Below are 252073 nucleotides of genomic sequence, written 5' to 3' on the forward strand. Positions count from 1 at the left end.
TATCCTCCATTACAGCTGGAATTAGAACAGAGCATTCCAGCACAGTCCTGGCCCTTTGGCCCACAATGTTGTGCCGACCCTTAATAAACCCACTCAACAAACTAACCCTTCCCTCCCTCACACCCATAACCCTCTAATATTCTTGCATCTAAAAGAGTCTCCTAAATGTCCCTATTGCCACCATCCCTGGCAATGCATTCCAGGCCCCCACCACTCTCTGTGTAAAATAAAACATGTCCCCCTGATGTCTATCCTAAACTTCACCTTAAATCAGTGGTTACCCACCCACCTACCACCTTAGGGAATCCCTTACTAACCATAGAGCACCGCTGGCATCCTGTGGTGCCACCAGCCGCACAGACTCCTGTTCGATCCATCGGCGACCCAAGCTCCAGATCCAAACCTCAGGAAGCCTCCAGCACCCAAGACTAACCGGGATCCCTTCTTGCCCACAACACCCTCTTGAATCCAGTCTCCGATACTTGGCTCCCGTGAACCAGCGTCCAGTGGCCTGTGTGGGTCCCCCCACCACCCCCCATGACCGCAAGTTGCCCACAGCCTGTGTGGGTCCCTCAGCAACTGAGCCACGTTTTCCAATCCAGGCAACATCCTGGTAAATCTTCTGTGTGACAAAGCTCCCTCATCCTCCTGTAATGCCCTCTGCCTGCCTGGACAACATCCAAGACAACTCAAGACAAAGCTGCCTCCCTGTCCCTAAATACCACCCCCATGGTTACCCTGACAGCCCCTCCCATCAAGGACAAGGGCAGCAGGTTCCCCATTAATTTAATTTAAAATTTGGACACATAGCACGGTAACAGGCCCTTCCAGCCCTAATGCCCAAATTAACCTACAACCCCCGGTACGTTTTGAAGGGAGGAAACTGGAGCCCCTGGGAAAACCCACACAGACATGGGGAGAACATGCAAACTCCTTACAGACAGCGTGGGATTCGAACCTGGGTTGCTGGTGCTGCGATGGCATTGCACTAACCGTGCCACACTACCCTGACAACAACCATCATTCCCCTTCACTGGGTCGAAACCCTGGAACGCCCTGTCCACCAGCCCCCATGGGAGCACCTCCCTATCTTGAGCAGCTAGTGACAGACAAGGCATGGAAGATTTCGCTGCAAGTCCTGCTTCAACAGGTTCACGAGGTGTGTTTTTATCACTGCCTTCAGGAGTCACTTATGGCAGGAACTCCTGTGCCGGGTACAGGCAACTGGTGGCGCAGTGGCACTGAATGGAATAATCCAACTGGAGGGGGCAGGGCTGGTGGAGGATTGCAACTCCAGTGACCCAGGTAAATTCCTGGCCTCCGATGCTGTCTATGTGGAGTTTGCATGTTCTCCCTGTGACCTCATGAGATGCCCCAGTGTGCTCTGGTTACATAGAACATAAAACATGGAATAATACAGATCAGTAGAGGCCCTTTGGCCCCGATACTGTGCTGATCAATATTTTCCTTAAAAAAATACTAAACCCTCCCTATCCCGTAACCTTCTATTTTTCTTCCATCTATGTGCCTGTCTAAGAGTCTCTTAAATTCCCCTAATGTTTCAGTTTCCACACCATTCCAGGCACCCATGGCTCTCTAAGTAAAAACTTCCCCCTGATGTCTCCCCTAAACTTCCCTCCCTTCACTTTGTACACATGCCCTCTGGTGTTTGCTATTCCTGCCCTGGGCAATGGGCACTGGCTGTCCACCTTATCCATGCTTCACAGAATCTTGTAGCCCTCTATCAAGTCTCCTCTCATCCTTCTTCGCTCCAAAGAGAAAAGTCCCAGTTCTGCTGACTTTGCCTCCGAAGACTTGTTTCGCAATCCAGGCAACATCCTGGTAAATCTCCTCTGTCCCCTCTCCACAGCTTCCACATCCTTTCTGTAATGAGGTGACCAGAACTGAACAAAATACTCCAAGTGTGGACTCACCAGAGATTTGTAGAGTGTAACATGGCCTCTTGACCTCTCAACTTGACCTCTTGCATGAGGGACAGTGGGAAGAGTAGGTTATAAAGGAATGAGTGGGAACGTGGGATTGCTTTGTGATGAGCCAAATGGCCTACTTCTGTGTCAGAAGAAAATGGGGAATGTCTATGTGGTGCAGTGAGGTAGAAGCAAGTGAGGACAAAACTCGAAAGACTGTACAACAGGCTTTATTCCAGTAAACGTCTGAACACCAGTTCATGCTTTGGTGGCTCCTGTGTGACTGGCTCAGGAGGGGCCGGCTCAGGTCTACATTCGGGTCGGCTGATTGACAGATGGCCAGGGGGAGTCAGCCCTTAGGTGGTCTTCCTGCAGGTACAGAGATCGCCCCCTGCAGTCGGCTGGTGGTCGCATCACCACAGTCTGTTCATGATGTTGATGCTCTGCCTTGTCACCACACCTTCCTGGAAAGCTGGGTTCTTCAACTTCTGAATCATTCTCAAGAATATTATCCTAGTGGTTCAGAACCTGGTTCACGTGTTTATTCGTCCCAGCCTCAAGGACCTACTCCAGCTCCTATTGTCCTGCCCATAGACATGAACCCTCTGACTTGCCTTGGAGCTGAGAGCTTATCATTAGTGAACAGCTTTGGGCTTATCACCAAATGCTCCATCCTTTGATGTTTTGCTGCCATCTAGTGGATCTCTGTCCACCACCACAGCACCCTGTACAGTGTGTGTGTGTGTGTGTGTGCGTGTGTGTGTGTGTGACTGTGTATGCATGAGCCTATGTGCAGGCGGATGTGTGTGTGTGTGTATGGGTGTGCACCCGCGAGTGTGCGTGCGCCCATGTACCAATGTGCATGTTTGTGCATGCGCAATAGTGTATGTGCTTCTTTGTGTGTGTGTGTGCGCGCACATGCATGTATGTGTGCATGGGTATGTGTGTGTTTGCGTGCTCTCTGACGCCAGCGTTCTCTGTAGATGTTCTCAATAGTGGGCTTTTGCCTGTCATGTCCTGGGCTGGGTCCACTACCTTTTGGAGGGCTTTACGCTCAGGGGTATTGATATCCCGATACCAGACCGCGATGCAGCTGGTCAGCAGGAACTCCGCCCAGATTCTCCTGCTCATTCATACACTGTGGGGTGGGGGGGGGCAATTAACCCACCTTCCTGCCTGTTTGTGGAACATGGGAGGAAATTGGAGCTCCCGGGGGAAACTCAGTCACACACAAGAACATGCAAACTCCACACAGACAGCGCCAGAGGTCTATGTCTAACCCAGTGTCCCGGGCGATGTAAGTCAGCGGCACTATCCACTGCCCCGGCTGGGTTACCAACTGTTCTGTGACTGGAGCAGGGACATTCAGATACGTAGTCTGTCAGGCAATTAATAAACAACTGGGCAGACCTTTGTTCCTGTGTGACACTGAGGTCTCCATCAGAAACTTGATTCGTGCAGACACGTGCTCACAGATTCAGGGAAATGCGGGGGTATTATTTTTGTTTCAACAATTTGCAGTCATTGTACCCAATATACCATGGTGGGAGAGTCGAGGACAAGAGGGCACAACTTCAGGATTGAAGGGCATCCACATAGAACAGATACGGAGCAATTTCTTCAGCCAGAGGAGGGTGGGGAATCTGTGGAATTTGCTGTCACAGGCAGTTGTGGAGGCCGGGTCATTGGGAGTATTTAAGGCAGAGATTGATAGGTTCTTGATTAGCCAGGACATTAAAGGTTATGGGGAGAAGGCCGAGCAGTGGGGCTGAGTGGTTGTTTACATGTGTATGTTGTGCACATTTTTTGTTGCACTACCGTTAAGTGGTTAAATCCTGCCTGGCCCACAGGAAAAAGAATCTCAGGGCTGTATGTGATGGCATTTTTGTTGTCTGACAATAAATCAGATTTCAGATCTGAATCTGAGGTTTGTTGTTTTGCACTATCATTCGGAACAAAAATTTATGCAAAAATTACAATTTTATAAACCCTAGATTTTAAAAAAATAACTAGTGCAAAGAAAAAGAAAAAGTGGAGTAGGGTCTGTGTTCATTGACCATTCAGAAACCTGATGGTGGAGGGGAGGAAGCTGGTTTTGTCCTGTTGGGTGTTTGTCTTTGTGTTCCTAAACCTCCTTCCTGATGAGAAGAGGGCACGGTAAGAATTTTGATGATACTTATTCACACTATCAACGTAAGACACCAACTCACTGGCCCTCCACTGTGCGTTAGATCTCCTGGACTACAGGAACACCTAACACCTACATCAGACTGTTATGCATTGACTACAGTTCAGCATTCAACTTAATCACACCAGAAAAACTCGTGAGCAAAAAGATTTGGGGCTCCATCCATCCCTAACTAGATACCCGACTTCCTCATCAGCAGATGCCAGTGAGGATCGGCAACATCACCGCCTCTCTGCTGACCATCAACACGGGTACCCCACAGCTGTGTGCTTAGTCCCCTGCTCCACTCCCTGCACACCCATGACTGTGTAGCCAAGTTCAGCTCCAACACAATCTACAAATTCACTGACACCACCACCGTTGGCTGAGAATTGATGAGAACCTGGTTTGAGTGGTGCCACAATATAGTAGCCTTGTCACCGAGACCAAATTACAAAAGGATATGGACAGGATGAAGAGTTGGGCAGAAAAGTGGCAGATGGAGTTTAATCTGGGTAAGTGTGAGGTGATGCATTGGCTGAGTATAGGGTTAATGGTCGGTCACTTAAGAGTGTGGATGAACAGAGGGACCTTGAGGTTCAAATCCATTCAAGGTCACCGCACAGGTTGATAGGACAGTTTAGAAGGTCTATGGGATGCTGGGATTCATTAATAGGGGGGGGGGTTGAGTTCAGAAGTTGAGAGGTCATGTTACAACTCTACAAATCACTGCTGAGACCACACTGAGAGTGTCATGTTCAGTTCTGGTCACCTCATTACAGGAAGGATGTGGAAGCTATGGAGAGGGAGTAGAGGAGATTTACCAGGATATTACCTGGATTGGGAAATAAATTTAATGAGGCAAGGTTGGCAGAGCTGGGACTTTTCACTTTAGAGTGTAAGATGAGAGAGACTTGATAGAAGTCTACAAGATTATGAGGCATTGAGAGGGTGGACGGCCAGCACTTCTTTCCCAGGGCAAGATCAGCAAACACCAGAGGACATGTGTACAAAGTGAAGGGAGGAAAGTTTAGGGAAGACGTCAGGGGTTAAGTTTGTTTTTACACAGTGAGTTGTGGGGGCCTGGAGTGCCTTGCCATGGATGGTGGTGGAGGATGAAGCATTGGGGGAATTTAAGAGACTCTTAAACAGGCACATGCATGGAGAAAAATAGGTTACAGGGTAGGGAGGGTTTAGTACTATTTTTTAAGGTATATATCGGTTAGCACAACATCAAGGGCCGAAGGGTCTGTACTGTGCTGTAGTGTTCCATGTTCTAAGACCAAGGAAGTGATTGTTGATTTTAGAAAGGGAAGGCTGAGGGGCCACACACCTGTCCCCATCGAAGAGACAGAGCTAGATAAGAGTCAGAACCTTCAAGTTCCTGGGTGGGTACACTATATCTCAGAAGGCCTTTCCTGGAGCCAGCACATTGAGGCAACCATGAAGAAGGCATCTCAACACCTTAACTTTGCAAGAAATTTGAGATTTGGCAATGTTGTGAGATTATCAAACTTCAATAGGTACATTGTGGAAAATATACCGACTGGGTGTATCACAACCTGGTTTGGGAATCTGACTGTCCACAAACGCACATGGCCGCAGAAGGTGGCAAACAGTCAGCTCAATCAGAGGGCTCCAACCTCCCACCCATTGCAGACTTCTACGTGGGTGCCTCAAGATGGCAGTCAACATCATGTATTCCATCACCCTGGTCACAACCTCTTCTCACTGCTCCCTTCACACAGAAGGTACAGATGTTTGAAGACCAGCACCTCGAGGTTCAAAAACAGTTTCTTCACAACTCTCAGACCATAAAATAAAACCTTAGGATACAGGAGCAGAAGTAGGCCATTTGTCCTATCATGAGCTGATACATTCTCCCACTCAGCCCCATTCCTCTGCCTTGATTCCATAACCTTTGATTCCCTAAATACACCCAATGACCCGGCCTCCACAGCCGCCTGTGGTAACAAATTCCAGAAGTTCACCGCCCTGTGGCTGAAGAAATTTCTCCATATCTCTGTTTTGAATGGGCGCCCTTCAATCTTAGACTCCCCCACCATGGGAAACAACTTTGCCACTACTCTGTCCAGGCCTTTCAACATTCAAAATGTTTCTGAGGTCCCCCCTCAGTCATCTGAACGCCAAGGAGTACAGTACAAGAGCTGTCAAATCTTCCTCATATGCTAACCCAGACCTTCCCTTGGAACATTAATCATGGACTGTATGCACCTCACTTATTTGCACGAGGATTCATTATCCATCTTACGTATTTGCTGTCTCCTTTAATTAGTTTACCAGAATCACTTTTTTTAAATGTAGATATGTAGCATGGTAACAGGCCTTCTGGTCCACACAATTACACCCAATTAACCTACTCAATACGTTTTGAATAGTGGGATAAAACTGGAGGCCCTGGGGAAAAACCCATTCAGACATGGGGAGAACGTTCAAACTGCTCACAGACAGCAGAATTTGGACCCCGGTCCCGATCACTGGCGCTGTAACAGCGTTGCGCCAGTGATCGAAGAGACAGAGCTAGATAAGAGTCCATCTTACACCCATCGTGCTGCCCACATAAGAATTTTTCTTTATAAGTACCCGTTTGGTCGCATCAAGTAAGAATTTCAGCATGAATGTACATTGTACAATGTGTATGACAATAAACTTGTTATCATTAATACATTAATCTTTTTTTTAATTCTCCCATCTATTTCTTCCAGATTCTACCCCCCACATACAATTTACAATTAACCCATCTCTGGGATGTGGGAGGAAACTAGAGCCTCTAGGTAAAACCCCCCTGCAGACATGAGGAGAAAGTACAAACTCCTTACAGACGGCACCAGATTCTAACACGGGCAGCTGGCGCTGTAACGGCATTGCGCTAACTGTGCCATCCTTATGAGGGCCAGAGATAGGCTGGACATCCAGCACTTTTCCCCAGGGTGGCAATGGCTAATACCACAGCATATCTATTTAAGGTGAGTGGAGGAAAGTTGAGGGGAGGTTTTTTTTATATACACAGTGAGTGGTGGGTGCCAGGAATGCAATTCCGGGGGTGGAGGCTGGTACAATAGGGACATTCAAAACTATCTTAGATGGGCACATGGATGCAAGAATATGAAGGGGGTTATATTGGTGGAATTGGTTTACGTGGTGAGCCAAAGGGCCTGTACTATGCGGTAACATTCTATATTCATTCAGTTCTCATCTACCTACAGTGTTCACTCAAGAGAAGCCTCCGCACATCTTCAACCCCAGTAAAACCTCCCATTCCTTTCTCAATTTTAAATGAAAATATCGTTGCTCCAACCCCTCTCAGATGGCTCCACACTCCAGCCACTCCTGTGTAGAGATTTTACTGATTCCGTGCCACGTTTTTAGTGACACTGACATGGCAGAAACCAGTTCTCATCTGCCTTGACTCTACATTTTGCTCTTTGAGCAGTGCTGAATCACACCATTTACATTCATGTGACGATACAGAATCAAAGGATGTTGGAACAGATGACAGAACAATCCGACTCAGGTTACATGTTCAAAGTTTAGTACCATAATAAAGTTTTTATCAGAGAAACACGTGAAGACAGCTGTAAAACGCCAGGATCGTAAGGTGCCAGTTTGAAAGGCAAAACAGATTGCAGTGGTGCTCCTTGACTGCGCCATGCCTGGACAACGCCGTATAGTATTTCTATAAATAACGACATGAAGTCTGCAGAGAAATATTTGCTCTCCTGGGGCATGGTGGAAGAAGAGGGTCTCTCTTCTGCCCATCTGAACGAATCAGTATAACTTTACTGGATGCTTCTGTTCCATGCTGGATGCACATTGCCCACCTTACGCTAGATGCACATTGCCCACCATGGCATGACCTGCGTCTGTGGTTGATAGAGGACGGCAGGAAGCTTGAGTTTCGGGCAGAGACACCATCCAAACGCATATTTCATTCTTTGAAGCAAAACTCCTGCCTGAGGATTCGCTTTTCCTCTTCAACAAAACTTTTCTCCCTGTTGGCTTGCCCCTCATTCCTCTTTCTCTTCTCCTTCTGCTGGAAGGTCTCCATCTTACGTTTTTTTGCTGAAGATTCCTCTGTGTTCTCGTCGTCTGAAAAGCAGAAATAAAATGCTCAACACTCAGGAGCTTTGTGTGACCGAGTTCACAGGCACCACGATGAAGTGACAGAGGGTGGCCATCTATACATGGTGCAAGGCACAGGTCAGTGCAGAGCAAGGACAACATCATTTTACTACTTCAGGGTTCACTCAGGACTTTGATAATGGTAGGAAGGAAACTGGGGGCCGTGTGATCTCACACTTGTGAATCTTCTTCCTGATGGAAAGGGAGTATGGCCAGGGTGGGATGAGTCTTTTAATGTACTGGCTCCTTTTCACAGCTGGTGGGAGTTGTACACGGAGTTGATGGAGGGAAGGAGAGTGTGTGATGGAGTCGATGGAGGGGAGGGAGGTGTGTGATGGATTTGATGGAGGAGAGGGGGTTGTGACCGAGTGGATGGAGTGGAGGGTGTGTATGATGGAGTCACTGGAGAGGGTGGGGTGTGTTTAATGGAGTTGGTGGAGGGGAGGGGGTGTGTGTGACACAGTGGATGGAGAGGAGGGGGTATATGTGATGAAAGGGGAGTGTGTGAGGGAGTTGATGGAGGGGAGGGGGTGTGTGTGACAGTGGATGGAGAGGATGGGGTGTATGTGATGGAAGGGGAGGGGAGTATGTCAGGGCCTGAGCCACTTTCACAACTCTCTGCAGTTCTTTGTGGTCTTGGATGGAGCAGGTCCAGTCCCACACAGGATGGTTTCAGTGGGGCAGCTGCCAAGGGAGACACAGGGGACAACCCGAATTCCCTCAGCCTTCGGAGGAAGACATGCTGATTCATTTACTTGGCCATTGCTTTGATCTGATTGTGGTGAATGGTGGAACGGGCTGACAGAGGCAGAGATAATCGTAGCGTTTCAATGAAATTTAGATGGTTATGTGGAGAGGAAAGGTTGATGGGGATATGGGCCAAAAAAAGGCAAATGGGACGAGCTCAGCTCAACAACTTGGTTTCCCAAGTCCTTACTGCACGCAAGCACTCCGGCACTCTCTGAGGAGCTGAGAAAGGAATTAATAATCCTACAACATCCCCCTTCAGGCCTTATGATCAATAAACATTATTCAATGTGACTAATATTCAGAAACCCTCTGCCCTCTCCCCATCACCTCACCTGAATCCTGCTCCTCCCCTTTCCCCTCCCTTATTCAGTCATCGACCAGACTTTCCGGATTCCTGACGAAGGGTCCAGCCACAGAACATCGACTGCTCTTTACCTTCCGCAGATGCTACATGACCTGCTGAGTTTTGTGCATTGACTAATTATCCCAAAATAAGACCGAGTGCATACAGATTTCCAAATGCTTTGTGTTCCAATAAAGACAATGTTAGGACCACAAGGTATAGTCAAAGTCAGAAATCCGGACCACCCAAGAATATGGACATTTTGAAAACTCTCAAGCTTTTTAAATTTAGCGGGCTTCTGTGTGCATGTGAGCGTGTGCAAGTGCCACACATGCATAGCGGCAACCATATGAAGCAAACCCATGATAATGGTCCCTGAGGTAGATAAACTGCGATGTGAATGGAAAAAGGAACTCGTTGAAAATGAGTGACAAACTTGAAGTAATTAAGAAACTAAAATGAGATGTGAGCAATACTGTTCTAATTTAAACGACATTGGAAAGTCGACAATTTATAATATAAGAGAAAAAGTCCATGGAAACGGTTATTACATTTGTAGAACAGAACCTTGGCTCCAGTCTTTGAGACGTCAGAATAATCTTACCACAACTAAATTACAAAGTTGTAAACGAGGTACAGTAAGATCCCTGGTATCCGGCTCTCAATCAACCAAAAACTCAGGAGATAACTGGCAAAAAAAAAACTGAAGGAAATAAATAAATATTTTTAAAAATAAATGAGAATAAAGTTTTAAATAAAAGTTCAAAATTATAAAAGGTTCTCTGAAGCAACGCACAACCCCTTGGTGAAGATGGGAGCAAACATTCAGCCAGTGGAGGGCCCCGGTCGGGCCTTGCCCGCAGCAGCTGTTCATGTTTGAATAAAATGGTGTCACCCAGAAGAGCCGGCCAATGCCTCTCTCTGCTGGGGTGACTTTCCCAAAGTATTTCCCTACCCCTGCCTAGTCTTTATTAGTATTAAGTATATTAGTAAGGCTTTATTTGTAAAGTGGGGGTTGGGTAGTTAATTATGATGGTGGCCCGGTTAGTGTAGCAACTAGTGCAACGCGGTACAAATTTAAATCTTGTAAGTTATGGGGATTACTTGATTAAAGTGAACTTTACATAATTAAAGACTACAATCCTGACTTTTATTCAAATTACTTTACATTTTGCATTGTCTTTCAAAGGTCCTTCCTTAATGCAGGTTTATTAGTAAGAGTGAACCTCAATCAATTCGCGATCCCCGTAGGTGCCGGATACCGGGGATTTTACTGAAATGTACAGCAGATGCAGGAGAAGCTGTGAGTGTCCCATCCTTCAGTGGCACAGCTTTTTTCTGTCTTAAATGCGAATTTTAAAAGAACAGCCCTAGAATCTGTAAAATCTGAGTAGTCCGGATTTTTGAATTTCTGCTGAAACATGTCATTATGCTATTCCCTGCAGCCCATTGTGCCCTAATTGGGGAACTGGGGCTAGTACATGGAAGGGAAACGCACCCGACTCAAAGACCTCCACTGTTTCAGGGGACAAGGCTGATGTGTGTTGGGGGGCATCATCACCGTTGTCCTGGTACATGCTGGACCACTTCACTGCCATGTCCACCCCCGATGGGGCCTTTCTCTCCTCCGCTGTGTAGGTTTCTGGTGGAGGGACTGCAGTTGTCTTCCAGGCCTTGAACTCTTTTGGTGGCTGTCAATGTGCAGAAACTCAGATTAATGCAGCCCTGAGCACTCGTGGGATTAAGGACTGCTTCCCTTTGAATTTCCACACATACCATACAACATAGGAGCGGAAATAGGCTATTCAGCCCATCAAGTCTGCCCCACTATTTAATCATGAGCTGACCCATTTTCCCACTCAGCCCCACTGCCAGGACTTCTCCCCATAACCTTTGATCCCCTCGCTAATCAAAAACCTATGAATTTCTGCCTTAAATATACCCAATGACCCGCACTCCACAATGGCCTGTGGCAACAAATTCCACAGATTCACCCTCCTCTGGTCCAAAAAAGTTCTCGGCCTTCAATCCTGAAGTAGAGCACTCTTTCTTTTCTTTTTTCCTTTTTATATAAAAAAAAATATTTTTCACAATATGTATCTTTTTTCCACTGTATGTAATAACCTTGTTGAACGAATAAATAAAGTTGTGGGGAAAAAAAAAAGTCGAACACTCTTGTCCTAGACTCTCCCACCATGGGTGTTTTATTAATGACCTGCCTGTAAAAATGACTCCAAATCTCAAGACAGGTTTTCTGAAGTGCTATTCCCATGATTGAAACTTGCAAGCCAGCAAACTCCCAGACACAGCAACATGGATGAATGAAAAATATTGGGCAAGTCTTTCCAATAACTATATTTTCCAAGCACCCATCATGTGGCTTCAGCCTAAGGCCTCCTTTCCAACCCTGCCCTGTTTCCATGACACTGTACATGCAAATCTGAGATTCTTTTTCCACGAGAGAGGCAGAGTTATCACTTAATGGTAGTGCAATACAAAAAACTGTACTGTGCTGACCGGCTGCATCAAGGTCTGAGTGAAAAGCCCTCTAAAAAGTAGTGGACACAACCCAGGACATCACAGGCAAAACCCTCTCCACTTTCAAGAACATCTACGGGGAACGGTTCCGTCAGAGAGCAGCAGCGGTCATCCCACACCGCCCAGAACATGCTCTGTTCTCGCTGCTACCGCCAGTGGGTGGCACGTTTGGCATAGCGGTTAGCGCAACACTATTACTGCACCAGTGACCAGGACCGGGGTTCGAAACCCACATTGTCTATAAGGAGTTTGTACGTTCTCCTCGTGTCTGCATGGGTTTACCCCGGGGGGGGGGGGGGGGGGGGGGGCAGGCTCCAGTTTCCTCCCACCATTCAAAAACATACCAGGGGTGTAGGTTAATTAGGTGTAAGTTGGATGGCACAGACTTGTGGGCCAAAATGGCCTGTTACCGTGATGTATGATTAAATTGTTTTTTAAATTAAATTTGAATTTTAAAAAAATTAAATATATTTATAAAATTACAATTTTAATTTAAAATCAGGAAAGAGACCCGCACCATCCGGTTCAGGAACAGCTGCTCCCCCTCCACCATCAGACTCCTCAACAACAGATTCAATCAGGGACTCATTTAAGGTCTTGGGCACTTTAATGATTTTTTAAATTCAGTTTGTTGAGAGTTCTTTATTTATTTACAGGTGTACTTTGAAGAGTTTCTTTTGCATTACCAATAAGTGTAATCGGCCGACTAAACGTGCCTACTCGGGTAGTAACATGGCAACTTGGATCCAAGGCTGTTCAAATGATCCAGAGACGCCTGCATTAAATAATGTGGAATCGAGAGACATTGACCTACCAGGAGCATGATGCCCTCAAACAGGGCCCCGCCTCACCCCACCCCCAGCTCCTGGCCCCCCCCCACTACTCCTGCCCCCCCCCCATCAATTCTGATGCTACCCTCAACCTCTGCTGCTTCTGCACCTGGCCCCGGCCTCAATCCCTGCCCAACCCCCACTCCTGGCCCTGCCCTCAATTCTGGCCCCACCTTCAACCCCCTGCTCTCAATCCTGTCCACACCCCTGCTCCTGACCCCACCTCCTTCCCTCTGGCCCCGCCCCCTCCACAGGAGCTCAATAGTCCCTGCCCCTCCCTTCCCTCTGGCCCCGCCCCCTCCCTAGGATCTTCACTGGCCCCGCCCCCTCATCTCCCCTGCCCTCCACTGGGATCTCCCCTGGCCCCGCCCCTCCCTTGGATCTCCCTAGCTCCGCCCCCTGGGAATATCCCCTGGCCGCGCCCCTCCCTTGGATCTTCCCTGGCTCCGCCCCATCCCTTGGATCTCCCCTGGCCCCGCCCCCTGGGATCTCCCCTGGCCCCGCCCTCGGATCTACTCCTGCCCCTTCACTGGGATCTCCCCCTGGCCCCGCCCCTCGGATCTTCTCTGGCCCCGCCCCTCCCTTGGATCTCCCTGGCCCCGCCCCTCCCTTGGATCTCCCTAGCTCCGCCCCCTGGGAATATCCCCTGGCCGCGCCCCTCCCTTGGATCTTCCCTGGCTCCGCCCCATCCCTTGGATCTCCCCAGGGCCCCGCCCCCTGGGATCTCCCCTGGCCCCGCCCTCGGATCTACTCCTGCCCCTTCAGTGGGATCTCCCCCTGGCCCCGCCCCTCGGATCTTCTCTGGCTCCGCCTCTCCCTTGGATCTCCCTGGCCCCGCCCCTCCCTTGGATGCTTCTAGCCCCGCCCCCTGGGAATCTCCCCTGGCCCCGCCCCCTCCCTTGGATCTCCCCTGGCCCCGCCCCCTCCCTTGGATCTCCCTGGCCCCGCCCCCTGTCCTTCACCTCGGCCGGGGGCCGCACCAGCCGCCGGGCCCAGTCGATGCGGCCGTCCCTCGGGTCGGACAGGAAGCCGGGCCGGGCCACGCGGCCGAACAGCTCGTCCGGCGCCGGGAGAGCTCCTTGTCGCTCCGCGGCCTGGGGCTGGGCCCCGCGCTGATCCGCCGCCTTCGGGGGCTCCGCGTCCGGCTCCGAGTCCGAGTCTGAATCCGAGCTCCCGTAGGCGGCGAAGTAGGACAGCGGATCCGTCGGGCCATCCGCCATGGCGCCGCCGCCGGGAGGGAACGGGTGGTCCTCCAGCGGCAGCGCCTCCTGCCGACAGGCGGGCCCCACTCCATGCGGGCCTCCTGCCACGGCGCCCCCGACAGGCCGGCGGCCACCACTCCAGGTGCCATCCCTCCACTGGCAGGCGGGCACGACTCTCGGTAGCGCCTCCTACCGGCCATCGGCTGGTACTCCGAATAGACCTCCTGCTACCGCCCCCCCCCCCCTACAGGCTGGTTGGTGTCACTGCAGCCCAGACCTCCCACCACAGCGGCCCCTATTGGAAATGGGTGAGAAATAAAACGTGATGAGTGGGCAGACGAACTCAGTGGGCCGAAGGGCCAACTTCGTGCTGATAGACTGTCACTCAGTTCAGGAGGTTTTGGCGTGATCGTCCAAATGATCTGGATGATAGTGTGGGAAATTGGATCAGCAAGTTTGCAGATGACATTAATATTGGAGACTTTATGGACGGTGAAGAAGGTTTTCAAAGCTGCGGAGGGATCTGGACCAGCTGGAAAAATGGGCTGAAAAATAGGAGATGGAATTTAATGCAGACAAGTGTGAGGTGTTGCATTTTGGAAGGACAAACCAAGAAAGGACGTACACGGTAAATGGTTGGGCACTGAGGAGTGCAGGAGAACAGAGGGATCTGGGAATACAGATACATAATATCCTGAAAGTGGTGTCACAGGTGGAGAGGGTTGTAAAGAGAGCTTTTGGCATCTTGGCCTTCATAAATCACAGTATTGAGTCCAGGAGTTGGGATGTTCTGGTAAAGTTGTATAAGACATTAATGAGGCAACATTTGGAGGATTGTGTGCAGGTTTGGTCACTTAACTACAGGAAAAATATCAATAAGATAGAAAGAGTGCAGAGAAGATTTACTAGGATGTTGCCCAGACTTCAGGACTGAGTTACAGGGAAAGGTTCAACAGATTAGGACTTTATTCCCTGGAGCGTAGAAGAATGAGGGGAGATTTGGTCGAGGTATTTAAAATGATGAGGGGAACAGACAGAGTAAATGTAGACAGGCTTTTTCCACTGAGGGTGGGTGAGATACAAACCAGAGGTCATGGGTTAAGGGTGAAAGGGGAAATCTACCAATCTGTATCCAAGCAGGAGAAGCATGCTTTGGAAACACCAAATGCACAAAGTGGAAATGAGTTGTTTTTCACCTGGAAAGATGGTTTAGAACCTTATAATGATAGGAATGGCAGAGGTGAATGGACAAGTGCTGTATCTCCCATTGAAAGGGCAGCTGAGCCACAACTCAAACTATTAACCAGAGAGAGGTGAACTGTGTTCAATTGTAGACTACTCCAAGATTACCTCCATAACAGTGGTTCTCAACCTTCCCCCTCACATCCCACTGTAAGTGATCCCTCTGCCATCGTGCTCTGTGATTAGTAAGGGATTGCTTAAGGTGGGATGTGAGTGGAAAGGGAAGGTTGAGAATCACAGCTCTAGACCCAATTGTTACTGAAATATTTTGCTTGAGAAAAATGGTCATTGGCCCATTTCTTTTAGAGTTATGAAACCATGCATATAACGAGTCAATGAAGGACGATTAAAACAGTGGTTTTCAAACTTTATTTAATCACTGAGCACCAATGGCATAGGATTACTCAAATTGGTATGTAAGTAAAAAGAAAATGGTTGAGAACCACTGATGTACACGGTAAATGGTTGGGCACTAAGGAGTGCAGTAGAACAGAGGGATCGGGGAATACAGATACATAATTCCCTGAAAGTGACGTCACGTGGATAGGGTTGTAAGTTTATTGTCATCTAATTGTATAAGTCCAACCCAACGAAATAGCATTCTCCGATCCTTGACATAAAACACGCAGACACACAACCAGATATAGCATACTTACAGTTAAACACGACAAGTATTTTACCTATACAAATAAATCAATCAATATTGTTTCATGAATATGAGTCTCGGAGGGTCAGTGTGAACAGTTCCTTTGGTCATTCAGCATTCTCACTGCCCGTGGGAAGAAGCTGTTCCTCAGCCTGGTGGGGCTGGCTCTGATCCTCCTGTATCTCTTCCCTGACGAGAGCAGCTGAAAGATGCCGTGTGCAGGGTGGAAGGGGTCCTCAAAAATTTTGTGCACACTCTTCGGTCGATGATCCTGGTAGATCACATCAATGGGGAGGAGGGAGACCCCAGTGATCTTCTCTGCCACTCTGTGGATTGTCCTCCAATCTATTTCTCTGCAGCAACCCTACCCACACTGATGCAACCGACCAGGAGGTGGACAGGTAGAAGTATAGAGGGCTATAAACTGGGTGCAGGTCAGTGGGACTAGGCAGAATAATGGTTTGGTACAGACTAGAAGGGCCGAAGGGGCCTATTTCTGCAATGTCTATGGAAAGGAGAAAAGCCGAGTTGTTTAAGGGGGAAAATTCAGAACCATGTGGGAAAACGGTTAGTGTTAGAACGATCACAACCAGGGCAGTCTGAGTTGCAGGGATTGTAGAACAAGGGTCCTGATACAAGGGCAACTTCAATATCTGAAGGAGATGATGGCCTTTCCTCAAAGATCAGGGCACTCAACAGTTCGACCAGTGGTTCTCAACCTTTTTCTTTCCACTCACATCCCACTTTAAGTAATCCCTAGGCCATCGATGCTCTGTGATTAGTAAGGGGTTGCTTAAGCTGGGATGTGAGTGGGAAGGGAAAGGTTGAGAATCACTGGTTTAAAAGTTTAATTTTCCACTAGATGAACAGAACCCGTTCGTTCTGGAGAAATACAATCAGAACAAGGAACAATGAAAGAGATTTTTATTGCAACCAATCAAATCCCCACCACCATTTGACACCAGCTACATATTAAGATTGTGTACAAGGCACAGAATTGTTCATCGATACTTTACAAATCGGTGCAGCTCAAACACAGAAATGAGTAGTGATCATTGCAAATCAATACATTCCCAGACTTGGAAACCAGAGTTAACTGTTACAACATAGAACACGACAGCCCAATACTGGCTCTTCAGCCCTCGATGTTGTGCGAACCCATATATTCTTTCCTTAAAAAAAGTACTAACCCCCTCCCTATCCCGTAGTCCTTTATGTTTGTTCCATCCATGTGCCTGTGTAAGAGTCTCTTAAATGCCCCTAATGTTCCAGTCTCCACCACCATATCCCGGCAAGGCATTTCAGGCCCCCACAACTCTAGGAAAATGAAAGGGGGGATGTGGGGGAAATGGGATTTGGTGTGTGAAGAATTTTAAATGAATGGTACAGGGAAGTTGGCCGAGACTATGTCAACGGGACTGGGGCAGCACGGTTGGTGAAGTGGTGAACCAAACGCCATTACAGCGCCAGCAATCGGGACTGGGGTTTGAGTACCGCAATGTCTGTAAGGAGTTTGTACGTTCTCCCTGTGTCTGCGTGGGTTTTCCCCCAGAGGCTCTGGTTTCCTCCCTCTGTTCGAAACATACGGGGGAGTGTAGATTAATTGGGTGTAATTGGGCAGCACGGGATTGTGGGGCAGAAGGGCCAGTATGTCTAAATCTTTAGAACATTTTAAATATTATAAAACTCATCCCACCCCGGCCACACTCTCTTCAGTTCATTCCCATCGGGAAGAAGATTCACGAGTGCGAAATCTCGCAGCCATAGATTCAAAGGCAGTTTCGTTCCTGCTGTTATCAGACTCCTGCATGACCCCAAAATAGTAAAATTATGCTGCCTTTGCTGTGCCACCACGGACCTCTTTCTGTAACTCTGTCCTTAGCTTTCCTTGTAGCACGTATGAGATGTCTAACTGGGCCGCTCACCTCTGACACTGTATCTCGGTACAGGAACTTGGTATTTGCTAAAATTTAATGTAGATGAATCATATCACCTTCAGCTTTTGAACCAGAAGGTTTGAACAATAGCCTTGGATTTACCGTTGAGTAACAATATCTTCAAACATGTTCCCCAAAAGCACAGAGCTCATTCATATAGACCAGTGGTTCTCAACCTTTTTCTTTCCACTCACATCCCACTTTAAGTAATCCCTCGGTGCTCAGTGATTAGTAAGGGGTTACTTAAGGTGGGATGTGGATGGGAAGGGAAGTTGAGAACCACTGCTCTAGACCCAATTGTTACTGAAATATTTGGCTTGAGAAAAATGGTCATTGGCCCATTTCCTTTGGAGTTCTGAAACTGTCCACATGACGAGTCAATGAGGGACGATTAAAACAAGTGGTTTTCAAATTTTTTCTTTCCACCCACATCCTACCTTAAACAATCCCTTACTAATCACAGAGAACCGATGGCATAGGGAATACTTAAAGTGGGATGTGAGTGGAAAGAAAAAGTTTGAAAACCACTGTTTTAATCGTCCCTCATTGACTCGTTATGTGCACGGTTTCAGAACTCCAAAGGAAATGGGCCAATGACCATTTTTCTCAAGCCAAATATTTCAGTGACAATTGGGTCTAGAGCAGTGATTCTCCACCTTCCCTTCCCACTCACATCCCAGCTGAAGCAATCCCTTACTAATCACAGAACACCGACGGCAGAGGGACAGGAGGCAGGTAGCTGGGTGCTGCCAGGAGAAGGAAGGGAAGAGAACCCCCGTGGCTGTTCCCATCAATAACACGTATACTGATTTGGATACTGTTGATGGGGGCCTACAAGTGACAAGTCGAGGTGGTTATGTCTCCGGTGCAGAGGCTGCCACCACCCCCCTGCCCCCCCCCCCCACTTTGGCTCAGAAGGGAGAAGAGGAGAGCGACAATGCAATGATTGGGGACTCTGTGGCGAGACAAGTGGGTAGGAGGTTTGCTGAACGAGACTGAGGCTCCCAGGAACTGGCCTGTTTCTGTGCTGTAATTGTTGTAAGGTTATATTTCCCAGTCAAGGTGGTGTGGAAAGCCCAAGGAGGTGTCGTGGCCCTGTAAATGAAACCTGCACCCTCCCTGATGTTGGGTTTGAACTGCGCCCGGCACTCGTCGAGCGTGAATTCCAAACAATCAGTCTGACTTGATTTTTACCTCATGTAAAACCTTCCCAAGATCCAAATGACCATGGGAGTTCATGGAAATTTGCATCAACCACTCACCTCCAAAATATGCATACCATGTGAGTTAACATAACTGGTCTGGACCTGCCTGAGCACAGACCAGTTGTCAAGCAACTCAAGTTACTGTGATAAAAGCTACAGGGAAGGATTTTGGAATGGGGTGGCACAGTTAGCTCAAAGCTGTTACAGCGCCAGCGAACAGGGCCGGGGTACAAATCCCACGCTATCTGTAAGGAGTGTATATGTTCTTCCCGTGTCTGCACCGCTTTTCCCTGGGGGCTCAGGGTTCCTCCCACTGTTCGAAACGTACCGAGTACGTAGGTTAATTGTGTGTAATTGAGCAGCATGGGCTTGTGGACTGAAAGGGCCTGTTACTGTGATGTGTGTCAAAATGTTTTTAAAAATTTAAATTTAAACCAACCCACTGTGGAAGCTGCAAAGTGCGAAGCATTCCAGGTAGAGTGCAAGTGACAACCGCCAGCTCACCAATTCCCCCGTTCCAGAGCATCTGGTTATATGGTTAACCATATAACCATATAACCACACAGCACAGAACAGGCCAGTTCGGCCCCACTAGTCCATGCCGTAGCAAATCCCCACCCTCCTAGTCCCACTGACCAGCACCCGGTCCATACCCCTCCAGTCCTCTCCTATCCATGTAACTATCTAGTCTTTCCTTAAATGTAACCAATGATCCCGCCTCGACCACGTCTGTCGGAAGCTCATTCCACATCCCCACCACCCTTTGCGTAAAGAAATTTCCACTCATGTTCCCCTTATAATTTTCCCCCTTCAATCTTAAACCATGTCCTCTCGTTTGAATCTCCCCCTTTCTTCATTGAAAAAGCCTATCCACGTTTACTCTGTCTGTCCCTTTTAAAATCTTAAACACCTCTATCAAGTCCCCTCTCAATCTTCTACGCTCCAGAAAAAAAAGCCCCAGTCTGCACAACCTTTCCCTGTAACTCAGACCCTGAAATCCTGTCAACATTCTCGTGAACCTTCTCTGCACTCTCTCTATTTTCTTTATATCTTTCCTATAATTTGGTGACCAAAACTGTACACAGTACTCCAAATTTGGCCTCACCAATGCCTTGTACAATGTCATCATAACCTCCCTACTCTTGAATTCAATACTCCGATTTATGAAGGCCAACATTCCAAATGCCTTCTTCACCACACCATCTACCTGAGTATCAGCCTTGAGGGTACTATTTACCACAACTCCTTGAAAAACCAAATCACTTCCACATCAGAATGCAAGGTCTGCAGACGCCGTGAGTGTATTTAAAAAAAAGACAGAGTTGCCGGAGGAACTCGGCTGGTCTCACAGTGTCCATGGGAGATAAGGAAATATTACCGAGTTTTCAAGCCTGAGCCCTTCCTCAGGGCACGAGCATAAAGCAGGCAGGCCTCGACAAAGGGCTCAGACCCAAAACGTCAGGGTCACATCTTTACCCATGGACACTGTGAGACCGGCCGAGTTCCTTCAGCATTTCAGTGGTTTTACTAAACCAGATAATAGAACGTAAAACATTCCAAATGTTGGGAGGAACTCAGCCGGTCTTTTCAGCATTCATAAGAGACAAAGATACATTGCCGACATTTTGGGCCTGAGCCCTTCTTCAAGGAATAAGCAGACGTTCCTGCAGCATTTCACTAGGTTTTTACTACAATCACAGCATCTGCAAACCTTTGTGCTTCACATGGAACATTCCAGCACAGTTCAGGCCCTTCAGCCCACAATGTTTTGCTGACCCATATAAACCTAAACAATCTAAACCAGTGATTCTCAACCTTTTTCCCCCATTCACATACCACCTTAAGAAATCCCTTATTAACTACAGAACACCTATGGCAAAGGATGCTCTGTGGTTACTAAGGGATTATTTAAGGTGGTAGGTGAGTGGAAAAAATTAGGTTGAAAACCTCTGATTCTAAATCTCCCTCACATCCAGAAGCTTCTATTTTTCTGACATCCATGTGCCTGGAATGCCTAATACAGCAAGTGTTAGAATAATGTCATCACACCCCCTCAAGATCTGCACGATTCCAACACAAAATCTGCAGCCGGGTTGAGAAACCTCCTCCCTTGTCGATCGGTCGGGATAAGGAGAAGATCAGTAAGAGCGTGACCTCAAGGGTAAAATCTCGGAGTCACTGGGGCTGCTGCAGGCAGCAGCCGATTCAGTCTGGAGCTGGGGAGGGAGAGGGGGAGCTCCAAGTTCTCCCGGCCTGGGAAGGGTCAACGTAGAGGGCATGGTTTCTGCGACGCTGGTCACCGACGTCTTCACCAGTGGCGAGGTGGATTGTAGATCTAGAGGAGACAGAATCGGCGATGCTGACGGCTCAGGGCTGAACTCTCCCTCAGGGTGGAACAGAATGTTAGCCTCCATCCCCTTTGAGCCATTGGACTCCGTTGAGGAGAACCTGGACAGGTTGTTTGTCTGGGCCACATCTTCCAGATCACCGCAGCTGCTTGAGAAAGCTCCTGGAAGGAGAGAAAATCACGAAATTAAGAGACCAGTCGGTGTGTGAACAGCACCAACATCGGTAGATTGTAGGCAGCGAGGAAGGTTGGCAAAAGACATAGCGGGGCTTAGGCCTGTGGGAGACATGGGCAGAGAAATGGCAGATGGGGCTTGAGGCAGACAAGTGGGAGGTGTGGCACTTTGGGAGGTCAAATGTATGGGGAACGTGTACAGTTACAGAAGCCCCGTACAGAGGGATCTTGAGGCACAAATTCTTAGTTCCCTGAAAGTAACAGTGATCGGTAGTATCTGAGAAGGTAAGTTATTGGAAGGTGTTTGAGACTTTTGTGTTTTGTGACTTGATCATGACCATTAGTTCTGATTCTGAAGAGATCAGATATACAATTATTTGGATAGCCGAGGACTGAGTAGAGATAATCAACAAGGCTTTGTGTGTGGTAGGTCAAGTTTATAGAGTTTTTCAAAGAGGTTATCAGGAGGGTTGATTAAGGAAAGGCCGCACATGTTGTCTACATGGACTTTAGTAAGGCGTTTGACAAGGACTCACATGGGAGGTTAGTCAGGAAGGTTCAGACGCTGGGTATTCATGGTGAAGGGATGAACTGGATTTGACAATAGCTGGATGGGAGAAGCCAGAGAGTGGTGGTGGATGATGCTTCTCAGACTGGAGGCCTGTGTCTAGTGGTGCCTCAGGGATCAGTGTTGGGACCATTGTCGTTTGTCATCTATATCAATGATCTGGATGAAAACGTGGTAAATTAGATCAAGTTTGCAGATGACACTAAGATTGGACGTGTTGTGGACAATGTCGAAGGTTTTCAAAGCTGCGGAGGGATCTGGACCAGCTGGAAAATGGACTGAAAAATGGCAGATGGAATTTAATGCAGACAAGTGTGAGGTGTTGCATTTTGGAAGGACAAACCAAGAAAGGACGTATATCAGTGGTTCTCAACCTTTTTCTTTACACTCACATCACACTTTAAGTAATCCCTATGCCATTGGTGCTCTATAATTAGTAAGGGATGTGGGTGGGAAGGGAAGGTTGAGAATCACAGCTCTAGACCCAATTGTTACTGAAATATTTTGCTTGAGAGAAATGGTCATTGGCCCATTTCCTTTGGAGTTCTGAAACCATGCACATGACAAGTCAATGAGGGACAATTAAAACAGTGCTTTTCAAACTTTATCTAATCACTGAGCAGCGACAGTATAGGATTACTCAAATTGGTATGTAAGTGGAAAAAGAAAGGTTGAGAACCACTAACGTACACGATGAATGGTCAGGCACTGAGGAGTGTGGTAGAACAGGGGAATCTGGGAATACAGATACATAATTCTCTGAAAGTGGCATCACAGGTCGATAGGGTAAAGAGAGCTTTTGCCATCTTGGCCTTCATAAGTCAAAGTATTGAGTCCAGGAGTTGGGATGTTATGGTAAAGTTGTATTAAACATTGATGAGGCCAAATTTGGAGAATTGTGTGCAGTTTTGGTCACTGAACTACAGGAAGGATATCAATAAGGTAGAAAGAGTGCAGAGAAGATTTACTAGGATGTTGCCTGGACTTCAGGAACTGAGTTCCAGGGAAAGGTTATACAGGTTAGGACTTTATTCTCTGGAGTGTTGGAGACTGAGAAGAGATTTGATCGAGGTGTTTAAAATTATGAGGGGGACAGACAGAGTAAATGTAGGTCGGCTTTTTCCACTGAGGGTGGGTGAGATACAAACCAGAGGACATAGGTTAAGGGTGAAAGGGGAAAGTTTAGGAGGAACTTCTTCACACAGAGGGTGGTGGGGGTGTGGAACGAGCTGCCAGCTGAAGTGGTGAATGGGGGCTCAATAACATTTAAGAAGAATTTGGACAGGTCTATGGATAGGAGGAGTATGGAGGGATATGGACTGGGTGCAGGTCAGTGGGACTAGGCAAAAAATAAGTTCAGCACAGAGTAGAAGGGCCAAACGAGCCTGTTTTTGTGCTGTAATGTTTTATGCTTTGAAGAAATGGATCGGGGGTAAAGAAGGGGTATTTTATCGGTCAGAGTGTTGAGTGTGAAAGTCAGGAAGTGTGTGGCAGCTGTATAAAATGTTGGTTCAGCCACACGTGGAGTACTGTGTGTAGAGCTGGTTGGCCCATTACAGGAAGGATGTGGAGGCTTTAGAGAAGGTGCAGAAGAGGTTCAGCTGGATGCTGCCAGAATTAGAGGGTATGAGATATGGGGACAACTGGGGTTGTTTTCTCTGGAGACTGAGGGGAGATCTAGAAATTTATAAAATTATCAGAGACACGATAGGGTAGACCGAGTCTTTCTCCCAGGATGGAAACGCACATAATATGTGCTTTATGCTTGGCTTTAAGGTACAGGGAGGGGGTCGGGTTGTTTAAAAGAGATTTACGGGGCTTTTATTTTACACACAGAGAGTGGTGGGTGTCTGGAACACCCTGCCAAATGGGGCAATGGAAGGAGATCCAATAACATCGTTAAAAAGAAAGGCTGTGGCAGGTACATTTGCATAACAGTCAGCCCAAACATCATGGGCCGAATAGCCTGCTCCTCTGCTGAACTGTTCTGAGGCCATTCAGCCCCTCCTGTCCATGGTAATAGCATGGATACAAGCAACTCATGGGTTTCAGAAGAATGAGAGGGGATCTTAAAGGTCTCACGATTGGCGTAGCAGTTACAGCACCACTGATCAGGACCGGGGTTCAAGTCCCACGCTGTCTGTAAGGAGTTTGTACATTTTCCCCACGTCTGTGTGGGTTTTCCCCGGGTGAGGGGGAGCTCCGGTTTCCTCCCACTGTTCAAAACATATGGGAGGTTTTGTGTCAATTGGGCGGCATGGACTCGTGGGCCGAAAGGGCCTGTTACTGTGCTGCATGTCCAAATTAAAATCTTTTAGAAATGTATAAAATAATGACATGCACAGATAAAATAGTGGAAGGCATGATGTTTCCACTGGGAGGCGAGATGAAAACCAGTCGACAGTTCTGGTCTCCTGACTTGAGGATGGACTGGCTTTGGAGGGGATGTCATGGAGGTTCACCAAGTTGATTCCAGGGATGAGGGGGTCGGCCTATGAGGAGAGATTAAGTCGTCTGGGACTGTACTTGCTGGTATAAAACCAGTCTCAGAAAACAGGGACACAGAGTATATGCACTTGTTAGTAGTCCCCGAAAACTGGGAAAGGGAGTCCAAAGCTTGGGTAGATTTCTACAGGGTAGAGGAATTAAGGGATCTGGGGAAAAGGTGGAGATGAGCCAATCATCAGATCAGCCATGATCTCATTGAATGGCAGAGCAAGCTCGACTGGCCGAACAGCCGACTCCTGCTCCTGTTACATGGCCAATCCCCAGCGAGACAGATTTACCTTTTTGGAACAGTTTCTCATTTTTAATTTTCTGAACTTCATCGGTTATCTTCTGGACCAGGAAGTTCTGGGTTCCTTCTCGTCGGATGGAACTGATGAGAGTGTCAAGGCCTTTGGGGTTTTCCGTCAGATGATCCAAGAGCTTTCCCGCCTTGCGCCTGCTCGAAACCTGGTGGGAAATTTCTTCCGTGTCTTCCTTGGACAGGATGCGTTTGGCTCGCAGGTAATCAAAGTGCCTCTCAGCGATCACTTTGTCACAGAGATAAGGCCGCAGCTTCTCCAGAGCCTGAGGGAACAACAGACGCCCGTGAATGGAGGCAGGCATCCCCCCCACCGCCAGCTCGGACACAAGACACGCATCATTTAGCAGTGCACTTCTTTATAGAATCAGGTATCTCCGCCTGTGGCTACAATACAAGGAAACTGGCGAAGGAGACCACTCAGCCCATTAACCCTGATCCACCATGCACTGTGAACATGGAGGATCTGCCCTAGGCCTTGAATCTTCTTCTCTGCTAATTCTCCCTCATCATCAATCCCCTGATCTTTCAAACATTCATTTCCCCTCCTCTTTAAACCCCCAGTGATCCAGTCTCCACACCCCTCCTCTTAAAACCCCCTGTGATCCAGTCTCCACACCCTCCTCTTTAAATTCCCCAGTGATCCAATCTGCACACCCCTCCTCTTTAAATCCCCAGTGATACAGTCTCCACACCCCTCCTCTTTAAACCCCCAGTGATCCAGTCTCCACACACACCTCTTTAAATCCCCAGTGATCCAGTCTCCACACCACTCCTCTTTAAACCCCAAGTGATCCAGTCTCCACACCCCTCCTCTTTAAATCCCCAGCGATCCAGTCTCCACACCCCTCCTCTTTAAACCCCCCAATGATCCAATCTGCACACCCCTCCTCTTTAAATCCCCAGTGATACAGTCTCCACACCCCTCCTCTTTAAACCCCCAGTGATCCAGTCTCCACACACACCTCTTTAAATCCCCAGTGATCCAGTCTCCACACCACTCCTCTTTAAACCCCAAGTGATCCAGTCTCCACACCCCTCCTCTTTAAATCCCCAGTGATCCAGTCTCCACACCCCTCCTCTTTAAACCCCCCAATGATCCAGTCTCAACACCCCTCCTCTTTAAACCCCCAGTGATCCAGTCTCCACACCCCTTCTCTTTAAACCCCCAGTGATCCAGTCACCACACCCCTCCTCTTTAAACCCCCAGTGATCCAGTCTCCACACCCCTCCTCTTTAAACCCCAAGTGATCCAGTCTCCACACCCCTCCTCTTTAAATCCCCAGTGATCCAGTCTCCACACCCCTCCTCTTTAAACCCCCCAATGATCCAGTCTCAACACCCCTCCTCTTTAAACCTCCAGTGATCCAGTCACCACACCCCTCCTCTTTAAACCCCCAGTGATCCAATCTCCACACCCCTCCTCTTTGAACCCCCAGTGATCCAGTCTCCACACCCCTCCTCTTTAAACCCCCAGTGATCCAGTCTCCACACCCCTCCTCTTTAAACCCCCAGTGATCCAGTCTCCACACCCCTCCTCTTTAAACCCCCAGTGCTCCAGTCTCCACACCCCTCCTCTTTAAACCCCCAGTGATCCAGACTCCACACCCCTCCTCTTTAAACCCCCAGTGATCCAGTCTCCACACCCCTCCTCTTTAAATTCCCAGTGATTCACTCTACACACCGCTCCTCTTTAAACCCCCAGTGATCCAGTCTCCACACCCCTCCTCTTTAAACCCCCAGTGATTCAGTCACCACACCCTCCTCTTTAAACCCCCAGTGATCCAGTCACCACACCCCTCCTCTTTAAACCCCCAGTGATCCAGTCTCCACACCCCTCCTCTTTAAACCCCCAGTGATCCAGTCACCACACCCCTCCTCTTTAAACCCCCAGTGATCCAGTCACCACACCCCTCCTCTTTAAATCCCCAGTGATCCAGTCTCCACACCCCTCCTCTTTAATCCCCACTGATCTAGTCTTCACACCCCTCCTCTTTAATCCCCACTGATCTAGTCTTCACACCCCTCCTCTTTAATCCCCACTGATCCAGTCTCCACACCCCTCCTCTTTAAACCCCCAGTGATCCAGTCACCACACCCCTCCTCTTTAAATCCCCAGTGATCCAGTCTCCACACCCCTCCTCTTTAATCCCCACTGATCTAGTCTTCACACCCCTCCTCTTTAATCCCCACTGATCTAGTCTTCACACCCCTCCTCTTTAATCCCCACTGATCCAGTCTCCACACCCCTCCTCTTTAAACCCCCAGTGATCCAGTCTCCACACCCCTCCTCTTTAAACCCTCATTGATCCAGTCTCCACACCCCTCCTCTTTAAACCCCCAGTGATCCAGTCTCCACACCCCTCCTCTTTAAACCCCCAGTGATCCAGTCACCACACCCCTCCTCTTTAAACCCCCAGTGATCCAGTCTCCACACCCCTCCTCTTTAAACCCCCCAATGATCCAGTCTCCACACCCCTCCTCTTTAAACCCCCAGTGCTCCAGTCTCCACACCCCTCCTCTTTAAACCCTCATTGATCCAGTCTCCACACCCCTCCTCTTTAAACCCCCAGTGATCCAGTCTCCACACCCCTCCTCTTTAAACCCCCAGTGATCCAGTCTCCACACCCCTCCTCTTTAAACCCCCAGTGATCCAGTCACCACACCCCTCCTCTTTAAACCCCCAGTGATCCAGTCACCACACCCCTCCTCTTTAAACCCCCAGTGATCCAGTCTCCACACCCCTCCTCTTTAAACCCCCAGTGATCCAGTCACCACACCCCTCCTCTTTAAACCCCCAGTGATCCAGTCACCACACCCCTCCTCTTTAAATCCCCAGTGATCCAGTCTCCACACCCCTCCTCTTTAATCCCCACTGATCTAGTCTTCACACCCCTCCTCTTTAATCCCCACTGATCTAGTCTTCACACCCCTCCTCTTTAATCCCCACTGATCCAGTCTCCACACCCCTCCTCTTTAAACCCCGAGTGATCCAGTCACCACACCCCTCCTCTTTAAATCCCCAGTGATCCAGTCTCCACACCCCTCCTCTTTAATCCCCACTGATCTAGTCTTCACACCCCTCCTCTTTAATCCCCACTGATCTAGTCTTCACACCCCTCCTCTTTAATCCCCACTGATCCAGTCTCCACACCCCTCCTCTTTAAACCCCCAGTGATCCAGTCTCTACACCCTCCTCTTTAAAGTCCTACCAGACCAGTACTGAAGTGGTGGTGACAGCAATGGGAACATGACCTTGGTAATATCTGAAAATACGGACAGAAACAGACATATTCCTCGAGCATCCTCAACATACGAACATTAGAAATAGAAGCAGGAGTCGGAGCGAGCCTACTCTGCTATTCAATGTGATCATGGCTGATCTGATGATGAGCCAATCTTCATCTCCCTGCCTTTTCCCCATATCTCTTATTTCCCCAACTAGGTAAAAAATGACCCAACCTTGTCTTCAATGAGCAGTGAATTGCACAGATTCAACCCCCTCCGGGAAAAGCAGTTTCTCCTCATCTTTGTCCTCAATCTTGAGGCTCTGTCTGGAAACAACTCACCTAACCTCAATCTTATCTATGTCTTTCATAATTTTATCTGTTTCTATAAGATTTCCTCTTATCCTTCTAAATTCCAGCGAGTACAGTCCCAGACGACTCAATCTCTCCTCATAGACCGACCCCCTCATCTCTGGAATGAACCTCCTTGCACCACCTCCAAAGCCAGTACATCCTTCCTCAAGTAGGGAGACCAGAACCGCACGCAGTTATCCAGATGCGGCCTCATCAGTACCTTGTACAGTTGCAGCATAACCTTCCTGCTTAACCTTCCTGCTCCTAAATGTCATCCCTCCAGCAATGAAGGCCAACGTTCCATTTGCCTTCTTGATAGCCTGCTGCACCTGTAAACCAATATCCTGTGTGTGGTGCAGATAGCTCACAGGCACCAGCGTGAGTTTGAGGTCCGGCCACAGGCATGACGAAGATGGAAGGATCTGCACCCAGAGCACAAAGACAGAGGGGCAGGAATAGGCCACTCGACCCAAGATGAGATGAGCAACGTGTCATGGGCAAGAAACTCTCGGACCACTGCAAATAAACGCACAGTAATTCCCATCTCAATGAATGCAGCCTCCACAACCCTCGGAGGTCGAGAATGCCAGAGATTCACCTCCTTTAGAGATGAATTTCCTTCCAACTTCCTTCCCTTAACACCAGCTCTTCTATTTACAGGATGACAACATTAAAGACAAAAGATCTGCTAATCCGGCATGTTGGGGTGTCAGACTGACAGGGTTTCCAGACTAAATTTTTAAATGTTTAATTTAAATTTAGGCATATAGCTCGGTAACAGGCCATTTCAGCCCACGAGTCTGTGCCACCTAATTTACACCCAATTAGCCAACAACCCCCAGTACATTTTAAAGGATGGGAGGAAACTGGACCTTCTGGGGAAAACCCATGCAGGCACAGGGAGAATGAACAAACTTCTTACAGAGAGGAGTCACGTGATGGAGTAATGGCCGGTCGGGGAACTCCAGCCCTCTCCGGAAAAGTTTAAAAAAAACAGAAAACACAAAGGCACAAACACGAAAATTAAAATAAAGTGAAAGTAAAGGTGGGAAGAAAATGGCAGCGAAGAAAGAAAAGTCGAAAGCAATGGGAAGAAGAGAAGAAGAAAAGACATCGGAAGAAGAAGGTGAAGGCCTTACCTGTCCGAGGAGGCCCGCCATGGAGAGAGAAGCCCGCTCCCTCAGGTCAGTCGAAGTCCCGAGCTCGGGACTACAAAAATGGCTCGCGGAGCCCAGCAAAAGTGCGCCACCGCGCATGCGCGAGGAGTCGCACATTCGTGATGCGCATGACAAAAAAAACACTGACGGGAGGGGGGACCAGCTGAGGAGTCGGTCTCCACAGCTGAGAATGACAGCTACAGCACAACAAGAGAACATAGAAAACAACGAGAACAAGAAAGAAGAGAGTAAAAAGACATCAAGGAAATAACAGATGACCAACCCAGAGGAAGAAGAAGAAGAAGAAGAAGAACACAGAGAAATGGAAGAAGAAGGGAAAGGCAAGACAATGGAAATTTTTTTTTTAAAGAATATATGGAATCTGTAAAAGAATGGCAATCACAAGAATTTAGTGAAATAAAAAGAATTAAAAGTACAGAAGAAAAAATGAATAGATTAGAGATGGTCATGTCAGATATAGGAAAAAGAATGGACAAGGTGGAAGAACGAGAAACAGCCATAGAAATGGAAGTAGAGGACTTAAAAAAGAAATTAGAAGAATCTAATAAAAAAAGTTAAAGAGACACAAGAGCTGTTAGCTCAGAAGATAGATATAATGGAAAATTATAATAGAAGAAATAATATAAAGATAGTGGGCCTTAAGGAAGATGAAGAAGGCAAGAATATGAGAGAATTTGTAAAAGATTGGATCCCCAGGGTCCTAGGAAGACCAGAATTACAGGAAGAAATAGAAATAGAAAGGGCACATAGAACATTAGCCCCTAAACCACAGCCACAACAAAAACCAAGATCCATTTTAGTAAAATTCCTAAGATATACAACAAGAGAAAATATATTGGAGAAAGCAATGAAGAAAATAAGAGAAGACAAAAAGCCACTGGAATACAAAGGTCAAAAAAATTTTTTCTATCCAGACATAAGTTCTGAACTCCTGAAGAAGAGAAAGGAGTTTAATACAACAAAAGCGATCCTATGCAAAAAAGGATATAAATTTATGCTAAAGTATCCAGCGGTACTTAAAATAGTTATTCCAGGGCAGCAAAACAGACTATTCTCGGATCCGGAGGAAGCACGAAAATTTGTAGATCAACTACAAGACAGACAGAGAGATGAAGACATGTAAGGAGAGCAAAAATGACCACGAACTATATGTATGTGTGTATATGGGTGTATATATATATATATATATATATATATATATGTGTGTGTGTATGTATATATGTGTGTACATGAGTGTATGCGTATTTAAAGGAAAATATATAGAGTATAGATAAGAATTAATAAGCGAAAGAAAGGGAAGAGGAAGTAAGGAGGTAATTAAGAGAGTGACCTTTGTTATATATGAAAATTGGAATCTTTTCTGGGGGGGCTGGGTGGGGAGGAGTTACGGTCACTGCGAAATCAGTTGACGCTTGCGAGTGAATTCGCAAATCCAAATGGAGAGGGGAGATGTGGTTGCCCGACAAGGGATAAAGGGCAACTCAGGAAGGTGAGGGGATAGTGGGGTTAAAGAAATTTTAGATAAGAGAATAAGGGAAATGTTTGATGTTTTAGAAATGTTGTCTTATAGTGTTCAAAAAAAGAAAGCAGAAATGGATAAGAAGGAAAGGTGATGATGAGGAAACGGAAAGGGAAGATAAACAAAGTATGAAATGGCTATGTTGAACTATATGACTTTAAATATTAACGGAATACATAACCAAATCAAAAGGAAGAAACTGCTAAATTTACTGAAAAAAGAAAAAAATGATATAGCATTTGTGCAAGAATCACATTTAACTGAAATGGAGCACAAGAAATTAAAGAGAGACTGGGTAGGACATATAACAGCAGCGTCATATAATTCAAAAGCAAGAGGAGTAGCTATATTAATCAATAAAAATGTGCCAATTAAAATAGAAGAGGAAATAATAGATCCAGCAGGGAGATATGTAATGATAAAATGTCAAATATATTCGGAGTTTTGGAATTTACTCAATGTATTGGAATTTACTCAACCTAACGAAGAAAATAAAAAATTTATGCAAGATATTTTTTTGAAGATAGCAGACACGCAAGGGAACATACTAATAGGAGGGGATTTCAACCTTAATTTGGATTCAAACATGGATAAAACTGGAAAAAAAACTAAAAAAAAGAACAAAGTAACCAAATTTATAATTAAATCAATGCAAGAAATGCAACTTTTGGATATGGAGGAAACAACACCCAAAGGAAAAGGAATATTCATATTATTCGGGTAGACATAAAATATACTCAAGAATAGACCTATTCCTGTTATCAGCTCATATGCAAGACAGAGTTAGGAAAACAGAATATAAAGCTAGAATATTATCGGACCACTCACCCCTCATATTGACAATAGAGTTAGAGGACATCCCTCCAAGAATGTATAGATGGAGATTAAACTCCATGCTACTTAAAAGACAGGATTTTAGAGAATTAATTGAAAGATAAATTAAAATGTACTTTGAAATAAATACGGAATCAGTGAAAGACAAGTTTATACTATGGGACGCAATGAAAGCGTTCATCAGAGGGCAAATAATAAGTTATGTAACCAAGATGAAGAAGGACTACAATCAGGAAACAGAGCAGTTGGAAAGGGAAATAGTAAATATAGAAAAAGAATTAGCAATGAAGGAAGATACAACTAAAAGAAGAGAATTGGCAGATAAAAAATAAAATATGAAACACTACAAACATATAAGGTGGAGAAGAACATAATGAAGACAAAACAGAAATATTATGAACTCGGGGAAAAAACGCACAAAATTCTAGCATGGCAGCTTAAGACAGAACAAGCTAAGAAAATGGTATTGGCATCAAGGAAAAAAGACAAACAAATCACATATAATCCAACGGAGATTAATGAAAACTTCAGAGAATTCTACAAACAATTATACCAAACTGAAAACGAAGGGAAAGAAGGGAAAATAGATGAATTTTTAACTAAAATTGAACTACCAAAATTACAAATAGAGGAACAAAATAAATTAACAGAACCATTTGAAATAGTAGAAATACAAGAGATAATAAAAAAACTACCAAATAATAAAACACCAGGAGAGGATGGATTCCCAATAGAATTCTATAAAACATTTAAAGACTTATTAATTCCTCCCCTCCTGGAAGTAATCAACCAGATTGATAAAACACAAAGCTTACCAGATTCATGCAAAACAGCAATAATTACAGTAATACCAAAGACAGGGAAAGATCCACTCACACCAGCGTCATATAGACCAATATCTTTACTTAGCACAGATTATAAGATAATAGCTAAACTATTAGCAAACAGATTAGCTGACTATGTACCAAAAATAGTAAATCTAGACCAAACTGGATTTATTAAAAAAAGACGAACAACAGACAATATTTGTAAATTTATTAACTTAATTCATGCAGTAGAAGGAAATAAAGCTCCAACAGTAGCGGTTGCTTTAGACGCAGAGAAGGCCTTTGACAGAGTAGAATGGAATTATTTATTCAAAGTACTACAAAAATTCAGTTTGCCAGAGAAATATATTAATTGGATTAAAGCATTATATAAGGGGCCATTGGCGAAAGTGACAGTAAATGGATATATCAAAACAATTTAACTTAAGCAGATCAACAAGGCAGGGATGCCCACTATTGCCCTTATTGTTCGCGTTAGCCATAGAACCACTAGCAGAACTGATAAGAACAGAAAATAAAATAAAAGGGATAAAAATAAAAGACAAGGAATATAAAATCAGTTTATTTGCAGATGACGTTATAATATACTTAATAGAACCAGAAATATCAATAAAAGAATTACATAAGAAATTGAAGGAATATGAAGAAGTGTCAGGATACAAGATTAATGCAAAGAAAAGTGAAGCAATGCCAATGAATAATGCGGATTTCTCAAAATTTAACAAAGAATCACCATTCAGATGGCAAATGCAAGCAATACGATACCTAGATATACAAATAAATAAAAACCTCGGCCATCTATATAAACTCAATTATTATCCACTAATGAAAAAAATTACAGGACGACTTAGAGCATTGGAAAGACTTACCACTAACACTAATAGGAAGGATAAGCTGTATTAAAATGAACATTTTCCCAAGGTTACAATACCTATTTCAGGCATTGCCAATACACTTTGCGGAGAAATTCTTCAAGGAGTTAAAGAAAATAATAAGGAAATTTTTATGGAAAGGAGGGAAACCGAGGATAGCACTAGATAAATTAACAGAATGGTATAAACAAGGAGGCTTACAACTGCCAAACTTTAAAAATTATTATAGAGCCGCACAATTAAGATACCTATCAGATTTTTATCAAACAAGGGAAAAGCCAGATTGGACTAGATTAGAACTAGATAAAATAGGGGAGAAGATACCCGAACATATATTATATAAATGGGATGAAAAATTGGTACAACGTAGGAATTCTCCAGTATTACATCATCTGCTCAATATTTGGAAGAAGATTCATGTAGAAAGGAATAAAACAAATCACCAACTACCAAAACTAATACTGACGCAAAATCAGTTACTCCCTTTTACAATAGATAACCTTTCCTTTAGAGAATGGGAGAAAAAAGGGATCAAAAGAATAGAAAATTGCTTTTCAGGAAATAAATTACTATCCTTTGAACAAATGAAGAATAAATATAATATAACTCACGATACAGTGTTGGCACATTACCAACTGAAATCCTACTTGAAGGACAAATTGGGAAGCAGTCTGAGGTTACTAGAGGGAAGTAACTTTGAATATGTGATTACAGATACAATGATAATCAAAAGATTTATAACAAATATGTATATTAAATTACAAGTAAAGGAGAATGAGGAAACAAATAGTAAAACTAAACAAAAATGGGAACAAGATCTAAACATAAAGATAAAGAAGGAAACATGGGAGAAGTTATGCTCCGGAACTATGAGAAATACAATAAATACGAGGTTACGTATGATACAATATAACTGGATACACAGGCTATACATTACACCTTAAAAGTTAAATAAATGGGACCCAACAGTATCTGACAGATGTTTTCGCTGTAAAAAGGAAATGGGAACAACAACCCGGGGCCATGGTTTGAGGATAATAGGCAAACCATTTAGGACCGAGATGAGGAGGAATTTCTTTACCCAGAGGGTGGTGAATCTGTGGAATTCATTGCCACAGAGGGCAGTAGAGGCAGGTTCATTAAATATATTTAAGAGGGAATTAGATCTATTTCTTCAGTATAAGGGTATTAAAGGTTACGGAGAGAAGGCGGGGACGGGGTACTGAACTTTAAGATCAGCCATGATCTCGTTGAATGGCGGAGCAGGCTTGAAGGGTCGAATGACCTACTCCTGCTCCTATCTTTTATGTTTCTATATTTAATTCATGCAATCTGGACATGTGAGAAAGTGAAAAAATTTTGGGAAGATCTAAACCAGATATTAAATAAAATTACAGAAAGCAATATACCAAAAAACCCAGAGATCTTCCTCCTAAGTAACATAAAAAACAAAGAATTTGGACTTGATTTGGATGGAGCACAAAAAAGATTTGTTAGGATAGCCTTAGCTGTAGCAAAAAAATGTATTATGTCAGCCTGGAAATTAGAAGATAACTTGAGAATACAACAATGGTATATAGAAATGAATAAATGTATTCCATTAGAAAAAATAACATATAACTTAAGAAATAATATTACAATATTTGAACAAATATGGGAGCCATACATGAAGCACAATGGAGAAAACCTACCGGGGACATCTACCACCTAAAATGACAGAAGGAGAAGGGAATGAAAAGAATTGACTCAGTGGAATTTCTTGTTTGTTTTTATTGAGTGACAACATTGTTTGAGGGGTTTAATGTATCTTAGATTCTGAACTTTAAATGAATGGGAGGGGAGATAGGGAGGGTGGGATGGGAAGAGGGAGGGGGGGAGAAAACGACACTGTATATATTTGAAAAGGAAAATGTATGTATCTTGATCAATGTGGTTTATAGTGTGAAAAATAAATTTTTTTAAAAAAAAAACAAACTTCTTACAGACAGCACGGGATTTGAAACCCGGTTCCGATCGCTTGCATGGTAACAGCGTTTTGCTAACCGCTACGCCAACCGCGCCAACAATTAGAAGTTATTATGATCAATCCAGCACTTTGTCCCCAGGTTCCCCAACATTTTGATCAACTTTCCAGTGAGGATATGTGGAGTTTGGCAAACACAATCAGTTTGGTTTAAAGGGAGAGCAGGAAAAACAAAATGGCAGAGCTGCTGTAACAGGGAGAGGGGGAAGCAGAGACACAGTGCTGCTTCGCAGGGTTCTACTGCCCGGTCATGATGCTGATGGCTCCATTCAGGCTTTAAACGGCCTATTAATGGAACAAACTGCACTTCTTTTAAAATCTTGCGACCGCAGGGTCTGTGTCCGAGACAGCGGTGCCCCCGCTGGGCAGCGCACCGTGAGGTGTTGCAGACTCCAGGGGAACAGTGGACCGGCGCAGAGCACCAGAAACAAAAAGCCGAAGAGATGTCCTGATAGGACAAAGACCATGGTAGAGGACCAGTGAGGGGCTCAGTGGCAGAAAGACTCATACTGGGCTGCGAGCAACTGGCTCATGGGAACCAGGTATTGGAACTGAGATTCGAGAGGTGCTGAAGGCAAGAAGGGCTCCCAATGGGCCTCGGGCGCTGAAGGCTTTCAGAGTGTTCGGATCTGGAGCCCGGGCAGCCGATGGATCGAACAGGAGTCTGTGTAGCTGCAGAAGCTGTGGGAGGTGAATCCACGGACACTCAGTGTCTCTGAAGGGACTCTCGCTTGCTTCTCTTTCTACTATTGTTCGGGGCACCGGGCAATGCTCACAGCGACTCTTTGTTTGCCTTACAGCAGAGAAAAGCTGAAGTACATCATGTGTGTTACATTTTTATGTATTGTTATGTGACAATAAAGGGAACCCTGAACCTTCAAACAAACCCCAGCAAGTCAGATGCCAAACATCGGAATTTTAATACTATCGCCAAGCAGGTTATTCGAGCTTTACTGAAGAAATTATCGTGCCTTTTCATGCGAACCTTGTCCCTGTTCCACGGAGACTGATCCTCTCCCCACATATCCTGCCCGACCTGCTGAGCATTTCCAGCATTCTCTAGTGTGAGTTCAAGTTTATTGTCACAAGCACCACGGTACAGTGGGGAAACTTGTTTTGCGGGGAGTCCAGCTAGACATCCCATACCTAGTACATTTTATTTCCTTTCTATTTCAAATTTTCTGGCATCTGTGGGTTATTTTAATTTTTATTATTTCTTCATTTCGGTCCTTATCCATTCTTGGGACGTGAATTCCATAGCCTATTCTTGATTATCTGGATTTAAGTAACACGTCGCGCACCCACCTTACTGCTAGATCCGAGAGAAGGCAGCAGCTTTCTTTCTCTGAAGACCGGTGAAAGACTAGAGCGGAGTGCTGGAGGAGCTCAGCAGGTCAGGCAGCATCACAGGATGTACGAGCAGAAGTAGGCCCATCAGCCCATCAAGTCTGCTTTGCCATTCTATCATGAGCTGGACTATCACTCAGCCCCACTCCCCGGCCTTCTCCCCTCAACCCTTGATGCCCTGACTAATTGAATCCTTGTCAATCTCTGCCTTAAATACACCCAACGATCTCTCCTCTGCAGCCGCCCATGGCAACAAGTTCCATGATCCTCTGGTCAAAGAAACTTCTCCGCATCTCTGATTTTAAGTTCATGTCCTTTTATCCTGAAGTATCTGTGGAGGCGTTGTCTGGATCTGGAGATTAGGTCGCCAGGAGCTTGAATAGAAGTCTGGGTGGCAACAGAGGCTGCGAGAGCACGGAGGCGAATCTACGGGGACTCGGTGGATTCAGGTCGTAACCCATCATCAGAGAGAGCGAGGAAGAGGGCAAAAGCCAAAATAAAGGGGTGCGGGGAAGGGGGGAGGCTGGTAGATGACAGGTGAATACAGGTGGGTGAGGAAGGAAATGAGGAAACAGTCAGATTTAAGGAGAAAGGGGCAGAGGAGAGGGGCATCACGTTTCGAAATGCTGCAAGTCCTGGACAGAATAGATGGGGCCAAGATGTTTCGCATGGTCGGGGAGTCTGGGACAAGAGGCCACAACTTCAGGATTAAAGGGCACCCATTTAAAAAGGAGATGCGGAGGAATTTCTTTTGCCAGTGAGTCGTGAGTCTGTGGAACTTGTGGCCACGGGTGGCTGTGGAGGCCAGGTCGTGGGTGTAATTAAGGCAGAGATTAGTTGGGCCATCATGGGTTACGGGGTAAAAACCAGGGAGTGGGTGGGGGGGGATGGATCAGCGCATAGTTAGAAAGGCAGGGCAGACTCGATGGGCCAAATTCTCCTCCTATATCTTGTGACTGAGGAAGATGCACCCTGATTGGAGGAGAGTGGGATGGCTTGGTAACCCTGCCCCTTCCCTCATTCAGCTCATAGTGTCCAAGAGCTTCTCAGAGCAATCCCCTCACCCGCCAAACTTACTTCCTGTAACCTTTCCCCATTAACCTGCTACTCCCTACACACTGAAGACAGTTTCTCCCTTCCTGCCCTCCCCGTAGCCATCAGGCTCTCTTGCCTCGTGCTGCTTGATCTTTTCCCCCATTGTAAGGCTAGACTCTGTTAATGTGGTCATGTTCTTCTGCCTGACCTGGCTGTACAAATGTTGGAGATGACATGACAGACTGCTCGCAGAAGAACCCTTCCCGCTGCACCAGGTATTACGTGGGAAATCAACCTTTAAAAAAGATTGGACAATTTACAGTGACTAATCAACCCACTGACCTGCATGTCACTGGACGTGGGTGCCCCATTTAGTGTAGTGGTAGCGCAACGCTGTTACAGCACTAGCGATCGGGACCAGGGTTCGAATCCCGCGCTGTCTGTGAGGAGTTTGTATGTTCTCCCCATGTCTGCGTAGGTTTTCCCTGGGGCCTCCAGTTTCCTCCCAGCGTTCAAAACGTACTGGGGTAGTAGGTTAATTGGCGGCACAGGCTCGTGGGCCGAAAAGGCCTGTTATCGTGCTGTATGCTTTTCGAAAACCAGAGCCCATAAGGGAAACCTACGCGGTAAAATGGGAATGCGCAAACTCCGCACAGACAGTGCCTGAGGTGGGGACTGCACTGGGGTCTCTGGAGTAACCTGCCGCCTCACCTTGTTTCGGCCCCATCACCATCACAAATACCAGCTGTTTGTACCATGATTTTTTTCATTTACTGTGATTAAATTCGGGCCTATTAATCCTGGCCTCAGGTTTAATAGATCACTACACTACCACAGAACATAAGAAATAGGAGCAGAAACAGTTCATTTTCATCTAGGTCCCACCAAGACCTGTAGGAGTTTCCCACCTGCAGCCAAAAAGTTTTTCTCCCAAGTAGAATAGAAAATCGAACCAACTTCCTGATCACATCTAAAGCTTGAATCTGATAATCCGGGGTTCCATTTAAAAAATGTTTGAGTTTATATCTAATTGACGTCGAAAATTATATTGAACCAGTCTATACCCAACAATAATAATTCTCATCATATTTTCCTTCCATAATTGCATCCAGTCATTTTCAATTGTTTAAATCAACCTCCTGTTTATGAATTCCTAACTAAGGAGCTGCTTTTTACAACTGGCTTTAGCTATTTCTAGGAAATGCATTGCCATTACTTGGAAATCAGATCCGGATTTAGGGATGGAGAGGTGACCTGCTGAACTACGCTCTTGTATTCCACTTGAGAAAAATTACTTGTAATTTACATAATTTTTTCTTGAAAATATGGAGCCCATATTTACAACACATTGGTTTGAAAATCTGAAGGACTCTCTGAGAGCCCGTCCCGTTGGTAGCCCCCAACTCTATTACTATTAGAATTGAGACTTTCTATTTCTTTTTGACATTCTCCCAACGTTTTTCTTTTCTTTTCCTTTACTTTAGGGTTGGGTGGGTGGGGAGGGAGAGAGGATGGGACCAACGAGGGTTTTATACACCTTTTTTTTTGTTTTATTGAATACATGGATGTGGTTTTAAATTCTTAAATAAAACATTCAAATAAAAATAGCAGTCAGCCATTCGGCCCGTCGAGCCTACTCCTCCATTTGATGAGATCATGGCTGATCTGATGATCGATCCTTCTCATGCCCATCCTAAATCTACTTACCCTGGTCTCCCCCACCAATGGGAACAACTGACCTACCTCTATGGTATCTATGCCTTTCACAAAGTGTTTCTCTAAGACCTACTCTCATTCTTCCGGTGGAATACAGTCCCAACTCTCCTCAAAGGCCAACCCCCATCATCCTTGGAATCTTGTCATCATGAAGGGATGAATGTTCAGTAGTTTCTTTCTTTCTGCAACTTGCTTGTCAAGTGGTTGTTGTTGCACACTCCTCCACTCCTAACCATGTTAACACTGGCTATTTTTAACACAGAGAAAAAGACCTGGTGTGACACCATTACAATGTGTTGGAAGGGTTTTTGTCTGAATTGAACAGCATAACAACAACAGGAGATGAAGAGATGAACACAAGCCAACGGAGATGGGGTTGGCAGGTTCAGCAAGGGCCTGGAGGAGGGCCTGCTTGGTGCAGGAGCCGTTTAAAGGGTTGGGGGCTTCTGATCTGTGACTGGGGACTCTCGACTCCAACAACCTGCCCTGGGTATGCCACTCTCTTCCCTGGAGCGGAAGGTCCGCCGTGGGTTCCAAGGTGGATCAGCTGTGCCCAGGGCCGGGGTCCTTCCTGATCCCGGGGGGGGTCTCTTCCAGTCCCGGAAGTGGTCTCTCTCCCAGTCCTGGGGGGTGGTCTCACTCTCCCCCTGTCACGTGGGGTGGTCCCTCTCCCCCCCTGACCGGTGGGGTGGTCTCTCTCTCCCCTGTCCCGTGGGGTGGTCTCTCTCTCCCCTGTCCCGTGGTGTGGTCTCTCTCTCCCCTGTCCCGTGGGGTGGTCTCTCTCTCCCCTGTCCCGTGGGGTGGTCTCTCTCTTTCCCCTGTCCCATAGGGTGGTCTCTCTCTCTCCCCTGTCACGTGGGGTGGTCTCTCTCTCCCCTGTCCCATTGGGTGGTCTCTCTCTCCCCCTGACCCAATGGGTGGTCTCTCTCTCCTCCCGTCTCTTCGGGTGGTCTCTCACTCCCCCTGACCCATCGGGTGGTCTCTCACTCTCTCTCCACCTGTCCCGTGGGGTGGTGTCTCTCTCCCGCTGTCCCGCGGTGTGGTCTCTCTCTCCCCCCCGTACGATTGGGTGGTCTCTCTCTCCCCCCCTGTCCCATCGGGTGGTCTCTCTCTCCCCCCTGTCCCATCGGGTGGTCACTCTCTCCCCCCTGTCCCATCGGGTGGTCTCTCATCCCCTGTCCAATCAGGTGGTCTCTCTCTCTGCCCTATCCCATCGGATGGTCTCACTCTACCCCCTGCCCCATCGGGTGGTCTCTCTCTCCCCCCACCCGTCCCTTCGGGTGGTCTCTCACTTCCCCTGACACATCGGGTGGTCTCTCTCCCCCCTGTCCCATTGGGTGGTCTCTCTCTCCCCCTGTCCCATCGGGTGGTCTCTCTCTCCCCCCTGTCCCATCGGGTGGTCTCTCTCGCCCCTGTCCCATCGGTGGTCTCTCTCTCCCCCCTGTCCCATCGGGTGGTCTCTCTCCCCACACTGCCCCATCGGGTGGTCTCTCTCTCACCCCTGTCCCATCGGGTGGTCTCTCTCCCCCCTGTCCCATCGGGTGGTCTCTCTCTCCCCCCTGTCCCATCGGGTGGTCTCTCTCCCCCCCCGTCCCATCGGATGGTCTCTCTCCCCCACTGCCCCATCGGGTGGTCTCTCTCTCCCCTGTCCCATCGGGTGGTCTCTCTCTCCCCCCTGTCCCATCGGGTGGTCTCTCTCTCCCCCCTGTCCCATCGGGTGGTCTCTCTCTCCCCCCTGTCCCATCGGGTGGTCTCTCTCTCCCCCCTGTCCCATCGGATGGTCTCTCTCTCTCCTCCCTGTCCCATCAGGTGGTCTCTCTCCCCCCCCTGTCCCATCGGGTGACCACCTCTCTCCCCCTGTCACGTGGGGTGGTCCCTCTCCCCCCTGACCGGTGGGGTGATCTCTCTCTCCCCTGTCCCGTGGGGTGGTCTCTCTCCCCCTTGTCCCATCGGGTGGTCTCTCTCCCCCCCCTGTCCCATCGGGTGGTCTCTCTCCCCCCACTGTCCCATCGGGTGGTCTCTCTCCCCCCCCACTGTCCCATCGCATGGTCTCTCTCTCCCCCCTGTCCCATCGGGTGGTCTCTCTCCCCCCCCGTCCCATCGGGTGGTCTCTCTCCCACCACTGTCCCATCGGGTGGTCTCTCTCCCCCCCCCGTCCCATCGGGTGGTCTCTCTCTCCCCCCTGTCCCATCGGGTGGTCTCTCTCTCCCCCCTGTCCCATCGGATGGTCTCTCTCTCTCCTCCCTGTCCCATCGGGTGGTCTCTCTCCCCCCCCCGTCCATCGGGTGACCACCTCTCTCTCCCCTGTCCCGTGGGGTGGTCTCCCTCCCCCCTGTCCCATCGGGTGGTCTCTCTCCCCCCCCTGTCCCGTGGGGTGGTCTCTCCCCCCACCCCCGTCCCATCGGGTGGTCTCTCTCTCCCCTGACCCATCGGGTGATCTCTCTCTCCCCTGTCCCATCGGGTGGTCTCTCTCTCCCCTGTCCCATCGGTGGTCTCTCTCCCCCCTGTCCCATTGGGTGGTCTCTCTCTCCCTTCTGTCCATCGGGTGGTCTCTCTCCCCCCTGTCCCATTGGGTGGTCTCTCTCTCCCCCCTGTCCCATCGGGTGGTCTCTCTCCCCCCCTGTCCCATCGGGTGGTCTCTCTCCCCCCCTGTCCCATCGGGTGGTCTCTCTCGCCCCCTGACCCATCGATTGGTCTCTCTCCCCCCCCCTCTGTCCCATCGGGTGGTCTCTCTCTCTCCTGTCCCATCGGGTGGTCTCTCTCTCCCCTGTCTCATCGGGTGGTCTCTCTCTCCCCTGTTCCATCGGGTGGTCTCTCTCTCCCCTGTCCCATCGGGTGGTCTCTCTCTCCCCCTGTCCCATCGGGTGTTCTCTCTCTCCCCTGTCCCATCGGGTGGTCTCTCTCTCCCCCCTTTCCCATCGGGTGGTCTCTCTCCCCCCTGTCCCATTGGGTGGTCTCTCTCTCCCCCCTGTCCCATCGGGTGGTCTCTCTCCCTCCCTGTCCCATCAGGTGGTCTCTCTCTCCCCCCTGTCCCATCGGGTGGTCTCTCTCCCCCCTCTGTCCCATCGGGTGGTCTCTCTCCCCCCCACTGTCCCATCGGGTGGTCTCTCTCTCCCCTGTCCCATAGGGTGCTCTCTCTCTCCCCTGTCCCATCGGGTGGTCTCTCTCTCCCCTGTCCCATCGGGTGGTCTCTCTCTCCCCCTGTCCCATCGGGTGGTCCCTCTCCCCCCTGTCCCATTGGGTGGTCTCTCTCTCCCCCCGGTCCCATCGGGTGGTCTCTCTCTCCCCTGTCCCATCGGGTGGTCTCTCTCTCTCCTGTCCCATCGGGTGGTCTCTCTCTCCCTGTCCCATCGGGTGGTCTCTCTCTCCCCCCTGTCCCATCGGGTGGTCTCTCTCTCCCCCCTGTCCCATCGGGTGGTCTCTCTCTCCCCATGTCCCATCGGGTGGTCTCTCTCCCCCACTGTCCCATCGTGTGGTCTCTCTCTCCCCACTGTCCCATCGGGTGGTCTCTCTCCCCCCCTGTCCCATCGGGTGGTCTCTCTCTCCCCCCTGTCCCATCGGGTGGTCTCTCTCCCCCCCTGTCCCATTGGGTGGTCTTTATCCCCCCTGTCCCATCGGGTGGTCTCTCTCTCCCCCCTGTCCCATCGGGTGGTCTCTCTCTCCCCCCTATCCCATCGGGTGGTCTCTCTCTCCCCCCTGTCCCATCGGGTGGTCTCTCTCCCCCCCTGTCCCATCGGGTGGTCTCTCTCCCCCCACTGTCCAATCGGGTGGTCTCTCTCCCCCCCCTGTCCCATCGGGTGGTCTCTCTCTCCCCTGTCCCATCGGGTGGTCTCTCTTTCCCCTGTCCCATCGGGTGGTCTCTCTCTCCCATGTCCCATCGCGTGGTCTCTCTCTCCCCCCTGTCCCATCGGGTGGTCTCTCTCCCACCACTGTCCCATCGGGTGGTCTCTCTCCCCCACTGTCCCATCGGGTGGTCTCTCTCTCCCCCCTGTCCCATCGGGTGGTCTCTCTCCCCCCCTGTCCCATCGGGTGGTCTCTCTCTCCCCCCTGTCCCATCGGGTGGTCTCTCTCCCCCCCTGTCCCATTGGGTGGTCTTTATCCCCCCTGTCCCATCAGGTGGTCTCTCTCTCCCCCCTGTCCCATCGGGTGGTCTCTCTCTCCCCCCTGTCCCATCGGGTGGTCTCTCTCCCCCCCTGTCCCATCGGGTGGTCTCTCTCCCCCCACTGTCCAATCGGGTGGTCTCTCTCCCCCCCCCCCTGTCCCATCGGGTGGTCTCTCTCTCCCCTGTCCCATCGGTTGGTCTCTCTTTCCCCTGTCCCATCGGGTGGTCTCTCTCTCCCATGTCCCATCGCGTGGTCTCACTCTCCCCCCTGTCCCATCGGGTGGTCTCTCTCCCACCACTGCACCATCGGGTGGTCTCTCTCTCCCCCCTGTCCCATCGGGTGGTCTCTCTCTCCCCTGTCCCATCGGGTGGTCTCTCTCTCCCCTGTCCCATCGGGTGGTCTCTCTCCCCCCTGTCCCATCGGGTGGTCTCTCTCTCCCCCCTGTCCCATTGGGTGGTCTCTCTCTCCCCCCTGTCCCATCGGGTGGTCTCTCTCTCCCCCCTGTCCCATCGGGTGGTCTCTCTCCCCCCCCTGTCCCATCGGGTGGTCTCTCTCCCCCCTGTCCCATCGGGTGGTCTCTCTCTCCCCCCTGTCCCATCGGGTGGTCTCTCTCTCCCCCCTGTCCCATCGGGTGGTCTCTCTCTCCCCCCCTGTCCCATCGGGTGGTCTCTCTCTCCCCCCCTGTCCCATCGGGTGGTCTCTCTCTCCCCCCTGTCCCATCGGGTGGTCTCTCTCCCCCCACTGTCCCATCGGGTGGTCTCTCTCCCCCCTGTCCCATCGGGTGGTCTCTCTCTCCCCCCTGTCCCATCGGGTGGTCTTTCTCCCCCCTGTCTCATCGGGTGGTCTCTCTCTCCCCCCCTGTCCCATCGGGTGGTCTCTCTCTCCCCCCTGTCCCATCGGGTGGTCTCTCTCCCCCCACTGTCCCATCGGGTGGTCTCTCTCCCCCCCCCTGTCCCATCGGGTGGTCTCTCTCTCCCCCCTGTCCCATCAGGTGGTCTCTCTCCCCCCTGTCCCATCGGGTGGTCTCTCTACCCCCCTGTCCCATCGGGTGGTCTCTCTCACCCCCCTGTCCCATCGGGTGGTCTCTCTCCCTCCTGTCCCATCGGGTGGTCTCTCTCCCCCCTGTCCCATCGGGTGGTCTCTCTCCCCCCTGTCCCATCGGGTGGTCTCTCTCCCCCCTGTCCCATCGGGTGGTCTCTCTCTCCCCCCTGTCCCATCGGGTGGTCTCTCTCCCCCCCGTCCCATTGGGTGGTCTCTCTCCCCCCTGTCCCATCGGGTGGTCTCTCTCCCCTATGTCCCATCGGGTGGTCTCTCTCCCCCCCTGTCCCATCGGGTGGTCTCTCTCCCCCCCTGTCCCATCGGGTGGTCTCTCTCCCCCCCTGTCCTATCGGGTGTTCTCTCTCTCCCCCCTGTCCCATCGGGTGGTCTCTCTCCCCCCCTGTCCATTCGGGTGGTCTCTCTCCCCCCCTGTCCCATCGGGTGGTCTCTCTCCCCCCTGTCCCATCGGGTGGTCTCTCTCTCCCCCCTGTCCCATCGGGTGGTCTCTCTCTCCCCCCTGTCCCATCGGATGGTCTCTCTCCCCCCCCTGTCCCATCGGGTGGTCTCTCTCCCCCCCTGTCCCATCGGGTGGTCTCTCTCCCCCCCCTGTCCCATCGGGTGGTCTCTCTCTCCCCCCTGTCCCATCGGGTGGTCTCTCTCCCCCCCCTGTCCCATCGGGTGGTCTCTCTCTCCCCCCCTGTCCCATCGGGTGGTCTCTCTCCCCCCCCCACTGTCCCATCGGGTGGTCTATCTCTCCCCTGTCCCATCGGGTGGTCTCTCTCTCCCCTGTCCCATCGGGTGGTCTCTCTCTCCCCTGTCCCATCGTGTGGTCTCTCTTTCCCCCCTGTCCCATCGGGTGGTCTCTCTCTCCCCCCTGTCCCATCGGGTGTTCTCTCTCTCCCTGGGTGGTCTCTCTCCCCCACCTGTCCCATCGGGTGGTCTCTCTCTCCCCCCCTGTCCCATCGGGTGGTCTCTCTCCCCCCTGTCTCATCGGGTGGTCTCTCTCCCCCCCCCTGTCCCATCGGGTGGTCTCTCTCTCCCCCCCTGTCCCATCGGGTGGTCTCTCTCTCCCCCCCCTGTCCCATCGTGTGGTCTCTCTCTCCCCCCCTGTCCCATCGTGTGGTCTCTCTCCCCCCCTGTCCCATCGGGTGGTCTCTCTCCCCCCCTGTCCCATCGGGTGGTCTCTCTCTCCCCCCTGTCCCATCGGGTGGTCTCTCTCCCCCCTGTCCCATCGGGTGGTCTCTCTCTCCCCCCTGTCCCATCGGGTGGTCTCTCTCCCCCCCTGTCCCATCGGGTGGTCTCTCTCCCCCCCTGTCCCATCGGGTGGTCTCTCTCCCCACTGTCCCATCAGGTGGTCTCTCTCTCCCCCCTGTCCCATCGGGTGGTCTCTCTCCCCCCACTATCCCAGCGGGTGGTCTCTCTCCCCCCTGTCCCATCGGGTGGTCTCTCTCCCCCCCCTGTCCCATCGGGTGGTCTCTCTCCCCCCCCCTGTCCCATCGGGTGGTCTCTCTCTCCCCCCTGTCCCATCGGGTGGTCTCTCTCTCCCCCCTGTCCCATCGGGTGGTCTCTCTCCCCCCTGTCCCATCGGGTGGTCTCTCTCTCCCCCCTGTCCCATCGTGTGGTCTCTCTCCCCCCTGTCCCATCGGGTGGTCTCTCTCTCCCCCCTGTCCCATCGGGTGGTCTCTCTCCCCCCCTGTCCCATCGGGTGGTCTCTCTCCCCCCTGTCCCATCGGGTGGTCTCTCTCTCTCCCCCCTGTCCCATCGGGTGGTCTCTCTCCCCCCTGTCCCATCGGGTGGTCTCTCTCCCCCCCTGTCCCATCGGGTGGTCTCTCTCCCCCCCTGTCCCATCGGGTGGTCTCTCTCCCCCCCTGTCCCATCGGGTGGTCTCTCTCCCCCCTGTCCCATCGGGTGGTCTCTCTCTCCCCCTGTCCCATCGGGTGGTCTCTCTCTCCCCCCTGTCCCATCGGGTGGTCTCTCTCTCCCCCCTGTCCCATCGGGTGGTCTCTCTCTCCCCCCTGTCCCATCGGGTGGTCTCTCTCTCCCCCCTGTCCCATCGGGTGGTCTCTCTCCCCCCTGTCCCATCGGGTGGTCTCTCTCTCTCCCCCCTGTCCCATCGGGTGGTCTCTCTCCCCCCTGTCCCATCGGGTGGTCTCTCTCCCCCCCTGTCCCATCGGGTGGTCTCTCTCCCCCCCTGTCCCATCGGGTGGTCTCTCTCCCCCCCTGTCCCATCGGGTGGTCTCTCTCCCCCCTGTCCCATCGGGTGGTCTCTCTCTCCCCCCTGTCCCATCGGGTGGTCTCTCTCTCCCCCCTGTCCCATCGGGTGGTCTCTCTCTCCCCCCTGTCCCATCGGGTGGTCTCTCTCTCCCCCCTGTCCCATCGGGTGGTCTCTCTCTCCCCCCTGTCCCATCGGGTGGTCTCTCTCCCCCCTGTCCCATCGGGTGGTCTCTCTCTCCCCCCTGTCCCATCGGGTGGTCTCTCTCCCCCCTGTCCCATCGGGTGGTCTCTCTCTCCCCCCTGTCCCATCGGGTGGTCTCTCTCTCCCCCCTGTCCCATCGGGTGGTCTCTCTCCCCCCCTGTCCCATCGGGTGGTCTCTCTCTCCCCCCCCCCCCCCCCCCTGTCCCTGGTCCAGCCCCGAGCCCCGGCAGCACGGACGCCACTCACTTCTTTCTTGATGTCGGCCATGTCGTCCTCGGTGAGTCGGTCCCGATCCATCGGGCGCTGCTGGGGAGCCGGTCCCGTCCCGCTCCGACCGACCGACCCAGCCCCGCTCGGCCCCGTGCCGCCGCTCGCTGCCGGCCGCTTCCTTCCTGGGCGTGGAGATCTCGTTCCATCCCCGCCCCGCCCCTCCCGGCCCCGCCCCTCCCCTCCCGGTCCCGCCCCCTCCCCTCCCGGCCCCTCCCCTCCCCTCCCGGCCCCGCCCCCTCCCCTCCCGGCCCCGCCCCCTCCCCTCCCGGCCCCGCCTCCTCCCCGCCAGGCTCACCCGGGACAGGTTGCACAGTCCTCCCCCCACCCTCTCTCTTCTCTCTCTCACCCCTTCTCTCTCTCCTCCCTTCACACTCTCTCTCTCTCCCTCTCTTTCCCCTCTCCACATTCTCTCTCTCTCCCCTTCTCTCTTTCCCCCTTCTCTCTCTCCTCCCTTCACGCTTTCTCTCTCTCCCTCTCTCTCCCCCCTTCTCTCTCTCCTCCCTTCACGCTCTTTCTCCCTCCCTCTCTCTCTCCCCTCTCCCCCATTCTCTCTCTCCCCTTCTCTCTCTTTCCCCTTCTCTCTCTCCTCCCTTCACGCTTTCTCTCCCTCCCTCTCTCTCCCTTATCCTCCATTCTCTCTCTCACCCCTTCTCTCTCTCCACCCTTCACGCTCTCTCTCCCTCTCCCCTCTCCCCATTCTCTCTCCCCATTCTCTCTCTCTCCCCTTCTCTCTCCTCCCTTCACACTCTCTCCCTCCCTCTCTCTCTCCTCTCCCCATTCTCTCTCCCCTTCTCTCTTTCCCCCTTCTCTCTCTCCTCCCTTCACACTCTCTCTCTGTCTCTCTCTCCCTCTCTCTCTCTCTCCCCTTCTCTCTCTCTCCCCTTTACGCTCTCTCTCTCTCCCCTTCACGCTCTCTCTCCCTCTCCCCTCTCCCCATTCTCTCTCCCCTTCTCTCTCTTTCCCCCTTCTCTCTCTCCTACCTTCATGCTCTCTTTCCCCCTTCTCTCTCTCCTACCTTCATGCTCTCTCTCCCTCCCTCTCTCTCTCCCCTCTCCCCATTCTCTCTCTCTCCCCCTTCTCTCTTTCCTCCCTTCATGCTCTCTCTCTCCCTCCCTCTCTCCCTCTCCCCTCTCCCCATTCTCTCTCTCTCCCCTTCTCTCTCTTTCTCCCTTCTCTCTCTCCTCCCTTCACACTCTCTCTCCCTCCCTCTCTCTCTCCCCTCTCCCCATTCTCTCTCTCCCCTTCTCTCTCTCCCCTTCACTCTCTCCCTTCCTCTTCTCTCTCTCCCCTCTCCCCCATTCTCTCTCTCCCCTTCTCTCTTTCCCCTTCTCTCTTCTCCCTTCACGCTCTCTCTCCCTCCCTCTCTCTCTCCGCTCTCCCCCATTCTCTCTCTCTCCCCTTCTCTCTCCTCCCTTCACACTCTCTCCCTCCCTCTCTCTCTCCTCTCCCCATTCTCTCTCCCCTTCTCTCTTTCCCCCTTCTCTCTCTCCTCCCTTCACGCTCTCTCTCTGTCTCTCTCTCTCCCTCTCTCTCTCTCTCTCCCCTTCTCTCTCTCTCCCCTTCTCTCTCTCTCCCCTTTACGCTCTCTCTCTCTCCCCTTCAGTCTCTCTCTCCCTCCCTCTTCTCTCTCCCCCTCCCTTCCTCCTTCTACAATTCAGTTGCAGCAAAAATGCAAAGTTGTTGTTTTGCATTTCAGAAAAAAACTGAAAGGTTCAAAGATTCCTTTTATTGTCGCATAATAAACCATTAAAACTGCAATATACAGAATCTACCTCAACTTGCATCTGCTGCAAGGCAAACAGAGAGCTACAGATTCCCCAGCTCTTCTAACAACTGGGGAAAAAGAAGCCAAAGAGAGAAAGGAGTAGAAAGGAAATATGTGCTTGTAAGGGAAGCACTAGTATGGGGTGATTGAGCTGAAGGGCCTGTTCCCATTCAAGATGTGCACACTTGCTGAGAGTTGGCAACTCTTCATTTGTACCAGACGTGGACAAGACTGCAGGTGTGGAACGTTGTGTCCAGTTCTGCTCAATCGGCACAAGGTCCAGCCTTAGACGGGGGGCTAGGCTGTTGCAGGCGATGACCGGGATTCAGGGGCAGTACACCAGGTTGTGGTGCAGCCCATGTGGAGTTGACACAATCTCCCAGAGTTTGTCCTGGGTGCTCTGTTCTCCTCCCACAAGGAAGTTACCAGGACTGGATGGTTTGAATTATAGGGAGAGGCTGGAACACTGGAATTTTCCTCCCTGGGAAGTAAGTTTCTGGATTGTTAGAGGTTATTCCCATGAATCAACCTGTAATTTGTTCGTGTGGATTTTACACAGTATGGCAGTTACGAGCCCAAGGGATCCCAAAAATCCGGCAGCAATAGACATTCACCAAGACAAGTAATTTTTAAAACAAAAGTTGTTTTTAATCAACTTTAAACATGAAAATAGAATCAAACTTTAACTTATCTCTATACTTAACTGACCCAAATGAACCCCCTTCTAATTCTAAGCGCACGTGTATGATGTGTGTGTAAATTTAAGAAAAGTTTTTTGATTCACAGTTCAATCTCACTTCTCCTTCTTCCAAGTTCTCTGGTTGCAGGCAATTCTTATACTGTGCACAGAAGTTAACATGTATTAAGTTCACCAGGCTTTGGTGCTCGAAAAGTAAATGTTTACTGCTCAGGAAGGTTCTTGTAGGGTTTGCAGAGAGAGATTTGTTGTTCCAGGATTTCCACAACTGAGGTACCACCATTAGTCACCTCAATGTCTCGCTGATGAAACTTGCCTCATCAAGGTTCTCCAGATGGTAAGCTCTTTCTTTCCAGCCACCACAGAGTTCCTTTTTGATCCACTTATTCCAAGAAAAATATCAGATAGCACTTCCAGCCATCCGCCACTCTGGAGTTTGTTTCCCACCAGCTTTCCCTGGCTTGTTGTGTCACACACACTAGCTGGGATAGCTTCTTGAACGTGTCTTCTCTCTCTCTCTCTCTCTCTCTCTCTCCAACTGAGACTGTCAGAAAGCCCATGTGACTCTCTCCCTTGCAAAAAACCCCGCCTTCTTCAGCAAACCACGGGAGTTCTCTCTTGGTCAAGCTGTTGTCTTGGATAAACAAAACCCAGAGGTGACCTTTCTGTGAACACCCTGTAGGTACTTGTAAGCAGCCAGTTTGTCTCATCCAAAACAATGGCTATTCATTTCATGACATCATTTCAATTAGCACCTACTTGTGTTCTCCAGAGTTTCTGCAATGTCACTGAATATGAATTCTTCAGTATTTCAAATAAGATCTATTTTAAAATGTGTGTATGTATGTAACATACTGTCTTACCAAATTCCTCCCAATATTTATCCATTACACAGTGATAAATACTCCAAGGCAGTTTGAAGGGACTGCAGGAACTGGAGCCCCGATGAGTGAACAGGGTGTGGGTATCAGGGTCCGTGTTGAGAACACTGTTCAACAACACCAGAAGAATCAGAAGCCGAACCATGAAATTTCAAATTGTAGGATGAAACGTGTTTATTGACAGACACCATAGAACATTACAGCACAGAAACAGGCCTCTTCAGCCCTTCTAGTCTGTGTTGAACCATTATTCTGCCTAGTCCCACTGACCTGCAACCAGTCTATTTCCCTCCTATCCATGGACCTGTCCAAATTTTTCTTAACTGTTAAAATTGAGGCCACATTCACCACCTCAGCTGGCAGCTCGTTCCACACTCCCACCTCTCTCTGTGTGAAGAAGTTCCTTTTCTTTTGAAAATTGTATTTATTAATCATGATAAATCATACAGTAAAAATACAAACAAATAAAACATAATCCATATATTTTTACCCCTTACAACCCCTCACCCCCTAACCTAACCCACCCACTCCTCTCAACCCCCCTCTAAACTTTCTTTCACGGTTAAGGATATCAAGGATTTAGACACATCATTTACTGTTAAAGTGATGGATGCTCTTCGATCTATGCCTAGTGGGAAGTCTCCAGGAGATGATGGTTTTACTTCTGAATTTTATAAAGAATTTCAGGAATTATTAATATCTTTATTGAAGGATGTATTGAAACAAGCAGATTCTTTTTCTAAAGCAATTATTAGTTATTTTTAAGAAGGGTAGGGATCCATTAAAAGCAGGATCTTATAGACCTATTTCTTTATTGAATGTAGATTATAAAATTGTTGCCAAGGTTCCAGCTAATAGATTAGCTAAATATTTACCAGATTTAATTCATGTAGATCAAGCAGGTTTTATTAAAAATCGATATTCAGCAGACAATCTTGTAAAGTTGATTTCTTTAATTAATGTTTCCTTGGAGCAATCTGACCAACCAATGGTAATTTCTGTCGATGCAGAGAAGGCTTTTGATAGAGTTGAATGGAGTTTTTTTTAATTTAAAGTTTTGGAGAAATTTAATTTTGGGCCCTTTTTTATTGGTTGGATTAAGGCTTTATATAGAAGACCTACTGCTAGAGTTGTGACAAATGGACAGGTATCTTCACCTTTTATGTTATCCAGATCGACTAGGCAAAATTGCCCTTTGTCACCAGCTCTATTTGCATTGGTTATTGAACCTGTGGCTCAGATGATTAAATAAGATAATAATATCAAAGTTATTAAGGTGAAAGCTGATGAATATGAAATAAATTTGTTTGCAGATGATTTTTAATATATTTAATACAACCTTTGAAATCTTTGGGCTGTCTGCATGATAGATTGGAGCAGGACGGTGAAGTATTGGGTTATGAAATTAACAGCCTTTCGTTGAAATGGATTATTCTCTGCAGGCATATTGTCAAGTTTAAGTGGTCAGATCAGATTAAGTATTTAGGTATTAAGATAGATAGTAATTATAATCATTTATAGGAACTAAATTGCCTACTTTACTGTCTAAAATTAAATACAATTTGAATCGGTGAAAAGATTTACCTATAACATTAAAAGGACATGTTCATTGTACTAAAATGAATATCTTTCCTTGAATTCAATTATCTTTTTCAATCTATTCCTTGCAAGATTCCTCAAAAATCTTTTAAAGATCTGAATGCTCTGGTGAGGTTTTTGTGCAAAGATAAAATGGAAGTTTGCATTGGGAGGTTTGCAACTTCCTAATTTTCAGAATTATTATGAATCAGCACAGTTGAAATTTATTAATAGGATGTTTGAAGTGGATAAACCTTTGACATGGGCTAATATTGAATGATCTCAGCTTGGTGAGAAGAAGATGGAACAATTTATTGATAAATGCAATCCTCAATTAAATGTGTTGAAACATTTAATGGATTTATGGAATAAAAAAATGAAATTATAGGTACTCAAGGTAAAATTTCAGGTAAAACTTTATTTCAAAATGAGCTTTTTCCTTTTACATTTAAGGATCAACTTTTGAAGTTGTTGGATCAGAAAGGTATTAAATTAGGGGAAGATTGCTGTGAAGCAGGATATTTTATTTCAGTCTAAAGAATGAAAGAGAATAATGAAATATCTTCAAATACTCTTTTTTCTTATTATCAAATTAAAGCCCTATTGTTGCATAATTTTGGGCTTATGTTACGGCTACCTAGGTAGTCTAAATTTGAAATTTTACTTATTGATGGTGGCAAGAAAGGATTTATATCTGAGATGTATGCTTTCTTTGGCTTGGTTCGCGGACAAAGATTTACGGAGGGGTATGTCCACGTTTGCTGCAGGCTCATTGGTGACTGACAAGTCCGATGTGGGACAGGCAGGCACGGTTGCAGCGGTTGCAAGGGAAAATTGGTTGGTTGGGGTTGGGTGTTGGGTTTTTCCTCCTAGATCAGAAAGACAAGTTTGTCCCCTATCCCTTGTGTTGTTTGTCTTAGCAACTGAGCCAATAGCACAATGGATAAAACAGGAGGAAAAATTAAGGGAATATTGGTAAATAAAGAATACAAAATAAGCCTTTTTTAAAGATAAGGTTTTAATTTATGTGACAGAACCACAGAATTTGTTAGCTGTATTATACAAAAAGTTATAGGAATAAGGTATGATATCAGGGTATAAAATTAATTGTGACAAGAATGAAGTGATGCCATTGGTTGAAGGGAACTATGAGCAATGTAAAGCAGTTGCTCGATTGAGATGGACTAAAAATCCGATTAAATATCTAGGTATTAAAATTGAATTTTAAAAAATTTAGGAAATTTATATAAATTAAACTATATTCCATTATTTGAGAAAATTAAAAAAAGATTTAGAAAGATGGAATGATTTACCTAATACTTTGATAGGAAGAGTGAATTGTATTAAAATGAACATTTTTCCAAGAATACAATACCTATTTCAGTCTATTCCTTGTTTTATACCTCAAACAATTTTTTAAGGATTTAAATATAACTATAGAAACATAGAAACATAGAAGATAGGAGCAGGAGTAGGTCATTCGACCCTTTGAGCCTGCTCCGCCATTCAATGAGATCATGGCTGATCTTAAAGTTCAGTACCCCGTCCCCGCCTTCTCTCCGTAACCTTTAATACCCTTATACTGAAGAAATATATCTAACTCCCTCTTAAATATATTTAATGAACCTGCCTCTACTGCCCTCTGTGGCAATGAATTCCACAGATTCACCACCCTCTGGGTCGAAATTCCTCCTCATCTCGGTCCTAAATGATTTGCCTATTATCCTCAAACCATGGCCCCGGGTTCTGGATTTTCCCATCCTTGGAAACATCCCATCTGCATCCATTCTGTCCAGTCCTGCCAGAATTTTATAGGTCTCTATGAGATCCCCTCTCAATCTTCTAAACTCCAGCGAGTACAATCCCAATTTCCGCAATCTTTCCTCATAAGTCATTCCTGCCATTCCAGGTATCAGCCTGGTGAATCGCCTCTGCACTCCCTCCATTGCAAGAACATCCTTCCTTAGATAAGGTGACCAAAACTGCACACAATACTCCAGGTGGGGTCTCACCAAGGCCCTGTACAGCTGCAGTAAGGTATCCTTGTTCCTATACTCAAATCCTCTTGATATGAAGGCCAACATACCATTTGCCTTTTTAACCGCCTGCTGTACCTGCATGCTCGCCTTCAGAGACTGGTGTACAAGTACCCCTAGGTCTCTCTGCACTTCCCCAACTCTTAATCAAATAGTAATCTACCCTACGGTTTGTATTACCAAAGTGGATAACCTCACATTGATCCACATTGTAGTGCATTTGCCATGTATCTGCCCAGTCCCTCAATTGATCCAAATCACACTGGAGCTTCCTGACCCCCTCTTCCGTGCACACAACCCCTCCTAGCTTAGTGTCATCTGCAAATTTTGAGATATTACATCCAATCCCCTCATCCAGATCATTAATGTAAATTGTGAACAGATGGGATCCCAGTACAGATCCCCGTGGCAGCCCACTGGTCACCGCCTGCCACTCAGAAAATGAGCCATTTATCCCAACTCTCTGTCTTCTACCTACCAGCCAGTTCTCAATCCACATCAATACTTTGCCCCCAATCCCATGAGCCTTGATTTTGTAAGCCAGTCGTTTATGCGGGACCTTATCGAAGGTAAATTTTTGTGGAAAGGTAAGATGAATAGGGCATCTCTAGAAAAATTAACAAGGAAATAGAAACATCATCCTCATTTTCAGAATTATTATAAAGTGGTACAATTGAAATTTATTAATGCAATGTTTGATACAAAAAAAATCTAATGCTTGGGCTAAAATAGAACTGGATAAGATTGGTGAAAAATCTATGATGGAATTTATTTACAAATGGAACTCAAAGTTATTAATTGGAATAGATCCACCAATCTTAAAACATTTAGTTGGATTATGGAATAAAATTGATTATCAGACAAAAAAAGGCTAAAATTTCAATGAAAACACCTTTGATCAAACCACCCACTTTGATTCTGTTCCACCTGCTTTGATCCAGTTCCACCCACTTTAATCAACCTGCTTTGATCCTGTTCCACCCACTTTAATCCTGTTCCACCCCCTTTGATCTTGTTCCACCTGCTTTGATCCACCCCATTGGATCCTGTTCCACCCTCTTTGATTCTGTTCCACCTGCTTTGATCCATCTCATTTGATCCTGTTCACCCCCCTTTGATCCTTTTCCACCAGCTTTGGTCCAGTTCCTCCCACTTTGATCCAGTTCCTCCCACTTTGATCCAGTTCAACCTGGCTTTGATTCACCTGCTTTGATACTGTTCCACCAGTTTTGATCATGTTCGATCCGCTTTGGTCCAGTTCCTCCCACTTTGATCCAGTTCAACTCGGCTTTGATCCACCCACTTTGATTCTGTTCCACCCCCTTTGATCCTGTTCCACTTGCTTTGATCCACCCCGTTTGATCCTGTTCCACCTGCTTTGATCCACCCCATTTGATCCTGTTCTACCCCCTTTGATCCTGTTCCACCTGCTTTGATCCACCCCTTTGATCCTGTTCTACCTGCTTTGATCCACCCCCTTTGATCCTGTTCCACCTGCTTTGATTCACCCCGTTTGATCCTGTTCCACCAGCTTTGATCATGTTCCACCAGCTTTGATCCAGTTCCTTCGGCTTTGATCCACCCAGTTTGATCCTGTTCCACCCGCTTTGATCCTCTTCCACCCCTTTTAATCCTGTTCCACCCCCTTTGATCCTGTCTGGAGCTGATTGGCTTGAGCTCTTGCTATTTCCTTTTGGACACCTCCCACTGTGGAGATGTGAATTTATTTATAAGTCAATGAACCCAATCTACTTTTGTCACGACCCCATTTATTAATGAAATTGACCTTGTCCCCAAGACCCCAATTACTGGATCTTCCCCATTCTTTTGCACAACCACTGAAATACATGGAGTTTGAACGACAGAACATTACAGCACAGAAACAAGACTTTTGGCCCTTCTAGTCTGTGCCAAATGATTATTCTGCCCAGTCCCACTGACCTGACCCCAGTCCATATCCCTCCATACTCCTCCCATCCACGGATCTGTCCAAATTCCTCTTGAATGTTAAAATTGAGCCCGCATTCACCACTTCAGCTGGCAGCTAATTCCACACACCCTCCACCCCCCACGCTCTATGTGAAGAAGTTCCCCCTTAAACTTTTCCCCTTTCACCTTTAACCCATATCCTCTGGTTTGCATCTCACCCACCCTCAGTGGAGAAAGCTGACCTACATTTACTGTCTTTCCCCCTCATATGGTCTCTATCTTCAAGACGTTCCCTACTGACTCTCCCTCTTGATCGTTGTTACATCCCCATTTTTACTCTTTCCCTTGTGGGTCTATCAGCACCTGTTGTCAGGAAGTTCACCTGGACACATCTCGAATATCACAGCCCCTTTCTGCTAAGCCAATCCTAGTTAATATTCAGAACATCCAAAACCCCTAGTAAATTTTTTTTAAAATTTGGACATACAGTTCCTGGCCCACGAGCCCATGCCATCCAATTAAACTACAACCCCTGGTACATGGGAGGAAACTGAACCCTGGGGGTAAACCCACGCAGACACAGGGAGAACGTACAAACTCCTTACAGACGGCGTGGGATTCGAACCCTGGTCCTGATCACTGCTGCTGTAATGCCAGCCGCGCTGCCCAACTATAACAGTATAGGATTTTTTCATCACATCTCCATTATTTTCCAATGTACCTTGAAGAACCTGAAGCTAAGACAAAACATTTAAAAGTGTCAAGAATGGATGATGAATAGAGGTAATGGGAAGATATGTACAAAAGCAAGAAAATCAGGAAAGTTACTCGTCTCCTGTGACATTGGATTGTAAGGATATTTAACTTTGAATCATAGTGTTTTGTGGCATGGAAAGGGCCATTCGGCCCATCTAGACCAGGCTAGTCCCATTTCTCTGTTTGACCCATATACGTCTAAACCTATCCTTTCCTCGTACATGTCTAAATATCCTTTAAACAATTGAATTTGTCCCAACCTCCACTACTTCCCCCGGCTGCTAGTTCCATGCAGTCACCACCCTCTGTGTGAAGAAGGTGCCGCTCAGTTTGGCGTAGCGGTTAGTGCAATGCCTTTACAGCACCAGCGCGCGCTGTATGTGTTTGCATGTTCTCCCATAGGTTTTCCTGGGGGGGGTCTGGTTTCCTTCCACCTTTTGAAATGTTCCGGGCCTTGTAGGTTAATTGGGTGTAAATTGGGCGGCATGGACTCGTGGGCTGAAATGTCTGTATGTTTACATTTAAAAATTTTTTTAAAAACTTTCCCTCTCACCTTAAAATTACTTTTACCTGGGAAGGAAGGTGACGACTATTTACCTTATCCCCGTCCCTCATAGTTTTGCAAATCTCTGTGGCATCCCTTTTACGCTCAAGGGAGAAAAGTCCCAGCCTACCTGTCTCTCCTTATATTTCAAGCCCTCCAGTCCCAGTAATATTTCCGAGAATCTTTTCTGCACCCTTCCCGATTAAAGAAATCCTTCCCGTAGCTGGGTGACTAGATCCACACACAATACTCCAACTGTGGTCTCAGTAACATCTTGTACACTTATAACGTGACTTCCCTGCTTTTGTGCTCCATGTCCTGAGCGATGAAGTGTGCCACATGCCTTCTTCAGAACTACCTGCATTAATACTTTCAAGGAATGATGTACCTTTATCCCCAGGTTTGTCTGTGCTGCAACTCTCCCTGGGACCCTGGTGTACACAGTAGAGCACAGCACAGTAGCAGGTCCTCCAGCCCACATGTCTGTGCTGAACAACAGATCAAATCAAACTCAAACTCTGCTGCTTGCAGATGTTAGAACCTTAGAACATTACAGCACAGAAAGCGGACCCCTTTGGCCCTTCTTGTCTGTGCCGAACCATTTTTCTTCCCAGTCACAGCCCTCCATACCCCTCTCATCCATGTACCTGTCCAAATTCTTCTTAAATCCTAAACTTGAGCCCACATTCACCACTTCAGCTGGCAGTTCATTCCACACCCCCACCAGTCTATGTGTGAAGAAGTTCCCCCTCATGCTCCCCTTAAACTTTTCCCCTTTCGCCCTTAACCTATGTCCTCTGGTTTGTATCTCACCACCTTCAGTGGAAAGAGCTGATCTACATTTACTCTGTCGACCCATCTTAATTTTAAATACCTCGATCAAATCTCCCCTCATTCTTCTACGCTCCAGGGAATAAAGTCCTAACCTGTTTAACCTTTCCCTGTAACTCAGTTCCTGAAGTCTGGGCAACATCCTAGTAAATCTTCTCTTCACTCTTTCTATCTTATTGATATCTTTCCTGTAGTTACCAGAACTGCACACAATTCTCCAAATTTGGCGTCACCAATGTCTTATACAACTTTACCATAACATCCCAACTCCTGTTCTCAGTACTGTGATTTATGAAAGCCAAGATGCCAAAAGCTCTCTTTACAACCCTATCCACCTGTGACACCACTTCCCTGTATATTCATGTATCCATCTAGACCAGCCATTCTCAACAGGAGCCCTTTAGCCCCTCTGGGGCTACAACACATTTAGGAAAAAGCCTCATTTTCTTTTCGCCTCACGCAACACAAATATTTTTTTTAATTTCTGATGTCGGTAGGAGAGAAGTATGAAAGAAACCAAAACTTGACTGCTTCACAGGGAAGGGGGCCCATAAAGTTAGAGCAGAGTCCGGGAGGGGGAGGTGGGTGGGTGAAAGAGCAGAATAAAATGTTGAGAATGGCTGATCTAGAAGCCTCTTAAACACCGAAATTGTATCTGCACGATACGGGAGAAACTCATGAAAGAGTGTCCTTTATACAGCAATACCCTGGTGAAGGGCTCAAGCCTGAAACGTCGGTTCTGTATCTTTATCTTTGCTACATAAAGGTCACAGTTAAGCCTGCTGAGTTTCTCCAGCGCTGTGTTTTGACTTCAACCACGGTACCTGCAGACTTTCACGCCATTGTATCTGCTTCCATTGCTTCTCCTGGCAGCCTGTTCCACACACCCACCACTCTGCGTGTAAAATTTTCACCTTACACATCTGCCTTAAACTCCCTCCCCCTCACCTTAAACACCCGACCTTTGGTGTGTGACATTTATGTCACGTTGAAGAAAGATGAGAGGAGACTTGATTGAGGTCTGAGAGGCATAGATAGGAGTGAACAGGCAGTGCCTGTTTTCCAGGGCAGGAACAGCAAACACCAGAGGACATGTGTACAAAGTGAAGGGAGGGAAGTTTAGGGGAGATGTCAGGGGTATGTCTTTTACACAGAGAGTTGTGGGGGCCTGGAATGGCTTGCCAGGGATGGTGGTGGAGGCTGGAACATTGGGGACATTTAAGAGACTCTTAGGTAAGCACATGAATGGAAGAAAAATAGAGGGTTATGGGGTAGGGAGGGTTTAGTACATTTTTTTTAGGAAGGAATATATGGGTTGGCACAACATCAAGGGCTGAAGGGCCTGTCTTGTGCTATCATGTTCTAACAGACTTGCCTGGAGTTCAATTCCAATTTTATTATCAAAATATTCTGTAATACAAAACTTATCCTTTCAATCCTATGTCAGATGTTGAAACCTTATGAACTGTTCCAGATCGCACAAGAACATGTACCAAACACATTTAATGCAGCGCAGAAAATTATTTTTATTTGATCACAATGGAGCAAATGTGTTCAGTGAGAAGTACATCAGGAAATCATTTGCAGCAAAGCAAACTGATGATGCTTCTGGGTGTTTCTGTAACCACGTTCAGTGCAATGACAACATCGGCACACGCACAGGGCAAAATTAGTTCTCAACCTTTTCCACTCTCACACCACCTTAATTAATCCCTTACTAACCACAGAGCACTGAAGGCACTCAGGAAAGTTGACGAAGGAAAGGCTGTGGATGTTGTCTACATGGACTTTAACAAGGCCCCAAATGGGAGGTGAGACAGGAAGGTTCAGACGCTCAGTATTCATGGTGAAGTAGTGAACTGAATTCGACAATGGCTGGATGGGAGAAGCCAGAGAGTGGTGGTGGATGGTTGCTTCTCAGACTGGAGGTGCTGGGTCCATTGTTGTTTGTCATCTATATCAATGATCTGAATGAATACGTGGTAAATTAGATCAGCAAGTTTGTAGATGACGTGTTGTGGACAGTGAAGGTTTTCAAAGTTGCAGAGGGATCTGGACCAGCTGGAAAAATGGGCTGAGAAATGGCAGATGGGACTTAATGCAGACAAGTGTGAGGTGTTGCATTTTGGAAGGACAAACCAAGAAAGGACGTACATGGTGAACGGTCGGGCACTGAGGAATGCAGGAGAACAGAGGGATCTGGGAATATACATTCTTAATTCCCTGAAAGTGGAGTCACAGGTGGACAGGGTTGTAAAGAAAGTTTTTGGCATATTGGCCTTCATAAATCACAGTATTGAGTACAGGAGTTGGGATGTTATGGTAACGTTGTATAAGACATTGGTGAGGCCAAATTTGGAGGATTATGTGCAGTTTTGGTCACCGAACTACAGGAAAGACATCAATAAGATAGAAAGAGGGCAGAGAAGATTTACTGGGATGTTGCCTGGACTTCAGGAATTGAATTACAGGGAAAGGTTAAACAGGTTAGGACTTTATTCCCTGGAGCGTAGAAGAATGAGGGGAGATTTGATCGAGTTATTTAAAATTATGAGGGGGACAGACAGAGTAAATGTGGGTCGGCTTTTTCCACTGAGGGTGGGTGAGATACAAACCAGAGGACGTGGGTTAAGGGTGAAAGGGGAAAAGTTTAGGGGGAACTTCTTCACACAGAGAGTGGTGGGGGTGTGGAATGAACTGCCAGGTGAGGTGGGGAATGCAGGCTCAATTTTAACATTTAGGGAGAATTTGGACAGGTACATGGATGAGAGAGGGCTATGGAATGATTCAGCACTGACTTAGAAGGGCCGAAGAGGCCTGTTTCTGTGCTGTAGTGTTCTGTGGTTAGTAAGGGATTAGTTAAGGTGGTGTGTGAGTGGGAGAAAAACAGGTTGAGAACCACTGGAATAACCCATTTAGATTAACTTCCTCAGTCTGCTGCAACCGTGATCGAAGCAAGAAAACTTCATGTCATGGAACACTCGACATGGAGCAGCGGGTGGTACTGTTATCTCTCAGCTCCAGCAACCCGGGTTCATTTCTGATCTCTGGTGCTGTCTGTGCAGAGTTTGCACATTCCCTTGTGACTTTCCTTCCCCCCCCCCTACCCCCACTACGCCGGGTGATCCAGGATTCCTTCACGGTCCCAAAGGTGTGCAAAATTGGCTGCTTCTGTGTATGGATATGGGGACAAAGCTGGAGAATGAGGTTAAAGAGGATGGTAAATCAGCCACCATAAAATCATTTGCAGGAAAGCGCAATGATGAAGCTTCTGGGTGTTTCTGTGACAAAGTTCAGTGCAAGGATATCATCGGCACAGTCTCTGGGCAAAAGGCTATAGCAATGGTTCTCAACCTTTCATTTTTCCACCCACATATGCCATAGGATGCTTAAGGTGGATCCTATAGAATTCTATGTGGTTAGTCAGGGATTATTTAAGGTGGACATTATAGGATGGATGCTCTGTGGTTAGTAAAGGATTATTTAAGGAGGATGTTATAGAATGTTCTGTGGTTAGTCAGGGATTACTTAAGGTGGATGTTATAGGATGAATGCTCTGTGGTTAGTAAGGGATTACTTAAGGTGGATGTTATAGGATGGATGCTCTGTGGTTAGTAAGGGATTACTTAAGGTGGATGTTATAGGATGGATGCTCTGTGGGTAGTCAGGGATTATTTAAGGTGGACCTTATAGGATGCGCTGTGGTTAGTAAGGGATTATTTAAGGTGGATGTTATAGGATTCTCTGTGGTTAGTAAGGGATTACTTAAGGTGGATCCTAAAGGATTCTATGTGGTTAGTAAGGGATTATTTAAGGTGGATGTTATAGGATGGATGCTCTGTGGTTAGTAAGGGATTATTTAAGGTGGATGTTCTGTAATTAATAAGAGATTGCTTAAGGTGGTTTGCGAGTGGCAAAAAAATGATTGAGAAACACTGGACTAGACTAACCTCATGAAAAAAGTACTTTGGAATCCAGAAACATTAGATAACCAAAGGGGGCTGGAGCGTATAGAAATAACGAACGAGTTAGGTGTTCGTGATTTCACAGTGTGCGCCTCAAATGGAATGAAAGCAGGGATCCAGTTTGACATTCAGCTTCCCCTCTCCCTCAATAACTTGGAAAATATATCCTGAAGAAATTCACAGAAATTATCCACAGAAGGTCACAGTCATTAAAATCAAAACTCACTTAATAAAAAAATCATTTGTCATATCTAAACTAAATCTGTATAAATTAATTTGAAGATAATTGAATTGACCCTTTTAGCATCTGCAATATATTATATAAAGTTCTATCATCATTTTGCAGAAAGTTCATTCACAGAAAAGTTATACATAGTTTTGATCACAAGACGGCAGAAAGAATCAGTCTAATTAACCAACAGTGAACGACAGGAACCAGTAAACAGCAGAAAATAGTGATGGAATCCAGTCACATTCTGTTATGCTCTGATCACATTGTCAAAACTAACAGCCTGTTTATTTTTTTTAATTGGATTCTTTAAGTTTTCAAACCCCTTTATTGAGGAGAATGGAGCAACAGGTGAGACCTCCGTCAACTTTGGCCAGTTCGCTGTTGGAGACTGGGATCAGCACATAGTCCTTCAGTCTCGCAAACACCTGCAAAACAAACAGCAATTGGTTTTTAAAAAGCGGTGTGTGTGTGTGTGTGTGGGTGTGGGTGTGGGTGTGGGTGTGGGTGTGGGTGTGAGTGTGTGTGTGTCTGTCTGTGGGCCAAGCATGCATGTGCGCACGCGCATGTGTGTCAGTGCGTGTATGTGTGTATGCATGTCTGTGCAAGCGTATGCATGTCTGTGCGCAGGCTTGCATGAGTGGGCATGTATGTGCGAGCATGCATGTGTACGTGTGTGTGTGTGTGCATGCGCGCGTGCGTCTGTGTGGTGCAAGCATGAATATGCGCGCACATGTGTATGGGTGTGATTGTGTGTACGTTCATGCATGTGTGTGCATGTCTGCATGAGTGGGCATGTGTGTGCAAGCATGCATGTGTTCGCACGTGTGTGTGCGCGGGCGCGTGAGGGAGAGAGAGAGAGAGAGAGAGATGCACGGGTCTGTAGCCAAGACACAAGTGCTGGAGGAAGCTAATGAGTCAGGCACCAGATGTAGAGGTGAAGGGGATGGTCAACCACTTGGGTTAAGACCCTGCAACAGGACTGAGAGATGAGTGGGGGGAAGGTTCTCTGCACAAAGAGGTTGTGGGAGAAGGGTGAGACGGGGCAGGGAGGTGATGGGTGAGATGGGGCAAGAACTCCCAGTTTGTGCTGGAAGAACAGCCAGAACAGAGCAGATTTACCAGGATGTTGCCTGGCTTAAAATGCCTAGAGTACACAGAAAGATTGAAGAGGTTAGGACTTTATTCACTGAAATGTAGATGGTTGAGAGGGAATTTGATAGAGGTGTTTAAAATTATGAAAGGGAACAGATGCAAGTAGACTCTTCCCCCTGAGAGCAGGGGAGGTGGAAACAAGAGGACACGAGTTGAAGGTAAGGGGGCAAAATTTTAGGAGAAACATTAGAGGATGTTTCTTCACTCAGAGAGTGGTGGCTGAATGGAATAATCTTCCGGAGGAAATAGTTGAGGCAGAGTCAATTCTTTCATTTAAGTGGAGGCTGGATATATACATGGATAGGAGAGGGTTGGAGGGTTATGGGCAGACAATAGGCAGGGGGATCTAGCAGAGTTGTTTGAGTGAACTGGCGTGGATTTGAAGCGCCAAGATGGCCTGTTTCCATGCCATAAACTGTTATATGGCTATATGGTCTCACAGCATCCATAGGTGGTAAAGATATTTACCGACATTTCAGGCCTGAGCCCTTCTTCAGCAGGCAAGTGTCTGAATAAAGACTGGGGAGAGGAAGGGGAAAGAATGGGAGGGGAGGAGTCCAGCCCCAACAGACAAAAGATGTGAATTGGAAATAATAAGAGGAAAAGCGAGAATTGATTTTGGCTCCGTGAAAGGAGAGAGGGGGAAAAAGGAAGAGAGAGACAGAACTAGGGAAAAGGAGACAGTGGGAACAAGATGGGGGTGTTAACGGAAACTATAGGTCGATGTTAATGCTGTCTGGTTGGAGGATGCCCAGACGAAGATTGGTGTTGTTCTTCAGCATGGGGAATTGAAAAATTGAAATGCGTGACCTAGATTATTGCGGTGGTGAGAGCCGAGGGGCTCAACGAAGCAATCTCCCAGTTTGTGTCTGGTCTCTCCGATGTAGAGAAGACTACAGCAGGAGTACTGGAAGATTGGAAGATGAAGCCAAGTGGGGAGGGGAGGGTGGGGGGAGTTTGGAGACAAAAGATGGTGGGTGGGACTAGATAGGAAGAAATAAAGGTGGTGCCAGATCTGGGGGAAGTAAGGGCGACAGTGAAGACAGAGGCTGGAAGGCGATGGATGGAACCAGATTGGGGAGGGTGGACCATAGTGGTTGTGCAGACTGAAATGGGAATGGTGGACTAAGTGAGGGAGATGCTAGATGGAATGAGAAGAGTGGGGCAGGTATGGGGTTTGGGGTTTCTACGTTTTTTGTAATTAATTTTTTTTTTGGTTAGTGCAACAACGCTACAATCCTGCGCTGTCTGTGAGGAGTTTGCACATTCTCTCCGTGTCTGCGGGGGTTTTCCCTGGGGGGCACCTGTTTTTTCCCACTGTTCAAAATGTACAAGGGGTAATTGGGCGATACAGACTCATGGGCCAAAATGGGCCTATTATCATGTATGTCTAAATTTTTTTTTAATTGGAATAAATTTAAATTTAAATTTTTTTAAATTTAGACATATGGATAGGGTTGTAAAGAAAGCTTTTGGCATCTTCATAAATCAAAGTATTTAGTACAGGAGCTGGGATGTTATGATAAAGTTGTACAAGACATTGGTGAGGCCAAATTTGGAACATTATGTGCAGTTTTGGTCACTGAACTACAGGAAAGATATCAATAAGATAGGAAGAGGGCAGAGAAGATTTACTAGGACGTTGCCTGGGCTTCAGGAACTGAGTTACAGGGAAAGGTTAAACAGGTTAGGACTTTATTCCCTGGAGTGAAGAAGAATGAGGGGAGATTTGATCGAGGTATTTAAAATTATGAGGGGGACCGATAGAGTAAATGTAGACAGACTTTTTCCACTGAGGGTGAGTGAGATACAAACCAGAGGACATGGGTTAAGGATCAAAGGGGAAAAGTTTAGGGGGTACATGAGGGGGAATATCTTCACACAGAGAGTGGTGGGAGTGTGGAATGAGCTGCCAGCTGAAGTGGTGAATGTGGGACCAATTTTAACATTTAAGAAGAATTTGGACAGGCCCATGGATGGGAGGGGTATGGTGGGATATGGACTGGGTGCAGGTCAGTAGAACTAGGCAGAAAAAAATGGTTCGGCACAGAGTAGAAGGGCCGAAGGAGCCTGTATCTGTGCTGTAATGTTGAATGGTTCTCTACCCGTCATAATTTTGTATATATCTATCAAATCTCCCCTCCTTCTCCGACTCTCCACTGTTGACGCCTGCTCCACTGGAAGGGTCAACTCATTTCAGGGAGGAATTGCAAGCTCATTGATAAAAAAAGATTCCCCATTGCCTCCTGAGATAACCATTTAAGGTGCAGAAGATGCCTTTAGGCACTTTCTTCTCTGTGTGTCAGAAGCCCAGGTTAAGTGGTGGAAGAAGCAGATACCATCGCAAGCTCCCTTCTGGACCCACCCCCAACCGTCAGGCAGCCTCCGCTCCTGTGGACTTCCCACTGGCCTCATCAACCAACTTGTAAACTCATACACCCACTTTGGACACTCAACAGTAAGAGAGAATACACCCTCAGCACTGCACAGAACGTGTGGCTGAAATTTCCATCTTTCAGTCTCTGACAGTGGGACTGGAAGCTGCAAACTTTGGGATCAAATCTGAGTTTGTTGACCAACGAGCCAAATACAAGGCTGGACTTGTGAATAAGATGGTGACATTGCAGGCAAGGCCAGCTGTCACTGTATTGAGAAGGCAGCAATGAACCACTTTCTCCACTGTCTGCCCTTGGCCTCTAGATTTCGAACGATTTCAGGTTGTAATCCTACACGGCTGCATTGAATTGTTCATTTCCACGTGCACCAAGATATATAAAAAAGCTTTGTTTTGCTTGGTATTCAGGCGATCACATAGCAGAGAGTGAAGTAATAAAATAAATTTAAATTTTAAATTTAAGCATACAGCACAGCAACAGGCCCTTTTGGCCCACGAGCCCGTGCCGCCCAATTACATCAATTTTATTTATCGTTCATACCATGCTCACACAGTAAAGATGAGATAGTGTTTCTCCAGGACCAAGGAGCATACTTACATAAAATAGAAGTTAGGAAAGCAGTTAACACTTTAAAATATTAAGGCATTGAGACGTATACATGTTAAGGTTAAAAGGTTGTGTTTTTGATTTTTGTTAATTTTATGACTATCTCTTTAAGAAAGATTGTTGTTTGTCGAGATACCATAGTTACTACAATGTCATACGTTGTAATCTCTGGGCGAACAGGGAGCTTGCGTTCATATAACCATATAACCACTTACAGCACAGAACAGGCCAGTTCGGCCCTACTAGTCCATGCTGTAACAAATCCCCACCCTCCTAGTCCCACTGACCAGCACCCGGTCCATACCCCTCCAGTCCTCTCCTATCCATGTAACGATCCAGTCTTTCCTTAAACGTAACCAATGATCCCGCCTCAACCACGTCTGTTGGAAGCTCATTCCACATCCCCACCACCCTCTGCGTAAAGAAATTTCCCCTCATGTTCCCCTTATAATTTTCCCCTTTCAATCTTAAACCATGCCCTCTAGTTTGAATCTCCCCCACTCTTAATTGAAAAAGCCTATCCACGTTTACTCTGTCTGTCCCTTTTAAAATCTTAAACACCTCTATCAAGTCCCCTCTCAATCTTCTACACTCCAGAGAAAAAAGCCCCAGTCTGCACAACCTTTCCCTGTAACTCAGACCCTGAAATCCTGTCAACATTCTCATGAAAGAGAATGTTGTCTTCGAAGAATCATGGAGGAGGCGTAAGCATGGAAATTCTTTTTGAATTCATCGGCTTATCATCGAATGTTTCATTTATATATCATTATGAAAATCTCAATGCGAAGTTATGCAAAATGGTTATATCAACTAATTAAAGGCTACATAAAACTTCCACTATGAAGTTTGGCTTATTGGAGTGATAAGGTTGTAATTCGGAACATCGAAGCTTACGTTTCTTAGAAGATGACATGTTTTGGAATTGAAAATTACTAGAACTTGGAAAGTGTTGTCTACAGTCCATGGTTCACTATCCACATCTGTTCTGGGAGTTCAGGAGCCTGATGGCTTGGGGTAAAAATCTGTTTCCCAATCTGGACATAAGGGAGAACAGTTTACACAAGGGGTGTGTGGAGTCCTTCACAATGTTTATTGCCTTTCGCCTGGATCGAGAATTGTAAATGTCCTTCATGGTAGGAAGAGGTACCCCAGGGTTCTTTTCCTCTGACTTCACTCTCCTCTGCAGGGTAATGCGGTCCGAGGTGGTCCAGCTTCCAAACCAGGCGGTGATGCAGTTGCACAGGATGCTCTCAATACATCCTCTGTAGAACGTAGTGAGGATGGAGGGTGGGAGATAGACTTTCCTCAGCCTTCGCAGGAAGTAGAGACGCTGCTGGGCTTTCTTGGCTATTGAGCTGGTGTTAAGGGAACAGGTGAGGTTCTCCACCAAGTGCACTCCAAGGAACCTGATACTCTTGACAACCTCAACAGTGGAGCGTGGACTCCCCAGGCCCTCCTGAAGTTGACAACCATTTCTTTTTTTAACGTTCAGATACAGGTTGATGGCTCTGCACCGTCCGTTAGCGACTGCACCTCATCTCTGTACACTGACTCCTCATTCTTACTGATCAGGCCCACCACGGTCGTGTCGTCAGCAAACTTGATGATGCGGATCGAGCTGTGTTTAGCTGCACACCCAATTAACCTACAACCCCTGGTACATTAGAATGCTGAGAGGAAACTGGAGCCCTTGGAGAAAACCCAAGCAGACTTGTGGAGAATGTACAAACTCCTTACAGACAGTGTGGGATTCGAACCCCAGATGCTGGCGCTGTAACAGTGTTGTAATTAGGGGCGTGGGATGGTTAGCGTAGCGGTCACGCAATGCCATTACAGCGCCAGCAAATGGGGTTCGAATCTCATGCTGTCTGAAAGGAATTTGTACGTTCTCCCCATGTCTACCTGGGTTTTCCCCGGGGACTCCAGTTTCCTCCCACTGTTCGAAATGTACCGGAGGTAGTAGCTTAGTTGGGTGTAATTTGGCGGCATGGACTCGTGGGCTGAAATGGCCTATTACCGTGCTGTAAGTCTAAATTCAATTTTAAAAAATTAATAACTGGTAAATTCAAAATTAAGAGAGTAGTAACAATGGTCAAATCTTGCAAGGGTTAGAGAGAAATGGAGTGAAAAAGACAGTGCAGAGGCATCATCTTTTGCCAGTGTGAGATCTGATGGAAATTCACCTGGAGGTTCCAGGTCATGCACCTCCTGTCCAACAGGAGGGTGTTAAAACACAGAGGAACTCAGCAGGTCTCACAGTATCCATAGGAGGTAAAGATATGAAACAAATGTTTCAGGCCTGAGGCTTTCTTCAAGGTATGAGTAAAAAGAAGGCAGGTGCCTGAATTAAAAGGCTGGGGAGAAGGGAAGGAGGGGCAGGGAGAGGAGGACAGACCCACAGACAGCAGGTGTTAGTTGGACGTAGTGGTTAGCTCAATGTCATTACAGTGCCAGTGATCGGGGCCAGGGTTCGAATCCCGCGCTGTCTGTAAGGAGTTTGTACGTGTCTGCGTGGGTTTTCTCCAGGGGCTCCAGTTTCCTCCCACTATTCAGAATGTAGCAGGATGTAGGTGAATGAGGTGTAATTGGGCCTGTTATCGAGATCTATGTCTAAATTTTTTTTAAATTCAGAGGACAGGAGAAAAGTGAGAATTTATAGGGGGGGTGTAGTTTTGGGCTCTGTGAAAGGAGACATACTGAAAAGGGAAAAGAGAGAGAGGAAAGGAGATAGCTGGAGGGTGGTGTTTAATGGAAACCAGAGAAGTTGATGTTAATGCCATCCGGTTGGATGGGACCCAGACAGAAGATGAGGTGTTGTTCCTCCAATTTGCGGGTGGTCTCAGTCTGGCAGAGCATGAGACCATGGACAGACGTGTCGGCAAGGGAATAGGATGGAGAATTGAAATGGGTGGTGAATGGGAGATCCACGGTATTGCTGCAACAGAGCTGAGGTGAGACCAAGATGGGGTGGATCCCCTGCCCATAGGATGGATATGCCCTTTAATACATCAGCAGGTCTCCAGGAGGTACAGATGGAGGGAAATGGTTTGCCTGATGGACTGAGCTGTGTTTGATGGTCTCTGATCCCTTATCACAAGACATTGGTTTCTTACGAGAGAGTGAGAGAGAGAGAGAAAAAGAGAATGAGAGGGGGAGAGAGAGAGGGGGAGACAGAGGGGGGAGTCAGAGGGAGAGAGAGAGAGAGAGAGAGAAATGGGTGGGCTAGAAAGGGGGAAAGGGGGAGAGAGAGAGAGGGTGGAGAGAGAAAGGGGGGGAGAGAGAGTGGGAGGGAGAGAAAGAGGGGAGGGAGGGAGAAAGAAAGAGGGAAGAGAGGAGGGAGATAGAGAGAGGGAGAGGTAGAAGGGGAGACAGAGAGAGTGGGCCAGAAAGAGGGAGAGAGAGAGAGTGGAGAGAGAGAAAGGGGGAGAGATGGGGAGGGAGAGAAAGAGGGAAAGAAGGGAGAGGGAGAGAGAGGAAGAGAAGGAGAGGGAGAGAGAGATTGAGAGGGGGAGAGATAAGGGGGAGGCAGAGTGGAAGAGAGTGTGGAGAGAGAGAGAGAGAGAGAGAGAGAAAGAGAGGGGGAGAGAGAGAGAGAGAGAGAGAGAGAGCGCCAAATTGCCCATCCACACGAGGGGTGATCATACCTTGACACTCTCTGGGAATTCCTCAGCAGTTCGATGCAGGAGGACGTGGCCCTTCTCTGGTGTGTTGAGGTAAACACAATTTGCAGCCTCATCGTCTGGCAGAGTGAGCTTGTCATAATGATGTTCACTCATCTCCTGCATGTTCTGTTGAGCAAAGCAACACACATCAAACCCATGATCTAAACAGAGGGACAGCAGCTGAAGGACCTACGCAGGCTGCAGGCGGTCAGCGATGTGTGGGCAAGGGACTCGCAGAACCAGGACTCAAGAGGTTGCTGAGGGCAAGAAGGGATCCCGAAGGGCCTTGGGTGCTAAAAGCTTCCAGATCGGGTCAGCAATTTGGTCCTGGAGCTCGGGCGCCGATGGATTGAACAGGAGTCCGTGCGGCTGCAGAGGCTGTGGGAGGTGAATCCACGAACACTCGGGTGACTCTGAAGGGACTCTCCTTTGCTTCTCTTTCTCTGACCGTAAGGGATGCTGGGTGACACGACTGGTGAATCTTTGCCCTACAGCAGGCAGAAGGCAATTACATGTAATATTACAATGAGAACATGATGCAAACCGCTTCATCTTTGGCTTGATATTTATTTCTTTAACACCTAGCCATTAAAGCTGGGTTCCATCCAATTAACCTTCAAATCCCATACATTCTGAACGGAGGGAGGAAACCCACGCAGACACGGGGAGAATGTGCTGACTTCTGACAGACGGCGCGGATTTGATCCTGAGTTGCTGGTGCAGTAACAGCCTTGTGATAACCATACCCGGTTAGTGTAGCAGTTGGAGCAAAGTTTCTCACTGGTCTGCAGAATTCAGGATAACCAGGAATAATTACAGAAACTCCCACTCTGCTGTCATAGTGAACTAAGTAATATAGACACTCTTGTGGTAGTAGCTAAATTTAAATTTAGACATATCAGAATCAGAATTTATTGTCATGAACATGTCACAAAATTCCTTGTTTTGCAGCAGCTTCACAGGGCAAACATTCATATAAACCACCTCACAACAATAAATAAAGAGTGCACGAGTGTAGTGTGGAGAGTATCCTGTTTGTTTGCATCACTGTCTGGTTTGGAGGCGCCAAAGCACAGGACAGATAAAGACTATAGATTTGTTGACCCAGTCTGTGATATCACGGGCATCAGACATCATCGAGAACATCTACAAGAGGCAGCATCTCAAGACAGCAGCCTCTATCCTCAAGGGACCCCCTCCCCCCCACCCAGGCCATGCCCTCTACACTCTGTTACCATCAGGGAAAAGGTACGGGAGCCTGAAGTTGAGCACTCAGCGACACAAGGACAGCTTCTTCCCCGTTGCTGAATTGGCGCAAATCAGTGTCATCCGGAGTGGTGGCAGTGATGGTGGGGGGACGGTGGTGGGGGGACAGCGCATTAGAAGGTTGAAAAAGTCAATGAGCATCAAGTTTTAGCCTTGTAGGTATATTGAAACATGTACTCTGGGCTTTGAAAAATGTTTTTGTTGTTACAACTACATTGAAATGTCTTTATAAAAAACAAAACTTTTAGACAAACAGGCCCTTTCGGCCCATGCCGCCTAATTAACCTACAACCCCCGATATGTTTTTAAGGGTGGGAGGAAACCAGAGGCCTGGGGAAAACCCACGCAGACACCAGGAGAACGTACAAACTCATTACAGACAGAGCGGGATTCGAACCCAGATTGTTGGCGCTGCAAAGACATTGCATTAAGCACTACACCAACCGAGCCAGACTTCTTTACCTCCCTACCACTTGTGTTGCCATTTCAGGGAGCTGTGGACTTCACCCCAAGGCCCGCTGTCCATTCATCCCCCTCAGGGTCCTGTAATTTACTGCACACTTTCCTCTAACAGGGGACCTCCCACCATGTAACGCCTTACATGCATCCGGATTAAACTCCAGCTTCCTCCAAAAGATGGATGTCCTGCTGTGGCTTTTGACAACTCCCCACAAAAACAAATTTTCATATCATCTGCAAGCCCCACCAATTCCCACAGTGTAGTGAACTACGATTCACTAGAAGTGTGCTGCATTGACGACTGGTCCCGCCTCCCGGCTCCTCCCCCGGGGGCCCGTATATAATCCTGGTTTCCCACCTAAACCCAGAACCCCTCTGAAGCCTGCTCATGAACCCCACGTGTTGTAAGCTAATAAAAGCGTTAGTTCTCCCTCCAGTCGAGTGTGAGCTTTTATCTACGCTACACACAGCTGCCTTGACTACACCTCTACCCACCCTATCCCCGTAAGGATTCCATTCCTTGCTCTCAATTCCTCCGTCACCGTCCCATCTGCACCCAGGATGAGGGATTCAATGCCAGATTATCCTTGATGACCCTCTGGCTCTGAAAACGTGGCTACCCCTCCATCACCATCAACTCATGCCTTACACGCATTTCCTCCATTTCCCGCTCATCTACCCTGGCCCCCTCTGCCCCCTGACTCAACAAACTCAGGATTCCCCTTGTCCCCACCAACCTCCGCATCCAACACATTATCCACCGGAATTTCTGGCACTTACAACATGATCCAACCACCAGACACATCTTCCCCTTTCCTCCCTTCTCCTTCTTCAGTAAGGACCGCTCCCTCCGTCACTCCCTTGTCGGCCCATCCCTCCCCACCAATCGCCCTCTTGGCACCTTGCCCCGTGGCGGCAGGAGGTGCCCCACCTGGGTCCACACCTCCTCCCTCACCATCACTTGGGGCCCAAACAATCCTTCTGAGTGAAGCCACAATTGTGTTATCTCCTGCATCCGGTGCTCCCATTGTGGTCTCCTCCACATTGGGGAGACTGGGTGCAGACTGGGAGACCGCTTCGCAGAGCACCATCAACAACGGGGATCTCCCAGTGGCCAACCATTTCAATTCCACGCTGGCCTGTCTGTCCATGGCCTTATGTACTGTCAAGCCAGGACAACCTGTAAACTGGAGCAGTGACACCTCAAATTTCATCTGGGCTCTCCCCAGCCGATGGCATTAACAGCAAATTCTCTGGTTTCTGTTAGACCACTCCTCACTCTCCTTCTGACTCCACCACCCCTTTCCCTCTTACAGAGCCATCCCTCCTCCCCCATTTGCACCTATGACCTCCTGCCTGCGGGACCGTGCTCCTCCCCCTTTATCCTACATTTTGCTTTTACCCTGATGAAGGGCTCAAGCCCAAAACATTGGTTCTGTATATCTACCTTTGCTATTTTAGGTTTGACCTGCTGAGTTTCTCCAGAATTGTGTTTTTTCTACATTTGCATCAAACTCATCCACATGTTTTATAAAGAACAGAGGTCCCTGTGGAGCACCACTGGTCACAGATCTCCTGTTAGAGAAACCCCCTTCCACTTCTGCTTTCCATGGCCAAGATACGAGCTTCCATGAACAATGCCCGGCATCCCTTACAGTACGAGAGAAGGAGAAGCCAAAGGGAGTCCCTTCAGTGTCACTGAGTATCCCGTGGATTTACCTCTGGTACTCCCACAGCCGCACAAACTCCTGTTCGATCCATTGGCTGCCCGAGCTCCAGGTCTGAACCTCCGACACCATCAGCGCCTGAGCCATTTTGGGAGCCCTTCTCGCCTTCAGCACCTTCTCGAATGCCGGATCCAATACCTGGTTCCCACAAGCTGGTCTCCAGCTGCCCGTGCAGGTCCCCGACCGCAAGTCGCCTGAGCCTGTTTGGGTCTCCTCAACTCCTGAACCCCTCGTTGGTCCGCTGCCATAGTCGCCATCCTGTAGGGTTATATCCCATGCTTCTCCTTCTCAACGGAGAGGTGAGGAGGGAGGTGGGGAGGGGTGTTCTCCTGTTTCTGGTGCCCCGCATCGGTCCACTGTTCCCAAGAGTCTGCTCCCTCTCGAGGCCGCCGCCCAGCACAGACTCCGCCATCTTGGGCCCAGACACCACGATTTTAGTTTAAAAAAACGGCCGGCATTTAACGGCTGTATGGATCTGCCAGCAATAGGACTGGACAGTCGAACCTTTCAAAGCTGCACTGTCTTCCCTCCTCGCTCTCCCAGCGGCAGGGTGCTGCCGTCACTGCAGCTCCGCCATTTTATTTCAACCCACCCTGGAGAGCAATCCAATCTCTCCCTCTCTTCGCCGTAATCTTGTAGAGTATTTATCTTCAAACCCTCACCCAATAGGAAGGCTTTGAGTGGCTGTGTTTCCAACACCTCCCTCTCCACAACTTCCCCCACCCTCTAGATCAGAATCTGGAGCAACACACACTCTGCCGGAAATATGAGCAGCATCAGGGTCAGAACTTCTTGTCAAGAACAAGTCACGAAATTCATTGATTTGAGGCAGCATTCACAGTGAAAATCACCTCACAACAGTAAATAAAAATAGTGAACGAAAAGTCAAAGTCAGGCAGTGCCTTTGGTTCGTTGACCATTCCGGAATCTGATGGCGGAGGGGAAGAACGTCCATATGTTCTCCCTGTGACCCACGTGGGCTTCCTTTGGGCGCTCCAGTTTCCTCCCACGTTCCCAAGATGAATGGGGTTAGTAGATTTCAGATTCCAGTCCTCATCGAGGGCTCAGTGGTGGAGAGGGTCAACGACTTCAAATTCCTGGCTGTCCTTGTGCCGCTGAGTGCTCGTCTTTAAGCTCATGTACCTTTTTCCCGATGGTAGCAGAGTGAAGAGGGCCTGGCCTGAGTGGTGGTGGGGGACTTTGAGGACAGAGGCTGGTTTCTTAAGACACTGCCTCATGTAGACGTCCTCGATGGAGTGAAGTCTGGTGCCTGTGATGCCACAGACCGAGTTAACCATCCTCCTGAGTTTTTTCTTGCCCTGAGCTTTGGCGCCTCCATACCAGACAATGATGCAATGAGCCAGAATGCTCACCACCTGTAGAAGTTTTTTGAGGGTCTTCGGTGACGTACCAAATCTCCTCAAGCACCTCCCAAAGTATAGCCACTGGTGGGCCTTCTTCGTGATTACATCATGACAGCACCCATGGGGAAATAAAGGAAAGGCCGATGTTTCGGGCCAGACTCTGCAAGCCTGGGGCACCTTTCTCCTCACAGGCTGGTCCAGATCTGGAGTGAGCTGCCAGAGGAAGGCAGGTCCAGTAACAACTAAAGGCTTTTGGACAGATTTATGGGGAGGAAAGGTTTGGAGGGATAGGGACCAACAGCAGGCAAATGGGACTTGCCCAGAATGCCATTAGGGTTGGACTGGGCCAAACGGCTTCTTCCATGCTTTGTCACTGGGTAGTAAGGCTCTCCCATCACAGTTAATTTAATCTCAACATGAAGTGATCTGACTGAATGGAGAGCTTAGGGAGCGGGGTGTATGCAAGGTAAACTGAGAGGTGCCCTTAATTTAGTTCACCTAACGTCACGACGTTTCAGGATGTGGAGGGGAGGGCCGCCTGTCACGTCTGCGGGCGGGAGGAGACGCTGCACCACAGTTTTTTGAGGCGTGCGTGAGGTCACAGCCCCTCTTCACCCACCTGAAGTGGATGATGCTTCAAGTTCTGGCTGCACTTCAGCCCCACGCTCCTGATCTACGGCCGCCCGGTGCAGAGGGAGGTGGGGAAGTTCGGAGGATCTCCTTGTGGGGTTGTTGTTGGGCCTGGCCAAGCTGGACATTCATGGGTCAAGGTGGGGAGAGTGGTCGAGGGGGTGGGGCGAGTTGACTGCCTTCAGATTTCAGAGTTATTGTCGAAGTACACACCTGACATCACATACAACCCTGAGATTCTTTTTCCTGTGGGCCAGGCAGAATTACCAATTATTGGTAGAGCCAAAAAAAACTGACTCAATGTACACGTGTAAACAAATAAAGAAATGTAAACAGATAATGAATGTAAACAAACTGAATGTGCAACACAGAAGGAACAAAGAAAATCAATAACGTGCACAATTAAGAGTCTGTAAATGAGTCCCTGATTGACGTTGTGGTTGTGGAGTCTGATGGTGGAGGAAACACTGTTCCTGAACCTGGTGGTGTGAGACTTGTGGCACCGATACCTCTTTCCTGATAGAACAGAGCTTGTGCTGGGTGGTGTGGGTCCCTGATGATCGCTGCTGCTCTCTGACGGCAGCATTCTCTGTAGATGTTCTCGATAGTGGGAAGTTTTGGGAATGGTGGCCCCCCCCCCCCAAGGGATCATGCGTGTGGTCGATGGTGAAAATCGTGCTTTAATTTGATGTGAAATACTATGTAATAAAGAGGTGGTGTGTTACTGCCTCTCACGGGCTTTTGCCACATTAATGATGGTTTTTAGTTGTAGGTGTGTGTGTGTTTTATAATGTTGTAGTTTCAAATAACGTTTGTATGTAAAAAAAGGGTGCTGGGGGGGTATTAAAATAAAACGAGAATAGAGAAGGCACCAACGAGTCTGGAGGCTGCTGTGTCTGGCACAGCTTCAGGCCAGTCGCAGACCAATCTCCCAGCTGGGATCGCAAAGAAATTCAAAAGAAAATAAATAGAAAATAATTCTCACGCTCCTGCTGCATCAGTTTTCTGTGTACAGATTAAAAATCACATGGGCAGCAAGGTTAGTGCAGAGCTCACAGTGCCAGCGTTCGAATCCAGCGCTGCCTGTCCATACGGTCTCCCTGTGATCCACGTGGGCTTCCTTTGGGCGCTCCAGTTTCCTCCCACGTTCCCAAGATGAATGGGGTTAGTAGATTTCAGATTCCAGTCCTCATCGAGGGCTCAGTAGTGGAGAGGGTCAACAACTTCAAATTCCTGGCTGTCAACATCGCCGAGGATCTGTCCTGGAGCCCTCATGTCGATGCAATCACGGAGAAGGCTTCGCCAGTGGCTATACTTTGTGAAGTGTCTGAGGAGATTCGGTCTCTCAAAAACTTCTACAGGTGGACTGGGGAGAGCATTCTGACTGATTGCATCACTGTCTGGTATGGAGGCTACAACTCGCAGGGCAATAATAAATCCCAGAGGGTTGTCAACTCAGCCTGCGACGTCACAGGCACCAGACTTCACTCCATTGGCAGCCTCTATCCTCAAAGACCCCCACCACCCAGGCCATGCCCTCTTCACTCTGCTACCATCGGAGAAAAGGTAGAGGAGCCTAAAGACGATCACCCAGCGGCACAAGGACAGCTTCTTCCCCGCTTGCCATCAGATTCCGTAATGACCAGTGAACCAAAGACCCTGCCTTACTTTTCGTGCACTCTTTTTACTTACTTTTTGTAAGGGGGTTTATATGAATGTTTGTCCTGTGATGCAGCCGCAAAACAACAAATTTTGTGACTTGTTCAAGACAATAAATTCTGATTCAGATTTATTGTCAGAACATATATACGACATCACAGACAACCCTGAGATTCTTCTTCCTGTGGGCCAGGCAGAATTTAACCACTTATTGGTAATGCAAAAAAAAACTGTACCCAAGGTACACGTGTAAACAAATAAAGAAATGTAAACTGACTGTGCAACATAAAGAAAAGAAAAAATATCAATAAAGTGCAAAGTGAGAGTCCTTAAATGAGGCCCTGAATGAGTTTGTTGTTGAGGAGTCTGATAGTGGAGGGGAAGCAGCTGTTCTTGAACCTGGTGGGGCGAGTCTCGTGGCTGTAATTGGACAGCGTGGGCTCGAGGCTGGACGGGCCTGTTATTGTTCTGTATTTCTAAATTAAAATTAAATTAATAATATGTAGTGTATATTTCATGTAGTAAAATTATGTTCACTGAAGTGTTAGCAAACTGAATCCGACACCAGGACAAGATGGAGAGATCAGGACAGGTGGCCATCAACCTCTACCCTGGGACTCTCCCGATAAGTCTTTGGCCACAAGAAAACTTTGGACTTATTTATTCTCAACTTATTTTTAAATGCTGTTGCCTTCAGTACAAGCTTTTTCGGGGGGGGGGGGTAAAAAGGGAGGGAGAGGGATGCAGAATGTTGAGAGAGAGAATTCCAGAGCTTCGGGGCCAGACAAGATATGCTGTGTCACAGAGGTTGGGTGACGAAGCTGTCAAGGTAGCAGCCAGTGGGATTTCTGGCAAACTTTCCTATTGGGGGAAGGATATGAAGTAAAATTTCTCCAATTCTGGAGAAATTCAGCAAGTCAAACAGTGTCCTTTATGCAATAAAGATACGGAACTGACATTTCAGGCTTGAGCCCTCCATCAAGGTGTGGAAAAATGTCAGTAGGTGGCCATTGGGATATCAGTGGACGTGACAAAATAGCCACGCAAAGCCTATTTGAGTGAATCAAATGGACTTACTCTTCATCACCTACACAATGTTTAAAAACCAGAATCACGTGCTCAACACACACTGACGTCAACACACACTGATAACACATGGCCGGCTATTTGGACTCATAAACATTTTGATATTTTGCACACTAACAGTTGCAAAACTTTCTGATGTTTCAGGAGAGAGAAGGCCCTTTGGCCCATCAATTCTATGTGGTCCACCAACAACCCATTTCCACTGATCCCGTTTAATTCCCATCAACTCCCCACACATTCTCCACCCACGCTGGGGCAATCCACAGCGGCCAATTAACCCCCGAGATCTTTGGTACGTGAGGGGAAACTGGAGTCCTGGGGCAAACCCACGCGGTCACGGGGAGAACATGCAAATTCCATACAGGCAGAGCTGGGGTCAGGATCAAACTTGCGTCAGTGGAGAGGACAATGCAAGAGGGTTTGACAATTTGACTTTTTTTTAAAAGTGGGTTATTAATTTCAAAACTTGTTCAATTCCAGTAAATTCGGTAAATTAAATAATACATGGGAATGTAAGTACGAAAACCAGTAAAGGTGTCCTTGCACCATAAGAGAGAGAGGAGCAAAATTCAGCTATTCGGCCCATTAGGTCTGGCCCCCCCATTTGAATCATGGCTGCACGGTAGCAGGCCCTTTTGGCCTACAATCCCCGTACGTTCTGGAGGGTGGGAGGAAACCAGAGCCTCCAGGGAAACCCCACGCAGATAGAGGGAGAACGTACAAAGTCCTTACAGACAGATTGGGATTCGAACATGGGTCTCTGGCACTGTAATAGCAGTAGAACCTATCAACCTCTGCTTTAAGTTCCGAAGACCTGGCCTCCTCAGCCGTCTGCGGCAACAAATTCCACAGATTCACCCCCCTCTTGACAGAAGATGGACGCCCTTTTATTCTGAGGCAGTGCCCTGTGCTTCTTGAGACTCCAATCCTTTCGGGAAGTTGACTTCCTATCCTTAGCCAGAAGAGCCTGTATTTAACCAATGTGCTGCCTTCAATCTCAAATGTCCATCCAGTCACCCAGCTCAAGGTTGATAAGGAATAAGACAGATAATACGAAGGGAGGTGGAGGAACAGGGAGTGTTGAGGAAACAGGGAGGCTGCAAAAGGACTTGGAACAGATGAGGAGAATGGGCAGAGAAGTGGAAAATGAAATATAATGTCGGAAAGTGGACGTCATGTAGAAAAAATAAATGGGCAATTCTTTATTAAATGGGGAGAAAATTGAAAATCCCCAGATGCAAAGGGACCTGGGAGTTGTTGTGCAGGACGGCCTGAAGGTGAACTTGCAGGTTGAGTCACGGTGAAGAAGGCAAATGCGATGCTGGCGTTCACTTCAAGAGGAATGGAATCTAAGAGCAGGGATGTGATGCTGAGGCTTTATAAGGCCCTGGAGAGACCTCATGTGGAGGATTGTGAGCAGTTGTGGGCTCCTCGTTTAAGAAAGGATGTGCTGAAGATAGAGAGGGTTCAGAGGAGGTTCACAAGGTTGATTCCAGGAATGAAAGGGTTATCACATGAGAAACGATTGATGGTTCTTTGCCAGTACACGTTGGAATTTAGGAGAATGGTGGGGGGGGGGGGGGATCTTATTGAAACATTTTGAATGTTGAAAGGCGTGGACAGAGTAGATGTAGAAAGGTTGTTTCCCAGTGGGAGAGACCGGGAAAAGATGGCACAATTTTAGGATTGAAGGGTGTCCACTTAGAACAGAGATGCAGAGGAATTTCTTCAGGCAGCGGGAGGTGAATCTGTGGAATTTGTTGCCACGGGTGGTTGTGGAGGCCGGGTCATTGGATGTAGTTAAGGCAGAGATTGATCAGTTCTAGATTAGCCAGGGCATCAAAGGTTCTGAGAAGGGTGGGCAGTGGAGCTGAGTGGATCAGCTCATGATTAAATGGTGGGACAGACTCAATGGGCTGAATGACTTATTTCTGCTCCTATGTCTTATGGTCTGAATGCTGACTGAAATTAATTCTATATTTCCCCTAGGATCCATAGCTCAGTGGTTAGAGCATTGGTCTTGTAAACCAGGAGTTGTGAGTTTGTTCCTCACTGGGGCCTCATTTCTGTGAGGGGTGCTGGACAAAGTGGAAACTCTCTGTCTTCCTTATGGTAGAGAATTTCATGTATGTTACATTCTAAATGTAGTAGTACATGACAATAATGGAACCTTAACCTTTATTACATATGGATGTGTTTTGATACGGAGCCAATTCAGCAGTAAGGAATCTTTGCTAAAGAGGTAAACTGCATGACCACAGGATCTCTTTGAGAATTAACCCTGAACTTAAAGGAAGTCTCTGCTTGGCTGTGATTTCTAAGAAAATTGGATGAGCTGCTTGAAAGAATTTTGGTGAATACATTGATTCTTTTTGCTGTAAAGTAACTTGTAACTGAGTCTTTGGACTGAGGAAAGATTTGGAAGTTAAACATAGAAGTCTGCAAACACCATGGTTGAGGTAAAAACACAAAACTGGGGAATAGCTGGATGACATTAACATCAACTTCTCTGGTTTCCACTAACCTGCTCTCCCTTTCCCCCATTCCCTTTCCCCAGCTCTCCACCCCCTTCCTTCCTTATTCACAGAGCCATCCCCCTGTTCGCTGCTGTCCCTCCCTCCCTTCTCCACCTACTACCTTCCCCTTTTATTTGGACACCTGCTGACATTTTGTCCAGACCTTGACGAAGGGCTCTAGCCTGAAATGTCGGTTCTGTACCTTTATCTCTGCTAAATAAAGGACACTGTTGGACCTGCTGAGTTTCTCCAGAATTTTGGGTTCTTACTTCAACCGCGGTGTCTGCAGACTTCTGTGTTTTACTTCTTACTGGAGAAACTCAGCAGGTCCAACAGTGTCCTTTATTTAGTAGAGCTAAAGGTACAGAACTGATGTTTCGGGTTTGAGCCCTTCGTCGAGGTATCTTGAAGAGGAGACATTTTGCAAATGAAAAGGGAGTGGGGGGGGTGGTGGCTGGTGAATGTTCCGAGTTCTCCACCCTGGAGGGCCGTGGAGACTTCGTCACCGAGAGATTAAAAACTGAGATTAATGCAGAAGAGTGATGGTACAGATCTATCACCAATGTATATAGTTACAGTATCTAGACTGTGCTTACAGCGATTGGCTGAGAGCTAAGCCACACCTACTGTCTGGGCCTTAAAGGGTTGTGTCCCTAGCCAGGTCGGATCATTCCGGACTGGTCGGCCACCTGTGAAGAGCTCCTGTCTTTTGCTAATAAAAGCCTTGGTTTGGATCAACAAGTCTTTGGTTCTTTCGACGAGTTCTACAATTTTATTAGCAAAATAATTTTTTTTGAAAGGGAGAGCGTTTGACTCGGCCAGAAAAACTTGATATGGACCCACAGTCAGCTGCAGCCTTCAAAGCCTTTAAGTTCTGGCTGATGAACTTTGAAAACTTCCTGAGATTCATTGAGGTGGAGGAGGATAACCAGCGTCTAACAGCATTGCTGTCTATGGTGTCCTTGAGAGTCTACGAGAACATCCAGGAGGAGACCACTTACACCGCAGCCATAAAGGTACTGAAATAACTGTATGATCAACCGGTGAACAGAGTTCATGCCCGGCTGCAGAAGTGAAAATAATGTTATTGAATTTTTAAAATTTGATTTCTACTTATTTATTTCCTGATGGGTATATATGGGTTGGCACAACATATTGCGCTGAAGGGCCTGTATTGTGCTGTAATGTCCTGTTCTCTCTTGTAACACAGTAGAAGCCAAGTCTGTCCAATTATACCCAAATCAATCTACAACCCCTGTATGCTTTACAGGGTGGGAGGAAATCACAGCACCCAAAGGAAACCTATAACGACATAGGGAGAACATGAAAACTCCTTAAAGACAGCACCAGATACAAACCCAGTGATTGGTGGAGCAGGTTTGAGAGACCATTTGAGCCACTTCTGCTCCTCCTTCTTGCCTTGAACTTGCCGACGATACACAGTAGTGGGTTGAATAAAGGAAGTGGATGAGTCAACATTTAGGATAGAGATTGAAAACTTGGCTGAATGATGCACCAACAACAACCTCGCACTCAATGTCACCAAAACTAAGGAGCTGATTGTTGACTTCAGGAAAGGAAAACCAGAGGTTTACGATCCAGTGGTCATTGGGGGATCAGAGGTGGAGAGGGTGAGCACATTTAGGTTCTTGGGCGTCACTATCTCGGAGGATCTTTCCAGGACCCAACACACTAATGGTATCGTGAAGAAAGCACGTCAGCACCTCTACTTCCTCAGGAATTCACAGTTTGGTATGACACCAGAAACCCTGGAAAATTTCTACAGAGGTGTGGTGGAAAGTGTGCTGACCGGCTGGATCATGGTCTGGAATGGAGACACCAATATCCCTGAGCATAAGCTCTGCAAAAGGTAGTGGACACAGCCCAGGACATCACAGGCAAAACCCTCCCCACTATTGAGAACATCTACTGTCAGAGAGCAGCAGCGATCATCAAGGATCCACACCACCCAGCACACACTGTTCTCGCTGCTGCCATCAGGAAAGAGGTCTCGGTGCCACAAGTCTCGCACCATCAGGTTCAGGAACAGCTGCTCCCCCTCCACCATCAGACGCCTCAACCACAAACTCAATCAGAGACTCATTTAAGGACTCTTACTTTTGTGCGCTTTACTGATTTTTTTATTCTCTCTGTGTTGCACAGTCAGTTTGTTTATATTCATTATCTGTTTACCATTCTTTGTTTACATGTATACGCTGTGTACAGTCTTTTGCACTACCAATTACTTCCTGGCCCACAGGAAAAAGAATCTCAGGGTTGTATGTGATGTCAGGTGTGTATCCTGACAATAAATCTGATTCTGAACTTTTCAGTGAGATCCACAACTTGCTAAGGGGTATCAGAGCTAGCCCCACCAGGCTGAGGTAAAAACACAAAATGCTAGAGAAACTCAGATGGTCAAACAGTGTCCTTTATATAGCAAAAGTAAAAATACAGAACTGACGTTTCAGGCTTGAGCCCTTCATTAAGGTCTGGAAAAATGTCAGCAGGCGTCTGAACAAAATGGTGGGGGTAGGAGCATGTTCCCACAGGCAGGAGGTAATAGGTGGAGAAGGGAGGGAAGGGACAATAGCAAACGAGGGCGGGGGAATGGCTGGGTGAATAGAGAGCTGGAGGGGGAGGAGGGAGAGGAGAGCAGGTTAGCAGAATCCGGAGAAGCCGATGTTAATACCATCCAGCTGGAGAGTGCCCAGACAGAAAATCAGATGTTGTTCCTCTAATTTATGGGTGGTCTACGTGGGATAGTACACGAGGCCATGGACAGACATGTCAGTACGGGAGTGGGACTCAAAAGTGAAATGGTTGGCCACTGGGAGGTCCCTGTCACTGATGCAGACAGAGCGAAGGTGCGAAGCGAAGCGATTCCCCCAGTCTGCGCCCATGTAGAGAAGGCCACAAAGGGAGCATCGGATGCAGTAGATCAATCCTGCAGATACATGTGAAGCATTGATTCACTTGAAAGACTTGTTTGGGGCCCCAGGCTGTGTTGAGGTAGGAGGTGCCACACTTGCCTGTCCATCTGTGACGCCACTTTCAGGGAACTATGTATCTGTATTCCCAGATCCCTCTGTTCTCCCGCATTCCTCAGTGCCCGACCATTCACCGCGTACGTCCTTTCTTGGTTTGTCCTTCCAAAATGCAACACCTCACACTTGTCTGCATTAAATTCCACCACCATTTTTCAGCCCATTTTTACAGCTGTCCACAACATGTCCAATCTTAGTGTCACCTGCAAACTTCCTGATCCAATTTACCACATTATCATCCAGATCATTGATATAGATGACAAACAACAATGGTCCCAGTACCGATCCCTGAGGCACCACTAGACACAGGCCTCCAGTCTGAGGTAATCATCCACCACCACTCTCTGTCTTCTCCCATCCAGCCATTGTTGAATCCAGTTCACTACTTCACCATGAATATCTAGCGTCTGATCCTTCCTGACTAACCTCCCATGTGAGACCTTGTTAAAGGCTTTACTAAAGTCCATGTAGACAACATCCTCAGCCTTTCTTTCATCTACCTTCCTTGTAACCTCCACAAAAAACTCTACAAGATTAGTTAAACACGACCTACCATGCACAAAGCCATGTTGACCATCTCTAATTAGACCCTGACTATCCAAATAATTGTATATCCGATCTCTTAGAAGACTTTCCAGTAATTTACCTACTACTAACGTCAGGCTCACCGGCCTATAATTTCTAGGGTTACTTTTGAAGCCTTTTTAAAACAATGGAACAACACGAGCTACCCTCCAAACCTCCAGCACCACATCTGTAGCTAAGGTTAATATTTTTTCTCCCACACCAGTCTTTGAGCCATGTGTTTGACTCCCTAATTTAATCAATCCTATGACAATTTGCTGCATTTTTAAGAAACTATAAAAAAGTAGATAATTTCCAAAATACCAAAGAGGAAGATAAATAGATTGTTTTGACCCATTCTAATGAAGATCAACATTTGAGTGGCTGGGTGTCAAGATGTTGGAGGTTAATAACCAGAGTTGGGGCCTAGAGCGCTTGACCAACAAGCAGTCTGAACTCTCAAAAATAAAATGGCAGCAGTACTGGAGCCGTTGTAATAGCAGCGCTTCCACTGGAGTGGACCCTCGGAGAGCAGGGACCAGAGTTCTCACGGGGGTCCAACCGCCCAGTCCGACTGCTGTCAGCTCCGTAAAGGCTTTGAACGGCCTGTTAAAAGCACCAACGGGGTCTGCGCCAAAGATGGCAGTGCCCGTGATCAGCAGCTGCAAGGGGTTGCAAACTCAGGGGAAGCAAAGGATTGGTCAGGCACCAGAAAATGGAGGGACAGAACCCTGTCTGAGAAGGAGAAGCAGAGGCGAAGACCCATGGGACGGTGACCACGGCGGTGGACCAGTGAGGGGTTCTGCAGCGGGAGCCACACAGGCAGCGGGGAAATTGGCAACTTGGGGCGAGGAGCCCACGCAGGCTGCGGGTGACGGCTGTCAAGGGACTCACGCCAGGCTGCGGACTGCTGGAAACTGGCTGGAGACTGGCTGAAGGGGTACCAGGTATCGGATCTGGGGATGCAAGAAGGTGCCGAGGGCGTTGAAGGGTTCCTGATCATATCGGATATGGAGCTTGGGCTGATGGTTTGGACGGGAGTTTGTACATCTGCAGAGGCTGCGGGGGCGCTGGAAGTGAATCCATGGACACTCAGTGGCTCTGAGAGAGATTCACTTTTGCTTCTCTTTCTCTGACTGTAAGAGCGCTTAAGGCAATTTCTGCCAATGTTGAATCTGTCTTATGGCGGACGAAAACAATTCCGTGTAATATGACCCTGTTTTTATTACATGACAATAAATTGAATCTTGAATCTATTTCCCATTCTCTCAAAACTCAGTGAGTTTACTAACAAAATGTACTGGTTTGTGATATGTAAAACAAAATGAAATGGAAGTGTTTCGGGCTGTAGGAGGGAATTATATCCCGTCGTCCAGAAAACCCATCAGTCAAGTGTTCTGGATTAGCAGGTTTTACCAAGTCCTTGGGAAGGAGACCTCAGGATATCCCAATGTGCCTCACAGCCTCTAATAAACACCTTTTGAGTCATGCCTGCAAGTCAGAGCCGGTGAGGAAAATGGTCCCCAAGAAAAAGGTGTGGAACTTGTGCCAGCAATCCATTCCTTAGCCTCCACGGATGCTGCCCGACCAGCTAAGTTTCAATTTTATTTTAATAAATGTAGAGATGCAGCCCTTCCAGTCCACGATACAATTTACCCTTTACGTTCCTCCAGCAGTTCGCTTTTTCCTCTGGATTTCAGCATCTGCAGTCTCTTGATGCCCACCCAACCCCCAGTGAACCATATTAAACCTGTGGTCGACAGCTCAGACACAAGGGGATGGATGTTGGACAGGCAGAACATCTGTCGACAAACTGCTTCAAGAAGGCGGCCAACATCATAGAGGACCCGCACCACCCTGGTCACTGCTCCCCACGGGCAGAAAGGACAGAAGTCTGAAGACCAGCACCAGTAGGTCCAAGAACAGTTTCTATCCAACAGTGATCAGGCCCTTGAACCTCCCCTTATTACACTGATCATGGGCTGTTCCTGCACCTCACAAAGACTGTCCGCACTGTTTGGCAAAGTGATTCTTTTCTATTAGGATATCTATGAATACTTAATAACTATATACTATTTATTTTCTTTTTATCCAATTAAGTTGTTTCTTTACAAAGAACCAGGGCAGCGTGGTTGCAGTAGCGGTTAGCTCAATGATGGTACAACGCCAGCGATCAGGACTGGGGTTCAAATCCCGCGCTGTCTCTAAGGACTTTGTACGTTCTCCCTGTGTCTGTGTGGGTTTCCTCTGGGAGCTCTGGTTTTCTCCCAACGTTCGAAACATACTGGGGATTGCAGGTCAATTGGGTGGCACGAGCTCGTGTGTCTAACTTTAAAAGTTAAAGTATCTGTTTGGCTGCAGCAAGTAAGAATTTCAGGCATCGGTACATTGCCCAATGGGCAGGTGCGATAGAAGGGGAAGGGTAGAAGGAGTGTGAGACCTGCCCAGGTCCTGGGCACCTACCGTGAGCATCTTCTGAGCATTGTTACTGGAGCCGATAGCGATCAGGCCTGGGCCAGCCATGGTGCAGAAACTCTTCAAGTGCAAACTCCCCGCGACAGAGACTTTGGAAACGGCATAGTCCTACAGAGGTAAACAGTCACAAAACTTAGGATCTGAAATGCAAGACACAACATGGGCAGCACGGTTAGTGCAGCGCCGTTACAGCGCCAGCGATCGGGACCGGGGTTCAAATCCTGAGCTGTCTGTGAGGAGTTTGTACATTCTCCCTGTGTCTGTGTGGAATTTCCCCAGGGGCTATGGTTTCCTCCCACCGTTTGCAGTGTACAAGGGGCTGCAGGTTAATCAGGTGTAATTGGGTGGCACGGACTCGTGGGCGGGAAGGACCTGTTACCATGCTGTATGTCTACATTTTAAATTTTAATAAAATTACAGATGCTTGATCGGAGTTCCAGATTTTCCCTCAATATCAGTTTTCAATTTTTTAAAACTTAATTTCTTAAAACTTTAGCCATACAGTATAGTAACAGGGCCTTCTGGCCCACAAGTCCGTGCTGTCCAATTACACCCCATTAACCTACACCCCGGTACATTTTGAACGATGGGAGGAAACCAGACCCCCCGGCGAAAACCCATGCAGACACGGGGAGAATGTACATACTCCTTACAGACAGAGTGGAATTCGAACCCGGGACCCAATCGCTAGCGCTGTAACAGCCGCCCCGTATTCTCACGTTTCTTTCTCCAGCGAACATGTTCATCACACTGAACATGTGTAAAATGTATGGGAGTGACATGAGGCTGTGTCAGGGCATGTGAGCGTGGGCTTCGAAGAATGAGAGGTCATTAATAAATGGGAAGGGTTGTTGAGGGAATTGACTGGAGTGATGCCAGGACTGGAGGGGTTGAGATAATAGGGAGAGGTTGGACAGGCTGGGATTACTGGACAGAGTGGTAGGACAACCTGGTTTCCCATGGTTGGGGAGTCCAAGACAGGAGGGCACAACTTCAGGATTGAAGTGCATCCATTTAAAACAGAGATGCGGAAGAATTTCTTCAGCCAGAGGGCGGTGAATCTCTGGAATTTGCCACCATGGGCGGCTGTGGAGGCCAGGTCGTTGGGTGTATTTAACGCAGGGATTGATGGGTATCTGAATAGTCAGGGTATCAAAGGTTATGGGGAGAAGGCAGGAGAGTGGGGCTGGGTGGGAAAATGGATCAGCTCATGATGGAATGGCAGAGTAGACTCGATGGCTCGAATGACCTATTTCTGCTCCTATATGGCCTTACTTTAGGCTATAGGGCCTGTACTATCTGCATTGTTCTATGTTCCAATAAGGGAGGTGATAACTGTGCGGGATGGCAGGGAGATGGAATACACCTGAGAGGAGTTACTCAGAAAGGCACACGATACATGAGAGATGTACCTGAGAACTATTCTGTAGAATAACATGCTGCATTTGAGAGAGATTTATTCCCTGCAGGGTCAAATATTAAGAGGTGATCTTATGGAGGTTTATAAACTCACGAGAGGTATGGATCAAGTGAATGTTCAAAGGCTTTTTCCTTGCGTAGATAATTGTAGAATGAGAGAGCATAATCTCAAGGTGAGAGAGGAGAGGTTTAAGAGGAACTATTTCGGTCCATGTCTGGACCGAACTGCCAGGGAAACTGTAGAAGCAGGCACAAACTCAACATTCAAAAGGCACACAGGAGGCAGCAAATGCTGGAATCTGAAGCTAATCAGATGATCATGGTCCAGGTCCAGGTATGACCACCCGCCACTACACAGCAACAACTCTGTAGAATGGAGAGAATCAAGTTCCTCGGAGTCCACTGAACTAGTGACCTATCTTGGACACTCAACATCTCCTCACTTATCAGGAAGGTGCAACAGTGACTGCACTTCCTGAGAAGACTGAAGTGGGCAAGGCTTCCGGCCTCCATTATCTCAACCTTCTACAGGGGCTCTATCGATAGTGCCCTGGCTGGCTGCATCATAGGGTGGGTACGGCTGGTGCAGAGAAATGGATTGGAGGACAATACACAGGACCATAGAGTGGCAGAAAAGATCACTGGGGTCTCCCTCTCACCCCCCCCCCCTCCATTGATGTGATCTATCGGTATTATTGTCTGAAGAGGGCACGCTAAATCATTGAGGACCCCTTCCACCCCGCACACAGCATCTTTCCGCTGCTCCCATCGGGGAAGAGATACAGGAGGATCAGAGCCAGCCCCACCAGGCTGAGGAACAGCTTCTTTCCACGGACAGTGAGGATGCTGAACGACCAAAGGAACGACTCACATTGACCACCCGAGACTCTCATTTGTACAAAACAATATCTATTTATTTATTTGTACAGATGAAATACTTGTCCTTCATATTTATTTTTTCTCTGTACGTGTTTTATGTCTGGATGAGTGTCTATCATAGTTGTGTGTATCTGAAATGGTTGTGTGACAAGGTTGTTTCCATGGTCAGGGAGTCTAGGACAAAAGGCCACAACTTCAGGATAAAAGGGCATCAATTTGAAACCGAAATGCAGAGAAATTTGTTTAGCCAGAGGGTTGTGAGTCTGTGGAACCTGTTGCCACAGCCAGCTGTGGAAATGAGGTCGTTGGGTATATTTAAGGCAGTGATTGACAGTTATTTGATTAGTCAGGGCATCAAGGGTTACAGGGAGAAGGCCGGGGAGTGGGGGTGAATGATAAGGATCAACTCATGATTAAATCGCAGAGCAGCCCCAACAGACCGATTGGCCTCCTTCTGCTCTTATACCTTGTGATCTTGTGAAATGCACCGACGACCGGAGAACGCTGTTTTGTCGGCTTGTACTTGTGCAATCAGATGAAAACAAACTTGAACACTGCTAGAGGAACTCAGTAGGTCCAGCAGCACCCATGGGTGAAACACCACAGTCAATGTTTCGGGTTGAGATGCCAGTGCAAAGTGGGCTGGTGGTGGGGAGGAGCAGGACAGGGGACCATGTGGGACTGGGGGACCAGGGAGAGATGTTATGCAGGTCGGCAGATGCCAGGCCAGAGAGGTAAGGGTGAGGACTCGAGCAGGGAGAGTGGGTGATCGAAGATAATGACTGCCAGCGCTGGGATCTTGTGAGGTGGAGGTGAGAGTGGGGGGGATACAGATAGGCCAGTTGAACCCTCTCCACCTACCTCTCCATGACCCCATGAAACTCAGCAGGTCAGAGTGTATTCATATAACTAAGATAAAGATACATAACCAACGCTTCAGGCATGAGCCCTTCATCATGTCGGCAGACCCCCCCCCCAAATTAAAAAGATAAGGGGGAGGGGTGGGGGGAGGAGCATGGTTCCAATGGCAAAAGGTAATAAGAGGAGAAGAGAGGGAGGGGATAGCAGCAAGCAAGGAGGGAGGGGAGTGACTGTGAATGGAGAGGGAAGGGGGTGGAGAGCTGGAGAAAGAATGGAGGGAGAATGGGGAGTGGCCCAGCAGAAACCGGAGAAGTCAAAGTTAATGCCATCTGGTTGGAGAGGGCCCAGACAGAAAATCAAGTGTTTTTCCTCCAATTTGCAGGTGGTCTTGGTGGGATAGTGCATGAGGCCGTAGACAGACATGTGAGTGTGAGAGTGGGACGCAAAACTGAAGTGGTTGGCCACTGGGAGGTCCCTGTCACTGATGCGGACAGAGCAAAGGTGCTCAGCGAAGCGATTCCCCCAGTCTGCACCCAGTCTCTCCGATGTGAAGAAGGCCACAAAGAGAGCCCCGGAAAGGGACCTGCTGTGTTTCTCCAGCGTAGTGTTTGTTCTTCAACCACGGGGTCTGCAGACCGTCGTGATTCACTATGTTATAATGCTCCATGTCCACATTCGTCATATTCTGTCTGGCCATTCTGCAGCCCAGTGGTCCACACGTGGAACTTTCTCATTTCAGGTGATGAGAGTCCCTCTCTCTTCCTCCAAACCCCTTCTGCTCTACACTCACTCCCTATTTTGTCCTCACCGCCCTTTCTCATCCAACCTCCCCTTTGCTTCCATCACCTTCCACTGAATCCTTCCCCTCCCACCCCCCTTCAGTTACCTTGGGGTCTCCATTTACCCCACCATTCTAACCTTCTCTCCTGATCAGATCCTAACACTGCCAGCCTTCAACTCAACTCACCCACTGCCTCCCGTGTGACTTCTCTTTGTCCACCCACTCCTTGGTTTCCCTCTCCCCACCTTCTCCTTTGTCTAACATTCAATGGACATTTTGACAGATTTATGGATAAGAGGGGTTTAGCCGGGCAAATGGAACTTGCCCAGAATATCATGGGCCGGAGGACCTGCTCTATTAATCCGATGGGGAGGATAACACAGGTAGGAGAGAGGGCATGTGTGTGTGTGTGTGTGTGTGTGTGTGTGTGTGTGTGTGTGTGTGTGTGTGTGTGTGTGTGTGTGTGTGTGTGTGTGTGTGTGTGTGTGTGTGTGTAATAATTTATGGGGGTGGGTGGGTGTGCGCGCACGCGTGTGGTTGTGCATGAGTGTTTATGTGTATGTGTGTGCGTGAGTTTGCATTGCGTGTGTGTGTGTTTGGGTGAGTGTGCACATGCGTGAGAGAGGGGTTAGGAGGGAGGGAGGGGGGAAGAGAGAAAGAGGGACAGAGAGAGAGATGCACATGCATAAACGTGCAAGTGTGTATCACTGGTATGTGTGAGAGAGACTCTGAGTGTGTCAGTGTGAATGCACCTGTCAGTGTGACTGACAGCAAGTGTGCATAGGTTTAAGCAAGAGTGTCAGATACAAGTGAGGGAGGGAGGGAGGGAGTGTGAGTTGTCTTGGGAAACACACACACACACCCCCAGGTTGAGGACCAGCAGCTCCCCCTCCACCATCAGACTCCTCAATGACAAACTCAATCAGGGCCTGGTTTAAGGATTCTGACTTGGGCACTTTACTGATTTTCTTTTGTTCTCTCTGTATTGCACAGTCAATTTGTTTCCATTTCTTTCTTTGTTTACATTCCTCTCAGTACAGCTTTTTGCACAAGTGGGAATTCTGCCTGGCCCACAGGAAAATGAATCTCAGGGCTGTATGTGATGTCATGTATGTACTCTGACAACACATCTGAGCTTTGAACACCCTCAACACCAGCACTGTATCAGCCCCTCCCTCCCCTATTCGAGAGAAAAGTTTCCGTGTGAATTCCTGAACAGATTTGGTCCCTAAGATGTGGATTCCCCAGTGGTGAAGACATCTGCTCTTTATCACCCCAAACCAAGGCCATTTGTTGCCCTTTTAAAACCAGTCCACCCTCCCTCTCCAGACAGAACTCCAATGGAAATGACACTCACCTTGAAGACATCAGCAAGGATTTCTGCCCCTCTCTGATTGGTTCTCTTCGAAATACCCACAAAGAATTCTTGACCTGAACGATAATGAGACCAAGGTTATGGTTCCAACAATTCAGCAGCTGCTGGTAACCTTGCAAACAAATGGCACGCAAGCCATGGAAAGCCTTGGGTCAAATCCAAGTCTTGGGTCTGGTATCCATCCTCAGAACTGGACCGAAACGTTCACAGTTCCTCTCTCAATTGCCACTGCCTGACCCCAGCCTGCCTAGACCTGACCCCCATCGATGTGATCTATCAGATCATTGTCTGAAGAGGGAGCACAAAAATCACTGAGGACTCCTTCCACCCTACACACAGCGTCTTTCAGCTGCTCCCATCAGGGAAGAGATACAGGAGGATCAGAGCCAGCCCCACCAGGCTGAGGAACGGCTTCTTCCCACGGGCATCGAGAATGGTGAATGACCAGAGGAACTGCTCACACTGACCCTCCGAGACTCTCATATTCATTTTTTTTTTTTTATTTAAACTTTTTATAAAACAATATTTATTTATTTGTATGGATGAAATACATGTCCTGCATGTGTATTGTTTGTACGTGTGTTATGTCTGGTTGTATGTCTGTGTGTTTTTCATCGAGAACCGGAGAACACTGTTTCATCAGCTTGTACTACTGCAATCAGATATCAAAGACTCGACTTAACTGGTGTGCAAGCTGTGGAAAGCCTTGGATTAAGCTCATGTCTTGGGTCTGAAACCTCAGTGCTGGACCTGAAACATTAGCGGTTTCTCTCTCTGCCGGCGCTGCCTGACCAGCCGAGTGTTTTCAGCATTTCTTGTTTTTAGTTCAGAATTCAAGCCTCCGGAGTATCTCCACCCCTTGGGTCTATGGGCCAGGTGGATGGGGAGTGGGCAGGAGGTGGGGAAATGCCAAGAAGTGGAAGGTGGTGGAGTGGAGAGGGGAATGAGGAGGAGTGGGGGCAGAAGAAGGGTTTGGAGCTGGGATCAGGAAACATGGCCAGAGGCGTTGTGAAGCTGTGGCACCTGCTGGCTCAGGCAGCTGTGGAAGCAAGGTTGTTGGGTGCATTTAAGGTAGAGGTTGACAGGTATTTGATTATTCAGGGCATCAAGGGTTACGGGGAGAAAGCCAGGGAGCAGGGTTAAGTGGGAGGATGGATCAGCTCATGAGAGACCTGAGGGGCTGATTGGCCTACTTCTACTCCTAAATCTTGTTGTCTATGGCAGCAGAGGCTCACAAGGGCAGAGGCGTGAGGAAGTGCAAACGTCAAAGGTCAAGCAAAGGGACAATTCAGAAAAGTGAGAGTCGATGATAGAAAGGAAACCTTCTGGGGAACTCAACAGGTCGAGAAACATCAATGGAGAAGAAGAATGGTCAACGTTTCTGGCCGGATCCCAACCATCTCCTCTCTCCCACTGACGTTCCACAGTTTCTCCTGTGTCTCAATTCCTGATGGTGGTGAGGTTTGTTTAAATTTAAATTAATTCTTAAAATTTAGACATACCCCACAGTAACAGGCCCTTTTGGTCTACAAGCCTGTGCCACCCAATTACATCCAATTAACCTACAACCCCAAGTGAGTTTTGGAGAGTGGGGGGAAACCAGAGCCCCCGGAGGAAACCTACGCAGGCAAGGGGACAACGTACGAACTCCTTACAGACAGCGCGGAATTCGAACCATGGTCTCGATCACTGGCGCTGTAACAGTGTTGAGCTAAACTAGGGTGAGGACCAACAGCAGACTGTAAATGCAACCTCATTGAATCGAAGGTGAAATGAATGCTCTGGGACCCACTACAGTGACGACACGAGGTTTTATTGTTCCTCTTGCCCCTGCCCTTGTGAGCCTTGTACCCATAATGAGTTCGTTGCCTTCATCCACTTTGCTGCCAACTTCCAGCCCGACCTCAAATTCACTTAGAAACATAGAAAAATAGGTGCAGGAGGAGGCCATTTGGCCCTTCAAGCCTACATCACCATTCAATATGCTCATGGCTGATCAGTACCTGGTTCCTGCCTTCTCCCCAGACCCCCTGATCCCCTTAGCCACAAGGGCCAAATCTAACCTACTCTTAAATATTGACAAGGAACCAGCCTCAACTACATCCTGTGGCAAAGAATTCCCCAGATCCACCACCCTTTGAGAGAAGAAATTTTTCCTCATCTCAATCCTAAAAAACTTCCCCCTTATCCTTAAACTGGGACCCCAGTTCTGGTTTTTCCCACCATCTCCAGCAACACTCTCCCTTTCCTTGATCTCTCAGCCTCCATCTTGGGAGACGAACTCTCGACAGACATCTTCTACAAACCCACCAACTCCCACAGCTACCTCGACCACACCTCTTCCCACCCTGTCCCCTGTAAGGATTCCATTCCATTCTCTCAATTCCTCCGTCTCCGTCCCATCTGCACCCAGGATAAGGGCATCCATGCCAGATCATCAGGGATGTCCTCCTTCTTCAAACAATGTGGCTTTCCCTCTACCTCAATCAACTTAGCACTCATCCGTATATCCTCCATTACCCGCACATCTGCCCTGGCCCCCTCCACCCCATGCGCAACAAGGACAGGATTCCTCTTGTCTTCACGTACTACTCCACCATCCTCCACATCAAACACATCCTCCTCTGCCATTTCCGCCACTTACTACGTAATCCCACCACTAGACACATATTCCCCTCTCGTCTCCTCTCCGCCTCCCACAGTGACTGCTCCCTCCGTGACTCCCTTGTCCACTCCTCCCTCCCCACCAATCCTCCCCTTGGGACCTATTCCTGTGTCCACAGAAGATGCTCCATTTGTGCCCACACCTCTTCCCTCATCACCATTCAGGGCCCCAAACAGTCCTTCCAAGTGAAGTAACATTTCAATTGTGAGTCTGCAAGGTCCTCGACTGCATCAGGTGCTCCTGTTGTGGTCTCCTCTACATCGGAGAGACTGGACGCAGACCGGGAGATCACTTCATCAAACACCTCGGCTCTGTCAACCACAATTGCGTGGGCCTCCCAGTGGCCACCCATTTCAATTTCCCATCCCATTCCCTTGCCAACATGGGCTCATGCTCTGCCAGACTGACACCACGCGGAAATTGGAGGCCTGACTGGGCCCCCTCCAACCAGATGGGATTAACATCGACTTCTCTGGGTTTAAATAACACCACCCCAGTCTCTTCATTCCCTGTCTCCTTTCACACAGACATGATAAATTCTATCCATTCCCTTATCACATCCAATTAACACCTTTTGTTGGTCTGGATTCCTCCCCCATTGTTTGAATTCTGAGATTTCACCCCACTGAGTCAATGCCACCCAATTTACACCCAATTAATGTTTTGAATGGTGGGAGGAAACTAGAGCCCCTGGGGAAAACCCACGCAGACATGGGGAGAAAGTACAAACTCCTCACAGACAGCGTGGGATTCGAACCCGGGTCCCGATCGCTTGCACTGTAACGCCATTGCTGCCCTTATTCTGCTTAATCCTTGAAGAAGGGCTCAGGCCCGAAACGACAGCCACATATCTTTGTCTCCAACGGCCACTGAAAAAGTTCCTCCAGCATTTTGCCGTGTTTTACCCTACCTGTGAACAAGATGTCACCGCCGTCCAGAGTTGCCGACTCATCGACCATTTCCACGATCTTAAAACCGAGTTCAGCCAGGGTGTCCCGCGTAACTCTCACCTGTGGAAAAAGTAGTGATGCGCATTGTGACTCTGTTGTCTAACTCTAACACAGAAACATGCCAATCAACTCACCTGAGATGCCCCTCCTCTCCCTCTCCATCTCCTACTAAACCAAGTCTCCCGGGGCATGAAGAAGAAAGCTCACTGGCATGGATTTTTAATCACTTAAAAATCATTATTAATTAACTAGGTACTATAAAACCCTTTGTATTCAGCACCTATGGGGATTGGTAGATGCCAGTTAAATGCATTTTCTGGTTGCTTGAGACTAACTCTTTTAGTACCCAACTAATAGACCTGCATTATGAATAAACTGTTTAAAAGGCAAAAGACAAAAATTCTATGCTGTACTCACTAAAAAAACTTCACCAGCATGAATATATAAACTTGAAAGTATTTTACTTTATGTTCAGTCACATTCTTTGAAAACATTTAACCATCGCCAAATCTGCAGGTTCCTCCACCACCTCGGAGCCGTCCGAAAGACCAAGAATACACAGTATAAATAATTAACACCCCCCCCCCCCCAAGTTTACAGATAAAGCCTCTGATTGGGGCGATTCTTACTAAGCAGGGGTAAGGAGACACTTTAAGAGAGTCACCCCAACGGCAAGCGGCATCAACCAGCTGATTTGGTGCTGATGGAGCTCCTAGCATGCCTGTATGAACAGCAGAAGGAGCCAGGCACCTCCCAGAGCACCCATCCCCTTGTTCTTGCCAACCCCCTCCTGCCTGCCCATGACAGATCCTGCACTTCCTGGGCAAAGCCATTACTGATTCGCACAACTTCATTCAAACAGCTTGTGGTGGGACCCCTGTTAATACTGTTTGTAGGTGTGTGTCCGGCCCACCCCTTGCTGATTGTACCCATGTCTCCTCCCGATTCCCCTAATAAAGGCGGCAACGCCATAACCCCTCCCCCAGTACAAGCTCGGGTCAACAGCCTGAGACGTGCCTTCTGTTCATGGTCATAAAAGCCTCTCAGTCAGGGTAACTTCCAGTCTTTGCAGTTACTGATAGCCATCACAGCTGCTACAAGCAAACCATGATCAAGGCTTTCTGCTGGCTGAATATTTGTTCCCATCTTCACCAAAGGTTTACGTGTTATTTCAGAGAACATTTACTTTTACAATTTTAAACTTGTGCATTTTTTACCTATTATTTTATTCTTATTTATTTTAATTTTAAAATGTATTTTCTTTGATTATTTTGCTTGAATCCCAGAAACCAGGGGGTCTTACTGTATTTTGGTTATGATTGCATTGTTCTGTGGGATCTTGCGATACACAATCGGCCTGTGGTGTTTCCTACAGAAGGTGAACGTTGCTATACTGTGCCTCTACAAAGTACGAAAGACTGTCCAAACACCAGTGGAAAAAACAATAACGGCATGTGAACAACTCAGCTTGCCACGCAGCGTTCGCAGGAAGTGAAGGGTCATTACTGTTTCAGGCCGGGCATCACTCAGAGTGGGATTTCCTGCGTCTGGGCTCACTCTGCTTATTCTTTGAAGAAGGGCTCAGGCCCGAAACGTCAACGATGTATCTTTGTCTCCAATGGACGCTGAAAACCCCAGCCGAGTTCCTCCAGCATTTCAGTGTCTTTTTACTTCACTCTGACATTCCTGTCTGCTGGTGGAATATTCATTACACGACACCTGCTATTCTTAACCTTTGGCTATGGCCCCCTTAGGACCAGGGGAGACCGATAGGGGTGGCACTGTTGGCCTAAAGCAGTGATTTTCATCCTTTATCTTTCCACTCACATCCCAGTTTAAGTAATCCCTATGCCATCGGTGCTCTGTGATTAGTAAGGAGTTGCTTAAGTTGTGGACAGAAAAAAAAGTTTGAAAACCACAGTTTTAATCACCCCTCATTGACTCGTTATGTGCATGGTTTCAGAACTCCAAAGAAAATGGGCCAATGACCATTTTTCTCAAGAAAAATATTTTAGTAACAATTGGGTCCAGAGCAGTGATTCTCAACCTCCCGTTCCCACCCACATCCCACCTTAAGCAATCCCTTACTAATCAGAGAGAACCGATGGCAGAGGGATCACTTACAGTGGGATCTGGGTGAAAAGAAAAAGGTTGAGAATCACTGGCATAGTCGCTGTTACAGCGCCAGCAATCTGGACTTGAGTTCGAAACTGTTTGTAAGGAGTTTGTATGTTCTCCCCATGTCTGCGTGGGTTTCCCTCTGGATGCTGGAACATTGGGGACATTTAAGAGACTCTTAGTCGGGCACATGGATGGAAGAAAAATCGAGGGTTACGGGTAGCGAGGGTTTGCTATTCTTTTTAAGTAATTTATGGGTCAACACAACATCAAGGGCCCAAGGGCCTCTACTGTCTTCTAGTGTTCTATGTTATTTTATTGGAGTCATGAAACAAGTGCTCTGTATGTCATTAAGAAAAACAGGCTCCAGTCAATAAGCTCTACTACCTACTGCCACTTGCTGACACAGGAAATAAATCATGGAAACATTCCTTTGACTTAATTTTAATTTAATCTCCCAGCGTTGAACACAAAACTGATGGCTGGGTTGGAGCTCCAGCCAATTCAGGGACTCCCTGAGGAGGCGTCACATTACAAGGATTCATTCAATGGTCAATCATGTGCTGTTGACGTAGGGGCAAGCTGCAAGTGGTCTACTGCCCACAGGCATGGGGGGCTCCTGGAGCATCAATGGGGAGACAGAGAGGAGCTAAATTAGGGGCAAAGGGCCGGAAGGGTCAGGAATGGCGAGCGACAAGTGTGTGCCACATTAATGCAAGGGGCTAACACCAGAAGACATAGAAGCAGAAATAGGCCTACAATTCTAAGTTTTTAAATTCAAATTTTTTAAATTTTAAATTGAGACGTACATCACGGTAACAGGCCATTCCGGCCCATGAGTCCATGCCACCCAATTTACACCCATCTGGCCTACAGCCCCCGATACATTTCGAAAAGTGGGAGGAAACCGGAGCCCCCGGGAAAAACACATGCAGGCGGGGAGAACCGTACAAACTCCTTACAGACAGCGCGGGATTTGAACCCCAGTCCCAATCGCTGGCGCTTTAACAGCGTTGCATTAACCACTACGCCAACCTTGCTGCCCAATCATGAGCTGATCCATTCTCCCACTCAGCTCCACTGCCTGGCTTTCTCCCCATAACTTATGATGTCCTGGCTAATCAAGAATCCATCAGTCTCTGCCTTAAATACACCCAATGACCCGGCCTCCACAACCGCTCGTGGCAACAAATTCCACAGATTCACCCCCCCTCTGGCTGATGAAATTCCTCCACATCTCTGTTCTAAGTGGATGCCCTTCAATCGTGAAATTGTTCTCTCTTGTCCTAGATCAGTGGTTTTCAAACTTTTTCTTTCCACTCACATCCCACTTTAGGCAATCCCATATAATAGAGCACCGATGGCATAGGGAATACTTAAAGTGGGATGTGAGTGGAAAGAAAAAGTTTGAAAACCAGTTTTAATCGTCCCTCATTGACTCGTTATGTGCATGGTTTCAGAACTCCAAAGGAAATGGGCCAACGACAATTTTTCTCAAGCAAAATATTTCAGTAACAAATGGGTCGAGAGCAGTGATTCTCAACCTTCCCTTCCCACTCACATCCCACCTTAAGCAACCCCTTACTAATCACAGAGCACCGATGACCTAAGGATTACTTAAAATGGGATGTGAGTGGAAAGATAAAGTTTGAAAACCACTGTCCTGGACTCTCCCACCGTGGGGAAACAACTTTGCTACATTTACTCTGTCCATGTCTTTCAACATTCAAAATGAGATCCCCCTCATTCTCCTAAATTCCAATGAGTCCAGGCCAAGAGCTGTCAAACGCTCCTCATGTGATAACCCTTTCATTCCCAGAATCATCCTTGTGAAGCTCCTCTGAACCCTCTCCAACATCTTAAATGAGGAGCCCAAAACTGCTCACAATTTTCCACATGAGGCCTCTCCAGGGCCTTATAAAGTCTCAACTTCACACATCCCAGCTCTTAGATTCTATTCCTCTTGAAATGAATGCCAGCATTGCATTTGCCTTCTTCACCTGCCTGTAAGTTTAACTTCAGGACACTATTGTGGATTATATGAAACCTTTCTCTTTGGCTTGGCTTCGCGGACGAAGATTTATGGAGGGGGTAAAAGTCCACGTCAGCTGCAGGCTCGTTTGTGGCTGACAAGTCCGATGCAGGACAGGCAGACACGGTTGCAGCGGCTGCAGGGGAAAATTGGTTGGTTGGGGTTGGGTGTTGGGTTTTTCCTCCTTTGCCTTTTGTCAGTGAGGTGGGCTCTGCGGTCTTCTTCAAAGGAGGTTGCTGCCCGCCAAACTGTGAGGTGCCAAGATGCACGTTTGAGGCGATATCAGCCCACTGGCGGTGGTCAATGTGGCAGACACCAAGAGATTTCTTTAGGCAGTCCTTGTACCTTTTCTTTGGTGCACCTCTGTCACGGTGGCCAGTGGAGAGCTCGCCATATAACACGATCTTGGGAAGGCGATGGTCCTCCATTCTGGAGACGTGACCCATCCAGCGCAGCTGGATCTTCAGCAGCGTGGACTCGATGCTGTCGACCTCTGCCATCTCGAGTACTTCGACGTTAGGGATGAAAGCGCTCCAATGGATGTTGAGGATGGAGCGGAGACAACGCTGGTGGAAGCGTTCTAGGAGCCGTAGGTGATGCCGGTAGAGGACCCATGATTCGGAGCCGAACAGGAGTGTGGGTATGACAACGGCTCTGTATACGCTTATCTTTGTGAGGTTTTTCAGTTGGTTGTTTTTCCAGACTCTTTTGTGTAGTCTTCCAAAGGCACTATTTGCCTTGGCGAGTCTGTTGTCTATCTCATTGTCGATCCTTGCATCTGATGAAATGGTGCAGCCGAGATAGGTAAACTGGTTGACCGTTTTGAGTTTTGTGTGCCCGATGGAGATGTGGGGGGGCTGGTAGTCATGGTGGGGAGCTGGCTGATGGAGGACCTCAGTTTTCTTCAGGCTGACTTCCAGGCCAAACATTTTGGCAGTTTCCGCAAAGCAGGATGTCAAGCGCTGAAGAGCTGGCTCTGAATGGGCAACTAAAGCGGCATCGTCTGCAAAGAGTAGTTCACGGACAAGTGTAATTATCTAAAACCAGAGTATCGTTAGGGGAAGGGGGTAAGGTGTTAAGAGGGGATCTGAGAAAGAATGTCTTTCCCCTGAACTGGTTTAAATAAGGAATATACTGCTTGAGAGCATATAATAGAGCCATAGCAAGGAACAGGCCCTTCGGCCCAACTTGTTCATGCCGACAGAGTTGGCATTCTGGACAAGTCCCATTGCCTGCATGTGGTCTGCACCCTCATGGGTAAATGATTGAGGCATTTAAGAAGTTACCTGGATGAACACTTCAATTGGCAAGGCAGAGGGAGGTGTGACCAATGGCTGTGATCACCTGAGAAACTGGCAAACTCCACACAAATAGCACCAGAGTGGGGAATCAAACCCTGGCATCTCGGGTTGTGAAGCAATGTGCTGTCTCAATAAACACATAGAACCACAGACTACATTACAGAAACAGGCCCCTTCAGCCCATCAAGTCTGTGTCGAACCATTTTTATGCTGACTCCCCCTGACCTATACCCAGTCCATATCCCTCCATCCCTCTCCCATCCATATACCTATCCAAATTCTTCTTAAATGTTAAAATTGAGCCCCCATTCACCACTTCAGCTGGCAGCTTGTTCCACACCCCCACCACTCTTTGTGTGAAGAAGTTCCCCCTCATGTTCCCCCTAAACTTCTCCCCTTTCACCCTTAACCATGTCCTCTCATTTGCATCCCACCTACCCTCAGTGGAAAAACCCAACCTCCTGTCCCCCTCATAATTTTAAATACCTCGATCAAATATCCCCTCATTCTTCTACACTCCAGGGAATAAAGTCCGTACCCTGTAACTCAGTTCCTGAAGTCCAGACTTCACTGCACTCTTTCCATCTTATTGATATCTTTCCTGTAGTTAGTTCGGTGACCAAAACTGCACACAATACTGCAACTTTGGCCTCACAGTGTCTTACCATAACATCCCAATTCCTGCACTCCTGCACTTAATACTTTGATTTATGAAGGCCAAGATGCCAAAAGCTCTCTTCACAACCCTGTCCACCTGTGACACCACTTTCAGGGAATTATGTATCTGTATTCCCAGATCCCTCTGTTCTACTGCACTCCCCAGTACCCGACCATTTACCGCATACGCTTCTTGGTTTGTCCTTCCAAAATGCAACACCTCACACTTATCTGCATTAAATTTCAAGGTTTGAGTTACAGGGAAAGGTTGTGCAGACTAGGGCTTTTTTCTCTGGAGCGTAGAAGATTGAGGGGGGACTTGATAGAGGTGTTTAAGATTTTAAAAGGGACAGACAGAGCAAATGTGGATAGGCTTTTTCAATTAAGAGTGGGAGAGATTCAAACTAGAGGGCATGGTTTAAGATTGAAGGGGGAAAATTATAGGGGGAACATGAGGGGAAATTGCTTTACGCAAAGGGTGGTAGGGATGTGGAATGAGCTTCTGGCAGACGTGGTTGAGGCAGGATCGTTGGTTACATTTAAGGAAAGACTGGATCGTTACATGGCAAGGAGAGGACTGGAGGGGTATGGACCGGGTGCTGGTCAGTGGGACTAGGAGGGTGGGGATTTGTTACGGCATGGACTAGTAGGGCCGAACTGGCCTGTTCTGTGCTGTAAGTGGTTATATGGTTAAATTTGAAAGGTTGGCATTACGGTTAATGCAATGCTGTTACAGCGTCAGCGATCCGGACCACGCTGTCTGTAAGGAGTTTGTATATTCTCTCCGTGTCTGTGTGTGTTTTCCCCAGGTGCTCCAGTTTTCCCCCCACCGTTTGAAACATACCAGGGGTGTAAGTTAATTGGGTAGAAATTGGACGCCACAGACCCTTGGGCCGAAATGGCCTGTTACCATGCTGTATACTTAACTTTAACTAGGGTAGATTTCCTGAATTGTCTTCAATGTGAATGTCTGCAACTCAAGGCCAATAGTCAGACTTTTTTTTGATATTTATGTGTCTTGAAGAAGGCTATTTTAGTAGAAGTATTTTAGCAAAGATAAGGGGCTGGAGAGAAACAAATAGATGTGAGCGGGGAATGGAATCTGAGGGTGTACCAGGAGGGAGAAGAATGTAGCTGGAAATAGGAGGATGGGGTGCGGCTGAAGTGAGACTGAGGAAGGCAACAGGGTGGACGACAACAGGAGTTATGACAGGTAATGGGAAAGAGCAGAACATACGGAACACGAGAGTGTTCGACAACCTGCCTGGACCAATGATGGTTGGGAAACCAGCAGCACTGCTGTCGAGAACCTGAGAACTTGGGGAGAGTGGAGGCCCCTAATGCCAGCAGCTCCAATTGAGTGTTAAACGGCATGTTAAAGGAACCAATGGTGTTCATTTTAAAATCCTGCAAGGGGAGGGGGGGGGCATCCATACTGACCACCCAGTCCCTGTCCCCCACAATCTCCGAGCAACACTTGGTCTGTGTTTGACATTTCACCAGGACATCAGAAAAGGTCGAGATCAGGAATTGCATATAATTGACATAATTGTATAAAATCAGTTTTATGCAATTTATAGAATTTCATAAAAATAATTGAAGATGGCCATGCTGAAACAGCAGGCTCTTCCGCTGGTGAGGACCCACAAGGAGCGAAGATACAGAGCTCCCGCAGGGTCCACCTGCCCAGCTTGACTGCTGTTGGCTCCGTATAGGCTTTGAAAGGCCCTTTAAAGAACGGATGGTCGTTTCATTTAAAATCCCGCGATCAAGGAATCTGCACCCAAGATGACGGTGCCTCTGATCGTCAGCGGCCACAAGGGGTGGCGGACCCCAGGGAAGCAGAGGACTGGTGCAGGGCACCAGAAAACGGGGAGACCAATCCTCCATCCCGTCTGAGAAGGAGAAGTAGAGGAGATGACCCACAGGACAGTGACCAGAAAGGGGTTCCAAGGCTGAAGGAACCACACAGGCGGTGGGGCAGATGGCGACTCGAGGCGAGGGACCCACAGAATCTGTGGGCTGCTGGGAGACTGCGGTCAAGGGACTCGCACCAGGCTGCAGACTGCTGGAGACTGGCTCAAAACTGGCTGAAGCGGGGAGGGGGGGGGGAGGTACCAGGTATTGGAACCAGGATGCGAGAGAGTACCGAGAGTGCTGATAGGTTTCCTAATCGTTTCGGAAGTTTGGATCTGGGTCTTCGATGATCTGTGGACGCTGTGGAAGCAATGGAGGCGAATCCATGGGCACTCGGTGACTCCGGGGGAGAATCTCTTTCGCTTCCCTTTTTCTGACTCTAAGAGGCACTTCAGGCAATTTCTGCCAATGGTGGATCTGTCTGCCTTACAGCCAACAAAAGCAATTCTGTGGGATATGACCCTGTTTTATTACATGACAATAAATTGATTCTTGAATATAGCAACATTGTGTGGACAGGACATTTTAGCAACATTATTACTGCGCCAGTGAATCTGCTTTGAAACCGGCGCTACCTGTAAGCAGTTGGCATGTTCTCCCCATGACCTTCCTCCAAGTGCTCAAGTTTCCTCCCACATTCCAAAGATCTACAGGGTCAACAGGTTCATTGGTCATTTGGCAGTATTTGGACAGCAGGATCCAGGGCTGCTGTGTCTCAGATTTCAGATTTGTTGTCAGAGTACATATATGTCATCACATACAACCCTGAGATTCCTTTTTCCTGCGAGCCAGGCACTTATCAGTAGTACAAAAAAATGGACTCAATGCACACATGTAATCAAATAAAGAAACGTAAACAGACTGACTGTGCAATACAGAGGGAAAAAAATCAATAAAGTGCATAAATTAGAGTCCGTAAATGAGTCCCCCGATTGAGTTTGCCGTTGAGGAGTCTGATGGTGGAGGGGTTGCCGCTGTTCCTGAACCTGGTGGTGCGAGGCTTGTGGCACCGATACCTCTTTCCTGATGGCAGCAGAGAGAACAGATGTCCTGGGCTGTGTCAACTACCTTTTGCAGGGCTTTACACTCGGGAGTATTGGTGTTCCCGTACCAGACTGGAATGCAGCCGGTCAGCACATTTTCCAGAATTTGCCAGGGTTTCCGATATCATATCTCTAAACTATTAAACTAATATCAAGAAAGTCGATTGGTTTAGTGGAAATATGAAAGACGTCACTGGTGGGAGTAGTAAGTAGGCCTTCCTATCAGCAACTTTTACAGCGGGCTGCGAGGAAAGAGATGCAATAATCGTGGGTGATTTCAATTGGAAAAGACGGCTTTCAGGATGAGATCATTGATTTTATTCAGGATCATTTCTCTGAGCAGGTTACTGAGGAACCAACCAGGGAAAAGGATACTTTAGATCTGGTGTTATGTAATGTGGCAAAATTACATAATGATCTTGATTAGGAACAAAATGGTCATAATGTGATGGAATTTCAAATTCAACTGGCTCGATGCAGTGTGGGATAGAGTTGGCTAACTGAGAATGGGAGAGTAGCTTGCCACAGTCGTGTACTTGCGCGGGTCGGGAGAAGAGCCGATTGCACTGGTGACACATTTGTGCCAACGCACAAGAGGTAACGCGCATGTGGGGGCAAGACCGGGGAGTGCAGACAGTGTGGTGGGTCGAAGGGGGAGGGGACGAGGAGTGTGGTGGTCACGGGCGTGACGGAGAGCCGATGAAAAGGGGGGGAGTGGCTTTGATTAGGTGTTTTATGGGACAAGTGTGGTTGTTTTGGAGAAGAATAGAGTAGATCAATGCCATTTTGTGCTGAAGAGAGAGAAATTTAAAATTTACAGTCCCTACAGATTCAATGATTGCAGAGTTGATTAAAGCAGTGACAGATACTTAGATATTGAATTAATCTCAGCGAGGTTCCACCCAATAGTTCTCCAAGAGGGATGCAACATCTGCAGTTAATTAAGGAAGTAAAGGGAGATAATCGACCGAGAAGAAAACCTTGTGCTGTGAAGTTCAGTCTTGAGTGATGAGCATAGAGCAGGGGAAACTCAGGAACAGACCCTTCAGCCCACAAGGTCTGTGCTGATCATGGGGCCCAACAAACAGCCTTGCACTCAACACTAGCAAATCCAAGGAGCTGACTGTGGACTTCAGGAGGAAGTCAGGGACCCAGTCCTTATCGAGGGCTCAGTAATGGAGAGGGTCAAGAACTTTAAATTCCTGGGGGGTCAACATCTCTGAGGATCTGTCCTGGAGCCACCATGTTGATTCAATCACGAAGAAGGCTCGTCATCGGCTATACTTTGTGAGGTGTTTGAGGAGATTCGGTACGTCAGTGAAGACTTCGAAAACTTCTACACGTATCGTGGAGAGCATTCTGACTGGTTGCATCACCTACAGAGGCACTAAAGCTCAGGACAAGAATAAACTCCAGAGGGTTGTTAACTCGGCCTGCGACATCACGGGCACCAGACCTCACTCCATCGAGGACATTGACATGAGGTGGCATCTTAAAAAAGCAGCCCCTATCCTCAAAGACCCCCACCACCCAGGCCAGGCCCCCTTCACGCTGCTACCATCGGGGAAAAGGTACAGAAACCTAAAGACGAGCACTCAGCGGCACAAGGACAGCTTCTTTCCCTCCGCTATCAGATTCCCGATTAATCCATGAACCACAGACACGGCCTCACTTTATCCTATTTTCTTGCACTATATATTTTTGAAATGTGATTTATAGCAATGTTTACATTGTAACCCTGTCGCAAAACCACAAATTTCAAGACACGTTCATGACAATAAATTCTGATTCTGAAGGAGAATATTAAAATTACTGATGATAATAAAGGTAAAAATGCTGCTTGCACAAGATCTCTCTCGCTCTATTACCTGCAAAGTCATGCGACCATCGTGAAGCCTCTGTTATATTTGCTTCCCACACTACACCTGTCAGTACCTGGAATAAACAACCTCTCTGTTTAAGAAGACTTACCCACACATCTCCTGTAAACTTCCTTCCTCTCACCTGTAGAGCACGGAACAGAATACTACAGCACAATACAGGCCATTCGGCCCTTGAAGTTGTGCCAACCCTTAATAGAAAAAGTACTAAACCCTCCCTACCCTGTTCCCCTCTATTTTTCTTCCATCCATGTGCCTGTTTAAGAGTTTCCTACATGCCCCCAATGTTCCAATCTCCACCACCATCCCTGGCAAGGCATTCCAGCACCCACAACCCTGACGTCTCCCCTCCCTTCACTTTGTACACATGTCCCCTGGTGTTTGCTGATCCTACCCTGGGAATCAGGCGCTGGCTGTCCACCCTATCTATGCCTCTCAGAATTCTGGTAGACCTCTATGCTCCGAAGAGAAAAGTCCTAGTTCTGCCTCATCAGACACGTTCTCCTATCCAGCCGACATCCTGGTAAATCTTCTCTGCCCCTCTCCATAGCTTCCACACCCTTCCTGTAATGAGGGGATGAGTAGGATGTGAAGTATTTGCCCTGGGAATAAAACTCTGACTCTCTCCTTATTTTATGAACTTCCACCAGGTCTCCCCTCATCCTTCCAATGAGTGGATTGGGATTTTTTTTTTAAACAACTACCAAAGGATGGTAAAGCAGAACAATAGAAAGATGGAGAAGGTTGTATTGAACCAGGAAGTAATATACAAAGAGATAACAAAGCCTTCTGCAGGTATAATATAAGCAAGAGAGGGACATAGAGAAATAAGAGACCATGTTATAACAGGAGACATACTAATGTGGAGAGAGCATTGGCTGATGGGCAGGAAGCAGACAGTCGGAATGCAGGGATCATATTCTGTTTGGCTGCCAGTCGCTAGTGGAGTCCACAGGGGTTGGGGTCAGGGCCATTTAATTTTGTGTTGTATTTTAATGATTCAGATTGTGGAATGAATGGCTGTGCAGACGATACGAAGGGAGGTGGAAAAACAGGGAGTGCTGAGGCAACACGGAGGCTGCAGAAGGACTTGGACAGATGAGAATGGGCAGAGAAGTGGAAAATGAAATATAATGTCGGAAAGTGGACGTCACATAGAAAAAATAGATGGGCAATTCTTTACTAAATGGGGAGAAAATTGAAAATCCCCAGATGCAAAGGGACCTGGGAGTCCTTGTGCAGGACGGCCTGAAGGTTGAGTCGGTGGTGAAGAAGGCAAATGCGTTGTTGGGGTTCATTTCAAATAGAATCTAAGAGCAGAGATGTGATGTTGAGGATTTATAAGGCCCTGGTGAGACCTCATGTGGAGAATTGTGAGCAGTTTTGGGCTCCTCGTTTAAGAAAGGATGTGCTGACGTTGGGGAGGGTTCAGAGGATGATTCCGGGAATGAAAGGGTTCTCATATGTGAAGAGTTTGACAGCTCTTGGCCTGTACTCATTGGAATTTAGGAGAATGGAGGGGGGATCTCATTTTGAATGTTGCAAGGTGTGGACAGAGTAGGTATAGCAAGGTGGTTTCCCACAGTGGGAGAGTCTAGGACAAGAGGGCACAATGAGTGCATTAAGGCCATTGCTGAGAAGGTTGAGGATTGCTTGTAGAGGTTAAAACCTTGTGTTTTTGATTTTTAGTAATTTTGTACAATCCCTTTAAAGATTAATTGTTTTTTTGTCGAGTTACCAAAGTTACTGTGACATCATATGTCGTAACATCTGAGGGACAGGGAGCTTGTTCTCGTTCTGGGAACGACCATGGAAGGGGAGTAAACTCTCGAGAAACTTTTTGAATTCATCATTATTAATCATTTTAATTTGTTTGAAGTTGAGTGTCGTTTACAATATGCTCTGTTTCACTCATCGTTATGAAGTGCAAAGTTATGAAAATGTTTATTCACTTTTATCAACAAAAAATTAGAGCTATTGACAGCTTCAATTACAAAGTCTGATTGAGTTGGATGAATAAGATGCAATTCGGAATATCAAAGCTTATTTTTCTTGGAAGATGACATGTTTTAAGATTGGGAAATATTAGAAGCTGGGAAGTATCATCTACACTGCTTTTAATATTCCTACCCTCTAACATCAGCCCACACGCAGTGTCATCGCAGAACCCATAAACATGCCTTGAATCAGCCCTGCCAAGGGTGCAGCCTATCCATTTTGTCACCAGTGGTTAAAGCTTGGACAATCGCTTCCTGCCATAAGTCGCCAGCACTTGGAATTCTATCATGCTTTAACATAGAGTTAGTGGTTAGTGCGGCAATGTCAGACAGCCAGCGACCGGGTTCACAACTGGCACTGTCTGTAAGGGGTTTGTGAGAGGCATGATTAGTGCAGTGGTCAGCGCAACGCTATCGCAGCGCCAGCGAATGGGGTTCAAAACCTACAATGCCTGTAGGGAGTTTCTCCATCCTCCCCGAGTCTGTGTGGGTTTTCCCCGGGGGCTCTGGTTTCTTCCCATGCTTCAAAACGTATGGGGTGTGTCGGTCAATTGGGTTTAAATTGGGTGGCATGGGCTCGTGAGTCGAAAGGGTCTTTTACCGTGATGTACGTCTACATTTTTTAAAAAAAGTCTTCAAAGTACTTCAGCTGTGCGTGCAAGCTCCACTTCATAAGCCAACACTCAATAGATAAAAGGGAGAAGCCATTTAGGACTGAGATGAGGAGAAAATGTGTGGCCAGGAACAATTCCAAGGCCATCTACAAGTTTGCCAATGACATCACGGTTGTCGGCAGAATCACAAACAACAATGAGGAAGGGTCCAGTAGGGAGATAATCAGCTCGTTGAATGGTGTAACGACAACAACCTTGCGCTCAATGCCAGCAAATCCAAGGAGATGATTGCGGACTTCAGAAGGAAGTCAGGGAAACATGACCCAGTCCTCATCGAGGGCTCAGTAGTGGAGAGAGTGAAGAACTTCAAATTCCTGGGGGTTAACTTCTCTGAGGATCTGTCTTGGAACCTCCATGTTGAAGGCTCGCCAGCAGCTATACTTTGTGAGGTGTTTGTGGAGATTCAGTACGTCAATGAAGACTCTCGATAACTTCTACAGGTACCGTGGAAAGCATTCTGGCTGGTTGCATCACTGCCTGGCACGGAGGCGCCAATTCTCAGGTCAGGAATAAACGCCAGAGGGTTGTTAACTCGGCCTGCGACATCACAGGCACCTGACCACTCCATCGAGGACATCGACATGAGGTAGTGTCTTAAAAAAGCAGCCCCTATCCTCAAAGACCCCCACCACCCAGGCCAGGCCCTCTTCACTCTGCTACCATCTGGGAAAAGGTACAGGAGCCTGAAGACAAGCACCCAGCGGCACAAGGACGGCTTCTTCCCCTCCGCCATCAGATTCCTGAATGATCAATGAACCAAAGACACTGCCTCATTTTTTGTGCTCTGTTATTGTTGTAAAAGTGGTTTATATGAGTGTTGCCCTGTGATGGTGCCCGCTAAACACTTGTATCTTATTCATGACCATAAATTCTGATTCTGGAACTTCTTCACTCAGGGAGTGTTGGACTTGTCACAGAAAGGTGTTGAGGCTGATTCATTAGATGACAGGTCGACTGGCTGAATGGCCTCCTGGTTCTATTTTCTCTGATTACACAGTGCATAGTGATGCAGCCAGTCGAGTGTCTGTCGGAGAGCTCCAGTGACCTGACCTCTCTCTCAATGCCAGGGGGAGCTGTACTTGTGTTACTGACATTTATCCTCGTTCTACACCACGATGGGGAGTTAACGTTTAAATACGCTAACATTTAGTGGCAACGCTGCAGAAGCAGATTCTGGCCATCGAAAAATGTGCTGCCCAATTACACCCAATTAACCTACAACCCCGGTACATTTCTGGAGAGTGGGAAGAAACCGGAGCCCCCGGAGAAAACCCATACAGACATGGGGAGAACGTATAGACAGCACCGGATTCATACCCAGGTGCTGTAACAGCCTTGCCCTTAAATGGTCCGCTTTCTCGATACAGTACTGGCAATTAAGTTACAAACTGTAGTCATACAGTAGAATGGTCTTTGATTGGACCTTATCAATGAGAAATAAGTTTATTTTACATACATTGCACAATGTAGATCTTACTTGCTGCAGTTGAACAGGTATTTTGTAACTAAAAACAATGGCATTTATTAAATTAAATTAAAAAGAGATCATAAATACAAAAGGTAGATTGATAACAAATCATTTAAAGAAGAGTTCTTCCCGTTTTAAAATCCCATATTTAGCTGCCTCTGAACAACCCCATTCTCCTACTTGTCTGACAAGCCATGAACTCCCCCCAGCTTCTCCCCCTCACCCACACACTGGAGCTAATGACCCACCAACCTGGAGACACTTCCCAGAAGGTTCACCAGGTTGATTCCTGGGCTAAAACATGAAACTCTGCAGACACTGTGATTAAAGTGAAAACTCAACACTAGAGAAACTCAGCAGGTCAAAGAGTCCTTTATGTAGCAAAGATATATAACGGACGTTTCAGGATTCATCAAAGGTATGAGGAAAATGCAAGCATGCAGCTGAATTGAATTGATTCTTGGGCTGAGAGGCTGCCTTATAAACAAGGACTGAACATTCTGGGACCATGTTTTGTTGGAATCTGGAGGAATTATGATTCTGAAGAGGGTCCAACATTTTGCTCTGGTGTGGTGGGGGAGGAGCGGTTTCTGGAACCAGAGATGGGATAAAAGGAGTGACCGCTTCAGATGGACTTAAGGAATTTTTCTCTTGAGGCGTACGATTCTTTGGAACTCCCGATCCACAGAGCTGGTGACGTGATATTCATGGCACCATGTCTCCCTCCTTGAGTGCAAGCTGGAAGTACCAGTTGTCAACAATTTCAATTCCCCTAACCATTCCCACACAGACATGTCTATTCTCAACCTGATCCATTGCCAGGGTAAGGCTAAACGTAAACTTGAGGAAGAACAGATCATATTCCTCCCTGCTAGCTAAGAATCCAATAACATGAATATTGAGTTATCCAATTTTAGATCATTCCCATCCCATAAGACTAAAAGATATAGTAGCTGTAGGCCATTTGGTCCATCAAGTCTGCCCTGGAATTGCATCATGAGCTGATCCATTCTCCCACTCAGCCCCACTCCCCCGCCTTCTCCCCATAAGCTTTGATGCCCTGACTATTCAAATACTATCAATCTCTGCCTTAAATACACCCAACGACCCGGCCTCCACAGCCGCTGTGGTAACAAATTCCACAGGTTCACCACTCTCTGGCTATTGAAATTCCCTGCATCTCTGTTTTAAACGACCACCCTACAATCCTGAAGTTGTGCCCTCTTGTCCTAGACTCTCCCACTATGGGAAGCAACTTTGCCACATCTTCTCTGTTAAGGCCTTTCAACATTCAAAAATGCTTCCATGGGGTTCCCCTTATTCTTCTGAGCTCCAAGGAGTCCAGTCCAAGGGTCTCCAAATGATCTTCATACACTAATCCCTTCATTCCAGGAATCTTTCCAGTGTATCTTCTCTTAACCCTCTCCATTGCCAGCCCATCCTGTATCCCGTACTTTGTGAGGCCCCACCAGTGCCTGATAAAGCCCCAACATCACATCCCTGCTCTTGTACCCTATCCCTCTAGATATGACATCAACATTGCATTTGCCTTCTTCACCACCGACTCAACCTGGATGTTAACCTTTAGGGTATCCTGCGCAAGGACTACAAATCCCTTTGAATCTATGAATTTTGAATTTTCTCCCCATCCAAATAATAGTCTGCCCATTAATACCTTCTACCAAAGAGCATGACTGCACACTTTCCAACCCTGTGTTTTATTTGCTACCTCTTTGCCTATCCCAATCTGGTTTTTCTACCTCTACCTCTCTCAAATCTTTCCTCTCCCCCTTCCCAATGATCTCCTTCCCTCCCTGTATCTCCACCTCTCCCAGCTTCCTTTGTCTAGTGGCTTATCACCTCTTGGCTCCTCACTTTCTCTGCTTCCTCTGCCCCCTTGCCCAATTCCTAATTTAGTCTTGACAAAGGAACCCTGACTTGAACACTTCTCTCCACAGATGGTGCCTCCATCTTCTCATTATTTGCTCAAGATTTCAGAGTTCTTGTGTTTTACATTCACCACCCTCCAGTTGAAGGAATTCCTCCGCATCTCTGTTCTAAGCAGACACCCTTCAATCCTGAAATTGTTCCCTCTTGTCCTAGACTCTCCCACTGTGGGAAACTACCTTGCTATACCTACTCTGTCCACACCTTGCAACATTCAAAATGAGATCCCCCCCCCCATTCTCCTAAATTCCAATGAGTACAGGCCAAAAGCTGTCAAACACTCCTCATATGATAACCCTTTCATTCCCGGAATCATCCTTGTGAACCTCCTCTGAACCCTCTCCAACGTCAGCACATCCTTTCTTAAATGAAGAGCCCAAAACTGTTCACAATTCTCCATGTGACATCTCACCAGGGCCTTATAAAGCCTCAACATCACATTCCTGCTCTTATATCCTATTCCTCTTGAAATGAACCCCAGCATCGCATTTGCCTTCTTCACCACCGACTCAACTTGTACGTTTACCTCTCCAACTGGATTACATTACCATCGACTTCTCTGGTTTCTGCCAGCCCACTCCCCGTTCTCCCTCCCTTCCTTTCCCCCTGTCTCCTTTCCTCCAGCTCTCCACCCCCCTCCCCCTGTTTGCTGCTGTGCCCTCCCTCCCTTCTCCACCTATTCTCTCCTGCCTTTGGACTGTGCTCCTCCCCCTACCCCTTCCCCCAACATTTTGTCTGGGTGCCTGCTGACCTTTTGCTCATACCTTGATGAAAGTCTCAACCCCAAAATGTCGGTTATGTTCCTCTATCTTTGTTACATAAAGAACATTGTTTGGGCTGCTGAGTTTCTCCAGCCTTGTGTTTTGACTTCAACCATGGTGTCTGCAGACGTTTGTGTTTTACTTCACAACATTTGTTAACTTGTTTGCCTGAAAGACACACAGAGACGCTCACACACCCAGTGCCCCATCAATAAGAGAAAGGGAAGTCCCTTCAGAGACAAAGACTGTCTGTGGGCATTAAGAGATTTTTTGACAAACTGAGAAACCAAGGGTTTCCAAGGATCAGGCCAGGATCTGATCAACTCTGCTCTTAATGAATGGTCAAGTCAAGTTTATTGTCTTCTGATTGTACAAGTACAACCCGACGAAACTGTTCTCTTGTCCTCAGTGCAAAACACGCAGACACACAACCAGATAGAACACATACAGATAAACAATACACATGTAGGACAAGTATTTCATTTATAAACATAAATATTGTCTCGGAGGGTCAGTGTGAGCTGTTCCTTTGATCCTTCAGCATTCTCACTGCCCGTGAGAAGAAGCTGTTCTTCAGCCTGGCAGAGCTGACTCTGGTCCTCCTGCATCTCTTCCCCAACAGGAGAAGCTGGAAGATGCTGTGCACAAGCTCAGAATGGTGCAGCAAGCTTAAGAAGTTTCTTCTGCCCTGATTTCTTGAGTGTGTAACCATCTTCCTGGGGAAATCCCGCTCACGGGATGAGGGAGCTGGTGCTGAAATCCCTGCAGCTGTTTATGTCCAAGGTCTCTGCACCTGGACCATTCCTGCAGAGGTCAGGAACGTTGGCGGGTCCTCCGCCTCCCCACCCTGTCTCTAAACGTTCCACAGGGCCTCTGATGAGGTTGCAATGCTGATTTTAGGAATAACATTGTGTAGAAGTCAGGAGAAACTAAAACAGCCTTTGTCAGGCGAAAATGCTTCTTCAAATCCTCAGCCAACCCACAGCAATAAAAACTGTCTGGGCAGAGTGGCTGATTAGCTGACGTTTTCTGAAGCTGGACGCAGTCGTAAAATATATTAAAAATATTGCGACTTAATCCATGGCTGAGAGAACGATTTATGTGGTGCCTACACAGGTTCCTGTTCTAAAGAGAAGGGATGAATTCAGAATGATTTAATTGTACTGTAGATTTCAAACTCCAACTGTAAAGTTTGTTTGGAATGTTAACGTGAAACTTGAAACTCGTACTCATGATCCGAGTATATTTTGCTACGGTTAGCATTCATTGTGAGCGATGGTTTTCTCAACACCTTCCAAAGAACATAAAATACCATAACCTCATGACATTTCAGTGAGGGCCGTGAAGGGATCCTGATGGATTGAAGAGGTGCCTCTCACTGACGCTGGGCCTCATCAACACTGGGCCTTTCCCTGACTAAAGGACTGGGAGAAGACATATTTTCACTGCTCTTGGGTCTCCCATCAGGCCGTGCTGTTGCCTCACAGCCCCAACGACGTGGGTTCAATCCTGACCACCAACGCTGACCGCTGGGAGTTTGCGCGCTCTCTCCAGATTTTACCCCAAGGGCTCTCATTTCTTGCCGCGTCCCAGGCGGATACAGCACTGGCCCTTCCGGCCCACGAGCCCATGCCGCCCAAATACACCCATGTGACCAATAAACCTAGTGACCATGGTCGTCTTTGGAATGTGGGTGGAGATCAACAGAGTCACAGGGAGAGTGTGCAAACTCCACAAAGACAGGGCCGGATTCAAACCCATGTCACTGGCACTGTAATAGCATTGTGCTAACCACTACACTAACTGCGTGCGCCGCGCCAGTGGTAAATTACCCCAAGTTTAGGTAGGTGGTAGAATCTGGGGTCAGCCGATGGGCTTGTGGGAGAGAAAAGTGTAGAGGGAAATCAGTGGGACTGATATCGCCAGTGGTCTACTGTTTCTTAGATCCGTAGAAAACAGCACAGAAATAGGCCGTTCGGCCCTTCTAGTCTATGCTAAACATCATTCTGCTAGTCCCACTGACCTGATCCCATTCCATAATCCTCCATACCTCTTCTTTCCATGTATCTATCCAATTTATTCTTAAACACACGATCAAGCCCACATTCACATCAGATGGCAGCTTATTCCACACTCCCACCACCCTCTGAGTGAAGAACTTTCCCCTAATGTTCCCCTTAAACCTTGCCCCTTTCAGTTTAAAGCTATGACCCCTTTATTTATCTCCCCCAATCTAAGTGGAAAAGCCCTACTCACATCCAGTCTGTCTATACCTCTCACAATCTTGTAAACCATGATCAAATTTCCCTCATTCTTCTTTGTTCCAAGGAATAAAATCCTAACCAGTTTAATCTTTCCCTGTAATTCAGTTCCTGGAGACTTGGCAACATCCTAGTAAATCTTCTCAGCACTCTTTTGATCTTACTGATAACCTTCCTGTAGTTAGGTGCCCAGAACTGCACACAGTACTCCAAGTTTGGCCTCATCAATGTCTTGTGTCCAGCCCTTCTCCTTTCTTGAGTTGTTACCAATTCCCTGGGTTCTTCCCTGAATCCACAGAATTTTAGCAGGTTGACGTAGTGGTTAGTGCAACGCTTTTACAGCGCCAGCGATCAGGACCAAGGTTCAAATCCACACAGTTTGTAAGAGGTTTGTATGATTTCCTGTATCTGCATGAGTTTTCCCCAGGAGCCTATTTTCTCCCACTGTTCAAAACTTACTGAGGGTTGTAGGTCAATTGGGTGGCACGGGCTCGTGGGCAGAAAGGGCCTGTTACTGTGCTGTACTTCTAAATTACAATCAATACATCCTCAACCTGCAACCAATTCCTTTGAGATCTTAAGAGACGGACCATCTGTCTGTAGGACCTATCGCCTCTCCCTTATCAACAAAACTTGCACAAGTTTCCTCTCAATTTTCTATAATTATTGGATCTTCTTAAGATTTTCTACTATTGTGGTGGACTTCAGGAGGAAGTCAGGAAAACACGATCCAGTCCTCATCGAGGGATCAGTGGTGGAGAAGGTCAAGAACTTCAAATTCGTGGGTGTCAGCATCTCCAAGGATCTGTTCTGGAGCCTCACGAAGAAGGCTCAACAGCGGCTATACTTTGTGTGGTGTCTGAGGAGATTCAGTATGTCACCGAAGACTCCCAAAAACATCAGGTTTCCATGAGAGCATTCTGGCTGGTTGCATCACTGACTGATATGGAAGCGCCAACTCTCAGGCCAAGAATAAACTCCAGAGGGTTGACTCAGCCTGCGACATCACAGGCACTAGACTTCCCTCCATCGAGGACATCGACAGAGGCAGTGCCTTCAGAAATCAGCCCCTATCCTCAAAGACCCCCACCACCCAGGCCATGCCCTCTTCACAACTCTGCTACCATCGGGGAAAAGGTACAGGAGCCTAAAGACGGACACAAGGACGGCTTCTTCCCCTCTGCTGTCAGATTCCTGAATGAACCAAAGACACTGCCTCATTTTGACTTTTGATTTATTGTTGTAAGGTGGTTTATATAAATGTTTGCCCTGTGAGGCTGCCACAAATTTCATGACTTGTTCAGGCAACAAATTGTTATTCAGATTTAACTGGTCTATAACAGTCCAGCACAGGCTTAATGATCTCATTCTGAATCTCCATAATTCTGAGATGTATCATCGTACGTCAACTCCATTTACTTCCCCTTGGTCTGGTCCCTTCTCATCTATGTGAGACACCTCATATGCTCTCGATCGCTTTAACAGCTCTCAGTCCCCTGGCCATGACCACCTGATTTTCACCATGTGCATGAATACACTTCATTCCCCCATAAGGAAGGCTTTAAGGCATTCCATTTCTTCCTGGATAAACGACCCAACCAGCCCCCAGCCACTCCCTTACCACCACCCTCTCTCCACCTGACAGAGAACACCCTCCTTTGACCTCCCGTCTTCTCCAAATCATAGGGGTGGCCATGGGTCCTCGTACGGGCCCCATTTGTGCCTGTCACTTCGACTACTGGGAACTATCCATGTTGCACGCCTACACAGGGCAAGGGTCCCCAACTCTTCTTCCTCTACAGTGACGACTGCATTGGGACTGCCTCCTGCACCCAGGATGAGCTCAGCAATGTTATCAGCTTTCTCCCTGCCCTCAAATTCACTGGCTCCATCTCTGGTACCTCTCTTCCCTTTCTCCACCTCTATTTCTCCTCTTTACCCACCTAATGACTCCCATTTACCTGGAGGACACCTCTTTTCCCAATCAGTTTCAAGTGAAAGGATGCAATTCCTTTCTCTTAGTTCCTCCATCTCCACATCTGCTCCCAGGACGAGGCTTTCTACTCCAGGACATCTGTGTTGTCCTTGTTCTTCAACCTCTCCCACCACTGCTAACAATGACTGTCTTTCCTCCATTTGTACTTGCCCTGTTTCCCCTGATGACACACCTACCTACCACCCCACCATATTATTCACCATATCGTTTTCCTCAGATACTGCCACCTTCAATGGCAACACACCACCGGACACACCATCTTCCCCTCCCCTCTCCCTGTAGAGATTTCTCCCTCCGAAACTCCCTTGTTCACCTACTCCTGTGACCTCATCCCCTCCCTCACCACGGTTTGGATCCAAACTTAGACAACTCTTGATAGAACCATAGAACATTACAGCACAGAAACAGGCCCCTTTGGCCCTTCTAGTTGGTGCCAAACTATTATTATGGCTAGTCCCACTGACCTGCACCCAGTCCATCTCCCTCCATCCCTCTCCGATCCATGTACCTGTCCAAATTCTTCTTCAATGTTAAAATTAAGCCGGCATTCACGACTTCAGCTGGCAGCTTGTTCCACACCCCCACCCCTCTTCTGTGTGAAGAGGTTCCCCCTCATGTTCCCCCTAAACATTTCCCCTTTCACCCTTAACCCATGTCCTCTGGTTTGCATCTCATCTACACTTCATCTGTTAATCTCCATCGACATGATCTACTGGGATTATTGTTTGAAAACGGGGCGCAAAATCACTGAGGACCCCTTCCACCCCACACACAGCATCTTCTAGCTGCTCCTGTCGGTGAAGAGATACAGGAGGATCAGAGCCAGCCCCACCAGGCTGAGGTACAGCTTCTTCCCACGGGCAGTGAGAACGCTGAACGACCAAAGGAACTGCTCACACTGACCCTCCAAGACTCTCAAATGTACAAAACAATATTCATTTATTTATTTTTATAGATATAATACTTGTCCTACGTATGTATTATTTGTCTGTGTGTATGTGTTGTGTCTAGTTGTGTGTCTGTGTGTTTTACATCGAGGTCCAGGGAACACTGTTTCATTGGGTTGTACTTGTACAATCAGATGACAATAAACTTGACTTGAAAAGAATCTCAGGGTTATATATGATGTCATGAACGTACTCTGACAATAAATCGTAAATAATTTCCACTCCTCATTCCCACACCGACATGTCTGTTCATAACCCACTGTACATGGCGAGGCCACACACAAATTGGAGGCTCAGTTCCTTGCATTTCCTCTCGACAGTCTCCAACCAGATGGCATCCACCTCCATGTTCCAGTAAGCTCCCCCTTTTCTCCACAAAACCATTGCCCCTTGGTTTCCTTACTCTCTCTGTCCCCATTCCCCCTCCTCATCCATCCTGCCTACCCTTCAACCATAGTCTCCTTCCTCCAGCCCCACCATTCCTTTCCCTCCCTCTGCTCCTTCCTCCAATCAGAGAGCCCCTCCCTTTGCCCTTTCTTCCCATCAGAGTCCATTTCCCTCTGCCAATCAGAGTGCACCTCCCTCTCCCCCTTCCTCCTATCACCTCCCATTTTTCCCATGATCCCCCCAACCCACCTGTCAGCCGCCAGCCCGTGGCCCCCCCCTTTCCTCTGGGCATCTGCCCCCTCCTTTGCCAGCCCTGATGAAACGTCGACTGTGTCGCCTTCCACAGATGCAAACTGACCCACTGAGTTCTGTGCGTAGTTCTGGAATTCTGACCTGATCTCCCCTCAATGGCAGTAGGTGCCAGGAACTTTATGAGTGAAACACGAAAGTCTGCAGATGCTGCGATTGTAGTAAAAATGAACCAAAATGCTGGTGGGACTTTGCCAGAAGGGAATGGGACAGGGAATTGAAATGGGTGGTCACTGGGAGATCTGTGCTATTGCGGCGGACAGAGCCGAGGTGCCCAACAAAGCGACCTCCTGGTCTGCGGCCAGTCTCTCCGATGTCGAGAAGACCACAGCGGGAGCTCCAGATGCAGTCGATGACCACTGGAGATTCACAAGTGAAGTGCTGCTTCACTCGGAAAGACTGTTTGGGGCCCCAAACGGTGGTGAGAGAGGAGGCGTGGGTGCAACTCTCTGCCTCGTGCTCGAGGTGCTTTGATGTAGCGGGTGAAGGCTCTTGGCAGAAAGCTGGGAGGACTAAAAGACCCTTGGCTAGCAGCAACCAATGAGCACAACGGCCCTCTTCCTGTGCCACAAATATCCATGATCCAATGAGTTTGGCTCACTTCAGACTTCCTCAAAATACACATGTCATCATCTTCCACGCAAATAATCAGAAAAGGTCACCCTCCAAAGTTATGCCTGATGATGTTATTTTTCTGAACAGTTTCCATAAAGAGAGAGCTTGCCTTTGAGTTAACTAAATTCCAGAACTACATGATGCAGTTATCCTGACAGCAGATGGGATAAATTTTTCCTACTGTTTAAAATCTGGAGTTGGTCCACATTCTAAACAGTACGTATCAAGAGAGAAATGTGCTTTTTTTTGGCTGATGAATTCTCTTGTTCCCACCAACTGTAAGAAGGTCCTCAGACCCTGTTGGCGTTGGTATATGGCCCACCATGACTGCTCCTCATGGACAGGCTGACCCCTGACACACCTCCCGGCCAAATTTAAATTTAAATTTTTTGAAATTTAAATTTAGACAGACAGCAGGGCCACAGGCCCTTCCGACCCACATGCCTGTGATGCCCAAATACCCCAATTAACCTGCAACCTCCTGTATTTTTTTTTGAAGGGAGTTGGAATGGAAGCAGCATGAGCTGAGAGACCTGAGGGATGGTGGTTCTCTCAACCGTGCCATGGGAGACAGATGAAAGTAGTTGGGGAACTTAAAATGGTTGATGAAAGTGGAACAAAAAGCTAGTTTCAGCAATATTTACCACAGAGCAGTGGGAACCAATCTGGGCAGGAAGTTGGTGGTTCTCCAGTCTGGGCTTCATTTTGTTTTACAACTGTGGAAATATCCCCCGGAGAAAACCCACACAGACACGGGGAGAACACAGAAACTCCTTACGGACAGCATGGGATTCGAACCCGAGTCACTGACACTCAATAGTCTTGTGCTAACTACCACGTTAACCACGCCCAAAATCAAGACTGATCCATTTCTGGGATCTGGGTGTGATGGGCAAGACCTGTCCTCAAGTGCCCTCCACTGGGTGTTCACAGAGCCATCCAAGGGTGGCTGAGAGATAATTGCACAGTTGTAAAACAACTGGAAGATGCCAGATATGTGAATTCTCCGGTTGCTTGAGACTGCATGTTGCATGATGGGTGAACTAACGGCAAGGCATGCCAATTTTAAACTTCTGTATTTATTTTCAGTGATTTTTTTTTGCCGGTTGGTTGAGGCTTATGGTTGCTTGAATTCTAGATAACGGGGGTTTTACGTCCTATGGCCACGCAAGACCAGCTGAGTTCCCCCAGAATTTCTGTGTTTTTTCTACATTCACCACATCTGAAGACTTTCGTGTCTTTCCCTTCATTGGTTGGGTTATTGAGTACAAAAGTCAGGTTGAGCTGTATAAAATTTTGTTGACATAGAACTTTGTTTTCATGTAGACATACGTCACAATAACAGGCCCTTTCAATTATGAGCCTGTGCCGCCCAATTACACCCAATAAACCTACAACAACCCCCCCCCCCCCCCCCCACCACCAGCACATTTTGACAGTGGTAGGAAACCAGAGCCCCTGGGTAAAACATATGCAGACATTGTGAGAATATACAAACTCCTTACAGACTGCACAGGATTTGAACCCTGGTCCCAATCACTGGCACTGTAACGGCGTAGCCGAAGCCACTACACCAACCCGTAGAACATAGAACAATGTTCTGCCAACCCATATATTCCTTTTAAAAAAGTGCTAAACCTTCCCTACCCTGTAACCCTCTATTTTACCTCCGGCCACGTGCTTGTATAAGAGTCTCTTAAATGTCCCGATTGTTCCAGCCTCCACCACCATCCCTGGCAAGGCATTCCAGGCCCCCACAACTCTCTGTGTAAAAAGTACTTACCCCTAATGTCTCCCCTAAATTTCCCTCCCTTCACTTTGTAAGCATGTTCTCTGATCCTGCTGTGGTCTTCTCGACATCGGGGAGACTGGCCGCAGACCAGGAGGTCGCTTTGTTGGGCACCTCGGCTCTGTCCGCCGCAATAGCACAGATCTCCCAGTGACCACCCATTTCAATTCCCTGTCCCATTCCCTTCTGGCAAAGTCCCACCAGCCTTTTGGTTCATTTTTGCTACAATGGCCGTCCGCCCTATCAATGCTTCTCAGAATCTTGTAGACCTCCATCAAGTCTCCTCTCATCCTTCTTCGCTCCAAAAAGAAAAGTCCCAGCTCTCCTAACTTTGCCTCATAAGACTTGTTTCCCAATCCAGGCAACTTCCTGGTAAATCTCCTCTGCCCCCTCTCCATAACTTCCATATCCTTCCTGTAATGAGGTAATTAAAACTGAACACAATACTCCAAGTGTGGTCTCACCAGAGATTTGCAGAGTTCTTGATCCTTGAGGCCACATTTGGAGAACTGTGTGCAGTGCTGGGTGTTCCACTATGGGAAGGATGTGGAGGGTTTGGAGAGGGTGCAGAAGAAATTCACCCAGGATGTTGTCTGGATTAATGAATTTGAAGAGAGATTGGACAGACCTGTTTTCTCTGGAGCATCGGAGGCTGAGGGAGACCTGGTACAGATGTAAAAAACTGTCAATCTTTTCCAAAGGGTGGAAATGTTAAGTACTAGGACTCTTGGACAGGCATGTGGATGGAGGAGAAATACAGGGCTATGGGTGTGAAGGGGGCAAAGTTTGGATTGTTGAATGGGCTTATAAAGGTCAGTACAACATTGTGGGCTGAAGGGCCTGTACTGTGCTGATCTATGCAAAGGACACAGCTTTACAGTGATAGTGGGAAGTTTAAAGGAGATATATAACCACTTACAGCACTTACAGGCCAGTTCGGCCCTACTAGTCCATGCCGTAACAAATCCCCACCCTCCTAGTCCCCCTGACCAGCACCCGGTCCATACCCCTCTAGTCCTCTCCTATCCATGTAACTATCCAGTCTTTCCTTAAATGTAACCAATGATCCCGCCTCGACCACGTCTGTCGGAAGCTCATTCCACATCCCCACCACCCTTTGCGTAGAGAAATTTCCCCTCATGTTCCCCTTATAATTTTCCCCTTTCAATCTTAAACCATGCCCTCTAGTTTGAATCTCCCCCACTCTTAATTGAAAAAGCCTATCCACGTTTACTCTGTCTGTCCCTTTTAAAATCTTAAACACCTCTATCAAGTCCCCTCTCAATCTTCTACGCTTCTGAGAAAAAAGCCCCAGTCTGCACAACCTTTCCCTGTAACTCAGACCCTGAAATCCTGTCAACATTCTCGTGAACCTTCTCTGCACTCTCTCTATTTTGTTTATATCTTTCCTATAATTTGGTGACCAAAACTGTACACAGTACTCCAAATTTGGCCTCACCAATGCCTTGTACAATTTCATCATAACCTCCCTACTCTTGAATTCAATACTCCGATTTATGAAGGCCAACATTCCAAATGCCTTCTTCACCACAGCATCTACCTGAGTACCAGCCTTGAGGGTACTATTTACCATCACTCCTAAATCCCTTTGTTGCTCTGCACTCCTCAATTGTCTACCATTCAATGTATATGACCTATTTAGATTTGCCTTTCCAAAATGTAGCACCTCACATTTATCTGTATTAAATTCCATCAGCCATTACTCAGCCCACACCTCCAGCCTTCCTAAATCACCTTTTAATCTACGGTAATCTTCCTCACTGTCCACAACACCACCAATCTTTGTATCATGTAAGGTAAGTGTTTTTCTACACAGAGTGGTGTGTGCCCAGCAGAATGGTCTGCCAAGAGAGCTGGTGGAAGCAGATACAACAGTGATATTTGAGAGACATTCAATAGCCAAGTGTGGAGGGGAAGCAGACCATGGGCAGGCTGATGGGATTAGTTTAAATTGGTATCATGGAGTGCTCAGCCATTTTGGACCAAAGGGCCTGTTCCTGTGCTGTACAGTTCTGTGTCATATCCCCAGTGACAGTATTTGCATTGAATTCTAGCCAGTTCCGTCTGTCTAGAGGAGCCATTCTCAACCATTTATGCCCCCACCCCCGGACCCTGCCCAAGGTTTATGGGCCCCCTTTCCTGTGAAGCAGTCCATAGAACATTACAACACAGAAACAGACCCCTTCAGCCCTTCTAATCTGTGCCAAACCATTTTTGTTCTGCCTCATCCCACTGACCTGCACCCAGTCCCTATCCTTCCATCCCTCTCCCATCCATGCACCTGTCCAAATTCTGCTTCAATGTTAAAATTGGGTCCACATTCACCACCTCAGTCGGCAGCTCATTACATACCCCCAACACTCTCTGTGTGAAGAAGTTCCCCCTAAACTTTCCCCTTTCACCCTTAACTCATGTCCTCTGGTTTGTACCTCACCCACCCTCGGTGGAAAAAGCCTGTCTACATTTACTCTGTCCAGTTTAGTCGGTTTCTCCCACACTTCTCTCCTACCGATTACATGAAAAGTATTTTATTACTTCAGTCTGTGTCCGCCCCACCTCCCTTTAAACATGCTGTGGCCCCCCAGAGAATGAGAATGGCTGCTCCAGAGCGAAACCAGGCAGATTTACCTCGGGCTGACTGAGAGAATGATCCCAGTGACTTGCTCCAGCTGCTCCCTCCGCCGTGCTAGCTGACCCTCGACCTTCAGGTCACAACTGGCTGAGCAAAGCCAGGTCTGCAATGTGGAGCAGACACATTCGCGCAGGCTGGGGAACCTCCCCTCGCTACATTTTGTAAGGCCGCAGCCATGCAAAGCGCGCCCTTGTTTCCTTCAGAAAGCACATGGTAAACGGACATCAACAGAACCAACCACATTCCTTTTCTGAGAACTGTTCTGTAAGAGTTGAGAAAATCCGACCAGAACATCCTGTCATTTAAAGTTTTCATCCTCTTGGAGCCCAGTAACTTGCTGAGAATGTGTTTATATTCATTTTTTTTTCATGAGAAGCGAATAGATTATTTCATCGTGAATTCGGCCAATATCTTGTGCTAGGGAACAGTTTACATAATGGCCAGACATGAGATCACCTGCTAGAGCAACAGACTGGAATCCAATCCTCTAAACAGTTCTAAAAAGGTTATTGTAGAATTTTGTGGCAAGTTGTGTGAGTGAAAATGGAAGGGAAGATGGAAAAACCTCTTGTTAGTCTTGGATGCTGTAAGTGCCAGACAAACCGATTGATACGGTGGCAGAACGCTGACATTCACCGTCAAATCCAATTCCTCAGGGTCACGTGAAACAGAAACCGATGGAACAGATTACCTTTCCACGCTTCCCCCCCTGAGATGAAAATACTTCTCCGTGAACAGGTGTCTGCATGGGTGAAGGAGTGACTCGGTGGGAGGAGGATAGAAGAGAGGGCATGGGAGGGAGGGAAAAAGGCAGGTCGGAGAGAGGGAGCGTGCAAGGGGAAGAGAGTGCAAGAGTGAGAGAGAAAGGGAGAGGGAGAGTGAGAGTGGATGTAATATCTCCAAATCTGCAGATGACACTAAGCTAGGAGGGGTTGTGCGCACTGAAGAGGGGGTCAGGAAGCTCCAGTGTGATTTGGATAAATTGAGGGACTGGGCAGATACATAGCAAATGCACTACATTGTGGATAAATGTGAGGTTATCCACTTTGGTAATACAAACCGGAGGGCAGATTACTATTTGAATGGCAAAAGATTAAGAGATGGGGAAGTGCAGAGAGACCTAGGGGTACTTGTATATCAGTCTCTGAAGGCAAGCATGCAGGTACAGCAGGCGGTTAAAAAGGCAAATGGTCTGTTGGCCTTCATATCAAGAGGGTTTGAGTAAGAAGGAGTGGAGGAGAGAAAAAGTATGTGCACAACAGTGGGACCACAAGGTGCAGAAAAAGGCCATTCAGCCCATTGAGTTTGTCCCACTATTTAATCATGAGCTGATCCATTTTCCAACTCTGCCCCACTGCCCGGCCTTCTCCCCATAACCTTTGATGTCCTGGCTAATAAATGCACCCAATGACCCGTCTTCCACAACTGCCTGTGGTAACAAATTCCACAGATTCACCTCCCTCTGGTGAAAGAAATTCCTCCACATCTCGGTCCTAAGTGGACGCCCTTCAATGCTAAATCTGTGCCCTCTTGTCCTAGACTCTCTCACCATGGGAAACAACCTTTCTACATCTACTCTGTCCACGCCTTTCAACATTCAAAATGTTTCAGTGAGATCCCCCCCATCATTCTCATAAATTCCAACAAGTCCAGGCCAAGAGCTGTCAAACGCTCATCATATGATAACTCTTTCATTCCCAGAATCATCCTTGTGAACCTCCTCTGAACCCTCCTGAAGTGCCAGTTGATAAAGTAGACAAAGATGATCTGGTCAAACAATAATCATGGCTTTTATTAGCAGAAACTCATGGTAAATAATGAAAAGACAATAGATGCATCTACAGTTATATCCAAGGGGAGTGTCCTTAACAGTAGAGATAATGCACAGTCAATGTTAGTACAGCAAGGCTCGCCAGAGAGGAGACAGGCAGCTTGGCAGACATTCACCAATGTCTTCAATATAAGGGAATAAGGAAATGGTAGACTAATTAAATTCTTACCTTAGTTCTGTTTTCGCAAGAGAGGATACAAATAACCTCCCAAGGATGTTGAGAAACATAGAGACTAATGCAAGGGAGGAACTGAAAGAAATCAGTATCTCTAAGGACATGGTCTTGGGGAAATTGATGGGATTGAAGCAGATAAATCCCAAGGGCCTGATAATCTACATCCTAGGGTACTTAAGGAAGTGGACATTCAGATAGCAGATGCTTTAAGAATTATTTTCCAGAACTCGATAGACTCAGGATCAGTACCCATGGATTGGAGGGTAGCTAATGTTACCCAACTATTTAAAAAGGGGGGTAGAGAAAAAGCGGGGAATTATAGGGCGGTGAGCCTTACATCAGTAGTGGGCAAAATGATGGAATCCATTATTAACGATGTAATAGCGGAGCATATGACTAGCAGAGAAGGGATCGGACAGAGTCAACGTGGATTTACAAAAGGTAAATCGTGCTTGACAAATCTATTGGAATTCTTTGAGATGGTGACAGGTAAAATAGATGGGGGAGAGCCAGTGGATGTGATGTACCTGGACTTCCAAAATACCTTCAATAAGGTCCCACATAAACGACTGGCTTCCAAAATCAAGGCTCATGGGATTGGGGGCAAAGTATTGATGTGGATTGAGAACTGGCTGGCAGGTAGAAGGCAGAGAGTTGGGATAAATGGCTCATTTTCTGAGTGGCAGGCACTGACCAGTGAGGTGCCACAGGGATCAGTACTGGGACCCCAGTTGTTCACAATTTACATTAATGATCTGGATGAGGGGATTGGATGTAATATCTCCAAATTTGCAGATGACACTAAGCTAGGAGGGGTTGTGTGCACGGAAGAGGGGGTCAGGAAGCTCCAGTGTGATTTGGATCAATTGAGGGACTGGGCAGATCCATGGCAAATGCACTACAATGTGGATCAATGTGAGGTTATCCACTTTGGTAATACAAACCGGAGGGCAGATTACTATTTTAATGGCAAAAGATTAAGAGATGGGGAAGTGCAGAGGGACCTAGGGGTACTTGTACACCAGTCTCTGAAGGCGAGCATGCAGGTACAGCAGGCGGTTAAAAAGGCAAATGGTATGTTGGCCTTCATATCAAGAGGGTTTGAGTATAGGAACAAGGATACCTTACTGCAGTTGTACAGGGCCTTGGTGAGACCCCACCTGGAGTATTGTGTGCAGTTTTGGTCACCTTATCTAAGGAAGGAAGTTCTTGCAATGGAGGGAGTGCAGAGGCGATTCACCAGGCTGAGACCTGGAATGGAAGGAATAACATGAGGAAAGATTGCGCAAATTGGGATTGTACTCGCTGGAGTTTAGAAGATTGAGAGGGGATCTCATAGAGACATATAAAATTCTGGCAGGACTGGACAGAATGGATGCAGATGGGATGTTTCCAATGGTGGGGAAGTCCTGAACCCGGGGCCATGGTTCGAGGATAATAGGCAAACCATTTAGGACCGAGATGAGGAGGAATTTCTTGACCCAGATGGTGGTCAATCTGTGGAATTTATTGCCACAGAGGGCAGTAGAGGCAGGTTCATTAAATATATTTAACAGGGAATTAGATATATTTCTTCAGTATAAGGGTATTAAAGGTTACGGAGAGAAGGCGGGGACGGGGTACTGAACTTTAAGATCAGCCATGATCTCGTTGAATGGCGGAGCAGGCTCGAAGGGCCGAATGACCTACTCCTGCTCCTATCTTCTGTTTCTATGTTTCTAAATGTGGCCGAAGGAATTGGCCCCACTTATTTTTGACCAGCAAAGTCTTTCGTGTTACTCCCACCCTCTGTTCCCACAAGAAGAAAAACATTGGGGAGTGGGGAGTGGGGGTGGGGGTGGCGGTGGTCAATTCAGGCAGACTTTATACTGGGGGTTATACAAAATGCATTTGTCAGAAATGTTCAAAATGTTCGGGGGTTGTAGGATGCAGGTTAGAGAAGGCCACAAAGGGAGCGGGAGCAGCGGATGCAGGAATATAGGTTAATTGGGTGGCACGGGCACAAAATGGTCTGTTACTATGCTCTTTGCTTTAAAACATTTTAAATAAATACATTTTTTTTTAAAGAAACTGGAAAGATAATCTAACAAACCTAAAGCAGAGTTTGGATGCAATTTCTCAAACACAGTCAGACTGGAAGTACAACTGTGTGATATTCCTCACAGGAACCGGAGAGAAGGATGTGGTGCTGATAAAGAATCCATCTACAGCTTCACCCAGCACAGAAACAGGCCCTTCGGCCCTCCCGGATCAGGCTGACCATCCACACTGACCCCATTTCCCGGCTCTTGGCCCGTCTCTCTTCCCTGCTTCGGTGTGCGTTCCAGACCCTTGTTAAAAAGTGTGGGAATGTTGTGGAGGAAGGCTGACGGAGCTGGGGCTTTTCCCCTTGGAGCGACAAAGGATGAGATGAGATACTGTTTATAAGATTATGGGCAGCACGGTTGACATAGCGGTCACAACGTCACTGACCCGGGTTCGAATCCCATGCTGTCCGCAAGGAGTTTATACATTCTGCCTGTTTCTGTGAGTTTCCTCCGGGGGCTCCAGTTTTCTTCCAACCCTTGAAAATGTACAGGGGTTGTAGGTTAATTGGTGGATTTGGGCAGCATGGCCTCGAGGGCTGGAAGGGCCTGTTACCATGCTGTATGTTGGGGCTAAGATGGAGTGGGCAGCCTGTACCTTTTTTCCAGAGACACAAAAGCAAATACTAAAGGACATCTGTACAAGGTGAGTGGCGGGACGTTGAGGGGAGACTTCGGGGGGACGTTGGGGGTGCCTGAAATGCTTTGCTGAGGGTGGTGGTGGAGGCTGAAATATTAGGGGCATTCAAAGGTTTCTTGAATAGGCACCTGGATGGAAGAAAAATAGAGGGTTGTGAATGCAAGGGAAAAATGAGATAGTTGTGGAGTAGGTTTACATAGGAGGGCTGATCTGTGCTGATTCTGCCTTCCCCGTTCCCTCAGGCAGTGTGTTCCAGATTCCAACCTCAGGTAAGGTAACTGGCCACAGGGGAGGAGAATCTAAAACCGGAGGACATAGATTTAAGGTGAGGTGGGGGGAAGACCTGAAGACAACTTTTTCCAGAGAGACCAGCGGGTGTATGAACGAACCACCAGAGGATGTGGTAGAGGCCGGGCCATTTCGAACGTGGAAGGATTTAGACAGGTGCATGGGTAGGAAAGGCTCAGAGGGACATGGGCCAAAATGGGAAAGTGGGCCTAGCACTGAGGGGCAGCTTGGGTCAGCAAGGATGCGTTAGGCACTGGCATCACTGGGGGGTGCGGACCGCACCGGGTGACACCAAAATGACTGTCTATAAATTCTTTGTGCAATGTTTCAGCAGAAATGTATTATTTTTTATAAAAATATCCCTGTCGTTCATTATAACAACAGAAGCATTTTTCGTAAGTCCAGCTTACATGTATCAATTTACCTACAAGGCTAAACCTCGATGCTCATTTACTTTTTGAACCTTCTAATGGGCTCCGGTCAGAGCCGTTGTTATTCCCCAATTATAATGACGCTTCGAATCACGTGGTTTCGCCTGCAAACGGTGTCGTTTTCGTTGCTACCCACATTTTTATAGTCGCTGCATTTGTCAGATTTTCTGGTGTTTTAGCTACAATATTGTGGTCAGAGTAACATTCGTACAAAAGACATTACTAAAGATTCTGTAGGGTCTGGTTCAGAAGGAGGTCCATGGGGGAGGGGGGTGGTGACACCAACCCTAGCGACGTTACTATGGATAGGAAAGGCTCAGAGGAACATGGGCCAAAATGGGAAAGTGGGCCTAGCGCTGAGAAGCAACTTGGGTTAGCATGGATGCGTTGGGTAAAAGGGCCTGCTTTGGTGCTATATGATTGACCCTCTGGGTTAAAGATGTCCTCAGATCACATCCAGCCCTTTTACTCTTCAGCTGAATGCATGCCCCTGGTTTTAGATCTCTCCGTTCCAAGGAAAGTTTTCTCACTGTGTCCCTCGTCGAGAGTAAACTTCCTTCCCAGCATCTTTTGGGCCTTCGTAAAAGGGCACATTCAGTTAAACAGTAAAGTCAACAGATTACACAAACGTGCTGAAGGAACTTGGCCAATCTCGCAGCGCCCATAAGGGGAAAGATTTATCACTGATATTTCGGGCCAGAGCCCTTCTTCAAGGAATAAGACAAGATTTTGTAGAGGCTGAAATCTGGAGCAAACATACACTCTGAAGAAGGACCTCAGAGAGGTGAGAAGGGAAAGAAGGCGGCCATTCAAGGACATTCTACTGTGTTGTATCATTTAAAATAAATTAAAAATGAAGATCAATCTTGATGAATTAATTTATATCATTTGACCTGTAGTTTCAGCCTGCAGACACTAGGTGGCAATGTGGGGCACACAGATGGGATTTGAATTTATTCTCTGGGTTGAAAAGGTTCAATGAAGCAACAACTTGGTAATTTAGTAGAGATTTCACAAAGTGGTAAAACTGACCAAGTCCATCACGGACACTGAACTCCCATCCAGGGATGAGTTCTGACTGACTGTGGTCAAGGGACTCACACCAGGCTGTGGGCAGCTGGAGACTGACTGTGGTCAAGGGACTCACACCAGGCTGTGGGCAACAGGAGATTGACTGTGGTCAAGGGACTCACACCAGGCTGCGGGTGGCTGGAGATTGACTGTGGTCAAGGGACTCACACCAGGCTGTGGGATGCTGGAGACTACAGTCAAGGGACTCACACCAGGCTGCAGGTGGCTGGAGACTGACTGTGGTCAAAGGACTTACAACAGGCTGTGGGTTGCTGGAGACTGTGGTCAAGGGACCCACACCAGACTGCGAACGGCTGGAGACTGACTGTGGTCAAGGGACTCACACCAAGCTGCGGGCAACTGAAGACTGACTGAAGCGATACTAGGTGTCCTGGATTCGAGAGTGGGCCGAGGGAGCTGGAGGTTTCCTGATGCTTTGAACTGAGCTCTGTGTGGCTGTGGAAGCCGTGGACGTGAACGGACTCGCAGTGACTCTGGGGAACCATCTTTGGCTTCCTTTCTCTGACTGTAAAGGGCGTTGGGCAATTCTGCTAAAAGCAAATCTTTGTCTACTTTATGATGCACTAAGGAAATTTTGCGTAATATCACATTTTCTGTTTCATTATGTGACAATAAAATAATCTTGAATCATTGGTACGGAGGCGCCAACACACACGACAGGAAGAGGCTCAACAGGGTTGTTAACTCAGCACCAGACTTCACTCCATTGAGGATGTCTACATGTAGCGGTGTCCTAAAAAAGCAGCCCCTATCCTAAAAGACCCCACCACCCTGGCCATGCCCTCTCCACTCTGCTACCATCAGGGAAAAGGTACAGGAGCCTAAAGACGAGCACTCAGTGGCACACGGACAGCTTCTTCCCCGCCGCCATCAGATTCCTGAACGGTCAATGAACCACAGACCCTGCCTCACTTTCTTTCTATCTCTTTCCACTAATTTACTTCTCTCCTTTTGAACTAATTTATTTATTTTTAAAATGTAATTTATAGCAATTTTTGTACCTGTGACGTTGCCTCAAAACAACATTTTGTGACACGTGTTCATGACGATAAATTGATTCTGATCTTCACACCGAACTGTGAACATTTATTTATGTGCAACGTACAAAGTTCTGGAGAAACTCAGCAGGTCGCACAGTGTCCACAGGAAGGAAAAGGCGAACAACGCTTCAGGCCTGAGGCCTTCGTCGGGAATCCAAGATATGGATGTTGCGTGCATGACCTTCTGAGTTTCTCCAGCGCTTTTGTGGATTGTACTCGACTCCAACATCTGCACATCTGCAGATTTTCTAGTTTTACAACAAGAATATTTGTTTATCTCCTCTTTTATTTTTTGGAGTCATCGGGCTCCTGAATGAGCCCCATGCTGATTCACCTTCCTTTTCATTGCAGTCCCACACTGTAAATTGTGCTCTTTACACGTGATGACCGTTAGAGATAGCTTGTTGGTCTGCTCACAGAAAAACCCTTCTCACTGTTCTTCAGGTCTTGGTGCAAAACACGCAGACACACAACCAGAAATCAATATTGTTTCATGAATATGAGAGTCTCGGAGGGTGAGTGGGAGCCGTTCCTTTGGTTGTTCAGCGTTCTCACTGCCCGTGGGAAGAACCTGTTCCTCAGCCTGGTGGGGCTGGCTCTGATCCTCCTGTATCTCTTCCCTGACAGGAGCAACTGGAAGATGCTGTGTGCGGGGTGGAAGGGTTCCTCAATAATTTTACATCCCCTCTTCAGACAATGATCCCGGTAGATAACATTGATGGGGAGGGGAGGGGGGGGGAGGGAGATCCCAGTGGTCTTCTCTGCCACTCTTATGGTCCTGCAGCTTGACCTCTGACCCATTTCTCTGCAGCAACCCTACCCACACTGTGAAAACTTAGGAAATAGGAGGGAGGTTAAACATGCAATGTCAATGGAACTAAATTCCTAGGGATGGAGCATTCCATGTAGCAGCTACAAAAAAAGTGTTGAGAGCTTCAGGCCAAGAATGAATCTCCTCACTTGTCAGGAAGGTGCAACAGCGACTGCATTTCCTGAGACTGAACAGGGCAAGGCGACCGGTCACTGTTATGTCACCTTCTACAGGGGCTCTATCGTGAGTGTCCTGGTCGGCTGCTTCACAGTGTGGGAACAATTGCTGTAGAGAAATGGATCAGAGAACAATCCACAGGGCCATATGCGTGGCAGAGAGGACCACTGGAGTCTCCCTCCCCCAAACCACGCCCCCCCCAATCGACGTGATCTACCTGGATCATTATCTGAAGAGGGTGCGTAAAATCATTGAGGACCCCTTCCACCCTGCACACAGCATCTTCCAGCTGCTCCCATCGGGGAAAAGATACAGGAGGATCAGAGCCAGCTCCTCCAGGCTGAGAAACAGCTTCTTCCCACGAGCAGTGAGAACGCTGAACGACCAAAGGAACTGCTCCCACTGACCCTCTGAGACTCTCATTTGTACAAAGCAATAATAATTTATTTATTTGTGTAGATTAAATACTTCCATGTGCACTGTTTGTCTGTATGTGTGTTACGTCTGGTTGTGTGTCTGCTTGTTTTGCCCCGAGGACTGAGGAACACTGTTTCGTCGGGTTGGACTTGTACAGTCAGATGACAATAAACCTGACCAGGATCTTTGATCAATCTCTGTGGGGAAAGTTGAAGCCCTGCTACATTGATCGTGACCACCAGGAGGAACTGAAGGATAGTTACAAATCAAGAGCACCGGGTAAACTGCATGGAGTTTGGATCATAACCATATAACCATATACAGAGCAGAAACAGGCCATGTCGGCCTTTCGAGTCCGCACCGGTTCACTTGAACAACTCCACTAGCTCAATCCTCTCGCTCTCCACCAATATCTCTCCAACCCCCTCACCTCCATGTACACATCCAACCTTTTCTTAAATGACAGAAGGGACCCTGCCGCAATTATCTCATTCGGAAGAACGTTCCATTCTGCCACCACTCTCTGAGTGAAGAAGCATCCTCTAATATTTCTCCTAAAGTTTTGCCCTCTTACCTTTAACTCATGCCCTCTTGTTCCAACCGTCCCTGCCCTCAGGGGAGTCTGTTTATGTCAAGACTATCTATTCCTTTCATAATTTTAATATGCATGCATCTTGGAGTAGTAAACAACATGAAGCTTGGGAGGGTGCAGAAAATATTTCCAAGGATGTCACTGGGAATAGAGGGAGGGGAGGGGAGGCGGGGGAGTGTGGGCTTGAACAGACAAACTAGATAGAACACAGAACACTACAGCACAGTACAGACCCTTTGGCCTCGATGTTGTGCCAACCCATATATTCCTTAAAAAAATACCTACCCTGTAACCACCTACTTTTCTTCCATCCATGTGTAAGAGCCCCCAATGTTCCGGGCTCCATCACCCCCCGGCAAGGCATTCCAACCCCACAACTCTCTGTGTAAAAATCTACCCCATGATGTTTCCCCTAAACCTCCTACCCCCCCCCCCACCCCGCCCCTTCACTTTGTACAGATGTCCTCTGGTGTTTGCTAATCCTGCCCTGGGAAACAGTGACTGGCTGACTACCCTATCTATGCTTCTCAGAATCTGGTAGACCAGAGACACAGTTGGGGGAGGCTGGGACTTTTCTCCCCGGAGGAAAGTGGGGTCCTTTGAAAGGTTTATAAAAACATGAGGGGCAAGGATGAGTTAAATAGGGTAGGGGGATCTAAAACTACCCGGGGAAAAAGACTGTTCACCTTATCCATGCCCCTCAGGTTTTATAAACCTCTATTAGGGTTAGGGTTAGATTTAAAGTGAGAGTTAACATTTGAAGGATTCCAAGGGGCAGATGATCCCCACACAGACTGGGTGGGTGTGTGGAATGAGCTGTGGGCAGGGGGTGGAGACAAAGGCAACAGGTTTGTGGATAGAAAGGTTTTGAGCGATGTGGACCGAACGCAGACAAATGGGACAGGTGTGGTCAGCATGGACAAGCTGGGCTGAAGGGCATTGTCAGGCTTGATGAGTATAGTGAGAGGAGAGATGTCAAGCCTGGGATGAAGCAAAATGCTGGAACCGTTCTTGCAGGTCCCTTTAGGAGCTGTCTTAGCCCACTGCTTTACTCACTCTACACCAACGAATGTGTGGCCAGGTACAATTCCAATGCTATCTACAAATTTGCCGATGACACCACAGTTGTCAGCAGAATCACAGACGGCGACGGGGAAACTTACAGGTGGGAGAGAGATCAGCTCGTTGAATGGTGTAACGACAACAACCTTGCGTTCAACATCAGCAAAACCAAGGAGATGATTGTGGACTTCAGGGGGAAAAAAAACTTCAAATGGCTGGGTGTCAACTTCTCTGAGGATCTGTCCTGGAGTATCCTTGTCAATGCAATCACGAAGAAGACTAGACAGCAGTTATTCTTTGTGAGGTGTTTGAGGTGATTTGGGATGTCACCGAAGACTCTCGAAAACTTCTACAGGTGTACCGTGGGAAGCATTCTGGCTGGTTGCATCACTGTCTGGTATGGAGGTGCCAACTCTCAGGACAAGAATAAACTCCAGAGGGTTGTTAACTCGGCCTGCGACATCACAGGCACCAGACCTCACTCCATTGAGGACATCGACATGAGGTGGTATCTTAAGAAAGCACCTCCTATCCTCAAAGACCCCACCACCCAGGCCAGGCCCTCTTCACTCTGCTACCATCAGGGAAAAGGTACAGGAGCCTAAAGACGAGGACTCAACGGCACAAGGACAGCTTCTTCCCCTTCACCATCAGATTCCTGAATGATCAATGAACAACAGACACTGTCTTACTTAGACTTTTCGTGCACTATTTTTATTTATTGTTGAAAGAAGTTTGCCCTGCGATGCTGCCACAAAACAACAAATTTCACAACTTGTTCATGACCATAAGTTCTGATTCTGTTGTTGAGGGTCAGATCATTGAATAGTAGGGAGGGACAGGGAATGTCCAGACCTAGAGGTCGGAAGTCACACTGGAGATTCCTTGGCTCCTTACGATTTTCCTCACCAGTTCCAGGCAGTGTCCTCAGTCCATCCCCAAAGTGCCCCTGGAGAAGGTGGAGGTGAGATGCTTTCTGGAACTGCTGTTGTCCTGAGGAAGGGGCTACCCCAGCACTGGTAGGGGTGGGGGGGAGGGGGCAGTTTCCAGGGTTGGTCTAAACAGATGAAGGAACAGCGAGACATTTCCTAGTGGAGATGGCATCCGACTAGTTGGGGAACCCAAGGAGGTGGTGCTCCCCTGAGCTGTCACCCTCGTCTTACTTGGGACCGGGGCCATGGGTGAGTACATTGCACAGTGTGCCCGCTGGGCAGCCGCATCTTCTCCAGAGGAGGTTCACCAGGTTGATTCCAGGAATGAAGGGGTTCACCTGTGAGGAGAGATTTGAGTTGTTTGGGACTGTACTCGTTTGGCTGGAATTTAGCAAAATGAGAAGGGATCTTTAGAAAGAGATAAAATTATGAAAGGCACAGACAAGATTGAGGTTGTTGCCATTGGTGGGAGAGACCACAACTAGTGGACATGGCCTCAAGATCCAGGGGAGTAGAGTAAGGACGGAGATGAGGAGGAACTGCTTTTCCCAGAGGTGGGGAATCTGTGAAATTCGCTGCCCATTGAAGCAGTGGAGGTGACCTCAGTAAATATATTTGGATATATTTTAACATAGTTAGGGAATGAAGGGATATGGGGAAAAGGCAGGTCAGTGGAGATGAGCCCATCATCACATCTGGCATTGAATGGCCAAGCAGGCATGACAGGCCGAATGGCCGACTCCGGCTCCTATTTCTCATGTTCTGATGTCGCAGGAGTGGTGACAAGCAGAACATCAAGAACTCAGCAGGCCACTCAGCCCCTTCAGGCTTATCCCGCCATTCACTAGGATCAATGGCCCAGGCCTCATCTCCACTTCTGCGCCAGTTCCCTTCGCCGTCCATCCCCCCACCTCGATCCTTCACACTTCAATCCACCTCCTCCTTAAAATCACCCAGCGACCCAGACTCCATCACCCTCTTAGGTAGAAAATTCAGACAAGTTCCTACACACCTCACATTATTGGACTGCACCAATGTGCTGGAGAATCTCACGCAGCATCCACAGGAAGTAAGAGGTAGCTTTATGCCTGAGCACTGCACACTGCTGCAGTTCAATTTTTATCAGTTAAATTTAAATTATTCAGCTGGACGGTTTGTGTTTACTTAGCAATGCCAGGATTACTCGCTGTGAAGGAAAGAGGGGCTTTTGTGGGGGAAAAAGAGAGCTGGGAGAGGGAGCTAATGGGAACAGGGTCCAAATAGAAAAAGAGAGAAAGAGAGAGGGAGAGTGTGACATGGGGGGGGGGGGGGGGATGGTGTGTGTGTGTGTGTGTGTGTGTGTGTGTGTGTGTGTGTGTGTGTGTGTGTGTGTGTGTGTGTGTGTGTGTGTGTGTGTGTGAGAGAGAGAGAGAGAGAGAGCGAGAGAGAGAGAGAGGTGTTCTATCTTTCCACTGCAGGCATCCCAAGGATTCCAGCTTCATTTGGACCATGCACAGCGATGCCAACTGCGATTCGAGGCTTACAACATCCTCCTGTCACCAACCAATAAGCAGTAAGTTTCCGCTTGGCTTGGTGGGTGAGAGAGAGACAGAGCTGAATGGGCCACAAGTAGCTGCAGGATTCCTGAGGCCCTTGCTTCTGTCTAGACAACATTGCTACCATTTTTTTCATTGCTGGCCCCACTGACAGAAAAATGGAACATTTATTTCTTGAATGAGATAACGTGTTGAGCTCATGAGGCGGTTGAAGCTGTGTTCCAGACATCACATCAGTAAGGAAGTTAAGTTTCTAATTATCTTTTTCTGGCCTCAAGGAACTTTACAAACTTCCACAAACAGAAAATAATTTATTTTATTGAATATTTGTAAATTTAATACTGCCTGGGGCGCCTGTATTGCTGTGGCATCTGGCCAACTTACTGGCATAGATGGTAGGGAAACTCCAGGGACCCTGGTTCAATCATGACCTCCAGCACTGTCTATGTGAAGTTTGCATGTTTTCCCTGTGACTGCATGGATTTCCCTCGGTCTCCTACTGCATCCCACATGCTAAGGCCAGTGGGTTTATTGGCCCCAAGGTGTGGGTGAGGGGGAGAATCTGGGTGGGGGGGGTGGATTTGAAGGGAATAGAATGGGATCATTGTGAATGGGTGGGTGGTGGTCAGAATTGACTCGATGGGCCTAAGGGACTATTTCAGTGCTGTTCCATCTGATTGCCATTCTCTCCTCGGGGAGAAGAGGAGGCTCCCATTCCATGCCCTTCTCAACAGCCGCATCTCTGCATGAGTACATCCCTCTCACCACTGCACTAAAGGCCCACAATTGAGTGGGAGCTGTTTTTAGATTTTACCAACAGCACGATAACAGGCCTTTTTGACCCACGGGTCCATGCCGCCCAATTACACCCAATTGACCTACAACCCCCCGTATGTTTTTGAATGGTAGGAGGAAACCGGAGCCCCCAGGGAAAACCCACGCAGACTCGGAGAGAACATACAAGCTCCTAACAGACAGCGTGGGATTCAAACCCCTGACCCAAGTCACTGGCGCTGTAACAGCGTTGCGCTAACCACTACACTAACCATGCCACCCCACGTATCTGACACCAAGGCCAAAGAGCTAACAGTAGGCCAGTCCAGGCCTCTCTCAGTCGGGAGATGGTTGTGACCACAGTACCTCCAATGTTCTTCCTGGAGCAATTCAACTGCACCTTTGGGGACAACGTTTTAACGCCTTGCTCTGTCCGCTACAACCCCTACAATTCCATTGACGTGCCCAGTCACTGAATTCACAGTCCTCTCTATGTCTAACCCTTTCACCTGTCAGCCCTGAATTATGAATGGTGTTTGAGGGGCTTCAGTACGTCACCAAAGACTCTGGAAAACGTTTACAGGTGTTCCATGGAGAGCATTCTGGCTGGTTACATCCCTGCCTGGTATAGAGGCACCAACTCTCTGAACAAAAATAAACTCCAGAGGGTTGTTAACTCGGCCTGCGACATCACAGGCACCAGACTTCACTCCATCGAGGACATCGACATGAGGCGGTGTCTTAAGAAACCAGCCTCCATCCTCAAAGACCCCCACCAACCAGGCCATGCCCTCTTCACTCTGCTACCACCGGGGAAAAGGTACAGGAGCCTGAAGACGAGCACCCAGCGGCACAAGGACAGCTTCTTCCCCTCCGCCATCAGATTCCTGAATAATCGATGAACCACGGACCCTGCCTTATTTTTCGTGCTCTCTTTTTACTTAACTTTCTGTAAGGGGGTTTATATAAATGTTTGCCATGCGACACTACCACAAAACAACAAATTTTGTGCCTTGGTCATGACAATAAATTCTGATTCCAATGTCTCCTGTCTCCACCATCAAATCCTAAACAACAAACTCAGAGACTCATTTAAAGACTCTTACTTTGGGCATTATTTATTACTGAATATTTTTTCTGCATCGCACCAGTCAGTCTGTTTACATTTCTTTCTTTCTTCACATTTCTCTCCTTTGTAGACGTATCTTTTCTCGAATACAGTTTTTTTTGCACCATCAATAAGTCGTAATTCTGCCTGGCCCCCAAGGAAAGGATCTCAGGATTGTACGTAATGTATTGTCGGCTCTCTGCCAATAAATCTGAGCTTTGAACTTGGGGCAGCATGGTTGTCGGAGCGGTTAGCGCAACACAGTTACAGCGCCTGCGATTGGATCCAGCACTGGTGTAAGGAGTTTGCACGTTCTCTCCGAGTCTGCGTGGGTTTTCCACTGTTTGAAACGTACCAGAAGTGTAGGTTAATTGGGTGTAATTGGACAGCACGGGCTCGTGGACCGAAAGGGCCACAATGTGCTGTATGTCTAAATTAAATTTATTTTGAATTTTAACCGTTTTAATCCCTTCACACTCTGTCTGATCCTTAATTCAACATTCTAACACACATCTATTTTTTCTTACATTCAATGGCCAAACAAAGAGTCTTTTAAATGTCCCTATTGTACCAGCCTCCACCACAACCCACGGCAATAAATTCCAGGCACCCACTACTCTGTGTAAAAAAAAAAATTACCTCTGATATCTCGCCTAAACATTCTTCCACGTACCTTAAACAGACATCTTCTGGCTTTGGCTTCTGTTGCCCGAGGAAAAAGGTACTGGCTATCCACCCTATCTGCTTCCTGTAATCATACTCACCGAGGTGTCCACTGTCACCAACACCTTCACCTTCAGTCTGTGCCAGACAATTTTTTTTTGCTGCCTAGTCCCACTGACCTGCACCCAGTCCAAAGCTCTCAATCCCTCTCCCATCTATGTACCTGTCCAAATTCTTCTTATATGCTAAAATTGAGCCCACATTCACGACTTCAGCTGGCAGCTCGTTCCACACCCCCACCGCTTTCTGTGTAAAGAAGTTCCCCCTCACATTGCCCCTAAACCTTTCCCCTTTCACCCACGTCCTCTGAATGTATCTTGCCCACCCTCAGTGGAAAAAGCCGACCTACATTTACTCTGTCTGTCCCCCTCATTATTTTAAATACCGATCAAATCTCCCCTCATTCTTCTACACTCCAGGGAATAAAGTCCTAACCTCTTTAACCTTTCCCTGTAACTCAGTTCCAGAAGTCCAGGCAACATCCTAGTAAATCTTCTCTGCCCTCTTTCTATCTTATTGATATTTTTCCTGTAGTTCGAAGACGAAAACTGCACACAATACTTCAAATCTGGCCTCACAATGTCTTACACAACTTTACTATAACATCCCAACTCTCGTACTCAATGATTTATGAGGCTAAGATGCCAAAAGTTCTCTTTACCACCCTGTCCACCTGTGACGCCACTTTCAGGGAATTATGTATCTGTATTCCTAGATCTTTCTGTTCTACTGCACTCCTCAGTGCCCGACCATTTACCCTGTTTGTCCTTTCTTGGTTTGTCCTTTCTTGGTTTGTCCTTTCTTGGTTTGTCCTTTCTTGGTTTGTCCTTTCTTGGTTTATCCTTTCTTGGTTTGTCCTTTCTTGGTTTGTCCTTTCTTGGTTTGTCCTTTCTTGGTTTGTCCTGTCTTGGTTTGTCCTGTCTTGGTTTGTCCTGTCTTGGTTTGTCCTGTCTTGGTTTGTCCTGTCTTGGTTTGTCCTTTCTTGGTTTGTCCTTTCTTGGTTTGTCCTTTCTTGGTTTGTCCTTTCTTGGTTTGTCCTTTCTTGGTTTGACCTTCCAAAATGCAACACACTTGTCTGCATTAAACTCCATCTACCATTTTTCCTGCTGGTCCAGATCTCTCAGCAAATTTTGAAAACCTTCACTGACAACACCACCTCCAATTTTAGTCTCATCTGCAAACTTGCTGATCCAATTGACCACATTATCATGCACATCATTGATATAGATGACAAACAACAATGGTCCCAGCACCAAATCAGTCTGATTTGAAAATTCATCTAATAAGTACAATGAATGTTTCAACACACAAAATGATGGAGGAACTCGGATCAGGAAGGATCCATGGAAATCAATAGATTGTCAGTATTACATCTGAGGTGGTGCTGAAGGACCTGATGTGTATGAAAGTAGACAAATCTCCCAGCCTGATCAGATCAGATGGGACTGCTCTACCCATTTAATATCCATATCTATGTGGCCAGACACAAGTCCAGTGCTATCTACAAGTTTACCGATGACACCACGGTCGTCAGCAGAATCACAGACGGCAATGAGGAAGGGTACAGGAGGGAGATAGATCAGCTCATTGAGTGGTGTCACACCAACAGTCTTGCACTTAATGCTCGCAAAACTAAGATGATTGTGGAATTCAGGAGAACACGAAGCAGTCATCGTGGAGGGCTCAGTCGTGGAGAGGGTCAAGAACTTCAAATTCATGAGTGTCAACATCTCTGAGGATCTGTCCTGGAACCTCCATGTTGATGCAATCACAAAGAAGGCTCACTAGTGGCTATACTTTGTGAGGTGTTTGAGGAGATTCCTCAACAGGACTCATGAAAACTTCTACCTGTATACCATGGAGAGTATTCTGGCTAGTTGCATCATTGCCTGGGACAGAGGTGTCAACTCTCAGAACAAGAAAAATCTCCAGAGGGTTGTTAACTCAGCCTGCGATATCACAGGCAGCAGACTTCACTCCATCGAGGACATCTACATGAGACGGTGTCCTGAAAAAGCAGCCTCTATCCTCAAGACCCCCACCATCCAGGTCATGCTCTTTTCACTCTGCTACCATCGGGAAAAAGATACAGACGAGCACCCAGTGGCTCAAGGACAGCTTCTTCCCGCTGCCATCAGATTCCTGAATGATCAATGAACCAAAGATACTGCCTCACTTTGACTTTTCGTACACTATTTTTATTTATTGTTGTAAGGGGGTTTATATGAATGTTTTCCCTGTGACGCTGCCACAAAACAATGAATTTCATGACCTGCTCATGACAATAAGTTGTGATTTATATCTGAGGAGAACTGTGGGAAGTAATTCCACATGCTCTGGCTGGGTTGTCCTTCAGTACAGGTGAGGTGCCGGAGGACAGGAGGCAGGCAAATGCGGTGCTTCTGTTCAAGAAGGGATGTGAGGAAAAGGCTGGAGACTGAGCCAAGTATGTTGTGAGAGAGCATTCTGAGGGAGCAGATTTACACTTGCCCTTGGATGGACAAAGGTGGATGAGGGGCTTTGTAAATGGAGGCCATGTCTCACAATCCCTTATCAGGGCAGAGCTGTAAAAAGAAATGTGGATTTCTGCAAGGTATTTGATAGACCCACTTGGTAGGCTGCTCTGGGATCCAAGTTGAGATCATAGAAGAGATAGGCAATTGGCTTGATGGAAAACAGCAGAGGGTGATGGTGCAATTGTCTTACAGACTAGAGGCCTGTGACTAGTCGTGTGCCACAGGGTTCTGTGCTGGGCCCATTACTGTTTATCAGCAATGATTTAGATGAAAATTTCCAGTGCAGGAAACGCAAGTTGGTGGATAGCGAGAGAAGACAGTTGTTACTAGCCGTTTTTAAACTGCCGCACCTGGGTGACCCTCCTGGGACTCAGGTGTGTTTAATGGGGCGAAGGTGCCCCCAGCACCTTTTAACCTGCAGGGGGGGGGGGTTGTCCCATTAAATCGCCAACCCAGCGATTTAAAGGGGGTCCTGTCCCCGCAATGATGCGGTGAGTGACGGGTCATGCATTTCCCGGATGAAATGAAGTAAAAGATTTTAACCTTACTCTTCCTGGGAAGCACGTTTAGGCCGCATTATAATATCCCCTTTTCTGATCTGCATTGCTGGGTTCATCCTCTACATTTGAACTCGGCGCCAACATGCTGCCCTTTGACGCACACTCGCAAGCGTTGACGTCACCGGAATAATCGGGTCGGCCATTTTTGTTGGACAAGACCTAGGTAAGTTTATCTGGGTTCCCTGACCACCTCCTTGGTAGGGCAGGGACCCCGGTTGATTTAGGAGTCCGCTGACCAGAACAGATCCTTTCAAGCTGCCTTGTGAGGGGGCTGCTAACCGGGCAAATTCCCCAGTTAACCCCATTTTACACGGCAGCTTGAAATCACCTACAGAGTGCAGCAGGATCTGGAATGGTCAGGCAGATGGGCAGAGGTTTAAAAGGCGAGGTGTTGTATCTTGAGGTCTAACATGGGTATGGCCTGCACAGTGAATATCGCACACAGAACACTACCACACAGGACAGGCCCTTTGGCCTTTGATGTAGTGCTGACCCATATATTCCTTAGAAAAATACTAAACCCTCCCTGCTCTGTAACCCTCTATTTTTCCTCCATCCATGTGTTTGTCTAAGAGTCTTTTAGATGCCCCTAATGTTTGAGCCTCCATCTCCATCTCCAGCAGAGCATTCCAGGAACCCACAACTCTCTGTGTAAAATAAACACCCCTGATGTCTCCCCTGAACTTCCCTCCCTTCACTTTGTACCCACGTCCTCTGGTATTTGCTGATCCTGCCCTGGGAAACAGACTGTTCACCCTATCTACGCCTCTCATAATCTTGTAGACCTCCATCAAGTCTCCTCTCATCTTTCTACTCTCCAAAGAGAAAAGTCCCAGCTCTGCCAACCTCGCCTCATAAGACTTGTTTCCCAATCCAGGCAACATCCTGATAAATTTCCTCTGCACTCCACATGCTTCCTGTAATGAGGTGACCAGAACTGAGGGTAGGGGGTCTGGAAAATGTTGTAGATTAAAGGGATCAAAGAGTACAGATACATAGTACCTTGAAAGTGGTTTCATAGGGTGGTTAAAAAAGCTTTCAACATATAGGCCTTCATCAGAGTTTTGACACAGATGTTGGGAGGTCATGTTGCAGTTGTGTAAGATATAGGTGAGGCCCTATTTGGTCAACATGCTCAAGGAAAGACATTGTCAAGCTGGAGAGGGTGCAGAGAAGATTTAGGAGGATGCTTCCAGAACTCTGGGAGCCTGAGCTGTAGGGGAGAGTTTGAACAGGCTGGGGCTTTACTCTTTGCAACACAGGGAGATGAGGGGGTAATCTCAAGGAGATGCGAGAGGAATAGATCGGGTGAAGGCAGAGTCTTTTGCCCAGAGTAGGAAATCAGTAACCAGAGATCATGGATTTAAGGTGATTAGGGGGTTGGGGGGTTGGAGAAGGATTTAACAGGAAGCTGAGGGGTAACCTTTTTTGCACAGAGGGTAGTGGGTGTATGGAACTGGCTGCTGGAGGAGGGGCTTGCAACGTTTCAGAAACATTCGGGTCAATACATGAGAGGATAGGTTCAGAGTGACATGGACAGGTGGGAAGGACATTTTGGTCAGCAGGGGACCGTTGTGCCGAAGGGGCTGTTTCCACACTGTGTGATCAAGGCTGTAGCCCTTCATCAGGACAACAGCCCGATACGTTGACTGTTGACAGCCTTCCACGGATGTTCCCTAACCCACAGGGCTCTTCCAGCACTGTGTACTGCCCCAGTTTTCCAGCCTCTAATGTTTACCCAATGGTTCAAGTCAGCTTCCTAAGGCGAAACTGCATATTTCAATCAAATCAAAGGCATTCCAAGTATAATTTATTTACCGTGTGTGTGTGTGTGTGTGTGTGTGTGTGTGTGTGTGTGTGTGTGTGTGTGTGTGTGTGTGTGTGTGTGTGTGTGTGTGTGTGTGTGAGAGCAAACTTCAGAGTTAGTAGCGGCATTCATCCAAACAATTCAATCTCCAGCTCCAGACACAGCCCAATAAACCGCACTTCCCACAGACAAATACGGGCATCCAGTACAGCTGTTCTACTGGAATTTGTGGGAAGACAGGTTCAAGCTCCCTGCTCCAGCAGGTTTTGAACCTGCAACAACACATCAATGCGAAAACATCTATGGTGGAGTGGGTTAGCAAATTTAAGTTCTCGGGAGTCACTATCTTGGAGGATCTTTCTTGGAGCCAACACACTTATGGCATCATGAAGAAAGCACGTCAGCGCCTCGACTTCCTCAGGAGTTTGTGGAGATTTGATATGACACCAGAAACCCTGGCAAATTTTTACAGAGGTGTGGTGGAAAGTGCGGTTGCTATAGGATGTAAGGTAAAAACATCATGAGTTGGGACCGGAGAAGGAGTCCCCAGTACTAAGGAGTAACAGGATGCAGGTGTGACCTTGTACGCTCAAGATAAGTGTGGCAATAACAAGATGATGTGCAGTAGACTAACAGAGAAGGGTAGCAACAGCTTATTCATTGGACAATGTAATGGTATGATAATTTACTAAGTGCGTGTCCTGAGGTATAAAAAAAACACCACTTGCTGATATCGGGAGAATGCACCTTCTCCAACTAACACTGTTAGTTGCAAGTGTTACAATCCGGTAATAAAGAACCTTGATTTCAACTCAGTCTGGTGTCTGACTCACTCATTCTCGAACAAAGCAAACCTAGCAAGGGACACCAAAACCCCTGAGCATAAAGCCCTGCAAAAGGTCGCGGACATGAGCCCAGGACATCACAGGCAAAACCCTCCCCACCATCGAGAACATCGACAGGGAACGCTGCTGTCAGAGAGCAGCAGCGATCGTCAAGTATCCACATCACCCAGCACACTCTGTTCTCGCTGCTGCCATCAGGAAAGAGGTCTCGGTGCCACAGGACTCGCCCCGCCAGGTTCAGGAACAGCTGCTCCCCCTCCACCATCAGACTCCTCAACCACAAACCCAATCAGGGACTCATTTAAGGACTGACTTGTGGACTTTATTGATTTTCTTCATTCTCTGTGTTGCAGTTTGTTCACATTCCTTATTTGTTTACATGTGTACACCGTACAGTTTTTTTTTGGTAATTCTGTCTGGCCCACGGGAAAGTGATTTTCAGGGTTGTATGTGATGTATGTATTCTGACAAATCTAAATCTGAAATATGAATCTGAATTCACTGATACAAACCAAGATCTAAAATCAACTGAGATCTGAATTCATCACCAGCTAATAAACCTACCCCTGTAATCTTCACCGACAGCATTTCTGACTTTCAGAAATGTTACGTTTGGGAACCTTCAGGTAACCCAGCAAATGTCGATACTTAAAGGAGAACAGTTTCAAAGTAAAAATTTTAAATATAGGCATTCATCACAATAACAGGCCCTTCCGGCCTCTATCCCCGTGCTACCCAATTACACCCAATTGACCTACAACCCCTGTACGTTCTTTGAAAGGTGGGAGGAGATCAGAGTACCCGGAGGAAACCATTCAGACAAGGGCAGAACGTATAAACTCCTTATAGACAGTGCCGGATTCGAACCGGAGTCACTGACACTGTAATAGCATCGCGATAACCATGTCTCCCACTCTGAACGATGATTGTGGGGCGGGGGAGCATTTTCTGTGGTCCAGCACTAGTCTTGACACAAGACGACTAGACAGGATTTTCAACCCTGAAGTAACGACCATAATGTTACTCGTGTTCCATGATGAACCTTGACACCCTGTCGAACAGGCTGCAGTGGAGATGGGCATCTCTCCATGATCCACTCTCATCACGGGCACTCCTCAAGGATCTGTACTCAGTCCACTACTATACTCCCTCTACACCCACTTTGGCTTGGCTTCGTGGACGAAGATTATGGAGGGGTAATGTCCACATCAGCTGCAGGCTCGTTTGTGGCTGACAAGTCCGATGCGGGACAGGCAGACACAGTTGCAGCGGTTGCAAGGGAAAATTGGTGGGTTGGGGTTGGGTGTTGGGTTTTTCCTCCTTTGTCTTTTGACAGTGAGGTGGGCTCTGCAGTCTTCTTCAAAGGAGGTTGCTGCCCACCGAACTGTGAGACGCCAAGATGCACGGTTTGAGACGATATCAGCCCACTGGCAGTGGTCAATGTGGCAGGCACCAAGAGCTTTCTTTAGGCATTCCTTGTACCTCTTCTTTGGTGCACCTCTGTCTCGGTGGCCAGTGGAGAGCTCGCCATAGAACACGATCTTGGGAAGGCGATGGTCCTCCATTCTGGAGACGTGACCTACCCAGCGCAGTTGGATCTTCAGCAGCGTGGATTCGATGCTGTTGGCCTCTGCCATCTCGAGTACTTTGATGTTGGAGATGAAGTCGCTCCAATGAATGCTGAGGATGGAGCGGAGACAACGCTGGTGGAAGCGTTCTAGGAGCCATAGGTGATGCTGGTAAAGGACCCATGATTCGGAGCCGAACAGGAGTGTGGGTATGACAACGGCTCTGTATACACTTATCTTTGTGAGGTTTTTCAGTTGGTTGTTTTTCCAGACTCTTTTGTGTAGTCTTCCAAAGGCGCTATTTGCCTTGGCGAGTCTGTTGTCTATCTCGTTGTCGATCCTTGCATCCGATGAAATGATGCAGCCGAGATAGGTAAACTGGGTGGTACACCCACTCGTGTACAGCTAAATACCGTTCCAATGGGTGGCATGGCACGATTAATGTGGCGGTTGGCGCAACGCTGTTACAGCGCCAGCGATTAGGACCGGGGTTCCAATCCTGCGCTGTCTATAAGGAGTTTGTACGTTTTCCTTGTATCTGCATGGTATTTCCCCCGGGGGTTTCGGGATCCTCCCACTTTCCAAAGATGTACAGTACATTTCCCTTTATCCAAAAAGCTTGGGACTGAACGTTTCTCAGTTATAGGGTTTTTTTCGGTTAACAGAACAATGGGCTTAAGCAGCCCAGTTGCATCAGCAGAATCTTGTTAAACAACGGCAGGCTTTTCTAACATGAAATAATGTTTAATATGTACCAAAAAATAACTTACAAAATAATGGGCAAGAAGGGTGATAAATTATCTTCAACTTGCGGCGCTTCTCCCACCTCCCTTCAGGGAGAGGGCTTAAGAGGGTGAAAGTGCGCACCAACAGGCTTAAAGACAGTTTCTTCCCTGCAGCCGTTGGGCTCCTGAATGAACCCCACAATAGTGCTCTCACGCTGCCCTTTCTTAGTGCTGATTGATCTTCTTTTTCATCGTGACCCTACACCCGGTAAGTGTGCTGAGGGAGAGCTGGAAGTGAATCCACAGGCACTCCATTTACTGTGAAGGGACTCTCTTCTGCTTTTCATTCTATTAGCCTACAGTGCCCCCCCCCCACCATTTTGTTCGGACACCTGCCAACGTTTGCCCATACCTCGATGAACACCTTAGGCCTGAAATGTTGGATATTTATGGTTATCTTTGCAACATAAAGGACACTGTGTGACCTGCTGAGTTTCTCCAACTTTGAGGGTTTTTTTTTTACATCAACCACGGAGTCTGCAGACTCTCATGTTTTACTTCTGACTTTAATTCCTATAGATGCCATGTGCTCTGCAGAGTTTATCCAACACTCTCGACCCCAGCGTCCGTAGGTTTTCTTGTTTACCTGTCAAAATGACTGTTAGATCTCACCCAGTTCCTCTGGCAGCTCGTTCCACATCCCTGCACCCTCTGTGTGGAACAGTTGCCCCCCTCAGATCTCCTTTAAATCTTTCTGCTCTCACCTCACATTTATGTCCTTCAGTTTTGCTCTCCCCATATATTGGGAAAAAGACTGAAAACATTACGACCATATCCTTCTCTGTCAAGCTTATTTAACCGTCTATTGAAATGTCTCCAAAATGCAGGGACTGTACCCGATTCCTTTCCAGCAAATCGCAGATATCACTCTGTAAGGCTCAAGCTTCCTTTTATGGTCACGTAATAAATGTAAAAATGTAACAAACATGATGCACTTTAACTTTTGTCTGCCATAATGCTAAGTGTCGCCATGTGCCTCTAACAGTCGGAGAAAGAGAAGCAAAAGAGAGCCCTTTCAGAGTCGCCGAGTGTCCGTGGATTTGCCTCCAGCGCCCCACGCCGCTGCCAGCGGACAGAGCTCCAGCTCCGAACCTCCGACACGATCAGGAAGCCCTTCAGCGCCCGAGGCCCCTCCCACAAACCCCATCCCAAACTCTACCCTCCCACGTTAAGCATGCACCCAGTTGCGCTGACACCCTTGTACTCTGCAGGGAATATTCTGACCAACTCTGATCCAAGCTCTGATGTAAAACCCGGTCTCTGGAAGTTCAGCCAGCCGATGCAGTCTCTCTGCTAATTACCCTCGAATACCTTTGCATCTCCTCCCCCCCATCCCAGAAAGAAAACTACTGCAGCAGAAAACTTTGTCTTGATTCCTTCTCTGAGAAGGCGCATCTGTCATCTATTAAAAGAACGGATTGAGAAAAGTGTAACTGTCTGAGCTCGGAAATAAGAACGGGCAAAATCAGGAAACCAATGAGACTCTTTATTTCCAAGTCCCAGTCGAGGCCAAGAACATTCTTCTGAAGGACACTTGAAACAAACTATTACAGCTTGGTTGAGCTCCCAGCAATACATATGAAATGAAAATATGAAAAACATCAGCAAAATGTTGGAAGCATTTCAAAGCTTCATCAATGCAGGAATTAATCCACGCCGATCACATCGGAGTTCCACAAACTTGTGGATTTTCTTCTCCCCGAGGGGGCAAGCCATAGGTGACCAGAGCTGACCAAAAATAGATGCCAGCTTACTTACAACCACAGACTGTGACAGCACAGAACCAGACCCTTCAGCCCATCTAGTTATTCCACCTCATCCCCTCGACCCCCACGCCCCTCCCACCCACGTACCTATCCAATCTTCTCTTAAATGTCAGAACTGAACCCACATCCGCCACCTCCACAGCCTCATTCCCCTTAAACATTTCGCCTTTCACCCCTGACCCACGTCCTCTTGACTCACCCTCAGGGGAAAAAGCCTGCCTGCATTTCTCTCCATGCCCCTCAAACTCGTACACCTCTATCAAATCTCCCCTCATTGTCTGATGCTCCAGGCCATGAAGTCCTAACTGGTTTAACCCTTCCCTAGAACTCCGTTCGAGTCCCAGCAACAAGCAGACAAAACAGTGTATCTCCAAACCACGGAAAATATAAATATTTATAAAAATTTTGGAATAATTTATTCTGTTACAGGATTCTGTTCATCAATCTCACAGCCCGTGGGGAGGATCTATTCCCCAGACTAGCAGCCCTGATTTTGATGCTCGCGCACCTCCTTCCTGATGGTTTGGCCAAAAGACAAACTGGAACAGGTCCATTGTTGATACTAGGTACACTTTGATGCGCTCCATTACAGTCAGTCAAAGTACTTCATATTCATGAAGGTCAGTGTCACTAAATGGGTAGTAATCTAGACCAGCTACTGTCGCTCTTTTGGGAAATGGAATGACAGTGGCTGCCTTGAATCATGCAGTGAGATGTTAAAGATGTCCATTAGGACCTCAATCTGCTGGGCCACACAGTCCCTCAGCACCCAACCAGGTATGCTATCTGATTCTGCTGCTTTGTGTGGGTTCACCCTAGAGAGGGTCCTCACCACCTCAGTGCTATGTAGGGTACCTGTTCCTCAGGGGGGAGATAGGTGTTTTTTGGTGTTATACCTGTATTGTTTTCCACATTGAACTGTGATCAACCTGTCGCTGACCTGCAGAGTTTTTTTTTAGTCTTTCATAGGATATAACAACTCCTATTTCCCACCCCACAGGGGCCGAGAGACTCATGGTGGCAGGGCTTCCTGCTCACCGCAAGGGGGCCGTTGACCTGCAGAGTTGACATAGACAGTCATGATTTGAATACTCTGCCACGTGTTGCCAGTATCACAGAGGTGTAGTGGATTCTCTGTGAGCACCCACACTTTGCCTTCCTGATTGCACGGGAGAGTTCTGCCCTTGCTGATCTTAATACCGCCTTGTCTCCCCCCTGAAGACAACGTCCCAAGCTCTGAGCAATGAACGAACCTCCGGGTCTCTGCGGAAATCTGGATCAATCTCCACATCAAGAGCAGGGATGAGAATGTTGAGACTCTATAGGGCACTGGTGAGGCCTCACTTGGAATACGGTGTACAGTTTTGTTACTGTATTTGAGAAAGGATGTGGTGGTGTTGGAGAGGGTTCAGAGAAGATTCACAAGGCCTGATACCAAGAATGAATGGGTTAGTATATGAGGAATGATTATCGGATCTTGGACTGAACTCGATGGAGAACAGAAGGATGAGGGGGGATTTATAGAGACATTTCAAACGCTGAAAGGCCTGGACAGAGTAGATGTGGCCAGGATGCTTCCCGTGGTTGGTGAGTCTAGGACAAGAAATCATGATTTCAGGATAAAGGGGGGGTCAATTTAAAAACAGGGATGTGTAAAAATTTATTTTGCCAGAGGGTCACGAGTTGTGGAACTTGTTGCCACGGGCAGCTGCTGAAGTGAGGTCGTTGGGTGTCTTTGCGGCAGGGATGGACAGGTATTCGATTAGTCAGGGCATCAGGGGTTACAGGGAGAAGGCCAGGGAGTGGAGCTGAGTGGGGGGGTGGGGGGGGTGTTGGTATGAATCAGCTCATGATTAGAATAGCGGTGCAGACTCGATGGGCCTACTTTGACCGGGCAGTGTCGCGTCTGATCAGCATGAAATCCTCAATGCACTTGCCTATTTAGCTGGTCACTGAGCTCATAAACTCATTGATGTTGATGTGGTGACTGTAGGTGGTCGCTTCCCTGAATCCATTCCAGTCTTGTAGCTTCTTCTGGCAGGTCCTGATCTCCCTGTGAACTGGTTTGATTCATTTTACCAGTGGTCTGTGTGCAGGGATATGGGGTCTGAGGTGGTGTGGGGTCAGCGTGGTTGGCTCCAGGGTCATTGGTGCAGACCAAATTCAAGATGTTCTCTCCTCTGGTTGCAAAGTTGACGTGTTGTAGGAATGTCGGCAGAACTGTTTTTCAGTTGATGTGATTGAAGTCACCGGCAACAACTGTACGACCATCAGGGCGAGTTGTCTGGACTTCGGAAATAGCCATGGAAAGCTCTCTCAGTTCTTCATCATTATTCACAGAAGGAGGAACCTAAACTGCTGTGATCAGAGTGGCTGCGAATTCCCTGGCCTTCACCATTTAGGACTCTGTCTCTGGTGAGCAGTGGGCCTTTAATGCAGAGACATTTGGGCACCCGACTTTGTTAATGGAGATGCATATACCCCCTCCGTAGGTCTTATCAGAAGTCAGTGTGACAGGAGAGAAGGCCTTTGAGGGATGGCCAAATCCAGAGCGGTGTCCTGGAGCCACGTTTCTGTAATTACCTGAGGGCGGCAGTCCTTCATTTCTCTCTGGTTCGCACGTGGGCTTGGATGGATTTACATCGAGTCTTACACCGATGCCGGCACGTTTACAGGGCTTCTGCTACCTCAATGTCCTCTGCCCCTTGTTTCTGTGGTAGGATTCAGCACGATGTTAACACTTCCTAGCTTCTTTAAAACATATCTGCATGGTGCCTTCATTATCTGGCCCTTGGTAAACCTGATGGTTTTAGTTCTTTACATTCAGCAGTTTTTTTTGATCATATAGAAGACGACAGAACAAGAGACTCCTCCCTTTTTGGTGCTGGAGTAACTGCTGTAACCACTGCAAATCACTGGGGTCTCTCTCTCTCTCTCTCTCTCTCCCCCACCCCCACCCACCCCCCACCCCAACTCATCGATATGATCTACCGGCATTGTTGTCTGAAGAGGGTGAGAAAAATCATTGAGGACCTCTTCCACCCTGCACACAGCCTCTTTCAGCTGTACCCGTCGGGGAAGAGATGCAGGAGGATCCGAGCCAGCACCACCAGGCTGAGGAGCAGCTTCTTCCCATGGGCAGGGAGAACGCTGAACGACCAAAGGAACTGACCCTCCGAGACTCTCATATTCATGAAACAATGTTTATTTATTTTAAATACCTGGATATATGAACTACATTTGTAATGTTTGTCTAGTTGTGTGTCTGCGTGTTTTGCTCTGAGGACCAGAGAACGCCGTTTCGTCAGGTTGGACTTGTCCAGTCAGATGACAATAAACTGGAACTCGGAATTATTTCAATCTTATTGATACCATTCCTGGAGTTAGGTGACCAAAACTACACACAGTACAGGTGCCCAACCTTTTATCCGGGATCATTGGGACCAGACACCCGTTGTTCAGAATCTTCCGGATTTCGGAATCGTTTTGATTTCGGACCCTTTAAGCCTGCCTGGCCAAGCCACACTGCCATCTCTCTCCCCACTTCGATCGCCCAATTCATACGGTCGTCCCTCCCCCCCCCGCCCCTCCGAGACGTGCTGCCGTCTCTCCCCCTCGCCTGCCCAAGTCGTGCTGCTGTCTCTCCCCCCCCCGATCCGCTCGTCTCACTGCCATCTCTCTCTTCACTCCCCCTCACTACTGTACCAGCACTAGGAGAACGGCCCCCTTCTTGGTTCCCCTGCGCTGGCGCTGGTACAGTGGTTTCAGCTGTGTGATGGATTATGAGTGGCGACGATGGCCACTGAACCCCCGCCGGGCTGACTGAAAGTCCTGCTGCGCTGGATGGGCATCAGCGATTCGGAGGCACTTATAAAGTAGCGGAATGACACAGGATATTCCAACGTGGATAAATATCTTTGCTACATAAAGGTTCCCTTATTGTTCACATAATACTACATTTAGAATGTAACATACATGAAATTCTTTAGCTTTTTGTCTACCGTAAGGCAGACAGAGAGTTGACCCTTTGTCCAGCGCCCCTCCCAGAAACCTACAGCACCTGGTGTTCATGGGTGGTCTCCCCTCCAAGGACTGACCAGACCTGAGCCTACTCACCTTCCTAGATCACACAATCCCAGACATATCCAAGCTATTAAGCTTCTTATTAGGACCCTGTTTGACCTGCTGAGCTTCTCCAGCATGTGATTTCTACTTAGATTGATGTGAAGTAGGTTTATCTTAGGTTGGGGCAGCATCCTGGGCTGAAGAGCCTGTACCCTTTGATGCTGTTCTGAGTTCTAATAGGCTCTGGGGAACAATTAGGGGGGAATGGGATTACTAAGTGAGCCAGCAAACAATGGGCCAAATGGCCTCTGCCAAGAAATATGCAAGATATTCCTTGGCAAGTCCCTCTGCCTCAGACAAGAGCAGCCCAATTCTGTGAATCTTTGCGTGAACTGGGCTGAAGGCCTGACTCACTGCAAGTGTTGAGGAAGTACTGACACAATGACACTAGAGCCAACGAAAATGAGGTCATTAATACCAACCCCATGTCCTCCCCATCACCTCACACCTCATTCATTTATTTACAAGGTCACCACCATCCAAGCAGCGATCCTGAAAATACAAAGGGAGCAAGATCTCCCAGAATTCTTACAATTCCTCATGACTTACGAGGCTATTCAGCCCATCAAACCTATTCCAGCTCACAAAGCGATTCCAATCCCTTGGGTAAGTTGCCCTGTAACAAACTGGAGTGAAACACCAACACCTGCAGATGCTGTGAATGAAGTAAAAACACAGAAACGCTGGAGAAACTCAGCAGGGCCTCACAGCGTCCATGGGGTTTAAAGATAATATAAACGACGACTCAGGCCAGAGTGTGAAATACCTTGTAGCAGGGCTCACCAGTGGCTAGACTTTGCGAGGTATTTTAGGAGATTAGGTGTATCCCAAAAAATTCTACAGGGGTATCGTGGAGAGTATTCTGGCTGGTTACATCACTGTCTGGTACGGAGGCACCAATGCCCAGGACAGGAAAAAACTCCAGAGGGTTGTTGACTCGGCCCGCGACATCATAGGCATCAGACTTCACTCCATCGAGGACGTCGACACGAGGCGGTGTCTTGAGAAACCGGCCTCTGTCCTCAAAGACCCCACCACCCAGGCCAGGCCCTCTTCACTCTGCTACCATCGGGTAAAAGATACAGGAGCCTGAAGACGAGCACCCAGCGGCACAAGGACGGCTTCTTCCTGCTGCCATCAGATTTCTGAATGATCAATGAACCACAGACACTGCCTCACTGATTTTTTGTGCACTATTTTTATTTATTGTTGTAAGTTGGTTTATATAAATGTTTGCCCTGCGACGCTGCCGCAAAATAACAAATTTCATGACTTGGTGCATGGATGAGAGGGGATTGGAGGGTTCTGGACAAAGTGCAGGGAGGTGGGACCAGAGGAGATCACTTAGATCAGTACAGACAAGAGGGCTCGAGATGGCCTGTTTCCGTACTGTAATTGTTATATGGTTTTAAGTTCTGGTTCTGACCTCCTATGGATGCCATTGAGTTCCTCCAGTATTTCTGTGCATTTTCCCCTGTCACCTACTCTTCCCAGCCATCGTTTTCTTTTTGAGCATATTGCCAATTCTTTTCGGCAGCCTAGGTTAATCACCCCGTAGCCTCCGCCTTTGGCCAAATACGAGGAACACAATTTCCTGCCTTTTGCCTAAAACACGGACACCAGCCGACAATCAAACATATCTAAGCCCCGGCCACGTTTCTTGCAGCTGGCTGCCAGTGCTGTCTGAAGGCCGAGACGGCTCTGCAGACCTCACTGCTGCCGTTTCTGCCATTCCTGCCGAACGATAAATGTCATCGAACAATTTAAGCAAACCTTGGCAGCTGAGAAATACTTAGCAGGTCAGGTCCCTTCTGTGGGAAGAGAAACAAAGATAACGTTTTGGGTCGATGATCTTTTGCCTCAGTTTGGAACTGCCTGACTGAAAGTCATAGCTGCAACAACGTGGCACCCCTCAACGTTACAAGGAGGGATTAGCCCGGATTCTGAACTATTTTTCTGCCTGGTCCCACTGACCCGCACCCAGTCCATAGCCCTCCATACCCCTCCTATCTATGTACCTGTCCTGACATTTTTTTTAATAGTTTATTTAAATTTTAAGACCATGCATGTAGTCAATTACAAAGTTAAAGAGTACAAGTAAATCCAGCATTTACTCTGTGACGGTTACACCCCAACGCCCACCCACCCAAGAAAAGACCCCAAAGAAAAAGATGTCAATGTAGAAAAAGAAAAGCAAGAAAGATAAAGAAATAGTAAAGAAAGCCGAATGGATTGTTGAAAAGAGCGGCCCACTCCACGGATCACAAATTCATATTCTGTATAATTTTCTATGGAGAGGATCAACAAAGCCTGGGAAGAACTCATCGAAAGATTTACAGCTGAATTTTGTAAATAGGGTTGTCAAACTTGTAAAAATTGTCGTACTTATTTCTTAAGTTGTAGGTAATCTTCTCCAGGGGAACACAACTATGTATCTCTGCGTTCCAACGTGCCATACCCGGGTGGGAATCAACTGCTACACATTTTCTGGTCACAGTCAGAGCAATTTTAACACATTATTGGGCCGTTTTAATTTGGGTTTTACCCCAGTAAAAAATAATTCTGGGTTTTGTGGAAATTGAATTCCTGTAATTTGCCCTAAAAATGTTCCTAAATCTACTCCAAAATGTCTTTCTTTAGAACGTGACCAAGTTGCTGAATGTAAAAAAGTTTCTCTCTCCTCACCACATCTAAAATATTGGTCTGAAAGGTTTGATTTTAGTTTATTTCGTTTCTGTGGGGTGAGATATCATCGATGAAGAAACTAATATTGTACTAATCTAGATCTTTCAATTATGGTATCAGTCGTTCTGTCCCGACATCATTCAGACCAGGTTTCTTCACCAATTCTTGCATTCAAGTCTGATTCCCATCTCTGCCTCGACTTATGACACCCCCTGTTTTTTTTTGAGGGGAGGGGACATGTCCCATTTGAAGTAAGGGATACATTGCTGAAGTAAATGCCTTTGTATTTCCCTTTGGAACCAGTAGCCCCTTTCCTACTGGGCATCCCAGTTCTGGGATAGAAAGCCCTTTGTGCTGCTTCCACTGGGCCACCCTCAACAGCGACACAACTCATCCCCGGGGGGGTCGGATTGTATTACCTTCAACTGGAAACGGGCGACGTTCTGCTGCCCCTTTTCCACTGCCTTCATCAGCACACTGGAAACACGAGTAGGGGTAGAGGTGGTTAATCCCAGGTGTGAAATGACATCATTTGACGCCAGCATTCGGACAATGCTCCTTTTCCACTGGATCCTGTCCCAGTAAATTCCCAGTTAATTCCTGGAAAAGAGTGCCAGTGGAAAAGGGGCTAGTCTCCACATCACTACAGTTTGGCAAAATTTGTCCCTTAGAAAATTGTGTTGTTAATAATTTCAAAATTATTTTTTTTACTTGTTTAAATGACACCAGTTGCCCCGCTCATAACAACCTTCGATATGACCAAATTTCAAAAGCTGGGTTACCCATTGTACAGGTAGAAGCTTGTTATGAATCAAGGGGATTTGGGGAGATAACCCCACCCCCCCTTGTTCCAATATCACTATTTATTTTATACCAAGTATTGATTGTGTTTTAGCAAAGGGGTTTCTTTCTCACCAGTTACTATTTTCACATCCCCTTTATAAAATCCTCTGCCATTCTCTTCCCTATTTTATCCAATTCTATTCTCACCCATGCAGGTTTATCTCCTTCCTTAAGAAATCTCATCTGAGCCGCTCGATAGTAATTTTTAAAATTAGGGGGTTGTAAACCTCCCAATTCACATTTCCATGTTAATTTTACTATGGAGACCCTTGACCTCTTAACCTTCCAAAGAAATTTTCTGACATTTACTTAACTCCTGAAAGAATCTCTGACTGTCCTGACTTTTCTTACTGAGTCCGCATTCGCCACTTCAGCACCGTGCAAGCCCGTTGTTCCTGCATTTGGTTTGTCCCATCCCTTCTACCTTGGAGGTCTACAGGAGGCTATAGCGATGGTTTACCAAGGGGGCTCCAAGGATGAAGGATCAACAGTGATGTGGGGAGCTGGGATTATTGTCTTCAAACAAGGGAAAGTAAAGGAGAGCGTTAATAGATAAACAAGTAATTATTTTCTTAATGGGGAGAAGATTGAAAATCGTCAGATGCAAAGGGGCCTGGAATTCCTCATGAAGGTAAACTTGCAGGTTGAGTCAGTTGTGAAGAAGACAAATGCGATGCTGGCGTTCACTTCAAGAGGAATAAAATCTAAGAGCAGGGATGTGATGTTGGGGTTTCTAAGGCCCTGGGCAGGCCTCACGTGGAGAATTGTGGGTAGTTTTGGGCTCCTCATTTAAGAAAGGATGTGCTGATGTTGGAGACGGTTCAGAGGGGGTTCACAAGGTTGATTCTGGGAATGAGGAGAGTTTGACGGCTCTTGGCCTGAACTCATTGGAATTTAGGAGAATGAGGGGGGATCTCACTGAAACATTTTGAATGTTGAAAGGCGTGGACAGAGTAGATGTAGAAATGTTGTTTCCCCACTGTGGGAGAGTCTAGGACAAGACGGCACAACTTCAGAATTGAAGGGCGTCTGCTTAGAAAAGAGAATCGGAGGAATGTCTTCAGCCAGAGGGTGCTGAACCTGTGGAATTTGTTGCCACGGGCGGTTGTGGAGGCCAGGTCATTGGGTGTATTTAAGGCAGAGATTGACAGGTAATGGATTAGCTAGTTATGGGGAGAAGGGTGGGCAGTGGGGCTGAGTGGGAAAATGGATCAGCTCATGATTGAATGGTAGGGGAGACTCAATGGGCTGAATGGCCTGTTCCTGCTCCTGGATCTTATGGTTTAAAAGTGCAAAGAAGGCAAATAAGAAATACTATGTACACTCATGTAATAGTTGAGTTTTGGGGACCAATTCTTCAGGTCAAATTTGGGGGTTTGATTTTAACACAAATATCACTTTGGACCACAGTAAGAGCAAGGCGTAGGGATCTCAGATGCCCAAGACTGGGAGGGAAGTCCACGTTCATGGCGTCGGGAGCTTGGATGGATGGGTGGTTGGGACATCAGGAGCTCCGGTGTGTGGGCGGCCGGGGAAAGGATCCGTGGTTGGGGCATCAGGAGCTCGGATGACTGGGACTGGGTGGTGAGTCCGTGGTGGGGCATTGGGAGCTCAGATGGACGGGTGGCTGTGGTAAGAATTGGTAGACAGGGCCTCGGCAGCTGGGGCCAAGAATCGACTAATACACCGGTATATACAGTATCTCTTCCTATGTAGAGCAGACAGTAGATGCAGACTAAAGATGGTTAGGAGAGATTCGAGATGAGGAGCAACTTCTTCCACAGCGTGTTGTGAGGACGTGGGTTTGAATGTCTGAAAAAAGATTGGGAGGTAGGAGTGAAAAGGGAAGAAACTATTCACAGGGCAGCAGAGAGGGAATTACATGGGGCAAAGTTACAAAACCTCTGCCCTAGATTTGATGGACTGAAGAGCTTTGTGCAGCATGGATTGCCACATTTAGCAGCGAGGTGCCTACACACTGTGATGTTTCACTGAGACCTGCAACTCAGGTTTCAAAGGGTTGGATGGAACCAAGGTGAGTCTCCATAACAGGAATTTGCAGGATCAATGATCCTATTCATTGCCTGAACTTCTGCTAAGTCACTGCAGATCAGGAAGGCTGTGTCTCCAAAGGTTGCTCTGTAGAACAGGCTGGTTTTAAAAGAAGCTTGATTTTTTTTAAAATTTAGACATACAGCTCTTAACAGGCCCATCCAACCCACCAGCCAGTTTGAGCCCTACACCCCCCAGTAGATTTCGAACAGTGGGAGGAAACTGGAGCCCTGGAGGAAACCCAGACACTGGGAGAACATACTAACGCCTTAAAGACAGCACGGACACTCCCACCATTTCACCCCCCAGCTCTGTCTCTCTTCCCTGTCTCCGCACAGACATGTTGAATTCGCACCCCCTTTAACATACCCATTGAACACCTTCTGTGAGTCTGGACCCCTCCCCCCAGCCGGCACTGTCTGAATTCTGAGATTTCCTGCTTCTGGTTCATTCTGTTTATTCCTTGAAGGTCTCAGGCCCAAAACGTCGGCGATATATCTTTGCCTTTTATGGACCATAGAACATTATAAGCACAGAAACAAGTCCCTTCAACCCTTCTAGTCTGTGCCAAACCATTTTTCTGCCTAGTCCCACTGACCTGCACCCAGTCCATAGCCCTCCATACCCCTCCCATCCATGGACCTGTCCAAATTCTTCTTAAATGTTAACATGAAGACTCCATTCACCACTTCAGTCGGCAGCTCGGTCCACACTCCCACCAATCTCTATGTGAAGAGGTTCCCCCTCAACTTTTCCTCTTTCATTCTTAACCCATGTCCTCTGGTTTGTATCTCACCCACCCTCAGTGGAAAAAGCCGACCTACATTTACTCAGTCTGTCTCCCTCATAATTTTAAATACCTCGACCAAATCTCCCCTCATTCTTCTAAGCTCCAGGGAATAAAGTCCGTACCTGTTTAACCTTTCCCTGTAACTCAGTTCCTGAAGTCTGGGCAACATCCTAGTAAATCTTCTCTGCCCTCTTCCTATCTTATTGATACCTTTCCTGTAGTTAAGTGATCAAAACTGCATACAATTCTCCAAATTTGGCCTCACCAATGTCTTATACAACTTTACCATAACATCCCAACTCCTGGACTCAATACTTTGATTTATGAAGGCCAAGATGCCAAAAGCACCCTTTACAACCCTATCGACCTGTGACGCCACTTTCAGGGAATTATGTACCTGTATTCACATAAAGAAAGCAGGAAAGAACTCATCCAGGGAATCGGAGGGGTGGGCAAAAGGGGTCACATGTCCTTGATAAGTAAGAGGAAGGCAAATCGCAGGTCACGTTGTAAATACATTAAGAACAAGAGAAGGGTGAGGGAGAAGGGAAGGATCACTGAAGGACAAAGGAGGGAATCAATGCCTGGAGTCAAGGGAGCCATCCTTCACCAAAGAGAAGGACACAGATGGCAGTGATACGTGTGCTAACATCCTAGGGCAGTGGTTCTCAACCTTTTCCTTTCCACTCACATCCCACTTTAAGTAATCCCTATGCCTTCGGAGCTCTGTGATTAGTAAGGAATTACTTAAGGTGGGATGTGGGTGGGAAGAAAAAGTTTGAGAACCACTGTTTTCATCGTCCCTCATTGACTCGTTATGTGCACGGTTTCAGAACTCCAAAGGAAATGGGCCAATGACCATTTTTCTCAAGCCAAATATTTCAGTAACAATTGGGTCTAGAGCAGTGATTCTCAACTTCCCTTCCCACTCATATCCCACTTTAATCAATCCCTTACTAATCACAGAGCAACGATGACCTAGGGATTACTTAGAGTGGGATGTGAATGGAAAGAAAAAGATTGAGAACCACTGTTCTCGGGGATAATGATTTATGAAGGCCAATATGCCAAACACTGCCAAGACTTTGAAAGACCAGATGAGTTCCTCCAGCATTTTGGTGTGTTTTACTACAATCACAGCGCTGCAGACTTTTGTATTTCACTACTTTTTCTGGGGAAATTGAAGCCGGCTGATTGCTTCCCGCACTAATGCCACCCCCACTTTCCTCAGTCACAGGCCACGGACATCAATGAACAAGCAAGCAATTAGCTTTACGCAAGTTCCTGCAACCTTGCACAAATCAGCAAGTTCGAGTAAAACACAGCAGTGCAATAAAACAGCTTTCTATTGAGATAATGGAGTGAGGAGTTCCAGCTCTCCAATCAGTCCTTCTGCAATTATGCCAACAATGTCACAGCAGGCAGAGGGACTCAGCAGGTCAGTCACCATCCGTGGGTCAGTCAATTTTGTGGGTCAGGACCCCTTACTCAAGCCTGAGACAGAATGGGTGAAATTACAGGCGCAGAGAAGGAAAGCGGGAGAGGGGCCCAGAGGCGATGGGATAGAAGGTGGGGGGATGAAGAGAAGAAAAACATCGGGCAGCACGGTCGGTGTAGCGGTTAACGCAGTAGCAGTTAGTGCAGCGCCAGCGATTGGGACCAGGGTTCGAATCCCGCACTGACTGTAATGAGTTTGTACGTTCTCCCCGTGTCTGCGTGGGTTTTCCACAGGGGCTCCGGTTTCCTCCCACCGTTCGAAACGTACTGGGGCTTAATTGGGTGTAACTGGGCAGCACAGACTCTTTGGCTGAAATTTAAAGTGGAGAGGTGAAGAAAAGTTAGGAAAGAAAAAGAAGAAATTAAGTCCAGGTATAGGCAAAGTGATCCAAACAGTTGTTGGGGGGGGGGGGGGGTGGTGGGGTGTACCTAAAATTAGAAATATTAATGTTCATGCCATTAGGTTTAAGTCTATTCAGGAGGAATAGATCCCATTAACCTGCCCCCAGTCCATACCCCTCCCATCCCTGTACCTGTCCAAATTCTTCTTCCGTTAAAATTAAGCCGCAATAAAACAAGTCTCTCTCTGACTTTTCCTCCACCCTATCCCTTTCCCACTGGTCTCTCTCTCTACTTGTCTCCCCACCTCCCAACCTCCTGTCCGACACCCTCATCAGCTCTGACCCTTTCCCCAGCTTCTTTCTTTCCCCCTAATGCAAGTCATTTCCCCCATTCTCCCATGACCTTTTTCTTAGACATACAGCATGGTAACAGGCCATTCTGGCCCACGAGCCCGTGCCGCCCAATTACACCCAACTGACCTATAGCCCCCAGTACATTTTGAACTGTGGGAGGAAACCAGAGCCTCGAGGAAAACCCATGCAGACATGGGGAGAACATACAAACTCCTTATAGACAACATCACACTAACCGCTACACTAATTGTGCCGTCCTCAACCAGCCCTTGATGAAGGGTCTCAACCTAAATTGTTGACTGATCATTTCTATCCATGACCTCAGTTTCAGAATTTATTGCCATGAACACGTCACAAAATCCATTGCTTTGCAGCAGTGGTCACAGGGCAAATATTGCTACAAATTACAATAAATCAGTCCTGGTCACCTCATGACAGGAAGGATGTGGACACTGTGGAGAGGGGGGAAAGGAGATTTACCAGGATGGCAAGGTTGGCAGAGCTGAGACTTTTCTCTTGAGAGCGTAGAAGGATGAGAGGAGACTTGATAGAGGTCTACAAGATTATGAGAGGCATAGAGAGGGTGGACGGCCAGCACCTGTTTCCCAGGGCAGAATCAGCAAACACCAGAGGACGTGTGTACAACGTAAAGGGAGGGAAGTTTAGGGGAGACATCAGGGATAAGTTTTTTTTTTACACAGAGAGTTGTAGGTGCCTGGAATGCCTTGCCAGGGATGGTGGTGGAGGTTGGAACATTGGGGGCATTTAGGAGACTCTTAGACAGGCACGTGGATGGAAGAAAAATAGAGGGTTATGGAGTAGGGAGGGGTTAGCACTTTTTTAAGGAATATATGGGTTGGCACAACTTGGGAGGGCCGAAGAAGCTTGTACTGGGCTGTGGTGTCCTAAATCTTGAGTCCCTCCAGTAATTCTCTGCTCTAGATTGCAGCACCTACTGTTGTTAGCACTTCTGCTACAGATTTGCTGCACCCATTAGAGATCAGAGTGAGGCAGTCCACACACCCTTTGTTGCAGCCTTCTCCACAGATGGTGATGTATCACAGCTGTAATTAAACAGTGGGACCCAGCGGATCTTGGCATTAATTCCATTACCATGCTTGATCCACTTGCAGTTCAACCTAATCTGCGGGCTCATTATCGTCAATCACACATTCAGCAAATGTTTTTTCAAAGCTCCCTTAAAATTTCATTCAATTTGAGAGCCATCTTTTTTAATTGTAATATTTGAGATCCCTTGAGTACAGTAGATCAAGGGCTGATCCGATGGAGATGCTTTAATGTAAGAGTGCTTAATAGATACAAGGGGTACTGTGATGCTGGGGGAGGGAGAAGGCCCTGGGGAGAGGGGAGGGAGAGCGGCTCCAGGGGAAGGGGAAGGACCAGAGGGAATAGCCTCAGGGTGCAAACACATCCCTTTAGAACAGAGACAAGGAGGATTTCATAACCCTGAGGGTGGTGAATCTGTGGGATTCGTTGCCACGGACAGTGGAGGCCAAGTTATTGGGGGTACTTAAAGCAGAGGTCGATAGGGTTTTGATCATCAAGGAAATCCAGGGTTATGGGCAGCAGGCAGGAGAATGGGGTTAAAATGCTGAAACAGCAGTGCTGCCTTTAATGCAGGTCTGCGGGGAGAGGAGACACAGCGCCTCTCCACAGGGTTCTACCACCCAGTCCAATTGACGTTGGCTCCGTTCAGGCTTTAAACAGCCTGTTAAAGGAGCTGATGGTAGTTTATTTCTTTTAAATCCTGTGACTGCAGGCGGGGTCTGGGCTGAAGATGGCAGCGAACTACGAGGGGCTGCAGACTCCAGAAAAGCGGAGGACTGGCGCAGGGCTCCAAAACTCGCACCGGGCTGGAGATTGGCAGAAGGGGTACCAGGTATCGGAACCAAGATGCGAGCAGGTAACTCAGGCTCCCAGATTGTGTTGAAGGCTTGGATGTGGAGCTCGAGCTGCCGATGATTTGTACTGAAGGCCGTATGGCTGCAGAGGCCGCGAGAGGAGAATCCACACGGACTCAGTAACCCTGGAGGGACTCGCTTTGGTTTCTCCCTCTCTCTCTCTCTCTCTCTCTCTCTCTCTCTTTCTCTCTCTGACTGTAAAGGGTTCTGGGAAATTTCTGCTGATGGCAAGTCTTTGTCTGCCTTACAGTGGTCTGTTATATTACAAGACAGTAAAACAATCTTGAATTCTGGAAAAGGGTTGTAAATCATCCACGATGCAATAGCAGGGCAGACCCGACAGGCTGAATGGCCTCATTCTGCTCCCATCTAATGGCATGTTGAATGTGGGGGATTTCCCTGATGTTCGTTACCTCGCACCTCCCAAAAATATACTGGTTGAGTATTGATCACTGCACATTATCCTTCAGGGCGACCAGTAGCACACTCCTCAGTAAGGGGTGTTGAGAGAAAGAAAATAAGTCACAGGGCTTTAAGGGAAAATTATATGGGGAATAGGACCAGCAGGACCCCTCAGGTGGAAGCAAGCGAGCAACAGATAGGCCGAATGGTCCTCAGTGTCTGATTAATGATTACAATCAGTAATGGGAGCACAGGACTACTGGTCTGTTGGAGGTAGGGTGGTCATAAATTGCTATATATTTACACACACACACACACACACACACACACACACACACACACACACACACACACACACACACACACACACACACACACACACAGTAATATATGGTAACCCATGACCATGCCCTCCTTTGGAATAGCCACTTCAAGTTGGATGAGTCCTCATCACTCCAAGCCAACAGATAATTGGCCTTGAGGCTGTTGAAATAGCTTAACATCAGGTTCACAGAGCACAATTTAAAAATTGCATTGGCGGCTCGGATAGTGCAACACCGTTACAGCGCCATCAACCCAGGTTCGAATCCCGCACGGTCCGTAAGGAGTTTGCACGTTCTCCCGCATCTGCGTGGGTTTTCCCCGGGGGCTCCGGTTTCCTCCCACCATTCTAAACGCACCAGGGGTTGTAGGCCAATGGGGTGTAATTGGGCGGCATGGCCTCATGGGCCGGAAGGATCTGTTACTGTGCTGTATGTTTGAATGTTAAAAATAAACTTGTCCTTGTCATCTTTAATTAATTTTCTCCCCACTATATCCAGCAATGACATAAAGGTATGATCGTTGCCCATCATTCAGCAATGTTCCTTGAAAATTACATAATTTCAAAGCAATATTACTGAAGATCCTTCCAAGAATGTGCATAAAAATTTATGAGCTAGTTTGAAAATGGAAAAATCATTAAAAATGCCTCGAGAATCTTCTCTTGAAACACCTGCTTGGCACCAGGCAGCTGTATCTTGAATGAGAGAGTCTGTTTTAGAACTTTAGCTGCGGTCAGCCAAGATCAGCTACGAATGGCAGGACAGTCCCGAGGGAGCTAGTGGCCAACTACTGCTCTGGGTTCCTTGCACTAACTGATTATTTCAATCAGTTTTTCTTGTTTAAAAAGACAGCAAACAGATGGGCCTGACCTGCAGTCGACAAAAGCCGTTGTACGGAGAACAATGGTGAATGCCTTGCTGTTGGTATGTAACAGAGTGAAACACGATAGTCTGCAGACAGTGTGATTGTAGAAAAAGCACACTGAAATGCTGGAGACACTCAGCCGGTCTTCTCAGCGTCCAAAAAAAGCAAAGATATATTGCCGACATTTCGGGCCTAAGCCCTTCAAAAATTAAACAGAATGAGACACAAGCAGGAAATCTCAGAATTCATACAGTGCTGGCTGGGGGAAGAATTCAGACCAACAAAAGGCATTCATTGGATATTATGAGGGGAGAGGTGAGAATTTATCATGTCTGTGCAAAAGGAGACAGGAAAGGAGACACAGAGCTGGGGGGAGGCTGGTGAATAAACTCCAGAGCATACGAGAGGCAGAGGGTGTGATAGATAGGGTTACAGGGACACCATTACACCGAGGGGACAGGAAGAGGGTAATTGGGTTACAGTTAGGAGAGGGAGGGGGAGCAGGCAGGCAGGGCAGGGCACTCCTCTGACAACTTACAACTGTAATAGGGACTGATGAGTTGGTCATAACTCGGGGACTTCGGGCTGCCTGGGGAGCGGGGACCTCTGTATACAGTACTTTTAATACAAAAGATGTACTTGCACACCAGTTTTAATTTAAAAAATTTTTTTTTTAAATTGGTCGTATACGTGGGTGGATGTAACTCGTGTCGTTCAAAAGTTGAGGACTAGCTGTACACCATTTTGGATACTGTTGAGGGGTTTGATCTACCAGGTAAAAGCCATGGCAATCATGTCTCTGGCATGGAGTCTGGTGCTGTGGCTAAGAAGGGAATGGGGAAAAAAGAGACGAGCTGCAGTGATAGGGAAATTCCATGGTTAGGAAGACAAATGAGAGGTTCTGTGGAGATAGTGAATCTAGGATGGTAGATTGTCTCCCTGGTGCCAGGGTCCGGGATATCTCAGATCAAGTTCATGATATTCTTAGGTAAGAGGGTGATCAGCCAAATGTCGTAGTCCATGTAGGGACCAATGACATAGGTAGGAAGGGTGAGGAGGGGCTGCAAGGAGAGTTCAGGGAGTTGGGCACCAGATTGAAGAAGAGGACCTGCAGGGTAGCGATTCAGGATTGTTTCCTGTGCCACGTACTGGAGAGGTTAGAAACAGGAGGACAAGGCTGCAAGGAGGTGTGTGAGTATTTATTTGTTTAAGTTGGGGAAAGGAGAGGGCAGGCCTCTGATGTCGGTTTGAAAAGGTAAGGAACCCTTACCTTGTTTTTGCTCGAGTTGGAGTCTGGGGGACAGCTGTTAAAGTGGCCGGCAATGGAGTGGCTCAGAGACAGAGTGGGGGCTTTGTCGAGTCGTGGCTGAGGATGAGTTTGCTCCCAGAAAAGAGTGGTAAGTTTCTTTAATTAAGTTAATGAACTGAGGAATTGGGTCAAGGAGGTAGTTGTTAGGGCCGTCCAGTGTTCCAACTGCAGGATGTGGGGTCAGGGACAACATGACACGTGCAGGAGGTGCATCCAGCTGCAGCTCCTGATAAACCGAGTTAGGGAGCTGGAGCTGGATGAACATTGGATCATTCGGAGGCAGAGATAGAGGGGAGTTTGAGGGAGGCAGGCACCCCTAAGAGTCAGGAGGTAGGCAGCTGGGTGACTGTCAGGGGAGGCGAGGGGAAGGGGCAGAAGGAGCAGAGAACCCTGTGGCTGTTCCCATCAATAATAGGTATAGTGTTTTGGATACCGTTGGTGGGCTTGACCTTCCAGGGACAAGTTGTAGTGGCATGGAGGAGGGAAGAGAGGAGTGCAGTATGATAGGGGATTCGATAGTTAGAGGGGACAGCTAGGACGTTCTGTGGGAGAGATCGAGTATCTCAAATGGTCTGGTGCCAGGCTCTGAGATATCTCTGTTCTAAGGAGGGCGGGTGAGCAGCCAGATGTTGTGGTCCCTGTAGGGACTAATGATGTGGGTAGGAAGGGTGAGGAAGTTCTGATAAGAGAGTTTAGGGAGATAGGTACAGAACTGAAGCACAGGACCTCCAGGATGGTGATCTCAAGATTGCTGCCCGTGTCACATGCTAGTGAGGCTAGAAACAGGAAGTTAATGCAGCTAAAGAGATGGTGCAGGAGGGAGGGCCTTGTGTTTCTGGATCATTGGAATCTGTTCCAGGAAAGATAGGACCTGTTCCGACAGGACAGTTTGCATTTGAACTGGAGGGGAACTAATATCCTTGTGGGCAGGTTTGCTAGGGCTGCTCCGGGGGGGTTTGAACTAGATTTGCAGGCGGAGGGGAACCAGAGAGACAGAGCAGGTAGTGAGGTGGAGGACGGTAAGGAACATGTGAGGACTGCATGTAAAGACAGAAAGCAGAGGTTTGTACACGATAGAAATGATCTCAGATGTATCTATTTCAATGCGAGGAGTACTGTCGGTGAGGTAGGTGAGCTTAGAGTGTGGATTTGCCCGTTATTATTACTATTAGTGAGATTTGGTTGCAGGAGGGGTAGGACTGGCAGCTCAATGTTCCGGACATCCGATGTTTCAGACGTGATAGAGGGGGGAGGGATGAAAGGGGAGGAGTGGCATTGCTAGTCAGGGAAAATATTACAACTGTGCTTAGACAGGACAGCCCAGAGAGCTCGTCTACAGACGCCAGATGGGTGGAATGGGAAATGAAGAATGGGAAAGGTGCGAGCACACTAATAAGCTTGTATCATCAACTGTCCAATAGTCCAAGAGAATTGGAGGTGCCAATCTGTCGGGAGGTAGCAGACCAGTGTAAGAAACAGAAAGCTGTGGTAGTAGGAGATTTTAACTTTCCGCACATGAAGTTAATTGTGGAGGAGGATAGGTCTGGTCTTCGAGCTGAGGTTCTAAATTCTGAAGAAAGGCCAATTTTGTAGAAATGAGGAAGGATCTTGGAAGTTGTTGTTTTCTGGCAAAGATGCGTCCGGCAAGTGGAAGCATTCAAAGGGGAAATATTGAGAGGGCAGAGTTTGCACGTTCCTACCAGGATTAAAGGCAAAATTAACAGGCATAGGGAAGCTTTGTTTTCAAGGGATATTGGTGATATGATTATTGGATTAGCGGGAGATTCCACTCAAGAGAGTGGTGGGAGTGTGAAATGAGCTACCATCTGATGTGGGCTCGATCGTGTGTTTAAGAATAAATTGGTTAGGGACATGGATGGGAAAGGCCTGGAGGGTTGTGGAATGGGATCAGATCAGTGGGACTAGGAAGATTGAATGAGGGGCTGAATGGCCTGTCTCTGTGCTGTAGGGTTCAATGGAAAGTGATGGAGGAAGAAGTGAGGGGGGGGGTGGATTTAACGCAAGGAAAAGAAGTTGATATTAATGCCCTCCAGTTGGCGGGGGCCCAATTGGAAGATGAGGTGCTGTTCTTCCAATTTGCAGGTGGTCTCAGTCTGGCCGTGCATGAGACCATGGGCAGATGTGTCAGCAAGGGAATGGGATGGGGAATTGAAATGGGTGGCCATTGAGAGATCCACGCTACTGCGGTAGATGAGCCACAATGGGAGCACCGGATGCAGTTCAAGACCCCTGCAGATTCACAAGTGAAATGATGGTAATTAACAGGCTGCCGGGGGAGTGGCTCGATTTCTAGGGTCTGAGCATCCTCATTTTGTCAGCCCCTTCCACCCTGCCCACAGCATCTTTCAGCTGCTCCTGTCGGGGAAGAGATCCAGGAGGATCAGAGCCAGCCCCACCAGGCAGAGGAACAGATTCTTCTCACGGGCAGTGAGAATGCTGAACGACCAAAGGAACGGCTCACACTGACCCTATATATCAAACCATATTTATATGTGTATACTTGTCCTGCATGTGGATTGTGTCTGATGTCCGGCTGTGTGTTTTGCACCGAGGACCGGAGAACAGATTTGTCAGGTTGTACTTGAACAATCAGGTGATAATAAACCTGAATTTTACAAAATATTGATTTCTTTTTGATGCACTTTTTTTTTGCTTTGAAATATCAGATGGCACAAAATTAGTTTTATCACACAATTGAAAGCTTCACGTGACAAAGTGTGTACGGCCATAAATTATGTCTGCTTTAATTCTTGGCATTTTGGTTAGAGACAGAAAAGAGCTAAAGAACATCTCGGGTATTACCTGCAATGCACAGAATGAACTCTGTGAAAGTTGGAAATCATTTTCCAGTCTCTACAATTGAGGGGAACTTTGCAAATCCAGAAAACCCCTGGTATCCGGAATTCAAGCAATCGGCAAAATTGTATATTGGACTTGCTTGGGGTGCAGAAATCAGCAGATCATGAGACAGGGGATATTTTTAATTAGGCATTATAAGAGCAAGTCTCAAACAACCGGAAAATGCACTTCTCTGGCATCTGCCAATCCTCATGGGTGCCGGATAACAGAGGTTTTTAATTGCAAATGATTAATTGCAAGTTTAGCCTGAAGGTAAACTTGCAGGTTGAGTCGGTGGTGAAGAAGGGAAATGCGATGCTGGCGTTCACTTCAAGAGGAATGGAATCTAAGAACAGGGATGTGATGCTGAGGCTTTATAAGGCCCTGGAGAGACCTCATGTGGAGGATTGTGGGTAGTTTTGGGCTCTTCATTTCAGAAAGGATGTGCTAACGTTGGAGGAGGTTCAGAGGAGGTTCACAAAGATGATTCTGGGAATGAAAGGGTTATAACATGAGGAGCGTTTGATGGTTCTTGGCCTGGACTTGTTGGATGATTGAAACATTTCAAATATTGAAAGGTATGAAATATTTAAAGATGTAGAAAGATTGTTTCCCCACGGTGGGAGAGTCTAGGACAAGAAGGCACAACCTCAGGATTGAAGGGTGTTCATTTAGAACAGCGAAGCTGAGGAATTTCTTCAGCCAGAGGGTGGTGAACCTGTGGAATTTGTTGCCACGGGTGGTTGTGGAGACTGGATCATTGGGTGTATTTAAGGCAGATTGATCAGTTCTAGATTAGCCAGGGCATCAAAGGTTATTGGGAGAAGGCCGGGCAGTGGGGCTGAGCGGGGAAATAATCAGCTCATGATTAAATGATGGGGCAGTTTCGATGGGCTGAATGGCGTGCTTCTGCTCCTTTGCTTATTATTCGATTTTAAAAACAGCCAAGAAAGCTCACGTTGCTGGATGAACAGCCATATGGAAGCAGTTCAGCCACATGAAAAGGGTTACAGAGTGGAGCTATTTGGTTAAAGACATCGTCCTGCATCTGTTCTACAGGTGTAATGTAGAGATGTACTCCACTGCACTGCTGTTGTGTGCTTTATCGATGGAAAAATGTGCCCAATAGATCATAAGTCTGAAACCAAGCCAGCTTTGCACTTAACATAATTCAGAATGTGAGCAATCTTTGGCTCTTCAGCACTAACTAAATGGTGATTTGTGCGTGTAACCTGCGTGAACTGGATAAATGATATGGACTAATAATTAGGAATCTTCCACTTTCCTGATTAAATTTCATTCCCATAGAGTTGTGCATTTCAGAATTAGGCCATTCGGCTCATCTCCTCTATACCAACCACAATGCCCTCTCCACTCATCCCACATTTCACTCATCTCCCTTCCGAGACACATAACCCATCAAAGAGTCTTTTAAAATGCTGTGAATCGATCAGTCTCCACCACCCCAACGGCTCTTTCCAAACAACCACAACCCTCTGAGAAAAACTCCCTCAGATCCCCTCACCTGAAACCTAGCTAGCCCCCCCACCCCCCCCCCCCCCGTACATTCCAGTGAGAATAATCCATGGTTTGGTCTGGTGGTCACCACTGTGTTCGCCTCATTACGGGATGGATGTGGACGCCGTGGAGAGGACGCAGAGCAGATTTACCAAGATGTTGCCTGGATCGGAGAACACGTCTTACAAGGCAAGGTTGGCAGAGCTGGGGCTTTTCTCTCTAGAGAAAAGGATGAGAGGAGACTTGGAGGTCTACAAAATTCTAAGAGGCATAGATAGGGTGGACAGCCAGCACCTCTTTACCAGAGAAAATAGTAAACACCAGAAGACATCTGTACAAAGTTAAGGGAGAAAGGTTTGGGGGAGACATCAGTGGCAAATTTTATTTGATCTTATCTATCTATTTACTTATTTACACAGAGCAGTGGGAACTTGGAATGCCTTGCTAGGGACATGGTGGAGGCTGGTACAATAGGGGCATTTAAAAGACCCTTAGACAGGCACATAATGGAAGGAAAATAGAGGGTTACAAATCGGAGCTCAGTCAGTTCACCCCCACCCTTTACTTTCCAATGTAACGGTTACCCTGTCCATTCATCCTCTCCTGACGTCCACTGCCCATGGACCTTATGCCCAGCTGCAAAGATTTTTGCACTGACTGCAGTGTTGATGTGGGGAGTATTGAACAAGATGACATGGCTACAAGAGGTTGCCGTAGCAGTCAGCGCGATGAACGCCAGAAATTGGGACCGGGGTTCGAATTCTGTAAGGAGCTTGTACGTTCTCCCTGTGTCTGCGTGGTTTGCCCCAGGGTCTCCGGTTTCCTTTCAAAACGTACCGGGATCAAAGGTCAATTAAGTGTAATCAGGCCACACAGATTCATTGGCCGGAAGGGCCCGTTACCGTGCTGTGCCTAAAAAATTTTTTTAAACATTTAAAGAGGATGGTGAATCACGAGAACCTTAATCCAGAGGGTTATGGAGGTGGGTCATTACAATAATTCCCTTCAGACTCAGGAGTGCTGTAAAGCTGGGGTATTTTAAGCGTAGCGCAGCAGCCCAATAATTAATACTCGTCAAAGTATGCCAAGACTTTGAATTATCTAAGGTTTTAAATCATCATAAATTTTAAGTTTTAAGAGAGTTATGGATAAAGATAATAGAAACTTCAGATGAAAGTACCAAATTGGGGAAAGGGAAATGTCAACAATGTTGGGCAGGAGATGGGGGGGGGGGTTGGTGGGGAGCAGCTCTCATTGGACAAGTCTACATCTGACATGTGGGAGTCATTTAAAGAGCAGATGGAGGGAGTTCAGGACTGGTGTATTCCAGCGCAGAGTACAGACGAGGTGGGGAGGCTCAGGATCTTTGGACGACGAGCAATGTTGTAAATTTAGCTTGGAAGATAAAGGAGGAATATCCATAGTTTTAGATGATGAAATCAGGCAGGGCCTTGAGGAACCATAGAACAGTACAGCACAGGAACAGGCCCCTTCGATCCTTCTAGTCTATGCCAAACCATGCTTTTTTGCCTAGTCCCACTGACCTGCACCCAGTCCATATCTCTCCATATACCTCCAATCCATGGACCTGTCCAAATTCTTCTTCAGTGTCAATATTGAGGCAGCTGGCAGCTCATTCCACACCCCCACCACTCTCTGTGTGAAGAAGATCCCCCTCATGTTCCCCCTCAACTTTCCCCCTTTCACCCATATCCTCTGGTTTGTATCTCACCCACTCTCAGTGGAAAAAGCCCACCTACATTTACTCTGTCTGTCCCCCTCATAATTTTAAATTCCTGTATCAAATCTCCCCTCATTCTTCTGCGCTCCAGGGAATAAAGTCCAAACCCTGACTGATTTGCATTTTTGAAAGTTCTTTCCTTCAGAACATGAATAAAATTCTTTTAATGCTTGGTGCTAGCAGAAGAAACTTTGACCGTGATACACTAAACTGGCCAGTGGGAAAGCATCTCCATCTGCTATACCAGTCGGGTGGAGCATCTCTACAGCCATCGCCAATAGCAAGCAATTCCATACATGAGAAGCAGTCAACCACCCCCCCATTATCACAGTCAACCAGAGTGCATGTCACCCGAACATGAAAGACCACAGCCAAATAGTTAAGGGTATGAAACCGTTCACTCTTCAATGGCCCATATTATGCTAAAAAACGTTTCACATTTACTCCTTCGAAGAGAGTTCTTGTTCTGGTAAATTAATTTGGAGGAGAAGAAACAGGTCTATTAATGGATGAAAAACAACTGATGTGACAATATATTTTAAAGATGATTGTAGGCTTCAGGAGGACGAAGGAACTCTCTCCATTACACATCAACGACTCCATGGTGGAGAGTACAAAGTTCCTTGGTGTGCATATAAAGGACAACCTGTCCTGGAACCACCACACCTCCTCATTAGTCAGGATGGGTCAGCAGCGCCTACACTTCCTAAGGAGGTCAAGGCTACTGGCCTCATCCTGACAACCTTTCACAGGAGCACAAATAGAGTGGCCTGGCCAGTTGCATCATTGTGTGGAATGGTAGCTGCAAAGAATGGGACCGACCGGAAGTCAAGACAGAGGAATGGCAGAGAGGATCACATGAGTCTCCCTCCCCCCATTGATGAGATCTACTGGGATTGTTGTTTGAAGACGGTGCACAAAATCATGGAGGACCCCTTCCACCCCGCACACAGCATCTTCAGTTGCTCCCATCGGGGAAGAGATCCAGGAGGATCAGAGCCAGCTCCACCAGGCTGAGGATCAGCTTCTTCCCACGGGCAGGGAGAATGCTGAACGACCAAAGGAACTGACCCTCCGAGACTCTCATATTCATGAAACAATGTTTATTTATTTATTTAAATGAAATGCTTGTCCTACATGTGTCTTGTTTGTTTGTGTGTGGGTTATGTCTGTGTGTTTTGCCCTGAGGACCGGCGAACACTGTTTAAATCGGGTTGTGCTTGTACAGTCAGATCCCAATAAACAACATCAAAATGGCCAAGAAGATCACTGGGGTCTCCTTTTCCTCTATTGATGACGTTTACCAGGAGCGTCACTGAAATAGGGATCTAAGGATTATTGAGGACCCTTTCCACCCAGTACATAGTAACTCTGACCCACTACCATCGGGGAGGAGATGCAGGAGCATCAAACCAAGGGCTACCAGGCTGTGAGATTGATGAAAAGGATCCTGTAACTGAGTAAATCACCCCAAAACATTTTATATTTATTTTAAATTACATCCTTATCCACAAATTGGGGTGGCACGGTTAGTGTAGCGGTTAACACCACGCTGCCTCAGCGCCAGCGATCAGGACCAGGGTTCAAATCCCACGTTGTCTGTCAAGAGTTTGTATGCTCTCCCCATGTCTGCCTGAGTTTTCCCGGGGGGCTGCAGTTTCCCCCACCCTTCAAAACATACCGGAGGGTGAAGGTAATTGGACGGCACACACTCGTGGGCCGAAACGCCCTGTTACTGTGCTGTATGTCTAAATTTTTATGTGTCGTGTGTGTATTTGTGCATGCACCGTGGTCTAGAGAAACGCTGCTTCAGCTGGCTGTGGATGTACTGTCAGATGATAATGAACCTGAACTTGAAGGGAAGCAACAAATTTACTCTTGGGAGTAAATTTCACAACGTCACCAGTAAAGAAACAATGAGCCCTGTGTACAGAGACCTGGTCCTGCAGTTCCCATGTGGCTCTGTACTCCCTGCTTACACATAGCCAGAGATTCTGTGACAAGGCGACACTCCGGAGAAATCACTGAAGTTCACTGCTCCTCTAAAGAAAGCGTCTGGCATCACCGTGAGCTGGGAGGATGCAGGCAACCCTCACCTCCGCATTCTGAACACGCAATAACAGATATTCTTCCAGCATTCACAGCTACCCAAAAATAGAGACAAGATAAGTGCGAGGTGATGCATTTTGGAAGGACAAACCAGAAGGCGGAGGACAGGGTTAATGGTCGGTGACTTAAGAGTGTGGATGTACAGAGGGACCTTGGGGTTTAAATCCATACATCCCTCAAGGTCGCCGCACAGGTTGATAGGATAGTGAAGAAGGCCTATAGGATGCTGGGCTTCATTAATAGGGGGATTGAGTTCAATGGAGTAGAGAAGTCATGTTGCAGCTCAATCTGGGACTCATTTAAGGACTAACTTGGACACTTCTTAATTTTCATTATACGCTCTGTGTTGAAGTTTGTTTGAATCCAGCAGTGTCTATGAGGAGTTTGTACATTCTCCCCTCTTCGGTGTGAGTTTCCTCTGGGCTCTCCAGTTCCCTCTCTCCATTCAAAAAGAAACATATCAGGGTTGTAAGTCATTTGGGTGTTTGGCCAGCACTGGCTCATGGGCAGAAGGGCCTGTTACCGTGCTATATGTCTACATTAAAAAATGTTTTAATGACCATGGGAAAAACAGTGGGAAAGACTTGCTCAACTTAGAGCCAAAGAATTAAGGCTGACATAGATTTCTCTCTGACAACCAGTCTGGTTTAATGATCAAGCTACCCTGGGCACTGGGCTGCAGAACATGAAGTTACAGCGCCAGCAATTGGGACCAGGGTTCAAATCCCACACTGTCTGTAAGGAGTTTGTATGCTCTCCCCGCGTCTGCGTGGGTTTTCCCCCAGGACACCCAAAAATGTACCAGTGGTTGCAGGTTACTTGGGTGTGCCGTATTTTACAAACGAGGCACCCCTCCCCCTACACTTTGTATTCGATGTGCACTATACGAGAATATTTTTACATGTTGAAAGAAAACACATTATTTATAATGGCCTCGGGAAAGTCAGACCGGCAATTTATAGTTGGCGTGGGAATCTAATAGCACCGTTGAAAGAGCCCACATAATTTTTAGCAGCCATGGGAAAGAGGCGCTGGCAACTTATAGCGAGCGTGGAAAGTTATGGCAAGCGTGAGAATGTAAAAGTGGCAATGAAAGAACGGGCACAGTTTACAGCGGGCATGGGAAATTTTGGTCTTGGGAACATCTCTTTGTACTGAATGCCATGGTGTTCCTATAAACAGGACATTCTGGCTAGGGCGCTGCACCTTATCAATGTTAATTGCCCAGACCCAACGCTGAGGGAGGAGATTAACCTATCAAGTACGTCTGATTCGAGACAAAATTCAAATTAAAATCCTGTTGAACTCTGAAGCCTGTCTTCAATCTGTTCAACTGATTCCTCTTCAAACTTCATTAATGTGTCGCAGCAGGATTATCTATATAATGGGCGATTGACACCTCTGGGGGAAGTTGATTGGGTGTTAATTGCGGGAGATTAAATGTGGCAGATGGTTTGTGCTTTGTCTCATGTCCTATTTAAAATGCAAACTGCTTTTGCCAGTCGGAATTTAGAATACTACACCTGTTCAGTATATGCGTGTGCACGTTATACAAGTGAAAATATGGAAATTGGGCGACGTGGGTTGGATGGGCCTGTTATCAGGCTAATGCCTAAATTTGAATATGAAATATAATTCTACAGTATCCTACCATGAGCTGAACAGAATTTTTTTTAAAAGAAGCAATTCTTCACCAAATCATTGTGAAGCCAAATTGGCATCAATTTCATTAAATCCTTCTGGTTAGAACAGGGCAGTAAACCTTGCCTAATCCTCCTGAGTCAGGGCCTTCCACCTCTAAGATCCAAGGAGGATACACCCAGATTTCCCAACAAAGACCAATTATTTTTGTGAAATAAAAGCCATAGAATTTCACAATAGGAGTTTTTTTTTGTTTGTTTCACAGAACAACACCACACTGTCCACGATTTTGTACCAACTTACTCAGCAATCTAACCCTTCCCTCCCTCACACCCACAACTTTCTATTTTCCCTGCATCCCAGTAACTGTCCATCTTATAAATGCCCCCAATGTTGCAGCCTCCACCACCACCCCCTCCAAAGCATTCCAGGCACCCGCACCTCTCAGTGTAATAAAAAACACATACTGTTGACATCTCCCCAAAACTTCTCTCCCTTCACTTGGGACGGATGTCCTCTGATGTTTGCTTCTGTCACCATGGGAAAAAGATACTGGCCACCCTATTTATGCCTTTTGTTAGAAACTCAACTGGATCAGGCACAGAGCTACTGTATTGACAAGAGGTCAGAGGATGGTTATCTTGCAACCAGTGGCTCATCTCCTAACACTCAAAAGCCTTTCCACCATCCACAAAGTAGAAGGAGTGGGATGGAATAAACTCCAGGATGTCACTGAAGACTCTCATAAACTTCTACAGGTGGACCGTGGAGAGCATTCCGGCTGTTTGCATCACTGCCTGGTATGGATGCGCCAACTGTCAGGACAAGAATAAACTCCAGAGGGTTGTTAACTCGGCCTGCCCTCTTCACTCTGCTACCATCAGGGAAAAGGTACAGGAGCCTAAAGATGAGTACTCAGCGGCACAAGGATAGCTTCCTCCCCTCCGCCATCAGATTCCTGAATAATCAATGAACCACAGGCACTGCCTCACTTTGACTTTTCATGCACTATTTATTTATTGTTGTAAGGTGGTTTATGTGAATATTTGCCCTTTGATGCTGCCGCACAACAACAAATTTTATTACTTGTTCTTGACAATAAATCCTGATTCTGAGCATAGCTCCGACAACTCTCAAAAAGTGTCGGGATTCAGAATGGATTGAACAGGAATCAGTGCGGCTCCAGAGGCGGCGGGGGGCTGGAGGTGAATCCACAGACACTCGGTGTCTCTGAAGGGGCTCTCTTTTGCTTCTCTTTGACTCGTACTGTAAGGGGCGCCGGGCAATACCAATAGCGACTGTCTGCCTTGTGGCGGGCAGAAGTAGATCATGTATATCACATTTTTAATGTATTATCTTTCTTTTCTCTCTCTTTGGCTTGGCTTCGCGGACGAAGATTTATGGAGGAGTAATGTATTATCACTTGACAATAAAAGGGACCTGGAACTTGATAACCACTGGAATACGCGGTCCTAAACCTCCCTCTTTGCTGTAGTGGTTGCACTCAGTGCTATCTACAAAATTCACTGCGTTAACCCAACTGGGTTACAGTGACAGACAGAAATACTGGAGGAACTCAGCCGGGCTCTTGAGGCTGACTGAATTTCTCCAGCATTTCAGTGTGGCTTTAACCACAATTGCAGCATCTACTGACTCCTTACAGAACCTCCCCAACCACCAAAAAAGGCAAGAGCAGCAAGCACTTAGCCTGACTTGGATACATCTCATCAACCCCAGATCCAAACGCTGGAACTCCCTCCTCAACAGAACTGGGGAGGAATCTTGACCAGAGGAACTGGTGCATTTCATCTTCACCTTCTCAAGATCATTTGAAGATAAGCATTAGTCTGGCCTTGCACAGCCTGAAAAATTAATAAAGAAATTACAGAAAAAAATGTGAAGATGAATTTTGCAACAAAGAGGTGATGCTGTAACCGAATAGTGATTTTGATATCCCTTCCTGTCAGAGTGGTGAAGCAATCCCTAAACCTCTTGAATTGGGGTGTGTTTTAAACTCTCCACTTCCTTCTCTAAACTTGCAAATCTGACCAACAATTAGTTATTGTTACAATCAAATTTGCCCGAACAAGGCCTCATTCTTTTGGAAGAAAAGGTGCAGTCTTTGATTTCACAAAGGGATTTTTTTTTTTTAAAACCGTCCATTTCCTTGATTTGCAATCTCATGTGGTTTCATATTTCAAAGTGCATTCAAGATTCCAAAACCTAGTTCCTGAACAAGAGATTCTGGCCATATTTTTCAAGTTGAGTCAAATCATCCCCTTGACCTCCCCCCCCCCCCACCTCCCCAGTGCTTCTCGGCACAATCCTCAATGGTGCTCGGAACGATCCGAGATATCACCTCAATGAGTCTCGAGATTAGAAACCTATATTGGAGACCATGTGAAAACAACTCAAGATGTCTAATATCTTTAGAAATATTAAATCACCAGAGCACAGTGAGATCCCACAAGATCATCCACATCCAAACAGAAGAAGACAACCCCTAATATTATCACCTTTGCTGCAACTCTAATATTCTTCTGGATTCTTCCTTCACCACCCCCCCACCCCCCACCCCCCACCCAACGCTAATTTAAAACAGCTTGTCCAGTTAGACAGCACCATCACCATCGGAACTGGCATGTATTTCAGTAAGTTCCCAAATGTGCCCTTTTTCTCCTCTACACGACCAAGGCGCAGCAGCCAGATCATCACCTCGATGTAATGCGCTCTTTGCTCCTCTCCCAGTGCACTGATGTCAGTGAGGGAGCGCTGCCATCTGCACAATCCAGGCTGCAGGAGAACGCACCGTGGCTTGATGCAGACAACTCTGAGGCTTCCCTCCCACCCCCCAACGACGTGATCTACCAGATCGTTGTCTGCAGAGGGCGTGAAAATCGTTGAGGACCCCTTCCACCCTGCAAACAGCGTTTTTCAGCTGCTTCTTCCCGTACAGTCAGACAATAATAAATTTGAGTTGATTTTTCTGATAATTCTGGCAACTTCCTGGTGAATCTCTTCTCCACCATAGCAACCACTAGGTACAGAATTTCCTCCTCATCTCTGTTCTAAAAGGAATGTTTGAATTCTGAGGTTGAGCCCCCTGGTCCCAGACTCCCCCCACCACAGGAAACGTCCTCTCCAGAGGACGTGGGTTAAGGGTGAAAGGGTAAAAGTTGAGGGGGAACATGAGGGGCAACTTCTTCACATAGAGAGTGATGGGAGTGTGGAACGAGCTGCCAGCTGAAGTGGTGAATACAGGCTCAATTTTGACATTTAAGAAGAATTTGGACAGCCCCATGGATGGGAGGGGTGTGGAGGGATATGAACTGGGTGCAGGTCAGTTGGACTAGACAAAAAAAATGGTTCTCAGCACAGACTAGAAGGGCCGAAGGGGCCTGTTACTGTGCTGTAATGTTCTCTGGTTTCATGGAATACATTCCCAGAGCCATTAAACACTCCTCATATGGCCCTTTCATTCCAAGGATCATTCTAGTGAACCTTCTCTGGACCCTCTCCAACACCAGCACATCATTCCTTAGATATGGAGCCCAAAACTGCTCACAATATTCCAAGTGAGGTCTGACCAGTGCCTTGTAAGAGCAGGGATGTGATGTTGAGGTTTTATATTCTATTCCTCTCAAGTAATCCTAACATTGTATTACCCTTTCTTACCACTGACTCTACATCAGTGTTAACCTTTCGCCAATCTTGCATGAGGACTCCAAAGTCCCTCAGCACCTCCGATTTCTGAACTTGTTAGCTGTTTTAAAACAGTCTACACCTTCATTCCTTCCACCAAAGCCCATGATCCTACACTTGTCAGCTATCTTCTTGCCCATTCTAACCTGTCAGGCGAATGGGATTAGTGAAGTCTGGTGCCCGACATCATGGGAGCCAGCCAGGCTCCACTCCATCACGGACATCTACAAGAGGCAATGTCTTAAGAAAGCAGCCTCTATCCTCAAGGACCCCCACCACCCAGGCCATGCCCCCTTCACTCTGTTACCATCGGGAAGGAGGTACAGGAGCCGGAAGACGAACACCCAGCGGCACAAGGGCGGCTTCGTCCCCTCCGCCATCAGATTCCTAAATGATCAATGAAGCAAAGACACTGCCTCACTTTGACTTTTCGTGCACTGTTTTTATTTATTGTTGTGAGGAGCTTTATATGAATGTTTGCCCTGTGGCGCTGCCGCAAAACAACAAATTTCATGGCCTGTTCATGACAATCAATTCTGATGGTCAAAAACGTAAGTGCGGTGATCCAAAGGGCCTGTTTCTGTGTTCTATAATTCCATGACACTAAATTTCATAGATTTTCCAGGCAGGATCAATGAAGCAAACCTTGCAAACACTTCTCAAGTCCGACCTTTTGATTTCACAATGAGAAACTTTACTATTTCCTCTTTCTCAACCACTTCTACAGTTCTCTATCAAATTACATGGCAGCCTCTCCCCAAACACCCATTCAAAGTATTCCTCGTTTTCTTGTGCTGTGTCTGTCATATTAACTCAACCACCTGCCCTTTTTTTTTTCACACAGGCGTCTCTCAGATTTGCAGCCCCGTGTCAAACCCACCTCACTTCTTTCCCCCAACAAAAACTGCACACTTAGTGTGACCCTATTCACAGGGCCAGTTGACCTCAGGTTCGAATCCGGTGCAGTCTGTAAGGAGTTTGTACATTCTCCTGTGTCTGCATGGGTTTTCCCAGGGTGGGGGGAGTAGGGGGCTCCAGTTTCCTCCCTCCGTTCAAAATCTACCAGGGTTGTAGGTTAATCAGGTGTAATTGGGGCAGCACAGGTTTAAATGCCTGGAATTGGCTTCTGCAGCTCTGGAAATTTAAAACTTTTAAAACTTTCTTTTCCAGCAGTTCTTTGTGACTGTAATTAGTGTTCTTGGGAATCTTCAATTTCGTTCACCTGACTTTAAAACAAATTGCCCATCCCAAAAACAGCATCGAAATCCAGAGATGTTTGCATTTAAGAATTTTTTTTTAATTAAGCTTTTTTAATTCTATATGACTTTATTTACAGCTCAATGCTAGGAGAAAAGGCAGTTCAATCAACATTAAAAGTACAGCTGCAAGACTTAACCCTGCAACAATGATCCAGGAAAAAGCACCATCATTAAAGTAGTCAAGGGAAATATTATGCATTGTTTCTAATTTCTACCTTTTTAGGGAGATTACAAGGTGGCAATTCTTATCCAGAAATCAAACGTATTTAAAAAACTTTTCTCCCCACCAAAAAGGCATCTTGTTCCGTTAAACTTAACCACCAAAAGGCATCTTGTTCCGTTAAACTTAACCACATCAGCGCATGTAACAAATCCATTGCTGTAAAGATTAGTAGTCATCAAACAGTGGGCTGCAAAATACAATACCCTGACTCAATTCAGAACATCTTAAACAGATAAAAGGAAGTCACACCTCGATGAAGGGCTCAAGCCTGAAACATTGGTTCTGGATCTTTATCTTTGCTACATAAAGGCACTTGTTTGACCTGCTGAGTTTCTACAGCATTTGTGTATTTTTTCACTTAACCATGGTGTCCACAGACAGGTGTCCTGTGTTTTACCAAAGGAAGTCTTACCCTCTGTGGTATAATAGCTGTGGATTCTGTACGTCTGAGCGATACTACAGTATTTAATATCTACAGAAATGTATAGATTTATCATCAACATAATGCATTTCAAATATGTAAGCTAGATTCAAAGACCATAGGAGCAGAAATAGGCCATTCAGCCCATCGAGTCTTCCCCACCATTTAATCATGAGCTGATCCATTTCCCCACTCATCCCCCTGCCGGCCATTCTCCCCATAACCTTTGATGTCCTGGCTAATCAAGAACCTATCAATCTCTGCCTTGAATACACCCAATGACCCGGCCTCCACAACCGCCCATGGCAACAAATTCCAGATTCACCCCCCTCTGGCTGAAGAAATTCCTCTGCATCTCTGTTCTAAGTGGACCCCCTTCAATCCTAAAGATGTGCTCTCTTGTTCCAGACTCTCCAACCTTTCTACATTTACTCTGTCCAGGCCTTTCAACATTCAAAATGTTTCAATGCAATTCCCTTTTGTTTCCCTCAGTTCCAACAAGTCGAACTCTCTTCACACGATAACCCTTTCAGGGTTAACCACTTTCAAGAATGATTTTTCCCCACAACCAGGTGACATTTGGAAACACTACATCATTCATTCAACTACAATATATTTCCAAGTTGCTTCAAGCAGGACAAACAGACACTTCCCGAATTAATTGTTGAAACTATTTGGGTATGGGATGGAGATAATATATGAATAACTCGATTTGGTTTAAAAAAGTTTGTCTTTCCCTGAAACCCAGGACAGTTCTAGACATTCCACCAGAACACGAGTTAATATATTCCAACCTGGGCATCTGACTAGGATCAGAGGTCAATCCACAGGACCAGAAGAGTGGCAGAGAGGATCACCGGAGTCTCCCTCCCCATCATCAACGTGATCTACAGGGATCACTGTCTGAAGAGGGTACACACAATCATTGAGGACTTTTCCATCCTTGCACACAGCATCTTTCAGCTGCTCCCATTGGGGAAGAGATAGAGGAGGATCAGAGCCAGCACCACCAGCCTGAGGATCAGCTTCTTCCCACGGGCAGGGAGAATGGTGAAAGACCAAAGGTGCTGCTCCCACTGACCCTCCGAGACTCTCATATTCATAAAACAATATTTATCTATATGAATACTTGTCCTAGATTTGTTTTGTTTGTCTGTTTGGGTATTATGTCTGGTTGGGTGTCTGTCTCTTTTGCACTGAGGACTGGAGAACTCGTTTCGATGGGTTGTACTTGAACAATCAGATGACAATAAACTTGACTTAATAGGCGCTTAAGTTGAGATGTAATTTATGATCTGTGCAGCATTGAATAGGTCAGAGAGGGGGGGAGGACGGAGAGGGGGGGGGGACGGAGAGGGGGGGGGGACGGAGAGGGGGGGGGGGACGGAGAGGGGGGGGGGACGGAGAGGGGGGGGGGACGGAGAGGGGGGGGGGACGGAGAGGGGGGGGGACGGAGAGGGGGGGGGGACGGAGAGGGGGGGGGGACGGAGAGGGGGGGGGGACGGAGAGGGGGGGGGACGGAGAGGGGGGGGGACGGAGAGGGGGGGGGACGGAGAGGGGGGGGGACGGAGAGGGGGGGGACGGAGAGGGGGGGGACGGAGAGGGGGGGGGACGGAGCGGGGGGGGGACGGAGCGGGGGGGGGACGGAGAGGGGGGGGGACGGAGAGGGGGGGGGACGGAGAGGGGGGGGACGGAGAGGGGGGGGACGGAGAGGGGGGGGGACGGAGAGGGGGGGGGGACGGAGAGGGGGGGGGACGGAGAGGGGGGGGGGACGGAGAGGGGGGGGGACGGAGAGGGGGGGGACGGAGAGGGGGGGGACGGAGAGGGGGGGGGGACGGGGGGGGGGGGGACGGAGAGGGGGGGGGGACGGAGAGGGGGGGAGGACGGAGAGGGGGGGAGGACGGAGAGGGGGGGAGGACGGAGAGGGGGGGGAGGACGGAGAGGGGGGGAGGACGGAGAGGGGGGGGAGGACGGAGGGGGGGGGGAGGACGGAGGGGGGGGGGAGGACGGAGGGGGGGAGGACGGAGGGGGGGAGGACGGAGGGGGGGAGGACGGAGGGGGGGAGGACGGAGAGGGGGGGAGGACGGAGAGGGGGGAGGACGGAGAGGGGGGGAGGACGGAGAGGGGGGGAGACGGAGAGGGGGGGAGGACGGAGAGGGGGGGAGGACGGAGAGGGGGGAGGACGGAGAGGGGGGAGGACGGAGAGGGGGGGAGGACGGAGAGGGGGGAGGACGGAGAGGGGGGGAGGACGGAGAGGGGGGGGAGGACGGAGAGGGGGGGAGGACGGAGAGGGGGGGAGGACGGAGAGGGGGGGAGGACGGAGAGGGGGGGAGGACGGAGAGGGGGGGAGGACGGAGAGGGGGGGAGGACGGAGAGGGGGGGAGGACGGAGAGGGGGGGAGGACGGAGAGGGGGGGAGGACGGAGAGGGGGGGAGGACGGAGAGGGGGGGAGGACGGAGAGGGGGGGAGGACGGAGAGGGGGGAGGACGGAGAGGGGGGAGGACGGAGAGGGGGGGAGGACGGAGAGGGGGGGAGGACGGAGAGGGGGGGAGGACGGAGAGGGGGGGAGGACGGAGAGGGGGGGGAGGACGGAGAGGGGGGGAGGACGGAGAGGGGGGGAGGACGGAGAGGGGGGGAGGACGGAGAGGGGGGGAGGACGGAGAGGGGGGGAGGACGGAGAGGGGGGGAGGACGGAGAGGGGGGGAGGACGGAGAGGGGGGGAGGACGGAGAGGGGGGGAGGACGGAGAGGGGGGGAGGACGGAGAGGGGGGGGAGGACGGAGAGGGGGGGAGGACGGAGAGGGGGGGAGGACGGAGAGGGGGGGAGGACGGAGAGGGGGGGAGGACGGAGAGGGGGGGAGGACGGAGAGGGGGGGAGGACGGAGAGGGGGGAGGACGGAGAGGGGGGAGGACGGAGAGGGGGGGAGGACGGAGAGGGGGGGAGGACGGAGAGGGGGGGAGGACGGAGAGGGGGGGGGGGGTGCCGGGGCCGTACCTCTGGCCGCCGGGAAGCCGCCCCGGGCCGGCTCAGCAGCGCCGTGTCCCCACACACCACGGCCGTGTCCTCCACGAACACGCAGTCGGGCAGCGCCTCGTCGGCCGGCAGCTCCCGCACCAGCAGCACCGAGCGCAGGGCGTCCACGTAGCGGCCGTGCTCCTGCCGAGCCCGGGCCATGTCCACCGGCTCCGCCGCCGGCTCCATCCGCAGCGCCCCGAGCGCCAGCGACTCCGGGATGTGCCGGACCAGGGCGTGAGAGCAGCGGCCGAACCCTGTCCCTGCCATGATCACGGTGCGACTGAGGCACCGGCGGCCGGGCAGGGCGGCCAGGACGGGCGGCGGGACAGGCTCCGCCCGGGGGGAGGAGGCACGGGGCGCGGCCACTGCCTCGGTCCCGGCACCAGGTTCGCTCCCTCTCGCTGTTCCCTCGCAGGTCCGCTCTCTGTCCCCTCACAGGTCCGCTCTCTGGCCCCTCGCTGGCCTGTTCTCCCCCCCCCTGCAGGTCCGCTCTCTTTCCTTACAGGTCCGCTGTCCCCTCACAGGTCCGCTCTCCGTCCTTCTGCAGGTCCGCTCCCGCTCATGCCCCCTCATCTGCCTCACCAGTTCTCCCCTACCTCTTACTCACGACCCCTCTCGGCCTCACCTCCTCTCTATGTCCCTCACTCTACATGCCTCGCCACCTCTCTCTCTCTGCCTCACCCAATACCCTCCCTCTCCTCCGCCTCTTGTGTCTCTCTCCTTCCTCTCCTCTACCTCCGCTCTCTCCCTCTCTCCCCACCCACCCTCCCGCTCTCCCTTCCTTCCCTCTCCCACATTTCCCTCCCAAACACCCTCCTTTCTCCTTGCCTTCTCTCCTTGCAAATCTCATTCATCCTCCTCCTGTCTTCCCCTCACCCAAGAGTAGAACATTTCATATTCTTCGGAATAAACGGGTGGGGTGGGGTGGGCAGGGGTTGTGGTGGAGCAGTCAGCAGTGAAGGCACGATGGGTAGAGCAGTTAGGGCAACACCATTACGGTGCCAGCGATCGGGACCAGGGTTCGAATCGCACGCTGTCTGTCAAGAGGGTGACAGAGTTCTGTGTTGTGTATTGGCCTATGTGTTGTGAGGTTTTGTGTTAGTAAGTGACAGTTGGCCTTTAAGAGCCAAGGTGAAGGTGGACTGCTGAGAGAGTGGGAGACGGACTGGGCATGTGCAGAAGATGATCTCGAGATTTCTGGACTTGGAAGACTTGGATTATGATTAATCATCACATTTTAACTTAAGCCATTTTAACCTAAATTCTCTATATATAACAAAACCACCACTGAGTGTGGCTGTGGAGTGGAAGGAGGCCCAAAACATGAGTCATTGTCTAGGAGGCAGTTTAGAATGTTGGGCATTTTAAAAGGGAGGCACACTCTGAATGTAGCTTGAAGGATCCAGACCAAGCCATTGTACCTCTTTCTGCAAGCAACACAAGACAACTTCGAATTTTGTGCTCTCTCTCTCTCTCTCTCTCTCTCTCTCTCTCTCAAAGATCTTTTGGCTTCAGTTTACTCTCTCTCTCTCTCTCTCTCAAAGATCTTTTGGCTTCAGTTTACTAAACAAACTGAATTTTGTTCACAATCTTTACTTCGATTGAAGTCAAAGTCTTGTGTATTTTGTGTTTGTTTTGTGTCTGTTTTTTCTGTGGGATGTTTGGAAATATAACTTAGACTTTGATTACATATGTTATATTTAGGCCAGGGAATTTATTAGTTTTACACTGTGATATATTAACCAGTGGGCATTGTTATAAAAGGGGGGATTTTGAATTAAAGTTTGAAGGTGAATTTTTGTTAATAAAGGAATTGTTCATCTTTACCCCTGTGAGAGATGCCTCCTTTGTGGTTACTGGTTTGATCTTGTAACAAGAGTTTGCACGTTCTCCCATGTCTGCGTGGGTTTTCCCCGAGGGCTCCCACTTCCTCTCACCCTTCAAAATGTACCTGGGGTTATAGGTCAGTTGGGTGTAAATTGGATGGTAAGGGTTCGTGGGCCTGCCACCGTGCTGTATGTCTAAATTTAACATTTTTAAAAATGTAAACCTCTCCAGTTACATGACCTGGGATGTCACACTGCTGCGGCCATCCGCAAAGAACCATCACCCCAACTTTCTTAAAAGACCAAGGAATTTCAGCAATTCCACCCCCCCCCCCCCCACACCCTGTCCCTCAACAACTGCTACAGGGGCACCATCAAGAGCAGACTTGGTGAATGCCTGGGACGGGTGCATTTCCACTCAATGAAGCAGAGCTGCAGAAGGTGGTGACAGCAGATCAGAACATCACTCAAAACTCCCTCCCCTCCACAAACTCCATCAACATCTCCCACAGCCTGGGAAAGGCAGCCGAAACACCGAGGGACCCATCGCACCCCAGGCACATTCTATTCTCCCCTCTCTCATCAGGGAGAAGGCTCAGGAGTGTGAAAGCGCGTACCAGTATGCTTAAAGGCAGTTTCTTCCTTGCAGCCACCAGGCTGCTGAACGAACCCCACAACAGTGTTCTCACACTGCCCTTGCTTAGTGCTAATTCATCTTCCTTTTCATGGTGATCCCACACTAATTATTCCCATCCATCAGTGGTTTCCAACCTTTTTTATACCCCACACCCACCCCTAAAGAATTTTAATATGTTCTCGCACCCCTTAAAGAAATAATTTATTTAAGAATAAAGGTGAAGGTGACCAAAACAAATTTGTATAATCAATTTTTAATAATATATAAACAAAAATGAAACATATGGAAATGAAAAAATATTACAACAAATTTAAAGTTGCAGAAACCCTACAAAAAAATTAAATTTTCATCCATGCATGAAATTTCTTTAAAAAAATTAAAGAACTAATGTTCAAATGTTCATAAGCCAATTTAAATTTAATGACTCCTTTGTTCCTGTTTATTGCTTAAGAGTTTTTCAAAACGTGGCACCTTGTTGCTGTTAGCAATCCGCACGTCTGCCTGTGCACCCAAGCGATTTCTAGATTTTGTCTTGATTGAAAAAAGGGCACTAAATCCAGCCTCACATAAGAATGTCGTCGCAAATGAGATGAGCCCAATGAGTGCTTTTTCACAACGTCTTGGAAACATGTCCATGGCTGAACACCAATCTCGTTCCAAAGTTTGGCTTTCAAACGGCATTTCAAGAATACGATTTGTGCGCAGTTCAAGAAGATCTTCCTTTAGCTCTTCATCATTCAACAGATTATCCAAATTGAAGGAGTATAGATTTATAAAAAAAACTGAAATGTTATCTCGCACCCCCAAGGCTGGTTGGGAAACCTTGCCATACACGCTGATAGCCTGTAACAAACGAATAAACCCTTATTTACACTAACAAAGGAATTCACCAGACCATGGTAAATTCAAAATAATAGTTTTTATTAAATGATTAATAGCATAACATTTTATTACTTATCTCTAAATTTAACCCCACTGTGTGCAAATGTAAATGTGTGTGTGTGTGTCATTAAAGTCCAAAACCATCACAGTTTAAACTTGATCTGAAAAAGTCCACTTTTAAAGTCCAGTTACTTTGATCCTTTCAGAATGAAGCACTTTTAAACATTATATTTTCAGATCTCTTAAAGCTCACGAGTCTATGGATGTCTTTCATAGAGCTATTCTTCAAACAGGAGTGACCATCTTATGGGCACAAATGAGAAGTGGTCTTACTTCCTTAAAAGCCACTTATGTTGTATCTGCTGTGATAAGGATAATACAAGTCCTGTCTTTTCAGGGAGGTCAAATTTTCTGTCTTCACATTCTTCCTCCACTCTTTATTTTCAAAAGAGCAGTGGTCTCCCTTCTGAAAAGCTCCTACTTCCTTTGATTCAGAGTAACACCTATTCCTGTTACTGTAATTCAACCCTGACTTTCACAAGAGTCCAACTCCTGTGGGTCCCACAGAGTCTTCAATTCTGAACTGATTCAAAATGTCTCTGTGCCTTCGACAAATAGTTCTCTGACACCATGTGACACAATATATCACCTCTGTTTTAGATTCATTTCCGTCCAAAACACACCTTATGATAAATGGCCTCTTTGTTTCCTCAAACTTCTGACCTCATCTCTATTCGTACTTATGCTTGCACAGAGTCTGACACATGTCCTCAAAATGTTGCAAACACCAACAAAAAATGCTTTTAAGAAACCACACATAGTCCTTGAGTTTCAATTAAGAATCCTGCAGATCCATTATGGCTCTGTTTTCCAGACGCTTCGACTCCAAGAATGAACTCTCTCTCTCTGGGTATAATGGTTCTCCATAAATGTGCTGTGGCCAGTGAGTGATCCTGTACCAGCCCACAATTCCCTCACTAGAAATACATTTAACTCTATAACTTACTTTACTAAGACATCTTTATATGAAATATAGCTTAACATTAACCTAAGTATTAATATTAACACAGATCCATGACAAGCCTATTAGTCTGTGGGCAGGCGAACCCTACTCACTGTTCTTGGTATAACGTGACAAATGAACTTAAAACTTAACCTCTCACCATCTCCCACCCTCCCTCAGCTCCTCTTCATCTCCTTCCCTCCACTCTCTTTTTATCTTCTCTTTGTTTCCCCCTTTCCTCCACAATCTTTCTCCTTCCTCCACCTCTCCATGAGCTGAGGTGATCCACCTATATGGTCTCCCCAGCCTCTCACTCTCTCCCCTCAACACCCCCATTCATTCCTGTATCTCTCCCACCCCCTTTTGCACTCTGCATGTTCCTGCATCCACCTCTTTCTCCAACTCACCCTCTGTCCTCTCTTCATTCCTCCTTCAATCCCACTCTTCCTTTCCCACTCCCCTATCCTTGCCACTTCCCCCGTGCCCAACATTCCTCTCCTCATCTCTTTCCTTGCTCCCCTCCACACACCTCCCTCCTTCCCTTCCCCATTCCCTCCCTCCTCCCTCCTTCCCTTCCCCATTCCCTCCCTCCTCCTTCCCTTACCAATTCCCTCCTCCCCTTTCCCCATTCCCTCCCTCCTCCCCTTTCCCCATTCCCTCCCTTTTCCCTCCTTCCCTTTCCCCATTCCCTCCCTCCATCACTCCTTCCCCTTTTCCTTTCTCCTTTCTACCTCACTCCTTCCCCTTTACAGTCTCCTCCATCTCTTCACGCCTCACCTTTCTCACACTCCCCACCCCCCGCTCACACTCCCCACTCCCTTCCCCCTTCTGTTCATGCTTCTGCCCCTCAGCCCTCTCTTATGCTGCTGTCCTCTTTTGCCTGCCTCCCATTCCTCCCTCTCCCTCTGCCTTCCCCTCATTCTCCTCTTCCCCACCTCACTCCAGTTCCCCTTCCCTCCTCATTTCTCTTTTCTCCTACCTCGTTCCCTTTCCCTTCTCTTCCAAATCCTCCCTTTCTCCAATTCTTCTGTTATCCCTTCCCTGTCTCACTATCCTCTCTCCAATAACCTCTTTCTCTCCTTTCCCACCTGCTTGTTTACTTCCTTTTCCTATTCTACCCTTCACCCACACTTTCCTCTCTTGCCCCACCCATCCTTGGTCTCCCCATCTCTTTCCATGCTCTCTCCTTCACCTCAGCTGGTTCTCTCTCTCTCTCTCTCTCTCTCTCTTTCACTCACATTCTCACTCTCTCTCTCTGTCACTTTCTCTCTCTCACTCGCTCTTTCTTCTCTCACACTCATTTTCCCTCTCTCTCTTTCTCTTTGCTCTCTCTCACTCACTCTCACTTCTCTCTCTCTTTCTCTTGCTCTTTCACTCCCTCTCCTTTCAACCATTCTCCTTGCCTCTCCATCCCACACCTTGTTTCCTGCATATTCTTCCTCCTTCCCACTCTATCTCCATCCTTCTCTTTCTTTCTTCCCTCCGCCCCCCAATCGCAGTCACAGACTCAACAACCACTTGTGAAAACAGAGGGCCGAATTTGTGCTTCCACTACCAGACAGGGATCCATGTAGTTCTACAATGTGGACACAGTTCCTTTCCTGCTGACCTTGTATATAAGCCCGGGGGCATTCAGCCCCTATCCCTCCAAACCATTCCTATCCATGTTCTTGTCCAAGTGTCTTTGAAACACTCCAGATGTCCACGCATCAACCACTTCCTCCGAAGGCTCATTCCACAAACCCACCACCCTCTGAGTAGAAATGTTGCCCCTCAAATCTCCTGTAAATCTTTCCTCTCTCACCTTGAACCTATGTCACAAGATCACAAAACAAAGGAACAGAGGCAGGCCACTAGGCCCATTGAGTCTGTTCCATAAATCTACACTAAGCTACTCCACACTCGTTCCAATTTCCAGCCTTTTCTCCATATCCTCTAGTTTCAGACACCCCTACCCTGAGAAAAATATTGTAGCCGTCCTCTTTATCCATGCCCCTCATGACTTTGTAAACCTCTATCAGGTCACATCTCCTGTGCTCCAGGGGAAAAACAGTCACAGACGATTCTGTCTCTCTATGAAACTTAAGCCCTCCAGTCCCAAGAACATCCATGAGGCTTTTCTCCCTCCTCTCCAGGTTAATAACATCCTTCCTATTGCTGGATGACCAGAACTGTGCACAATGCTCCAAGCACAATGTCATCAATGTCTTGTACACCTGGATCTCCACTCAGCTCTGGATCACCTCGAAAACAGCAACTCTTCATAGACTACAGCTCGTCCTTCAAAACCATTATTCCCTCAGTGCTGGTCAAGAAGCTACAAAATCTAGGCCTCTGTACCCCCCTCTGCAACTGGATCCTTGACTTTCTCATTGGAAGATCACAGTCAGTACAACTTGGAAACAATGTCTCCTCCTCACTGATTATCAATACAAGCGCACCCCAAGGATACGTGCTTCACCCACTGCTCTATACCGTACACAGCCATGACTTTGTGACCAAGCACAATTCAAATGCCATCTACAAATGTGCCGATGACACCATAGTTGTCGGCAGAAACACAAATGGCAATTTAGAAGCATTCATGAGGGAGAGAGATCAGCTCGTTGAACGGTTTAATGACTACAATCTTGCACTCAATGTTAGTGACACCAAGGAGATAATTGTAGACTACAGAAGGAAGCCAAAGAACTTCAAATTCCTAGATGTCAACATCTCTAAGAATCTGTCCTGGAACCTCCATGTTGATAAATCACAAAGAAGGCTCACCAGCGGCTATACTTTGTGAGGTGTTTGAGGAGATTCAGTATGTCACAAAAGTCTCTCGTAGAATTCTACAGATACCGTGGAGAGCATTCTGGCTGGTTGCATCACTGCCAACTCTCAGGACAAGAATAAACTCCAGAGGGTGTTAACTTGGCCTGTGACATCACAGGCACCAGACTTCACTCCATCGAGGACATCGACAAGAGGCGGTGTCTTAAAAAAGCAGCTTCTATCCTCAAGGACCCCCCCACCCAGGCCATGCCCTCTTCACTCTGCTACCATCGGGGACAAGATACAGGAGCCTGAAGATGAGCACCCAGTAGCATGAGGACGGCTTCTTCCCCTCCACCATCAGATTCCTGAATGATCAATGAACCACAGACACTGGTTTTTTATTCAGGTGCCTGCGTGCTTTTTGCTTAGACCTTGATGAAGGGCTCAGGTCCGGAAGGTTGGCTACATGCCTTTGCTTCCTATGGGCACTGTCTGACCTGCTGAGTTTCTCCAGTTCTTTTGTGGATTGCACGCAATTTACTTAGATGTGGACGTGAGTATTACATACCAGACATCAGTGATAAAAATTAGCCCAGATGGTGTTATATTTAAAATAATATTTTAAATTATTAATCAACAAAGATATAACACCTACACTCATTTAACTAATTTATCTAACTTTAACTAAACATATCTAATTATGCATGAATATACTGGTGCGTGTAGAATACCCCAAACCACCGCAGCTCGAGGCCCAATTCTTGAAAAGCAGTTCCAGGTTCAAAGTCCAGAAATTCAGTGATGTTGACACGTTGATATGAAATTGATGAGGCACTCAGACTTTAGAGAGTTGAGGCATGCAGGCCTTCGGTGGATGCAACACGCAGGCCTTCAGTGGATGCAACATGCAGGCCTTCAATGGATGCAACACGCGGGCCTTCAGTGGATGCCACACGCAGGCCTTCGGTGGATGCAACACGCAGGCCTTCGGTGGATGCAACACGCAGGCCTTCAGTGGATGCAACATGCAGGCCTTCAGTGGATGCAACACGCAGGCCTTAAGATGGGTGGGACACGCAGGCCTTCAGTGGATGCAACATGCAGGCCTTCAGTGGATGCAACACGCAGGCCTTAAGATGGGTGGGACACGCAGGCTTTAAACTGAATTTAGCAGTTCATGAAGTGGTTGAAAGAGACCGGGGGTGAGAGAACATTGATTAACTCATGAAATCCTTGCTGAGGTACTTCAGAGAAATGTCCTTTTGAGACGGACACCTTCTTCTGCAATTAGAACCCTTTTTGTGGGTAAGTCAAAATGGTCTTCTCATCTCTCTACAATTAACAGGAGTGTAGCGGCACTATGTCGCACTACAACTCCCAGGAGGCATTGAACCAGCCATGTGACCTCTGTGTGTGATGACATCAGCATGTGTCGAACGTGTGATTCTGGCTTTTAAAAGGTTGCGTGGGTGATGAAGAGTAAATCCATTTGATTCGCTCTAGAAATGTCTTGTGTCTTTATTTTGTCGTATCCACTGCAATTCCAGTGGCCACAATTGGTGACCCCAAAGAGTCCAAAAACTATGTTTGGACAAATATGAACTCTGCAGCTGTTGCAGTGAAGCTGCCACCTTTCTGGACAGCTGAGCCTGATAAATGGAACTACTTTTCAGACCATTCCTCTGGCAGATGCCTAAACCCCCTGCTCTGTGCCTCCAAACATTAAGTAGACCAGTAGATGGATTCTCCAAGCTATTGGAAGATTTCCCTGAGATTACTACACTACAATTTTCTGCCTCCACTGCAAAGCACAATGTTACTCACCGCATTTGTACGAAGGGCCCTCCTATCCATGCTAAAGCACGTTGCTTGACTCCAGAGAAGCTGCATTAAGCTAAGGATGAGTTTGTCAAGATGGAGGAATTAGGCATAATTTGTAGCTCCGACAATCCCTGGGCATCTCCATTACATATGGTCCAGAAACACAATGGAGGTTGGTGACCGTGTGGAGATTACAGGCAGCTTAACGATCCCACCATCCCGGATCGTTATCCAATACCTCATTCAGGGTTTCTCGGCTAATTTGCATGGAGCAAAGCTCTTCTCCAAAATAGACTTGGTGCGTGGCCATCAGTAGTACCAGTAGAGCCAGAAGACATTCCAAAAACAGCAATAATTACCCTGTATGGGTTGTTCGAATTTTTACAGATGCCATTCAGATTAAAGAATGTTGCTTAATCATTTCAACAGGTGATGGATGAGGTATAACCAATGTCTTCATTTACCTCAATGATATTTTATCCATCTTCAAGAATTTGGACTGACCATCAATCTAGATAAATGCATTTTTGGTCAAGAGACCATTGATTTCTTGGAGCATAGGATAACTCAGGAAGGCGTGACCCCACTAAAATCCAAAGTTGACGCCATTACCAAGTACTCAAGACCTGCTTTTGTGAAAAGCCTGCAGAAATTCTTGGGAATAGTATATTTTTACCGTCATTTTATTCCGGGAGCAGTTCAGATCATGAAGCCTCTTTTTGATTTACTGTCCGGACTGAAGAGGGAAACAACGCCTTCTTGAAGATGAAGATTTGCTGACTCACGCCATCATGCTCAGCTCCCCAGTTTTAAATGCAGCCACCGGCCTTTCTACAGACGGTTCCATTATGGCTGTAAGAGATGCACTTCATCAATATGTCAACGGGCAATGGAAAACGTTAGCGTTCTTCAGTCATCATCTTCGTGAAGCAGAGACGAAATACAGGGCTTTTGATAAGGAGTTTTTGGCCATTTACTTGTCTATTCGACACTTCCATTATTTTTTGGAGGGCAGAGATTTTACTATGTGCACCAACCACAAACCTTTAATATTTGCATTTCCCAAGGTTGCACAGCCCTGGTCAGCGTGACAACAATGGCAATTATCATTCATTTCCGAATTTTCCACAAAAATACCACTTATTTCCAAAAAGACAATGTAGTAGCTGATGCATTTTCCTACTCTGCTCCACTCGAGGTTTTGTCTATAGATCGCGGCCCAAGAACTTGACCACTAGACAAACTGCAATCACAAACATGCAGTTTGGAGTTAATGGCAAACTACTCCTCTGTGATATATCAATGAGACACCCACGCCCAGTCGTTCCGGCATCATGGAAACGTCGAGTATTCGACTCTGTGCTTGGTCTCTCACATCCATCGATTAGATCGATCGTTCGTATGGTTTCTGACAGGTTCACGTGGCGTGGTCTTAAAACAGACATTACACAATTGGCGAGGTCCTGCATGGCCTGCCAGAAAGCAGAAGTTCAGCGACATACTAAGACACCACTGCAGTCCTTCCCAGCAGTTACTCAGTGTTTTCCTCATGTCCACATGGACATTGTTGGTCTGCTTCCTGTTACCTTTTTACAGTAATAGGTTTACGTGGTGGCCTGAGGCCGTGCCCATGGTAGATGCTCCTGCAGATACTTGTGCTCGGGCGTTCCTCAGTTCCTGGGTGTTTCGTTTTGGTTTATTGGTGCATGTTACTTCCTCGCTGTGGACGGCCTTGTCTCGCTTGCTCAGTACAACAATTCATCATGTGAATGCCTATCATCCCCAGGCCAATGGAATGGTGGAAAGATTTCATCAACATCTCACGTCAGCCTTGATGGCTCGGTTAGACGACCCAAACTGGGCTGATGAGCTGCCCTGGGTATTACTGGGCATTAGAACAACTTCAAAGGAGGACCTCCAAGGATCATCTGTGGAGCTTGTGTATGGCACTCTGTTGGTGGTTCCAGGAGAGTGCGTCCCCTACCATTCCAACTCCAATGATGATCCTAAAGAATTGTTGAGCAGGCTAAGGGAGACCGTAGGAAGATTGACCCCTATACCACCATCGTCACATGGAGAACACTCTTCCTTTGTACCTGAAGACCTCAAAAGCTGTGAATATGTCTTCATCCATAGGAGAACACTTAGTCAACCTCTACAGATGCCCTACAAAAGTCCTTATAGGATGCTCAGACAAACTAGATTGACCTGTATTTTGGACATTGGAGGGAAGCCATGATCTTTCACTATTGACAGCTCATATGGGCAAGTCATCCCCACTGCAGCAGCCAACAGTCTGTTGCAGAGGTTGACAAACCTTTCTGCCATTTCTGGGTGGTGGGGTGGGGGGAGCGTGTAGTGGCGCTAAGGCAGCACTACAACTCCCAGGAGGCATCGAACCAGCCATGTGACATCAGTGTGTGATGACATCAGTGCGAGATTTGGGATTTTAAAACATTGCACAGGTCTTAAGAGTAAATCCGTTTGATTCACTCAAAAAATGCCTTGTGTGGTTATTTCATCGTGTCCACTGTGATTCCAGTGGTCACATGAGGAAATCTGACAGTTTGTATATAACCACACAATGAGGCCAAGTGGATTTCTTATTCCCACAAAGGAGTTGGAAGAGCTCTACTCTTGTTCTGCCTTCTCAAAATGGCCTCCTGAGCAAAATGTGCACTGTTTTTTCAATGAGCTGGTCACATGGTCTCTGCTTCTGGCCTTCTCCAGGTCTGCTTCCCCTCTGTCTGCAAGTGTCTCTTTGAAGCCTGCTGCTAGTTCAGTCACTTTCCAAAACCTGCAGGCTTTTGTTAAAACTGTTCTCGTAAAGGGACAGTCCCACACAATTAAAAATGGACTAGTAAATCTTCTCTGCACTCTTTCTATCTTATTGATATCGTTCCTGTAGTTCAGTGACCAGAACTGCACACAATACTCCAAATTTGCCCTCACCAATGTCTTATACAACTTCACCATAACATCCCAACTCCTGTACTCAATATTGTGATTTATGAAGGCCAATATGCCAAAAGCTCTCTTTACAACCCTGTCCAACTGTGACATCAATTTCAGGGAAGTATGTATCTGTATTCCCAGATCCCTCTGTTCTACCTTACCCCTCAGTATCCGACCATTCACCGTGTATGCCCTTTCCTTGGTTTGACCTTCCAAAATGCAACACCTCACACATCTACATTAAACTCCATCCATTATTTTTCCACCTGGTCCAGATCCCTCTGCAAGCTTGGGAAGCCTTCCTTGCTATCCACTATACCTCTAATCTTTTGTATCATGGATGGATATGAAGGTCATCATGGGCATGGAGGGCAGAAGAGCCTCATTCCACATATGAAAACTCTGCATGACTCTTTGCTACTTGCAGAGATTATTGCTATGTGTTCATTGGCTGGGATATCTCAACTAGTGGATCCAGTGAATGTTTGATCCTGTAATCACTCACAAGAACTCCAGCACTAATCACCATAAGACATAGGAGCAGAAGTTGACCATTCAGCCCATCAAGTCTGCCCTGTCATTCAACTGTGAGCTGATCTATTTTCCCACACAGCCCCACTGCCCTGCTTTCTCACCCTAACGTTTGATGCCCTGGTATCAAGAGCCTTAAATACACCCAATGACCGGGCTTCCACAACCGCCTGTGGCAACAAGTTCCACAGATTTACCACCATCTGGCTGAAGAAATTCCCCTGCATCTCTGTTTTAAGGGGACCCCTTCAATCCTGAAGTTGAGCCCTCTTGTCCTAGACTCTCCCACCGTGGGAAACAACCTTTCTACATTTACTCTGTCCAGACCTTTCAACATTCAAAATGTTTCAATGAGACCCCTCCTCATTCTCCTAAATTCCAACGAGCACAAGCCAAGAGCTGTCAAACGCTCCTTATGTGATAACCCTTTCATTCCCGGAGTCATCTTTGTGAACCTCCTCTGAACCTTCTCCAACGTCAGCACATCCTTTCTGAAATGAGGAGCCCAAAACTGCCCACAATCCACCACGTGAGGTCTCTCCAGGGCCTTATAAACCCCAACATCACATCCCTGCTCTTAGATTTTATTCCTCTTGAAGTGAACCCCAACATTGCGTTTGCCTTCTTCACCACCGACTCAACCTGCAAGTTTAACTTCAGGCCGTCCTGCACAAGGACTCCCAGGTCCCTTTGCAACTGGGGATTTTCAATTTTCTCCCATTTTAAAAATAATCGGCCTCACCTCTTTTGTCAACTGTCTGTCTAAATGCCTCTTAAACATAGGTACCGGAGCAAATGAGGTACTTGAGGAGTATTAAAAAATGCAAGAAAAACCTCAAGAAGGAAATCAGGAGGGTAAAGAAGACATGAGGTTGTTTTGGCAGAGTATGTGAAGGAAAATCCAAAGGGTTTCTACAGGTATATTAAGAGCAAAAGGATAGTGAGGCATTGTCAATAATCACAAAGGACTGAAGTTGTGAAACTGATCGGCTTTTACTAACTACGGACTGGAACAGCCGCCAGTCTCATTGACTGATCAAGGCAGAATGGAATGGGGAGAATGCAAAGGGACTCTCGGGAGGCATGTCCAGCCAGCAGAAGCCGATCATGGCACAACAGTGGTTTACCACATTCACCTATCCTTTTTAAGAAGTGTCCTGCGGGATGAGAGAAAGAGAAGATGAAACTAATGTGCAGACATACATTTTACAGGTTAAGTCTGTCAGGGGGTCTCCTCTGCCGCAGCGAGTGGTGTGGTAATGGTTGGGACGCTGCCGTAGCATCCTGCGCAGCTTGTGGGGTTGGCCTGTCGTCACCAGTCACAGCTTGTCGAAGTGGCCATGGCCCCCCTTTGACTGACGTCATAACATGCATAACAAAAGCGGGTTTCCTGCATTTGGGTACTTTTCTGCATAACAATGTCCTTCTTCCCTGTGTAGGTATGTCATGCATGATGTCATTACACCACTAGGGGATCCCTTCCCCCTCATTCTGGCCTAGGCTTCAAAGCCTAGCTGTAAGACCAAGGCCTCAAAGCCTAGCTGTAAGACCAAGGCCTCAAAGCCTAGCTGTAAGACCAAGGCCTCAAAGCCTAGCTGTAAGACCAAGGCCTCAAAGCCTAGCTGTAAGACCAAGGCCTCAAAGCCTAGCTGTAAGACCAAGGCCTCAAAGCCTAGCTGTATACCAGTCTATTAAAACTAGTGTTTTACCTGTACTCTGCCTCATGTGGTTTGACGCTAGTAGCCTACAATTTAATAGACTGCTATACATCTCCACCTACGGCTCCTAGAACGCTTCCACCAGCGTTGTCTCCGCTCCATCCTCAACATCCATTGGAGCGACTTCATCTCCAACATCGAAGTACTCGAGATGGCAGAGGTCGACAGCATCGAGTCCACGCTGCTGAAGATCCAGCTGCGCTGGATGGGTCACGTCTCCAGAATGGAGGACCATCGCCTTCCCAAGATCGTGTTATATGGCGAGCTCTCCACTGGCCACCATGACAGAGGTGCACCAAAGAAAAGGTACAAGGACTGCCTAAAGAAATCTCTTGGTGCCTGCCACATTGACCACCGCCAGTGGGCTGATATCGCCTCAAACCGTGCATCTTGGCGTCTCACAGTTTGGCGGGCAGCAACCTCCTTTGAAGAAGACCGCAGAGCCCACCTCACTGACAAAAGGCAAAGGAGGAAAAACCCAACACCCAACCCCAACCAACCAATTTTCCACTGCAACCGCTGCAACCGTGTCTGCCTGTCCCGCATCGGACTTGTCAGCCACAAACGAGCCTGCAGCTGACGTGGACTTTTTACCCCCTCCATAAATCTTCGTCCGCGAAGCCAAGCCAAAGATACATCTCCAGAATGGACTCCCCGCTAGACCTCGACTCAGCCGAGACTCGACTCAGGGACCCAGGAATGGAAATGGGCCCTGCGCACGTGCAGCCGAAAACGGACCGGCCAGAAAGCTGCGAGATCGGAATCGAGACATAATAGGGGTCACAGTGAGCTGAACTCCAGGCACAGACTCATGACCAGGTCACATCAAGCAGGGGAATCTGTTAGAGACTTTATACTTGCGCTAAAGGATTTGGCGAGGGCTTGCAATTTTACGACAATATCTGCCCAAGAGTAGGCAGATGACCTGGTGAGGGACAGAATCGTAGCTGGGGTCAGGTCAATGGAGATAAGACAGAGGCTGTTGGAAAAAGGGACAGTGAAGCTAGATGAGGCTGAAACCATTGTGGAGGCTCTGGAGGACTCTAGGAGGGAGCTAAAGGAGTACACGGAGCCGGACTCGCGAGCCACTTACAGGGAGAGGTACACAGGTGAACATGGGCAACATTCTGCGGCAACTGCCTCATTAGACCATTCCAAGTGCGTTTTTTGTGGGCAGCTAAAGCACCCCAGAGCCCACTGTCCAGCTAAGGAGAAGGACTGCTCGAGGTGTGGAAAGAAGAGGCATTACGCGAAAGTATGCAGAAGCCTCAAGGCTCCCGCCAAAGCCTTCTCTCATGCAAAGGAGAGGCGGGAAAGATCTTCTTCCCCCACAGGCAAGACGAAGCAGAGTGCCATGTGCTGTCGGCCATCTTTGGATGCCGGGCAGAGGACACAGCGACCAGATCAAGGCTTCGGTACCGAGTACTACGATTGAGGTTGGGATGAAAGCTCCTATCAGAATGGAGGAGGCGTCAGGCTGGCCTCATTACGATTGAATCAGGTGATTCCGCACAACCTAATGGACGCGACCATTAGTATTAAGGTTAACGGGGCTACTGTAAATTGTTTGGTGGATAGTGGGAGTACAGAGAGCTTTATAGACCAAGGGTTGGTAGAACACCTCGCGTTAACATACCCCAGTGACCATCAGATCCTAATGGCATCTAACAACCATGTGACTAAGGGCAACCACTTCTGCAGGGTCACTCTGGAGATCTAGGGTATGGCGTAGGAGGAGTTTAAATTGCTGGTGCTCCATGCCTCTGTGCTCCAGTGCTGCTGGGGTTGGATTTTCAGTGCCAACTGAAAAGCATCACACTGGTGCACGATGGGCCGCTTCCCCCATTAATCCTTAGAAGGAAGCATTACTGCAACCTCATGGCCCTGAACATAGAGCCCCCCTCCCTTTAGTCATGCACCTCATGCCTGACTGCACCCCAGTGGCCACCAAGAACAGAAGGTACAGCCCAAAAGACAGGGAGTTTATCGGTGCAGAAGTTCTTAGACTCCTGCAAGAGAACATTATAGAAAAGAGTTCCAGCCCCTGGAGAGCACAAGTAGTGGTAGTGAAGTACGGGAAGAAGAGGCGTATGGTCATAGACTACAGTCAGACCATCAACAAATTCACACAGCTGGATCCATACCCGCTTCCGCGTATCGTGGACATGGTAAACAGCATTGCCCAGTACAAAGTGTTCTCCACTAGCGACCTCAAGGCAGCGTACCACCAGTTGCCCATTAGAAAGAGTGATAGGATATACACGGCGTTTGAAGCAAATGGCAGGTTGTACCAGTTCCTCTGCCTCCCCTTTGGTATCATCAACGGGGTATCCCTGTTCTAGCGGGAGATGGACCGCATAGTGGATGAGTACCACTTAAAAGCGGTGTCCCTGTACCTGAACAACGTTACGATCTGCGACCACTCACAAGCTGACCATGATGCTAACCTTCAACGTTTCTTTCAGGCAGCAAAGGGCCGCAACCTAACGTACACTAAGGATAAATGTGTCTTTAGCACCAGGAAGTTAGTGATCCTGGGCTACGTGGTGCAAAATGGGGAAATCAGCCCGGACCCGGCCCGCATGCGCCCGCTGCTAGACCTCTCCATCCTTCATTATCAAAATACATTAAAGAGGTGTCTGGGGCTGTTTGCATACTATGCGCAGTGGGTCCCCAATTATGCTGACAGGGCCCGCCCACTCATAAAGGCTCAACTTTTCCCCTCAGCCCTGCTGCTATCAAAGCCTTCAAAGAGATCAGGGATCTGATTGCAAAGGCAACCCTACGATCCATTGACGAGATGGTCCCTTTTCAGGTAGAGACCAACGCCTCAGTCGTTGGCGGCCACCCTGAATCAAGAGGGGCAGCCAGTGGCCTTTTTCTCGCGAATCCTCCAGGGGTCTGAGGTAAGACACCCAGCAGTGGAGAAGGAGGCCCAGGCCATTGTGGAAGCAGTGCGGCTCTGGAGACATTTTCTGACCTGTAAACGCTTCACCCTTGTCACAGACCAATGATCCGTGGCGTTCATGTTCAATAACCAGAACAGGGGAAAGATAAAGAATGATAAAATCTTGCGCTGGAGGATAGAATTGTCTACGTACAGCTATGACATCCTATACCATCCAGGGAGGCTCAATGACCCCTCAGACGCATTGTCCAGGGGCACTTGTGCAGCCCTTAATCACATGTCCCAGCTGCAGAGCTTGCACAACGACCTGGGCCACCCGGGAGTCGCAAGGCTCTCCCACTTTGTCAGGGCCCAAAAACTACCATTCTCAGTGGTGGAGGTATGGACGGTAAGCAGAGGTAACCCCATCTGAGCAGATTGTAGACCGCAGTTCCACTGGCCAGATAGCGTCCCCTTAATAAAAGCTACCAGGCCTTTTGAGTGGCTTAGCCTTGACTTCAAAGGCCCACTCCCATCCTACAACAGGAACATCTATTTCCTAAATGCTATCGACGAGTACTCACGATTCCCCTTTGCTATCCCATGTCCTGATGTCACTGCAGCCACAGTAATAAAGTGCCTGCAATCTATATTCAGTTTGTGTGCGTACCCTAGTTATATACACACGGCTTTCATGAGCACCGAGGTCCAACAATACATCAGGGATAGAGGCATTGTGACCAGTCGCACTATGAGTTATAACTATGAGGTAGAAAACCATGTCTGCCTGTCCCGCATCGGACTTGTCAGCCACAATTGAGCCTGCAGCTGACGTGGACATTTACCCCCTCCATAAATCTTCGTCCGTGAAGCCAAGCCAAAGAAAAAGAAAGGGAGAACGCCACCATCTGGAAGAGGGTTCTGCTAAATCTCAAAGCAAAGGACCTACTAGTAACAAGGTGACCAGACGTGTTACCGGAGGCCCTGCACTCCATATGCTCTTTATTGTGTACTGCCACTAACGTGACACCACATGACCGTATCTTTTCTTTCCCGGGAAAATCCGCGACAGGCACCGTGCTGCCTAGATGGCTGATGTTGCCGGGATCAGCCCTCCTCCGCAAGCATCGCAGACACCACAGGACAGACCCGCTGATGGACGGGAAGCCCTGCACCCACGCACCATACCCTCGCCCAGGGCCAAGATCCCCAGGCCTGGCACCCCCACCTCCCTCGCCCCAGCCCCTGAAGGTCCAGAAGGAAGAGGAAACTGCGTAAAATACTGGACATGAACGGGTGCAAAGAGACAGAGGGGATGGGGGGTAGGGTCAGTCACAATTTTTTAAGGGGGGGTGAATGTGGTGGTATGTCATGCATGACATCATTACACCACTAGGTCACCAGGTGGCTCACCTGCTGACCTTGTATATAAGCCCCGGGGGCGGGGGGGGGGAATCCCTTACCCCCCTCAATCTGGCCTTGGCTTGTACAAAGGAAAGACCAAGGCCTCAAAGCCTAGCTGTATACCAGTCTATTAAAACTAGTGTTTTACCTGCACTCTGCCTCGTCTCAAGTAGCCTACATTCCCTGCACCCTGTCCCTGTCTGTTGGCTACGCAGCAAGATCAATACCATTTTGGGGTCGCTGGCCTTTAAGCTGCCCTTGCCGTTCACTTGCTGGTTCACTTGTTGGGGCCAGTGCCGCTGTGCGGGCTACTGGCCTTCACAAACCTATCAATCTCTGCCTTAAATACACCCAATGACTTGGCCTCCACAACCACCTGTGGCAACAAATTCCACAGATTTTCCACTCTCTGGCTGAAGAAATTGCCACGCATCTCTGTTCTAAAACTCACTATCCCATGTCTTCCTCTTTGGTCAGAAGAGATCAGAAATATTCATTTCTCCATACAAAGAGATTTTAAATTTTAAATTTAGACATCCAGCATAATACCAGGCTTTGGGCCCACAAACCCGCACCACCCAAATAGCCCAATTGACCTACAACTCCTATGCATTTTGAAGGATGATAAATTCTGTAATCCGAGGTTTAAAACATACAGATGCTTGTATTGATGACAGCTAGAGCTGTTTGGGGAGGGTTTAAACTAGTTTGGCTGGGGTGGGGGGGGGGGGGGGGGGGCGGGTGGGAATCAGTATGTGAGTGCAGAGCGTATTAGGAATAAATGGGATGAACTTAGAGCTTGGATCAGTACGTGGATCTATGATGTTGTGCCAATTAATGAAATTTGACTGGAGGAAGGGCAGGATTAACTGATGCAGGTACCGGGGTTTAGGTGTTTTAAAAGGAATTCGATGGGAGGTAGAAAAGGTGGTGGGCAGTGGGGGGGGGGGGGGGAAGAGTAGCATTACTGGTCAGGGATAGTATCACGGCTGTCGAAAGGGAGGACGCTGCAGATGGAGGGTCCACTGGGTTGGTGTGGGTGGAAGTCAGAAACAGGAAGGGAGCTATCACTGTGCTGGGAGTTGTCTACAGGCCCCCAAATAAGATCAGCAGACAGATTTTGGAATGGTGGGAAATACAGGGATGTAGTTATGGGTAATTTCAACTTCCCTAATATTGACTAGCACCTCCTGACTGCAAGAGGGATGGACGGGGCTGAATTTGTACATGTATGTCCAGCCCACCCCTTGCTGATTGTACCCATGGCTTCTCCACCTTGACTCCCCTAATAAAGGAGGCAACGCCGTAACCCCTTCCCAGAACAGGCTCGGGTCTCGGGACAGCAGCCTTCTGTTCTTGGCCATGAAAGCCTCTCAGTCGGGGTAACTTCCAGTCTCTGCAGATACTGATAGTCATCAATGTTTCTACCATAATTATTTTGGAATGGACAAGCTGCTGAGACCAGAGAGGCTAGAAATCAACCCGCGATGACCGGAACCATCCAACAAGTCTGAACTCTGGCTTTGCTGCTTCAGCGTGTTTCCGCAGGCCCCCACCTCGACTGTCCAACTCAACATTGACAAGCTGCACTTACTGTTCTCACGGGTCAGGCACCGCATTTACCCGATGGTCAGAGACTGCAAGGCATTCACCGAAGCCATGGATATTCTGAAAGGCCAGGTGAATGGAGCTTACGCCAAGCACGTCTTATCCATACATAAGTAGCAACCCGGGAAGCAACACTGTGACACCTTGGACGGGCCAGTTACAAGGCCACATGAGCAGAAGAGTATGGGGAGTAGCTGATCCGAAATGGCTGTGTAGAAGGCACCAAATCGGATTACATTCACCATAAGAGTGAATGCTAGAACAGAGTGAAAAGAAGCTGTAGAAACCCATTGAACTCGCTGAAACTCTGGAAGTAGCCCTCCGCAACATGGACCGTTTCTCGACTGATAACGCGGCCGCCACCTGGGGAATGCAGACGCTGCCATCTTGGGACGTGGGATCACAGGCTGCCCCACAACCTGACCTGACAATGGATGCCCTCTACATCTGCAGCCAGCAGAAGCCCCCAGGAAGTGCTACCCAGCCAAGGACGTAGTCTGTTCCGGCTGCGGAAAAAAGGTATGCAAATCCAAGCAACCTTCTAACCCAAGCAGTGCCGCGTGCAGGCAATGGGGCCACCGCCATCTTGGACGACGTCACTTCTGATGAACAACCTCAGAACCACGTGCACACCAAGGGAGTCACCATCTTGCACGTTGCCATCTTATTAGACCATGAGCTAGTACAGTGGATCAGACAGTGACGCTACTCTGGCCTCAGTCACGCTCGACTAAAGCAGCCCTCATCTGCTCACCTGGTCAGTGATGGACATAGAGGTAAAGGGGCATAAGACGAGCTGCCTGTTCGATAGAGGGAGTTCAGAGAGCTTCATCCACCCTGACACAGGGCAGCGTTACTCCCTCACAGTGCGACCAGAGAGATACAGAGTCTAGTCCCCATTGCATCGAATCCCACTCGGCAGAGATCCATGGCTGCTGAGCAGTGACGCTGACCATGCATGGCGCAGAGTGCAGAAATTTTAAACTCCTTGTGATGCCACAGCTCTGCACGTCGGTACTACTCGGGGTTGCACACTCAGTGCCACCTTAAGAGCACCACCATGGAATGTGATGGACCCCATCCACCCCTTCTCACGGTCTACAACCAACAGGTTTTAAACCCCCCCCCCACCTAACGCGTCCAACCAGCAACCCGAGATCTGCCCACTGCATGTGACCTACGGGCTCTCCACCCTCCAGATTTGCCCCAAACCTGTTTGCCAATCTCACCCCCAACTGTAAGCCCATCACCACCAAGGCCAGGCGGTGATACAGCACTGGGGTCAGGGCCTTTATCCAATTAGAGGTGAAACGGCTCCTGGCCGAAGGGAATCATCAAACCCAGTACCAGCCCCTGGGGAGTTAAGGGTGGGGAAAAACACCAAATGGTTATTGATAACAGTCCTGGGTATTATAGACCGGTGAGTTTTATGTCAGTGGTGTATAATTAATGGAGAGGATTCTTAAGGACAGGATCTATGAGCATTTGGAGAAGTCCAGACTACTCAAGGATAGTCAACATGGCTTTGTGAAGGGAAGGTCGTGCCTCACGAGTCTAATTGAGTTTTTTGAGGAGATTAAAAAAAAGAAATTGATGAAGAGCAGGCAGTAGATGTGGTCTATGTGGACTTTAGCAAGACATTTGACAAGGTTCCCCATGAGAAATTCATCCAGAAAGTCATGAGGCTCAGGATCAGTGGAACCTTGGCTGTGGATAAAATATTGGCTTGTAGGAAGAAAGCAGAGTAGTAGTGGAAGGAAAGGATTTGGCCTGTGTAAGGTAAAACATCATGAGATGGGAATGTGTAAGGAGTTACCCTGTACAGGGCTGTAACAAGATGTGAATGCATCCTTGTACTTACAAGATAAGAGAGACATTGATGGATTGAGAGGCAGGAAGCTAGCAGGGAAAGGATAGCAACAGTTTTAGTCATTGGACAAGTAATGATATGATGATGTTCTAAGCACGTATCCAAGGGTATAAAAAATCACCATTTTGCTGATAACGGCAGAATGCATTCTCCGACTAACATGGTTAGTCGCAAGTGTTACAATCTGGTAATAAAGAACAAAGAACCCTGATTTCGACTCAGTCTGGTGTTTGTCTCACTCATTCATGAACAAAGCAGACCTAACACCTGGAGGACAGAGACTAGTGGAGGGGCTGCAGGGATCTGTTCTGGGACCCCTGCTCTTTGTGATTTTTATAAATGATCTGGATGAAGAGACAGAAGGATGGGTCAGTAAGTTTGTGGATAACATGAAGGTTGGAGGAGTTGTGGATGGAGCTGAAGGTTGTTGAAGGTTACAAGAGGATATAGACAGGATGCAGAGTTGGGCAGAACAGTGGCAGATGAAGTTCAATCTGGATAAGTGTGATGTGATGCATTTTGGAAGGACAAACCAGAAGGGCAAGTACAGGGTTAATGGTCAGTCATTTAAGAGTGTGGATGAACAGAGAGACCTTGGGGTCCAAATCCATACATCCCTCAAGGTTGCTGCACAGGTTGATGGGATAGTTAAGAAGGTCTATGGGATGCTGGGCTTCATTAATGGGGGGGGGGGGGGAAATTGAATTCAGGAGTCAAGAGGTCATTTTTGCAACTCGACAAATCTCTGTTCAGTTCCGGTCACCTCATTATAGGAAGGATGTGGAAGCTATGGAGAGGGCGTGAAGGAGATTTATCAGGATGTTGCCTGGATTGGGAAACAAGTCTTATGAGGCAAGGTTAGCAGAGCTGGGACTTTTCTCTTTGGAGTGTAGAAGGATGAGAAGAGACTCGATCGAGGTCGACAAGATAGGGTGGACGACCAGCACCTGTTTCCCAGGGCAGGAATAGCAAACATCAGAGGACATGTGTACAAAGTGAAGGGAGGGAAGTTTAGGAGAGACGTCAGGGGTACATTTTTTTTACACAGAGAGTTGTGGGAGCCTGGAATGCCTTGCCAGGGATGGTGGTGGAGGCTGAAATATTAGGGGCATTTAAGAGACTCTTCAACAGGTACATCGAGAATTACAGGGTTGGGAGGGTTTAGTATTTTTTAAGGAATATATGGGTCGGCACAACATCGAGGACCAAAGAGCAGGTAGTGTGCTGTAGTGTTTCATGTTCTTTGTTCTATGTTCTAACAATGTCCTCAAGTCAAGTCCCCTTTATTTATCGTTCATCCCATGCTCACATTGTAAAGACGAGATAGCATTTCTCCAGGACCATGGAGCAGATTTACATAAATATAAGTTAGAATAGAAGTTCAACACATTGAAATATTAAAATATTAAGTCGTAAACAGTAACAGTCCACAGTTCACTATCCACATATGTTTTTGGAATTCAGGAGCCTGATGGCTTGGGGAAAAAACTGTTTCCCAATCTGGACGTTAGGACTCCAATGCTACGGTTCCTCCTACCCAATGACAGAAGGGAGAACAGTTTACGTGAGGGGTATCTGGAGTCCTTCACAATGTTTATTGCCTTTTGCCTGCATCGATTTTGGCAATGTCCTTCATGGTAGGAAGAGGTTCCCCAATAATCTTTTCCGCTGACTTCACTCTCCTCTGCAAGGGCTTGCGATCTGAGGTGGACCAACTTCCAAACCAGGCGAAGATGCAGTTGCACAGGATGCTCTCGATACATCCTCTGTAGAATGTAGTGAGGATGGAGGGTGGGAGATGGACTTTCCTCAGCCTTCTCAGGAAGTAGAGACGCTGCTGGGCTTTCTTGGCTCTGGAGCTGGTGTTGAGGAACCAGGTGAGGTTCTCCACCAAGTGCACTCCAAGGAACTTGATGACCTCAACAGTGGAGCCGTCAATGGTCAGTGAAGTTAAGACAAAAGTAAAAGCGAAAGAGAAGGGTACAAAGAAATGGGAATAAATGGAGACCAGGAAACTTTTAAATACTTAGAGAAGACAAACTCAGAAGGTGATTAGGAAGGAAAGGACGAATTATGGAATGAGGTTAGTCAATAATATCAAAGAGGATGCCAAAAGCTATTTAAAATATATAAAGGATAAAAGAGTGACAAAGTAGACCCAGAAAATGACGCTCGAGAAATTGGAACGGGTACAAGGACGTGGCAGAGGAGCCGAATGAATATTTTGGATCAATCTTCCCTGTGGAAGACTTTAGTAGCACACCAGACTCTCATCGCTCGCTCGGAAGAGAAGTGAGCGTGTTCAAGATCACTAAAGGTACTTGGCAAGCTAAATGGTTTAAGGGTAGATAAGTCTCCTGGAATGGATGGAAGCACCCTTGGTTTTTGAAAGTGGTCACTGTTGAGATTGTGGCGGCATCGGTAATGAACTTCCAGGAATTAATGAAGTCTGGCCTGGTTCCAGTGGACTGGAGAATAGTGAATCTCACTCTGCTGTTTAAGAAGGGAGCGAGGCAGCAGAAAGGAAGTTATAGATCTATCATCCTGATGTTGGTAGTTGGGCAACTGTTGGAGTCAATTGTCGGGGATGAGGCTATGGAACACCTGGGGATACATGAAAAGAGAGGCCCAAGTCAGCACGGTTTCCTTCAAGGGAAATCACGCCTAACAAACCTACTGCAATTTTTTGTAGGATGGACAGGGGAGAAGCAGTGGATGTTGTGTATTTGGACTTTCAAAAGGCCTTCAACAAGGTGCCACAATGAGGCTGCCGAACAAGGTGAGAGTCCGTGGAGTTACAGGAAGGATGCAGCGTGGGCAGAGCATTGGCTGCTCGGCAGGAAGCAGAGAGTGGGAGAAAAGTTGGTTACCGGTTTCCAGTGGTATACTGCATCGAGTCCACGCTGCTGAAGATCCAGCTGCGCTGGGTGGGTCACGTCTCCAGAATGGAGGACCATCGCCTTCCCAAGATCATGTTATATGGCGAGCTCTCCACTGGCCACCGTGACAGAGGTGCACCAAAGAAAAGGTACAAGGACTGCCTAAAGAAAGCTCTTGGTGCCTGCCACATTGACCACCGCCAGTGGGCTGATATCGCCTCAAACCGTGCATCTTGGCGCCTCACAGTTTGGCGGCCAGCAACCTCCTTTGAAGAAGACCGCAGAGCCCACCTCACTGACAAAAGGCAAAGGAGGAAAAACCCAACACCCAACCCCAACCAACCAATTTTCCCCTGCAACCGCTGCAACCGTGTCTGCCTGTCCCGCATCGGACCTGTCAGCCACAAACGAGCCTGCAGCTGACGTGGACATTTACCCCTTCCATAAATCTTCGTCCGCGAAGCCAAGCCAAAGAAAAGAAACTGCAGGGATTGGTGTTGGGGCCGTTTCTTTGTACGTTGTAAATAAATAATTTAGATTAGATGGCTTTGTGGTCAAATTTACAGATGATACCAAAATAGGTGTTTGGGCGGGTGGTGCTGAGGACACAGGAAGGCTGCAGAGAGACTCGGAGAATGGACAAAGAGGTGGCAGCTGAACTACGGTTGGAATAGTTGGAAAGTGTCCGGGCGTGCACTTATAAAAGGGCCGACTATTGTTTAGATGGGGAGAAATTCGGAGGTGCAAAGGGACTTGTCCTTGTGCAGGGAACCCTAAAGGTTAATGTTCAGGATGGTGAAGAAGCCAAATGCAATGTCAGTGTCACATCCAGAGGGACAGGATACAAGAGCAGGAATGTGATGTTGGGGCTTTATAAGGCACTGGTGGGGCCTCACTTTGAGAACAGGGACAGTTTTGTCACTGTATTTAAGAAAGGATGTGCTGGCGTTGGAGAGGGTTTAGAGAAGATATACTAGAATGATCCCAGGAATGAAAGGGTTATTATATGAGGAACATCTGTTGGCTCTTGGACTGAACTCGTTGGAGAACAGAAGGATGAGAGGGGAGCTCATAGAGTCTTTTTGAATACTGTAAGACCTGGACAGAGTAGATGTGGCCAGGATGTTTCCGATGGTCGTGGAGTTTAGGACAAGAGGCCACAACTTCAGGATAAATAGGCATCCATTTAAAACAGATAGGGAGAAATTTCTTTAGTCAGAGGGTTGCAAGTCTGTGGAACCTATTGCCACAGGAGGCTGTGGAAGTGAGGTCATTAGGAGTATTTAAGGCAGACATTGACAGGTATCTCAGTAGTCAGGGCATCATGGGTTACAGGGATAAGGCCGGTGAGTGGGGCTGAGTGAGGGGATGGATCAGCTCATGAATAGAATGGTGGAGCAGTCTTGATGGCCGACTTCTGTTCCTTTATCTTGTGAGCTGGCTTGACAGGCCAATTGGCCTACTCCAGCACCTATTGTCGATTGTCTATTGAGCTCCAGGTCCAAAGCTCTGACACGATCAGGAGGCTTTCATCCCCTGAGGCCCTTTGCGAGTCCTTCTTGCCCTCAGCTCCCTCTTGAATCCCAGTTCCAATACCTGGTTCCAGCAGCCCGCAGCGTGCCCGGGTCCCCCGACTGCGTCGCCCTCATCCCGCAACCTGTGTGGGCCCCTCAGTTGTGGGGCCCCTCGCTGGTCCGCCACCGTGGCCACCGTCCTGTAGGGTTGGTCGTGCTTCTCCTGTTCAGTGGTGGGGAGGGGCGAGGTGTTTCTTCCCATTTCTGATGCCCTGCTCCGATCCGCTGCTCCCCTGGTACCTTTAACCCCTTGTGACCGCCACTGAGCACAGGTGCTGCCATCTTGGGCGTAGACCTCATGGTTGTAGGATATTAAATCCCACCTGTACTCACCTCTCACCTGCTGGTCCATGCTCCTCTCCTTCCTCCACCACAGCCTTTTATTTGGGAGTCTTCCCACCTCCTGCCATTCCTGATGAAGGGGGTTTGTACAGATGAGAGTGTCAGATGGTCAGTGTGAGCAGTTCCTTTGGGCGTTCAGCATTCTCCACCATATGGTGCAGAACACTGCCACACACACACGCAGACATAACACGCACAGATAACACACACGCAGATATAACACACACAAACATAACACATGAGAGCTGTTTTAGCAGTCGTTCACCATTCTCACTGCCCATGAGAAGAATCTGTTCCTCAGCCTGGTGGGGCTGGAGCAGCTGGAAGATGCTGTGTGTAGGGTGGAAGGGGTCCTCAATGACTTTGAGTGCCCTCTTCAGACAATGATCCTGGTAGATCACATTGATGGGGGGGGGGGGGGGGAAGGGAGGATCCAGTTGTCACTCTTAAGGTCCCATGGATTGACCTCTGATCCATTTCTCTACAGCAACTGTACCCACACTGTGATGCAGCCGGCAAGGACACTCTCGATAGAGCCCCTGTAGAAGGTTGATGTAACGGTGGGCGGTCGCCTTGCCCACTTCAGTCTTCTCAGGAAATGCAGTCGCTGTTGGAGGAGGTGTTGAGTGTCCATGATAGGTCACTAGTTCAGTGAACTCCAAGGAACCTCTCCTCTCTCTCCACAACAGAGTTGTATCTGCTTCCACCACCAACCCGGCAGCCCGTTCCAGACACCTATGTCCCACCAATCACCTTTAAACATTGTCTCCTCAAAAGCATCCTCCAGTGTGTGACACTTTTACCCTGGTCTGCCCCCTCTGAGCCTAAATGGATGTTGGCTGGAATGGGGAGCTGTAGATTTCAGGGGAGAGTAGAAAGGCGCCCCCCATGGTTCCCAGAGGGATGAGGGGTGAGTGGAGAGGATGAGGGGCGAACTTATTGATTTATGTACTGATGAGGGGCACAGATCCAGTCATTAATAACAGACTTTTTTTCCCTGGTGGGAGAGTCGAACACAGGTTTAAGGTGAGCGTGCAAAGATTGAAAGATTTGAGGGGAAACTTTTTCCCATGGAAGATGTCTGAGGAAGTGGTAGAGATTTAGTCTGTTCATTTGTGCATTATACCTGGCACAGTGAGAAAGGTTCTTCTTTGAGCAGTCTAGTCAATTAAGTCTAATATTCATACAGCTGTATGAAGAAGAACAAGGCATGTTTAAGGCAGAGTTAAGATGAAAAAGTCAATCTGTACATGTGGGGTTCATTCAGGAACCTGATGGCTGTGAGGAAGGATTGTTTTTAACCCTGCTGGTGCCTTTATTCTCTTGATCCTGCTCCCCGATGGGAGGAGGGAGAAGGGAGTGTGTCCAGGCTGTGGCAGGTCCTTCAGTGGGTCGGCTGCCTTTCCCAGGCAGCGGGAGATAATCATATAACCATATAACCACTTACAGCACAGAACAGGCCAGTTCGGCCCTACTAGTCCATGCCGTAGCAAATCCCCACCCTCCTAGTCCTCCTGACCAGGGGTCCATACCCCTCCAGTCCCCTCCTATCCATGTAACTATCCAGTCTTTCCTTAAATGTAACCAATGATCCCGCCTCGACCACATCTGCCGGAAGCTCATTCCACATCCCCACCACCCTCTGCGTAAAGAAATTTCCCCTCATGTTCCCCTTATAATTTTCCCCCTTGTGAGATGTAGATGGAGTCTGTGGAGGGCAGGGAGGTTGGTGTGAATCACTAATTCCAATGCTGAAGACAGCTGCAAGCATAGGAAAGGCTGGGAGCGGAATAAGCTCAGGAAGGCAAAATAGACAAGTTGGGCTGAAAGGACCCTGCTGTTATAATGAGGATTCTATTTGCCTGACAGGTTGCAGGCATCTGCCTGGTGGTGGGGAGTGACTGGCCTCTAGTGGCCGGTTGTAGTCAGGTACAGTATATCCAGGGTTGATGATCAGCGACTGTGAGTTGTCTGCAGACTGTTGGAACATGAAAATCTACAGCACAATACAGGCCCTTCGGCCCACCGTGCTGTACTGACCCAATAACCTACTCTAACATTTCCCAACTGGTTAACTCTCCATTTTTCTCAGTTCCATTTAACTATCTAACAGTCTCTGAAAAGATCCCATTGCCCCTGCCTCCCCCACTATTGCTGGCAGCACATTCCATGCACCCACCACTCTCTGTATTAAGAACTTTCCTCTTCCATCTCCCCCATACTCATTCCCAAGCACCTTAAAAGTATGCCCCCTCGTGTTAGTCATTTCAGCCCTGGGTGAAGACCGGTGCCCAGGATGGCGCTGGCTGAGTTCACAATCCTCAGTAGCCTTTTTCTGCCCTGTGCATTGGCACTTCCATACTGGACAGTGATGCAGCCAATCTGTATGCTCTCCACGGTGCTCCTGTAGAATTTTCTATTTAGTACAGCAGGTAGTGTAAAATGAATGAAAGGAGCAGAATATACAGAGAAAAGTAATGTCATAACAGTGTCAGGTCTGCAATACAAGATTGCAAGGCAGTAATACCACCAAAAGGTAGTGGTCACAGCCCAGGATGTCGCAGGCAAACCTGTCTCCACCATCGAGAATATCTACAGGGAACGCTGCCGTCAGAGAGCAGCAGCGATCATCAAGGCTGCACACGTTCTGTTCTCGCTGCTGCCATCAGGAAAGAGGTATCGGTGCCACAGGACTCGCGCCACCAGGTTCAGGAACAGCGGCTCCCCCTCCACCATCAGACTCCTCAATCAGGAACTCATTTACGGACTCTTACTTGTGCACTTTATTGATTTTATTCTCTCTGTATTGCACAGTCAGATCATGATTTACATGTGTATGTTTTTTTTAATTTAAATTTAGACGTACAGCTTGGTAACCGGCCATTCTGGCCCATGACCCCATGCTGCCCCAATTAACCTACAACCCCCGGTGCGTTTCTCAAAGAGGCTTTGAGTTCAACCAGGAAAACACTTCCAATGTCTGTTCCTGGTGTCTGGTCTTTCTTTGGCTTGGCTTCGCGGACGAAGATTTATGGAGGGGGTAAAAAGTCCACGTCAGCTGCAGGCTCGTTTGTGGCTGACAAGTCCGATGCGGGACAGGCAGACACGGTTGCAGCGGCTGCAGGGGAAAATTGGTGGGTTGGGGTTGGGTGTTGGGTTTTTCCTCCTTTGCCTTTTGTCAGTGAGGTGTCTGGTACCAGCCATGTAAACAACATGGACTCCTTAGGAGAGCTCACACAGTGGAATTCATTTTCAAAATGTTGTAACTTATATTTTCTTTAGATTTGGACACACAACACGGTATCAGGCCCTTTTCACCCATGAGCCACACAAATATACCTGATTAACTTAAATCCCTGTGTATTTTGAGGGGTGGGAGGAAACCGGAGCCCCCAGGGAAAACCCACACAGACACGGGGAGAAGGTACAAACTCCTTACAGACAGCGCGGGATTCGAACCCTGGTCCCGATAGCTGACACTGTAATGGTGTTGAGCTAACCGCTACGGTAACCCGTGCTGCCCATATTGTGTGTGTATTTCTGGTCATAATGCTTTAGAAAGGGTATGGTAACATGGGAAAGACTGCAGAATAGGTTCACCAGGATGTTACACAGAACAGTTCCAGCACAGGGACAGGTCCTTGACCCACAAACCGCTGCCTGCACAAGATCAAGCTTTCTCTCCCCTTCATATTCAGGACTCTGTCTAGAACCACCACTATTCAAGTCAGGTTTATTGTCATCTGATTGTACAAGTCCAAGCTGACAAGTCCAACCGTTGTGTCCAGGTTTTTGTTGCCTGGCCCGCAGGAAAAAGAATCTCAGGGTTGTATGTGGTGTCATGTATGTCTTCTGAAATCTGAGGTGCATGGAACATGGGGCAGGGACAGATCAGGGACACCCAACATGGATTTGTGGGGGGGAAGGCCATGTTTGACAAATTAGCTGAATTTTTTGAGGAAATGACTAGGAAGGTTGATGAGGGTAGAGCATTAGATGTAGTCTATATGAATTTCAGTAACGCCTTTGTTAAGGTTCCACATGGAAGGTTGGTGAGGAAGGTTCAGGCGCAAGAGATTAATGTTGAGATAGTCAGATGGGTTTAATGATAGCTAGAAGGTAGATGCCAGAGAGTCATGGTGGATGAAGTCTGTCAGGATGGAGACCAGTGATGAGCGGTGTTGGATCCCTTGTTATTCATCATTTACATTAATGATCTGGATGATGGGGTGGTAAATTGGGTGAGTAAATATGCGGATGATACAAAAATAGGAGGAGTTGTGGATAGTGAGAAGGGTTTTCGTGGACTGCAGAAGGATTTGGACTGCTTAGTAGTGGGCTGAAAGGTGGTGGATGAAGTTTAATGTAGATAAGTGTGAAGAGCTTCATTTTGGGAAGAATAACCAAAATAGGACGTATGCAGTGAAGGGGAGGGGGGCATTGAGGAATGCAGAGGAACAGAGAGATCTTGGAATAATGGTTCAGCATTCTTTGAAAGTGGAATCTCATGTAGATAGGGTGATGAAGAAGGCTTTTGGTATGCTGGCCTTTATAAATCATAGCATAGAATATAGGAGCCGGGAGGTGATGTTGAGGCTTTTCAAGACATTGGTGAGGACGTTTGGAATATTGTGTGCAATTCTGGTCTCCAAATTATAGGAAGGATATCAATAAGGTAGAGAGGGTGCAGAGAAGGTTTACTACAATGTTGCCCGAATTGCAGTATCTAGAATACAAAGAAAGACTGAGTAGACTGGGTCTTTATTCATTGGAGCGTAGAAGGTTGAGGGGGGGATTTGATAGAGGTATTTAAAATTATGAGGAAAGACTGCAGAAGGGGTTCACCAGGACAGAGCAGATGTGAATAGGTTCTTCCCCCTGAAGGTCAGTGAAATTGGAACGAGGGGTTGTAAGTTAAGGGTTAGGGGGCAAAAGTTTAGAAGTAACATGAGTGGAAGCTTCTTCACTCAGAGAGTGGTGGCTGAGTGGAATGAGCTTCCGGAAGAGGTGGTTAAATGGAGGTCATTTAAGAGAAGGTTGGATATGTGCATGGATGTGAGGGGATTGGAGGGTTATGGAGAGGGAGCAGGTAGGTGGGACTAGAGGAGATCACTTAGATTGGTGTGGACTAGAGGGGCCGAGATGGCCAGTTTCCATACTGTAATGGTTATATGGAACACTGAGGATCAGGCCCTTTGGCCAATGACGTCTGTTCTGGACATGACACCAAGTTATTCAAAAGCTCTGCTGATTGTTTGTGATACATATCTCTCCCTTCTCTGCATCAGGGAGCCCCTTAAACACGACCATTGTATCTGCTTCCACCACTACTGACAGCCCGTTCCAGGCACCCACCACACATCAACTCCTCCGCCTCTCAGTTTTAATGTGTGTCCCCTCATGTGTGACATTTTTACCCTGGGAAAAAGATTTTTGACAGAGTGCTCTCTCTCTCTCTCTCTCTCTCCCCCTCTCTCTCTCTCTCTCTCTCTCTCTCTCTCTCTCTCTCTCTCTCGGCCAGGTAAGTTGTGAGAACAAGAGATCATCTTTTTCATAATGGAGCTCTGTGAAAGGGTCTGTTAATGACATCAATAGTGGGAATGTCTGTCCTTGAATCTGTGGGGAGGTGTTTTCAAAGTGATGTCTCTGTTCAGCAGGAGTGAGGGGAAGAGGAGAGGCACATGGAACATCAGGCCCTCTGTACTTCATACTAATCCCATTGATATTAGTAAGTCTGTCACTGTCCCTGCCTTACTGCTTCAAGAGCTGGTCTAGATCCGTGTTGAGTGGTGTTCGAGATGATCCCTGCCGCATCTTGGTACATGGCACAATTTGATTTAAAACACCCTGGGACCATTTGCCATGTTGGGAACCATTTAAACAGGAGTGAAACACTCTGTGATTATAGTCAAAACAGAAAAGGTAGAGGAACTCAACAGACCTCGCAGCGTCCATAGATGTGAATTTAAATAACCAGTGTTTCGGGCCTGAGCCTTTCTTCAAGTAAGGTGTGAGTGAAAAAAAGACAGGCATCTGAATAAAGACTGGGGAGAGTGGGGGGTGGGGGGAGAGCAACAGACAGAAGGTGTTAACTGAATAAGATAAGAGGAGAGGTGAGAATTGATTTTGGCTCTGTGAAAGGAGACAGAGGAGAAAGAGAGGGTCAGAGCTGGGGGAAAGGAGGCATGAAAGAAGAGGGGGATGGGGACTGGAGACATTAATGTTAATGCCACCTGGTTTGGAGGGGGCCCAGTCCGAAGTTGAGGTGTTGTTCCTCCAATTCATGGGTGGTGTCAGTCTGGCACTGTCAGTAAGGGGATGGGACTGGGGATTGAAGCAGGTGGCCACTGGGAGACCCACGCTACTGCTGCGGCAGGTGCTGGAAGCGAACCGACCTTCATTCATTCGTGATCAGCAGCTTTTGAAAGGCTCAGAATGAACCTCTGCCCCACCGCGCCGGAGAACCGAGTTCGATTCCGACTTGCGGTGCTCTCTGGGTGGAGTTTGCACGTTCCCCATGTGACTGCGTGGGGATTCCCCGGGCGCTCCGGTTTCCTCCCACCGACGTCGGTGGGTTCAATGTCCCCAGTGTGGAGGTGAGGGGGAGAATCTGGGGAGCTGGAGTGGATGGGAGTGTGGGGGTAGTGGGGTGGGGCCAGTGTGAATGGGGTTGTGGGGGTGGCGGCCTGCGCCGGCTCTGGAGGGGGGGTGTGCGCTGGGAGACCCTCTCCCAATACCACCCCCCCCCCATCACCCCGTTGGTCCAGATGGGATGGGTTGCCCCACAGACCAAACCTGAGGGCACCTTCATTCCGCCAAGTTCCGAGCAGACAATGTCTAAATATAGTCAGAATCCGGAACAAGGATGTGCTTATTTGGAAGTTCCTGCTCGCCTCTTTCTGCGAGGTGTTTTACAAACAAATCCGGCCCCTCAAACGAACCGCGGAACCTCGTCTCTCCGCAATAAGCCGAGGGAGAACCAGAGGCTTCTCGATAAGGTGCTCCCATTATTCTCCTGACAAGCTCCACACACACACTCCCTCTCAACCTCCCCCTCTCTCCCACTCTCTCTCCCTCCCTCTCACTCTCACACTCTCTCCCATTCCCTCACTCACTCCCTCTCTCCCTCACTCCCTCTCTCCCTCACTCCCTCTCTCCCTCACTCCCTCTCACTCTCTCTCCCTCCCTCTCTCACTCCCCCTCTCACTCTCTCTCCCTCTCACTCTCTCTCCCTCTCACTCTCTCCTCTGTCTCTCTCCCTCTCACTCTCTCCCTCTCTCATCTCTCTTCTCTCTCCCTCTTCCTCTCTCCATCTCTCTCACACACACAGTATATACACATACACTCACCCCAAGCACAGACACACTGACAGACATTGACAGAGAAACTCACACCCTTAGACATTAACCCCCAGACACACGCACAGACACCAACTCACAGACATAAACCCTCACACAGAGAAATAGACCCACAGACACACGCAGTGAACCCTCAGCAAGGGGACTTCTAAACATCGCCTCCATTGCCATTTAACATCTAATCAGTTCGAACAAAAAGCCCCAGTTACCTCAAAGTCCACGGGCGCCTCACAAATCCCCTCACGCGTTTTCAGATGAAACCTAATGTTGGACCTGGAAGAGAAGCTGGGGCAATTGGCCTGAAATCCTCTTTGATCTGCCAGTCTTCTTGGCAATGTGTCCACACACAGAGAACAAGGTGGGGAGCATCTCCTGGCTCCCCACAGGGACCGGAATGAGGTCCTACATGCTAACATGGACCCCCTCCTTCCCGGGCCTTAATCGGTGCGTGAACCGTGACATGTCCCCCCCCCCCCCCACCCTTCCCTGTCCCCCGGCTAGAAGCAGTGGAGCTGTTAGAATGGCCGACACCCCACCTCACAGTCCGCACCTTTCCAAAGCCCCCAAAGCACCGCACCGAGAATCTCAGGGTCTCGGATCAAACACCAAGCAAAACCTTCTTTCCAAAAAGAAAATGCTCCAAGAAAAGTTTTGAGACGTCAACAATGTTTTGTGGTTGAAATAAAAGGCACCCAAAAACTTGTGGGAAAGGGCTGATTCTCCACCACCAAACATGGGAATAAGAATGTTACCTGGTGCAGAATAACTCATCTGGACATGGTGAAGGGGGGGGGGGGGGGAGAAACGTCCCCCCCCCACCCCCCGCACTCAGCCGGCCTGGGTTGGAAATACTGGGTGCCCCTGCCCTCACGCGTCCGAGTGTGTGGGAGTGAGGGAGGGCTGGTCTTTTCATGGGGAACCTTTCCTCTGTATCTGGCCCCGGGGCGGTGTCTGTGCAAAAACATTCCTGGAATAGTTGGTGAGGAGCCCTCAGATGGGGAGGAGGGCTGTGCACGTCAGACGAGGGGAGGCTTATAAAGGCACCGAGCCGCGGTCGCAGCCGGCAGACTTCCACGCCGCGGCGAGACCCCCGCACAAGGATCCCCGCACGGGCTGCTGTCAACCCGTCGCAAGGGCAGGAAAGCTCCAACCTCGTCTGCGTCCACTCCGCCCCGAACCATGGTCCGTTTCCCAGCGCTCGCCGTCCTCGCTCTGTCCCTCGCCAAAGTAAGTGGCCCGTTTTATGTCCGCCTGCGCTGGAGAAATTCGGATGGTCGCACCTCGTGGGGTTGGGGGATTTGGGGGGGGGGGGGGGGGGGACGACCTGGCTCTTCGCTCCATGGCCCGTGGGACCAGCTGGGTTCAGGCAGAAGCTGTGATTCAGTCGCCATCAGTCGCCCAGCAATGCTAGAGAAAGTCGGCCGGTCAGGGGGGGGGGGCTGAGCCCCTCCTCAAGGTGGGGAGGCTGAGCCCCTCCTCAAGGTGGGGAGGCTGAGCCCCTCCTCAAGGTGGGGAGGCTGAGCCCCTCCTCAAGGTGGGGAGGCTGAGCCCCTCCTCAAGGTGGGGAGGCTGAGCCCCTCCTCAAGGTGGGGAGGCTGAGCCCCTCCTCAAGGTGGGGAGGCTGAGCCCCTCCTCAAGGTGGGGAGGCTGAGCCCCTCCTCAAGGTGGGGAGGCTGAGCCCCTCCTCAAGGTGGGCTGAGCCCCTCCTCAAGGTGGGGAGGCTGAGCCCCTCCTCAAGGTGGGGAGGCTGAGCCCCTCCTCAAGGTGGGGAGGCTGAGCCCCTCCTCAAGGTGGGGAGGCTGAGCCCCTCCTCAAGGTGGGGAGGCTGAGCCCCTCCTCAAGGTGGGGAGGCTGAGCCCCTCCTCAAGGTGGGGAGGCTGAGCCCCTCCTCAAGGTGGGGAGGCTGAGCCCCTCCTCAAGGTGGGGAGGCTGAGCCCCTCCTCAAGGTGGGGAGGCTGAGCCCCTCCTCAAGGTGGGGAGGCTGAGCCCCTCCTCAAGGTGGGGAGGCTGAGCCCCTCCTCAAGGTGGGGAGGCTGAGCCCCTCCTCAAGGTGGGGAGGCTGAGCCCCTCCTCAAGGTGGGGAGGCTGAGCCCCTCCTCAAGGTGGGGAGGCTGAGCCCCTCCTCAAGGTGGGGAGGCTGAGCCCCTCCTCAAGGTGGGGAGGCTGAGCCCCTCCTCAAGGTGGGGAGGCTGAGCCCCTCCTCAAGGTGGGGAGGCTGAGCCCCTCCTCAAGGTGGGGAGGCTGAGCCCCTCCTCAAGGTGGGGAGGCTGAGCCCCTCCTCAAGGTGGGGAGGCTGAGCCCCTCCTCAAGGTGGGGAGGCTGAGCCCCTCCTCAAGGTGGGGAGGCTGAGCCCCTCCTCAAGGTGGGGAGGCTGAGCCCCTCCTCAAGGTGGGGAGGCTGAGCCCCTCCTCAAGGTGGGGAGGCTGAGCCCCTCCTCAAGGTGGGGAGGCTGAGCCCCTCTCCACACAGAGGGTGGTGGGAGTGTGGAACCAGCTGCCAGCTGAGGTGGTGAATGTGGGCTCAATTTGAACGTTGAAGAGGAATTTGGACAGGTCCATGGATGGGAGGGCTATGGGCTGGGGACAGATCAGTGGGACTGGGTGGAATAATAGTTCAGCACTGACTAGAAGGGCTTTATTCTATGGTTCTATTTGAGCTGGGGTGAAATACTAGAGAAGGGGGCTCAGACGTTACACAGCATCCGGAGAGGGTGCAGGTTCCTGACCCGCGGGGCCTCAAGGTGGGGGGGGGCGGGCTGAGCCCCTCCTCAAGGTGGGGGGGGGGCGGGCTGAGCCCCTCCTCAGGGTGTGGGGGGGCGGGCTGAGCCCCTCCTCAGGGTGGGGGGCGGCTGAGCCCTTCCTCAAGGAGTGGGGGGGGCTGAGCCCTTCCTCAAGGAGTGGGGGGGGCTGAGCCCTTCCTCAAGGAGTGGGGGGGGCTGAGCCCTTCCTCAAGGAGTGGGGGGGGGCTGAGCCCTTCCTCAAGGTGTTGGGGGGGCTGAGCCCCTCCTCAAGGTGAGGGTGAAGAATCGGGGTCTGAGAGGAGGGGGGGGGTGGGCTTCTCCAGCATGAAGTTCAACCACGGCGCCTGCAGACTCTGGTCGCACTTTATCCAGCGTCTCGGCCTCGGAGCGGGGTGAGTTTTAACTCGCCTTTGAACGATTGGGATCTAGCACGGGCGCCGGGCCGAATGGTTGGCTGTGTTGCCTTGTGCAGAGTGGGGGCGGGTGGTCGTTGACTGCCACCTTGAACGGAGGTGTCTGTGCCTTTGCAGGCGGCGTGGACCTGCGCGCCCGACTGCCGGTGCCCGTGGGAGCCGCCACGGTGCGGCCCGGGTGTGAGCCTGATGCTGGACGCCTGCGGCTGCTGTCGGGTGTGCGCCAGGCAGCTGAACCAGGACTGCAGCAAGGCTCTCCCCTGCGATCAGTCCAGGGGGCTGGAGTGCAACTTCGGCGCCAGCCCCAGCGCCCAGCGAGGCATCTGCAGAGGTAAGCGGGAGGCGAGATCGTTTTCAAACCATGTATGGTTATGCCGTGGAGCCTCTTGGCCGCGGATTGGCAGTGAAAGCTGGTGACTTCAGCTCCCTGGAATGTAATTCACAGCGTTTCCAACTCCCCTCTGTCAGGAGATTTGTTTAAAATGATGAGGGGCTAGACAGAGTGAATGGAGACAGGCTTTTCCCACTGGGGGTGGGTGAGATACAAACCAGAGGACTTGGGTCAAGGGGAAAAGTTTAGGGGGAACCTCTCCACACAGAGGGTGGTGGGAGTGTGGAACCAGCTGCCAGCTGAGGTGGTGAATGTGGGCTCAATTTGAACGTTGAAGAGGAATTTGGACAGGTCCATGGATGGGAGGGCTATGGGCTGGGGACAGATCAGTGGGACTGGGTGGAATAATAGTTCAGCACTGACTAGAAGGGCTTTATTCTATGGTTCTATTTGAGCTGGGGTGAAATACTAGAGAAGGGGGCTCAGACGTTACACAGCATCCGGAGAGGGTGCAGGTTCCTGACCCGCGGGGCCGACTCCGCTCAGGCTCCCCCCCCCCCCCCCCCATAGCCCTGGTTTACATCCTGTGCCTTCCCGTCGTGTCTTGCCAGCGAAATCTGAGGGACGGCCGTGCGAGTACAACAGCCGGATTTACCAGAACGGCGAGATCTTCCAGCCCAACTGCAAGCACCAGTGCACCTGCATGGACGGCGCCGTGGGTTGCCTGCCCCTGTGTCCCCAGGAGCTGTCGCTGCCCAACCTGGGCTGCCCCAACCCGCGGCTGGTGAAGGTGCCGGGGCGGTGCTGCGAGCAGTGGGCGTGTGACAGCAGAAAGGGCCGGCCAGAGGACGAGCGAGAGAAGGGCCGACTCAGCCAGGAGACCGTGCCCAAGGCATGGCATGACAACCAACTCCTCTTCCTCCTCAAGAAGGGGCTACCAGGTAAGCTACGGCACCATCTCAAGCCACTCAGGCCATTGTGTCCATGATAGCCCTTTTGGAGAATCTCCAACCCCTGCCCTCTCCCTGCTCCCCTTCCTTGCACTCGCTCTCAAGCCCAGATGTGAAATCTCCCCAAAACAAACTACAGAAGCTGCAAATTTGGTAAAAACCATATCAAATCCAAAAATAAACTTTAGTCACAATAAATGATTTACAATTATTCACCTCCTCAGTCACATCCACACATTTTCTTCAATGTGCCCTGTTGCATATGCTCTCTATTTCCATCACTGTGGACCCTCTCTTGTTTCCCTCAATTTCAGCCCCTCAATGCCTAGTGATGGAAGGACTCTAGACTGTTGTTCCCCCCCCCCCACCCCACCTCCACAGGCCCCTCACATTGGCTGCTCCAAGCCTTAGTGTGTCCCTGCAGCCTGGAACGGGCAGCATTTCCTCACCATCATCACCGAGTGCTGGAAAACCAGCAGGTTTCGGGCTGGCCAAAATGCACCTTTCACCGAGTTGATGGCCTTCCAGAAGTTCTGGATGTCTAACTCTGTGTGTGTCCCCAGGCGTAGACCAGAAGGTCCTCTGTCACGTTGCTACTGGGGATGAACTGTGAGGTGGGTGACTGACTCCACTCAACAGCAGTCATCTCAGGGACAATGTGCTTTGAGGGTGATGTTCTGGTTGTACAGGAAGGATCTAACTGGGAAAGACTCCTCTCACCAGCAGCCAGGCCAAGTCTTGATTGTGAACACTAGCGATGAGGCATTCCACCAGATGACCTGGACAGTCTGCTCAGGGAACCACCCCACTGTGTCTATTGAGTCTTATTTCTCAGTGTCTGCAGGACGTTCCATGCTGACCACTGCCTTTTGGTCTTGTGGTCAGAGGTGTTGTCCTAGAAACACTTGTGAACAAAGGCTTAGGTGGTGTGGCAAAGTCCAAGTAATTGGGGGTCAACAGCGCCAGGCCCATCCTTCATAATACCTGGGACTGGTAGAACCTCAGCATGTCGTGACACTTGGTGCCCTCAGACTTTGGTTCCACGCACAGCCTGAGGCAGTCAGACCTGACCCCAGACTTGATGGGGAAGCTCTCTGTTTCCCACCCATTGATTTGGGCTGCATTACGGATGTCCGTGCAGAGCATTTTCATCTAATTCCGTGTTCCCTCCCCAAAGCCCATTTTGGAGAGCACATTTGTCATATACATGTGTGATAATTGGTTGAAAGCCTTCACCTGGTCTAAGCTGACCAGGCAGGTGTCCACCCTTCCCCCCCGTGCCCTGCACGTAAGTGAGCAGCGCAAGGCTGTCAGAGACTTTCCTGCCTGGAACCGTGCAGGTTTGGTCTGGGGGATCACCTGTTCCATGGCAATGACCTTGGACAGGATCTTGTAATCGATGTTTAACATTGATATGGGTCTCCAATCCCTGATATCCTCCTTCTCCCCCTTCCATTTGGTCCCAGAAACACTCAGCTGGTCAGCCAGCATCTGCAGAGAGATTTACCAGTTCAGCTGGGAACCTTTCCTTAGAACACTTCCCTATTGATCACCATCTCTTGGTGTTCCCTGAGGTAAGGAGGTCCACTCGACAGGGTCCATGCATCTGTGGATGTGATACCCCTCACAGCAGGTTGCACCATATGGGCCTTCAGTTTGCAGGGATTGGCCCAGGGTTACTATTGATGTCTGGAGGGATTGGCCCAGGGTTAGGATTGGCCCAGGGTTACTGTCCATGTCTGCAGGGATTGGCCCAGGGTTACTGTCCATGTCTGCAGGGATTGGCCCAGGGTTACTGTCCATGTCTGCAGGGATTGGCCCAGGGTTACTGTCCATGTCTGCAGGGATTGGCCCAGGGTTACTGTCCATGTCTGCAGGGATTGGCCCAGTGTTATGTGTCGATGCTTGCTGCAAACCCTGAGGTCTTGGATACATCCTTGGAGCTGCACATGTTGGACCACCCTGGATGTGATGTCATCAACAAGCACTCACTCAGGGTTCACTTCCCCTCCTGACAAATTTAAGAAACTCACACAAGTTTTCACCACAGACCATTGCCTTTGAGCAAAGATTTTCCAAAGTGGCATCTAAACGAATGGTTTTCAACATTTTTCCCCCCCACTCACATACTACCTTAAGTAATCACTTACCAACCACAGAACACCTATACCATAGGATGCCATAGGTGATCTGTGGTTAGCAAGGGATTATGTAAGGTGGTATGGGAATGGAAAGGCAAAAGGTTGAGAACCACAGCTCTACCCCTTCTAAAGGAGCAAAGCATGGCATGAGATTAATTTTTAAAATTTAGACAGGCCAGGTAACAGGCCCTTCCAGCCCATGAGCCCATGCCACCCAATTACGCCCAATTCACCTACAACCCCTGGTACGTTTTGAAGGGTGGGAGGAAACCGCAGTCCCTGGGGAAAACCCATGAGGACAAGGGGAGAATATACAAACTCGTTACAGACAGCGTAGGATTCGATCCCCTGTCCCAATGGCTGGCGCTGTAACGGCGTTGCACCAACCCTGTGGATAATTAACATTTCCTGTGTAATCCTCCACCATTGAAAACGTACTGGGGGTTGTAGGGCAACATGGGCCTGTTACCATGCTGTGTATCTACGTTTAAAATTTACATTTAAGTTTAAGTTTGTCCTTGCCACTGTTCTAAGATCATCCTCCTTCTCTGATTGCAGATTGGAGACCCAAGTGTTTTGTTCAGACAACTGAGTGGTCACCGTGTTCCAGGACCTGTGGGACAGGAGTCTCCAGCAGGGTCTCCAATGACAACCCCGAATGCAGGCTTCGAAAGGAGACCCGGATCTGCACCATCCGACCCTGTGACCAAGCTGTGCTTCCCAACCTCAGGGTAAGCCCCACTCTCCTCCTCTGAATGTAGGGGATGGCACAGCAGGCAGTGCCCCTGCCTCGGCTCTGAATGACCCGGGTTCAGTCCTGACCTCTGCCGAGTTGAGTGTGCATGTCTTCCCAGTAACCAGGGTGGGTCTCCTCCAGAGGCAAGTGGGTTAGTTCCTCCGTAGTATGTGGGTGAGGGGTGGAATCTGGAAGGAGATGGAGGGGAGGTGGGGGGAAATAAAGTGGAAAACACAGTAATGCTGGAGAAACTCAGCAGGTTGTGTAGCGTCTATAGGAAGTAAAGGGTAACAGCCCTTCGAAAAGGCACAAGCAAAGAGCAGAGGAGCAGGAGAGTCTGCAGATGCTGTGATTGTCGTCGAAACACATGCAAATGCTGGAGGAATTCGGCTGGTCTCCCAGTGTCCACTGGAGACAAAGATATATCGCCGATGTTTCGGGCCTGAGCTCTTCTTCAAGGAATAAGCAGAATGAGTTAGAAGCAGGAAATCTCAGACGGTGCCGGCTGGGTTAGGGGTTCAGACCCACAGAAGGTGTTCATTGGGTATGATTGTGGGGGGGGGGTGAGAATTGATTATGTCTGTGCGCAAGGAGACAGGGCTGGGAGAAGGTGATGGGATTGGGGGGGGGGGGGGTGCAAGAGATGGGGCTGGGTGGGTGTTAACAAAAGCTGGAGAAGTTGATGTTAATGCCATCTGGTTGGAGGGCACCCAGACAGGAGAGGTGAGGTCTCGTTCCTCCAATTTGTCTCTGTCTGCAAAAAGGAGGCGGGAGTCTGAATAAAAAGTTGGGGGGGTGGAAGGGGCAGGGGGAGGAGGTAAGGGATTAGAGTGGGACTGGGGTAGCTGGTCAGCAATGGCTCATAGGCCCAGTTGGTGCCGTCTCTCGTTGCTGGATCTACTGTGCTAAGAAGCCGAGTGTCCGCTTGCTGATTGATTTTTCCTTCCCCAAACGCAGAAAGGGAAGAAGTGCTACAGGACTAAAAAGCCCAGCAGCCCGTCTCACATCACCTATGCAGGCTGCGCCAGCGTGAAGCTGTTCCGCTCCAAGCACTGTGGCGCCTGCACGGATGGCCGGTGCTGCACTCCACAACTGACCCGTACCGTCCGGGTCCACTTCCGCTGCGACGACGGCCAGGCCTTCGCCAAAAACGTGATGATGATCCAGTCGTGCCGGTGCCACTCCGACTGCCCCCACCACCACAACGAGGCCTCCAGCCCCTACATCACGCTGCACAACGACATCCACAAGTTCCTGGATTGACGCTCAGCACGAGAGGCCCAGGGCAGGGGGGTAGGGTAGGGTGGGGTGGGCAGGGATGGGGTCGACACCGCAGGCAGGCTTCGTTCCTCCTCTCCACTGCCGAAAGGCATGGTTTAGCCAGATGGATGACCGGCACATCCCCCACCGGTAGGAGAGTTTGACCTGGCCCCTGTGTTGCGACGGCAGGGGCGTCTGGAGGGGGCCGGGGCCGTTGGAGGGGCTGTGCTGCTGTGGTTACTTGCTTGAGCATTACACACCAGACGTGCAACAGCAAAGGGGACCAGGAATGGGATGGGAGAGGCCACAGCAACTGTTGTTATACTGTATCTTATATCTAAGTGCACTGTGCATTCATGTCCATGGGGTAGCAGAGGCTGAGGGGTGGGTGAAGCCTCAATTTCACGTAGAAGCTTCAATTTATTGGAGCAATGAAATAAGCTTCACATTGGAGCATCGTTTACCCACTTTTTGTTCTATTTGTAACAAAGCGATGTAAATTTGTATTATATAATGTCTTCTTGTGTATTCTTAGCAAACTATTGTCTCATATCACGTCCTTGTACGAAAATACATGGTTGTAATGGAAAATGGAGCCAGGTCCTTAGTTCCCAGGCAAAGAGCAACCCACACTATTCCCTCTCGGTGAGCAAAATAGTTCGCCTTATATGGCAGCTAGTAACCAATTCTGTTCACACTGGCTGTCTTACATGCATAGCGAGGCAGAGTCAGTTATGTTAAATCCTGCAACATTATTTATCAAACATGTAGCAAATTCTATTGGGAACAGAGATGTCATACTGGAATTAAATGTACATAGATTTAATTTTTTTAAGAAGGAAATTAAACGATTTATTTATGGAACTGATTTCTGACATAGTGGGCTCATTTCTTCTACAAGGCAGAGATTGACAGGACATCAAGGTTAACGGGGAGAAGTTCCGGGGAGTGGGGCTGAGTGGGAGGATGGATCAGCTCATGGTTAGAATGGGGGGCAGACGCGATTGGCCGACTGGCCAACTTCTGCTCCTACATCCTGTTATAGTGCAAGACCAATTTGGAGTCTAATGCAAGAAGGAAGTTCAAGTTTATTGTCACGTGATTGTACTGGTACAACCCAACAAAACAGTGTTCTTCGGTCCTCAGTGGAAAAACATGTAAACACACAACCAGACATAACACAAGTACAAACAATACACGTGCAGGTACATATATAAAAAATCAATTTTGTTTCATGAATATGAGAGACTCGGATGGACAGTGAGAGCAGTTTCTTAGCTTGTTGAGCATTCTCACTGCCCGCGGGAAGAAACTGTTCATATTAGCCTGGCGGAGCTGGCTCTGATACTCCCGCACCTCTTCCCTGATGGGAGTAGGTGGAAGCTGCTGTGTTCGGGGAGGAAGGGGTCCTCGATGATTTTGTGAGCACTTGTTAATTCCTGCTCGGTCACGCTGCTTGGGGGGAGGGGGGAGTTGAGTAAGAGAAAGGAAATAAGATGTCTCAGTTAGAAGCAGGATTTGAAGTCAGCCATCTGGCCTGTCGAGCTGCTCCACCGCTCAACCAGATCATGGCTGATCTGGCCGAGGACTCAGCTCCGCCTATCCGCCTGTTTCCCAGAACCCTTCATTCTCCAATTTAGGTAAAAAGGTTCTTAACCATTCTCACATCTTACATGTAGTTCAGTAAGTTGCAATCAAGCAGGGCTCCAAACTAAGTAAGATAAAGCATCCGGGACCATAATAGAACCTGGTAAAACCAAGACAGGAAGCCATTCATACAGGGTGGGTCGTGTAACAAGAGTACAATGGTTAAGTTATTGGATCGAGAATCAGGAGTTTGGATCCCACCATGCATCTGGAGAATTTAGATTCAATTAAGTAAAAATGTGGAATTTGAGAAAAAAGTTAGAAAATGTAGTGGACCATGAAAGCTCAGAAACAGACCCCTTCGCCCCTTCTAGTGTGTGCCAAACTATTTTTTTTAGTTTAGTCCCACTGACCTGCACCCACTCCATACCCCTCCCATCCATGGACCTGTCCAAATTCTTCTTAAATGTCAAAATTGAGCCCACATTCACCACTTCAGCTGGCAGCTCATTCCACATTCCCCACCACTCTGTGTGAAGAAGTTGCCCCTCATGTTCCCCCTAAACTTTTCCCCTTTCACCCTTAACCCATGTCCTCCGGTTTGTATCTCACCCTGTGGAAAAAGCCGACCTACATTTACTCTGTCTGTCCCCCTCATAATTTTAAATACCTCAATCAAATCTCCCCTCATTCTATGCTCCAGGGAATAAAATCCTAACCTGTTTAACCTTTCCCTGGTCTCCTTCGAGATGGGAAATCTCTACTTACTGTCTGGTCTAAGATCAATCTGTGTGGCTGTTTCTGTACTCGTTTTTTTTAAGAGGGGAGCAAATATGTTTGGTTAGTGAACATCCACACTGCCAGTGATTTCTACATTCCCAAATATACCTTCTGGAGGGACAGGAGGAGGCCAATCACCCCCTCAGAGTCCTTCTGTTCTTCAATGAAATTAACTGTGGCCTGATGCCAGCTTTTGCCCACTCTTGCTAACAAGGAACTAATAACATCAGATTCAATATTAACAATTGTTCCAGCATCAATTGTCACTTTAGTGGGAGAGAATTCAAAGTTCCCATCACTCTGTTGGAGAATCATTTCTTTAAGGAGAATGGCTTTACTTAACAGACTGATTCCCAGCCATTAGAAATATCTTCCCCATGTCCAGTCGAAACTTCTATTAACTCTGCAACTTAACCTCTCAAATGTCGCAGCGGGTCGTGCCACTGTCCCACAGCTTCAGAGACCCGGTTTCGATCCCAACCTCTGCCTCTGCCTGCGCGGAGTTAGCACGCTCTCCCTGTGACCCCTGAGGGATTCCCCTGGTGCCATGATTCGCTCCTGCCTGTGCCCTAGAGATATATAACCATTTACAGCACAGAAACAGGCCAGTTCAGCCCTTCTAGTCCATGCCGAACCATTTCTCTCACTAATCCCATTGACCCGCATTCAGCCCATAACCCTCCACACCTCTCCCATCCATATACCTATCCATATAATATCAATCTCGCTTCTACCATCTCTCCTGGAAGTTCATTCCATACCCCCACCACCCTCTGCGTGAAGAAATTCCTCCTCATGTTTCCGCTAAACTTTTCCCCTTTTACTCTCAATCTGTGCCCTCTTGTTTGATCTCCCCCACTCTCAGTGGGTAAAGCCTGTCCACATTGACTCTCTCCGTCCCCTTTATAATTTTGAATACCTATCAAATCACCCCTCAACCTTCTACATTCAACAGAATAAAGTCCTGCCTGTTTAACCTTTCCCTATAACTCAAACCCTGAAACCCCGGCAACATTCTCGTATGTCTCCTCTGCACTCTCTCTATACTGTTTATATCCTTCCTGTAATTTGGCCACCAAAACTGCACATAATATTCCAAATTTGGCCTCACCAATGCCTTATACAATTTTAACGTAACATCCCAACTCCTGTGTTCTACACTCTGATTTATGAAGCCAACGTACTAAATGCCTTCTTCACCACCCTGTCCACATGTGACTCCACTTTCATGGAATTATGTACCATGACTTCTAAATCCCTTTGATCCACTATGGGTCAGTGGGTGAATTGGCCAGAACAAAATATCACAGCGTTTTGTGTGTGTGTGTTTGTCTGTGTGTGAGTGAGAGAGCAGTGAAACACAGGAGTCTGTAGGTGCAGTAACTGTAGAAACTAGAGGAACTCGGCCGGTGTTGCAGCATCTGTAGGAGGGGTGTTTTGGGCCTGAGCCCTTCTTCAGAGAGTGAGTAAGGAAAGACGACCATTTGTGTTGAAAGGCTGGGAGGAAGGGAAGAATGAGAAGGAGGAGGAATGCAGACCAACAGACTAAAGACAGGGTAAGCTACAGGGTCCTGATGGGCTGAATAGCCTCTGCCAAGAATAAGTAACTCAGCAAGAATGCAAATTTGTGGAATCCTTGTTGGCAATCCAGTCCCTGATCCAGATGGCACCGTCCACTGCTGCTCTCTCCAAGACCTGGTTATGGAGAGAGGAGGGAACTGCAGGCCTCGGTCCCAACTTGCAGGGCCGAATCGTCTGTCTGGAGGGGAAGTCATAGACTCTGGCACTCATGGAACCAGTTTCCCAAAGCACTCATTCAAAAATAAAAGCAAATCCCATGGTGTAAAGGAAGGAAATTCTCCCTCAAGGAAACTAATGAGTGTCACCTTTCCCTGAACCCATTCCAAAGGGTAAATCACTTCACTGTTGTCACCAGTGGTGAGGGAGCTCCTGGGGTGGAAAATATATCATTCACATTTCACGTTCATTGGGAGTTGAGAGAATTCAATCGGGAGGAAATCCGGAGAGCAGCCCAACACTGTTGGAAGGGCCCCCTTTGCAAACTTCTTGCCAGTTTGAGAAATTCCTTCATCCAGCAAGATGTGAACAGAGAGCGACGTCGAGGAACCAAACTGCAAATGTTCTCCCCAGTGGCAGGGCTGCAGGAATTTGGTGAGGAATGTACGTCGGCATCTGGGAGCCGGTTACCTACCTGCATGACAGAGATTCCTTAAATTACAAAAATAAATTCTATTCATTAAATATATACACAGGAAGCACCATCTGGCCAGCTTTCACATTCATCAAGTCGCCAAATCAACACATTTATTGTGAGGACAAACCAACACATTCTATTTACAAAGCGCCAACGTGACCGCCGGACAATGCAGGTTTTCCTCAGTTTCTCAAAAGGCACCCACTGCAAGGGCTGAGGAACGTGTGGGAGGTCTCGCCCTCCGGACACGGGGACACGGGGGGGTGGGGGGTTGAAGGGAGAGAGAGGTGGAGAGGGAGGGACAGAGAGAAGCAGAGGCAAAAGGAGAGAGAAAGAGAGAGGGAAAGCAAGAGAATAGGGCAGCACAGTTGGCGGAGTGGTTAGAGCAGCGCTGTTACAGCGCCAGCGATCAGGCCCGGGCTTCGAATCCCGCGCTACCTGTGAAGAGTTTGTACGTTCTCCCTGCGTCTGTGTGGGTTTTCCGGGGGCTCTGGTTTCCTCACACCCTTTAAAATGTACTGGGAATGTCAGTATAATTGGGCGGCATGGGCTCATGGGCTGGAATGGCCTGTCACTGTGCTGTATATTTAAATTTCAAAGAGAGTGGTAGAGTGAGGGGGGGAGAGAGTGGGAGAGTGGAGAGAGAGAGGGAAGGAGAGAGAAAGGGAGAGGGGAGTGAGGAGGAGAGGAAGGGAGGGAGAGAGAGAGAAAATCCTGCAGCTTTTTTCCCTTCCTGGAGGTGACCCCACCTGAAATGAACAGACAGTGCAGAAAGGTGGGAGGAGTGACGGGTTAATGATTTGTTCCACATCTTCATCAGTGTTTTCCCTCCAATTCGCGTTCAGGGGTGGGGGGAGGCTCCCACAGTTAAATGTGCACAAGGCAGATGGAAAAGCCAGGGTTAACCTAGTTCAGAGACAGACACATTCATCGAGTCATAAACCAGGGAACCAGGCTCTTTGGCCCTTTATGCCCATGCTAGCCATCACATTCCCAGCTGCACTAGTTCCATTGTTCAGATTTGGGTCCACAGCCCAGTTTCAAGAGTTTTCCAAAAAACTCGTTAAATATGGGAATCTCTGTCTTCCTCTCAGGCAGTGAGTTCCAGATCCCATCGAAATATTTCTCGTTCAAATCTCATCTGAATCTCTGACCACTTACCTTAAATGATTTCTGGTCATGAATTCAGATACCATTTATAGTCAGGTAATAAAACAGAGATGTAATATTACACAAAATCGTCTTTAGTCTGCCACAGGGTAGACAAAAATTCGCCATGAGCATTGCCCGGCGCCCCTTACAGTCAGAGAAAGAGAAGGAAGAGAGAGTCCCTTCAGAGTCACTGAGTGTCCGTGGATCCACCTCCAGCGGTTCGATCCGTCAGCCACGCAACCTCCAGATCTGAACCCTCGACATGATGAGGGAGCCTTCAGCGCCTAATGCCCTTTGGGAGATTTTCTTGCCCTCAGCACCCTCTCAAATCCCGATTCTGATACCTTGTTCTTATGAGCCGGTCTCCAGCAGCCTGCAGCCTGAGGCAGGACCTTTGACTTCAGTTGCCAACAGCCCATAGCCTGTGTGAGATCCTCGCCCGCAAGTGTGGGTCCTTCAGCCGCAGAGCTCCCCTCGCCGGACTGCCGCCGTGAAGGGGAAGGGTTTCCCATGATCTACCCTATCCAAACCTGGACACAATTTCGTGCATCTCTGACCAGTTTTCCTCCACGCCAAGGAAAAACCAATCCAGGCTTTTCTCAACATGCACCCCAGGGAATCTCCTCCTCCCCATCTCCACCACCACCACACCCTTCCTGTGGTGTGGCCACCATAATTCTACATTGGGCTGCTCAGTGGCATGGAGGGCAGTGCCACTGCCTCATCACTCCAGAGACCCGGGTTCGATCCCGACCTCCAGCGCTGTCTGTGTGGAGTTCTCCCGGGTTTCCCCCGAGGACTCCAGTTTCCTCTCACATCCCAGAGCTATGTGGGTGAATCAGCCTCTGTGAATTGACCCCCAGCGTGCAGGTGAGGGGGACTGGGAGGAATTGGCAAGAGTGCCGGGGGGGTGGGAGGGGGAATAGAATGGGACCAATGTTGCATTGGTTTGGTTGATGGTCAGTGCAGACTCAGTGAGTTCTTATTCTTAAACATCAGCCCCTACTAATGAAGGCAAAAATCCCATCTGTTTTCTTGACTATGTTACCCACTAGTGATGCTGCATTCAACCATGGTCTCTCCATTCCTCCGTACTTCCCAGGACCTGACCCGTTATTGTGTGTGTCCTTCTCTTTTCGACCTCCTAGTGGACATTGAGAAACGATGCCTCGCTGAAGCAGGTACAGGGGAGATTTACAAGGACATTGCCAGGACTCGAGGGGTCCTGAACTACAGGGAGAGGTGGAGCAGGCTGGGGGCTTTATTTTTTTGGAGTCCAGGAGGATGAAGATCTGTACAAAATGAAGGGAGGGAAGTTTAGGGGAGACGTCAGGGGTAAGATTTTTATCCAGAGTTGTGGGGGCCTGAAATGCCTCGCCAAGGATGGTGGTGGAGGCTGGGACCATTGGAGGCATTGAAGAGACTCTTAGACAGACACATGGATGGAAGAAAAATAAAGAGTAATGGGGTATGGAGGGTTTAGTTTCTCTTTGGTCAGACTATACGGGGAAGCACAACATCGAGGGTACTATGCTGTACTGTTCTATGTTCTATGTTATATGATGAAGGGTGATCTCATAGAGGTGTACAAAATCATGAGACTTTGAAATCATGAAATGTCAATAAGCTTTTCCCACTGAGGGTAGGTGAGATACAACCAGAAGACATGGGTTGAGGGTGAAAGGAGAAAATTTTAGGGGGAATTTCTTCACACAGAGGGTGATGGGAGTGTGGAACGAGCTGCCAGCTGAGGTGGTGAATGCGGGCTCAATTTTAACATTTAAGAAGAATTTGGACAGGTCCATGGAAGGGAGGGGTATGTAGGGCAATGGACTGGGTCAGTGGGACTAGGGAAAAAACTGGCTTGGCACAGACTAGAAGGGCCAAAGGGGCCTGTTTCTGTTCTGTAATGTTCTGTGGTTCTGTAGAATGAATCAGGTGAACACACTGAGTATTTTGTCCAGAGTTGAATCGGTAACCAGAGGACATGGGAGAAATTTAACAGGAACCTGAGGGATGATTAGTTTTTACACAGAGGATGGTGGGTGTGCGGAATGGATGAGCTGAGGAAGTAGTTGGGGCAATGTTTAAGAAACAAATTGGGCAGATATGTGGATAGGATTAGTTTAGAGGGATATGGGCCAAATGAAGGCAGGTGGGACGAGTGTGGGTAGGACATTTTGTTGGGTGTTGGGCTGAAGGGCCTGTGTAAACGGTGGGTCTCAATGATCAGCGTCGAATTCCTCTGCCCCAACTCACCCACCGATCAATGGCGTTCCGTGTCCAAATACTATCCTCCTCATGTCCACCAATATCAACTGCAAATATAAATCATCTCCCCCTCCCCCCACCCCACCTTCACACCGAACTGCTGAGGTTTCAAAGTAGCAGTGATGAAGCCTGTGGCATACCACAAGGCACGAGAGCGGGGACGGGCTTCTAACTTAGGGGGCATCACAGCTTAGAATGGCGCAAAACGCAAGTGGCTTGCGAGATGATCGTGGGTTGAGGATCCAGGCAAGGCGATGTGAAATAGCGGAAGAGCTGGACAAATCCACCTCTGTTGATGAGAAGGCCGAGAGTCAGAGAGTTCTTTTCGAGTAAGTGTCATGTCAGAGCTGTGCTTCATGTCAGTGGGGCTGGTGTTTCTGATCAGCGAGGCCTATTAATATCTGCAATCCTTCCTTAACATTAAATTGCAAGCTGCTGTTGAAGGATGTTGTTAAGACGGGGAAGGAATCCACTTTATTCCATCAGACTACCAGGGGCAGGTATGACCGCAGAGGAATGCAGTGGTGGTGCAGTAACCTGATGGGAGGCAGATGTTTCCTGTGCGAAAAAAATCCGTACAAAAATAGCAACGGGTGCAAGCCAACTGCATTCACTTCAAAGGGTAACGTTTTCCGACAAAAAATCAGACAGAATACCTACAATACCATAGAGAGGCATCAGGCACAGTGATTCAATCCTCACTCACACAGTGTTGAGTTCAGACCCATTCACTGTCTGAATCAGGGAGAGACACCACAGAAATAGGCCCTTCGGCCCATTGAATCCGTGCTGACCATCAACGCCACTTTCACAGATCTCAGTGAGGGAGGGAGGTGGAGGGAGGAGAGGAGAGGAGTGGGAGGTGGGAGTAGGGGAGGGTGGGAAGGGGGGGCAGAAGCGAGGAAGGCAGAGGGGAGCATGAAGGGAGGGGAGAATGGGGGTAGGGAGGTAGGAGGAGGGAAGAGGGAGGAGTAGGGAGGGGTGGAAGGTGGTGGGAGGGAGGGGAGTAGAGGGAGGAGGGAGGGCATGGAAGAGGATGGAGGGGAGAGGAGGTAAGATGAGGGGCAGGGAGGAGAGGGTTGGAGGAGGGTAGGGAAGAGGTAGATTGAGGGAGAGGGAAGGAAGAAGAGGAGGGGATGGGGTGGGAGGTGGAAAGAGGATGGAAGGGGATGGGAGGTGGGAGGAGGGGAGTGAGGAGGATGGAAGGGAGCGAGTACAGAGGAGGCTGGGAGGAGGGAGATGGTGGAAGGAAGTGAGAGGAGGAAGGAGGATGGAGAGGAAGGGAGGAGAGGGAGATGGAGGGGTAGCTCTCTTCTGCCCATACACCACAGCCCAGGGATGCGATGATGACAGGTTATGAAAGAGGCAGGAAATCTGCACTCAGACCAGAGAATGCAGCAAGCACCTCAGCAGGACAGGTACCATCGGTCACCTGGTCACCGAACTACAAGAAGATAGAAAGAGGGCAGAGAAGATTGACGAGGATGACTGGGTGCAGGTCAGTGGGAATAGGCAAAACAAAATGGGTTGGCAAAGACTAGAAGGACTGAAGAGGCCTATTTCTGTGCTGTAATATTCTATGGAGAGGAACAATTAATGGTTCAGACCTGCTGAAGGGTCACTGCCGACCATCGCTACATCTGCTTCTCTCTCCCTCGGTGCTGCCTGACCTGCCAAGTAGATGCAGCCTTCTCGACTTGATTATCAGTGTCCCAGCATGACTGACCTACCCCAGTTAAGTATCTGAAGAGAAGGTTAGCCAGCCACTTTATAACTTTTATTTACAACACGGTAAAAGCTGATCATGGCCCTTTAAACCCATGATGCCCAATTACCCCCAATTATTCTGCAACCCCGAGGTTTCTATCAAGGGGTAAACAGGCTCAGCTGTGGTTTATAACTTATCAAAGAATGATGTGTGACCTTATTAAATCACCCAAGGTCTGAGAGGCCATGCAGAAGAAACTAGAGAGAGGTGGTGGATGATGCTTCTCCGACTGGAGGCCTGTGTCTTGTGGTGTGCCTCGGGGATCGGTGTTGGGACCATTGTTGTTTGTCATCTATATCAATGATCTGGATGATAATGTGGTCAATTGGATCAGCAAGTTTGCAGATCACACTAAGCGACAAAGGTTTTCAAAGCTTGCAGAAGGATCTGGACCAGCTGGTAAAATGGGAGATGGAATTTAATGCAAATAAGGTTGAGGTGTTGCATTTTGGAAGGACAAACGAAGAAAGGACGTACACGGTAAATGGTCGGGCACTGAGGAGTGTGGGAGAACAGAGGGATCTGGGAATACAGATACATAATTCCCCGAAAGTGGCATCACAGGTGGACAGGGATGTAAAGAGAGCTTTTGACACATTTGCCTTCATAAATCACAGTATTGAGTACAGGAGTTGGGATGTTATGGTAAAGTTGTATAAGACATTGTGAGGCCAAATTTGGAGAATTGTGTGAAGTTTTGGTCACTGAACTACAGGAAGGATATCAACAAGATAGAAAGAGCAGAGAAGATTTACTAGGATGTTGCCCGGACTTCAGGAACTGAGTTACAGGGAAAGGTTAAACAGGTGAGTCCGTTGATGAATACATTTGCGCCTTGCGGGAGCTGGGGCAATCTTGTAGTTGCACTAACGTTACGGCAGCCGTCTACAGGAAGGCGCTGATCAGGAATACATGTGTCGCCGGTCTCAGGTCTGATCTTGGAGAAGGGCGATCGGACCCTGCAGGATGTGGTCAATCTCACCAAGACGTTAGAGATGGCCCAACAGAACACGGATGTTTACCCCTCTGGCAGCACGGCCGCCACTTGGGGAGCACAGGCACCTCCATCTTGGGATATGGGGTCCCAAAGAGAGGCCACTGTCGCTGAGCTCCCGAAATGCTATTACTGCGGCCAGTCAAAGCACCCACGGAAGAACTGTCCTGCCAAAGCATGACCTGCTCCAACTGGAAGAAAAGGACAAGATGCAAGGATATGCAGCGTCGTGTGCGGACAGGCGCCGCCACCATCTTGGTCAGCGTCATTTCTGGCTCCACTTCAGGACACGGAGAACAGCATGGCAGGAATCCGGGTGTGACAGCCAGGGTCAATGTCACTTCTGGCCTCACTTCCGCCACCAATGGCATGTGAACCATGGGGGCAGCCATCTCTGGGGCAGACACCTTGGAGGTCACCAATGCACGCATATAGTAGCAGCGAGTCAGACAACAAACTGACAGTGGCATCCTTCATTCTGGAGCAGAGCCGCCCACATCAATGAGCAAGGTCCACCGTGGACAGAGGTAAAAGGCCGCATTGCAAACTGCTTGTTCGACACAGGAAGCACCGAAAGCTTTATACACCCAGGCACAGTACAACACTGCTCCCTCACAGTGACCCCAGTCCAGTGTAAAATCTCATTGGCCTCCAAATCCCATTCGATCAAAATGTGAGGCAGCTGCACAGAAACACTAACTGTGGGTGGCACCAAGTACAAGAATTGATGCCACGATTCTGTGCACCGGTCATACTGGGGCTGGACTTCCAGTGTGAACTCAAAGGTTTTCTGATGGAATATGATGGGCCCCACCCCTCCTTCATGATCCATAATAACCAACTTTTAAACCACCAGCTATAACACCTGAGGGAATGGCCAGATGGAAAGGGAGAATGGCACCATTTGGAGGGCAGTCCTCCTGGCCCTCAAAAGGGCTGCCCATCTCCCAGTGGCAAGAGGTCCTACCAGTGGCTTTCCATGCCCCAGGACCTTCCTCTGTACAGTGATAAATGCGACCCCGGATGAAAAATTATTCTCCTTCCCAAAGAGGTCGGCATCGGGGACAATTCTACTGGTCTAGCTGACAACCCCAGGGCCTATGCTACTCTGGAGACACACCAGAACTCACAAAGCAGACCCACTGGTCGAAAAGGTCAGCCTCCTCCAGGCGAACCCCCAGTATGTCTACATGCAGTACTAGGATTGGCAGAGAGGCACTGTCTCTCTCTCCCGGACTTGGCACATGGAGGAGCCCCAACAACTGAGGCACTCACTGAACAAGTGACCAGCATCCCCCATCCCTTCCCCATGACCACCAGAGACACAGTTGAGGATCTGACCCCACCATTGGCACCAGTTTCACCCCCCCCCCAACCCATCCTCAACTGATTCTGTTCAGCCATCCGAATCACAGCCCGTCACACAGGCAGCAACACCACAGCTGGCACTGTGATGGTCAATTGATGGTCAAAACCACCAGACAGGCTGAATCTGTAAATATACTCTGAATGGACTCTTGACACTTCACTCCACTGGAGTTTGTTTCAAACGAAGGGTTGAATGTGGTGGAACACATTGTATACATGCATTGTATTGGTTGGCCCGTCTCTGATACACTGTAACTTCTCACCCTCCAGGATCCCTAATAAAGGTGGCCCAATCCCCTCCCTCAGTACTGCCTTGGAATGGGGCCAACAGTATGTAAGATAAGCCTGTAAGTTTATAGCGATTAAAGCCTATTAATCTCAACTGCTGGTCTGTCAAGTCTAATTGATAACCCTATAATTGGCTCTGAGTTCAGAGGTGAGAGAAAGGAGACAGAGAGGAAAGGCAAAGAGAGAGAGCGAGAGAAAGAGAGAGAGTGAGAGAGCAAGAGTTAGCGTGAGAGAGAGAGAGAAAGAGAGAGAGAGGAAAGAAGATACCTGTATAGGATATAGAAGGGGGTGGTGCTAACGGAAACCGGAGAAGTCGAGGTTAATGCTATTTGGTTGGAGGGCGCCCAGACAGAATATTGGGTGTTGGTGACTATTTAAATGTTGACAGCATGGCCATTCAAACATTCAAGAGCTGCTTCTTATTTTGTGTTTGCAGTGATCTTTCACCCATGTGTTATTATTAGAATGAAAGTATTCAGCACAAGGTCTCTTGGCTGCCTCTTGGACAGAGGCCCCCAGTCAGTCTGACAGGCCATGTTGTCAGGAAACGCGGGGTAAAGCCTGTTGGGTCTCCCAGCTCAACCTGCCAATTGCATGAGGTATTGATGAATGGAACACAAAATTTGAACAAGGCGCCTAGAAAAGTACAGGAGCAGGCCCTACAGCCCATGTGTCTGTGCTGACCGTGATGCTAGTCTAACTATCCCATCAGCCTGTGCATGGTCTGTATCCATATATATCACCATATAACAATTTCAGCTCAGAAACAGGCCATTTTTGGCCCTTTTAATCTGCACTGAACCAACTACTCTCTTCAAGTCCCACCTACCCACATCTGCCCATAACCCTCCATTCCCCTCCCATCCATAATATCTCTCCAATTTTTCCTTAAATGACAAACTGGACCCTGCCACCACTACTTCTCCTGGAAGCCCTTCCACACAGCCACCACTCTCGAAGTGAAAAAGTTACCCGTCATGTTACTTCTAAACTTTTGCCCCTTAACTCTTAACTCATGACCTCTTGTTTCAATCTCTCCTACCCTAAATGGAAAAAGCCTATCCACATCAACTCTATCTATCCCCCTCATAATCTTAAATACCTCCATCAAAACCCCCCCTCAACCTTCTACGCTCTAAGGAATAAATCTACTCAATCTTTGTAATCTAGATTCTGAAACCCAGGTCACATTTTCATAAATCTTCTCTGCACTCTCTCTACCTTGTTGATATCTTTCCTATAATTCGGTGACCAGTACTGCACACGGTATTCCAAATTTGGCCTCACCAATGCCTTGAACAGTCTCAACATCACCTCCCAAATCCTGTATTCTATGCTTTGATTTATAAAGGCTAGCATACTAAAAGCTTTCTTTACCACCCTATCCACATGAGATTCTACCTTCAGGGAATGATGAACCATTATTCCTAGATCTTTCTGCTCCACTGCATTCTTCAGTACCCTCCCATTTACTACATACGTCCTGTTTTGATTATTCCTTCCAAAAGGAAGCACCTCACACTTCTCAGCATTAAACTCCATCTGTCATCTTTCAGCCCACTCTTCTACGCAGTCCAAATCCTTTTGCAATCTTTGAAAATCTTCATTATCCACAATTTCATCTATTTTAGTATCATCTGCATATTTACTAATCCAATTTACCACCCCATCCTCCAGATCATTAATGTAAATGAAAAACAGCAAGGGACCCAATACAGAACCCTGAGGCACACCACTTGTTACCGGCCTCCAGCTTGACAAATAGTTATCCACTACGACTCTCTGGCATGTCCCTTCCAACCACCGTTAAATCCATTTGAATCAAAGTTAATACCTAGCCCTTGAACCTTCCTAACTAACCTTCCATGCGGAACCTTATTGAAAGCCTTACTGAAATCCATAAAGACAACATCCACTGCTTTCCCCTCATCAACATTCCTAGTTACCTCTGCAAAAAATTCAACAAGATTGGTCAAACATGACCTTCCATGCACAAACCCATGTTGAATATTCCTGATCAGACTCTGTCTTGACAAATACTTATATATCCTATCTCCAAGAACACTTTCCATCAATTTACTTACCACAGACGTCAAACTTACAGGCCGATAATTGCTAGGCTTGCTCCTCGAACCCTTTTTAAACAACGGAACCACATGCGCAACACGCCAAGCCAATCCTCCAACACGATACCCGTCTCTAATGACATTTGAAAAATCACTGCCAGAGCCTCTGCTATTTCCTCACTGACTTCTCTCAAGGTCCTGGGGAAAATCCTGTCAGGACCTGGAATCTTATTCTACCTTTATATGTTTCAAAAGCTCCAGTACTACCTGTTTCTTAATCACTATAGTCTCCATAAATAATGACCTTCTTTGCTTCCTTTACCCCGCACAATCCCTCCATTCTCTGCCTGTTCACGTGCCCAAATACTTCTTGAACACCAGCATCGTACCTGCTTCCATCGGCACCCACCACTGTCTGGGCGAAACACCTGCCATTGCACCAATATTCCCCCTCTCCCCTTCAACCCCAGTCCTCTAGAGTGTGAAATGGTCAAGAGTCCCTCGCTGTCCACCCCATCATTATCTCCCATGATACTAAAGTGTCCGGTCTTGAAGACAATTGCTGAGGATCTGGATCAGTCGGTTAGAAGAAGGGTTGAAGGAAATTAATGCAGAGAAATGTGACGTGTTGGATTTTGGGATGTAGGGATCTGGGAAGTGGGGCTCAGTAGCACTGATTCAGAATCAGAATTTATTGACATGAACAAGTCACAAAATTCCTTGTTTTGCAGCAGCGTCACGGGGAAAACGTTCATATAAACCACCTCACAACAATAAATAAAAAGAGTTCATGAAAGCCAGTGTCTGTGGTTCATTGATTATTCCGGAATCTGATGGCGGAGGGAAAGAAGCTGTCCTTGTGCCGTTGGGGTGATCGTCTTCAGGCTCCTGTATCTTTTCCCGATGGTAGGAGAGCGAAGAGGGCATAGCCAGGGTGGTGGGGTCTTTGAGGATAGGGGCTGCTTTCTTAAGACACCGCCTTTCGATGGAGTGAAGTCTGGTGCCCGTGATGTTGCAGGCCAAGTTAACGACCCTCTGGAGTTGGTACATAGCTCCTTGATTATGGTGACACAGATAGGGTAGTTAAAAGGCTTTTGGCACACAGGTCTTCGTCACCCCTGAGTACAGAAGTTGGGAGGTCATATTGCAGTTGTATAGGACCCTGGTGAGGCCCCATTCGGAACATTATGTACAGGTTTGGTCACCATGCTGCAGGAAAGATGTTGTCGAACTGGAGAGGGGGCAGAGGTTTACGAGGATGTTGCCAGGGACTCATTGGTTGGGGGGGGGGCGCAGCTGAGCTGTGGGGAGAGGTGGAGCTGGCTGGGGCTTTAGTCCTTGGAGCGCAGAAGGATGAGGGTTGATCTCTCAGAGGTGGGCAACATTACGAGAGGAACAGATTGGGTGAACACAAAGTAGGGAATCAGAATCAGAATTTATGATGTCACGAAATTTGTTGTTTTGCAGCCACAATCCAGGTGCAAATATTGTTATAAATTACATTTAAAAATCAATGAATTAGTGCAAAAGAAGATGAGGCAGTGTCTGTGGTTCATTGTCTGTTCAGAAATCTGACGGCGGAGGGGAAGAAGCTGTCTCTGTGCTGTTGGGTGCTCGTCTCCAGGCCCCTGTATCTCCTCCCCAATGGTAGCAGTGTGAAGAGGTCGTGGGTTTAAGGTGAGGTGGTGGGGGGAGAGATTTAACAGGAACCTGAGGGGTAACTTCTTTTAACACAGAGGGTGGTGGGTGCATGGAGCGGGCTGCTGGAGAAGGGGTTTGAAGCAGGGACTACTGCAATGTTTAAGTTGGACGGATCCATGGTTAGGAAGGGCCAAATGCGGGCAGGTGGGGCGAATATGGGTGGGACATTTTGGCCTGCGTGGGGAAGTTGGGCTGAAGGGCCTGTTTCCACCCTGTGACTCGAAGTTATTTCCTCTGGTTGGGAACAAGTGCTCTGACTAGGTGTTTCCAACATTTAAAATAAATCTTCTGATTAGTGAACACTCACATTCTCTACATTTCCCCCTGTGCAGACCTCACATAACCTATCCTTTTCCAAAAGAACTGTACGATATCCAAACCACAGGGATTACATTTAGAGGATATGCCTGACATTATAAAATTCAGTGTGGTGCCAAATGGCACCAGATGTAAAATAGCTTGGTGACTGGCAGGTAAAAAACAAATAATCATCTCGTGCATAGAGTTCCAGTGATCTGACGTTACTGTAGAACGGGAAATGCTGCCTGATTATATTTCAGACATCTGATACTCATATGCTAAATAAAACTAACCATTTATAAATGCCAGGAGGAAAGGGTTCAGCTGTGCCTGCATTCTTGCCTGCTGGACTGAATGAACACTGTGGGTCAGTCACTCTGGAGTCCTAAGCAAGCAAACAGATTAGTCTGGAGTTCTCCCCACAGAGGCACCGTCTGTCAGTGAGGGAGCTTTCCTTTTGGATGGGAAGTCAAGAGGAAGAATCACGTGAGCAATTTTGAAGACTGACTCCCTTCCCCGTGTCTTGCTCAGGGGATGCCGTCATTAAAATGCCCACCATGGCTGCAGGATCTTGCTGTGCATGCCTAGAGCCCAGTTGGGGAAGGGAGTATCATAGACCATAACAGCACAGAAAACAGGCCCTTTAGCCCTTCTAGTCTGTGCCAAACTATTATTTTGGCTGGGCCCACTGAACTGCACCCATTCCGTATCCCTCCCATCCATGTAATAAGGTTGGTTTCAGGTGCAGCGGGAGATCAAGAAGGCCAATGGAACATGCGCTGGAGTCGCATCTGGAGAACTGTGAGCAGTTCTGGTCTCCTTACATGAGGAGGTGATGCAGAGATGAGGGGGTCGGCCTACAGGGAGCGATTGAGTCGTCTGGGACTGTGCTCACTGGAATTTAGAAGAATGAGAGTGGATCTTATAGAAATGTATAGTAAGATTGAGGTAGGGAAGTTGTTTCCATTGATGGGGGAGACCAAAACAAGGGGACATCACCTCAAGATTCGGGATAGTAGATTTAGGGTGGAGATGAGGAGGAACTGCTTTTCCCAGTGGGGGGGGTGAATCTGTGGAATTCGCTGCCCATTGAAACAGAGGAGGTGACCTCAGTGAATGTATTTAAGACAAGGTTGGGTAAATTTCTACATAGTTAAGGGATATGGGGAAAAGGCAGGTGGGTGGAGATGAGCCTCTGGTCAGATCAGCCATGATCACGTTGAAAGGTGGAACAGGCTCGATGGGCTGAATGGCCAACTCCTGCTCCTGTTTCTTCTCATGTTTTTATTACCTGTGCAAATATTTCTTCAATGTCAACCTTTCACTCAGCATAAAGGAATTGATTGTGGACTTGAAGAGGAGAATTTAGGAGAACACTGACCCAGTCATCATCATGGGGTCAGCAATGGAGAGGGTAAGAAACTTCAAATTCCTGGCTGTCAACATCGCTGAAGATCTATCCTGGGTCCATCATGTCGAGGCAAGGCTCGCCAGTGGTTATATGTCATTGGGAGTTCGAGGAGATTTGGTACATCACCAAAGACTTGCATATTTCTCCAGGTGCTCCGTGGAGAGCATTCTGAGTGGCTGGATCACCATCTGGGCCGGAAAAGGCGAGAGAGAATTGTGAACTCGGCCAGCGCCATCTTGGGCAGTAGTTTTCACTCCATTAAGGACCTCTTTAAGAGGCGGTGCCTCAAGAGGGCAGCCTCTATCCTCAAGGACCCTCACCACCCAGGTTTTGCCCTCTTCACACTGCTACCATCGGGAAGGAGGTACAGGAACACGAAGACGCACACCCAGCATTACAAAAGCAGCTTCCTCCCCTCCGACGTCACATTTCTGAATGGACAATGAGCCACTTTTTTTCTTTATTTCGCCACTTTGTTGTTCTTTTTCTTTATGAAATTGTCGTTTTAAAAACCCTTTGCATCCTGTTCTGCAAACTACCAGCTGCAGTAAAACAGTAAATTTCATAACACGTTCATGTCAAAAAATAATTTTAAATTTAGACTTAGCACAGGAACAGGCCCTTGAACCCGCGCCGCCCAATTACACCCAATTAGCAAACAGCCCCCAGTACGTTTTGAAGGGTGGGAGGAAACTGGAGCCCCCGGGGTAAACCCACACAGCCACGAGGAGAACGTACAAACTCCTTACAGACAGAAGTAACATGAGAGGAAGCTTCTTCACTCAGAGAGTGGTGACTGAGTGGAATGACCTTCCGGAAGAGGTGGTTGCAGTAGGGTCAGTTTTGGATGAGGTTGGATGAGGGCATGGATGTGAGGGGATTGGAGGATTATGGACAGGGAGCAGGAAGGTGGGACTAGTGGAGTTCACTTAAATCGGTGAGGATTAGAGGGGCCGAGATGGCCTGTTTCCGTTCTGTAATTGTTAGATGGTTATACAGCTTGGGATTGGAACCCCGGTCCTGATCGCTGACATTGTAACAGTGTTGCACCAACCAGGCCATTGTAGGTAATGTAGGAAGTCCTGGGAGAAGGCAGAATCTCTGAAATTCTCTACTCCATAGGGTATAAATGGAAGCATTTGAAGAATAGCTTGTTAATCTTTTGAAAGGTGAAAAAATTGAGGGCAATGGTGTTAACACAGGAGGTGAGGCCAGGGGCAGATCAGCCATTACCACAGTGAATGGTGGGGTCAGCTTGAGGGGCTTCTCAGAGGCCCCCTTCCCAGACACTGTGGTGGGCACCATCCACACAGAGCATCCAGACCACCCCAACAGCACCTCCCACTAAGGACCTGAGGAGTGAACACAGAACACCACCACTCACAGGTTCCCCTCCCAGTCACACCCCACCCAGACGTACAAACATTCCATTCACTAAAGGGACAGCAGGAATTCCAGAGAGCAGCTCACCACCCTCCCACCCCTCCCTCCTTCTCCAGGCTGTTACGGAGGAGTGGTAAATGCTGACTGTGTCCAGATCCTAGAAAGGGAATGATTGCAGGGCCGCTGGCAGAAATATTTAAAATGCTCTTATCCATGGGGGAGGTGCCAGAAGGTAGCTCACATTGTTCCATTATTTAAAAAAGGCTCCAAAAGTAACCCTGGAAATTATAGGCCAGGGAGCCTGACATCAGTAGTAGGTAAATTATTGGAAGGTGGTTCTAAGAGATTGGATATACAATTATTTGGATAGCCAGGGACTGATGTGGGATAGTCAACATGGGTTTCTGCGTGGTAGGTTGTGTTTAGCCAATCTTGTTTTTGAGGAGGTTAACAGGAAAGTTGATGAAGGAAAGGCTGTGGATGTTGTCCACATGGACTTTAGTAAGGACTTTGACAAGGTCCCACATGGGAGGTTAGTCAGGAAGGAAGGTTCAGACACTGGGAATTCATGGTGAGGTAGTGAACTGGATTCGACAATGGCTGGACGGGAGAAGCCAGAGAGTAGTGGTGGATGATGCTTCTCAGACTGGAGGCCTGTGCCTAGTGGTGCCTCAGGGATCGGTGCTGGGACCATTGTTGTTTGTTGTCTATATCAATGATCTGGATGATAATGTGGTAAATTGGATCAGCAAGTTTGCAGATGACACTAAGATTGGAGACGTTGTGGACAGTGAAGGTTTACAAAGCTGCAGAGGGATCTGGACCAACAAGAAAAATGGCCTGAAAAATGGCAGAAGGAATTAAAATTTTTATAAATTTTAAATTTAGATATACAGCACAGTAACAGGCCATTTCAGCCCACGAGTCCATGCCGCCCAATTTATACCCCATTAACTTACACCTCCAGTATGTTTTTGAACGGTGGGAGGAAACCGAAGATCCTGGGGAAAACCCACGCAGACATGGGGAGAACGTACAAATTCCCCACAGACAGCATGGGATTCGAACTCCAGTCCTGTCCCGATCGCTGGTGCTGTAAAAGCGTGGTGCTAACCGCTACACCAACCATACTGTTATGGAGGTGTTATGAGCCCAAAGGACCCCAAAATCCAGCAGCAATAGACATTCACCAAGACAAGTAGTTTTTAAAAAAAAGTTGTTTTTAATCAACTTTATACATGAAAATAGAATTCTAAGCGCATGTGTATGATGTGTGTGTAAATTTAAGAAAAGTTCTTGGGTTCACAGTTCAATCTCACTTCTCCTTCTTCCAAGTTCTCTGGTAGCAGGCAATTCTTATACTGTCCACAGAATTTAACATATATAAAGTTCAGCAGGCTTTGGTGCTCGAAAGGTAAATGTTTACCACTCAGGAAGGTTCTTGTAGGGTTTGCAGAGAGAGATTTGTTGTTCCAGAATTTCCACAACTGAGGTACCACCATTAGTCACCTCAATGTCTCGCTGATGAAACCTGCCCCAACAGGGTTCTCCAGATGGTAACCTCTTTCTTTCAGGCTACTACAGAGTTCCTTTCTGTTCCACTTATTCCAAGAGAAACATCAGACAGATAGCACTTCCAGACATCCGCCACTCTGGAGCTTTCTGTTTCCAACCAGCTTCTCCTGGCTTGCCCTGTTCAGCTGCTTTCAGTGTTACACACACTGGCTGAGAGAGCTGGTTGAACTTGTCTTATCTCTCTCCAACTGAGACTGCCAGAAAGCCCATGTGACTCTCTCACTTGCAAAAACCCCCACCTTCTTCAGCAAACCGCAGGAGTTCTCCCCCTTGATCAAGCTGTTGTCTTAGGTAAACAAAACCCAGGACTGATCTTTCTGTGAGCATTTTGCAGAAAGGTCAGAGGCCTTGTAGTTATCCAACCAGCCAGCCTGTCTTCAATTCCAAACAATCATTTCATGACGTCATTTCAATTAGCACCTTCTTGTGAAATGTGCATAAAAGTCTCTATAGATCCTGCAATGTTACTGAATATGAATTCTTCAGTCTTTCAAATAAGATCTGATTTAAAATGTGTGATGTATGTAACCTACTCCAATTTTACCAAATTCTCCCAAATATTTATCCTCCATTACAAAGGACAAACCAAGAAAGGACGTACACGGTGAATGGTTGGGCACTGGGGGGTGCGGTAGAACAGAGGGATCTCGGAATACAGATACATACTTCCCTGAAATTGATGTCACAGTTGGACAGGGTTGTAAAGAGAGCTTTTGGCATCTTGGCCTTCATAAATCACAGTATTGAGTACAGGAGTTGGGATGATATGGTAAAGTTGTATAAGACATTGGTAAGGCCAAATTTGGAGTATTGTGTGCAGAGATTTACTACGATGTTGCCAGTACTTCAAGAATGGAGTTACAGGGAAAGGTTAAACAGGTTAGGACATTATTCCCTGGTGTGTAGGTACGTGGACAGGAGTGGTATGAAGGGATATTGACTGTGTGCAGGTCAGTGGGATGAGGCACAGATTAGAAGGGTTGAAGAGCTTGTTTCTATGTTGTTTCTATGGACTGAGAACCTGCTCCATGTGCGTACATGAGACATTGTACACCCGGGGAAGAGTGCAGCAAAGGGGATGATTTCTGGGTAATTCCAGAGAGGTGGAGCAAGGACAAACTCCCTTATATCTTGGAACAGCACTGTGTCAAATGGATCCCTAGAAAGATTCCTTGACAGGAAAACAAGCGGACTTCAGACGAGGAAAGAGTCAAGGTGACACAAGGCTGCAGGTCTGTTTTACCCAGCTAACCAAGATCACAAAATCAGCACTACTCAAAATAACCTGTGGACTAGACTGGACATGGACTGGGCATTACTGCTGGAACATCTCCCCACTGAGGCCATTGGAGTCAGTCTTCACACATTCACTGCAAGAGAGAAATCAAGTTTAAATTCAGCTTTATCATCCAATTGTACCAGTACAACATGACAAAACAGTGTTCTCCGGCCCACAGCGCATGGCGCACGCAGACATAGCGCACACGAGTTGTTTTAGCAGCTGTTCAGCGTTCTCGCTGCCCGTGGGAACAAGCTGATCCTCAGCCTGGTGGCGCTGGCTCTGATCCTCCTGTATCTCTTCCCCAACAGGAGCAACTGGAAGATGCTGTGTGCAGAGGGGAAGGGGCCCTCGATGATTCTGCAAGCTCTCTTTGGACATTGCTGGTTTGAACCGAGTGTTCTGAAGTTTGTGCTCAGAGCAGATGCTTTGGCTGGTCCACATTCTGACCATTCAAAGCACACCCAATGGTTAACCCTCCTGTTGCAACCCCTTACTTTGGTGCTGGCAGGTAAAGGCAGACTCTCTCCTCTGCTATCTTGACTCTTGGTTTCTGATCTTCTTTTGTTGAATTAGGAATCAATTGGTCTCTCCATCCACCCCACTCCTCAATCAGATCATTGTTGACCTGTACCCTTGACTTCTCTCAACTCTCATTAACTTT

At 48.0% G+C, this 252073-nt stretch overlaps 4 protein-coding genes across 4 annotated transcripts; 1 reads left to right on the forward strand and 3 right to left on the reverse strand.

The window, feature by feature from the left end:
• Positions 1 to 7948: 7948 nt before the first annotated feature.
• Positions 7949 to 13978, reverse strand: c5h1orf52 (chromosome 5 C1orf52 homolog). Its single transcript, XM_069939398.1, has 3 exons — positions 13662 to 13978; positions 10830 to 11022; positions 7949 to 8205 (listed from the first exon to the last, which is right to left on the reverse strand). Exons 1-3 carry the CDS (start codon positions 13917 to 13919, stop codon positions 8045 to 8047), a joined length of 612 nt encoding a protein of 203 aa, XP_069795499.1. The 5' UTR covers positions 13920 to 13978; the 3' UTR covers positions 7949 to 8044.
• A 2718-nt stretch (positions 13979 to 16696) lies between these two features.
• bcl10 (BCL10 immune signaling adaptor) lies at positions 16697 to 47703 on the reverse strand. Its single transcript, XM_069939399.1, has 3 exons — positions 47562 to 47703; positions 24807 to 25092; positions 16697 to 21440 (listed from the first exon to the last, which is right to left on the reverse strand). Exons 1-3 carry the CDS (start codon positions 47610 to 47612, stop codon positions 21070 to 21072), a joined length of 708 nt encoding a protein of 235 aa, XP_069795500.1. The 5' UTR covers positions 47613 to 47703; the 3' UTR covers positions 16697 to 21069.
• Positions 47704 to 60103: 12400 nt separating this feature from the next.
• ddah1 (dimethylarginine dimethylaminohydrolase 1) lies at positions 60104 to 187051 on the reverse strand. The gene is made up of 6 exons (XM_069939401.1): positions 186625 to 187051; positions 96299 to 96398; positions 92706 to 92779; positions 87397 to 87516; positions 70598 to 70741; positions 60104 to 63224 (listed from the first exon to the last, which is right to left on the reverse strand). Exons 1-6 carry the CDS (start codon positions 186910 to 186912, stop codon positions 63114 to 63116), a joined length of 837 nt encoding a protein of 278 aa, XP_069795502.1. The 5' UTR covers positions 186913 to 187051; the 3' UTR covers positions 60104 to 63113.
• A 34735-nt stretch (positions 187052 to 221786) lies between these two features.
• On the forward strand, positions 221787 to 230139 carry LOC138764077 (CCN family member 1-like). The gene is made up of 5 exons (XM_069939402.1): positions 221787 to 221927; positions 223971 to 224184; positions 224796 to 225125; positions 227834 to 228006; positions 228969 to 230139. Exons 1-5 carry the CDS (start codon positions 221880 to 221882, stop codon positions 229272 to 229274), a joined length of 1071 nt encoding a protein of 356 aa, XP_069795503.1. The 5' UTR covers positions 221787 to 221879; the 3' UTR covers positions 229275 to 230139.
• Positions 230140 to 252073: the final 21934 nt, after the last annotated feature.

The sequence above is a fragment of the Narcine bancroftii genome, chromosome 5 (assembly GCF_036971445.1).
Source record: "Narcine bancroftii isolate sNarBan1 chromosome 5, sNarBan1.hap1, whole genome shotgun sequence".
NCBI lineage: Eukaryota > Metazoa > Chordata > Chondrichthyes > Torpediniformes > Narcinidae > Narcine > Narcine bancroftii.

Coding starts and splice junctions, on each gene's coding strand:
- LOC138764077 (XM_069939402.1), top strand. CDS start 221,880: ATGGTCCGTTTCCCAGCGCTCGCCGTCCTCGCTCTGTCCCTCGCCAAA. Junction 224,185..224,795: donor CCAGCGAGGCATCTGCAGAG/GTAAGCGGGAGG, acceptor GTGTCTTGCCAG/CGAAATCTGAGGGACGGCCG. Junction 225,126..227,833: donor CCTCAAGAAGGGGCTACCAG/GTAAGCTACGGC, acceptor CTCTGATTGCAG/ATTGGAGACCCAAGTGTTTT.
- bcl10 (XM_069939399.1), bottom strand. CDS start 47,612: ATGGATCGGGACCGACTCACCGAGGACGACATGGCCGACATCAAGAAA. Junction 25,093..47,561: donor TGGCCGACATCAAGAAAGAA/GTGAGTGGCGTC, acceptor TTGTTCCCTCAG/GCTCTGGAGAAGCTGCGGCC. Junction 21,441..24,806: donor TGAGAAACTGTTCCAAAAAG/GTAAATCTGTCT, acceptor CTCTCCTTCCAG/GAGCTTTCTCAAGCAGCTGC.
- c5h1orf52 (XM_069939398.1), bottom strand. CDS start 13,919: ATGGCGGATGGCCCGACGGATCCGCTGTCCTACTTCGCCGCCTACGGG. Junction 11,023..13,661: donor TGGTGCGGCCCCCGGCCGAG/GTGAAGGACAGG, acceptor GCACATTGACAG/CCACCAAAAGAGTTCAAGGC. Junction 8,206..10,829: donor AGTGGAGGTCTTTGAGTCGG/GTGCGTTTCCCT, acceptor TCTGCTTTTCAG/ACGACGAGAACACAGAGGAA.
- ddah1 (XM_069939401.1), bottom strand. CDS start 186,912: ATGGCAGGGACAGGGTTCGGCCGCTGCTCTCACGCCCTGGTCCGGCAC. Junction 87,517..92,705: donor TCCTTGCTGATGTCTTCAAG/GTGAGTGTCATT, acceptor TTACCTCTGTAG/GACTATGCCGTTTCCAAAGT. Junction 70,742..87,396: donor ATGCTCAGAAGATGCTCACG/GTAGGTGCCCAG, acceptor TTTGCTCAACAG/AACATGCAGGAGATGAGTGA.